Source organism: Pleurodeles waltl, chromosome 5, assembly GCF_031143425.1.
Source record: "Pleurodeles waltl isolate 20211129_DDA chromosome 5, aPleWal1.hap1.20221129, whole genome shotgun sequence".
In the NCBI taxonomy this organism is placed as follows: Eukaryota; Metazoa; Chordata; class Amphibia; order Caudata; family Salamandridae; genus Pleurodeles; species Pleurodeles waltl.
The window spans coordinates 454499481-454787838 of record NC_090444.1 but is presented as its reverse complement, the minus strand read 5'-3'; the positions used below and the strand labels follow the sequence as shown (position 1 = coordinate 454787838).

At 42.8% G+C, this 288358-nt stretch overlaps 1 protein-coding gene across 3 annotated transcripts; it reads right to left on the bottom strand.

Annotated features, from left to right (window-relative positions):
- Window positions 1-50580: 50580 nt before the first annotated feature.
- MEIS1 (Meis homeobox 1) lies at window positions 50581-213421 on the bottom strand. Of its 3 annotated transcripts, XM_069234268.1 has the most exons (13): window positions 212719-213421; window positions 208987-209213; window positions 206202-206343; window positions 205795-205845; window positions 205273-205323; window positions 203646-203792; window positions 174590-174701; window positions 137865-138010; window positions 90525-90601; window positions 55907-55965; window positions 54783-54872; window positions 54417-54512; window positions 50581-52076 (listed from the first exon to the last, which is right to left on the bottom strand). In XM_069234268.1, the coding sequence occupies exons 1-12, from the start codon at window positions 212728-212730 to the stop codon at window positions 54454-54456; spliced, it is 1173 nt and encodes a 390-aa protein (XP_069090369.1). In that variant the 5' UTR covers window positions 212731-213421; the 3' UTR covers window positions 50581-52076; window positions 54417-54453. The 3 variants fall into 3 exon arrangements, with proteins under 3 accessions (XP_069090369.1, XP_069090368.1, XP_069090370.1); XM_069234267.1 differs by lacking the exon at window positions 54417-54512 and having other exon boundaries at window positions 51653-52076; window positions 212719-212868; XM_069234269.1 differs by lacking the exons at window positions 50581-52076; window positions 54417-54512; window positions 54783-54872; window positions 55907-55965; window positions 90525-90601 and adding an exon at window positions 136431-136630 and having other exon boundaries at window positions 212719-212868.
- Window positions 213422-288358: the final 74937 nt, after the last annotated feature.

Sequence of the window (288358 nt, the reverse complement as noted above, 5' to 3'; positions counted from 1 at the left end):
TGCTGGAGCATTACACAGACCAAAAGGCATGACAGTGTATTCAAAAAGGCCATATCTTGTCTTGAACGCTGTTTTCCATTTGTCACCCTCTCTCATTCTGACCAAATGATAAGCACCTCGAAGGTCAAGCTTGGTGTAGATTTTTGCTCTCTTTACTTGTTCCAATAATACCGGAATTAGGGGTAAAGGATATTTATTCTTGATGATGACTTTGTTCAAACCCCTATAGTCGATGCAAGTTTGAAGTTCTCCATTAGCTTTTGAAACAAAAAACAAAGGCGAAGCTGCAGGAGACTTAGAGGGGCGAATGAAGCCATTCTCCAAAAATTGATCTAGGTATTTTCGTAAATGTTGATTTTCATGTTCTGACAGGTCATATACACGACAGTTGGGAAGTATCGCACCTGGGGCTAGATCAATTTGATAGTCATAAGATCTATGAGGAGGTAGAGTCTCTGCTCCTTTCTCATCAAATACATCTTTGAAAGATGAATACTGTTTGGGCAGCTGAATTTCTTTCTCCGCAGCAGTAGCTATGTAAGAGTTACAAACTTTTGGTATTTGAATCTTTTGGAGACATTGGGGGGTCATTACGACCCTGGCAGAAGGCGGAGAACCGGCGGTAAGACCGCCAACAGGCTGGCGGTCTTACCTTGTGGGATCATGACCATGGCGGATACCGCCATGGTCATCCGCCGGTTCTCCGTTCCGCCCGTCAGGGCGGAGACGACCGCCGGGCTGGAGACCTGGGTCTCCAGCCCGGCAGTCGTCACAATACCGCCGGCGGTATTTGGACCCAGCTTACCGCCGTGGATTTCCAGCGGTTTGAACCGCCATGAAATCCATGGCGGTAAGCACTATCAGTGCCAGGGAATTCCTTCCTTGGCACTGATAGGGGTCTCCCCCACCCACCACCCCCAACCAACTCCCTCACCTACACCCCCAACCACCCCTGCCACCCCCCAAAGGTGGCAGGGCCCCCCTCCCCACCCAGACCCCCAACATCACATAACTCACACACACCCGAAATGCAGGCACAACGCATGCAGGCACCACCAACACACACACGCACACACCCCGACATACATGCCAACATCCACACACACACTCAGACACGCACACCCACATTCAAACATACACGCACACATCCATACAGACATACCCACAGACATACACGCACTCATTCCCAATCACGCATCACCCCCACAAGCATACACGCACTCACACACCCCCTCTACACACTCAGACGCACACCCCCATGCACGCACACAACACCCCCCCACCCCCCTCCCCTCCCGGACGATCGACTTACCTGTGCCGTCGATCCTCCGGGAGGGGACGGGACCCATGGGGGCAGCTCCGCAGACACCACACCGCCAACAGAACACCGCCACGGTGAATCACAGGACGTGATTCGCTGGGCGGTGTTCTGTTGGCGTGGAGGTGGAGCAACCTCCACTTCCCCGCCTTTTGCCAGTATGGCTGTTGGCGGCTCTCCGTCTGAAAAAGGACGGAGAGCTGCCAACGGTCATAATAGGCCGAGCGGCAAACCGCCTGCACTGGCGGTCTTCCGCACGGCGGTCCCTCAGCGGTCTTTAAAAAAGACCGCTGAGGTCAAAATGACCCCCATTGTTCGTTACATTGCGCAGATGAGAACTCGATTTTTCGTTCTGCCCAATTGATCTCTGGATTGTGATGAGTTAACCATGGCAAGCCAAGGATAATCCCATATTGGGGAGCATGGATCACATCAAGAATGATTTTCTCTTTATGTTTCTTTCTTTGATTCTTATCTTCACAAATCATCGACAAGGGGATAGTCTGAAGAGTTACTGGACCTCCAGTCAAGAGTTTTCCATTGACTGCCTGGATGATTTCTGGGGTCTTCTTTTCAATACAAGGGATCCCCCATGCACAAACCAATTGGACATCAACAAAGTTCCCAGTAGCCCCAGAATCGACTAGAGCTTTTTTGAAATAGATCTTTTTCTTGACCTGAACTCTTATTTCTAGTTTAAGATGTCTAGATTGTGAAGGGTCCACGGTGACACCCAAGAGCAACCCTTCTCTGCATCTTGGGTGTTTTAGTTTTCCAACTCGACTGGTGCATTGGCTGCGACCGTCTGAACTGGACCTTGCTTGTTCTTTGGTTTGATTGGACAATCTTTGGCAAAATGACCCTTCCGCCCACAATAAAGACATTGTCCCTTTTTTCTGCGTAGGTCCTTTTCATCTTTGGTCAAAGATCTTCTGATGGTTCCAATTTCCATCGGTTCTGGCGTTCTCTGAACACGCCATGAATATTTTTCAATCTTGTTGCGCGTTCCTTTACGTTCTGCTAAACGATGATCAAGCCTCAAGACAAGGTTTATTAATTCTTGACAGTCTGTAGGTTGTGGGTCGATTTGCGCTAAGATATCTTTTAGTTCCTCTTTGAGTCCCTTGTAAAACAAGACCGCTTGTTTTTCTTCAGGCCAGGATGTCTCGGCAACCAGCCGGTTAAAGTTGGCTAAATACGACACTAGGTCTTGATTCCCTTGGCGTAAATCTATTAATTCACGATCTGCTGACTGTGTTACAGTTCTACGATCAAAAACTCTCTCAAACTCATGAACAAAATTTCGCCAGTTGTACAACAAGGGACTATTTTTACGCACAAGAGGAATTGCCCAAGTAGCTGCATCCCCAGCCAAATATGATAACAAGAAAGCTACTTTGGACTGGGCATCGGGGAAAGTATGTGGTCTGCAGGTGAAGTGTAGTCCCACTTGAACCAGGAAAGATTGCGCTTTCAAAGGGTCACCTGAGAAACGTTCTGGGGGAGCTAAAGGAATTGCGGAAGGAAAATTTAGGGAAATGTTTGTCAGATTACTTCCAGAAGCCTGAGAAGAAGTACCTGGCCAGGACACACCTGTGGGACTTTGTTCCTTCTTCTCTACCTTATCTTGCAACTGACTCACTCTCTCAGCTAAGCTAGTTGTCAATTTTTTGGATGATACCACCTCTGCCTGGAGCTGGGTGATAGCCTGGACTAAATCGTCCAGCGTGGCCATGCTGAGAACATACACAAACCAGGAGGATAATAATTTGTGGGCTCACTATTCTGTCAGAGTCACTGATCCACGGGGTCTGCGCACGTTCCCAACACGTCCACCACTGAACAGCTCCAAGACTCTGATAGATAAATCACAGAGGCTAAGAGAGTTCAAGAGGGGAAGAGGGGATTAGGAAGGGAACAGCTGGGAAGAAGACCTGTAGTAAGAGAAAGGTTAGAACACACAATATGAAAATTATATCTCCTGAAATCAATACTAGACTATGGTTCTAAGCATAGTCATTCTGAAAATATGAACAATCTAAGAATTAAGTTTAAAATGACTAAGTTTCAAGATGGCCGGATACCTGTAAGGGAATCAAGATGGATTAAATGAAAACTTTCTTATTCAAGTACTTTCCTTTACATGAGAATCAGAAAAACATTGTGACTAAATTTTAAACCAGTCATATAAATCCTTTTTTGAGAATGCATACTAACACCATACAATATTACATCTAGAAACTTTGATCTTCTGTGTACTCTTAAAATGTTTCAACACAAATTGCACATATATTAGATTTATATATATATATACATATATATATATATATATATATAGTAAACACCATAAAAGGATTGTGCACCATGAATAACACAATATGGATTCAGGAAAACAAATCACATAACTTGTCAACTCGAATATTACATGATAAATATCTTAGAATAGTGGCATACATTAAACAACATGAATTAAACTCGAGGAGGGAGTCGTGCGTCTTGCCTATTCGAGTGTCACCATGTAAAATGCCAAGAAATGGTAGTACGCAATGAATATCAAAGTCAAATCATCATTAAACGAATCGCGCGTCTTGCCGATTCGTAAACCACGATGTAAATGCCAAGAAATAACAGCTCACAATGAATAACAAGATCAAAGTATAATGAAACAAGTCGTGCGTCTTTTGCCGATTCTTAAGCCACCATGTAAATGTCAAGAAATGGTAGCGCGCAATGAACAACAAAGTTAAAACACCATAAAACGAATCGCGTGTCTTGCCGATTCTTAAGCCACCATGTAAATGTCAAGAAATGGTAGCGTGCAATGAATAACAACATTAATTATCATGAAACGAATCGCGCGTCTTGCCGATTCTTAAGCCACCATGTAAATGTCAAGAAATGGTAGCGTGCAATGAATAACAAGATTAAATTATCATTAAACGAATCGCGCGTCTTGCCTGTTCGCAAGTCACCCTACAAATGTCACAAACACTCAAGCGCATATTTCACACGTGCAAAGTACTCTGTCAAATCATAAAATAATTAGGCCCAAGAACATGAGAGTTCTCGATAACGGCGTCGGGAGGCCAGCCCAACCACCGTCTTACCGCCCAGAACAAGGATCTCCAAATGAAGAATGAAAGTCAGATGTCTGGAAGATCAAATAGGCCACCGGGACAGGAGCTCAGGAAGTATCTGCTGCTCTGCACCAGGACCTCTGAATAGTTAGCACTTGGAGCTGGGCTTTTATAGAGTCTTGGCCCAGCCCACAACCACACCCAGGCATGTTGCAGGGAAAGTCTCTAGGAGGCCCTGGAAAGGGACCACACCCTAACACACTCTGAAAGACTGCAGCAATACATTGCAAATTAACAGCATTTGTAAGCACATTAAAAATAAGTCTTCAGGATTGAACTCTGCAATGCAAAAGGTTAAACAACAACATATCAGCACAATGCACAAATTACGTTGTTTTGAGAGTACTGGGTTTTTGCATTCTAGTCGCCAATAGAGCGCGCACTGCCTTGGTGTTGACAGTACTCCGCTCTGCCAGACGTGCTCTAGGGCCTTCTTTGCCTGGATTAAGACGATGAAAGCGTCTCACAAGTACTGGAGCATGAACATCAGATGCGGAAACCCATGAGTTACTTTCAGGACCATAACCTTTCCATGAGATTAAGTACCATAGATTACGCCCTCGTAGTTTAGAATCCAACACTTTCTTAACTTCATATTCTTCTTCTCCCTGTACTAGAACAGGAGCTGGATGAGGGTGGACCTTTTGGACTGCCCTTTTCGATAGGGAAGTGTGGAACACTGGATGAATCCATAAGGATCTGGGCAATTGTAGTTTATAGGTTACCGGATTGATTTGCTGAAGGACTGTGTAATGACCTATAAATTTGGGATTAAACATGTGCTTCTTCTTGAAGTCTATATGTTTTGTGGAAAGCCACACTTTGTCACCTGGTTGATATTGCGGTCCCTCACAATTTTTCTTGTCATAATGCCTTTTGCATTTTTGTTTGGCTTTTTCTAAATGCTGTTGAATCAGTTTCTGGGTTTGATGCAAATGCTGAATGGTTTCTGACACAGCTGGAGTAAGAGAACTTTCTTGAGGAATTGTGATGGGCAGGGTGTCAGGATGATAGCCAAATAAACCAAAAAAGGGTGTAACGCCAATAGAAGTGTGGAATGAGTTATTGTAAGCTAACTCAGCTAACCAGAGCATAGATGTCCAAGAATGAAGTGCCTTTTCAGCGTAGGCACGTAGGTATTGTTTCAAAGTCTGATTTAGTCTCTCCGTTTGACCATCTGTTTGAGGATGGTGACTAGTAGATAGCGTAGATGTCACTTGGAGTGTTTTACACCATGTCTTCCAGAAATTGGAGGCAAATTGCGACCCCCGATCGGAGAGGATAACTTTTGGAAGTCCATGATAACGAACCACTCTGTTCAGTAAAATAGTTGCCAGTTCACTAGAAGTGGGCAATTTGTTACAGGCAATGAAATGTCCATATTTCATGAGACTATCTACTACCACCAGAATTACTGAATGCTGTTGAACCACTGGCAGACCGGTAATAAAGTCTAAAGAAATGTGCTCCCATGGACGACTTGGGGTTGGAAGTGGATGTAACAACCCTTTTGGTTTTGAATGACTTGTTTTAATGCGAGCACAAACTTCGCAGTTGTTTACCATTGCTTTTACATCTTTTGTTAGGGTAGGCCACCAAAAATAGCGTTCGATCAGTTCAAGAGTTTTAGGAGTACCTGGGTGACCTGCCGTCGGTATAACATGCAACCAATGAAAAACTATCTTGCGAAGTTTGGTAGTGGGTACGAACAAACGAGCATCATGAAAGGGTAGTCCTTGCTTGATTGACCTTTTGGGATCTGCTTGGGCCCATTTTTGCCATTTTTCAACAGTGAAAGAGTTGCGAATTTCTTCAAAGAAATCTTCAGTTTTTATGATACATAGAACCTTGTCAGGAGCAATGATAGCTCTGGAGGCTTGAAATGCAGGCAACGTGGTAGACTCTTGATGGGACAAGGCGTCCACTTTGCGATTATCTTTACCAGGCCGGAAGGTTACTACAAAATCAAATTCGGCAAAAAACAGCATCCAGCGTAATTGCCGAGGGGTCAAAAGTCTGGCGGAACTCATGAATTGAAGATTACGATGATCAGTATATACTGTGACAGTGTATTTGGCACCTAACAAATTATGTCTCCATTCTTTAAAGGCGTCACGAATCGCCAGAAGCTCTTTTTCAGCAATGACATAGTTCTGTTTGGCTTCGTTCAACTTCCGAGACATATAAGCTACAGGATGAAGTTGATCAGTGTCTTTATTTCGTTGTGATAAGACAGCTCCTATTGCTACATCTGAAGCATCAGCTTCCACTATGAAGGTCGATTCGCATCAGGATGAGTCAAGACTGGGGCAGTGGAGAAAGCTTTCTTCAAAGTCGAGAAGGCTTGATCGGCTTCTGGGGACCATACAAACTTTTCTTTCTCTCTTAGTAGCTTAGTGATTGGAGCCACTGTCTGGGAGAAATGATTTATGAATCTCCGGTAAAAATTTGCAAACCCCAGTAAACATTGTACATCACAAACAGTTTTTGGGGTGGGCCAATCAGATACAGCTTTTACTTTCTTTTCTGCCATCACCATACCTTGAGGGGTAAGAATAACTCCTAAAAACTCAACTGTGGTAACATGAAACTCACACTTGGTTAGTTTGCAATATAAATGGTGCTTTCGAAGGGCTGCAAGAATTTTCTTGACATGTTGGACATGTTCATTTTCATTGTCAGAGTAGGTCAAAATGTCATCGATGTAGACTATGGCAAATATGTTGAGGTACTCTCTAAGAACGTCATTCAAGAAAAATTGAAATGCTGCTGGAGCATTACACAGACCAAAAGGCATGACAGTGTATTCAAAAAGGCCATATCTTGTCTTGAACGCTGTTTTCCATTTGTCACCCTCTCTCATTCTGACCAAATGATAAGCACCTCGAAGGTCAAGCTTGGTGTAGATTTTTGCTCTCTTTACTTGTTCCAATAATACCGGAATTAGGGGTAAAGGATATTTATTCTTGATGATGACTTTGTTCAAACCCCTATAGTCGATGCAAGTTTGAAGTTCTCCATTAGCTTTTGAAACAAAAAACAAAGGCGAAGCTGCAGGAGACTTAGAGGGGCGAATGAAGCCATTCTCCAAAAATTGATCTAGGTATTTTCGTAAATGTTGATTTTCATGTTCTGACAGGTCATATACACGACAGTTGGGAAGTATCGCACCTGGGGCTAGATCAATTTGATAGTCATAAGATCTATGAGGAGGTAGAGTCTCTGCTCCTTTCTCATCAAATACATCTTTGAAAGATGAATACTGTTTAGGCAGCTGAATTTCTTTCTCCGCGGCAGTAGCTATGTAAGAGTTACAAACTTTTGGTATTTGAATCTTTTGGAGACATTGGGGGGCATTACGACCCTGGCAGAAGGCGGAGAACCGGCGGTAAGACCGCCAACAGGCTGGCTGTCTTACCTTGTGGGATCATGACCATGGCGGATACCGCCATGGTCATCCGCCGGTTCTCCGTTCCGCCCGTTAGGGCGGAGACGACCGCCGGGCTGGAGACCTGGGTCTCCAGCCCGGCAGTCGTCACAATACCGCCGGCGGTATTTGGACCCGGCTTACCGCCGTGGATTTCCAGCGGTTTGAACCGCCATGAAATCCATGGCGGTAAGCACTATCAGTGCCAGGGAATTCCTTCCTTGGCACTGATAGGGGTCTCCCCCACCCACCACCCCCAACCAACTCCCTCACCTACACCCCCAACCACCCCTGCCACCCCCCAAAGGTGGCAGGGCCCCCCTCCCCACCCAGACCCCCAACATCACATAACTCACACACACCCGAAACGCATGCAGGCACCACCAACACACACACGCACACACCCCGACATACATGCCAACATCCACACACACACTCAGACACGCACACCACATTCAAACATACACGCACACATCCATACAGACATACCCACAGACATACACGCACTCATTCCCAAACACGCATCACCCCCACAAGCATACACGCACTCACACACCCCCTCTACACACTCAGATGCACACCCCCATGCACGCACACAACACCCCCCCACCCCCCTCCCCTCCCGGACGAGCGACTTACCTGTGCCGTCGATCCTCCGGGAGGGGACGGGACCCATGGGGGCAGCTCCGCCGACACCACACCGCCAACAGAACACCGCCACGGTGAATCACAGGACGTGATTCGCTGGGCGGTGTTCTGTTGGCGTGGAGGTGGAGCAACCTCCACTTCCCCGCCTTTTGCCAGTATGGCTGTTGGCGGCTCTCCGTCCGAAAAAGGACGGAGAGCTGCCAACGGTCATAATAGGCCGAGCGGCAAACCGCCTGCACTGGCGGTCTTCCGCACGGCGGTCCCTCAGCGGTCTTTAAAAAAGACCGCTGAGGTCAAAATGACCCCCATTGTTCGTTACATTGCGCAGATGAGAACTCGATTTTTCGTTCTGCCCAATTGATCTCTGGATTGTGATGAGTTAACCATGGCAAGCCAAGGATAATCCCATATTGGGGAGCATGGATCACATCAAGAATGATTTTCTCTTTATGTTTCTTTCTTTGATTCTTATCTTCACAAATCATCGACAAGGGGATAGTCTGAAGAGTTACTGGACCTCCAGTCAAGAGTTTTCCATTGACTGCCTGGATGATTTCTGGGGTCTTCTTTTCAATACATGGGATCCCCCATGCACAAACCAATTGGACATCAACAAAGTTCCCAGTAGCCCCAGAATCGACTAGAGCTTTTTTTAAATAGATCTTTTTCTTGACCTGAACTCTTATTTCTAGTTTAAGATGTCTAGATTGTGAAGGGTCCACGGTGACACCCAAGAGCAACCCTTCTCTGCATCTTGGGTGTTTTAGTTTTCCAACTCGACTGGTGCATTGGCTGCGACCTTGTGAACTGGACCTTGCTTGTTCTTTGGTTTGATTGGACAATCTTTGGCAAAATGACCCTTCCGCCCACAATAAAGACATTGTCCCTTTTTTCTGCGTAGGTCCTTTTCATCTTTGGTCAAAGATCTTCTGATGGTTCCAATTTCCATCGGTTCCGGCGTTCTCTGAACACGCCATGAATATTTTTCAATCTTGTTGCGCGTTCCTTTACGTTCTGCTAAACGATGATCAAGCCTCAAGACAAGGTTTATTAATTCTTGACAGTCTGTAGGTTGTGGGTCGATTTGCGCTAAGATATCTTTTAGTTCCTCTTTGAGTCCCTTGTAAAACAAGACCGCTTGTTTTTCATCAGGCCAGGATGTCTCGGCAACCAGCCGGTTAAAGTTGGCTAAATACGACACTAGGGCCCTCATTCTGACCTTGGCGGTCTTTTCGCAAGACCGCTGAGTTACCGCCGCGGTGAAGACCGCCTACCGCGGCGGTGTGCCGCTGTGCGCATTTTGACCGCTGGGAGCGTTCCGCCGGAAAACCGCCAGCAGCCACACTGGCGGTCGGCGGGAAAGTGGAGACTGGTCAACCTCCACCGCCACGCCAGCAGAACACCGCCCACAGAATTACGACCCACATTTCTGTGTGGCGGTCTTCTGTTGGCGGTCTTCTGTTGGCGGTCACGTCCCTATGGCTCCCGTCGCCTCCCGGAGGACCAACGCACAAGGTAAGTTGATCGTCCGTGAGGGGAGGGGGTGGGGGGGTGTTGTGTGATGTGGGCGTGCATGGGGGTGTGCGTGTGAGTGTGTAGAGGGGGTGTGTGAGTGCGTGTATGCGGGCGGGGGTGCTGCTGTGTCTATGGGTAATGTGTGCTGTTCGGCAGGTGCGCATGTCGGCATGTATGTGTGCGGGTATGTGTCCCCGTTGTGTATGTGTGTGTAGGGGGTGTGTATATGTGCATGTTGGGGGTGTGTGCATGTCGGGGTACATGTATGTGCATGTCGGGGTGGGGGTGGGGAGGGGGTTCGTACCACCTCTGGGGGGTGGCAGGGGGGTGGAGGGTGTGGGGGGAGGACTCGGGTGGGTAGTGGGGGGTGGGGGAGACCCCTATCAGTGCCAGGGAAGGAATTCCCTGGCCCCGATAGTGCTTACCGCCATGGTTCGCACGGCGGTTCCCGCCCGCAAGAAACCGCGGCGGTAGGCAGGGTCATAATACCCTTGGCGGTCTTGGGACGACCGCCGGGCCGGAGTGCGCAAACTCCAGCCCCGCGGTCATGACCGCCGTGGCGGTCGGAGTGGAGAAGTAGCGGTCGGTCGCGGCGGGGACCGCCGCGGTCAGAATGCCATTTTTAATACCGCCGGTCTGTTCGCGGTCCGACCGCCGTCTCTCCGCCGACCGCCAGGGTCAGAATGAGGGCCTAGGTCTTGATTCCCTTGGCGTAAATCTATTAATTCACGATCTGCTGACTGTGTTACAGTTCTACGATCAAAAACTCTCTCAAACTCATGAACAAAATTTCGCCAGTTGTACAACAAGGGACTATTTTTACGCACAAGAGGAATTGCCCAAGTAGCTGCATCCCCCGCCAAATATGATAACAAGAAAGCTACTTTGGACTGGGCATCGGGGAAAGTATGTGGTCTGCAGGTGAAGTGTAGTCCCACTTGAACCAGGAAAGATTGCGCTTTCAAAGGGTCACCTGAGAAACGTTCTGGGGGAGCTAAAGGAATTGCGGAAGGAAAATTTAGGGAAATGTTTGTCAGATTACTTCCAGAAGCCTGAGAAGAAGTACCTGGCCAGGACACACCTGTGGGACTTTGTTCCTTCTTCTCTACCTTATCTTGCAACTGACTCACTCTCTCAGCTAAGCTAGTTGTCAATTTTTTGGATGATACCACCTCTGCCTGGAGCTGGGTGATAGCCTTGACTAACTCGTCCAGCGCGTGGCCATGCTGAGAACATACACAAACCAGGAGGATAATAATTTGTGGGCTCACTATTCTGTCAGAGTCACTGATCCACGGGGTCTGCGCACGTTCCCAACACGTCCACCACTGAACAGCTCCAAGACTCTGATAGATAAATCACAGAGGCTAAGAGAGTTCAAGAGGGGAAGAGGGGATTAGGAAGGGAACAGCTGGGAAGAAGACCTGTAGTAAGAGAAAGGTTAGAACACACAATATGAAAATTATATCTCCTGAAATCAATACTAGACTATGGTTCTAAGCATAGTCATTCTGAAAATATGAACAATCTAAGAATTAAGTTTAAAATGACTAAGTTTCAAGATGGCCGGATACCTGTAAGGGAATCAAGATGGATTAAATGAAAACTTTCTTATTCAAGTACTTTCCTTTACATGAGAATCAGAAAAACATTCTGACTAAATTTTAAACCAGTCATATAAATCCTTTTTTGAGAATGCATACTAACACCATACAATATTACATCTAGAAACTCTGATCTTCTGTGTACTCTTAGAATGTTTCAACACAAATTGCGCATATTGTAGATTTATATGTATATATATATATATATATATATATATACAGTGCTTGAAATGGAAAAATTGAAGTGCAGGTACTCTGTACCAGAGTACCTGCTAGTTTCCGAGAAGTGCCGGTACTCTCCAATTAAAAGTGTTGCATTTTCCTTGAGAAGTGCAGGTACTCTCCCTCTCAAAATAAAAAAGTGCCGGTACTCAGTACCGGACAGTACCGGCCCATTTAAAGCACTGTATATATATATAGTAAACACCATAAAAGGATTGTGCACCGTGGATAACACAATATGGATTCAGGAAAACAAATCACATAACTTGTCAACTCGAATATTACATGATAAATATCTTAGAATAGTGGCATACAATAAACAACATGAATTAAACTCGAGGAGGGAAGTGTGTGTCTTGCCGATTCGAGTGTCACCATGTAAAATGCCAAGAAATGGTAGTACGCAATGAATATCAAAGTCAAATCATCATTAAACGAATCACGCGTCTTTCTGATTCGTAAACCACGATGTAAATTCCAAGAAATAACAGCTCACAATGAATAACAAGATCAAAGTATAATGAAACAAGTTGTGCGTCTTTTGCCGATTCTTAAGCCACCATGTAAATGTCAAGAAATGGTAGCGCGCAATGAACAACAAAGTTAAAACACCATAAAACGAATTGCGCGTCTTGCCGATTCTTAAGCCACCATGTAAATGTCAAGAAATGGTAGCGTGCAATGAATAACAAGATTAAATTATCATGAAACGAATCGCACGTCTTGCCGATTCTTAAGCCACCATGTAAATGTCAAGAAATGGTAGCGTGCAATGAATAACAAGATTAAATTATCATGAAACGAATTGCGCGTCTTGCCTGTTCGCAAGTCACCCTACAAATGTCACAAACACTCAAGCGCATATTTCACACGCGCAAAGTACTCTGTCAAATCATAAAAGAATTAGGCCCAAGAACATGAGAGTTCTCGATAAGGGCGTCGGGAGGCCAGCCCAACCACTGTCTTACCGCCCAGAACAAGGATCTCCAAATGAAGAATGAAAGTCAGATGTCTGGAAGATCAAATAGGCCACCGGGACAGGAGCTCCGGAAGTATCTGCTGCTCTGCACCGGGACCTCTGAATAGTCAGCACTTGGAGCTGGGCTGGCTCCTTTTTATAGAGTCTTGGCCCAGCCCACAACAACACCCAGGCATGTTGCAGGGAAAGTCTCTAGAAGGCCCTGGAAAGGGACCACACCCTAACACACTCTGAAAGAATGCAGCAATACATTGCAAATGAACAGCATTTGTAAGCACATTAAAAATAAGTCTTCAGGATTGAACTCTGCAATGCAAAAGGTTAAACAACAACATATCAGCCCAATGCATGAATTAAGTTGTTTTGAGACTACTGGGTTTTTGCATTCTAATCGCCAGTAGAGCGCGCACTGCCCTGGTGTTGACAAATGGCCCCATTACGTAGATGTTGTTGACAATGACACAAAATTTGTTTTGCTAGAAATGGACATCTGAAATTAATGATAACATAGTCACCGGGGACAGATTTCTCTAAAGGACTAATCCAGTCCACACACCTCACCATCATGATGTTACAGTAGTCCATCAAGGAGAAATTACAATGGCTGGCTAACCAACGTGATACTTTGGCCCATATTTATACTTTTTTAGCGCCGCATTTGCGCCATTTATTTTTACGCTAAAGCGCGCAAACTTGCAAAATTCAATTGTAGTTTGTAAGTTTGTGCCATTTTTGCGTCAAAAAGCGGCACAAATGCGCCGCTAAAAAAGTATAAATATGGGACTATGTTTTTTAAATTGATCAAATGTCTCTGTGTGGGGGGTTATCATCTTGGGCACATTTCCTAAACAACTATAAAAGGGCAACACTCTGGGGGTAAGGTAACATGTGGAGAAGTTTTCTTATCGTCATACGGAAGGTTCAGATTTGTCCCAGAGGGGTTGCCACCTTGATTACACCTCTATCAGAGGATGCCCACAGGGGAATGACCAGCCACGGCCTCTCAAGAGAAACACCAGAGGTTGATCACATACTAGGTGCAGTGGGTCCAAGGGCAGACCTCAGCTCTGTAAAAGAAGCTATAGATGGCACTAAGATGGGTACATCAAGGGAAGTCACAGTCAACAAAGGGCCAGTCCGAGTCTCCCAGGAGCTAGAGACTTATTGAGTCTGACAAACAAAGGTGCCAAATAGGTGTTCAAGATATTGGTGAAAAGGGTCACAAGAGGGGCCCAGTTGGATGTGCCCGAGGGATCCTGGGAGCCGCAACCCGAAGCCATAGGAGGGATAGATCCTTGGCCATTTGCCTCAACCACTCTAGTAATGGACACACTTTTCCACCTATGCTTATGTTTAGGAGTAGGGCTGCAAACAAAAGGTGACTCCTGCACCTCCGAGACCAAAACTGGCTCAGTGGGCTGTGAGGTTTCTGTATACAGTGAGGGTGGCAAGACTGGACGCTCAACAAGAGTTAAATCAGATGCAGCACTCAGGGAAGAATTTGAGGGTCAACTAAATCCCAGGATAGGCATCTACCCACTGAGTCTATCTCTTTGGTAATAACCGTCATGACCCTTGCCAGGAAGCTGTCAATAGTTACACGATTGAAGGCCAAGGGAGGCTTGGTGAGCATAGTTTTCGTTTTTTCCATCGCTCAGGCCAAAGAATAACAATAGAAGCAAAAGTTGAATAGTTTCAGCTTGCTAATAAATTTCTTCCTGGCGCCCTCTTGAAGAGCAAAGAGAGCGGGTGCATTCCAGCCTAGCAAGGCTGTGGATGGGCACAGACAGGACCGCTCTTGGGCCAGTCTTGATTTGGGCACGTGCCCAGGCATGTCCCACATGCGTCCAGTGCTGTGGGGCAGAAGCAAGCTGATAAGGCACCTGACCTGCACTGATTCACTCCCCCACCTCTTTGCAGCAGAATGGGACTTCTGGGGCTTGAAGTCCTTCTCCTACAATGGCATCTCCTCCTGCACCCAGCACGTGTCCTGTGCCACAGGGGAGAAGCTAGCTGATAAGGTGCGTGACTGGTGCTGATTCACCCCCCCTCCTCCTTGCAGCAGAATGGTACTTCTGGGGCTTGAATTCCTGCCCCTACAGTGGCATCTCCTCCTGCAACCAGCACACATATATTAAATGTAGACTCTTTATACTCTTCATGTGTTACTCATATTATAAACTATTCAATCCTATCTTGACCATGTGTAGTGGGGGTTAGTCACCCCACCACAGACTGCCAATGTGTCTTGCTTAACATTTGTCCATGCACATCACGGTTTAGCTGCAGCACTGGCCTTAGGCCATGTATGGGATGACCACCGGGCCTAGACTTCAGACAAGAGTTGCAGCCAGTCAGCTGCAGAAGTTTAACTAATGATGCCCATTGTCTTTGGCTGTGCACAGCATGGGTTGGCCATAGTGTCTAGTAAGAAGCACTGATCACCAAATCAAACACCTTCAAAATGGGCTAGTCAATTGGTAACTATAATAGTAATAGTATTGATATAGCCCTTACTACTCCTAGTGTAGAAGCATTTTTAGGAGAGTAGCATGCTACTCCAGAACCTAACGTGGATTAGTGGTTGATTAGTGTAGGGTAATTTAATTTGTTAAATCGAGCATTGGACTTGTGAATCTGTTTGATGGATTGAATAGGATAAAAAAGGGCTACAGGAAGGAAGAGTCTAAAACGTGTTATTTGGGAGATCATAGTAGTAAAATGAGGTTTGGAATGGGTCAAAGAAGGGATAGAGGAGGGAAGGTCTAGAAAGTATTATTTGGAAGATCATAGTAATAAACTGAGGTTTGGGATGAGTAAAAGGAGTGGTAGTGGAGGGATGAATCTAGAAAGGATTATTAGTGAGATTACAGTAGCACAGTGAGGTTTAGGAAAAGTCAGAGAGGATATATTGAAAGAAGTATCGGATGTGACATTGAGTAGTGAATTGGAGCGAGTAGGTTTTTTAATCTATTTATATTTATTTTTTCAAAGTCCCATATGTACATGCATGGATAAGTAGATAGAAAGTCCAATTTTAATGTGTTGATGTTGGTACATAATGCTAATTTATTAACATTTTTTTATTTACTTATATTTTATTTGATGCTTCTCCAATAATTCAGTAGTGAAGCACGTATAGATACAAAAGTTATGATCATATTTACACATTGCAATAGATAAAATACCATACATTCAGAGACCCATACACATATAATTAAATAACTTATATAACTTATTACATATTGTGATAGACAAAATAAAATAAAACAGACCTATAAGTGAATAATCAAATAACTTATATGACAAATTATGCTTGCATATGTATGTACCTATAAGAGTATCTATTTATTTTTAAACCATAAGTAATATCTATCTATCTATCTATCTATCTATATATAGATAGATATAGATATAGATCTGTGCATTTTTTTGTACAAATTTATATTCTACTTATGGTTTAAAAATATAAAGATATTCTTATAGGTCTGTGAATTTGTACAAAGAAATGCACAAATCTAAGTATATATATATATATATATGTATATATATACATATATATATATATATATATATATATATATACAAATATACTACTTACTTATATACTAAATATATATATCTATATATGCATATAGATATATATATTTGTACAAAGAAATGCACATATCTAAATACATACGTATAATCAAATTATACTTGTATACATATTCAGGCAGAGGCTGTACATTTGTGTTTTAAGTATGGTGGGCATGGAGGAATGAGCCAACTCTTGAGTAGTCTTTTGAAGATAAGATAGTTACCCATGGATCTTAGATGTGTGGGTAGTGAATTCCATAGTTTGGCTGCTTGGACAGAGAAAGATGTACCACCCATGGCTTTTGTCTTGCATGCTGGAGTTTTGAGGGAGGTGCCAATCTGGAGTGGAGGTTCCTTTGTCGTATGCATTTGGTGATTTTTTTCCTGATGAAAAGTGTTCCTGTTCCAAGTATTCAATACAATTCTTTTATTTCAGTTATAAACCATAAAAGCACTACAAAAAACATTTCAATAAATAACTGTTTAAAAATGTACATTGTTTACTTTCCAGTTCAACTACTAAAATGAATAAGGGAATAAACAATAATTAATATTTAATTGAGCAAGATCCTAAAATGCAAACAATAAAATCATATCGATTATATATATATTTATATATATAAAATATCAGACCCATTGTTCTGCATGTGAAACACACTGCAAGTACATATTTGCTAACACCAAATACTACATAAGGGTTTGCTTTGCACTGCATAATCCTTAAAGCCTCTAAATGTTTCCAGACCCTTAAAGTCCAACAGATGTGTCGGATCCATTTCCTCCTCTGCTTATAATAGACTGTACAGAAAATAGCACTATGTTTTTAATACTACCTAAAGTGCATAGTGTACAAAATGCAGCTTCTCAGGAGTTATGATGTGGTTTCCATTTTACAGGCAGTGCTCTTACTTGAAGGATATCATAATAGAATTTCAGATGCAAGGTCTTAGCTAGCTGAAGTTGAATCACATTGAGGAACTCTTCAAAACCTGGGTTCGGCTTGACTATAAGAAATATTGTTGAAAATCGGCCTAAAATAGTAGTTTGATGTAAGGCTTTTAGAACATACTCCCAATATGTTTGTTTGAGCAGAATCTTTGACCTCATTGCCAATGTGTGAGGTTCATTCCAAAAGGAAAATAGACCAAGCTTATGAAACCAGATCTGTATGTGACAAAGCCAAGGAAAGGTTTAAAACCTATCAAGTTCAATAAGTTCCTCAAGGCCTTCGCTATAATAGGTCAGTTCATGAGTTATCCATATCCTTACCCAGTAGAGCAGTGGTCTAAGAGAGGCTAAGTACTCTATTTGTCTGATGTTCAAATCCTGGTGCATGTGTACTGAAGGTGTAGCCTTTAGCAGCCCCAGTAAGCCTCTCAGAAACGTATTGTCAGTTAATGTGATCTGTTTAATTCACCTATACCCCATAGGTCAGCACCATAATGTGCAGCAGCCTGAGCCTTCTGGTTTTATAACACTCTAATGCGGAAGTGACTGTTTTGATTTTAGAGCCTTGATGCTTCCTTGTGTTGGCCCTTGCATTATGAGCTAGCACTGTTTTTGATTTTGTTAAATGGGGAGCCATGACAGCTTCGAATATAGGGTTATACACAAGTAACTAAAATTGGGCACAACCTCTAGCTTTTGCTCATAGACTTTTAGATTTATCTTAGGGGTCCTTTGGGGGTGAGTGGCCATACACTTTGTTTTACTATGGATTATTTCAAATCCCCTTTCCTCGCAGTTTACAGTAAATTCATCAGTTAGACACTGGAGGCCCCTGGGCACCTGTGAAACCAGGATAGTGTAGTCCGCAAAGAGCAACGCTGGGACATGTACCCCATTGAGCTTTGGGGAGTCGTGATTGCATTTTTTTTAGATGATCAAATACGTCATTCACGAAGAGTGAGAACAGAGTTGGTGCAAGCACACAACCCTGCTTCACTCCCATATTAATGGGAATTGGCTCTGTGAGTTCACTGTTGGTACCCTACCGCACTTAGACAGAGTTGTCTTGATACAATCTTACAATTTGAATTAAAAGGTCATCAGGTACTCCCTGTGTCTTAAGCATGGTCCATAGAGGGCTTCTCGGGACAAGATCAAAGGATGCCTTAAGGTCTATTAATGCCATATACATCTGCCCTCTCTTGACTTTAATATATTTTCATAAGATACATATGATCCTGAAGACTTGGTCCACTGTACTCACACAGGTTCTAAACCCTTCCTGATATGGTGAGAGTAAGTTATTATCATCCATCCACTTGCTGAATTTCCTTAATATCTGCCTAGCATATACTTTTTGCAGCACATCTATAAGACTAATTGGTCTATTATTGCCTGGCTTCTGCTTACTCACGTTCTTATGAACCAGAACTATTTCAGCTCCTTTCCATGGCTGGGGAACTGGCGCCCCTTATGCCACTGCATTACAAATCAATTTAACGTATGGAGCCCACACTTCTTTATCGTCCTGGAATACATCTCCCAGAATTTTATCCAGGCCTGGGACTTTGCCTAGTGTAATAGCCGCTATAGCTTTCAGTGTTTCCTCAATGCTAAAATAGTTGCTAGGTATCACGGTTCTCTCAAGGGGGTAGAAGAAATAGCCCTGTCTTTCTAGGCTTTACCCTGTAGGCTCAGAATATAAATCTGCAAAATGTTGAGTCCGAGTACCAGGATCCAGGTGGTGTTCATTGCAAATTGATGTGTTTTTGCTCCCATGAGCAATTATTTTCCAAAATGTGAAGGTGTCCCTATGCTTTGCTGCTTTAAGCAAATCCTTCCAGCTCTGTTCTTCCCAATCGTTTTCTGCCTTGCATAAAGTTTCTATGTATTTTACCCTTGCCTCCCACACCCCTAGTATATCTCCTTTATTTAAAGCTTCAAATATTAACTTCTTTGCTGCTTTACATTCCTTCGAATACCAGGGGTTAGACATGGAGGTTCGCTTGGCAACTTGCCCTTTTTTAATACAAGTGTCTTTGTCAAGTGTGGCCTAAGGGCTGCAACCAGAACGTGATGGGTTTCTGATATTGAAATATCGGGAGAGCTCTGATACACATAAGGGCTCACTACCTCTACAAAAGTGTTATAGATATTGATTTAAGTTTGTGCATTATTCAATATGGCAGACCATCTTACTGTCCTGTTATTATTCCCAATTATCGGTTGCATGTGTACTTTATTCTTGCTTGATGTTCGTGTTTCAGTAAGGTTCCCTACTAGGGTCAAGCATAGCGGAAAATGATCGATATTCTCTCTTGGATCGATATTAAAGTCCATTAGTCTCTCTCATATAGTTACACTACATAAAACATAATCTATTCTTGATTGGGCATTGCCCCTCGGAAAGGTATACAAATTAGTATTATCAGGGCTCAATCTGCCGTTACATGCTCGCAGGCCATGTTCTAATGTAAGATGCAACAGCTGCATAGCAGCAACTGTACAAAAGACCGGTGAGCATGCTCTTAATGATGGAATTCCTCTAGCCTTGTGCTCATCTTCCATGACCAAATCCAAGCCCAATATTGATTCATATGTACAATTAAAATCACCCCCTATGATAGCTAACTCTTTGACTGCTATAGTTTTAAGAACATTATCTAAACTTTCTACAGTTTTTAATTCTTGGTTACTCCTTCGCGGTCTTATATATACATTATAGACATTCTTTACATCCCTATTATGCAAGCTCAATTTTACTCCTTGAATGTCTAGTGAACCTACAAGGCGCACAGTTATTATAGCATTTAGTGAGATCTTTATCCACAATACTAACCCCCCTGAAGGTCTTCCATGTGACGAGGGGATCTCATTAGTACAGTATGTCTTATATTCTAGTTTATAGGGTGGAATAACTAACCAAGTCTCTTGAAAGACATTCCAGGAGACCAAACAAACAGGTTCTAGTTCAGTTATTTTCAGAACAAACTCTGTACCATTAGTATCAATATGCACCCCACTTCCTTCCTTCTGCCAGGTCTGCGATATTACCCTATCAACATTTATAGCTCTACTTTCTCCTCAACTTTGAACGAAATTGCCCTCTTGTTACGAATGGTTGAGTGCAACTCAGTCAATCTACTGCCTTGAGGGTTGTGGGATGTTTATTGTGACTTTACTGGCTAACATGGGCATGCTGGTTCCTGGTTAGTGTGCTTTCTTCAGTCGGTGAATTGTGAAGTTTAAACAGAATTGTAGATTTTGTAAATGGACTAAATCTTAGCTCACAGCAATCTGACCATCCACTATCACTTTGTCATTAACCAAGAGTGTTACAGTATCATTACCCCCATTACTATCAACCATCCGCTCGACTCTCCCTATGTCAGAGCGAACAACCGATAGACACCGTCGCTTGTGCCTAATCCAATGGATAATCTTGTTTTTAAGTTAGTCCTCACTCTCCCAACTGCCCTGATTTAGCTTGGGAACATTAGTTAAAAGCAATTTGTGACCCCTGGGTTTTCTTGTGTAATCTCTAGAATGTTGCTTGTTGCTAATATTATATCCTTATATATCCAGCCCTATTATGTGGATAGTGTGTATTTCGATTTCCCATCTGGCATGTGAGTAGCCCAAAATATTGAGGCGCCTTGCAAGGAGCCTTCACTGCATGATGACCGTCTATGTCTAATGAATCCCTTTCTGCCCTGTTACTACTAATCGCCTGATTACCATATGGTACATTGCTATTCTTCTGCCACCGAGCTGTGTCCAACTGATTTGACTTGCCCAAAGCTGGACATATAGAACTGTGCGTATTTAGAGGATTTTGAATTAGAGAATATGGTGGATTGATCGATGTAGTACTAGAACACACCTGTCTACTTGGGGGTAAACCATCGTGACACTTCAAGTGTGTCATTAGTTTCCTCACAAGATGTTTTAAACCAGCTTTTTCACTTGTCAAAATATCTATTTTAACCTTTAATTCCCTCACCTCTTCTGTTGAATGCCCACATCCTAGAATGTTTTGGGGTGGCACTAGCACTCTCCCTTTTGAATATCCTCTCCTATTAGCTTTTTCGCTTTGAATTACAGGCACCACTGCTTTCCCACTCTCTTCAATGAACAGAGATTGGGAATCCTCTTGCTCCATGCCTTCACCTGCTGCTGATGCCTGTTATTTATCCATTTCCCTCTGTGAATATCCCTTTTCATAAAAGGCAGTAATCTTTGGAGTAGGTGCCTTACTCTGCTTAGCCTTTCCATTTAACATTGTCTCTCTCTCCTCTACTAGATCATCGATTTCTGCAATTGTGTAATTATCCTCTGCATGCCTTGATATTTTGGGCATCTTCCCCTTACCAGGAAATACTACAGTTGCCTTGCGCTTCCCCATATTTATCACAAACCATTTATGAAGCAGCGTCTCACAGACATCAAATCTTATAATGCTCTAATTAGCTAAAATGAACTTCTGTCTTTCAGCCACCCTAATGTACCCATGTGCCATATCACCCAGCTTGCTTTAATACGAATTCAATTTGGTCTCCCTTTTGTCATATAATATCATCAGGTGGCCAGTTACAAACACCAGCTAACGTGGGAGCAACTTAGCTAAAATGTACAAAAACAGGTGTACCTGAAATTATGTATGCACCCGCAGTCACTAAAGCACCAAGTCACCAAGGCAGTCGTCTAAGAGCACCCAAATAGCAAACAAATGAGGGGTGGCCCAACCCAGCCTCCTCCCAGCACCTCCATGTGCGGACGGGCCTGCTCTTTGCCCAGGCTTTGCCCGGGAGCAGCCTGCATGCATCTCGCGCCCTGGAGAAGGAGGCAGCGCTGTGTGTGCAGTGTAGGCACTTCCCCCCTTAACGTGGCTGGTGTAAGGTCAGGAACAAAGCAAAGCACCTTAGGAAAGGTAGACCCACCAGGGCTGCTAACGGCAACAATGTCAGAAGGTAGTCAGCTGATGTCACAGGCAAGACAGGGCAAGAGTACACCCTGGGACAGATGGCCCCACCATGGCACGAAGGACTCCCTTAGCAATGGCCCAAAGGAGTAGTCTGGCCACAGACTTCTGAATTTGTTGCAGTCTCTTTACAGTGGATAAAGATGATCCATGGTAGAGATCATTTAACGTAATCAGGTTTAGTCAGTAAAAGAGAGATAGTAGCTTGGACCTTGTATGGAAATCCTAGGTGGGAGAAAATGCTTTGTAGAGAATTCATAGTAATGAAGCTTGATCTTGCTAACTTATTCACTTAGCTTGCAGTACTTGGTAACTCCCAGTTTTCTTACTTCCTTGGATACTTTAGCAGGTGGTCTCAGATCATAATTTTTCCAATTGCCACAGGTATTATAAAAAAACAACACAATAAAATATTTTCAACCCCAGCAACAATGCTCAAAACAATGCTTACAGAGCTCCCTTATTGCAATTCTAATAAACTAATTAATTTAAACATACGACTATTATATTATGGGATTTATAAAGCATAAAGCTGCTGCAACAATGGGTCTTCCCAGGGCTAGACATTGGAGATGGATAAGCTGTAGCTATCGGCCTATCAGAGGAAAGATATGAACTAGGTGGAGAAATACTGTTGATGTGTCTTTCTGTTACCTTCGCAAGAAAAAAGAGGAGAGAAATAGCATGGAAATTTTCAGGTTTGGAGGCATCCAAGGAAGGTTTCTTTAGGAGGGGAATAACTTTGACATGCATCCAGGGAGCGGGCATGTAAGCTGATGACAAAGAGAGATTAATCACTTCTGAGCAAGGTGGGAGGAGAGGGTCATGAAGTTTGAGGAACCAAGCAGGTTTGAGTGCATCTGGAGGTGAGCCAGATTTAACTTCCATACAGAGGTTGAGCAGTTCAGGCAGACATAGGAGAGGAGCAAATTAAATGCTGCATAAGGCTGCTTATAGCTGGCAACGTTGTAGTGCCTAGCCTCGCCGCAGGGACATCAGAGTGGAAGTGCCAGTAGATATCCTCTATTTTGTAATAAAGTATTCTGCTAACTTCTCACAATGCACACTGGAGGTGTTGATGGGGTTGGCAGAAAGTGTTGGTTTAATAAGGCTATTCATTAGGTTAAAAGTTTTCTTAACTGGATTTTTATTGTTCCTAATTTTACTAGCAAAATAATCAGTCTTTGCTTTCAGAATCAGTTTATGATAGGACTTGATGGCAGCTCTGTATTGAATTATTTGTAGGGGATCAAAGTTTTCCTCCAAGAATGTTCTAGAACCTTGCAGTGCTTTTTGGCCTCAGCAAGGGACTCATTAAACTATGGAGAAATGGGCTTCTTTCTACTGGCAGTCTTTCTAGCAGGAATGAAAACATCTAAACCTGAGGTAAGCCAAGATTGCAGAGTGTTGTTGACTGTCTCTGTATTTGAGGCAAAGTGAGGCCTATTAGCCTGAATGAAATTCCCAAATTAATGGGGGTCGAGTTTATGGGAAGAGCATTTCATAGTCCAGTCTGAGGTGAGGCAGGCAGAGGGTCTCGGAAATCATAAAGTGATCAGTCCATAGCATAGGAAGAGGGGTTGTGGCCCAGATGGTGTTGAGGTTAGACAAAATGGATCTAAGAGGTGACCAGCAGAGTATGTGGGACGAGACACCAATTGGGTTAGTTGCAGAGCAGTGAGATCATATATAAAATTGAGAGTATCACATTCATGAGGAGTGTTTAAGTAAAGATTGAGGACTCACAAAATGTTAAAGTTGGCTGATTTAATAATCAATGGGACAATATAATTAATCAGCACCTGCCTAAAGACTTTGGAAGGGTCGGTGGATGATAAATGAGAAGCCCTGCAAGAGTGCAAGTACAGTTCTAAGACATTTTGAAACGAGCACTTTCACAGTCTGGGATTGTGCAGTTGAATAGACTGCAGACATAACTATCTTGATAGATCATTGCAATGTCACCCCCTCTGCTACTAGTTCTGTTAATATTCTTCAGTTGATAGCCTAAGGCAGGTTCCATTACTGTGATCTGGTTAAGCCAGGTTTCACTAAGAAACTGGGTATCTAGGGCATTGTCCAGAATAAAGTTTTAGACATCGGCGTTGTGTTTAACCAGAGAGCGGCAGTTGATGCTGTAAAGCCTAAACTCCGTAAACTTAGGTGAGGTCTAGGAAATCAGCCTAGTAATAGGTGCAGCTAGATAAAGTGCAAAGTTGCAAGTCCTGCAGCATTGAGGCAACTCATCTGGAGCCCACTTGTGCTCACTGCAGGGCTGTGAGCATGGAGTTCACTAAAAGGATATACTAGCCTGTGAGAAAGACAAGGTGCCTGGTCCATAGATCTGTCCAGGTACGGACAAGCTTGCCTTTAAAATGTCTTTGGCACACCAGTAGTCCCCCCATTGCATGTGTTAACTGTGCGTTTGCATCGCAGCCTCTATAAGGGCCTGATTTAGATGTTGGCGGTAACAATCCCGCTGTCATCATTTTGACTGTCAACCCATCTGCCGCTGCAATGGTCTGCCTACCATATTTAACTTTTGGCAGTCCCATAGAAGAAAGACCCCATTCAAACTGCCATCTCTGCCATGAAACATCGGCCATGTCGATGGCAGGAAAGTGACAAGGGGATGCCGGTGGGACCGCAGCCATCCTTCTTGGCGTGTAGATTTTAATGTGCCTTATCATCAAGGAAATAGTAGCTGTCCGACCTCCACTCCTTAGTTGGTGGATTGGGGGAAGAAAGAGGGAGGAGGTTCACCTTTTTACCACTTTCACCCTCATCTTCTACTGGAGACGATTGGGCAACACCTGCCATAGCTGCTGCCATGGAGAAACCCACCCATCAATGGACTACACGGTAGGGACGCTGCATTGCCAGGGTACGCTGTGTGGACGCTGCGCGGGAGGTAGGGACCACTGGAGACCTATACATGTCACAGTAATTTTTCAAATCACTGTGACATGCATATGTGAGGGACACACGTAGGTCAGACACGGATGGGGACACACTGGTACACAACACATTGCACACATACACAACACTCATTATGGTGCCAGTATTCATTGCCAAATGAATGCTGGCACCACAGTGACGATACATTCACACCTGTCAACTGTGGCCATGTGTGCACATTGCCACGGGACCTGCACCTGTCATGCTGTGCTACGAGTTGTGTGTGTGTCAGTACATGTATGTGTGTATGTGATGCGATTGGCTGGGTGAGGTGCAGGTGTGTGTGTTTGTGTAGCTGAGTGTGTAGTTGTGCTGTTTGTTGTGTGGTGTGTGGGTGCAGGTGCAGTGTCAATGATGTTTGTATGTTGTGTCATGGATGTGTGTCAGGTGTGTTTTTGGTATGTGCGGGTTGTGAAATGTCAGACTGGAAATGGGTAATTATGGGTATGTGTTGTGTAGTGTGGGGTTGGACCTATGGCTAAGGGACAGTGTGTGTGTCACTTACCTCCCTTCCATAGCTACTGCCATTGTATGAAGTCCATTGAGTCCCACTGATGTCTCCCGTCATCAGCGAACTGTCACCAGAACACCGCCAGCAGGACTGTTGCACCTAAAAACGGCAAGCAGAATACCACCAACTTGACAGTTTATTCAGGCCCGCCACTGATGCGGCTTGGAGGTAACAGCGCATGGATCCAATCAGGCCGTAAATCTGAGTAACCTCTGACAGGCTCCTCCCAGGCCATGGTATTTTCTCTCACTTATGCATACGTATCAGACAGACACAATAAAACTAATGCCAGCATTCACTTACAATAATATTTCACAGACGCAGGCAAGTACAAAAATATTTAATTGAATTCACAAAGGTATATGTAGCACACACTTCCAAACGCCAACTTCCTAAACGTTCTTTTCAGACAAACAACACAAAGATCTCATTCAGGTTCAAACTGAAACACTTGTGTGCACATTTTCAATAAAGTTTTGTATGTACAAATACATGCACAACATCCTTAAATATATAGTATCAAACTTTAAAAACACACGTACATTCATGTACTTAAAACCTTACATTTATACAACAAAACTCAGACAAACAAGTTGTTCTGAAAAGACTGTCTAATACAAACATAAAGGGCCAGATGTAGGTAGCCGTTTGCATGGTGCAAACTGCGAAAAACGCAGTTTGCGCCATGCAAACGGCCTAACGCGATGCACATTCACAAATTGTGAGTCGGTACTGACTCGCAATTTGTGAATGCGACTCGCAAATAGTTCCCTTCCTATTTGCGACTCGCATCGGAATTCAGAATTGCTTTGTGACCGCGAAAGCGGTCGCAAAGCAACTCGCAGTTACCACCAGTGTCACACTGGTGGTAACTCATTCGCAAAAGGGAAGGGGTCCCCATGGGACCCCTTCCCCTTTGTGAATGTCGACAAATATATTTTTTCAGAGTAGGCAGTGGTCCTATGGACCACTGCCTACTCTGAAAAAACTAAACCAAATGGTTTCGGTATTTTTTTCATTTTGCAACTCGTTTTCCTTTAAGGAAAACGGGCTGCAAAATGAAAAAAAAAAAATGCTTTATTTAAAAAGCAGTCACAGACATGGAGGTCTGCTGACTTCAGCAGGCCCCCATCCCTGTGAGTGCAGGGACTCGCTATGGGGTCGCAAAATGCGACCCACCTCATGAATATTGAGACTGAGGTCTGAGACACCGTTCTGCATCCGAGATTGCGACTCAGAAATTGCGAGTCGGACAGACTCGCAATTTCCGAGTCGCAATCTTGGTGTTTCCTACATGTGGCCCAAAGTGACATGCAATATGCAATTACACAAACTGTCAACCTGTCACATCCCTATTGTGTATGCAATACATGTATGCAAGATGCCTATTCGTAAATTTGCTCAAAGTCAAACACAGGCAGAAAAGAGAACATGGTGGTGTGTGTTGAGAGGACTAAACCTGTACACATGAAATACCCATTTGCTACATTTTCCCTCTCTCTCATACACACGAACACACATTTCAATAAGGTAAAGACAAGATTATAAAACATACACATACATACACACACACACTCTTAAACGTCCTTCTTAAGCACAGTGTTTCTCTGAACACCACACCAAAACGTATCTAATGATATGTGCTTGCTTGAGTGTATATTTGTATGTGTATATGTAGAGAGTGACCGATACAAATATCCATTCACCACGCACACACACATTCACCACACACGCACGTTCTGGCATGCATGAACATAAAGCCAAAAGAACACTTACTTACTCATAGGCACAATCACATGCAACTCAATTCACAACACTTTTTCTGTGAGTAGTTGTGTCTTACCTGAAGTAGGTGTGAGTTACTCCTGGATTTGCATGTCTATTTCTCTATTTCACATGGCATTTTGAGTGTACTCAAAATGTTGAGATGTGAGACACAGTACCGCAGCACCTGGTTCACCTTCTTCTGTAAAATACTGCTTGAAATTAATAAGACATCTATTTATGAACTGCTTTGTATTGTGTTACTTTGAATTGTGCTGCTCTGAAACATTCTGCCTTCAATTGTACTGCTTAGACTGCTGATGGATTTTTCTGCTCATTTCTGACACTCTATAATCGTCCTCTCAGCCCCCTGAATCAGTTCTTTCTTTATTTATCAAGGATGCAAAGACCTGCCTCCGTTTCTATTCAGCTCCACAACTAGGACTTCACACGGCTAACCAAGCATAGGTCAATTTCCTATGGTGATTTTCACACTGCAGACCACAAGTTGTCCTCTTATAAATGTTCTCTCCTTCCTTGCCCTCCTGGAGATGCTACTTGACCTTCCGTGTCTTATTCTTTCAGCAGTCAAAATTTTCAAATAAAACAAAGACTTGTAATTTGGGACCAGTAACACTTGTTCCTAGTGCCATGGGAACTTATGGGCCACTTAATTATTCAGTCCTAAGACAGAAACCTAGCAGTAACATTTGCATGTTGATATATCACTTTTAAAACACGTGGTTTAACCCATACGATTTTTATTGGCAAACTACTCCAATCTCCGTTAGCAGTATCGATAACCACATAAGCTTTTGTAGTTTATGACACAGCTTTTCAGGATTCTCTTATAATTTATTTGATTACAAAAGGACAAATATACCTGTCCTTTCAAAGAGATAATTCAATCATTATGTCATGTCAATAGGTTACTCAGTTTAAGAGCTGTATGTTCATAAACTGAATAATAAAGTCTCTTGATTTAAAAGCAACATATTGGCTTATTATACAAACTGTTGTCAGGAAAGCAACCTTTGGTACAAATGTTAGAATAAACATTAAAGTAGAAAAAAACAATATTTTGACCACTCGGTATCCTCTGCCACAACTTTAAATATTTTGTATTTCAGATATCAGAGAAATTTGATAACAGCTATTTGTTAGAAATGGGGTCTTTGGTTGACAGTCAGGTTACCCCCTGTTCAAGCAAGGACCCTCACTCTAGTTAGGATAAAAGAGAATCACCCTCAGCTAACCCCTGCTTACCCCCTTGGTAGCTTGGCAGAGCAGTAGGCTTAACCTCAGAGTGCTGGGCGTAAAGTATTTGTACCAACACACACAGTAACTTAATGAAAACACTACAAAATGACACAACACCAGATTAGAAAAATAGGAAATATTTATCTAGACAAAACAAGACCAAAACGACAAAAATCCAACATACACAAGTCAAGTTATGATTTTTAAAAGGTTTAAAATAAAAAGAGTCTTTAGGTAGTTGTAACAACACACTAGCGCTGCTAGCGTGTAAATGTACCTGGTTTGCGTCAAAAATAACCCCGCACGGGCTGTGCGCGTCGAAAATAACCCTGCACGGTTATATGCGTCGAAAACAACTCGGCACGGCGATGCGCGTCGAAACAGCCAGCCACGCGACGGTCCGAAAGTCCCGCGGCGCAGGTTGCGATCTCTCAGCCTTCGTCAGCGATGCTGCGCGTCGTTTCTCCTGCTCCGGGCGTCGATTCTTCGGTCGCGTTTCCTGCGGCGTCGTTTCTCAGCTGCGGAGCCGGCGTTGCGTCGTTTTCTCAGCCGCGATCGGATTCGCGTCGATCTTTTCTCCGCACGGCGCTCGGTGCGTGTATTTTTGTCCTTAGGCTGCCAGCCTCTCCTTTCAGGGTCCCAGGAACTGGAAGGGCACCACAGAGCAGAGTAGGGGTCTCTCCAGAGACTCCAGGTGCTGGCAGGAAGAAGTCTTTGCTATCCCTGAGACTTCAATAACAGGAGGCAAGCTCTACATCAAGCCCTTGGAGATTTCTTCTTCAAGATGGAAGGCACACAAAGTCCAGTCTTTGCCCTCTTACTCTGGCAGAAGCAGCACTGCAGGAAAGCTCCACAAAGCACAGTCACAGGCAGGGCAGCACTTGTTCCTCAGCGATCAGCTCTTCTCCAGGCAGAGGTTCCCCTTGATTCCAGAAGTGTTTCTAAAGTTTGTAAGTTTGGGTGCCCTTCTTATACCCATTTTAGTCTTTGAAGTCACCTTTCTTCAAAGGGGACTCACACCTTCTTGTGACATCCTGCCTTGCCCAGGCAAGGCCTCAGACACACACCAGGGGGCTGGAGACAGCATTGTCAGAGGCAGGCACAGTCCTTTCAGATGAGAGTGACCACTCCACCCCTCCCTCCTAGCAGAGATGGCTAATCAGGAATGCAGATCACACCCCAGCTCCCTTTGTGTCACTGTCTGGTGTGAGGTGAAAAACAACCCAACTGTCAAACTGACCCAGACAGGGAATCCACAAACAAGGCAGAGTCACAGAATGGTTTAAGCAAGAAAATGCTCACTTTCTAAAAGTGGCATTTCCAAACTCACAATCTTAAAATCAACTTTACTAAAAGATGTATTTTTAAATTGTGAGTTCAGGGATCCCAAACTCCACATGTCCATCTACTCTCTAGGGGAATCTACACTTTAATCATATTTAAAGGTAGCCCCCATATTATCCTATGAGAGAGAGACAGACCTTGCAACAGTGAAAACGAAATTGGCAGTATTTCACTGTCAGGACATATAAACCACATTACTATATGTCCTACCTTATCCATACACTGCACCCTGCCCTTGGGGCTACCTAGGGCCTACCTTAGGGGTGCCTTACATGTAAGAAAAGGGAAGGTTTAGGCCTGGCAAGTGGGTACACTTGCCAAGTCGAATTTACAGTGTAAAAATACACATACAGACACTGCAGTGGCAGGTCTGAGACATGATTACAGAACTACTTATGTGGGTGGCACAACCAGTGCTGCAGGCCCACTAGTAGTATTTGATTTACAGGCCCTGGCACCTCTAGTGCACATTACTAGGGACTTACTAGTAATTCAAATATGCCAATCATGGATGAACCACTTACATATAATTTAAACAGGAGCACTTGCACTTTAGCACTGGTTAGCAGTGGTAAAGTGCCCAGAGTAACAAAAACAGCAAAATCAGAGTCCAGCACACATCAACAACCTGGGGAACAGAGGCAAAAAGTTAAGGGAGACCACGCCAAGGATGAAAAGTCTAACACGTGTCCCCCCCAGCTAAAAGTGGGGAGCAACTACCCAACCTCATGGGAGTTCTCATCACTATGGCGGAAGAACCTGGACAGACCATCAGCATTGGCGTGCTCTGTACCGGGTCGATGTTCCACCGTAAAGTCCATCCCCTGTAGGGAAATGGACCACCTCAACAGTTTTGGGTTCTCACCCCTCATCTGCATTAACCATCTGAGGGGTCTGTGGTCGGTCTGAACTCGGAAGTGAGTCCCAAACAAGTAGGGTCTTAGCTTCTTCAGTGCCCAGACCACAGCAAACGCTTCACGTTCTATGGCACTCCACCTACGTTCCCTGGGTAGTAACCTTCTGCTAATGAAGGCTACGGGTTGATCTAGGCCCTCTTCATTCAGCTGTGAGAGTACTGCTCCAATACCATGCTCTGAGGCGTCTGTCTGTACAACAAACTCCGTGGAGTAGTCAGGTGCCTTCAGCACCGGTGCTGTGCACATGGCAGCCTTCAGGGCATCAAAAGCGTTCTGGCAAGCCTCTGTCCAGATCACTTTCTTGGGTTGCTTCTTAGAAGTCAACTCAGTTAAGGGGGTAACAATGGTACCATATCCCTTAACGAACCTCCGATAGTATCCTGTGAGACCTAAAAAGGCTCTCACTTCAGTCTGGGTCTTGGGAGGCTCCCAAGCCAGAATCGTGTCAATCTTAGGCTGTAGGGGTGCCACCTGGCCACTCCCCACCTGGTGTCCTAAGTACACAACAGAACCCTGCCCTATTTGGCACTTGCTCGCCTTAATAGTGAGGCCTGCCTTCTGCAGGGCCTCTAACACTCTCCAGAGGTGTTGCAGGTGTTCCTCCCATGTGGAACTAAACACAGCAATGTCATCCAGGTAGGCGGCACTGAACTCATCCAGTCCTGCCAACACCTGGTTGACCAACCTCTGAAAGGTGGCAGGGGCATTCTTCATCCCAAAGGGCATCACATTGAAGTGGAAGTGCCCATCGGGGGTAGAGAATGCTGACCTCTCCTTTGCCCCTTCAGTTAAGGCAATCTGCCAGTACCCAGATGTTAAATCAAACGTACTGAGGTACTGGGCAGCTCCTAACCGATCAATGAGCTCATCAGCTCGGGGGATGGGGTGTGCGTCAGTCTTGCTGACCGCATTGAGACCCCGGTAGTCCACACAGAACCTAAGTTCTGGAGTGGCACCAGGAGCAGTAGCCTTTGGGACCAAGACCACTGGGCTGGCCCAAGGACTGCTGGAGTGCTCAATAACCCTTAGGGCTAACATTTTGGAGACTTCCTCCTTAATGCAAGCCCTCACCCTGTCAGTCACCCTGTAAACCTTATGTTTAACAGGTGTACTGTCCCCAGTGTCCACATCATGTGTGCACAGGTGTGTGACTCCTGGGATCAGGGAAAACAGTGAGGCGAACTGTCCCAGCACGTGGCGACAGTCCCTCTGCTGTTCCTCAGTCAGGGAGGGGGAGAGGATCACTCCCTCCACAGACCCATCTTTCTCTCCTGCAGACAGGAGGTCAGGAAGAGGCTCACTCTCTTCCTCCACCCCGTCATCTGTCGCTAGGAGCATGGATAGCTCAGTTCGCTCAAAGTGTGGTTTGAGGCGGTTGACATGTAGGACCCTCAAGGGGTTCCTGGGGGATTGCAAGTCTACCAGATAGGTGACCTCGCTCTTTCTTTCCACCACCTCAAAAGGCCCAGTCCACTTATCTTGGAGAGCCCTAGGCTCTACTGGTGCCATGACCCACACTTTTTGTCCAGGCTGAAACTCAACCAGAGTGGCATTCTGGTCGTACCACCGTTTCATGTCCTCCTGGCTTGCTTCCAGGTTCTCCTGAGCGAGACGCCTGAAGCGGGCAGTCTGGTTTCTTAGTGCCAGCATGTAGCTAAATACATCCTGGGGTGGTTTACTAGGAGCTTTCTCCAAAGCCTCCTTCACCAGACTGAGCGGTCCCCTCACAGGGTGGCCATAGATGAGCTCAAAGGGGCTAAAGCCAAGTCCCTTTTGAGGCACCTCCCTGTAAGCGAACAGAAGGCATGGCAAGAGGACGTCCCACTTACGCCTCAAGGGCTCTGACAGGCCCTGAATCATGCCTTTCAAGGTGCGGTTGAATCTCTCAACCAGACCATTACTTTGGGGGTGGTAAGGGGTGGTGAACTTGTAGGTTACCCCACACACCTTCCACAGAGACTTCATATAAGTGGATATGAAGTTTGTACCCCTATCAGATACTACCTCCTTGGGGAACCCCATGCGGGTAAAAACCCCCATCAAGGCACGTCCCACCACGGGGGCGGTGACCGTCCTTAGAGGAATAGCTTCTGGGTACCGTGTGGCATGGTCCACCAAGACCAGGATGAACCTGTTGCCCATGGCTGTCTTGGGATCCAGAGGCCCCACAATGTCAATTCCTACCCTTTCAAAGGGAGTACTGACTACCGGTAAAGGTTGGAGGGGAGCTTTGCATTTCCCCCCACTCTTGCCACTTGCCTGACAAGTCTGACAAGATCTACAATAAGCAGCTGACTGCTTGTTCATCAAGGGCCAGTAAAAGTGGGAGACAAGCCTCTTATAGGTCTTGTCCTGCCCTAGATGTCCTGCCAAAGGCACATCATGAGCCAAACCCAGTAGGAAGGTCCTGAAGCCCTGGGGTACCACCAGCATACGAGCTGACCCCGGCTCAGGAACCTTAGGCTCACTATACAGGAGGCCATCCTCCCAATAAATCAGGTGAGTACCTGGCGCCCCGCCAGCCGCCTGGGCTGCAGCCTGCTGCCGCAGTCCCTCAAGAGTAGGGCATTCCTTCTGCGCTGTGCAGAATACTTCCCTGGTGGGTCCCCCTTCCTGCTGCCACTGCGACAGCTCAGGGACCTCCCCCAGTTCAGCCACCTGTTCCCCTGTAGGTTCCGGGGCATCACCCTCAGGCTCTGCCTCCTCCCGGACCGTGGGAACTTCTGGGGCGGGTTTCCCGCGCCTCCTGCCTTTCCTCTTCTTGGCGGTCCCCTGGGCCACTGTTTCAGGCTCCAGGGGCTCTTGACTACCCTGATTGGCTGCCATAGACCGGGTGGATACGCATACCCACCCAGGCAGACCCAACATCTCCAAGTGAGACCTGTGTTCCACCTCCTTCCAAGGGGAATCTTCCAGGTCGTTGCCTAGCAAACAATCAACAGGCATGGTTGGACTCACAGCTACTTTCCAGGAACCTGAGACCCCCCCCCATTCAAAGGGAACCTGCGCCACTCTGCAGAGGCGCTCAGAGTTGTCTACTGCAACTACTTGGTGAAGTACCCGGGGATCGATCTGCTCTTCAGACACCAGGTGACTCCTCACTGTAGTCACACTGGCTCCTGTGTCTCTCAGAGCCTCCACCCTCTGTCCATTGATGGTCACCCATTGCCTGTACTTCTTAGTGTTATCAGGCACTAGGTTTCTCTGGACCATCTCACTGTCCCCTAGTGAGACAAGGGTCATTTCTGCTGGTTCCCACCCACCTGAAACCAACTCCTCCCCAAGCGCTACACTGGCCAAACCCTGGGACGGCGCACCAGTGGGTGCCGGTGTACTTTTGGGGCATTTGGGGTCCCCCCTCACATGACCCACCTGGTCACATGAATAGCACTTACGTAGGGGACCACCTGCCATTGGTTTCCCTTTGGAGAACCATGTCTTCTTTTCACTGGGGGGTTGGGAATCCTTACCCTGGGAATCAGTTTGGGGCCCTTTAGAGAACTCATCCTGTTTGCCCTTACCCCCCCCTTTCTTCTGAGAGGGACCCTGCCCACCCTTGGCGTGGTCTCCCCCATACCTCTTTTGGACCCTGGTGCTCTCCCAGCGGTCCGCTTCCTGTGCAAGCTTCCTGGGGTCAGTCAGCTTGCTGTCAATGAGGTGCTGGCGCAGCTCTGGAAAACATAAACTGTACAAGTGCTCCCAAGCAATTAAATTGTAAAGCCCCTCATACGTGTTTACCTTACTGCCCTTCACCCAACCATCCAGTGACCTGCAACAAGAATCAACACATTCCAACCATGTTTGGGATTCCTTTCTCTTGTAGGATCTAAACTTCTCTTTGTACTGCTCAGGGGTGAGACCATACCTGGTAAGTAAGGCCTCCTTCATGGCAGGGTAGGTGAGACTCTGAGCATCCCCTAAGGCCGTCAGTGTGTCCCTCCCCTCTGCCTCAAAATGCTTCCACAGGGCTGCCCCCCAATGAGCTTCAGGGACCAGGTTCATGTGGAGAGCTGACTCATAACCCTTGAACCACAAGTAGATATCATCCTCCCTCTTATAATCCCTCACAAGGTCTTTTGGGATGTGTACCCTTCTCTCAGGCTGCACTGTAGAATTGCTGCCACCATCCCTACTGGACTGGCTTCTATGATCTATCTCTTTCAAGCTAAGCTCATGAGCCATTGTTATCTTCTTCTCCTCAAGGGCTAGCCTTCTCTGCTCCAATTGGTACTCCCTTTCTGCCTGTCTGTCCTGTAACTCTTCAGGTGTCAGACCCTTGGAGGATACACTGCTACTTGCCCTAGAGATTCTCCCCTGAGACATAGCAGGCCCACCCACTACATCAGTGTGAGTGACTTGCAACTCCTCTTCCCCCTCTGGCTCCTCATCTGTGTGCCCCTCAGCTGCTTTGGCTGTCACCCAGGCCCTCAGCGCCTTTTGCAGCTCATCCTTCTTGGATGAGCTCTTAATGGGACAGCCAACATTACTACAAAACTGCTTCAACTGAGCCACCTTGTAGCTCTCCAATTTCTCCAAGTCAAAAGCAGCTTCAGCTAGGGCATCTCCAGACTGAGACATGATGAGAGGTTAAAAAAAATATGCACAGTTCCAAAAACAGAAAAGCAAGTTCTCAAATGAAGTTTCAGCAAAGTCAATCCCGGGATCAGCGAAAAAAAAAGAAACTGAATGCAGAGAAAAACAGTCCAAGTAAAAAACAAAAATCACAAGACTAGTAGTATGTGGTCACGTAGTGGTCTGAGATCAAAACAGTAGTGTACACTTAATTACTGTATGTCAAGTACAAATACAAGTCCAAATCCCACCGCTGCCACCAATGTTAGAAATGGGGTCTTTGGTTGACAGTCAGGTTACCCCCTGTTCAAGCAAGGACCCTCACTCTAGTTAGGATAAAAGAGAATCACCCTCAGCTAACCCCTGCTTACCCCCTTGGTAGCTTGGCAGAGCAGTAGGCTTAACCTCAGAGTGCTGGGCGTAAAGTATTTGTACCAACACACACAGTAACTTAATGAAAACACTACAAAATGACACAACACCAGTTTAGAAAAATAGGAAATATTTATCTAGACAAAACAAGACCAAAACGACAAAAATCCAACATACACAAGTCAAGTTATGATTTTTAAAAGGTTTAAAATAAAAAGAGTCTTTAGGTAGTTGTAACAACACACTAGCGCTGCTAGCGTGTAAATGTACCTGGTTTGCGTCAAAAATAACCCCGCACGGGCTGTGCGCGTCGAAAATAACCCTGCACGGTTATATGCGTCGAAAACAACTCGGCACGGCGATGCGCGTCGAAACAGCCAGCCACGCGACGGTCCGAAAGTCCCGCGGCGCAGGTTGCGATCTCTCAGCCTTCGTCAGCGATGCTGCGCGTCGTTTCTCCTGCTCCGGGCGTCGATTCTTCGGTCGCGTTTCCTGCGGCGTCGTTTCTCAGCTGCGGAGCCGGCGTCGCGTCGTTTTCTCAGCCGCGATCGGATTCGCGTCGATCTTTTCTCCGCACGGCGCTCGGTGCGTGTATTTTTGTCCTTAGGCTGCCAGCCTCTCCTTTCAGGGTCCCAGGAACTGGAAGGGCACCACAGAGCAGAGTAGGGGTCTCTCCAGAGACTCCAGGTGCTGGCAGGAAGAAGTCTTTGCTATCCCTGAGACTTCAATAACAGGAGGCAAGCTCTACATCAAGCCCTTGGAGATTTCTTCTTCAAGATGGAAGGCACACAAAGTCCAGTCTTTGCCCTCTTACTCTGGCAGAAGCAGCACTGCAGGAAAGCTCCACAAAGCACAGTCACAGGCAGGGCAGCACTTGTTCCTCAGCGATCAGCTCTTCTCCAGGCAGAGGTTCCCCTTGATTCCAGAAGTGTTTCTAAAGTTTGTAAGTTTGGGTGCCCTTCTTATACCCATTTTAGTCTTTGAAGTCACCTTTCTTCAAAGGGGACTCACACCTTCTTGTGACATCCTGCCTTGCCCAGGCAAGGCCTCAGACACACACCAGGGGGCTGGAGACAGCATTGTCAGAGGCAGGCACAGTCCTTTCAGATGAGAGTGACCACTCCACCCCTCCCTCCTAGCAGAGATGGCTAATCAGGAATGCAGATCACACCCCAGCTCCCTTTGTGTCACTGTCTGGTGTGAGGTGAAAAACAACCCAACTGTCAAACTGACCCAGACAGGGAATCCACAAACAAGGCAGAGTCACAGAATGGTTTAAGCAAGAAAATGCTCACTTTCTAAAAGTGGCATTTCCAAACTCACAATCTTAAAATCAACTTTACTAAAAGATGTATTTTTAAATTGTGAGTTCAGGGATCCCAAACTCCACATGTCCATCTACTCTCTAGGGGAATCTACACTTTAATCATATTTAAAGGTAGCCCCCATATTATCCTATGAGAGAGAGACAGACCTTGCAACAGTGAAAACGAAATTGGCAGTATTTCACTGTCAGGACATATAAACCACATTACTATATGTCCTACCTTATCCATACACTGCACCCTGCCCTTGGGGCTACCTAGGGCCTACCTTAGGGGTGCCTTACATGTAAGAAAAGGGAAGGTTTAGGCCTGGCAAGTGGGTACACTTGCCAAGTCGAATTTACAGTGTAAAAATACACATACAGACACTGCAGTGGCAGGTCTGAGACATGATTACAGAACTACTTATGTGGGTGGCACAACCAGTGCTGCAGGCCCACTAGTAGTATTTGATTTACAGGCCCTGGCACCTCTAGTGCACATTACTAGGGACTTACTAGTAATTCAAATATGCCAATCATGGATGAACCACTTACATATAATTTAAACAGGAGCACTTGCACTTTAGCACTGGTTAGCAGTGGTAAAGTGCCCAGAGTAACAAAAACAGCAAAATCAGAGTCCAGCACACATCAACAACCTGGGGAACAGAGGCAAAAAGTTAAGGGAGACCACGCCAAGGATGAAAAGTCTAACACTATTCCAAACATATTTTGACTGACGATTGTAGGATTGAAAGTCCTGCGTGCTGTGGCCAGCTGACAGGCTTTTCATCATTTTCCCATTCTGCCCAAGCATTATGTTTTCTAGTTCACGAGACTCCTCACATGTGCTCTGTATTTTTTTCTCTGTTACTAAACAACGCACTGCTAGCTTCTCTTTGGTGACAGAGGTACTTGATGTTAATCTTCCTTTTCATCATGAGTGGCTACCGTCTCTATGCCCAGGTCATGGCAGATGAATAATAGTCATTTGGGTACAAAGCTTTCTAACCTACACTTCAATGGGCAAACTGCCCATGGCTCTGTTTGTTTAAATCGATGTAGTCTGTAATGAGTGGGCTCCCTGATTTTATATACAGTGTGTGCGATCTACCTGTGTACAAGAGACGAGTAGGACACTTTTTTTTAGACCAACTCTGCATGTCTGTAGCTTATAAAAATAGAGGGTGACTCCTGTGGTGTAGAGATAGTCATAGTGCGTTATTCCCTTTCCTGAAATGCCACCCTGTGCTTCTCTTTTCTTTCTCCCTTCCAGAATAAACTATGTTAAAGCCAAATGTCTGTGTCTAGTTGGAAAACAACTAAACATCAATGGATCTAGGAGGACCATTTGTGTACTTTTTCACTGGACAAAGCCAGTTCGACAGGTCAGAGGTCTGAGAAAAGCAACATGTGATCTAAAGACTGTTAACAGTTATGGCCAAATCTGCACCCTGTCACAAAGACATGCACTGCCAGCTTATTGCCATCATCCTTTGTTCTGGCCTGCCCGGCAAACCAGAGCCTAGTAAGAGCCCACAATTAGAACGAGGTCATTTGAATCCAACCTTCATAATTCGAGTGACAATTCAACTTAGTATTTGGCTATTGTTAAGCTGCCTCGTGCCTCAGAATGTGCGGTTTCCACCACAGGCTTTCGGCCAGCTTTAAATGTAAGGGGCAGGTTGGCTGGATTCTGGTTGCTATAGATTCTGGATAAAGATCCCGTCAACTAATTCACAGGATTACCCGCAAGCTATTGCTGTTTCTAATAAAGGAGTAGGGAACATACACAAAACTGAAGAAAAGACTTTGCTGGTCCACAACCTAATGAAGAGCTTGACAGTCTAGAACCTACCTTCCTTCTGCTGAAAGCCTGAGTACACTTATTCAGTGTGTGTCATAAGGAGCACTGTGAAACAGAGATGGTGTAGACTTTATGCCACAGTCACAGTCTAGTCCCACCAAAGTTGTTCCTGCAGTGCTGAGAAAAAACAGTCAAAAGGAAGTGTAGATGTTGCAGCCAACAGTGAAAAAATATGGCCTGCCCAAACTTTGTCTTCAAGCTTACTCTGCTGAAACATGGCTGTTGTATGGCTGATCTAGTTGGAGGCATTCTGATTCCCCTGAGGCTGTAGGTGCTTCTCGAACTGCGTGGATGCTGATTTGCAAAGACCACAATCAACATAAGGTGCCAAGATCTTCTTGAGACCCATGAATCTCTTTCATCTGTTCCCAAATTGCCAGATATGAAGGAGAAGGCCAACACTGTAACCCTCCCCCATTAGCAAAATTTTTAACTTCCCAACAGCAAGGAGGACGCCTAAGTGCTACTGCTTGGAGAAGAATTTAACATTCGAACAAAATAACACTATGCATCTCCAAATGGATACATCACCCTGCAAACTACCGATTAATGACAGGATATTGTAAAATACTGGTTAGAACCTCATAGTCACCAGACAGGAAGAATTGAGATTCAAGGGATTTGCCCACCAAAAACTAAGGAAGAATTTGATACTGTTGCTGAAAATTGGTATCTCCTTTAATTTAAGACACAACACTTTGTTTACCTGTAGAATTGAAACACTGTTTGAGGCAGAACCAGATTGTATATAGACCAGTAGCACAGAAGATAGAAAGTATCTTTTGGTCCTTGTTCAAAACCTGTTAGATGTCAGTTATAAGCTTATTTTATGTTCAGTTTTAACAAGCTACCTATGTTTCTTTTAAAACACTAACAATGTTTGGACACTGAATCATTAAAAGCATACATATGGGGTCGGAAGGTAATGTTCTATGCTAAAACCAACCATCATTCGCAAGCCTTGATGGAGTGGCATCATTACCCCATGACAGTCTAAGGCCTAAATAACGGCTTGGTACTTCAGTGAGCTTGCTGTGGTATCTGGCTTCTGTTGTCTCAAGGAACACTACAGTAGCGGTCCTAAGCATTGCCTAGTTTCCATACGTTCAGGCCCTGGAACAGTGCTGTTTTGAATTAAGGAGTTTGGACAATTAATTTGGAAGGCATACATAAGCAACACCTCTTTGTATCAAACTGTTAAGTGTACATTGTGTCTTATACTACTGGAGTCATAAAGTGCTCTGGTTTTTGGCAGTTCCAGGGAAACCTTTCAGAAATCAGGGCTGGCAAAGGTGTTGGTTACATAGCAGTGTACAGTCTAGTTGTGAAAAAGGTACAGTTTTTAAAGTGATATGGCCGGCCATACATAGTTCAAATATTAAGGGACTCATTACAAATTTGGCAGTAGGACGAGCCAACTGCCAAACTCGCAGTGCTGTTGCTCCCTCGAGCGTATTACAATGTTCCAATCGGGCTGATTGGCAGGAACATTGTATTACACTTTGCCGCCGGGCTGACTGGTTGGAACAGTGCTACAATATTTACCTCGGATTCCACTACTACAGCACACCATCACCATTGGAATGCGCAGTCTGTAGTACAGACAGTGTGCATTCCGATCGTGTTGGGCAGGGGAGGCCCTGCATTGCCAATGCCATGCGCATGGGCAGTACAGGGGCCCCCCATGCGGGGTCCCCGCCACGGAAAAACGGGCAGAAAGCTGAGTTATAAATGCGAGTTCAGCATCCCCCCATTCGACCGCCGTCACCCCATCAGGAACCATGTGCCTGGTGGGGATGGCGGTCCCCTGGTGGGCACTGGTACCAATTTTATATATGTTTGGGGTGTAGACACCCAGACAGCTAAACTCTTGGTATTGTAAAAGGACTCAAAATCCATTTACAAAATGACACATTAGAAAAATATAATTTTTGATATTTTTCATTATAGCAATAATTTAATCTTTACTCCACACCAAACAAATCCATTCAGTCGGGTGTGACATTGAGAGAAGGGTAATTACATCTATTTCCTTAGTGTAGAAAATAAAGCTACTATTTTTATATTGCAAATAAATGTTGCTTTATTAGACAGCTTTTGCAAAGACTGAATGTGCCTAGTATTACCCCTAATGAAAGTAATTGTCTGATTAGAATTAGAAAACAGGACAGACTTAATCAGATGGATAGGTAAACGGAGAGACAGTATAAAATCAGTGCTGGTTTTATGAACTAAATAAAGGTTTATATCAGCAGCATAAGGGATGTACGATAACATCTAGTACAGCTGAAAATCAATATTATACCTTCTTTAATTCTTCATGCACCCATATCCAATGGCTTAAGCTACATATGGAAAATGTCACTTACCCAGTGTACATCTGTTCGTGGCATTAGTCGCTGCAGATTCACATGTTGTGCATAGTCCGCCGTCTGGTGTTGGGTCGGAGTGTTACAAGTTGTTTTTCTTCGAAGAAGTCTTTTCGAGTCCCGAGACCGAGGGACTCCTCCTCCTTCGTTCCATTGCGCATGGGCGTCGACTCCATGTTAGATTGTTTTCCCCGCAGAGGGTGAGGTAGGAGTTGTGTATGTTAGTAATAGTGCCCATGCAATGGAATGAATAAGTATGTACCAACTAAGGTTTAAGTAATATATTTACAAATGTACAAATGTTGAAGATAACTTCCAAACGGCTACAGGCTCCCGGGGAGGCGGGTGGGCACATGTGAATCTGCAGCAACTAATGCCACGAACAGATGTACACTGGGTAAGTGACATTTTCCGTTCGGTGGCATGTGTAGCTGCAGATACACATGTTGTGTATAGACTAATAAGCAGTTATCTCCCCAAAAGCGGTAGCTCAGCCTGTAGGAGTGGAAGTAGTCTGAAATAAAGTTCTTAGCACGGCTTGACCTACTGTGGCTTGTTGTGCGGATAGCACGTCTACACAGTAGTTCTTAGTAAATGTGTGAGGCGTAGACCATGTGGCTGCCTTACATATCTCGTTCATTGGAATGTTTCCTAGGAAGGCCATGGTAGCGCCTTTCTTTCTGGTTGAATGTGCCCTTGGTGTAATGGGCAGTTCTCTCTTTGCTTTAAGCTAGCAGGTTTGGATGCACTTAACTATCCATCTGGCTTTACCCTGTTTTGATATTGGGTTTCCTGTATGAGGTTTTTGAAATGCAATAAACAGTTGTTTTGTTTTCCTAATTTCTTTTGTTCTGTCAATGTAGTACATTAGTGCTCTTCTGATGTCTAATGTATGTAGTGCCCTTTCAGCTACTGAGTCTGGCTGTGGGAAGAACACTGGTAGTTCTACCGTTTGATTTAAGTGGAACGGCGAAATAACTTTTGGTAAAAATTTTGGATTGGTTCTTAGGACTACTTTATTTTTGTGTATTTGAATAAAAGGTTCTTGTATAGTAAACGCCTGAATTTCACTTACTCTTCTTAGAGATGTGATGGCAATGAGAAATGCAACCTTCCACGTTAAGAATTGCATTTCGCATGAGTGCATGGGTTCAAAAGGTGGGCCCATGAGTCTTGTTAAGACGATGTTGAGGTTCCATGAAGGAACAGGTGGTGTTCTTGGTGGTATAATTCTTTTTAGGCCTTCCATAAACGCTTTAATGACAGGTATCCTAAATAGTGAAGTTGAATGGGTAATCTGCAGGTATGCAGATATTGCTGCGAGGTGTATCTTTATGGAAGAGAAGGCTAGATTTGATTTCTGTAAATGTAGTAAGTATCCCACTACATCCTTTGGAGATGCATGTAATGGTTGAACTTGATTAGTATGGCAGTAGCAAACAAATCTTTTCCATTTGCTTGCATAGCAGTGTCTAGTGGATGGTCTTCTAGCTTGTTTTATGACTTCCATACATTATTGGGTGAGGTTTAAATGTCCGAATTCTAGGATCTCAGGAGCCAGATTGCTAGATTCAGCGATGCTGGGTTTGGATGCCTGATCTGTTGTTTGTGTTGTGTTAACAGATCTGGTCTGTTGGGCAACCTGACATGGGGTACTACTGACAGGTCTAGTAGTGTAGTGTACCAAGGTTGTCTTGCCCATGTTGGTGCTATTAGTATGAGTTTGAGTTTGTTTTGACTCAATTTGTTTACTAGATATGGAAGGAGAGGGAGAGGGGGAAAAGCGTATGCAAATATCCCTGACCAGTTCATCCATAGTGCATTGCCTTGAGACTGCCTGTGTGGGTACCTGGATGCGAAGTTTTGGCATTTTGCGTTCTCCTTTGTTGCAAATAGGTCTATTTGAGGTGTCCCCCAAATTTTGAAGTAAGTGTTTAGAATTTGGGGGTGAATCTCCCATTCGTGGACCTGTTGGTGATCTCGAGAGAGATTGTCTGCTAGTTGATTTTGGATCCCTGGAATAAATTGTGCTATTAGGCGAATGTGGTTGTGAATTGCCCATTGCCATATCTTTTGTGCCAGGAGGCACAGCTGTGTCGAGTGTGTTCCCCCCTGTTTGTTTAGATAATACATTGTTGTCATGTTGTCTGTTTTGACAAGAATGTATTTGTGGGTTATGATGGGTTGAAATGCTTTCAACGCTAGGAATACTGCTAACAATTCGAGGTGATTTATATGCAGTTTTGTTTGATGTACGTCCCATTGTCCTTGAATGCTGTGTTGATTGAGGTGTGCTCCCCACCCTGTCATGGAAGCATCTGTTGTTATCACGTATTGTGGCACTGGGTCTTGGAAAGGCCGCCCTTTGTTTAAATTTATACTGTTCCACCATAGAAGCGAGATGTATGTTTGGCGGTCTATCAACACCAGATCTAGAAGGTGACCCTGTGCATGTGACCACTGTGATGCTAGGCACTGTTGTAAGGGCCTCATGTGCAGTCTTGCGTTTGGGACAATGGCTATGCATGAGGACATCATGCCTAGGAGTTTTAATACCGTCTTTGCCTGTATCTTTTGTGTTGGATACATGGCTTGTATAACCTTGTGAAAATTTTGAACCCTTTGTGGACTTGGAGTGGCTATTCCCTTTGTTGTGTTGATTGTTGCTCCTAAGTATTGCTGTGTTTTGCACGGCAGAATGTGAGATTTTGTGTAGTTGATGGAGAAACCGAGTTTGTAGAGGGTTTGTATGACATAATCTGTGTGTTGTGAACACTTTGTTAGGGAGTTGGTCTTGATTAGCCAATCGTCTAGGTACGGGAATACGTGTATTTGCTGCCTTCTGGTGTGTGCAGCTACTACTGCTAGGCATTTTGTGAATACTCTTGGTGCGGTTGTTATACCGAACGGCAACACTTTGAATTGGTAATGTATTCCCTTGAATACGAACCTTAGGTATTTCCTGTGCGAGGGATGTATCGGTATGTGGAAATACGCGTCCTTTAGATCTAAGGTTGTCATGTAGTCTTGTTGCTTTAGCAGTGGTAACACGTCTTGTAGCGTGACCATGTGAAAGTGTTCTGATTTGATGTAGGTGTTTAGTGTTCTGAGATCTAGGATTGGTCTCAGTGTTTTGTCCTTTTTTGGTATTAGAAAGTACAGTGAGTAAACTCCTGTGTTTACTTGTGTACATGGTACCAATTCTATTGCGTCCTTTTGTAGTAATGCTTGAACTTCTAGTTCTAGAAGGTCTAAATGTTGTTTTGACATATTCTGTGTTTTTGGTGGGACATTTGGAGGGAGTTGGAGAAATTCTATGCAATAACCATGTCGGATAATTGCTAAGACCCAAGTGTCTGTTGTTATCTCCTCCCAGGATTTGTAAAACTGACTTAGTCTTCCCCCCACTGGTGTTGTGTGAAGGGGTTGAGTGACTTGTGAGTCACTGTTTGGTTGTAGGGGTTTTTGGACTTTGAAATTTTCCCCGGTTTCTAGGGAATTGTCCTCCTCTGTACTGGCCCCGAAAGCCTCCCCTTTGGTACTGTCCCTGGTAGGTAGACGGTGTTGATTGTGAGGTGCTGGCTTGTGTGGCTTGACCCCGAAACCCCCCTCTGAAAGTTGTTTTGCGGAAGGTGCCGAAAGTGCCTCTGCCCTGCGGGGAATAGAGTGCGCCCATGGCCTTGGCTGTGTCAGTGTCCTTTTTCAATTTCTCAATTGCCGTGTCCACTTCGGGTCCAAACAATTGCTGTTCATTGAACGGCATATTGAGCACCGCTTGCTGTATTTCCGGTTTAAAGCCAGATGTGCGCAACCATGCGTGCCTTCTTATGGTTACTGCGGTATTTATTGTTCTTGCAGCTGTGTCCGCTGCGTCCATAGAGGAGCGTATTTGGTTATTGGAGATGTTTTGTCCCTCCTCAACCACTTGTTTTGCCCGTTTTTGAAATTCTTTGGGCAGATGCTCGATGAGATGCTGCATCTCGTCCCAATGGGCTCTATCATATCGCGCTAGGAGCGCCTGAGAGTTCGCGATGCGCCACTGGTTTGCAGCTTGTACTGCGACCCTTTTCCCAGCTGCGTCGAACTTGCGGCTCTCTTTATCCGGAGGTGGTGCCTCGCCTGATGTGTGCGAGTTGGCTCTCTTGCGAGCTGCCCCTACCACGACTCAATCTGGTGGCAGTTGTGAGGTGATAAAAGCAGGGTCTGTGGGCGGTGCTTTATATTTTTTCTCCACCCTTGGAGTTATCGCTCTACTCTTGACCGGTTCTTTGAAGATCTGCTTTGCGTGCCTTAGCATTCCTGGAAGCATAGGCAGGCTTTGGTAGGTGCTATGGGTGGAGGAGAGGGTGTTGAAAAGGAAGTCATCCTCGACAGGTTCTGCGTGTAACGACACGTTATGGAACTCTGCTGCCCTAGCTACCACCTGTGCATACGCTGTGCTGTGCTCAGGTGGCGAGGGCTTGGTAGGGTACGACTCAGGACTATTGTCTGATACTGGGGCGTCGTATAGGTCCCAAGCGTCTTGGTCATCTTGGCTCATGGTGGTATGAGCCTGTGAATGTGACGGAGTCTGTGCCGGTGATATGTGAGTTACAGGTGGAGGAGAGGGTGGCGGAGTTCCCTTCTTCACCATTTTTTGTGGTGTTTGTTCTTGAGTTTGGAACTCGAGTCTCCTTTTTCTCCTGATTGGGGGAAGAGTGCTGATTTTCCCTGTCCCACTTTGTATGAAGATCCGCTTTTGTGTGTGGTCTACATCAGTGGTCTGTAACTCTTCTTCAAATCTGTGTTTGCGCATTTGAGAGGACAGTGATTGTTCCTCTGTATATGAGCTGGCAGTTGGTTCGGTTGCTGGTCGTTTTGGCACCGAAACTGTGTCTCTGCTTGTTTTCGGCTCCGAGGCGAATTTTTTCTTTTTCGGCGTCGAGCTTTCTCGGCGTCGATCTTCCTCGGTGCCGCTGTCTCTGCACCGAGCAGCTTTGGTTCCGCTGTCTCAGCGTCGATCTTTTTCGGCAGCACTTTCTCGGTCCCGAGATTGCTGCGTGCCTGTGTCTTGACCCGAGTCGGACGATCTCGGCACCACGAAGGAGGAGGAGTCCCTCGGTCTCGGGACTCGAAAAGACTTCTTCGAAGAAAAACAACTTGTAACACTCCGACCCAACACCAGACGGCGGACTATGCACAACATGTGTATCTGCAGCTACACATGCCACCGAACATATCATTATTATTTGAATAAAACGTTTAATATGTCTAAAATAATGGGGCCTGGTGACTGTAAGAATAAAATTGATTATATAACCAGATTAAGTATCATTTTGTTTTGCATTAAAGAAAATGGAGAATTATACTATGTTTTTTTACCTGTTTTAGAAGAATGGTAGCCTTTATTAAACATAATAGACATAAAACAGAAGCATTAAAAAGTTTTTATAAATCCACCAGAAAATGGATCACAATCCGAAATGTGTGGCCAACTTAAAAAATTAAGGACAACTGAGGGCTAAAATTTACTTGTAGCAAAACAAAAATGCAAACTTTTAGAGGGAAAGGAAAAAAGGCCAGCCTCTTGTTATTGGACTGAAATATCGCTGGAATAATGGCAACCTACAAATGCTGGCTAAATCTTTCATGAAATTGTGTTTGGGTTGTTTGTAACAACTCTAGTTTTGTTCTCCTTTAAATACATTAACGTATCTGCAAGGTCAAAGTCAGAAAAACACTAACACAAGCCTAAAATGGGATGCTATGCCTGTTTCAATATATGAATACTAGCCATGAGACTGCCAAAGATGTTTTATGTACCATTGGATTCTCTTTAACGTATTCCTCATCTGCAGTCTTTGTACATGCTAAAGAGAAATGACTAGAGAGAAGTAGTCAATCTCATCAAAGAATCTCACTACTTCAATGCATTTCCCCAAGTCGTGCAGTGAGAAATATATTTGCCTTAAGGCACTGTGGAAGGGAAAACCAACTAATTTCAAACTGAAAGCATTATGTTTTCTATGGATTGCTCACGCTCTTAACTTCTACATATAAAAACGTTTCTTCAGATCAATGACTTTGTCCACAGGTAAACAAGCTCCAAAAGTCTAACCTCTGCCACTGTTCGGGATTTCTGCCAGTGGCCAGTGCCTTGTCCAACAAGATTCTGATTAACCCTAATTTTCAGATAATGTGTTCTATGGCTCAATGTTTTATTAGATTATTAGAGGAAACCTTTAGTCTATGGTTGCAATACTAAATCCCTACTGTGTAAATGTCTGAATGGTATATTGCTTTGCATAAGAATATGTCCTTTATCTAGAGAACTTCCTTTGTCCAAATACTGTATCATTCAGTCCAAAAAATGACATTAAAAATATTGTCTCTTGGCTTGCATCCCCAGTCGTCGCCTGTGTGGTTACAGTCATGAGCTTAGCCAAGCTACTAAATAGTGACTCACGGCTATACGAGGAATAAACTGATTCATCACTGTTAAATTATAAAATTACAGTTCAGATGTAAAGCATTGTAAGTCAGCACTTGTCATCCCAGCACATCCTTCATGTTGAACTGCTTACCCGTGGCTTGAACAGTCTGTAGTGAGAGGCAATCTGTAAATGGCGATTTGAACATTATCTGCAGGGTCTCTGACAACTGACTTAATCCAAAACTAGCCCTACCTAAAGTCAATTCTATAAGATTCAGGGGCATTATTATTTTCATTCTGATAAAAAACGATGGTAATTTCCAAAAAGGCAATGGAGTAGCCCACCTCCTTATCTCCTTCTGAGATTCTGAATAAGAATAATTAATTAAATTATCTGAATACTGATAAATGTTCCAATGTGTTTCACAAACCCCTATGAAATCTCAATTTTGATCCACCATTGAGTATCCAGCTCAGTTTTTAAAAGGGTGGGTTGTAAAGCGATCGTAACACAGTGTGTGACTTGGTTTGCACATATGGAGTCATGATTTTCCACTGTCTGATAAAACCATGTAAGTACTTGAATAGAATGACTACAGCAGCACAATGCCAACTAAGATTTAAAGCTCATTATTGCTACTGGGAAAATAATAGGAAGAGGCAACACATTCACAAGATAGTGGCTGTATGTCCACGATCAGTATGACATCAAGATTTTAAAAGGCAAGGCTCCAAGCTCTTTCATTCAATCGATCGAAAATGTTTTGCTTATCAACCCAGTGGGTATCCAGGCACTCCAGGATGTTGCTGTGGGTCAGTGGCTACTCCTCAAAGAGCCATGTCTTGAGTTTTTTCCTGACATCAAGGAGGGTGTGCAATATGTGAAGGTTGGGGTCCCAAATGGCACTGGAAACCAACATAAAGTGAACAAAATATTCATCCTGTATTGTCTTGTCTCATGTCACATTTAGTACCAGGTAAATCTTGGACTGTGTTTTCCTTAGTGAAACAATACAAACAAAATTAAAACAGGCCAACCTCACCACAAGAATGTCAGGAACAATGGATATAAGATCAGAATAAATAAAAGCTCTTTAATGGTATTAACAAATTTAAGAAGAAATAACCTGGCACGGGCAAAAGCATTAGATTGTTGCTCCAGGATAATCCACAATCAAACCAAGATGCTGGACCTGAGATTGAGGCGCCGAGGATTTGTTCTAAGAGAATATTTACTGCAGGAACAAGAACAGGGTAGATATGATGTGTTTGTCTTTCCCATCTGCAGGAACTCCTGTTGTGAATCTATAACAATGAGCCTTCTTGTAGGTGGGGTACTACTTGAACCTACTTGAAAGATAAATTGTGAATATTTAATACACTGTACCCAAGTACCAGAAAGTTTAAAACCCAAATGTATATATAACCTCAAGTACACCATGATAAGAACACAAGGACTAGGGCAAAGATTTATTAAAAGGCACATACCAATAGCAGCATGTTACCTGGACACAGAAAGCGTTGTGTTTTATTTTTCTAACAGACTAAGATTCATTTCACCCCTTCTTTATATCACGCCTAACCTATAGCCAATACAATAATCTACAAACAAGCTTTATTATGACTGTATGTTTGCCGTAGTGTATCTCAAAGGATAAATCTAGTCTTTGGGTCTTACAGAATGATGGTGCTAGGATAAGCACGGTGTTAGTCAGATGGACAGCACTATTCGATTGGAGGAGTTTATCTACCGATTTATTGTCCAATTCACATCTAAATTAAAATGCTTCACTGTGGGTCAGTAAGGCCCGTTTAGAAGTCAGAATACCTACGGGGTTTCTTGATGCCACTGAAACATTTTAAAGTATAAATGTGTACCATTACACAAAATGAGTACACTTTTCCAGAGACTGGTCCATTGCTATGGAACTATTTCACCCCAGATTAGATAAGTAGTGTTCACGTATTCTTTAAAAAAGGAATCACTTTCGTATTTTTGCCTGTTAAAAAACCTGGTCTAATTCCTACGTTAGTCTTAAAGTGTCAGCCAACATCATACTGCAAGCATCTAGATATCAAATGGCAAAGATGCGAGCCACTGTCAATATAAGAAATTGGATAAGCTGCAAGACCTGCGAGTGCCTGGTAAACATTATTATTCTTTAATATTATTTTTTATCAATCATAAATGGGACAGATTGATTCCACATCCCGCCCCTCTTTAATTAAAATAATTTTAATTTTAAAACTGCCAACTTCAAGAGTGAGAAGTACATTTTTGCAAAACAGTTGTGGGCCTGACGAGTTTTAGCATATACTGGTTGGAATATATATAGGGCACTTATACAACAAATATTTTGCAATAGACCCAACTGTGAAATAGAGGAAAATTGCCTGAGAATGCTTCCGAGTAAATATATTTACAAATACAGTCCTGATTACAGAAAATAATTTTAAAAAGTTGACCCCTCTTAAAATTTGGAGTTTATTATTTGCAACAGCATTTCAGTGTCTCGAGACATTTTGGGGGCAGTGTGCACATGCATAATTTAAAATAGTAAACTCGGGAAGACGAAAAATAATTTGTTTTATTTTAGAATCAGATTTCATTACTGCACTCAAACTACAACAACCGGCCTCTGACTTTTTATACAATCCAAACCGTTTGCATCAGAAACCCTAAGACTCAGTGTGCAATGATTATTAATAATGATTAGCTCCTTGGTTTCTTGATAGAAAAAGCTATCAATAAGCATTTGATTTAACCACAAAAAGTAGGATTAGCTTGTCCCATTTAGTAAACCTGTATGCATGCCAACTCATACCAAACTGCTACTTTTACAAAAAAAACTGCAATAATACAGTTAATTTTCCAGTCCTTTTTGCACAAAATTTATTTACAATGTATACATAAATGCTCCATGGTGGGCTGTGGAAAATGCACACATGACTGATGCTTTGCTCAGAAATAAAGTCCACATATTAAAAATAAAATCTTCTTCAGTTCATGTTTTCAGCTGCATAAAACAGGAAGTGATGGGTAAGGTTACTGTTGCTGCATGGGAGGGTGCTGATGCTCTGATGTGACGCTTGGACTCCAAACATACTCTCTGCCTTTTGGTTGCCATGCCTCCTCTTGCCAATTTACTTAAGACATTGCTTGCAACAGATGATCAGTCGTTGTGGACGATTGCATTTTTTTCTCTTACTTTGCGATTTACATCTGTTCAGGCCAATTCAAATATGGCGAGTAAATGAATTAGACATGCAAATTCCAGCCCGAGGCAAGAGAGGGAAAAGAAGGGAGGACACAGTGCATGGCTGAAATCCTAGGGAAGAAGAACAATTCTTCTGCCTGACATAGTTGAATGCTCTAAAAATCCTGCAAATAAGACCAGTGTGTCCTCAGCAGGATTACTGTAAGGCTTTTCTTTAAGTACAGAGGCTTCTGGAGGAAGTGAAGAGCTATGGAAACAACACACATAGTGTGGAAAAATTTCACATTTTTTTTTAAAAAAATCTATAAGAAACAACATAATATGGATAACAGTATAATAGCATTTACAATAGTTCACTCTTTGTTCTCTTAATGTCTTATATAGTTATTTAGTGTGTCCCCAAAATTTCATTTGGTAGTTCCTGCATTTAACAGCCCCTATGAAGAATCTGGACTATCCCTTTATCCAAAGTAGACGCTGAGAATGAAACTCCATAGTAATTGCAGAAAAACCATTATTTCTTTCGGATTTGCACTTGTTGCAAGCAACACAGTTTCTGGTATGCTACTGAGCATGAATGTCCATGACTTGTCCGCCCATTGATGGGTCTCCCGTGTTAAGCATTGTGGGGCTAGACGTGGACATTGACATTCCAGGGTGAGGTGGTCCTCCATGCATCATCATTGCTGGGTGGTGAGGGTGTCCAGGAATGTAGGTATGCATGGGTGGCCCATGGCGCAGCTGAGCAGGATGATGGCCCATCTGGGCTGGGTTGTAACTCGGCTGTCCCATACACATACCCATTGGACCACCCTGAGGTCCGTAATCCCCTGGCATACTTTGCAGTCCTGTTGGTGAGACGAAAAATACAATTAAGCTATGTTTAATGTTCTGCAAAGTTTTCATTATCAGTTTTACAACAATATGAAAAATGAACGTGAAATCATTCAGAATCTGCTTAGTTTCTCGTGGAGAAGGCTTGCGTTCAAACAACAAATAATACTTTGGGAAAAGAAAAGGTGGGTTGCAATTCTGTTCCAATTGGTAGCTGTCAACATTCGAAGAACTGCTGTCACTCATATGGAAAAAGGGGAGGACACTAAACTACCCTAGGACTCACACTATCAGGAGCATGGAGTGTGTACATACGCGTATGTGTGGGCGCGGAGGTGAATAAACAGCCCAGGTCTGCCCAATGGAAAGGCTTACTTTTCCACTAAGCAAATGGAATTTAATTCACTTAGTGGAGAAAAAAACACAACGTGAATCTCAATATTTTATCAATTGTTTCTAAATGCCCACCATGGCTTGATGTCATAGAGCATGCAGTCATGTCAGTAACTAACAAGGCAGACAACTCCCATAGAACGCCTTCAATCCGAAATTATTCAGTCCAATGAAAAGCATCCATACCATTAAACATCTCTGTATTGAATGCACAACATATTGCTCAGAGGATGCAGAGCTTGAAACTGAGGCGGATGACTATTAAAGCAGCACTGCACTTCATTAAGGTAAACTATCAATACTAGTTATCAGTTAACTCCTCTGTGATCAGCTCACGTCAGGAACAACAGACACGAAACCCAGCCAACCTTTCAGTGATCGGGACTACAATAGCAAAAACAGGACGTAAGACAATCACCCTCCTGCCTTCTGTGGGCCTCTGTCTTCTGCATGGGTTGCTGGAGATGATGCAAACTGACAGGTGCATTGTTTCCGAGAGCTATAAGCTCCATAATCATCAAGGGTGAAAGGCATAACGCTATCGCTAAGCAGACTCAATTGGCTTTAGTTCTAAGTGCACCGCCAATGCCGCGAACACCTTGGAATAAGGTCTCATGGCTCCGCTAATGAACGGATGCTTAATCTAGCCTAAAGGAACATTTGCAACTAATGAAAATTGCTTCTAAAGTATACTGTACCCACAGCTCTTTAATCAAAAAAGATGATAGTATTTTGTGTAATACCCATCCTACTTAATTGGTCATGAGGCATAAAATCCGTTATTTAAATTTAATTGACCCAGAAAGTAAGAAGCAATATTGAAATTGCCAAAGCTCTAAATTCTCTGATGAGGTAATAAGGCGGTTGCATTCCTCGCTTCACAAACTGTTTTCACAGCTAATTGTCAGAGCACAGTTTTCATTCACACCCATATAGCACATATAAGAAGCACGCCCGGGGCCTCTGCAATGGCTTTGGTCAATCCGACCGTGTGCAACACAACTCATTATTGAATATTTAAAAAATAAAAGAAACACTTTCCAATTTAAAAAAAAAAATGTATCTAGGCTTTCAATAGGTTGACTATTCATCAACAGCTAGCTGTACTGTTCTCTTCCTGTGAGAGACAAAAGCAAGGATCTGGGGCAGTTCGCTTTTGCTTACTTCACTAGGCCTGCCGATAAAGACTGCATTAATGGTCTCTATTTTTGTATACAGAATAAGTCAAATCCATTTGTCACACTGCAAGTGATGGCATACTTAATTTGGATATAGTCAATTAGCCTGAGCTAAGCTGCGCAGCCCGCTGTGAGCACCTCCATTTTGTGTTCTTTCTTTTTCCCTTTGCTACACGTAATCCCATTACGATGGACCGGCAAAGATTTTTTTTGAAAAAGCACACACCGAAATTGTTCAAGTTTGTTACAGAAATGTTTAAAATATGGATTCACTCTCCTCCGTAAGGGCCGGCTGTTTATTGTACTTTAAGGGAACCCCTGTCAGCCTTTTTTGGTGTCTTGCAGGTTAGCATAGAAATGTAGCTCATGCATCAACTGTGGTTAGACAGATTTATGACACTATGGGGACATGCTCTTTCCTCTCCTTGCACTGCTGCAGACTGCTTACATTTTGCAAATCAGTCTGTTGCTATGGAAACTTGCTCCCTCCCCACCACCATCACGTTCTGCCTGTTTCTTGTTTTGTCATTTGGTCAGTACTTTGTAACAGCAATGCACGGGGAAAATGTACGCATTACATAGTGCTTCACAAGCGCAGCAACTCAGAGAGCATTCCAGAGAGCAAAAAAACATAGAATTACGAAAATAAAAGTAACACGAGTTTTACGGAAAGGAAGCAAGCATGAAGCTATGGGCAGAGAGAGTGGACAACAACAAAATAACACAATGATAAAGAAATTTTTCCTAGCACAGTGTGAACACAAAGACCCCAGTTGTACTTACTTCCCCCTTGCTTTGCGATTGGTTAACTAGATGAAGGTTACATGTAGTGCCATTGCCCCTCCATGCCCATATTCATGCCCATTCCACTCATAGGTCCTAGAAGGGAGATAAAATCCAAGAAGATGCCAGAAAGTGAGAAAACAGAGAGCACCAAAAGGCCCTTACACATATGCATGCAACAGAAGACTAAGAAATATCCCAGAAGAAAAAGCATCCACAAATCCTGCCGCCGGAAGCCCACAGAGTTTACAGAAGATAGGCAGGGTAAGTAGGCAAACAGCAGAAGCAGACATACTCAGATTTGTAAACCGATGGCCCCTATTTAAACAGGCCTTGCAATTGCAAGGAGAATATGTTGAGCCTTACCAGGTGCTCTGATCCCCATGTGCTGCTGGCCATCCATAACAAATCCTCCCATTGGCTGTCCGTCTGGGTTGTACGGTGTACCTTGACTTACTACAAATAGTGAAAAGTGTCATTACCTACAGCTAATTTCTTTACAGTTATTAAAAGGTGTCAGCGCTCTAAGTGAAGAGTATAATAGTTTAATACCATAATAACTTTTCATACGTTTTTTTTCCCCAGCAAAACTAAGGACCCCATCACAAACACGCTGAAGTACCACTCGTTAATCTGCTTCTTGTTCAAAATTTCTAGGACAATCCATACCTATATTCTAGACATAATCCAAAAAAAGGCATTTTAACACAAACAATGACAAAAGTACGTGGCGCTGAGCATGCAAAAATTAAAGGGGTATTTCATCATTACGGATGCATTTTCAATACTATAAGACAGAAAACACCACAAAGAACAAAGCATTAGGAGGTAAGTGAACATATAGATCCGCAAACCAAGAACCAGAAGACAAAAGGCTTCTTTAATCGAGAAATGTTAAGAAATGAATATTTTAGCAAACTCAGAAGATGGCTTAATAACAAGCGCCCAGGGAGACACGAGCACTGCGAGTATACCATTACCTGGACTCCAGGCCTTGCCACACATGAAAGCTGGCTTCAGGAGTAAGCTGCCTTGGGTTATTAAAGCACATAAAGCTCTAGCTCGTTGAATGCCTTTGAACTTTACTGAGTCCCACAAACGATCCTGACCCCGGTGCCCTTTTGACAGGTAATAAAGTTTACAGCAATTCCACACCAAGCCATGCACCAGGGAGTGGTCATAGGAGCAGAGAGTAGAGCTGGGAAGGAAAACTCGTAACAAATAACGTTAATATTGAATGCGTTGTACAAGGAGTCTTATAATTTAACTGGTAATTGCAGAGTTAATTATTTTTAACAGCACTTATGATTTTAACCAGTCCGTTCCATTTTAACTGGTTAGTGCTGTTAAGAAACAAGCTCTGAATTTTGGTGTCAATTGCTCCCAGCATTCATTGCTATGTTATTTACCAGGTACTGGACCTCCCGGTGAATGGCTTGATGACGGTTTTCGCCTGCGTGACTTGAATACAGTTACTACTGGTGACTTGCCTGCTCGGTTGGACTGGTCTATCATGGGCTGCACTATTCTTCTTCTTGCGTTAATAAACCTGAAACACAAAAAAGTGGACAAGTTGCAAATTATGTAAGGCGCTCTTGCTCTGATGCTCTGCTCACATCCTCACAGAATAGGTTTTCCCTCATTCACTCGCAGCTCTGTGCGCTCTCTTAAATGCTACAACCCCTCGGTGACCTCTGCTGACCTTTGCAAAGGCAAGCTAGGGCTTTCTGAGTTGATTTATGTTCGCCTGTCTTTACCACAGTTGGACATTTCCATTTCATCTTTTCATGGGGGAATTAGCAGAGTTTTCTGGAAACAATACCAGCGGTATTCTCTCCAATTCTTTGGGGGTGGAGGGAGTGGATGGGGGCATGAGAAGAAGGGGGGACGGGGAAGCCGGTGTTTAAAAAGGAGGTTCGTAGAAGGCTTCAGTTAGCCCAACCCAATTAGTGATATACCAGTCGTAAGCTTGACACACGGACTTTTTGTATCATAGTTAATAGAACCTTCCAAACCCCAAGGAGCCCACATCTATTTAATGCCCACTATTAAGATAACGAACTGCGAATGCAACGCACCATCAAATGAGCGAACGTCTGGAGTTCAATCACCACCACCTCACGCCGCTGCGGAGTTCAGAGCAATGCATCCTTTTAGTGATTTCTTGTTTCTGTTTTTTTTACCCGCTGTGTGCTAAGCATGAGGTCAACCCAAAGTCAGGGCGCTAAATTAATTAATTTGCATTCTTGCCCTGACCATCCAGTTCAGAAAGGCCGGCGAAAGTAAGCAAGCCATGGTGTCGAAAAAGAAATACAGGACGAAAAACATTAAGCCCAGCTATTGACTTTTTAAAAAACAGTAAATGGAAAATGCACAGACGTTTGTTCAGTAGTCGCGGTATCTTTCAACACAGGAAATATGATAGATAAATAATATTAAAAAGCAACCGGGTGATTTTGCAGTGTTCAGTTTTAGTATGGCCAGAATGTTGTAAGGAGTCTGGATAATCAAACGTCTACCTTGTTCAACTGTTTGATGTAATCGCAGCTCTGCTCTGAGGTTGTTTAAATCTGTCAAGGTGCCTTCCTTCACAATTGTGTTTGGCTATGGCCTCCCATATGGGCACCCTCATATTTAGGTCTTGGCAGTGGGTCTGAGGCACATTCACAAAGATAGGAGTAACTTCGGAATTATAGGCCTACGCCTATCACTTTCACAAGGCTTCTTCCTGGGCGATTCACAAACATTTCAACTACCACACTTCCAAAAGTAGAAAACAGATTTCTGAACATATGAATAACTCTTAACTGGTGCAATTCCACTATTCTTAAATTCATCCATTTGTGGTTGATTTTATGGTACAAATACACAATAACATGTTCCCTTTTACCTCCTCAACCATGTCAAGTTTATTTTTATTTTTTATGTTTGAATGACCTGCTGCACAGTCCGTTTTTGCACTGATGTTAGCTCTTACTGGGACTTTCTTTAGATGCATAAATTGGGCGTAAAACTTAAACTGGAAAGTATTGTGAGTAGCCATAGAACTACTGGGGTTATTCCATGCATGTGGCTGCCTCCATGCCCTTTCCTAGGTACTTCTGTTTCCACTTCTAGACCTTCACTTAGTAGAGCAGATATTTCACCATTAATCCCAAATCGCAGTCTTTCTCAGTGTAATTTTTAGGCACATAGAAGATTTCAAATTCTGTTTCTTGAACACTGATTTGAGAATTGTGCATCACATCATTATGAATCAGGCTCTGAAAGCCACGACGCCACAGGCTTCCTTTCTAGATACTGCTAGTAAGTAAGGCACACTTTACATTGAAGCTGTCACCTCTGGGTGTCAGTGTCGCGGAAATGGAGTGTCACGGTTACACAGAAAGAAGCTTTACCATGTTTTAAATATGAGTCAATCCATTTTAATCCTAACTCATTAAAATGCCTGAAAAGGGCTGAAAAGTTGAATGTGAAAATGAAAGTAAAACATTTGGCAATGTATACAAATTCATGCCAAAAATGGCCAGTCTCAGCAAAAACAATTTTAACAAAATCCAGATGTAGGATGGTCTTCAAACGTTGCTTACAGATGTACATATATTATATAAATTAGTTTTGATTGAACTGAAAATTTGACACAGAAATGCAGGTAACAATCACCAAAAAGCCAAATGCAGTGTGACCAGAAGTGCAAAATACTGCACATACTAAATGTGAAATATGTTAAGTCTATTATGTCAAAAATGCACTGCTAAGTTCTAGGAACACACATTCCTCAAACTGAAGTTGCTAATGATTAAAAATGTTTAGACATTTTAGTAAATGATGTATATAGGCACTGCATTTCACATGAGCAACCTATATTTTCTGATGTATGGTAGTCAAATTCTCAGGGTGTATGTTATGGAAAAAAACACGGAACCAGCAAAGTACAAATAAGGATGCACAGACTCTACAAAACAAGGGCGACTCAAACAGTCATACCAACAGGGCAATGTGTACATACTGGTACTGGTTGCACTAAATTATTCTTTTCATAGGTCAGTCAAATGTGTGGCACTGTAGGTAGAATTCCCCAAAGCTTTCTGATATATACTTCACGAGGCTTTAGGTGAAATTCGAAGGGCAGCAAGAGATAGTATGCTCTACTTCAGAAGTCATCACACTCAGACACTATTTTATATCCAGGTTGCCTGGGCTGTAGCTTAATTTTGGATCCCACAATGTTACAGGAATAACTGTCAGCACTACTAACACCACAACAGACATGACAGCAGATTTTCTGTTAAACTCTTGGCCCTGCCTTTCCGTGCAATATTTCCAGGTCTGACATATGACTCCATAATAGCAGCACATGCTAAATGAGGGAATAAAGTAGGTAAAAGAATGGTCAACAATCGGTGGGTGGGCGTCTCTTGCAATGTGCCCCACAGACTTCCAGGACTCACATGCATATGAGCTAACTCTGAATTTAAAATGTACACAATTCAATACACATATCACCCACTGCACCATATTCACGAACTATACAGAATTCACAAATAAACACATCATGTAAACCACAGAGCCCATCTGAAAACCTTACCAATCAAGCACACAGATGTAAAAGAAACACAACTGAAAACAGTTGTGAATGGCTGAAATGCTAGGTGTGGTGCTTGCACAGTGATGGGTATTCACTATGTTAAACTTCTCAAACAAGAGGCTAAATAACAAGCAAACTTATGACTTTCAAGCAAACAAGCCCCAGGTGACCACGAAGGTTAAGATTATGTATGTGACACAAATAATGATAACATATGCATAGTAGAAACAATTCTACACACTTTGGGCCTGATTTAAGAGGCCCTAGCGTCACCTTAGTGCCACCATAGCGTAATTATTTTTATGCCAAGGTGGCGCAAAAGTGGCTTTTTACACGCAGCATATTTTACAAAGTGGCGCAATGCATGCTTTGCGCCACTTTGTAAACCCTTGTGCCACATTATGCCTGTGCCAGGCAGAATGTATGCAAGGAGGGGAATTTCCCCGTTAGGGAATTGACAAAATGATGCAAGGAAATCTAAGAGATTTCCTTGCGCAGTTTTTTCAGCAATTTTAATGCCTGCTCAGAGCAGGCATTACAACGGGCATGCCATTGAATACAATAGGCCCCTATGTACTCTGCAGGAGTAGTGCCAAAATACTGGTGCTATTCCTGCAGAGTACATCAATAATTCTGACGCTATTGCCCCCTACCCTGTGCCATGGTGCGCCGTATTCTAAATATAGCCCACGCTTGGTGGCAGTAGGAGGGCACTCAGGGGAGCAAAGAAAGTGGCACCTGCACTTTGTGCAGCGCCACTTTTCTTAAATCAGGCACGCTACTTCTAAATGAGTAGAATGTACACATGGACAAGTAACGTAGGCAATGGCAGAAGTAACAGTGACATTACAACACATGCTACTGTCACAAGTGCAACACTCACCCGTTACTGCAGAAGCAAGCCTGCATGCTGTTGTTTCTGCTGTACTCCACTACATCTGGTGGCACAGCCCCAGCTCACGTTCCATCGACTATTTTTCTGACTTGTCATTGTAATAGAAGTGGGAGGTTACTTACTGCACTAGATCAGACATGGAATTGAGGCAGTCACCATGAAATCTGAACTCGGGAGTGTCTCACACACTCTGAATGAACAGCTGAATGTATCTACTTACCGTACCTCTTGGGTTGATATTTGCGGTGCAGGTGAGATGCGAGCAATCCGAACTCAATGGGATTTCATCACTGGGCATCTTCACCATGTGGATTAAAGTTAGCACGAGAATGCCCGGCCTACTTGCGCCACTTTAATAAAGCAATGACAATGTTTTTCACTTCGTGTGCGTTTGTGGGCACATGCATGTGCTTGGGCGTGAATAACTTATGGTTGTTGTCCTTAGTTCCTTTTGGTTAAACTCATTGTGATTTAGGAAAGGACTGCTCGATATTGGGCCCACCCTTATCAGTGCTGGTTTTTGGTCAACGAGGAACGTCAGCTGCGGAAGCTTTCCAGAAGCGGGATGGACACCTTCTGGGGTGCCTACTAAGTTGGTCAATAGATGCACTAGGCAAAGTACATTCGAAAACCACACCCTGGCTTGATGAATACTTGTAAACTGCAGGTGTAGTCTATCAGCCTCAACTACACACGTGTGGCATGATTGTCTCCATCAGTCATACATGTTCATTAAGGATTTTGTCCTCTGCACGTGCAATGGCATTGAACCATTCATATTATAATTCAAATTGTGTATCAGCCAATATGATGTGTTCCTTTTTACTGAAACCTAATTACATCACATTTGTGTGCTCATAAGATGCACGGTTGGGTATTCTGTGACACTGGGGTATTTGCTATGTAGATTCAAGCGTATCTTGTGCATCACAACATTTACTCACATGAAACCTATTTGAACACGTGTGGAGTGCTTTTGTGTGAAATTGTCTAACTATAGATGTGGTGACTGTGAACTTGTGCAGAAATGGTGTTTGCGCCTGAATGAACATTCTGAGTTCTGTGCGAACTGCACCTGGTGTTTTTCCTAGAGGAAAAAACAGTGTGTTACTTTGAAGAAATTGGGAAAAGCACTGCTCAGTACGGGAAAGCCTTTCGATTCTATTGTTGGTTAAAACAAAAATCGTTCCTAAGGGGAAAGCTGAGAATGCACATATAAACCGCCGAAGTTACTGGGGTGTCTGTGCAGTGACGCTATTTCCCCAGGGCTGTTTACCGACCACCTCAGAACGAGGCGCACGGTAGGCCCTGCCCCTGTCCCGCTGCAAAAACCACCAGCGCCACTATTGTACGGCTCACAGTATTTCAGCCACGCTTTAGCTTTGTTTTTCTGCCGCTCACCGAGAAAAAGGAATATTAAACGGGTGCGCTACATAGCCGTTCTAAGAATACAGATTAAAACACAAGGCACCAGCAGAACCAGAGAACAAAGTCTGATTTTTCATGAGCCACCTTGGTTGCTTGTCTGATTCAAAATTAATTTAATTAAGTTCAGGGGCTTCACGTTATTTCAGCAGCAAACGAGGTAGAAGTCATACACAAATAAACATCGCTCTCATCAATGCGAGGCCCTTTGGCTTTCACTTTTAGTTAATGTTCCTTATCCCCCTCAGCCCCCAACACGCGGACCTCTGAATACCTCCCCAGGCAGGAGGTCCCTGAATAAACACTTTCCCTTGCCCTCCTCGGGCTGGGGTGCAGTGGGCATTGTTCAATAGCTTTCTCTGAATAGAACTTTTCATCCGCAGAGTTTTTTTTCCAAACTTTAGGGTTCAACTTCTTTTTAAAGGGTGCGACTATAGAAACAGTGAACATACATAACATGTTGAAAATATTCTATTTTCTCTGTAAGGGATTCTTACTCATGCAAACCTCTTGTTTCTACTAGTTAAACCAAGAAACAACACTATTATCTCTGATTGTATTTTAACGCGTTGCAGGTTTTTAAAAAAAATATATACATGCAACAATACTTTAAAAAGTTTTCATGTAGTTAAACGTACGTACTTTTCAAAAATAAACATGCGTTTGAGTGCTTTCGGGGAACATTCAGATGCTAGAACAGTTGCCTTCTGGACAAAGGCATACAATTACATTCTTGCCACTCCCACCAAAAGTCAAATGGAGGTCAGTTCCCCATCCTTGTATCTGCTTAAATAAACTGGTCCAGCTGTTTGTTTCCGAAATGCCCTTTGACCTTCTATCCCATCCTCCCCGATTTGTATCAGAATGCTGTTCTTTGCATTAAAGGGAACCCAAAAGTACTATCTATTTAAGAAACGCTAATCCCCTTTCCAGGTCGCCTTTCAAACAGGGTCCCATATGGAGCCAAAGAAGCCCACTGGGTGAGAACAAAAGTTAAGTCCTGCTAATGGCCTTCCTGCCCCAACACAGTGCGACTCAATGGGATTACTATTTCACGTCCCATTACTCAAAGCTTTTAAATATATGCTTTTTTGTTAATATGACATGTTCACAAATAAAATAGCTGCAGATTTATTATGACTTTCTGAAAACCTCTTCATATTTGGAAAATTAGAGAGCACAAACACGATCCTGACCACACTATCTAGCTTTCAATCAAGGGTTCAGAGGTATCTCACAGGAAAGGGACTGATCTTAACAACTTTTAAGACGGATCTGAATACCTTGCTCTTAGATGCACCAACTGATCTGAAATGCCCGGCTTGCACCAATCAAGGCAGCGGACTGAAACAAAGTGCAAATTTAGTATTTACCAGCCTTGCTTACTTCCTCCAAAAGATACTGTTCACAGCAAGGCTTGCCAGACTGTTAGGCATGGAAACCACTTGTTCACTGGGTCTCATACTACATATGGTCCTTTTACCACTAGCCTCTAGAGTAGCTGGAAAGAGAATGGCACAGACAACATTGATTATGCAGTACTAAGTATGTTGTGATTGACATATTTGGAGAGTCACAAGCCCGCTCTTGATTTGCTAATGCATAATAAGGGAATAGTCTTACTGACTGACAATAGATTCAATAGCCACACATGATTACATGTGTGTTCACTAAGAGAGCAAACATACATTTTAAACCTGCCCAGGCTGGTAGCTCTCCTCCATTTGGCATTATAATTTGTCATGTACCAAAGACATGCACATCCACAGTGCTTATTATATGACATTCTGTGCTGCCACACAAAGGTTACTTCAGTGCCACATATCTAGAGAACAGATTACAACAGTAACCCCAAAAATATATTTCAATTTTCTATAGTCTAATTTTCCCAAAGTGGGTCTTTAAAGCCTTGTCGAAAGCTGGTTTGGAAGGTCCTTTCGCAGAGTGAAAATATAAGCTCAGAGGGGTGACGGTTTTAAAAGACAAACTACTTCTGGACACCTTCCGTGCATTCTGTCTCCTGTCTTTCTACCATCTGCTCTTACCACAGCTTATTATGTCCTCCAATCACTAACCTGGATCCTCAAGAAAATCATTGCCCTTGATTACCTTCACCTCCTGATTTCATTTCAATCTGGGTAAAGTGTGGCAAAACCCAAGGGTACAGTTATTTGCTTTGTCATGTCGAACATTCTCCTTGTTTTAATCTTCTGGATCCACTGCTAAAAATGATTCAACATTTTATTTTATTCCTTATTCTCTAATCTTGATATTTTGAGCTTGCCTCTTGATTTGTTTCAATCTAATATTCTGGAAACATACACTAATTTTCAGTTACTGTGGCCTCTGGTTCCCTGATACTCCAATGCAAGGTATCCCACAGTGCAGTATTTGCACTCCATATCTTTATTTATTCATTTTAAATCGTAAAGAAGTGTTATGTGCCTCTTTCTGGTTACTTCAGAGGACCAGATGGAATACAGAAGGTGTATTACTGAAAAAAGAGGACGTTAGAATCCATTTGGTGGTGTGATGGGTACCCAGCCTGATGTTCTTCTACCCTTGCTCCCTTGTGCAGCGAAGTTTAGGTGAATGCAAGACTGAACCTATACTTTTCAGGCCTATCCTGGAGCAGAGTTAGTTTGGTTCAACCTTGAGGCTGAGGCTTGAGGTCAGTGACTTCTATAGCTTATATTTGTCAATTTGTGCTTTTTTTGTTGACTTTAAAATATATTTGCATGCCAATGGCTAATACACATATCGTGCTTTTTTCCATTCCGAATTATCTTATTACTTATCAAAGCATTTTATAGATAATACTAAACTCAGCAAAATGTGGCTGCACAAGAGGAGTTGTAATAAAAGAAGGAAAAAGAATACCCAAAAATCCATCATAGAGGTTTTTCTCCATCTTTACTCCCTCATCCTAGATTCGTTTGGTCTCCCCTTCTAACCTCCAAGACGGTTATTATTTTTTTATAAGTTATCCATATTGCGAATTTCCTGCACTCTTTTTACTTTCAATAATGCTATGCAAAGGAAATATCACTTTAAAAAGTTACCTTGTCAAAAAAAGCTATCTCTTCTAAAAAAAAAGTTCATTAGTCTGAGAATAGTGTTGTCTGCCCCTTCAAAAAGTCTACCTAGGAGAATGACCACCCTTCCTAAAGCATACTCAAATAACATCTATTTGAGGTTGCAAACACTTCTCCGCAATGGTCACAAAAAAATATATATATTTATACTGCTGACCCATTTTATATCATCTAGCATGCAGGCTTAATATGATAACATTATTAGAGTATGGCATTCCTGTCAAAGTGTCCCAGTGCAAATACTGTATACAATTTACATTACTTCCTAGGTGCTAGTGGACTATTCCCTAAAGTTGTCATACAATCGAAGTGCATTTCATGTACTTTTTAGTACAACACTGTGTAAATATATAGTTTCTTCACCAAGGACCTGCAGTAGGGGCAGGCTGGCACTGAAGTTTCAAAAGAAAACAGACAGCAGTAGGATTACAAAAAATGACTAAAATCATCAACATTTTTCTTTTCAGAATAGTCACAAACTTCCCACAGTACTGCCAAAATCTATCCCGCGAAATAAGAAATCAATGCTAAGAAAAGTTTACAGCGCTTATTAAAAAAGGTTTTTATCTTGAGATGCGTTCCAGAGCCTAATGACCCACGCTACCAGTCATTAGCCATTCATGCTTTCTATACTCCCTTTTCTGTGAATTCGTGTTCTCGGGACTCTCATCAAAGCTGATTCAGTCTCAAGGCGAAACTTATGAAGTCATGTTTGGCAACTTCTCTCCCTTTGCCTCCAAAACGAAGACAGCCCAGGACTGCAATACATCATTCACAAACGCTAAGGAGTCGGACATACATGCTCTGCTAACCGCCTACTTCAGAAACATAATATTGGAATTCACTCAAACACAAGGAGCACCATCAATCACACAAATCACTAAGATTTTCCTTAAGGCTCTGTTTTACTCCTCTAACATTAATGGAATATTTGCCAAATGTACAAGGGGGTGGGCGTGGTGCCAAGGGTCATGTGATACCAGCCCGATAGAACTACGATGTGCACTGGCCAAACTGCCGATGTGAAAACCAGATGAAAGTTCTTTTCATCTTTCCTCTTTGGTTTTAACACATAATTAAGGTGCAGCAGAACAAGTAGTTAGTGCTTGGGAAGACGGTGGGAATATCCTTTAGTCTGAGGGAGCCCTACAGGTCAACAGGAAATATGTACTGTGCCCCTTTCTAGGTGAAACAAGCATGGATTGAAGGGACGGGCAGTGTTTACCAATGGAAGGAAATGGTGGGTGCCAAGCGAGACAACTTATAGAGGGCATGGCGGAGGCACTAGCAGTTGAGAAGAGAGGCAGTAGCAGCAGCTAAGGCAGCTGTTTCACTGACTGCCACATTGACAGACTGACAATGGCAAATTCCTCACCCCAGGGTGCCTGACTTTGTAATGTCAACCTCCCTTCTCCTTATATCACAAAAATACTGGAAGGGCACACGGGACTTTCAGACTTGGGTAATGTTTCTGTGTACATGCAGAGATTTAAGTGACTGTGAAAATTCTGAATCTAGGAGGAAAGAAACAGTGTTACCCTAGTTGCAAATACGCTTACTTAATCATCCTCGGCACTTAATGGCTGTTCCACTCTAGTTAGCCTGCTACCTCCAGTCTGTACATGGTGTCAAGACACAGAAGAGAATGCAACAATGAAGGTCTTAATTCGCCTCCCTACAGAAGATGATGCTGTAAAAGTCTTCCTAGATCTGTAATGGGCCAGGCAGAGATACTACCTCATAGGCAGTGGACAAACTATGGGACTAATCACGATTGAATTGGCTTGCTAAAACTGGGAGCAAAATGTCATCTGTTAGTGAGCAATTGTGCATAGTTTTCCAAGTAGCAGGTTCACAATTATCACTTGAGGTGTTTCACACCCTGAAATGGGGACGAAAGGGCTAATTGCTCATGTCATTCCACAATCTATCAGACTTAAAAGAACAATTTTACATTGATTTATGTTTGTTAAATATTCCGTTAATTTAAAACGCTGCTAATGTCTGACATTTTATTAAGACGTGTTGCAACTGTGCTAGTGAAAGTTTAGGTAAGTGCATTCAGTTTTCTAACGTTCCCCATTACTTGATCTCAACAGCCCTAAAAGTTCTGTGATATCGCTTACTGGAATGACACAAGGCATGGGTGATTTGCAAAATGAATGAATCCATTTGAGAATTAGAACAGAAATCTTTTGTTAATGGCACGGTGGATGGATACTTAAATCAAACAAACAAGCAACTATTTTCTGGATAAAAACAGAAAAAAGTTTGAAGACATTCGTACGGAAGAGTAGGCTACCCACAGTAGAGCAGGCTGGGACCTTGGACAAAGCTAAATTGGAAAAACAGACCAAGGGGCACAGTGCAGTGCTACAAATGAGGAACAAAACAGTAAACTCAGGTGATAATAATTTTCTTCCTGTTGAGATTGTCTAATGGAACAAACCTATGAATTAGTGTGTTATATAGATAGCAGTATCTGAAGGAGATCTTCAGTAACCATTCTTCACATCTATGTCTTTTAAATGAAAATGCCTTGTAGGCTACACTCATGCATGAAGCCTGTAGTTTGCCTCTTTCAGACTTTTTTAGTTGCTAACTACCAAAGTGAGCAGCTGCCAGCAAGGATATTCTAAGGTATTCTGAGCAAATCTAGCACGTTGAATCCTCCCCCACTGTGATCTGATATATTCAGTGCTAGAATACAAGAGGGTGCATATGTCCAATGTGAAGGCATCTATACCCGTTCTCAAAATACATTAACTGAACAAATTAAAAAAAAATATGCAACTGATGCCGGTGATGAAACCGTGGGTATTTTACGTTTGTGACAGACTGCCTAGTGTATTTTTTTAGATTTAGTGCATAGAAACACTCCATGTGGGATACTAATGCCAATGATTTGCTGACATTTTTCCCCAGGTGTGTGCCAGAGGTTTTTGTGTTCCTGGTCCCTGTGGCTTTGTAGCACCGCCGGAGTGCAGTGACTGGAGCTGCTCTGTTTTATGCCCTTGAGATGAGAGTCCTCTAGGGACGGGGGACCCTTGGGATACAATAAATAATATTGGAATTGGAAGCATAAAACATCTTAAGCTACTCGAATAAGGAGCCTATAGATGCTACCCTGAAGCAAAAAAAGACTCACTGCTGTTAGTAGGCCTTTGTTTAAATGCTGATATACAATTTGAAATAAGGCGTGGCCTTGATAGACTATTTTTTTCCACTGACTCCAGCCTATGCTGAGAATCTGCAGACTTAATGGTCTTAAAAGTGTCTTGGACTCTTATAGTTGAACATATTCCTGAAGGAGGTGCTACGCAATTTTTATGTTATCCACCAAAAAGTGCATCAATGTGTTTTTTGTTACGTATAGAAGATGTGCACTAAACATTGTAAGAGTAGACACATCAAATTTCACCCGTTATTTATGACTATAGAATTCAGGAACTTGTTCTTAAGAGTGAGAGTATGTATGAGCTGATGTGGGAGAGAGAAAGCTTTTTTGTGTTTTACATTAAACAGATTTTATTGGACATTTGTAGGAGATAAATTAACGAATATGGTTTGATATTTCATTGTGCATGAGAAACAAGCTCTGAATGGTCCTTTTATAAAATATCTCCTGGTCGGCTGGGTTCTCTTTGCATTGCTTTGTTATTTTTGCAACTGATTTCCTCACAGTAAGCCTCTACAGAACAGGCTTAAGGGGTGGGTTTTGGGCAAAGAACCTAGGGGTTTATCATGGTTGCCCAAAAGCATCCCTCAAGTAGGTGCTGTCAGGGCAGCCGAGACCCCTCTTATCGAGGGTGTACGAAAAAGATATTCAAGGAGTGAGTGAGCCTGCATAATTGTGGTATGCAGTAAATGATGCAGTAACATTTTTAAGCTGGGGTGCAGTATAACGATGCAGTAACAAATCCAAGCTCGAGTTTTAATCTTCAACTTCTTTCAGTGATCCTATAAATAAAACAACTACAAAGGAAAGGAAGGCAACGCAGTAAATCAAAAAATGAGGATTCCGAAAGCCATTTCCCTGTTTATAAAAAAAAAGACGAAACTACAGCATTAAACGAATGAAAGAACACATTGAATGACCTAGATTTTACTGAAGTGTGCTGTGTTGGTGTTTTTCTTATTCATTTATTTTTAAACCACAAGAATCCTTTATACTTTTATTGCTGATAACACCATACATCATTCACACAAGATTATTTAAGATACCACAGCATAATGCACGCAACTAGAAATCGCCCCACCATCCCTCCTTCCCCAAGCCTAAGGTTCTCTTTCATTTGTAAGATAAGAAAATGGCTGCATCCAACAAGGAAAAAAACATGTTTGCTCTGTTTGAAATGTGTTGAGCTGACTTCCCAGCCGCTCAGATATGCGGCTGGCTTTATGTAGGTGAAGCCTGGAGCGAGTTCGTGAGTGAGTGAGAGAGGGGGTCTCTAAGGGCACAGCTCTCAGCTTGTTGGTGCGTCAGTATTCAGTGGTTAATTACCGAACACCAGCCTCTGAATCTGTTGACACAAAATAGCTGGAGATCAGGTCTGTGCAAGCATAACATACCAGAAAGGCAAGCTCTGTGTAAACACACTTAAGAAAGATTTGACAAGAATGGACTAAAACCTGACTTGCAGAGAAACTACAACTATTAATGTTTTCTTTAGGTGAGGTTACTAAAAAAAATACAGATTACTTAAAGGGAAAGCCTTGATATGAAGACATTTTTCATAATGCCTAAGTCAGTTTTGTGCAAATGTATCTCATAGCGCAGGACTGCAAATTTTAGAATAATACTGAATTCGTGCATGTGCCACACTGTAAGTGAATGAAAACTACCATTTTACAAGTGCAAATAAAGGTGTTTTCAATCCCCTTTGTAGTGGTGCCAAATATTGTGAATCTTAGGGGGAACAATAAAATCTACATTATATACAGGGAGTGCAGAATTATTAGGCAAATGAGTATTTTGACCACATCATCCTCTTTATGCATGTTGTCTTACTCCAAGCTGTATAGGCTCGAAAGCCTACTACCAATTAAGCATATTAGGTGATGTGCATCTCTGTAATGAGAAGGGGTGTGGTCTAATGACATCAACACCCTATATCAGGTGTGCATAATTATTAGGCAACTTCCTTTCCTTTGGCAAAATGGGTCAAAAGAAGGACTTGACAGGCTCAGAAAAGTCAAAAATAGTGAGATATCTTGCAGAGGGATGCAGCACTCTTAAAATTGCAAAGCTTCTGAAGCGTGATCATCGAACAATCAAGCGTTTCATTCAAAATAGTCAACAGGGTCGCAAGAAGCGTGTGGAAAAACCAAGGCGCAAAATAACTGCCCATGAACTGAGAAAAGTCAAGCGTGCAGCTGCCACGATGCCACTTGCCACCAGTTTGGCCATATTTCAGAGCTGCAACATCACTGGAGTGCCCAAAAGCACAAGGTGTGCAATACTCAGAGACATGGCCAAGGTAAGAAAGGCTGAAAGACGACCACCACTGAACAAGACACACAAGCTGAAACGTCAAGACTGGGCCAAGAAATATCTCAAGACGGATTTTTCTAAGGTTTTATGGACTGATGAAATGAGAGTGAGTCTTGATGGGCCCGTGGCTGGATTGGTAAAGGGCAGAGAGCTCCAGTCCGACTCAGACGCCAGCAAGGTGGAGGTGGAGTACTGGTTTGGGCTGGTATCATCAAAGATGAGCTTGTGGGGCCTTTTCGGGTTGAGGATGGAGTCAAGCTCAACTCCCAGTCCTACTGCCAGTTCCTGGAAGACACCTTCTTCAAGCAGTGGTACAGGAAGAAGTCTGCATCCTTCAAGAAAAACATGGTTTTCATGCAGGACAATGCTCCATCACACGCGTCCAAGTACTCCACAGCGTGGCTGGCAAGAAAGGGTATAAAAGAAGGAAATCTAATGACATGGCCTCCTTGTTCACCTGATCTGAACCCCATTGAGAACCTGTGGTCCATCATCAAATGTGAGATTTACAAGGAGGGAAAACAGTACACCTCTCTGAACAGTGTCTGGGAGGCTGTGGTTGCTGCTGCACACAATGTTGATGGTGAACAGATCAAAACACTGACAGAATCCATGGATGGCAGGCTTTTGAGTGTCCTTGCAAAGAAAGGTGGCTATATTGGTCACTGATTTGTTTTTGTTTTGTTTTTGAATGTCAGAAATGTATATTTGTGAATGTTGAGATGTTATATTGGTTTCACTGGTAATTATAAATAATTGAAATGGGTATATATTTTTTTTTGTTAAGTTGCCTAATAATTATGCACAGTAATAGTCACCTGCACACACAGATATCCCCCTAACATAGCTAAAACTAAAAACAAACTAAAAACTACTTCCAAAAATATTCAGCTTTGATATTAATGAGTTTGTTGGGTTCATTGAGAACATGGTTGTTGTTCAATAATAATATTAATCCTCAAAAATACAACTTGCCTAATAATTCTGCACTCCCTGTATAGTGAATTTATTTGTTGCCTAAGAATGTTCAGCTGATTATGAAAAATTAGTGAAAGATCTACAGTAATTTGACAGTTGCAAGTTGTTTTTGCTTGAAAAGTCTTTTGAGTCAAAGGACATAGGGGGTTATTCTAACTTTGGAGGAGGTGTTAATCCGTCCCAAAAGTGACGGAAAATTGACAGATTTACCACCAGCCGTATTACGAGTCCATTATATCCTATGGAACTCGTAATACGGCTGGTGGTATATCCGTCACTTTACCGTCACTTTTGGGACGGATTAACACTCCTCCAAAGTTAGAATAACCCCCATAGTGACTCCTCCTCTTGCTTGCAATGCGCATGATCCTTGACTTCATGTTCAGATTGTTTTCCCTCAGACGGTGATGAATGAAGTCTAATAAAAAGGTAGATAAATTAAATGATCCTGCGTGATAATGTGTATTTATGTACTATACCAAACCATAGGTTACCGGGGAGGGGGTACCTGCATGTGAATCTACAGCACTACATGCCACAAGCAGATGCTTACTGGGTAAGTAACATTTTCTGTTTGATGGCCTGTGTAGCTGTAGATACACATGCTCTGCACAGACTGAAAAGGCAGTGCCTTCATAAAAGCAGTGGCTAACTATATGAGTGTTACAGTATTCTGAAATAGAGTACATAGTACTGCCTGTCCTACAATTACATGTTGGTGTGCTAAAACGTCCACACAGTAATGTTTAGTGAAAGTGTGTGGTGTTGACCATGTATTTACCTTAGAAATATCAGCTATAGGTATATTATCTAGAAATGCCACAGATGTACCTTTTTCCCATGTTGCATGTGTTCTAGGAGTAATAGGTAGTGTCCTATTAGCTTTTGCATAACAAGTTTAAATACATTTAACAATCCATCTTGCTACAGTAGATTTAGTAATAGGGATACCCACCCTTATGTGGTGGAGAAAAAGCAACAAAAAATTGTTCTGTATTCCTAAAACCTTTAGTTCTATCAGTATAGAACGTAAGTGCTCTTTTCACATCTAACATGTCTAGGGCTCTCTCAGCTACTGAATCAGGTTTTGGGAAAAAAACTGGCACTGCAATAGTCTGATTTATATGAAATTGAGACACAACATTGGGTAGAAAGGTTGGGTTAGTATGAAGAACCACCTTATCATTATGTACCAGAAAAAAAATGGTTCTTCTAATGTTAATTATTGAAACTCACTTACATGTCTCAGGGAAGTGACTGCAACTAAAAAGGCAACCTTCCACGATAGAAACTATAAAATACATGAGTGCATTGGTTCAAAGGGTGGTCACATAAGTCTGGTGAGTACTATATTCAGATTCCAGGGAACTGGAGGTTGTCTTGGTGGTATTACCCTGCTTGGTCCTTCCATAAAAGCCTTTATGACAGGAATTCTAAAAAGAGAAGAACATTGTCTGTTCTGTAGATAAGCAGCTATGGCTGCTAAATATAAAGGTATATGCTAAATTTGCTTTTTGCAAATGAAGAAGGTATAAAACAATATTTTGTGTAGACACCTGGAAAGGGTTTCAGTTTTGAGAAATACAGTAGTGAACAAAACTCTTCCACGTTGCTGCATAATAAGCTCTAGTGGTTGGTTTGCATGCTTTTTTAAGAATGTCCATACGTTCTTGAGGTAAATTTAAATACTCAAATTCTATGACTTCAGGAGCCAAATTGCAAGATTCAAGTCATTGGGATTTGGGTGTCTGATTTGGCCTTTGTTCTGAGTGAGAAGGTCCAGGTGTCGAGGAAGTTCTCATGTGGTACTACTGATAGTCCCATGTGGTATTACCAATAGATCTAGTGGAGTGGTGAACCATGGTTGTCCTGCATCATTGTGAGAGACGTTTGTCTGAGTTTCCGAACCACATATGGAAGAGGAGGGCGAGTTGGAAAAGTGTAGGCAAACATCCCTTACAACTTCATCCATAGAGCATTGCCCTTGGACTGAGGTGGTGGAAATCTGGAGGTGAAGTTTGGGCATTTTGTGCTTTCTTTTGTTGAGACTAGATCTATGTCTGAAACACCCTATTAAGGGTTGGAGGACTCTAGGGTGGAATTCCCATTCATGGACTTGTTGCAGCATCCTTCCAAGGAGGTGGGTAAAAGTGTTGTGTGATCCTGGAAGGTGTTCCAGTAACAGGCAAATGTTGTGATGAATGGCCCAGTGCCAAAATTTCTGTGCAAGGCGAGACCACTGTAGTGAATGTGGCCCCCCCCCCCAGTTTCTGCAGATAAAACATGGTTGTCATGGTGTCCATGCGGATGAGGACTACTTTGTTTTTGAGGTGTGTGGCAAAGGCTCTGGGTGCTAGATGAACTGCTAGAATCTCCAGATAGTTGAGGTGCAAAAGTTTGTGAACATAATCCCAAAGACCCTATATTGTAAGGTTGTGGAGATGAGGACCCCATCCCACCTGAGAAGGGTCTGTTGTCAGAATGACTTGTGGAACAGGGTCTAAAAACGGCCGCCCTTTGGAAAGACTGGTTTTGTTCCACTACTGCAGAGAGTGAAAGGTGCGGTTGTCTACTAACATTAGATCCCCTAGATGACCCTGTGCTTGAGACCATTGGCGTGATAGACAATCTTGCAATGGAAGCATGTGAAGAGTTGAGTGTGGCACGATTGCAGTGCAAGAGGCCCTCATTCCCAGAAGTTTCATGATTGATCTGACTGTAACCTGTTGATTGAGGAAAAAATAAAGAAGTTGTGTTTGGAAGTTTTGTATCCTTGCTGCATTTGGATAAACTGCTCTCATCTGTGTATTGATTATGGCATCTATGTAAGGTTGTACCTGTAGTAGGGTGAGATGGGACTAATGCAAATTGATTGTGAATCCTAACTGGCGACGCAGGTCTATTGTGGCTTGAATGTGGTTGAGACCTTGTGGAAGAGAGGTGGCTTTAATCAGCCAGTCATATAGATATGGATATACATCTATTTTATGCCTGCGTAGTTGAGCTGCTACAACCGCTAGACATGTTGTAAACACTTCTGGTGCTGTGGTGTCTCCGGATGGAAGTACTTTGCACTGGTAATGTCGTCTTTGAATGACAAATCTGAGGTGTTTGCAATGCACTGGATGTATAGGTATACAGAAGTCGGTGTCTTTTAGATCTAGTGCTGATAGAAAGTTGCCTTGTTGTATCAGAGGTAGCACATCCTGTAGTGTGACCATATGAAAATGTTCTGATAAGATGTAATGAGTTAAGGGTCTGAGGACTAGTACGAGTCCTAGTGAGCCGTACTTTTTGGGTATGAGAAAGCTAAGGGAGTATGCTCCGGTTCCCTGGGGTTGAATAGGAACTGGTTCTATTGCCCCTTTGAGAAGCAAAGAGTGTACCTCTTGTTGAAGAACTGTGTGATCCTGTGAAAGATTGTGATGATGAGGTGGTATGTTTGGAGGTGTGGAAATGAGCTCCAGATAATTTCAATGTTGGATAATATCCAACACCTATTGATTTGTAGTAATTTGTTGCCAATTTTGTAGGAAGAACTGAAGGTGCCCTCCTACAGGTGTTAAATGATCTTTGGGAAGAACTAGAGAGTCACTACTTGGAAACAGTGGTAGATGCTTGAGGGGAAGATGTTTTGCTTTTACCTCTATATCCATTTCCCCTATAAGATCCTCTATAGAATCCTCTGTTGGAGGATGTATGGGATTGACTTTTATTATATGAGGAAAGATGCCTCACCTGCCGCAGGCTCAGAGGGTGGCTTATACTGTGTTTTGCAAAAAGTACCACAAGAGGAAGGAAGTTGAAGTGCCCCCATAGACTTAGCCACTTTGTTGTCCTTTTTCATCTTTTCTAAGGCCTGATATACTTGCGGACTGAAATGATGTTCCTTGTCAAATGGGACATTTAGGATTGTATGCTGGACCTCTTGTTGAAAGTCAGAAATGCATGTCGTCATAGTAAAATGCTAATATTAATATCTCTGGCTGCTGTATCAGCAAAGTCTAGCGCACAGTGACCTGCATCATTTGAAATGAGCTGTCCCTCATTAATGATTTCCTGTCCCTTTTTTCCTATGCTTCGCTGGGAGATACTGGAGTAACTGCCCAATTTCGTCTCAGTGGGCACAATCGTATCTGGCTTGAAGTCCTTGTGTATTGGTGATACGCCAGTGATTTTCTGCTTCAGCAGCAACACGCTTACAAGATGCAACAACAAGCTTACTCTCCTTGTCAGGAGGTGGTGCATCCTGAGAAGCTTGCAAATTGGATCTGTTTCTAGCATTGGAGACAACCAAAGAGTCTGCAGGAATTTCCTCTTGATGTATATTAGATCTGAAGGAGAAGCTTTGTATTTCTTCTCCAGTCTTGGTGTAACAATGCAAGCCCAAGCTGAATCTTGAAATATATCATCTGCACTTCTGAGCATTCCCTTAGGCATAGGGAGATATTGTGTGGATTTATGAGAAGAATTTAGTGTTTCAAACATAAAGTCATCCTCTATAGGATCCTTGTAGAGGGGTACATGATGATATGTAGCAGTTCTCCCCACTAACGCCTGAAAAGATGTAGGGGATTATTACAACTTTGGAGGAGGTGTTAATCCGTCCCAAAAGTGACGGTAAAGTGACGGATATACCACCAGCCGTATTACGAGTTCCATAGGATATAATGGACTCGTAATACGGCTGGTGGTATATCCGTCACTTTACCGTCACTTTTGGGATGGATTAACACCACCTCCAAAGTTGTAATAACCCCCGTAGTGTCCACAGGTGGTGAAGGTCTAACTGGGTAGATCTCTATGTCAACAATGGTGTATGCGTCAACATCATACTGTGACCATGGATCTATATCTTAAGGTATCTGTGATGTGTCATCACTAGTGTCATGAATATGGTGACCTGAGTGCAGAGACCCTTGAGGAGCTATGTCTAATGAGTCTTCTGTAAAGTGTTGTCGAGAAGGGGTTTGTGGCGATGGACAGGTAATTGGTGGAGGAGATGTATGCTAAGGTGGATTAGTCTTCTGCAGTTCCTCGTCAACTCTTTTCTGTTTTGTTGGAAGTTCAATAGTGTTTGAAGCCTCCTCAAAAGTAAAACCAGTACTCTTCAAGTATAAGGTTGGATGAATAATTGAGACTGTTTGGCTTGGAGCTGTTGCTTCATCTTGTGGAGAATTGGCTCTGGCAGATTTTGCGGCTCTGAAAGGAATTTTGGATCATGTTTTTTTCAATGCTGAAGCAGGTTTACTTTTTGATGCCAAAGACGTTGGTGCCGATGGAGGCAGTCTTTTCGGCCATGAAGCAGTGGACACAGAATGTGATGATGTTTTCGGTGCCAGAGCCACAGACACATGGCTAGGTATGGAAGCTGTGGTTTTTGATTTATGTTTCAGTGCCGAGTCTGAGGGCGGGGCATCCACACCAATGCCTGACATGGCCAGAAAGCAGTGGTGGCTCAATTAACTCAGTTTCTGAAGTTAGTCTTTTGGGTGGGTCAGAGACATGCTTACTCACTGCATGTTGACCTAAACGGATCTCCTTCATTTCCAGAGTCATTTTGGCTCCCAAATCTTAATCTTGGACCAGAAACGCCTCTTCTTCAATGGCTGATGCCTCCTGAATCTCCTGTCCTGTGTCCATGATGTCTTGAATGCCAAAAATATTGGGTGTTTCCTCCAATTCTTGCCTCTGCTTTTCGCGTTGACAAGCTCTTTGATCTTGCCGAGTTTTCTTCAACCAGAACAGCTGGCAGGCCTCACAGTCTTCTTCTTGGTGTTCTGGAGACAGGCAGAGGTTACAGACCTGACGGTGATCTCACCGAGGGAATCTGGAGTGGCATTTCAGACAGAAACGGAATGGCGTCTGTTCCATTAGTTTTTCATTCTCCAGTATTTGGAATCGAGAAAAATGGCCACCCTAAGGGCATGATTGCCACGGGTCTTGATCGAAAAAAGTCACTTTTATAGCGATCCTTCAAACCTGGAATGCAATGTAACAAAGAATATCGCGATCGAAAACAATACCAACAGGTTTGGAGAGGTTTTCCTGAATCGAAGAGTCCTATGATGATCTCGGACCAGTGCTTCGAGAGTACACGACTTAACCCAAAAGTGGGAGAAAACAATCTGAACATGGAGTTGAGGGTCATGCGCGCTGCAAGCAAGAGGAGGAGTCACTGTCCCATGACACTGAAGACTTTTCAAACAAAAACAAATTGAAACTTTCCGGACCCAACACTAGATGGCAGAAGTATGCAGACTATGTGTATCTTGAGCAGAGGTCTTCAATCTGGGGGTAGCGACCCCCAGGGGGGCCGCAGAGTCCTGGAAAGGGGGTCACGCATTCCCCCAGCCAATCCTTAAAATGCCTCAGCTGAAATATAATTTGAGTCTCCTGTGCTGTAAACGCTGCACAGACAGCTAAGGAGACCTTCATCCCAGGGTGTCTACTTCCTGAATGAAATGCAAATGTGCTCTAAGAGCTAATCTGCAAATGTAAAGGGTGCTTGGGAGCAGCTTTAAATGATCGAATCACTCAAAGCTTTGTAAGGACAAACATTTATTCTTTTAGAGGGGTAATGCAAAGTTAACAACTGCGCTGTGAAGTGCGCACTTTTAATTGTAATTGTATTTACACAGTGCTCACTTCACCTGGAGGTTTTGAAGGGACAGCTATTTAAAGAAAAAAAAGTATTGCATATGCTCTGATATTACTTAAATCTACATTTTGGAAGCAGTTTTATCTCAAACCTTTTTGTAGTGGCCTATTGTATACTGTGTGCAATGCAAGTATAAAATAATGCCTTACATATTGACAGTGCTTTCTGTCACAGGCTGTGACCTCATGGCACTAAAAATACACAAGTCACTATTCTCAACTGCACTAACCAAAATTTAGTTCTGTCGCTATCTGGTTACACACAGACCTCTGCAGTGCATCAATTAATAGTGGTTTCATAATTCACTACAGTGCATTTCCCAAGGAGTAACAACTTTCTTTTATTTATTTTTCATTTAGGCTGGCTGTTACTTTATATGTAGCTACCTGACGGTGAAAGGCCGTTGTGCTGGTTGTTCCCATGTAACACAGATGGATTTTGACGCTGCCCCAGATTTACAAAATCACGTAAACTGGAGCAGTGCCAAAACCTTACATCTCCCCAGAGCCAGCATAATGAGGAGAAATGTTTTAATTTCTCCTTGTTTTTTCCTCTTTCCATGTGTGTTGCATTCTGCCGCACATACAGAAAGAGGTAGAGTGCCTCTCTGGATTGTTTTTGTGCAGGAAGGTCCCTCTTCCTGCACAAATACAATCCTGCCTATGTTGGCACTAGGTAACAATTGTGCGCCAGCGCAGGTGAAAAGGACAGAAATGCACTGTATTTCATAAATACGGTCCATTCCTGCCCTTTTGTATTGGTGTGGGGCAGTGTAGCAAGAAGACTTGCGGCCCTGCCCCACGTCAATTCCTCATAAATGATGACCTTTGTTTTTAGCCACACCCTTGACACGCCCCCACACTCACTGACCTTTGGTTTGCTAAACACTGTTTAATATTATTTCCTCACAGTAAAAATTATTTGCTGTGGGAAATGGGGATGTTTATTATTGTTGAGGATGATGAGTACCAGGTTCTAGAAATGTTTTATCAGGAGGAAGTCCTTACACCTAACAATTTTGAAAAGGGGGTCCCGGCATCAAAATATTTGAAGACCTCTGATCTACAGCCATACATGCCATCAAACATTATTTTATAATGTGCATACACTATTGGATTTTAGCGGATTCTCAAACATCACCAGAAGGAAGTTTGGTGTACTTTCCAAGTCACTAATTTCCATGGATACAGTTCTTCAGATTGGTGCAAAACACACAGGATCAATGGCCTGATGTTCAAAAGTTAATCTTTGCGATTTCCAATTAGTGAATTTTTGCAATCTGCTATTTGTTAATTGCAAACACATAGGTAAAGAAGTGCCTTTGACACTTTTTGCGATTCCCAGTGGGTCGCAAATAGACCTACTATTTAATATTCATGAGGTGGGAATCGCAAAATATCACAGGGATAGTGACCTGCTGAGGTCCTTAAAGAAAAAAAGGATGCATTTCAAAAATCAAAATCAAAAGTTTTCTTTTATTTTCAAGATTAGGCAGTGGTCTACAGACCACTGCCTCCTCTTAAATCGTATTTTTACATCCATCCCCAAGGGTGAAGGGGCCCCTTGGAGATCCCTTACCATTTGCAAATGGGCTACGACCTATCTTTAAGTAGTAAAATGCAAATATTTTGCAAATGCATTTCGGTTGCAAAGCATTCACACGTACCAATGCAATTTAATATCACAAAGGGATGCTCTAAACACACCCCGTTCCTAATATCGAATCGTTAACCTTATTTGCAATTCAGTAATATGCTACAGAATCATAAATAGGGTCTTTGTACATTCAAAAATGCTTTTTAGGGGTCGCAAATGGCCCAATTCAGCAATTTGGACCGTCTGTGACTGCTAAAAAGATTTGTACATCTGTCCCTAAAATTTGAAGAGCTGTGGATTACTATTTTTTTTTTCTTCAGCTGGAAAACTATTTTCCAAGGTCGGAAACCACTTTCCCTATCCCCCATGAAACATTGGACTGTTTGTGTGTTTTGTTATTGACAACCAGTTAACAGACTTTACTGGCACGAATTACCTCTTTTATACATAGGCAGTAATGAGACATACATTCAAGGTTGGCGGTGCCCCTACATCCATAATTTCCGGTTCTCTGACTTATCTACAGTCAAGGATCACAGTTATCCTGATGGTACAGCCACTTTGACTCCACCATAGGGCAGAATGTTGCAAGGACGTAATACAGATGGAAATGGCTTGAGAGGAGCTACCTTATTTAGTAAGATCCCTCCATAACCATTCCCACAATTGAATGTCCTGTTTATGATCAATGTGTCTACCATAGTTTCTCAGACTAAAAAAGCGTAAAATTGTCCTGTTGGGGAATTGGTTTTGCCTTAGTTTAAAAAATAACCAATCCCGCTTTAATGTTCTGTTCTTTGAAAAAAACAAACGTGTTGCCAGACCTGAATAGCTGCTATGACAAGGCTAATGTGCACCAAAACAGGTACTAGCAAGGAGGTGGGAATGCTACAGATACCACTACCTAAAATATTCCATGGTGGCTGATGGTTCTCAGTGGCAAGTGGATTTTGTCGAAAAAAAGTTGTTAAATGATTTTTCGACCACAAAACTATACATTTGTGCTCCTTAAACTGAAATGCACTAAACATTTTGTGTACTGTGGTGGTTCGTCCACTGACCTGTTGAGTATCAGATTTTGTGAACAAGTCTTACGATTATTTTTGCTGAACATGGAAAATGGAAAACAACAGCATTTACACCGATAGTGACACCTAGCCTAGTGGACTCTTCCCTCACTGCACACACCACAGTAAGTTTTAGATAAGTCTTGGTGTTCTTGTGCTGTTTTTTCTTTTTTTTTTTAGGAACAGGAACTCATGTTCAGCAATGCAAGGCAGTGATGAAGTAACAGTCATCTGGCTGAATCCGGAGATCTGAAACTGAGGAAGCACTAGGAGGGTATTGCTGGAGTGCCGGTTCTGATTACAAGGGGTGGTGACTGAGAGGCACAGAGACATTTGCTTGATAAATAAAAAAAATAAAAAAATACCCGTGGAATCCTTTCCTGCTCCCACACACGAGGTGAACTGACTCCACTGGTGACTGGCCTTTCTCAAAACCAGGTATAGTTAAAGAACTTCCCTGGGGTGTATGTCAGAATATAATTAACAGAAACATTCACCTTGCATAAGTATGTTGGCCTGAATATCACTTATAGAAATAGCGCTCCACTGGTTGTAAATTCTGTGCAATAGCATACCACATAATGACGTCTGAGAAAACGATGGTTCCTACAGATTTTGTAAAACATTTATTGAATGTTTCCTATACTGTTTATTAAAACAAGGAACCATAACTGCAAAGGAGCTAGCTGATGGAGCACTTCTTTCTACTCAGGTTTTCACAACCATTTCTGGATTTTGGGGCCTAGACAGTTTTGTCTATTACAACCTGCACGCTAACCCTATCTGACCAATGTCCATCCATAGCTTGTTTTTCGTTTGGTTCTAGGCTTTTGAAACAGCAGTGCCTATCAGAATATATCCACAGACTAAAAGTTTGTACATTAAAGATTAAATACTCTTCCTTCTTACTTGAGATTGCCTTAGACAGAAAATTAATAAGACTGCTAATCACATCAACAAGCGAGAAAACTTCAAATGCCTTCACGCTCATGTACCCTTTGACTCAAAAACAGATAATTCAGAGCGAGCTACACATTACAAACAGATACACTCAAAATAAGTGGTTATGTTATTTTTTTACCCCTAATGTTTATCTTCTCATCAAGAGAATCTACAGTCCGGCATTAGGGTTCATATGCTGTAATAAACACACAAGCCTGTCTCCAATTACCTTTTCTAACCTGTACTAATTTCAGCATTGGTTTTGTTTTTTTCGCCTGCTGCTGTTTCATGTCCGACTTGGGTCCTCTTGAGAAATACAGTATATGGCTTTTCAAGCACTGTCCTTATGGGTATGATTAGGATATGGTGGAATATGAGGTCGGAGTTCTACATGAAGCCTTGTGTCTTCAGACTGAATTTAGATTTATGAAGTAAATATGTGTTTCAGAATTAGAAAAAACAAATTTGAATTTTTGATACAATGCACTCTTCCCCTGTTACCAAAAGAACACTAGATGGTCCTTGTGGCTCAGAGGACTAATGCTTTCACTGTAAGTGAGTGTGCATGACCTCATGCTCACAGGTTTGAATCCAGGTGTATTCTGAGTACTAACGAGTTGGATAAGTGTCAAGATACACTTGAACATTTGCGTTAAAAAAAAAAATGTTATGTTGAAAGTATTTAGTGTTAAAAAAAATCCATGTAAAAATATAGTTAATGAGAAATCCCAGGCAGACATTGCAAGTATCAACCAGTGAAACCTCTTTGGGCTATTTTTTTTTATAAGGCTTATGCTGCAGGTGTTGTACAAAGAATTTTGAAAATTTTAAGTTAGAGATGTTCATCTGATGCTATATACTGCACTATAGAGTCATGGATTTTCCTTTCATACATCAAAGTAGTTCTGCACTTTGGTTTAAGAAACCTGAAGCAAGACTCCAGTTCCTAGAATGCATTAGGGTAAACGAAGGTCCTTCAGTGGAGTATGGGACACTTCAGACAAAAGGAATTTGGTACTATTAACTTTTATTACGAGGAACTATTTAAAGTGGTCAGTATTACTTTGTGACAATAGCTATCTAGAGGAACGGACACAATTTCTTGATTTTAGATTTTTATAGTTAGGACTACATCTTACAATATACTAAGCTTCATTATACTTCTGAAAGGGTAATTGATTTGTGTATTTAATCACTTTAGATTATTTCACATCACCAGTATTGCTCAACTTTTCACAGTTGCAGAACGAAGTACTTGTTTCTCTTCTCCTACATATAAAACCCGGAAAGCAAATGTTCGTAGCAGCTGCCAAAATGCACAAAACCATCGACTTTCTGGGGGGTCTTGGGCCCTCCTCCTCCTCTCATGATCTGTTTGGCCTCAGGGAGAATGGAGTCACCCTGGAACACAATCTCCCTCGTTCATAGCCATTGCTTCTCTTGAGCAGCAGCGAGAGATCTTCTGCACAAACAATTCTTTTATCTTAGCTGGAGTTTGGTATTTTCAACCATAACTTAGCAATGAAAAAAAAAATATCACTAACTCGTGCAAAGAGAAATATGTAATCTTGATACTGTAGGTAAGTCTATTGCAGTCCAGATAAAAGACTGATTGGATAACATGTATTTTATATAATAGTGTACGGATGCACTTTGTACGTTATATAGTATATGTGACGTTCAGGAAACGTTGTCTAAATTAAATTCTAAGTAACTATGCCTGCTGTAAGTCGAAATCGTGCATACATAGTAATCTCACCTAGCTGCTTTGAAGACCACATTTTAAGCAAATTTGCTAAATTTTGGATGTGCATGCCCAATACTGTTAGTATATGGTAGAAAAATAATGCATTGCTGGCTCAGATAAGGAAGACAGTAAGTGTGTATACATGCCTACATGTCTGTCACTTGAACTCATAGAGCAGTTATTAATCATGCAAGCTCCAATAGACAAAGGATATGCTCGCCCAATCTCTTACAAAAGCCTGCTCCCAGCTCACTCTTAAATTTCCACATACTTAAGTAAATCACCAGTTGGAAACATAATAACACAGGACAGCAGTCACTACATGTAGCTCGACAATGTTACCTGTGGTTTCTCCTCCCAACCTGCTTTCACAATATTAAGATGAGCTTCACTTTGTATGGCTGTTCTGAGCAAACTGTGCACAGTTTTCCTTTCAAAGACATGGAAAGTTCACACAGCACTTTCAAGGGAAAAAAATCGTCTTGCAAAACAGTTACTCCACAGTAAACACACACAGGGACTTGTTCAACACCCTCTTCTGCAGCTGCTGAACAGCTGTTTCCTTTTATTTTCTATGGAGAAAGGGAGCAAAAGCTCAGTTGAACAGGGCCAGAGTATGATCCGTAAGCAGCTAATAACAGCTGAAAGGTCATTAAAAAGAAGTTGTTTTTCTCCTTTTAAAAACAGAAACAGTCATCGGGTTCTGACAGGCAAATCTTAGTCCTCGCAGCGCACAACCTTTCAGCTGCATTCCACTTTACCAAATCCATCAACGTTTACCTCGGCCGAAGACAATCACATAAAATATCAACACTGATATATATACAATGCAGTCCAACTTAAAATATAACGCTGCACAAACATTAACAAACCAAATTAATTAAAAAAAGTAAAAAACAAGAACAACACAAAATTACTTTAAATACTACACAAATGGCTGGGGGAGTCTGGAGAACACCAGAGTTTTGAAAGTTCAATGTGGCTGGGGCAGAGTCACACACATATCAGCAGCATGCCACATGGATAGTGCCTGAGAGTCTGGCAGGCATGGGCCAGAGGCAGACCCATTATGAAGAAGATGAACAACAAGAAGGTGTCGGAGAGAGTTCAGCAGGTGGGTTGAGACAGACCCATTACTAGTTAGAAGAGGCCAGCTAGCTGGCTTGGGGTAGAAATACATTTCAAGCTTTGTCTGAAAGGGATCTAAATCTGCACCAGGGATGCTGCCTTTTCAACTTCGAAATTCTCTTCTGATATTCCAACAGGCCAGCCTGCCCATCCGCCAAACATAAAGCTTGTGTGACTAACACAGAACATACATTTGATGCACCGTCACTGATCAAATCCCAGGGCACGTGGTAAAACGTCGGGTTTCAGAATCTTTTCTGAATTAGTATAAAGGACAAGGAAGATATGCTGGTTCTGCATCGGGACACTTTTCATGAAAAATAGTTCCCCAGCGGAAACAGCGTCCAACTAAAGGCATAAAACTGTTGCCGGCTGCAGCTGCATTGCTTGATAGTCTGTTTTCCATTGCTACACTGGCTTCACTCAAGACCATTGTGCAGGGATAGCAAGCACGTCAAATGTTAGCATAAGCGCCAAGTGAGGAATCGCCTCCAAATAGGTCAGGTGACATAGCGAGGGAATGACTCAAAAGTACGTACAGTATGCAAACTGAAATATAATTTCCCTAACTGCTGCTTCTGCACAAACATTGTTGTCCTACTCCGGAACCGAGCATTCCCAGTCAGGGGTAACTTTACACAGGAGCTTCAGTTTTTATACACATTTCATGTATTCCCACATGCTGTGTCACTGCCAATAATTTATGACTGATCTGCACCCAGGCTGCCCTTCAGCATTATATTTTATCTCTGCAACAGTGATTTACAGTGGCTCGTCATTAATAATACAAAAATGTTCATGTGTGTTAACAAATTTGGAAGGATCTTAAGAGAGAATAAACGTTTTTTTGGAAAGTTGTTGCTCAATGAAAGCTCACTGAAGAAAAGCGAAACAAATGAAATATGATTTCTTAGCTGTTCCCTCGAGCAAAAATACTTTGGCACCAGATTTGTGTTCTTGTTGGGGCAAACTCGATTAAAAGAGGGAATATTCTGTAAAAACTCCAACACAGAAAACTGTATTTTATGCCATCCCATGTTGGTCATGCTTAAAAAGCTAAGTACATTTTCCGACACACCATCCCTGGCAACATGCTGTGACAGGCTGGCTTTTGTAATTTATCATCTCTGCACATGCACACTAAAAATTAAAAGCACATGCCAAATGCCCCCAACCTCAAAAAGTGCATGTTTAAATCCACAGGAAGTGAATCAGATTCTAGTAACAATCACAAGAAAAATTCAGAGACAACAAGAATTTAGCTATCTAGAAAAATGCATAACGGCTGCACAGATAAGATGAACATTGAAATTTGGCTGAACTCAGTCAAACAGTTTTGCAGTATACTGCAAGTAGACACGACACCCTGATGGGAAGAAATTGGGAAAGACAATTCCGACCCGACTGACTAGACGGTAAAATAATGTAAAGCATGGCACTGATTCACGCGGCAAAACACAGTGTTATCAGATCAAACAATGCTAGTGAGGTTAACACAGACAGAAACAGCGACAAGTATCCGTCAGAGGTCCAAAAGTAGTCCTTCACTTCTACATTTGCAAGCAACTTCTAGGGATGCGTGAATCCCGCCAATGCCCATGAAACTGGCACAAATGACTGACAGGTATGTTCATGGATGGGTAGCGAGGGCAAGGGAAGGGCATGGGTCTAGCCAATCAATTTGATAAACCAAGCACTGATGTCCTTTTTAGGGTTGAGCGCAAAGTGCTCTGTCCCTGGTGTAATCTCTTTTGGGCTTTTAACCACGCCCATGTCAAGCCCATTAGTTTGGTTGGTTTGTGGGCTTGCCTTTTAAAATTAGCTGGATTTCATTAGTGAAAGGCATGGATATGTCATGCCTTTTCTGGTGTTTAGCCCGGCCCAAGCGCACCGGCCAACTACTGAAAACATCTGAGTCTCCATGTTTTTCGTATGGTTTCTGTACAACCTTTTCTCTTTACTTTGTAGGGAGCGCAATCTCGCTCGGCAGTAGTCGAGAGCTTTGCATGACATAGACCCTGTTACGTGGATATCTGCACTTTTGCCACATATATGGATAATTGCACTTTTGCCGGTTACATGGATAATTGCATTTTTGCTGATAGGTTTTACTGTAAGCAAACTTCTGTTTCCTTTTGTGTGTTTGCTTTACGCTCATGGCAGCCGTCGGCTCGCTTATGTGAAACTGTTTTACTTTACGGTTTATGTGGCAAGAAAAGTCCAGTTAGGAGTTTACAACTCTAATAGCTTTAACTCGAGCAAACACGAGACTCATTGCATTAGAAATGCTTGTTTAAAACAGTAATGGAATCAAAGATGGTTGGATGGCTAACAGCACAATAATCTGGTGCTGTCTGAACAATCAACTGTCTAAACTTCAAATCTTTTCCAAATCATAAGCAATGGTAAGTCATTTCTATTTGGCAGCACTCCGGTGCTGTATGAAGAAAGGGTGGACCTAGTTGTTTGCTCTGGAATCAGGCATCCTGCTTCCCAAGCCCTGCTTCTCAACTCGAAGAAGTAGTATGAAACAGGCTATATCACAATTTCCCTAAGCCCCATCTCCCTCCTTCCACAAAACTGCGTGCAGCTTTAAATACATGAACCCCCACTAGCAATGGCTATATAGAACAATGGATGTGTAAAATTATGCATGTGGATGGATGTCAGTCTCTGTTATTTCTCCTTGACCCTTGTTTGTTGAAATTGTCCTTGCTAAGTCTTAAGGTGTGGTAGAAGGCTACGCAGGGATAAAAAGAATGGAATAACATATATTTTGTAAAGTACACATTCACTTGTGGACATCTTAACTCTGAATAATAAACGTTTATTGTTATTCACCTCAAAAAATCTAATTTTATCGACCTCAGGAGAATGAAATATTTAGTAGACCTGCGTGGCCTTGGGGTTAACCACAGATCTCTGGAGCAGACAGTCCATGGAGCCACCTGACCCTGCCTAAAATGGTCTTGGTACCTGAATCGCCATTACCGAAGAGCGGTAAACTCACTGAAACAGTGCTTAGCAATTATATACATGTTGGCACTGACATGTACTTAAATACAAATTTGTACGCTTTATAATTTAAACTGCTGTTCGTCATACAGAACAGAATGGTGCACTCTCTTCAAAACCATGCCAACATGTGAGGGCCTGATGAGTGCTTGTCAATTTCGATAGACCCGTAAGAGAGAGGCGCTAGGATTATCACACTTGTAGTGGCAGATGAGAATGAATGCCAATTGCCTACAGAATTTAAATGTTACAGAAATAGAAGCCAGTCATGTTTACTTGACCAGGAGGATCCTGTCAAGCATATATTTTGTCTTAAATCTGCATTTGGAAAAGGACGAGGATAGTTTTGAAGTAGTACACTTTGGGCTGCCTCATGTTTGCAGCTGGGAAACCTATCAATGTCAGTGCACTCCGACAATTGAGTATCATGTGTTTGGAGTAAGCCACGGGATTCAAGCTATGTCTTGATGTAGAGCCTGGCGTGGTCTGATGAGAAAGCCAGCTGAGGGTGAAAGGGTCTTAGTCTGCAAGTGTGTCATCCAGTCACATGGAGCTTAGCTTTGATTTTACTCAAAAGGCCAGATGAGAGGAGGGAAGCTCAATGGTTTGTGTTATTGAGAATGAGTGTGTGCGTTAGGGGGTGTATGCCCATCTCTGAGCATTGGAAAGAGGCTTTGCCATAAAAATAGATTATCAAATAAAAACAAGTTACAATTTTTTTTTGCTATATCATGTAACAAAATATGATTACTCTTCAAGGTTGCGGGGGTACACTGCCGAACAAAGATATCCTTAAATTCCCTCCTACTTTATGTAAATGCTGTCCTGTGGAATCAACTCTTTATTTACAATGGTAAATATGCCCGAGCTGCAATTTGGCCAACAGTTATATTTGCAAGAATGCAACAAAATCATGGAAACAAAGTGATCATTTACAAAAACAGTTTAAAAAAGCGTAACCTAGCCATAAATATATCAAAAATGCGGACTGTTTCACATTCACTCTATGAGTGTTGTGAAAAATTGATCATGCAAGGCTGTCTGCTGTAAGGTCACGGAAATTGATAACCCTAACAAGCTGCGTGTCCGAGCCTGCCTGTCTCTCGCAGATAGTGCACTTTGTAAATTAATCCGCCAAAGGCAAATATATTGTAAGGAGTTGCTATCTCCAAGGTATTAAAATGGAAGAATACATGAGATTATATTGACAGAAATACAACATTCTGTAATAGGGTTTAATGGGGCTGACATATCGCCCCTAGGCTCGTGGTCTTTGTAACCCAGCAGAGCCTGCTGATGTAAGAGCAGTGGACACAAGGGCCAAATGTATTCCCTGAAATGGATTAAGCTCTGTAATCAGACTCTGCGTAATATAAATCTCTGACACTTACTGAACAGGGGAAGCATACTTTTTTTCTGCAATCTGGCACTGCCCCCATCTGCCCCAGCAGGTGGGAAACTCGCCTGCATACACCATTTTCTGGGTTTTTCCTCAAGGCATATAGAATGTCCAATCATAAACACTGTTCTGGATATATAGGGCAATTAATTAGACACACTGCACCACGGAAAGTATCGTATTTCCAACCCACTTAGATACAACAGTGTGTGGAGGAAGTGAAACCCGATTTTAGTGAGCAACCCAAGGACAATAAATCAACATTTACGGTGCGGGCTGCATGATTGTTTGGGCCAGGGCAACAGAATGTTTTAATGCATCATGTCTGTCAACAAATACTTAGCAGCTTAGGCAGGACTCAGCAAGGAGTTAACAAGCATGCGCGCCACATCAGCCACTGCATTGAACTACCTTTTTAATGTGTTACCCAAGCAGGGTTTTAAGCTAAAATTATAGTGACATTTATGGATCAGAATAATAGCAACCCCACCAACCCATACTCTTGGGGTGCGTAACAAACTAGAAGTTGGATTGAGAAGTTGGCTTTATGAATGCTTACTGAAATGGATACAAGATTTGCTGCCACCAGCTACTTTATGAGCGCTCCAGTCCCCACCTCCACGAACTCTCTACTGCCCTTTTCCCTACCTCATCATGTTGGAAATGCCCCCCCCAAAGATAACTATGTGCATTAGGCTGCAGATGCAGAAGGATTGAAGGTCTTCTTTGCCTGAAAAGCTTCTAGGCACCTGAAGTGTGTGGTTACTGTAGTAGATAATATCTGAAGGTGTGAGCGCTGCTTACTAATATGAAGCCAAACTGTATCCTTTTATGGTTTGATTTTGTCTACCTTGCTAAAACCAATATAAGTATTTACCTAGAAGAAGACATTTTCCGCATCACAGTCACTTCCCACAGTCACTTCCCGTAAATGTTACATTCCTATATCACATTTGCCATACTGTGTTCATGAAGCATTCCTAGTGTGTAATATGACCCAACAAGCACTTTAAGCCTTTCTTCATATCTTCAGTGCTTTAACCTTTTTAGAGTCTTTTTAAAACTGACCTGGAGGATCGTCCAGTAACCCAGTTACCAGCCCATGGGCGTCAGTTAATCGCTGATTATCAGGGCCACTGGAATAATACGGTAGACGAGCACAAAAGTATGCGGCAGGGCTGACTAAATTATGCGCCAAGAAAAGGCAAACAATGCGGTAATGCAGCACATTTTGTATTAGCATTCCCTCATTATTTTGGTATTTTTTCACCTGGAAACACTGTCTAGGAAAATATTTTACCTAATCAGTAGCAATTTAGTACCCAAATATAACAATAAGCGACTGAAAAAATGACCAGCTAACCTTTGCAAGGGCCTTTCAGCACGCAAGGACACTAGTCACTACATTTTTAGTAACTTTTGATCTGTTCGAGCTAGAAACAATTTTTGTTTTTTGTTAAAATCGGCAGATTACGCAACAGATGATGGATGATGTGGCAAATGCGGCAAATTCATAACCATGCAAATAGCGCCATGGACGCAGAATTGCATAACTACAGCAGATTGGGTGTGGACTGGATAGTTTCCTTGGAAGCGAGGCATTACTGGGGAATCAGTAATTGTAATTCCAAAACCTGCATCAATTCCTCTAATTGTTTTATTGATAGAGGGTCAAATCAACAAATATATTTACAAGACTGAAGGCTCCTTTTAGCAAAATAAACAAAATACAGCACACACGAAACTATATTCTAGGCACTTCATAAATAAATATGCGTCATTGCTGAAGTACACTTATAGAATATTACACCCTACAGTGCATTTATGAAGCTGGGTTGTCCATACCTTTAGACAGCAGATGACGACCGCTCTATATAGGGCGTTCAGAAGGAATGCATCTAAAATGTACGGATGTTGCATACAAGTATTGACATTTCTAGGAGTGGAAACATTCCATAGGCAATACCACTTCTCCACCAGTAAGGTAGCAAGGGAATGTAGGCAATTACAAGGTGTGTCATATTAATCCAAATCATTAACTGCAGGGTGCCAGCAAAACAATGAGCCAAGTTACTTACCAATTATTCACTTGAAGGATAGTGAGGCCCGTGTCCTGTGCCAACTGTTTTTTCTGTTCTTCTGAAGGGTACGGATGCTGTAAGATACCAAAAAGTCTACGTTGAAAACAATGCTATGTGAACAGCATAGGAAACAAAGCCCTTAGAGAAGGCCAATAATTAACCGTTTAAATTCTGAGGTGTGCCCCTCTTTATTAATGGAATACTACATCATCTAATTACTAGGTCTCCATCGGCGATGTTTAGGGAGGTGTATCAAGGGCTCTTGCAGATATTGGCTGTACCTTGAATCTTGGTGTGGCCTAGATCCTTTCAAGGGGCAGGCTACTACCTTAAAAGTGAGTGTAAGTCTTCTGCGGAATGTCTACCCCTTGCATCAAAAAGGCACCGCTGTAGAGTACTGATGCACAGAGTAGAATTGCACATGTATTTTGTCATAATGGTAGTGAGTTGCACTGCACAACACAACATATGTGCAAGGCAAACTCTGCACCAGTATACAAAAACGGGACTCACTTTCCTATTTGGGTGTGCTTATTATTAATGTTCAGTGCTGTTAAAAACACAAGATCTAATGGCTTACAGTACTCTGCAAACATGCACAAACCAAGTATCTAATGCCTTACAGTAGTAGCACACATTCACAAACCAAGGCTCTAATCTCTTACAGTACTCTGCACACATTCACAAACCAAGCCTCTAATGCCTTACAGTATTCTGCACACATTCACAAGCCAAGCCTCTAATGCCTTACAGTACTCTGCACACGTTCACCAACCAAGACTCTATTGCCTTACAGTACTCTGCACACATTCACAAACCAAGCCTCTAATGCCTTACAGTACTCTGCACACATTCACAAACCAAGTCTCTATTGCCTTACAGTACTCTGCACACGTTCACAAACCAAGGCTCTATTGCCTTACAGTACTCTGCAAACATGCACAAACCAAGTATCTAATGCCTTACAGTAGTAGCACACATTCACAAACCAAGGCTCTAATCTCTTACAGTACTCTGCACACATTCACAAACCAAGGCTCTAATCTCTTACAGTACTCTGCACACATTCACAAGCCAAGCCTCTAATGCCTTACAGTACTCTGCACACATTCACAAGCCAAGCCTCTAATGCCTTACAGTACTCTGCACACGTTCACCAACCAAGACTCTATTGCCTTACAGTACTCTGCACACATTCACAAACCAAGCCTCTAATGCCTTACAGTACTCTGCACACATTCACAAACCAAGCCTCTAATCTCTTACAGTACTCTGCACACATTCACAAGCCAAGCCTCTAATGCCTTACAGTACTCTGCACACATTCACAAGCCAAGCCTCTAATGCCTTACAGTACTCTGCACACATTCACAAACCAAGCCTCTATTGCCTTACAGTACTCTGCACACATTCACAAACCAAGCCTCTAATGCCTTACAGTACTCTGCACACATTCACAAACCAAGCCTCTAATGCCTTACAGTACTCTGCACACATTCACAAACCAAGCCTCTATTGCCTTACAGTACTCTGCACACATTCACAAACCAAGCCTCTAATGCCTTACAGTACTCTGCACACATTCACAAACCAAGCCTCCAATGCCTTACAGTACTCTGCACACATTCACAAACCAAGCCTCTAATGCCTTACAGTACTCTGCACACATTCACAAACCAGACCTCTTATGCCTTCCAGTACTCTGCACACATTCACAAACCAAGCCTCTATTGTCTTACAGTACTCTGCACACATTCACACACCAGACCTCTTATGCCTTTCAGTACTCTGCACACATTCACAAACCAAGCCTCTATTGTCTTACAGTACTCTGCACACATTCACACACCAGATCTCTTATGCCTTCCAGTACTCTACACACATTCACAAACCAAGCCTCTAATGCCTTACAGTACTCTGCACACGTTCACAAACCAAGGCTCTATTGCCTTACAGTACTCTGCACACATTCACAAACCAAGTCTCTATTGCCTTACAATACTCTGCACATATTCACAAACCAGACCTCTAATGGCTTCCAGTACTCTACACACATTCACAAACCAAGTCTCTATTGCCTTACAGTACTCTGCACACATTCACAAACCAAGGCTCTAATCTCTTACAGTACTCTGCACACATTCACAAACCAATGCTTTAATCTCTTACAGTACTCTGCACACATTCACAAGCCAAGCCTCTAATGCCTTACAGTACTCTGCACACGTTCACAAACCAAGCCTCTATTGCCTTACAGTACTCTGCACACATTCACAAACCAGACCTCTTATGCCTTCCAGTATTCTACACACATTCACAAACCAAGCCTCTAATGCCTTACAGTACTCTGCACACGTTCACAAACCAAGACTCTATTGCCTTACAGTACTCTGCACACATTCACAAACCAAGTCTCTATTGCCTTACTATACTCTGCACATATTCACAAACCAGACCTCTAATGGCTTCCAGTACTCTACACACATTCACAAACCAAGTCTCTATTGCCTTACAGTACTCTGCACACGTTCACAAACCAAGGCTCTATTGCCTTACAGTACTCTGCAAACATTCACAAACCAAGTATCTAATGCCTTACAGTAGTAGCACACATTCACAAACCAAGGCTCTAATCTCTTACAGTACTCTGCACACATTCACAAACCAATGCTTTAATCACTTACAGTACTGTGCACACATTCACAAGCCAAGCCTCTATTGCCTTACTGTACTCTGCACACGTTCACAAACCAAGACTCTATTGCCTTACAGTACTCTGCACATATTCACAAACCAAGCCTCTATTGCCTTACAGTACTCTGCACACATTCACAAACCAGACCTCTTGTGCCTTCCAGTACTCTACACACATTCACAAACCAAGTCTCTATTGCCTTACAGTACTCTGCACATATTCACAAACCAAGTCTCTATTGCCTTACAGTACTCTGCACACATTCACAAACCAGACCTCTAATATCTTACAGTACTCTGCACACATTCACAAGCCAAGCCTCTAATGCCTTACAGTACTCTGCACACATTCACAAACCAAGTCTCTAATGCCTTACAGTACTCTGCACACATTCACAAACCAGACCTCTAGTGCCTTCCAGTACTCTGCATGGCAATGAAATGCTGGGATCCTGAATGCAGGCCAGCATGAGGTCAGAAAACAGCATATTTTGCCTGACACCCACATGGCTAGTTTAGCCTTATCGTGAGAAATAGAAGCCAAACGCTGCTACGAACAAGATCATTTGAAGGTTAGAGCTAATTCTTTCCCTTGAAAAGGTTTATTTCTTAAAAAAACAAGCCGCATGAAACTCATAATGAATAGTTTACATAAAGCAAAAGCAAAGTCGAATTTGAACTAAGTCCCAGAACTGATAAAACATGTCTAGCAAATACATGTGATTTCCTTAAGGAAGGAGAGATGTTAAAACACCAGACTATTAACATGTTTGGAACAGTGGTAGTTGATTATCTGTGTCTACACACGCGCAAGAAAGCACGCACATACACCTAGGCACACGCGCAGTTCCGGCACTTGTTAATTGCACACACTGACACCTTTCAGAAAGAAATCCTAGCTTGTTCTTTCTAGAGTGTTAGCCAGTACTAAGCGAAGAGCAACAAACACTTTCCTACGAGCACCAAGATGCCAGCCAATGTCATACACAAAGGACCGTGGCTGCAGAAAGGCTGCAGTCGCCATAATGAATAGAGAGAAACAAACCATGATTTGCATAATCTATTATGTAAGTTATTGAGGTGAGCGAACACATAGCAGCGCTTTACTGCTGGCAAGCTTTCTGCTCAGATTGGTTAAGTTTTGTATACATTTCAGTCACCGGAAAGGTTTATGAACTGCATTCATAAAGAAACAACTATGTCACAGAGTATGCTGTACATTTATACGAAAGTGCATGAAACCTTTGGGAACGGAGGGTGGATACAGCGGTACGTACTGTCATTCACACACACTACTGGACGGTGCATCCTAAAGCTGTTCATTGCACCATTCAAACAAGGAGCAGGCATTGCACATCAATGTACCTATCCTGATCCTGGGGGACTGGGGAATGGCTCACCCAGAATGAGTGGCGTTTAGAAAGGAGTCAACGAAGAGAGACTTATGCCAGGCATGAATCACTTCAATTATACGATGGAATTTCCAAATGTGAAGTCAAATAGTGTAATCCTAAACCCTGTCACTGAGGCAGTGATAGTGGACTGTCAAAGATGAGCGTGCAAGAAGATTTACAAGGAAAAAACAGAAAAGGGAATAGAGTCCAATATGTGCATTCGAGGAGGTAAGCTGATTTCCCCCATGTTCCTAAAATAAAAGTGGATTTATCATAAGTGGTAGGAGACAAAATGCATTCTGCTCATAGTCACGGTTATTTGTGATGCTGAAATAACGCTCATTAGTAGACCTAAAAGCCCAGCTTAATAATTTGGAATCAGTTTTTTTTTGCCTTACATACTAAGCAGGTGTATGTAGAACATGAGTCATTTTTAGACCCAAGAGGACAGTGGTATCTATAATTTGTAAAACAATGTCCAAAAGTTTATCGATCATATAGTACTTATCTCAGGAAGCAAATAATTCGCTAAGAAATGTACAATGCATTTGTTAATTACTGTATGCTTGATGAAGCTTTGGGCCTCATTTACAAGGAAATGGCACAGCGCTGCGCCACAAGCAATTTTGCTGTGCCGCGTTGTGTTGTTTCCAAAATGCAGGGCTGTGCCGTATTTACCAGAATACGGCAAATACCTGTGTTTTCCCCTCCGCCGGCCCTAAATCAGCTGCCTAGTGCCAACACAGCCACCCTTGCTCCATGGTGCGAGGATGCCTGCACTGGGGGGGAGGTTATTGTTTAAGTGCAGGAAGGGACACATTCCTGCACAAAAACAATCATTAATGGCAATTTGCTCCTTCTATCTGTGCTGCTGAATGCAGAATGCTGCACAGAGAGAGCAAAGAAGGAGGAGAAATAAAAGTATTTCTCCTCGTGGTGCCACTCTAACGCCACTCCTTAGGAGGTGTTAGCTTTTGGCGCTTCCTCAGGTTTACGTTTCCTTGTAAATCGGGGCAGTGTCAAAAAGTAATGGGTGTTGCGTGGGTACGCTCACAGCAACACCCTTTGCAAGCCTCCTTTGCCGCAGAAAACTGAGTTGAGGCGGCTCATATTTACAAGGCCGCATTAAGCCACGAAAAGTGGCTTAACACCATGTTGTAAGTATGGAGTAGTGACACTTTGGTGGTGCAAGGGGCTTGTAAATGAGCCCCTCTGGCTTTAAATGATACCTTTTTGGGAATTGTTTTACATATAATTGCATAGCAAGCAAGCAGTGCCGAATAACATTTCATGGCTGTGGCTATTTGTCTATGTTGGAACCTCTATACTGGTAATCGCTGTCCCATCAAGAAACTGGCTTCCATGTTGCCTATTTGACCATCTCTAAAGTATAAAGCCCCACGTAAGGCATTCGTATTACCTAGAAAGTAAGAGCTAGTAACAATAATCACTTTCTAAAAGAGTGGGACTGAAGACTTTAGCGTAGATCCAGGTCAATGGAGCATTTTTATTAGTCTGATTTTTAAGAATGAGTTGTTATGCCAAGATTTCGTGAACAGGTATTTTGAGTATGTCCTACCCAAGAACAATTATTCGGCATTACTGCTATGCACAGTCAGTACATTTGTAATCAGCATATAAAAGCCAGCCAACGGATCAATGGGCCCCATGCAAATCATATATGATTCTCAACATATTTTTGGGTATCAACGGCATATGGATGATAGATTGCACATGGCGTTTGGGGATGTCAAGTACCACAAGGGGGTCTGAGATGTTCTTCTCATCTGCTTTACCTCATGGCCTCGGCGTAAACACAGGATCTCATGTGTTTCATGGAATATTCAGAGAATCTGTAGCTTCTGATATACCCTGCTGCAGCAGTCATAGTGAGTGTTCACTCAGCGTGTTGCACTGGGTTATGCCCTTACAAGACATAATACATGCCTTGTGGGCAGTTATGCCACTGTAGGGTGACTCTATGCTATTAAAGGGGGCACAGGAAATTACGACATAATGCCGTTCCAAATACATTACGTTTCCATTGTCCTGCTCAGTTTTACTTTTTGACTCTGCTGTAAATGATAATGTTTGCAGATGTGGCACTGACTTGGGCATCGGCAGAAATTATGTTCCATTTCCTCAGGTTTGCCCCAACTTATTATATATATATATATATATATATATATATATATATATATATATATATATATATATATATATATATATATATAACATATTTGCCATCCTCTTTGTAATCTGCATTTTTCAATACACAATTATATCTTTTATCGAGTATAGTATTTAAGTTCAAATTATTTTTAAGATGTTCCATTCTGCAGCTAATGAATAACCAAAATGCTGTTTACAAGGGAAATGGATGCATACCTTTAGGGCTTGTAGTGCTCTGACAAAGTTATGGGATAAAATATCTAAGGCTATTAGTATCACTATTCAAAAGGCTGTTCCATTATCACTGAAAACAGATTTTTAGGCGTGTAGATCTATTTTTTCTTGTGAATCACGGTGTAAAATATTTGATTTGTAAAACTATGCTGCTAGCCCGGTCTTTAATAACAAATTATTGGAAACCTTCGGGTAGCCCTGGTCATAATGAAAATCGGAAATAGATAGTCACTGCAAAATTCAGCAACCATGTTAGGATGAATAGTACAGTATGTTAGGATGGAGGAGTTGCATTTATCCATACTAAGATGCCTTTCATCTTTCATATGCTATGGCCTTTGCAATCAACTTAGGGTGATAAATGTATATATATATATATATATATATATATATATATATATATATATATATAGAGAGAGAGAGAGAGAGAGAGAGAGAGAGAGATATCACTTAGCAGGAATTGGATATATGACTGTAGTTTAGATATGACCGAGAAATTATGAATAATTCTTTATTTGTCCTCTCTGGTTATGTATTGTTAGCCCTTTCTTGATATGTTAAGGTGCCTTTCAAATAAAAAAAACGAATAGGAAAAAAAGGAAAAACATAATATGCTGTTTAGTAACGCTGTTGCGTGTTGGAGGGGGTGACAAGATTCATAAGAAGCGACGTTTCAAATGGGTCATCATACTTTCCCCTCCATAGAAATGGAAAACAATAGCTCTACACATCCCAGTATTTAATCGTATTTAGAAGTTTTTGCCGCAAATAATTACACTGAAACCTTTGGGACAACATGTTTTATAATCCAAACAATACTAGTGTAACCTTGGGACTCCCCGTGTTCCAGGGAACTGTCAGAAGTATAGCCATTTACTTAATTACTCACAAGCCTATTATGTAGGGTGGTCTCTACTCTGTGTGCAGGATTCGGTCTTATTAAGTGAATGTATACAATACATGCAAAAATATATGTGGGGGATTATCACTAGATGAACCAGGCTATTATACCTTGCACAGTGATTAAACCCTTTCAATTCCATTCAGAATTTTGGATGGGAGAGGATTTATTAACACCAAATATCATCAGACTACCTATACGCCCACCGATCTTCCTTGTTTAACCATATACATGCTCATTGTTTTCATAAGCATGCCAATATTCTATGGATTACACTTAGAGCAGGATGCAGTATTAAGTATTATATTTCATAAGTCTGGGCAATTCCTAAACTGAGCTTCTGAGCTATTATGCATGCTAATACCTCTGAAGTACCTAAAATAGGCCTTACAGTTTAAGATTTAGATTTAAATTTTACAGGCATGATAAGGATTGTCAATATTTCATATTTATCACTTGACACAGCAAACTAGGGTCACTAAAAGTGTACTAAAATCCACAAACCCACCAAACCCACGGAACACAAAACATATTGCCAACGAACGTTATTGTTTTTCATAATGGTGGACTTGTGAGATCATAAAGGTGGCACAGAGTTTGGTCTGTGGTGAACATACAGGGAGTGCAGAATTATTAGGCAAATGAGTATTTTGACCACATCATCATCTTTATGCATGTTGTCTTACTCCAAGCTGTATAGGCTCGAAAGCCTACTACCAATTAAGCATATTAGGTGATGTGCATCTCTGTAATGAGAAGGGGTGTGGTCTAATGACATCACCACCCTATATCAGGTGTGCATAATTATTAGGCAACTTCCTTTCCTTTGGCAAAATGGGTCAAAAGAAGGACTTGACAGGCTCAGAAAAGTCAAAAATAGTGAGATATCTTGCAGAGGGATGCAGCACTCTTAAAATTGCAAAGCTTCTGAAGCGTGATCATCGAACAATCAAGCGTTTCATTCAAAATAGTCAACAGGGTCGCAAGAAGCGTGTGGAAAAACCAAGGCGCAAAATAACTGCCCATGAACTGAGAAAAGTAAAGCGTGCAGCTGCCACGATGCCACTTGCCACCAGTTTGGCCATATTTCAGAGCTGCAACATCACTGGAGTGCCCAAAAGCACAAGGTGTGCAATACTCAGAGACATGGCCAAGGTAAGAAAGGCTGAAAGACGACCACCACTGAACAAGACACACAAGCTGAAACGTCAAGACTGGGCCAAGAAATATCTCAAGACTGATTTTCTAAGGTTTTATGGACTGATGAAATGAGAGTGAGTCTTGATGGGCCAGATGGATGGGCCCGTGGCTGGATTGGTAAAGGGCAGAGAGCTCCAGTCCGACTCAGACGCCAGCATGGTGGAGGTGGAGTACTGGTTTGGGCTGGTATCATCAAAGATGAGCTTGTGGGGCCTTTTCGGGTTGAGGATGGAGTCAAGCTCAACTCCCAGTCCTACTGCCAGTTCCTGGTAGACACCTTCTTCAAGCAGTGGTACAGGAAGAAGTCTGCATCCTTCAAGAAAAACATGATTTTCATGCAGGACAATGCTCCATCACACGCGTCCAAGTACTCCACAGCGTGGCTGGCAAGAAAGGGTATAAAAGAAGGAAATCTAATGACATGGCCTCCTTGTTCACCTGATCTGAACCCCATTGAGAACCTGTGGTCCATCATCAAATGTGAGATTTACAAGGAGGGAAAACAGTACACCTCTCTGAACAGTGTCTGGGAGGCTGTGGTTGCTGCTGCACGCAATGTTGATGGTGAACAGATCAAAACACTGACAGAATCCATGGATGGCAGGCTTTTGAGTGTCCTTGCAAACAAAGGTGGCTATATTGGTCACTGATTTGTTTTTGTTTTGTTTTTGAATGTCAGACGTGTATATTTGTGAATGTTGAGATGTTATATTGGTTTCACTGGTAGTAATAAATAATTGAAATGGGTATATATTTGTTTTTTGTTAAGTTGCCTAATAATTATGCACAGTAATAGTCACCTGCACACACAGATATCCCCCTAACATAGCTAAAACTAAAAACAAACTAAAAACTACTTCCAAAAATATTCAGCTTTGATATTAATGAGTTTTTTGGGTTCATTGAGAACATGGTTGTTGTTCAACAATAAAATTAATCCTCAAAAATACAACTTGCCTAATAATTCTGCACTCCCTGTACACAGATCACCCTGCATTTGAACAATGTGTCTTTTTTCAGGCAGCAACAACAAGTAAAATACATCAGTCATCAGGTTCCATGGTTCTCCTGCGGTTGTTGTAAAGTCAGTATGACATATAGTGAAAGGTTCCCAAAGTGGTCAGATAATTTTCACCCAATGCCTACTGAGCAATTGGAGTGCCTACCAGAATCCATGTGGATATAGATTGGATCCAGCCTGTCACTACAGTCTAATGTGAACAATATCCCTTCTTCAAGCATATGATCAGACTGAAAAGCTCCCTCAAGGACTTGTGGGCCACAGGCAGAATCCAAAGCCCAAATCTGCTCATGCAGAGATGCTATTGTTCTCTACACTAGGGGCCAGAACTGTGCTGCGTTTATGCTGTAGTCCTAGTACCTAGGACATTCGTTAAGAATATGCATCAACATTGGAGGAGTAAACACAGGTCTTGTCTAGATGATTTTAGGCTCACGAGGGATGTGCAAGCGACAGAGTATGTCTAATTCACAGATGTCCAGAAACCATTTAGCGACAATAGTTGGCAAGAACTTACAGCAATGCCTGGGTACTTTTGGCAATGATGCAGCAAGAGGTAATCAGTCACAGCCAGTACAAGTCTCCAGTTTAATAACAAGATGGCAGAACGGTATCTTTGGTGATCTAGGGGAGGATGCTTCCTGGAGGCAAGAGTTCCTCCTTATCTGTGCTTGCCAATGAGCAATTTGAATTTTCCTAGCTAGTTTGAAGGCACAGGACAATATTTTAACTTGCTTTATTCCCCGCTGAATGAAGATATTCAAAGGATACAACTGCTATTTTCAAAATGAATTCTAATACAGACCTTGGCCTGAACTGAACTCTGGAGTTCATTCTAGCCCTGAGGCCTTCCTGTTTACTGAATATGAGAGGAGGCCATGTTAAACATCATTTCATGTTTCTTCCTACCCTTTCTTCTTTTGAATTGCCACTGAACAACCATTTGCTTACAATAAAGAGCTTGCCTGTTTAACTTAGTTTTGGCATGTGCTGTTCTGAGTACAATTTGTTAACTTCAGCATTTTCAAGAGATGCAGTACTGACTCTGTCGACAGTAATAAACAGGTAAGTTGTAAGAAACAGGTAAGTTGCTGGTTTCACAGTTTTGGGCCTAGTACCTGGTTAAAGCTGACTTCTAACTTCACCAGGATCTTTAGTTCTATTCCAGTGTCTTACATGAGCACTAAAGGTTTCTATGAGTAGCTATTGATAAAGTAGCAGCAGCTCCTGTAGATTCCTTTAGAAGCCAACCTGACCCCTGCCCCACATTTGCATGCCCCATTAGAATGAAGAGCCTCTCTGAAATGACAATGTGTCCTCTGTCCTCCCCCATTTTCTAGGTGAAGGATAATTCACTCAACCACCATTCCAGTAACATAACATTGCTAATCTTTCCAGCAAATCTCGCACAGAACTCCAACTTTCTGTACCCTTACGCCCGTTCTAGCCCCTATCTGCTGCCTCCAGAGTGCAGTAGTTTAATATGGCTGCACTCACATTTGGGTAGCTGTCACCCTTTAAAAATACGGCCATCGTCATCATCATGGAAGGTTTGAAACCGAGCTTTCTGTAAACGTAGGCACCGTGATGCAAGATGTCAACCTTGCCTATCAGGGTTTCTTGAATTCCGTTTCTTGTCCTGCCCTTTGGTGTGGTGCTGTACTGTTGCTGCATCGTCTCCACACAGTACACTGCAACAACTTTGATTGAGGGCAGAACGTTAGTCTTAAATACCAATTTATGTATAAAAGTTCAAAAGAATATACGTGTTATAAGGACATTTTCATTGTTTTATTAAAACAGTTTAAAATGTCTCCCGTATTCATTTCTCTGTAACCTTTCGTTGGAAAAGCCTTTGCATATTCTTTCTGCATTCATTTCTCTTGTGATCTGGTTAAGTGATTGAAGCAAAGTGTGGCTAATTTTATCTAAAAAGCAGTAATTGCTAAGACGCCTCTAGCTACTGGAAACAGGATTCCTGTCTCTGTTAAGCAATTTTCAATTATTCAGGACTTTTCAAAAATAGACAAGACTGGACAAATTACACACTAGAATAATGTAGTTACTGTGAAAACAAAAGCAAAAAAAATGTATGAAAACAGAATCCTCAAAATACAGTACGGCATGTTTCAGGTCATCTGATTCCTATTTTTCAGCCTAGTTATTAGCTCAGTGTAGCAGAAACTTTCAATTTCATGAAAAATCTATAATTGCCATAATCACATGAATGCCATGACTTCATGCGGCTAATCCCACTCATCCAAAAGTTCACAATGAGGTAGGCCTTTTAACTGAAACCCAATATGTACAAAATATTTTAAACACTGTGCCACCAAAACAATCTGCTTTTTGTAGGTGGAATGAGCTGCACTGCTGTATGGGACGAAAAACATGACTCGACAAAGAAAGACATGCCACATGTTATGTTGATAGATCAACATTTAAGGTCCACTGCATTCCCACACACAGAGTGAGCAAATTTGACACCAGAGGCAATAACAACACGAAGCTACAGAAAGAATGGTAGGTAGAATGTTCAATGCTTTTGGCGGTAAAAGGAAAATAAGAACTAAATTGCACGTTTTTCCTGCTTACTGAAAAAAGTTGCAGAGACCCCCTCTAACCCTTCTCCTTTTCAGAGAACTGTACTGTTGTGTTGCATTTTCTTTGCTATGGTACTTTCTATTCTTGTTCGTAAACTGAGTAGAACTTCGCTGTTGCATGCACTCTGCAAACCAGTGACTGAAGGACAATGCTGGTGTTCTTTGTCAAACATTCCTTATCATTGTTTCCACGTGCACAGTCAGAACTGATTGAGCCATTGTCCAATCAGCAGTGACTTAAGGTATTTAGTTTGCTGTGTACATTACCTGGCATTATCATCTCTTAAAAGTTTAATTATTTGCAAACAATTGATCAAGACTGAAACTTGAGAAAGGATGTGCCTGGGCCGCTGGGAGAGCTGCAATGCATTAGGAGCGCAAACAGAATTATCCTTGCATCTTACAATAAGAATTAACGATTGGGACTTTATATAGGCCACTGCAGTAGCAGTAATGCGCCTTCTGGAGTGCTTTCCATTTGATCTGCATTAACACCTCAACACGGACTGAGAGCCATAAAAGAGTGATTAGGAAAGGAAAGCTGACCCTTCTTCCCAGAATCAATGCAGCAGATACGTACTCGGAGAAATCATGCAAGTCTGCCTGTCACAATTTGAACGAAGGTGTGGATACCACATAGAGAAAAAAAGCCAAAGAGGAATTGGTGTAAACTTGCAGTATGTGAAAAACAATTGGCGATTAGTAGGGGGAAGTCAGGATAAAAAATAAGCACAATCAGGGGTCCAGCATGAATGATAAAGAGGCTGGTATGCCCTATATATTTGTGAAATCACATGTGCGAAAATGCACTTGTTAGTGTTCTGCAAGATGTGCAGTCATAGTCCAAGATGGCCGTCCAAATCCAATTGGAAAGGGAGCACTGGGCTGAAAATGGTCACTAGGGCGGCTGCCCTGAGTAACCGACTAAGCTAAGAAACATTTGAAAGAGCAAAAATCAGTATGCAAGTGGCGGCCTGGAGTTGTCCTCCTAAGACTAACAGAGAAATCAAAGTGGTAGAGTAGGCGGCGCACTTTACATAACAAGATGTCTCTGTAGCCCTACTGTTCCAATTGTTTTGTTACTTATTGTGCAGCTTTCTGTCACTGAACAAATAACTTTATTTAAACATTTTAGAGCTTATAGGAATGACAGAAGGAACACACAAGTCGGTGTCTGTGCCACAAACATACTCTCTACTGTAAATGCAGATGGAACCATTCCAACCTCTAATCTTATTGGTGCTCCTTGTTCAATGTACTCCTTTCATCAGATGCTTCCCACTAGCTGCACACGAGTGCCAAGAGTGATGCACATTTCCTTTAATCTTATCAACCCTGGTAAGCAAGCATCAATAACATATACTCCCTTGCCGTCCTGCCGCTGAGGAAGCTCATTGTGATGGGTGAAGAAAATGCAGGAATAATCCGGTACAGAGCAAGCTGCTGAGATAACTAAAGGCTAAGCTGCTGCTTCCCTTTCTCCCAAAACCTCCACTAGATTAGTGTTTTTTTGTGAAATAGACCTGATTCCATACCGAAGTTGCAGGACCACAATAAAGTGGCATTCTAAGAATCGATTTTGGAGCAACGTTTAGCATACTGCAAAGCCTGGCAAGAGCAAGCCAATTGTACAGGAAACCGCTGCAGTACTAGACTTCAAAAAATTGGTTAGTGGAAAAGTGCAGGGGGGTGAGCTCTATCATTAGGAGTAATGGCATGTGTCCGAGTAATGGCATGTGTCCAATATGTTCCTTATCAGGCAACGTTCTGTTGCTTGGCTCAATATGTTGTGAGAACAGTTTCGGATGTTCTTTTATCCCTTTTCCGCAAGCCTTCCTCCTCCACATCTTAGTTTAATGCATTAATATAACGTGACCTTGAACACAACTCTGGAATGTGATGGAGAGATACGCCCTTGAAATCTGACATGCACACTCAAATATATTTTAACCTTCACGTTCCCACATTTATTTTTCAAGTACTACACAGAACAGTTTCCCAGCTTTCATTTAAGAAACTGGATCCAACACAGACTGTAATACTCCCTTTAATTTTACCTTTGGCGCCTATCTGGGAGATTCACCATTGCAGAACCAAATAGTTTAGTGATTTGATAAACGGATTGTCATAAGAAGACAAAAGGTGACTATGCTAGGTCTGATTTAAAGTGTACATAATTTAAAATACTTTCACCGCTGGCAGAGAAGAAGGCAAGCTCAAACTGCAAATGTAAAAGTACCGTAGCCAACAGATATTTTCACATGTATCTTCCTCAAAAAGTTACTTGTACAAAAAAAGCTTCTCATTGTCTTTCAGTTTTATAAATTCGTTTTAGTGTTGTGGTGAATGCATTTCTGTTCCCTGACTGCACATTATCAAAGATGCACTTTGTGCCTGATATTTGCATTACAAAGCAGTGCACAGCGTAGCCTAAGAACATAGCTTGAATTTATAGTAGCCAAGCCATGAATTTTAACACAAGCCACAATCAGAAGAATGGCTGGGGTGTCTGCACCAGAGGCACTGCCAAAGAAACCCTGAAACTCCTTCAGCAACGACGAAGAATGTGGTCGCCTTTTTGAATACTCAAAAACGCAATTTTACTCTTAGCTGCGCTTCACGTTTTCAGTTTCCGTAGAGGACATAAATAGTTCAGAAACACAAAATTTCGAATCAAATGAGTTACGTATCCAGTTAAATCATCCGTTTGTTTTGCTTCCCTTTCCATAGCCAGTCTTAAAACACTTTCTTTTATGTGATATTTCTCCATTCAAATCTATCTATCTATCTATCTATCTATCTATCTATCTATCTATCTATCTATCTATCTATCTATCTATCTATCTATCTATATCTATCTTGTAATTGCATACCTTTACCTACCTAGAAATGTCTTCTGTCTTCACCTAGGCTCCTGGTCTGTCCTGTCCACTGTACCTTGTTGATTCCTGCAGAGTTACTACCTGGATCACGGAAGATGCTTGCAACAACCAGATAAAAGTGATAACTCACAAGGAAATCGATCACTTCTTTTCCTGGGATAATCGCCATGGCCAGACTCTAAAGATGTGATACCTGCCGTGCTTATTGCGTAAATTGAATGTGTGACTTAGAAAGCCCAAACGTTTGTCTTGACATTTTCCTTAATCGGTGGCAGAAGGACTTACAAGGGAAATATTCTTCCAGGAATCAAATGTTTCCACTTTCAGTGTATATTTTCTGAAATCCACCAGACATGTTTTCAAGCTCCTTAGAACTGTAATGGATACCAGTATCCAAGTACCAGGCACAGGTTTTTTGCACATCATGAATTTATCACAACAACATAAGGAAACCAGTTGGGCTGGCATGTAAGGAAACAACATTTTCAATAGGTTAATCTGTCATGATGTCAGAAAGGCACACCTTGCTTCCAAGAGTGTGTGATGATGGAAACCAAAGCCTTATTTCAAACACATGCCAACTAGTCATGTGTTCAAATACACCTAGAATAGTGGAATTGGGTTTTTGCAACGGACAGGCCAACACTCACTCTGTACCAATAAAAAATCTTCACAGGGCGAATTTGGTCTTGGATAAAAACCTCAGAACTCTTTCGAAAGGCCCATCCAGATTACCAATAGCTCAACAATGCTGCAGCACTTGAAAGTTGGTGTGCTATACAAAATGCTAAAATCATACTATGTTGTGAGCACAATCAATATTTGTGGCCTCTAAATCATAAATATGCTACAATCAATCGAGTAGGAGACAACACATGTTGAACGGCACAGCATTGACAAGCATAAATAACAGGCATATTGAGTGGGCAGCTCAATATGCAAAGGGGAGAAATACTAACAATGCAAGATTAGCTTTATGAGAATTTACGTAAGCTGCCTTATATTGCCCCAAATATTATATAAGGCTCACTGTAAAAAAAAAAAATGCCAGTTGAAAATTCTCCCCTGTTGGTTGGCAAATTTTGGTCCTAAATTTCATAATGCAACACAGAATATTAAATAATATTTAGTAACCTAAGAAGAAAAAAGAATTCGGGTTAGCAGCACATCATTAAAATAAAACATAGAAATGAATGACATTCTTAGCTGCGTGGTCGAGGTTATCTCGAAAAGCTTACAATTTTAGTGCTGTTTCAGCGGAAACACTGGTAGTGGTGCTCATAAAAGAAAAAAAAAAAAACAACCAATCTGAGGGAAATGTTTCTTTGTTAGTTGTGAAAAGATGCCCCGCCCACTATTAGGTATTCACATTTTCTTTCAAGTGCACAAGGCAGCAAAAACAAATGAAGCTCAATGAATTATTTAAGGCAGAAAAGGGCATTGAATGGATAAAAAAGTGAGACACCCAATGAGGTTGGCTAGTGCTCAGACAGAAGAGCTATGTACACTTGCTGGTGTTAATTTCCCCACTTAAATTACAGTGATGTGATGCTATAGCCTCGTCTCATTAGGGATCATTGTCCCCAGTAGACAGCGGTGTTTAAGAGGGATGCTTGCTGTTCCACACCTGCTGCTCAGGTTGCTATGTGATAAAGGCTGCATACAAACAGTGGGACTGAACTTACTGGACTGCAACTGATGAGCCTGGGCTAATTCGGGGGTGATTATGTAGTTTACTGGACCACTAAACCTCTTTAAGCTTGTAATTACTGCCTATTTGAGTAAAAAACATTCAAAGGCAATTCGCTGCATCATGCCTGCCACAGCTGGAAGCAGGCTGCCAGCAGTCTGTGGGGACATTACAGTCTACAGGGATGGGGGATTCAAGGCTGGCTGGCAGGTAGCAAGAGCAGCGTGAGAGACTCTGCAGCCAAATGTGCTCACAAGACAGCCCATCCTTTCCATCAAGCATTCCTTTCAAGGTGCTGCAAAAACAAAGGAACAGTATTAGGGAGCCAAAGGAAAACTATGGGAACAACAACAAATGGCTATAGTATTTTACAGCAGGCACGCGTCTCCCTGGAGTGACTAAAAGCCTTTTTGAAATGCCCCAAGGTCAAGATCAATATCCCACTGCAAAGCCTGCAAAACTACACAATATCACACGTGCACACACCGAAGTAGCATCAGGGGTGCAGGTATCAAAAGTGCAGCAGGGGCAGTGGCACCAGGGTGCCAGCGTGCAAGGGGGCTTCTGGAACCCTAATTTTTTGAAAGAATAAATTGAGCATAGTTTAGAAGACAGGCCAAATCAAAATAGAAGCTCATAATTTGAGGCTGAATCCTCTCTGACACATCTCCATTCATGCCCCAGGTCTGGTTTTTATATGACAATCAATCCCTACGTCGGCATCCAATCAGGAGATGTAAGCACATAGGCCCTGTCAGGTTGACATATTATTCCTATGATGATGTCAACAAGTATTAATGCTCAATTATCTGTCCTAGAAATAACCCCCGCCTACATACACTGTGAAGCTGCATGTTTGAAATAGCAGTAATGCAAAAGACAAGTACAAAAGTGTCTAAAAAATCTAACAGCAGTGAGTGGACCTTTCAATATCATAATGACATTTCCTTGTGGTCTAAACCAGGGGACTTTAATGCATCCCTTTTTTGCATAGGGCCTTAGACGTTTTTCTTAGAATCCATTTGTATTATAGTAGTCTTTGAAAATAAGCACGCTTGACACCAAAATATATTGCACTTCTAAATGCAGTCTTCCAGACAGACCTAACTTAAAATCTCAATAGGCACTTGTTCAGTTGAGGTACATTTATTATGTATTGGAAGTGGTCAGTTAATACTAATATCCATTAAGTCAAATACTAATGGCAGACAGCACAAAACTATGTGTGTCGAATCATTGCAAAGTTCTTATCATCTCATTGTCAGAGACGAGTAGATGAATGCCTCTATCTCTGAATAACACTAATGTAACCTTCAACTCATAAGTTCCACTTCATGGATTTCTTAAATATTGGAAAGATACATAACTGACATGCTGAAGCAGGAACAAAACAGCATCATATTTTCCACACTGTCAATTAAACCAAAAATGAATTAACAGATGGCAAATTACTTCAAACCAAGAGAAACAGATAACTGACAGGCTCTACAAGTTAAACTGGTGAATTAAAAAGTGTGCTTTTATTCTATACCCAGAACACAAGCTACTATTGTAGGAAAGTTGGTGCCATTTCTTATGAAAACCAAAGCAAAACTGCAAAGTCTACATTATCTTTACTTACATAAATATTGACTCAAAAATATAGAGCAACCATACTATCAGTCAAAGTATGACTAGAAACATAATCAAGTTTAAAATATAATTTACTATAATATTTGTTTTATGCACAGTATGTTGTTATTTCAATATTTTGCGATATTGTGAAAATCTTTTAAATCTTTTTTTTTAATATAGGCCCTCATTTTAAGAACGGCAGTAAAAACCACCTACCGCCTCGGCGACGGCCGCCAAAAGACCGTTGCTGTGGCTACCAGCCGTCCGCCATATTATGACCACAGCAGGATTTCCGCCACAAGAAGGGCAGAAATCCGGTTTTGGCATACTGACGGATGGCGGTAAGGTGGCACTGCTACCACCAGCAGCGCCACGCCGGTAAGCCGCCCCCCAGCCATATCATTACACATGATGGTCTGCTGGTGGGCGCTGCTGCGGTAGCAGCGCCCCATCTCCTGCCAGAGAACCCCCTGGATCCAGGTAAGTCAGGGCTCCGACAGGGGAGGGGGGTTTTGTGTGTGTGTGTGAATGTATGTGTGTGCGTGAATGCAAGGGTGTTGTGAGTGTTGAATGCGTGTGTGCATGTACGGACGTGTGAATGCGTGTATGTTGTGAAATGGGAATGCGTGTCTGCGTGTATGTTTGGAAGTGTGTGCGGATGTGTATAAGATTGGATGTATGCATGCGTGTATGTATGTGTGAATGAGTGTGTGCATGCGTGTGTGTGAAGGGGGCGTGGATGTAGAGGAGGGAGAGGGGGTATCTGGAGAGGTAGGGGGGAGGCCCCTATCAGTGACAGGGAAGAAAGTCCCTGTCACTGATATGGCCTACTGGCCAAGGTTTTCGTGGCGTTAAGAACGCCACAAAAACCATGGCGGTAGGCGGGATCATAATCCTGCAGGAAGCACAATGGCGGCAGCCGGGCTGCAGATGGATATCTCCAGCCCAGCGGCTGTTACCGCCATGACGGTCAGAGTGGTACATTGGCGGATTGGCTTCAGCCAATGTCAAAATGTGGCAATAAGTACCACATTATCGCCAAGCCCCGGGGTCATAATGACCCCTATAGTCATATATAAGTAATTATTTGGGTAGTTGAGTTTATTAGGGAATCCTCTGTACATTAAATTTGATTTTGACTAATTTCCAAATGTGTAATTGTATATTTTCTAAAAGATTTGCAAAATTTGATATCAATATATTGTCACCATATGTTTAATTTTTTTTCTTTCGGGTTGTGCGGGGTATGATGTAGAACGTATAGGCAGAGTTTTAGAAAAAAGTTCATAGTTTGGTAAAAAATATATTTTTTATTATAACAGACTGTATTAATTTTCTTTAATGCGTGTGTTATATTGGGGGATTTAAGGATAGCATTTTATAAATATTATTTACTTCTTAAAATGTATTTCCTGTACATTTCTAAATGTGTAAATATAATTTTAATTTTTGTAAAAAAAAAATCTATATTTAAGATTTTTACTATTTTTAGTTACATTTAAGTTCAATGATTATTTGCATTATTTTGGTGCTTTGTGCCTGCAAACAGCAGTGTATGCATTTTCCCAAATGTCTGTTATACTATTATATTAGAGATGAAATAGTAAAGTTGAGTCACCTCAACTTATGCACTTCTACAGTGTTTGTCAGACTGGTGATAGACTAGCAAATAGGACACAGCTCCCCCACCACCCAATGAATGCACTTTCTCCTATGCTTGCTAGACTGGATTTAAAATAGTAAAGCTGTCCCCCCTCCCCCCCAAAAAAAAACAAACAGTTTAAGCATTGCCCACAAAGTTTGTTAGACTGGAGTCGAAATCGAAATAGAGAATATGGGCCTGATTCTAACTTTGGAGGACGGTGTTAAACCGTCCCAAAAGTGGCGGATATACCACCGACCGTATTACGAGTCCATTATATCCTATGGAACTCGTAATACGGTAGGTGGTATATCCGCCACTTTTGGGACGGTTTAACACCGTCCTCCAAAGTTAGAATCAGGCCCTATGATTCCTCTAATGTATGCATATTCTTCAATGTTTTTTCCAACAGAATTTCCTTAATTATTATAGGATTGTTTGATTTATTTTTTATTTCTTTACTTCTTGATCATTTTGGATTGGAGTTACGTTACTACACATTTTTTTTAATGTGCATTTTGTTATGCTATGTTGAGTATAATAATTTAAAATCAGATTTTTTTAAATTTGTAATTGTTTTTTGAATTATTTACTTCTTATTTTTTTGATGCTTTACAAATAGGATTTTGTGACATATTTCAAATTATTTCATCTTTGTTTACTACATTTAACATATTTATATTTTTCTTTAAAATGAACATTAACATTTTAATATATCCTGATGCTATAACATATTTATGTTTAATAAATATTAATAAATTATTTCTTATAATGCACATATTGTAATATGTTACATGCTATTTATTTGTCAATCATTTTTTAAAATTGAATCTATTATTTAGTAAATGTTTGAAGATAATAGCTAAATGTTCATGTTGATATATATATATGTACATATATCCAAAAAGAGATTCCTGCATTCCCTCCTGACCTTTGCCTGATGGGGTCGGAGCTCAGCAGCGGGCGCAAGACCCGCCAATATAATCCACACCTCCAGCAAGTTTCCAAGCAAGGAAAGCCAGCACTCCAAACTGCTTTCACTCAGACGTTTATTATGTATCCATAACTGCCAAGTCTGTATCGGATGACGCGTTTCAACCGTTGCAATCTTAGTCTTAGCCCAAATCTTTACAAAAGCCCCACCACCAGTAAAAACTATATTGAGCAGTCTAATAAACACAAAGAAAATACTACCCACATTTTTCCTACTACCAAAAACATTCCTTTTGTATATAATTCTCACATTGTTATAAACCAACTGCAGTCCATAATTTTATATTATTGATATATGATAAATATCAGTGAATAAATCAAATTCTCCACTTATTTTAGGTGGTTTGGTAAACATACAGAAAATACTGACCACATTACTCATGATGTGGAATATATCATCATTTAACCTATCCTAAAATTATTTCAAACCAATTACCACACATAATTTTCTATTACTAATATCATATTTGGTGATGTTATAATGGTACAAAGTGTTGAAAATTGAGCCAATCTGTCTATTTCTCCAAAGACCTTTTCATATTGCTTTAATGACATCAAAGCCTGGATCAATGGCTGGTTCAACCTAATCAACTTAGAGACCAAAGTTAATTTCCAAAGTCCTCAAAACCACCTCCTGGTGACTGCTTCTCGCTTACGTGCTACTGTTGAAAACAGAATCTGAGTGACCTTTGGTGTATTCGCTATTACCGGGGCCACTGGAATCATGAGGAATTATGAGGAAGGAGAGGGCCAAATTATGTGGCAGCGGGACCAAATTATGTGGCATAGTCGACTAAATTATGTGACAAGAAAAGACAAATTATGTAGCACAATGTAGCTTATTTTGTGGCAGTATTACTCCATTATTTTGTAATTTTAGTGTTTCTTACCCATGTTAACACTCTCTTAGCAAAGGATTCACTTATTAGTACCACTTTAACACTCAAGTACAGCACTAAGCTACATAAACGTGACCAGTCAACCTTCGCAAAGGCTCTTCCACTACACTGCAACAAATGTTACTGCATTTTTAGCAACTTATTTTAAGTGCAAATGCAGAAAAATAAATACTTAATCGCCAAATGCTGCAGGCACAGAATCACATAATTCCAGGGGCCCTGGCTTTTGCACAAAAGTTAAAATGGGACTCAAATGCGTTTTTAAAGCAACACAATTACCGTTCACAGTGCTCATTTTGCTACTCTTCAGAGAGGGCTAAAATACATATTTCATTTTTTATGGATATCAGTGATTTTCTTAGGGACCCGCAAACTTATGACATTTGCTGAAGGTCTGTCCTAGCAATTAAACTGATGAAGACATATTTTCAGTTACGTAGGCATACCATATAAATAAAACCACAAATAGCATGTCCATTTTGTACTGGTCTTCAAAGGACTCTGACTAAGCGTAGGCCATACTCAGGGGAATTATACAACTTCTTGCCACCCCATTGTTTGTGTTGACTTATAAGAGTAGCTGGGTGGTTGCATATTTAGGCATTTGATTGAGAAGGTTGTGGTATTATAACTTAAGAACCTGAAATAAAATCTGATAGTCACCTAACAACAAAAACAAGAGTTTGCTTGATTCAGTATATACTGTATATCATAAATTAACTTTAATATTGAGGTTACAACAAAATGGTTCATGTTAATGAATGGGAGAGAAGAATTGTGGAACCAACTTCCATTACCAAAATATAAAATGCTACATAAAAGTAATATCTGCTTCCAGGGGTGACAGTTGTGGATACAATTGCCAGTGAAGATACCTGTATCAGTTCCTGCAACCCTAAAAATAAGAGTGGGCAAACAGGTCCCTGATATACATAGCTGCATCCACATGGTGAAGGCAGCAGGCACTATTTTAGTTCAAAGTATACACTACTCACCACTGAACACCTTAAGGATGATCAATCAGACGAATAACATATTGCTTTCAACTCCAACATGTCATAGTGCAGATTTCCATCCTATTGCTTCCAGGGAGCAAGCTTTGAAAGGTCCCACTGCACACATACTCAACCAAACTCTGAGGATTCCACTTTGCTGAAGACTTGAGGATTTGAAATTCTGAAGCAGTAATCCTCGAAAATGCTCCCCTCTTCTTCATACAAAGATAGATTTGGAAAAGAATCTTGGAAAATCTTCAGCATCCTGTACTGGAGCTTCCCATTTTCAATCTATTGAGGGAAAGGTTACCACTGCATTTAATTAATCGAATCCACCCTGTTGGAGTGTTGTGAAGTGCAACGCTCCGCTAGGCCTAACTCTACTTATTTTTTTTCTGCCTGAGCTTGTATGTGCGTTTTTTCTACTCCTCTGTCTTGTAACTTTAAGTTGGCTCAACTCAAGACAATGTAACACATACATATTTCACCATACATTTATTTTATGTATGCACTGAATGAAACATTACATATTTTACTTTCTTTGAACTGGTGTGGGATATACATAGACTTGATTCAAACATTGTTTTATAGTTTTGAACTAAAAGACATACACTATAAAGAATGACAGCAAAACAGACTCTATTATGGTCAATTCCCCCCCTTACCCCAAATGGTCCTACAGAAAATGTACCTTCTTATAAAGTAGAGAGACCAGAAAACATTTTGTATTAGGAGGCAAAAGAGACATAAAATCATATATGAGGGACCTATATTTCTTTTGAACAATAACTCTTTTGTGATAGCTCAAAATTGGGAAGGCTAAACACAAAAATGAACAAAAGTTAACTGACAGTTCGCAGCTCATTAAAGAAGAAACATAACACAAGGTACTTATGATATAAACATATTATGTATTCAAATATATCATAGAATTATGGTTTAGGCTCTCTATCAGTCCATCCACTCTAGTTTGCACCCAGTCTTTTAAAGATATATTCAGACCTTTTACTTTACTCTATTTATACTGCTTTATTTAACTTCCCTATTTCCTGTGTTCAGTTAAACACCATATCCATATATGGTAAAACATTACGTTCGCATTACCAAGATTGCGTTTTAGAGGTTCATTTTAACAGTGTGTACACAAATAGAAATGCAAAAATAAGTAAATACATAAATAATGTCTTAGGAACTTCACTGGATACCTCCTTCAGTATATTCTTTACACGTACTTCACAGAAGTGAAATACAGAAGTATGACCCCATAAGATTGCGTTTGACTTCTCTTCACAACTTTTCTAGTCTCCCAACCCCACGAGCTAACAGCACGCATTTTCTTGAAAAGGGAAAACAAAATCAACTCAGTACATTTAATATCAATGTTTTATTTGATAGTTTAGTACGCCAATTACTCTGTCGTTTTTTTTTTTTAGGTGGGCGTGAGTGGCACTGCGAATGCCTGTGGCATTTGCTCTCAGATGGATGCCCCAAAGGAGCTCCCTTTCTAGGGTCTCAGGAGCCTGTCATCCTTGTAATTGATGGTGTTTTCTCTGTGAGGTGTGTGACTCGAGCACATTAGGGTGGAATGGGTAAACTTAAGTAAATCAATTGACTGAGATATGCCTTTTATCTCTGACTTCTAATCAGCATAAAACCATTACCGCTAAATGCTCCTGGAAAGGGCAGGACACAACTCTCTCTCTTGCCAAATTATGACAATAAAAATTAAAAGGGCTTCTTTCAACTGGGAATTCCTCGACAGTGTACATTCCGAAAAAAATGACGATCTCTGAGCTAAATTAAAATTTCGCAATGCGAAAACACGTCTTTTCTGTAGAGATAAAACACGGTTTAAAAGCGAAACGAGTGACCATTCCCTCCTTCGGCTTCAGAACTACGATCTATCACAGCAGTGGTGTGCTACAATGTAATGCAGATTTATGGGAACATATGTAGATTGTTATTTTAAAAGACATTGCACCACTTGCTACCAATGCAAACTGGAGGCGAAGAAAAGCAGGCTCCCTGCCAGGCCACTGACAACATGCCTGGCCCAGGTTGCCATGGGTGACTAGCGAGCAGGCATCCCGGGGATCCGGCAAAGAACAGCCACTGACTAATGACTTCTGGATTCCGAGTGACCTCTGACCCGTGATGGCCGGGACAAAAACAAATGACCCAGTTCAAGATGCACCGTTTTAGCCTGCATAGTTTAAGGGAATAGCTTCGAGTTAGCAAACAGACAGAATGTGGGAGAATAATACATGAATGGGACTGTCAACGAAAGAAGTGCCATACACTTTATCGAAAACTGTAGGTAAAACAGAAATATCCGATTTGTCGTATCCTTTACGAAGTCCCTGAGACATACCAAGAAGCCGCAGAGATCTCTGCACTGCTTTAACGTGTCTGTAAACATATAAGCATTTTTGTCACTGACACAACAATCTGCCAAGGTTGGCAAATGTGCTTAGAGCAACTGCAGCCAGGATCCAAAATCCATGCATCATTCCTGTCATTACAGATCTAGTGTTGTTCTGCTACCGAGGGCTATCACCTCTGATGTGCGGCAGCAACGAGGCTGGCGGGCACGGCAACCGCAGAGGACGGTGTCCGAACCTTAATGATAACTTTCATCACTGCATATTGTCACCATAGCAATGAAGCTGGATGCGACCAAATGACATGGTTCTGTCATCACTCTTTTTACACAGCCAGGGCCTGGAGGCCACGAGGATCGTTCTCTAGGACAATCTGAATACAGAAGTGCATTCACCACCAGCTCAAAAGTCTGTCTTTCTTCAATGTCAGCGTTTGCAAAGTTATTGAACAACAAAAATTGAAATACACAAAAAACCTATAGGCACAGAGGGACTTCTTTTCACAAAGCAGTGTAATACAAATCCATATGTTATAAATAATTATATAAAGTGAGAGAGGTATACTTTTGTATCAGGCGTGATATAGAAAAACTGAGTATGCCAACGTAAACAAACAGTGAACTAACTAATTAATTGTACCTTCAATAGTAGTAAAAAGGGCAAACTAATAAACATTAATCAAAGACAAAGCATTAATTTGCTTAGTTACAAAGTACCAGTTTAGAGTTTCTGTCCTTGAGAACTCTGGGCTGCATTTGAGTCTATCATTGCTTTGCTTTTTGTGCCACTACAGAAAGGGACCAACCATATGCAATCAATCTTTGTATCAACTCAATAAAACAATCCAGCCACTGCTGCTGGGTCTCCAATGCTCTGCAAGGGATTACAAGAAACCCCGATATAGTTAATTGTTGTTGGCCCTCACCAGTGCGCTGCACAGTAGGGCACAATGCATTACAGGATAATAAATAAGCACACAGCAGTAATTTGTTCAACAATTTGCATCCTCCTTTTACAGATAACATGTTTTAAAATAATACTCATCAAATTAACTAGAACACATTACTTAATGAAAGCTTTCTTACTTTACTAGTGATAGCATCATAACATTTTTCAGAGTATCCCTGTCACCACATGACCTTCAGGGCTGTTGTAAATCAGGGATTTTACAGCAAAATAAATTACCAACTGTTACATAGTCTTTCATTTCGCAGAGTAATTCGAGCGCAGCAAACAAGTACTGCTGTACCACAGTATAAAAATATACACAAATGAAAATGCTACATTTTGTTCCAGAAACCGAACAGAGTAGTTCTCTGAATTGTAACTTTTTTGGATAGAGCAGTGAAGCAGTAAACAAATCCCAGAAAGCCGGTATGTAAAACATGTAGTGAGTGCATTGATACACTGACACTCCATGCATAACTCTCACTATCAGTTGACAAATTAGATACGGCGATACATACAGTGTAGAAAGAAGTGCACTGTGCAACATAGTTGCTAAGTGTTGCCTCCCTGTGCAACATGTCCTTGCATGACACATATAAACTGGATAGTCTTAAGTAGATCCCATTTTAAGGTTCACTTGTATATGTCACATACATGCAAGTGCAGCGTATTTCGGATGCCCGCAGTTTGTTCTATCTTTGAAGGAAATGGATTGCACTCTGAGACAGGGGGAACGTCCACTACAGTGGATGATGGTAAGTGGCTTCATGGTCATAAGGGGGCACTTCCTGACTTATAGGGCGGTGTGCTGATATCAATCAGTGACCACTATCAGCTATGTGTATACTGCCCATAAGGTGTTCTACAGTATGCATCCCCATTGAAAGAGGGATTTTGGAAGATGATATTGGGTTAAAAAAATGTGGTGGTGTGGACAAAAACTACAACCCGTTTATGTGGGGCCGAATAAAGTCAAGCAACTGAACTGCGACTGAATTGTTCGGCTCTGAACCTGGGAACCTTCCAATGCTCACTGATGGAAGCAATCAAGAAATGTTCCTATCACCACAGGAATAATAAAGACCCCTCTTGTTAGCTACACACCCTCAAAGAGTGGTTGGTGATGCTGTCACTGTGTTTGGTGGCTCGGAGCTCTAAAGCAAGTCATCAAGGGAAACAGTGGGGTAGAATTTCTGTACCAACAAAAAATCCTGTGAAATGTGACAGGTAGTGGGGAATTCCCCTGAACGATGGTCTAACAGTATTTGTATTGCGCTCTCAACTCATAAACAATTACTTCACCAAGTAGGTGTTGACCTACAATGTGTGAATGTGCTCACTGAGCAAACCGGTGTTCCCTGTGGGCAACGAAATAAAAGATAGACTGTACCACATGCCTTAAAATATGATCCACAGGCCAGGTTATACATATATTCGACTGCCAACATTGTTCTCAATTAAAGAACTAATTCTGAAAGGCATTTATGTACTTTGAATGTGGTCATTTCTTGATAAACCAGTCCAAAACCACTTAGCGGACTCAAAGATCATTCAAGGCATAACATTCTGCTACTGTGGTGGAATTTCCTGTGTGAGCAAAACTGCTCATGGGGCAAGACTGAGTGTGTTCCAAGCGAGAGGTACCTGCTAAAACATAAACATCTGCAAAGTTACAAGCTGTGGGTATTCTATTATTTGGATGCATTTTTCCACACAAAATATTGCCAGATATTTATCCTGCCAAGGACAGCAGTACATTTTTTTTAAGGTTGGAAATGGGGAAGGAATATTTCGAAACATGAAAGAGGTATGGTGGATGATGTTTCATGGCAAGCCATCTTCCGTATTGAGTAACACAAAATAAGCTTAAAAAGGCAAACTCACTTCAGCATCACTTTTCTGTATGCAGACGTGCTTATACACATTTTTAATATACGAAACAAATATGGGAATGACTATTCCTGGGAAAGGAGGCACCACAGGTTTCTAGGAGTACTCCTGGAATTCTTTGAGAATTCCAAAAATTCAGATATGTACAAAAAATATAGGGGCAGGTTTACATTAGTATATTTCAGGCTCTGTTTGAGAATTGGACACATAGTATCACTAAATTGTGTTAAAATGCATTTACATGTCTGAGTTTTATATCCAGGCATGAATAATCATGGGTTTGTTTAGGCAAACTGCACTTAACACTGGTCGGAAACGCTGGAATTTTCAGCACTGTAGATTTACGAATGAGGCTGAGAAAATGGGTGTTCCCGGGCAAAGGGTGTGGGTGACCAGCACCTGAAATGATGTAAACATCTGGTAAGTGGCAACTTTGTAGGTACTTTCAAACATTTACAAAGGATTTTCCCACTCTATCAAAACACACACAACTATTCCAGAAAGTTATTGTATAAATTGATTCTAAAAATCCCGAAGCTACTTGCATATTAACAATGGAATAAGGAAAGGTGTTTATTCTAAGAGAAGAAAAAGGAACACCATTCAGGGTTCTTTAATGGAAAGATGACAAACAGATTATGATTGGGTACACAGACATTAAATCAAAATACTTTTAAAATCGGATTAAAATACAGGATCCTCTCTCTTGATTTTTTCTGTTCCATGTTACTGTTTTTTAGTTGCTGACAGGCTCTCACGATGGCTGTTTCCATTAACAGCAGCATAGTTTAGAGGTTGGACCTGCAGCACGAGACCTCACCAAGTGAGCAGCTCATGAAGAATTCCCCATGGACATATTAAGGAGTCCGCTTTCTCCCACATAGCAGTATAATTTCAGGCTACATACCCGATGTAAAAACTGACTTTTTAACATCAGAAATTGACTTCTACAATCTGAATAAAATGTATAACTTTAATTGGATTCATAGCAAATTGCAAAGAATGCACACCAAAATCTATGAACAGCGTAGGCTAGAGCTGAAGATACCTATGCACGCATAAAGAGCACACCTTCATTGAGCATGCATCTGATATTCATACGAACTTAACACCAAATGTGCAACTTTCTGTCACAGAACCTCGTTACTGTGGCCATACAACTGTATCACAGTCCGCCTGAGAACTTCAGGGGCCCAACCTATGATGTAATGTAATCATCTCACCTGCCACAGTAATTCACACTGTACTGCAGGGACTATGCATTATGTGACATCAAGTGGAATTATTAAAACTAACTATATATATATATTTTTAATTAACATACTCGCTATATTAATTTTCTCTGTACTAGACACACATATATTCCAATAATCTAATAACTAGTCTTCAAAACACAAGTGTAAAGAGGAACACTGTGAGACGCTTTAAGAGCTACCATCGCCCTAGAGGATGCTCAGGAACTACTAAACTGAGACGAATGAATTCTATACACATACGATGTTATCCGCTGCTAAACCACGCTGCAGGTGATTTCTGGGCATAAAACCACCCATACAGAAGCAGTATCTCGAGCATTAATACTTAAATGGGTCATAAGCAGCACATCTGCCAATCTGCCCGAAAGTCTATGAGGCGCAACCAAGACCCTGCAAGTCTATTGATTTTCCAAGCATGTGCTTTAATTTACTTAACCACTGAGAAATCCATCAAAACATAAAGGGCAACTGTCCATTACCACCTCATTTGCGAACATTCTTTCCATTTGCTCTTTCCTTAAACATGGCGGAGTGTTTTGGAAGCACAAATGAATTAGCCGGGCACACACCTGTTTATGCTCAGTGAGGGGCAGCACTGAGCAGCATTCAACAAGCCTAGAGACAGAATTAATATGGAGACATTATTACATCTGTGTGCAAAGGGTGGTAAATTAGATCCTAATTACATTAACAGGGATTCTGCCTCCCAGCTTAAATTTTACATGAGCGCTCTGTACAAATTCAAAGGCTCTGCTGTGGTTTCTTTACGAGCTGATGATTACGGCAACTTCCTGTGCGGTCACTAAATATTCTGTTTACAAATAAATGAAGAAGCTTTGGGCCAACGAGCCAAGGTAATAATCCGTTATTCTTTCTTCTGAGAGCGAGCCCTTACCACAAAGCGCAGCAACAACCGGGAGACCAGGCTACATCTAATTACTCGATCACGTAATTTTGCAAATTGTCTTTTCACAAGAGAGCCAAGTGCAAAACACACTCACAGGGGATTTCGGCAGCAGCTTTCATTTACTACTCATTTCTTGTTCAATTAAACAGGGAAACGCTAGTTGCGTGAAAGGAGCCAGAGGGGTGAGGGAGACACAAAGGAAGGAGCAATTGGATCTCATCAGAGCTACATTGGACCCTTACTAAGAGCTTCTGGTAACTCATATTTTGTAGCATAATTTTCAGTCTGTTCATATCTTTATGGATGGTTAAAATGAGTTACAGTTAACCTCTAAGAAAACAAATCTTTAAAGTTGAAAGCAATGAACTGAGCACTGCCTTTTTGGGTGTAAAAAGGCACATAATGGCAAAGATCCGGGTCAATTTTTAACTGGGACAAAATCACAGGTTGCTAGTCATGAGCTCTACATGCAGCCTCCATTTGACCACTTTTAGCTACAGGATCCCAAGATGCTGCCAATGCTTGCTCATGCTCAACTCTTTACTGGCAAAGGTTTATATCTCATTTATTAAAAGAAGGTCACAAACCCAGCTCTGTGCTCTGGAAACAGTCTGCATACTGGCTTGGGGTCAGCATTTCTCCACTCAAGTTCACAAAGCGAGCATTTGTAGAAATATACATTTTCAGAGGTAAAGGCCCATATATAGCTAGAAAAAATAATAAGTAATCTGTTCTTCCTTTTAAGGAGATTGTCTCTGCAGTCATGCGTCGACTGAAAAGCGAATCAGAAATTACCAACACCTGGCTCAACCCGATTGTCCAAATGGACGAAGAGGTGTTTATGAACAAAAATCACAACACCCAGCTTGTATCCTGGGAACACACTTCATCGTGAATAAATCAAGTAGGCTAGCACGGTTTGTGGGGTCCAGTTGTGCTTGAGGGGGAAGTTTTAAATTAACGTATTTAAATCACAAATATTTATAATTTGAAGAACATTGAGATGTTAGTTATGTAATTGTTTGCATTATGTATTTAAAACTGACTAGAATGGCCCATCATCCTTAATTCTCTACCCACTCACATCAAAGCCACAATCCCTTGGACACTGGTACTTACAGACATCTTGGAACAAATATAAAACACCCCATATCTGAAAGCAATCATAAACCTTAATTGTGTGCTTTGCTAAATAGTAATACACCTTGAACAATATTTAAATGTGAGAACTTCATGCTTCCTCTCTGCAGATTATAAAGATGTGGACCCTAAACATGCAGCAATTCTGAAAACATTCTGGCAACAAATCAGAACTGTGACATACCTCTAGCACTGGCAAGGGTTAGGTCAAAGGTAAGCATTCTCTTTATAATTAACAAATGTCAAAGCATGTGCTACAATTAGTTCAACTCAATTAGTTCGAACTTCTCTGACTTCTCTTCCATTCCTTAGATCAGTCCCATTACTTCACCTGCCATTTGTTAGAATAATATCTTCACCACTTTATCTGGATCTCGAGATGTGACATAAGTACAAATTTAAATGACATTTTAAAATGAATTATCGATAGAAGGGGCCTGAGAAATGTTAATAATTAGCGCTAAATAATTAATCAAAATATTTTTTAAATCAGTAAACGGAAACGTTTCCAAAACAGAAGGGGTGACGTTTATATCTGTCCTTCTCTTTTAACTACCTTATGCTATGTATATTAATGCAGTAAACATTATTTATTCCTTTTGGCTTAAAAACGAAAACGATTTTTCATAACAAAATAATTAATTAAAATAAAATATATCACAATAATCATATCATACCCCCTTCTTACTTTCCAGCCAAGGCGTTAACCTGGCCAAAATATCCCTGTCCACAATCTTCACAGTGGAATCAATAAGTGAGATTAGACTATAACAACTTGGCACTGATCTCTCCCAGTTTTTAAATACCGGGACAATGACTGACGGTTTCCAAGAGGGAAGTGGGCCCGATCTCCACGCTGCATTAGAAACTCTAGCCAATATCTTAGACCAAAGACCAATGTTGTATCCAAACAAATCAGCTGGGACCTCATTAGGGCCAGGTGGCCTACTCTTGGACATGGCAAGGATGGCTACTCCTATCTCGTGGACAGTGAAATACGCCTCCTCCACCCTTTCAGGGAATCCCCCTAAACTCCCACTACCCTCGGTGGATTCTTACATGGCAGAACAATGCCTTACCACCCCCTTCTACTGGGATGACACAGTGAGAATGCCTGTTATTTATCCTTGAAAAACAGGGCTGATTGATGATTTCCCCAAATTTTGTGCTATTTCCTAGATTCCCTGGATTAATTAAATCATCCCAGGCTTGTTTCCTGACCGCCTTTTTACGTGCTTGCACAGCGGCCTTATACTCCCTGCGTATCCTCACAATTTTATTTGGATCTCTAGTGGCCTCTTGTTGAAGTGCGGCCTTTAAACAATGGAGTGTCTTTGTGCAAGTGGGATCGAACCAGCTCTCCCCACTAGACTCTCCCAGACTGACTACCTCTAGTCCTAAAATTGTTATAAATATATTTCAGATATTTTCAAATGCCTCCTTAATTCTCATCTCATTACATGGATTCTGCAAACAGGCCTCAAAATCTGTTGCGTAGCTAGCTTCCGGAAAAACCTCCTGAGGAACCTTGTTCCATTTTAATCTTCATCCCTGATCTTGGGAGGAAGGCTCCATATTCATCAGGCCCTTCTCCCTAGTCTCCTGCGGGTTATGATCGCTATAAGCTGAATTCCAGATCTCAAACGTATAGCTAAAATGTGCCAAGGGTGCTGAGAGTAATATATAATCAATAACTGTACTTGCCCCCCCGTCCCTTAAAAGTCAGGACCACCGGCCCAGCCATACCTTCTTGTGTATTAACCAAATTAAAATCCGCCGAGTTCCTCCAGACAATCACCCTCCACTGAATGTACAAAATGAGAGCCCCTCACCAGTCCCCCCTCTAATAAGTCCTCAATGTCATAACAGTTTAAGGGGTAAAATGCATATTAAAATCACCCAACAGGATGACAAAAAATGGAGCGTTATGTTTTTTTTAAAAACATTTGCTAAACAGAACGTAAAGTAAGTAAGTGCTCCACGTGGGAAGCCCGCTCCCAGGAGTTATAAGAATTTAGTAACAATACAGAGGGGCTACTCCTGAAGCTTAGATTCACTCCTAATATGTTTTTATGTTTTTATTGAAACAGAGACAAGGAACCCCTAAATCTTAATGCTATTAATATCTATGTCCACCTTAAGGTCTACTTACTGAGGAAGGATCAACCAGGACTAAGTGGAAGCTATAACCATCTATGTAAAAAACATTCTGTTTCCTGTAGCCCCACAATATAAAAATCCTTAATTTCCCAGAGCGAGGTTTGATCTTCTTACTTGGTGCTTAGCCCTGCCATATTCCATCTACATACTTCAAGGGTAGAAGACTGCAAGTACTTATCTGGTCTCAGCTGTTTCTCTGCACTCTATATGGGGTCAATCTGCCCGACACCAGCTGAACATGATGGCAGGGTCTGGAACGTACTGCAACTATCTCTGCCCTCTCCACCATATCCCTCCTCAGCAAAATAGTTTCCTGGCCTACATGAAGTCAGTCATTACATTTCAAATTCCCCAGTACTTGAAATCTATTTCTAAGCTCTAACAGGGGTTGGAAAATCTGCATCTGAGGGGAACCAGGTCTCATTCCCCGCTACCACCCCTTCATCCGTATCCACGACCTTTGTTCCCAAAAAGGTGGGTAAAAGAACCCTAATGGGAGGGTGGTGATGCCTGGCCCTTTCTGTCCTTCTAATAACAAATGTCTCTCAATAAATGGGTCCCTAAAATTCAAGACTACACAATCCTCACAAAAGACTTCTCCCCCAACCCCACCCAGCCCATGCATCAGGCCATAAAAATATTCTCACATTTACCGCCCACCATAACCCCCCCCCAACGTGGAACACCAATGGACAGTTTTGCGGATTAGTTCACTAATTAGTAGACTCCTGCCCTCCACTGGGCAAAGGGGGAACATTAGTCAAGACCACCACATAAGGGGTAGAGTCCGGAGGGGGAAGGAGTCGGGAGACTACAGGGCTAGTCTGGGCGCCAGTCAATGGATGTGACACTCCTTTCTCCCACCCATCTCTGCTAGGACCAGCGACCTGGTTTAAAGCCACTATGGACTGTTGTTGGTGTATCTCACCCTGAGTGGGGCTAAAAATAATATAATGAGCACAGCACCAGCCTTTGTCATTGGGTGTGATCTCTCTCCCGCAATGAGGTTTAACCCTGGTTCCAAGGTCCTTAACTGTCCCCCGGAACTTGTAAAGGGGCCAATGCCAGATGGTATATCCCTGCCTTAGTATATGCAGATGATATGGTCCTAACAGCTAGAACAGCGGAGGATTTGCAGAGACTGCTGGATTCTTTTATTTTGTTTATGGCCTCGCTTGACCTTGAGACTATTAAACAAAGTCCCACACTATGGTGCTTGGGAAAGCACATAAATCGCATTAGTGCATCTTTGGGGGTGGTAAGGAGATAACTAGAGTCTCGACCTTCCCCTACATGGGGGTCATTTCTGACGATAAAGGAACATGGGTTCCACAAAGAAGGGTGAAAAGAAATTATTTTGGTAGGGCGGTGTCCCCACTCTGATTTCGCAGTCAGGTTGGGGTCCAGGCCACTGCAAGTTATGATGAAGGTGGTATAGGGCAAAGTGCGTGGATATAGCGCACTATGGCAGTGAGTTATGGGACCATAAGTACTGTACTGACTTACAAAGGGTGGAGAATGTTTTTATAAAAAGATTACTGTGTCTCCCGAAGTCATCCCCAACATTCACCATACATGGAGAACTGGGTCTGAGTTACATTATTGACATGTTGACGGTCACCCCCCCTCCCCCCCAGTAACGTGGTTTAAAGTATGGGCCAGTCCCGAGTTAGAGTTAAAACGGGTCATCATTAAAGATTGCCTTGTCCTGCATAATTGCATAAGTATCCTGTGGTTACGCTATATCAAAGAGTCTTTGGAAATGTTGGATTGCCCAGCGTTTTTTTGTGACCCTAGAGCAAATTAGAAAGAGGGACGGCCTGTGGATTACAAAGCAGTTCTTGGCCAGAGTAAAGATGAAACGAGAAGGGGAAGAATTGCAAAAATCCATGGTTAGATCTTATTGTATCATGGATACTGGAGAAGGTATCGAGCCATATCTTCAGGTAGTGACCTCTATTCATCGTCGTTTTGTTATTGAACCATTTTAGTTTAAATGGGCTGTATTGTCTCCTGGCTCAATTCGATGGGCAAACAGGGAAGGATGAGCACAAGCCATGTTCATGTGATAGTTTTTCTAGCAAGGACGCTTTGCACTTTATTTTCTTCTGTGAGCATTATAGCACACTATGGAAACTGTATATTTGGCCTCTGTTAAGAGGGAAAGCTTTGTCTAGGTAAAACAGGCCTTGTACTTAGAGCTGTTTCAATCCCCAGTGATCAGTTATGGAGTGGCCCACTTCTTAGCAGGTGCCTTAAGACTCAGAAGGTTAGCCATAATCGAATCAAGAGAGGTGACCCAGTCATGATGTATTTTTATGGTTAGGACCACATACCTGGGTATAGTGTACTTAAAGATTATTATGGACGATTATGACTTTGTGTAGCTGATGGAGTATTGGCCTGTTCTGAGGCTTACTTTTTAACTGTGGATTTAGTATTTAATATTTTACTGTATTTGTTTTTATAACATGGCGTTTTTAATTGCCTTTTATTGATGGTATACAAAAATGTGTTTTTATGGATAAAAGCTAACCAAAATAAACCTAAACTTGACTTGACATATTACGTTACTTTTATTGTTCTGATTCTATTTTCTTATTGCTATTATTACTTTAACTTAGTTCAATAAATCTTGCTAAACATAACTGATGTCTTACATGAGGACAGTTTTGATATATGTTCCTCAAAAATTATTACATTTAATTTACCCTTCACTCAGTATAATTTACTATTTTTGTTATGTGTGTGGGTTCAAGATTTAGCAGTAAGCTGATAACCAGCATTAAATATACATTTTTGTATATGAAAGAGTGGCTAAAGTTTTAACTATTAAAGTCCAAGGAACTGAAGCTAAAGTAGGTCGAAGTGATAGGGGTAACACTTGTAGGTAAGTTATGGGTACCTAATGGCTAGTAGAAATAAAAGGGTAAATGTAATGTTAGGTAGAAGTGACAATGGTTGAAACAATGACATATATTTCAATTCAGAAATAACCATAAGCTCAAAGAAATCATCTAAAAGTTGCCGCTTATCAAAAGGTCCTCTATTGAGATATCATTTTCATCTAGAAGAAGAAAGATCTTACTGCCCACATTACTCAGTATCTCTGGCACAGACCCTTGGGTTGACTGACTATCAGATCAAATCAACCAGTCAGGATGATAACTCAAAGTGAGGGCCACTCACATTGAAATGGTCGGAAAGACATGCACCTTAATACTAAATTATATTCCATGCTTCCTTCTGACAAGGTTATTTGTTTCTGGATAGCGGCAATATGGTACTCTAACACGATTACTTCTCAGTGTCAGTCATTCTATGAACCTTTTCTTTTTCTCATCAAGCACGATGAGAAAGCATACATTTGACTAATAGTGATGATTAATAAAAAACAGATCGAGAGTACCATTTATTGGTAGTTACCATTTATTTAGGTGTGATTATTTCAGGGGGACAGGACCTCCCATTGTTATTGAAATGGACCTGGAGAAACAGGATACTTTTTTACTTGGGCAGAGTATTCTGTGTGTAAAACGTGCAGCAGCTAGTCCCAGATATTTCTTATCTCTGTTGCAAGACACAAGTTATGAGTTGTTTGAGAAGGTACAACGACGAGCAAAGAGATCCTTCAGAGGAAATGACCACTAGTCTGCAAACAGACCAGGCTGAAACAGAGTGCAGATTGAGCACAAAGCAGTAAATACAAGACCAAAGGGTTTCAAACACTATCACTTGCAAGACTCACCAACTTAAAAAATCTTACATGTAGAATTAGCAGACCCACAGAGACAACATAGCGACACCCTGATGCGGTGCCATATCACATCGTAACTGGCTTTGTCAAGTGGTATGGCCCACAGCCTTCTGAATGGACTAAATTATGCAATCAATCAGAGGGATATATTGAGCAAGTGCACTTTCTGCAACAAGACACAATTTATACACAGTGTTTCCCTTGTTTGCATGGGGGAAGACAAAGTACCATTGTGACGATGCAACCCTGAAAATGGCCAGTAGAGAATCTTTGCTGTGCATTATTTGTGCTACCAACACACGAGTATTGGCATAGCCTATAGGTCTCACCTATGCAAGAGCTATTGATTTGCCAATGCCTTTTAGACACGTTGTAGAGCAGGGCAGCTGCTGTACAGCATGGCAAAAACATTAGAAACAAAGCACTGTGATGTGGGCAGTGTTGCCTGCGTCAGAGAGCTTTTTTTTCTTTTGGCAGGAGGGGTGTGCAATATAGAGAATGGGACAGAATGAGGGAGGGAACACGCAACGCGGACAACAGGAATGTGGAAAGAAATGCAAACAGAGAGAAGGTAAAATAGGATAAACAAGAGGGTGAAAAAGGGATATGATATGACACGCACTGGCCGCGTCATAGAATGTTTTCTTCTTATGGTGGGTGGAGGGGTAACATAGGCAAGGAGAATGTGGGAGGAAAGAAGCAACATGACAACAGGAGAATGGGAAGTGGGAGTTAAGCAGCAACACAAACAAGGGGCGGTGGGAAGGAAGAAGCAACACAGACCATTAGGAACCAATCATGAACAAGGGGGTTGGGAAGGAAGAAGCAACATGGACAGAAGGAGAGGGAGGGAAGAAGCAACATGTAAGAAACAACACAGACAATGGGAAAGAAGAAAGAAAAATAGTAACTGAATCACAGCACAAGCAGCAAAGAACAATAATCAAAATGAAGCAACAGAACTTGGGCCATGCTCCATATGAAAGGGGAGGAGTGAAACTGGCACATGCTGGCCAATTATGAGGCAGCAAATTTCAGTGAAAATTGCTCCAATGAATGGTAAGCAGAGGGCAGGCACCTGGCCCTTTGTAGTAAACAATATCTTTTACAAGCAACCGCGTATGAATGGTGCCTTAGACGAGACCTAAAAGTTGCACACGAGCTTTAAGGAATAAAACATGCCCTTACCAAATCAATAATAATCTAAACTGGTAAAGCCTATGTGCTTTGATTGTCACCACACCTGCAACTAAGAGAATGCAAGCATCATACAGAGCCTAACCCATCTACAAGAGAAAGTCCTGGAATACACTACTGTGACAACAAACACCACACTGAGATCTGTCAACACTATCCAAATTATACGATGGGCTATGTTGTGCAAGAAGTGAAACTGCACATTTTCCTGCTGCAACTCTGCTTTTTAACTCTTTATAAAGGCTTCAATGGTCACACACAATAGGAACTGTAATTATTAAATCCCATTAGGAAGCAGTGCCCTTGTCGCTTAATCAAATGTATAGTTGGAGCGTACGCATGCATGAAGAATAACGGACCGAGAAGGACAAAAATAGTTCTCTGTATTAAATATACTTTGTAATGGGTTATCAGTGGGCTGCACAATTTAAAACCTGGACAACGCAATAAAGGGTACTCCTGTTACAGTGTTTGTCCTAAATAGTACAAACTTATATAATCTTTTCAGGTTTGCGTGATTCACCAACCATTTGGTCTTTGCTACCAAACAGATAACACAGTAAAAGTACATTTAAAATATGTGATAAATATTGCCCTTCTTTTTTAAGGACAGAAAATTTTCAGACAAATACAAAAAATTTAAAAATGTGGGAACGCATAATTTCTTTTGGCCAAACCAAAACGGTTTTGTACTTTTTTGCACAAACAGCGACATATATTTAAAAATACTGCATGATTAAAAATTCATTCTTTAATGAACATTGTGTTCGCTTTGTTTTTTATTTTCTAAGAGCAATTAGAGGAATAAAAGTTCTGCATATCAACTTTACTGCATGCTTATTTGAATGGAATGGAGTATGATAGGCTGGATTTTATAATTTTGTAATGCTACTGCTTATGGAATAGTTTGCAAACCAACACTTTGTTTAAATTAATTTGACATTTTTCCAGGACAAAACTGAGTTAGAACACTGCCCTCTAGTGATTGAACTTTGTTTGCTTTAGTAAGGGATAATAATATTTCACTTTAGTGTGTATAGTTTGAGATACAGTGGTCGAGCATCTTTACTGAAAAAAAACTAGTCAAATGATTGTTGAAGAGGCTGACACTAGGACACAAATATTTTAATTTGTTTTGTGGACAATTACACCTTTGCCTCCTCGATGAGAAGTAAAGGAGTTTGGAGGATATAATGTTCAAGCCTGTAGTTAGAATCTGCTAGCTCTTGCACAACTTTTTATGCACAATGAAGTAAGACATTCAAGGGTGGTAATATCTGATTTGGGCTAAGCAGCGATAGGACCTTCCACGTCATACCTTTATTGATACAACTCAAGGCAGTCCTACCTGCCTGAAGCTACCTACTCCACTAACAACCCAGGTTCTAGACTAGATATTCAAGTAGACCGTCTAGTTACATGTCTTATCAATAGCTCCCTGGCATCAGGAATAGTATCAACTCAGCTTAAGAGAGCAATGGCAAGCAGTTTCAGAAGAGACCCTGTTCTCCCTAAACCCATCCACCCTTGTTTAAAGTTTGGAATGAGGCGTGGGTTCTGGGGGAAATGGCCTTTCTTCAACTGCAGGCTCATCTGGAAGAACACAGCACCTAAGACACATAGGGCACTGGCTTTTGCCAAATGAAGGTAAGGAGATGGTTCTGTTAGACATTTGGCATGTTTTGCTATTGGCCAGGGATCACTGACAGAATACCGGAAAGAAAAATATCAAGAGATCACTGAAAGAATGGAAACAAAAATAATGAGGACCTAAATATTTTATATATTGAGACGGTAAGTGCAAATAGGAAAGTATAGATTTACTATTCTTTACTTCACATCCACGCACTTTGACGATATTGTTAAGGTGCATACATGTGGCGCCATATATAGTAAAAGTTTGCTAATGTATAGAAACCTATAATAACAATATTTGTGTCTTCAATATTCTTGACACATATTTTTGTACCACTATATTTGTGTTTCCAATATTCTGTCTACACCCAGCTGGGAGGCAATCACTGTTTATTGTTCTGGAGAACCCACCTAAACCTAGAAGCAGTAGTAGGAGCCTCTTGTATAGTTAGACTGTGATATGCCTTCTTTTCTGAAGACAAGTTTCAAGGCGTGAAGCCGCAGTTATTTATATCTTTCCATTTGAGAATCAACTGTGGAGTTTCACAAGGATGTGCTTTATACCCACCCACATGTCATTATTCAATTTCTTAATCAAATCCATGCTTTAACTGATTTATAATAAAAAACTACAATTTCACTCCTAGGTGGATAACACCAAGATCTATTTTAGGGTGCCTGCTCCCAAAGACTCATTCTAGGGGGTGTGAATGAGTATAAATATGATAACAAGTTGGTTAGGAGAAAATGGTTTAAAATTGAATGTGACAAACTCTTAAGACAGTGTCTCAGTCTCAAAGAACATATGATCTTCTCCTTTGTTTTAATCCTCTTACTCTGTTTGGTTCTTTTCAAAGTTTTTAGACAGTGTGAACAATCTGTGTGTATGTGTCTTGAGCCACATACTGATAGTGTTGTTAAATAGTGCTGATTTAAGATAACTGTGCAGATTATTATGCTTCTATCCCACAGACTTCCAGAAATAGCAGTGGATGCCATGATCAACTCCAAGTTAGATTATGGAAAAGCGTTTTAACAGTGTATTTGAGAACTGCAACTGACTCTATATAGCTAATAATTTAAAATGTGATTATAGGTCACATTTTTGGGCTACATAAGCACAATCATATATTGCATCCGAGAAAAAACATTCACTGGTAATAGATGGGGGCTGCAGTAGATTTTGAAATTCTAACTCTAGCATATTAGTGCCTCCACTGGACAGCACTATGTTATCTAGTGTAGAAAATCATATAGGATGGGTGAAGGAGATCAGTTTACTCAGGGGATATTTTTATCCTAGTGGTTTCTCGATCTGGATGCAAGAAACAAGCTGGCCAGAGGTATTTTATGTTTTTGAACCAAAGTTTGGAATTGTCTTTCGGTCTGCTACCGGGAAGGGACATTAAGGAAGTGACTGTTATGCTGATCCCCTGCTCCTTGTCACCTTTTCAATACTGCTCCTCAGTAATAGATGTGGTTAGGTCTGTGGGGTACACATTATTAACAAATAATAGATCACTACAATTGAGGCATTGTTTTGCTTGCACTAACAAATAGCTTCAATCTGCACAATAGTAACTCAAGTCGCTTAATTTTACACCTCTCACTGTTTTGCTCAGAGAGGAGATGGCACAGCATACCAGCATGCAGGAACAATTTGGCCCGTAGACACTGAGATAAGACTAATGGTGGACCTAAGGGTCTGATTCCAAACCCACGTGTTTACTTAAAAAAACATTCCTCACCCTTTCATGCCCTGGGAGGGACTGAATTGAGCTATGTTCACTAAAATAATGATTAACTAATAACAAGACTGACCAAGAGAATGCCTCTCGGCATCCTGGCGTGTCCCCAGAGGTGTGCCTATAGTCTTCCTCAGCACTTCGCAGCAGAAGCTGCACAGAGTAGAATGCTAGATGTATTTATGTCACAAGTTCTACTGGTGTGTTTCCAGTGACAGACTTGTGTAGCAGAGTTGTTTACTCCAGAAATAGTCCAGCAAGATGCAGAGACATTTTTTCACCACTATCCCAAATAAAGTTATGTATCACAAACCTCAGAAATTCACATTAAATCAGTAACTTCAAAGAGCACTAGGTCGTTGTTTCTACATAGCAAACCTATACCTATTGACCAACTCAGGAACAGCAACAAAAGTAGAAGAACCCAGGATAGTCAGAAAACCACCATTACCAAGCAGAACAGCAGCAGTAACAGTCAGGAACTATTGATAGCTAAACTGTAGAAGGATTTAGACCTGTGAGATATCCAAATAAAGCACAGGCTGTTTGCTAGCCATTAGATTTTCTAAAGAACCGTTTGTTGTCAGTAACTAGAATGACACCTAGGCAACTGCTGTTGTAGGAGTATGGGAACAAGATAATTTGGTTAGCTACCTAGTGGCTCTTTTTCCCGCTATTTCTATGCTCAGCCACTAAGAGTTACACTATTGTCTTTTAATCACTGTATGCTAAATACAATCCCCAAAATGTTTGTGTGTGTGTGTGTGTGCGTGTTTGAACCCTGACAACTGAGATATTTTTTTTTAATTCCCTAATGGTTCTGATATGTTTGGAAGTATGACACAGTAGAACGTTATTCACAAATACCAATTATGAAGAAATATAACTATATTAAAATAATGTACGGGGCTTTACTCCTACAGAGAGTGTAGAAGGAGTTGAGAGGCAGCAATTGCTTTGGCGATGTGGGATCCGACCATATGCCCTAACAAGGCCAACATTTGCATGTGGTGGTCCTGCATAGCAATAAGGGACTCTGTAGAAAGGAGAACTACTGAAAGTGATGCATCATTTAAGACAGAACTGATTTTAAGCATATTAATAAAACTAATTTTAGTCAAATCATACAAAAATATTAAATAAAATAAGAAGGCCATTTGTGGTTATTTTAGCATTTATAAGGGCATATTATTTTACCTCTGGGTCTGCGGCCTGTGCCCTTTCACCTAGTTGCTTTTCATTTTTATTTCTCTTAATATTTTAGCAAAGCTTCATTTTAATGGAGATGCTTTATTATTTTTATAATTTGCCCTTCCATGCAGAATTTGTTATTCATTTCTTTGCACAACATTTTCAGCCTGTGCTCAACTCAAGGCTGCACACGATAGATTACTGGGTATTGCTGGTACAAAGAGTATAGTGTCTACCGTACACAGAAAAATGTGTATTGTCACATCTAGGCAGTTCTTAGAACATCAGATGTTTTATTATAAAACACCACAGTGTCCCCACCACCTTAGAGGGGACATTGCAGCCAGCTTGCCATCTGATACTGCATGCAGTCATCTCAGTTTCTGCTTGAAACTCTGCGTCTTTTCTTCATCCATACGGGGGACTCCCAGCAGACCAACAGACCTCTTCTCTACCTAGACACAGGTATGGAGATTGGGTTTCCTTCTGGGACTAGATGGTCAGATTGGGGCCACACAGCTACTGCTCTCATGTAGAATTTTAGTAGTGCATGTAGGGATTTTAGAATCACTATTGTGACAGTACGGTGGGACTTTTTCTCTGTTTCTCTTTTCTAATCACTGCTCTAATGGTGTTGTGTTTCATTATTCTAATAATCGCAATTCATGCCTTTTTACATAGAATGCAGTTGCTTCAATAAACATATTGAACCAAATCCTGCTTCTGTTTGTCTTTGCTTGTATGAGACGTGCATAACTAAGTAAAAGGGGTAAGATCTATTCCACCACAACTTCCCTGAGGAGTCTTAGCATGTCATGCGATAGACTGCCACAAATCACTATTACTCGGGTTCTGGTGAGGTGCTGCTGGCTAGCCGAAAGGGTTAGGCCGACAGCTGTCACATGGTGTGGGATCACACTTAGTCCCCCATGCTCAATGGTGCTACCGCCCAGAATCCAGTAGTCTTGTTCCTACAAAAAGAGTCCTACGACAGCCAGAATGAACAATTTAACATCAGATATGCTTGAATGAAAAAAGGAAGGAAGGGTAGAATTATGAAATTTAGCAAATGAAGCACTCTTCCTTTAGGAGACTCCACCAGTAATCACTGTTGTCACCTCAATGCTTTCCATTGAGATACCTCTGTCTGCAAAACCCAAGAATCACAAGCTTTAATGTTAGCCATATTTTGAGTCCTTAATTCTAGCTGGGGCAAATATACAAGCCCTTCAATATGCCGACCACTACACCCCCTTTGTAAACCAGAAAGCAACTGATTTGTAAACAGGCCTTATCTTCTGTTGCAAAGTACTACTCTTTATTGAAGCCAAGGTTTCACAGAGCACTTAAATGTCTGTTGGGCACATAAACATATTTGCTGCTACAAAGAAACAATGTTTTGTTGGTTATTATAGGCTTTCTTTAAAACCTAGAACTTTTAGCGAACATATCTGAAAACTATGCATTATGTGGCCATAGTCTTTCAATTTTGGATGGCACAAGTTCCTCCACCTACATCAAAAATTCCCTTGAAAAAACTTGCCTTGCAAAGAAAGTCAGTTATTTGCACTTTGGTTAAATTTTATAGTTGGTGGACAATGACTGGTTGGTTTCATAAGGCCACATATTGTAATTAGATAGAATTAGGGAGCATCCCAATTAATTTAATTACTCAGTCTTTAACCTGAGTCTTAAATGAATCCACTGTTACTTTACATCACAAATCTCTTCCCTGCACAGAAAGATATCACATCCTTACATTTGCTCCTTATCTCATTGCACGTAGATCCTACGGGACCTTAATGTTCTACCTGTGTCAGTGACAGCTTCCTTCCTACACAAGTGAGGAAATGAGTGGAAGTGAGGATATTAGCATTAGACTATGTTTAGAATCCTCAGGGTTCAGTATGTATAGAGGGCATCCATCCATTAACTGTTGACCCTACAGAAGGAAGGTTTGTCCACATTACTAGGGATGATCCATTGTCATACACTGAAAATCTCCAACAGTTAGAGGCATGCATTCTAATAAATACTTTGTCAAACCACTAAACTATATCTGCCATTATTCGCAAATGCTAGGTGAAGAAAGACTCAGAACAAGTCCAGCTGTAGATTGTAAAAACGCACAATCTTAATCTACCACAGGGTTGACTACTGACCACATAAAATGCCTAAAACCCATAGATAATTGGCCCATGGAGGGGGCAGTTGCTGCCTTGTATGCAGGTAATAACAACCTTTACAGTAAGCTGCAAGTATTGCTAAGCCAACTGTGATGGAATAAAAAAGAAACTGAGCACTACATCTGAACTGTTAAACCATTAACAATATTATTATCAGTAAATAATAAAATAATGACTTTCAGCATAAACACTGAGATACACATGTACAGGTCATAACCGCTCTTCCTAGACTTGAACTCCCATGATCACAATGCTTTATATTTCTTGCGTTCAATTCGGTTTAATCTTCCCTACAGTACTTTTCTCCATGAATGAATTATGGCATTTACCAAGTATCTGGTGACGGGACACGTGGTTGTTAGAAACGTTTTTATTTTCGAAAAATAATTAGCCATCAATTATAAAGTAAATGAACATAATAACAATGACTGTTTATGTCTCAATCGACGTATTTTTTATATTACACAAAGTCAACTATATTTCTTCCAAATACTTAGAAAAGGTTGCACTGTTTACCCTACATCTACGTATTAAAACCAAGAAATATGACAGTGAATTAAAAAAAGGAAACATTATAACCATAAATGTGCGTCTAATCTAAATATAATTTTGTGTAAAAAACGTATAGTTCAAATGGCAATGTCCACTACGAACAATAGTCTGTTCTCTACCACCCACAGGGGAAAATACAGGAAGATCCGATTGGATATGGTTGTTTTTCTTAGCACGTTCTTATGTGGCGTCAAGTGTTTTCTCAAGCTAAGGCTGATGGACAACTGAAAATAATAAAAATGCGGGTTTTTTTTAGACTGCAAAGCAGCAAACGGTTTGTGAACTTTGATCGTTAATGGAAATGTAATAACATTCTTACATTCCATAAAGAGCAACGCGTCTCATTAATATGTGGGTAAATGCAAGCCTTCATTTTAGTGTGGTTACTTTCTTAAAAGCTGCAGTAAGATTGAGAATCTGCTATAAATAATAAGGTGCTATTTATCGGATGGCTTTTATCTTATCTTTTGGTCTATGAAATGTGGGCGTGGGTGGATTTTTAGTGTGTTTTAGAAACTCATTATATATATATATATATATATATTATTTAATGAGTTTATACTTACCTGTAAAATACTTATATTTCGTTATATATATCTGTGATCAGTATAAGTCAAGTGCCTCGTACACAGTGAACAATCTTAGTGGAAAAGGCTCCTGGTTTGGCACTGCTTTAATTCCAAAGATCCCAAGTAGTGATTACATGATAATCGTGCAAACACACAAATGTGTCTCAGAATGCACATTTCTATATATTCTATATACGAGCAAACACATATACCATAACGCTACAATGTTCTTTTCTGAACATTTTCCATTCCATCCAGTTGTTCATGACCATTAGTGAGTCTATTTCTCTTTACATCCTGTAAATATGGCAATATACAAGTTTATATTTACACACCCATCAAAGATAACCAATGTACATATTACTTTTGAATTTAGAAGTAGCAAAAGAAAACATGTGTTAAGTGTGTCCTATATAATCATATAATTTCAGCAGAATTACACACACACACACACACATATATATATATTGGCAGAAAATGAATCATTAAGGGTACAGAACATTTCACACAAAAACTAGATTGCCCTGACACATGCACTTAGGCACGAGTTACACAATGCAGAACCGTCAAATGTCGTATTTGGTATCCCTTATTTTAAACTTTACTCTTGTCTCCAAAGAAGACGAATCGCATGTGATATACACAAGCCCCGTTTAATGTAAAATCAATGAGATAACAGGATTCTACTGTCTTTTCAAGAGAAGTGAGCATAAAGGAGGTTTGACCCATGCTCTGTGTCTAAAGCATAATCATTAACAAGCATTTTATTTGCAATCATGGTGGTGTACCACCACCCAATACGACAAACCCCATCAAAGAAAGACGACTTTCCTCCCACATTGATAAGGCATGGTCCTGTGTATAAATACGATTCCACATAAGCACTTACCGTAAGGTGCTGGAATAGCCACGCCCTCATGATATTTGTAGCTACTTTGGGAAAGATGCCGCGCTTTTTATGACGTTTTTTCTCCTTGTCAGGATCATCTTCATCACCTGTGCTGGGCGAAGCTACGCTGTTGTCTAAACCATCACCTAGAAGTGCAATGAAGAGACCTTGTCAATGATGCTCTATTTTTTTGATGCTCTGTTTTTCTCTTTACAAGCATTGTCAAGATTTGTAATACTTTAAAGAGTATTAACAATTAGGAAGTAAATAAAAAGGAACTCCATGTACCATTTTATGCATACAGATTCCCACAGAATAATTTAATTTTTCATTGGGACATTTCTTTGTTGCCAATGTTTTACTGTAATCTAGCTGTGAGTTACTGTATGACGATATCGGGTCTCTCTCATGAGTACAGAGATGCGTCAGGTATGACAAGTAAGAAGGTCACCAACCAACAGAAGTTAGTTCTAGATTTCTAGGAACCATGTTATGACCAATATGGCTCCATGAGACTAAAACCTTGACGCTTTACAAAACAAGCCCACATTTTGTCTTATATTCAGTGTAACAATATTAATGTTTTAACTGGATGAGCAGATTCATCATAGCGAAACAGAATGATTTGGTCAACCAAAATAAGATCACATGATCACCAGTGGTATTTCTACAATGATACCTGCAAACACTTAATAATTATGTTAATGAATGCTAAGTCCTGCTGCATCTGATGGCCATTCTGAGAATCTCAAGACTGCAATTGTCTTTCACTCCTTCTATCTTTCGGAGTGACATTACGCTGTGCAGTATTGCTCTGCTACCACTCTCCTCATTTTCCTCCTTCTGCCAAGAACTAGGGGCACCTGAGGATGTGTCCTCATCACCTTCTGTTCTCCCTCTGCACCATCACACTCAGAAGAATTATCTTCATTTTCAGTTTTGACCATCATCAGTGTGGCAGTAACATTCAAAATGTTATCACCTGCTTTGCTTTATTTGTTTTATATGGATTCCCATCTACCTTGCATTTCAAAGCTTTTCTGGTATATTTTCTTGATGGTCGCTACAAGATGGGTATCCACTGCTTTTGCTGTACTAAGACAAGCCTGTGATCATATACAACCATCACCTAATGCATTGCAAATAGCCTATATGACCTTTACCTTCCTCCTGACTCTATTCTTCTTGGCCAGTGATGGCAAACTTAATATCCTCTTGATAGGTCATCTCAAATCCATCCACCCATCCACTTAATTTTTACTGTCTTAGAACTATGTGAATATCTGTAAAATCAAACTTCCGCTTGCAGTTTCCCTGAAGGTAAAACCCTCGAAAATCCAATCCCATCCTCTCAATAAAATACTGGATTTTTCGAACGCACCCTATGTAACTTTTCAAATTTTCCATGATTCTTAGCCCTTGCCTCTTGATTTCTATGAACATAGCTGTTCCCTGATGCACATGCAGGTTCCTTTATTTCGCCCATGAGCATATTATTGAGTGTGTGCCCCAAAACTAACATAGTGAGCACTACACCCAAAGTCACCCAGTCAATATTATATTCACCTCTTCCATTCTGTCTAATCTATCCTTTGCCAACTTTCAAGTCATCGCTATCCCATACCTTCTCACCTTACAGTGTAACACAGATTCCTCTCATTACTTGGATCCTCTAAAATGATTCTCAAAAGATATCACTTTCATCTAGAAAAAACATTCAGATGCTAAAAGTCCTTAATAAGCCATTAATACTCAAGGAGATGACTTCACCACAGGATTGCTGTAAAAATACACACTGCTACCTTAATTCAACAGTCCATGGTTCCACCAGCAATACTGTCTATATAAAAATATTGCTGTATATGCTGTGTCTTGATTTATACACTATTTTTTATTAAAATGCCAAATATCAACCGAAATAAGAACATTTATAGATCCTTGAAGCAGCAGATATATACATACACAGTGTATAATATAAGTGTGTAAGTGTGCCAAAAAACAACTAACAATGGTTGTTCTCTTGAATGATGCAAGTCAATACCCACTGGTTGTGATGCCAGTTTATAAAACAAAAATGTTAGAAAACAGCAGCACGAACAGTGCAAAAGAACTATACTAACGATTTTCTGTACATACATCTTCAACAAAAACGACTAGTGTGGCAGGAAGCCAGGTTTCCTAGAGCACTTACGGTAAAGTGATCCTTTTCTCACTGAGACAAAAGTGTGGCAAGCATTTTATTTCGCTTTTGCAACTGAAATACATTTGAAAGATGGGGATGAAGTATGTGTCTTAAAGGGTTATTGCAGTACGTGATGCTATAATGAATCTAAACCTATGGATTCCAGTAGCGAGTTGGAGAGGCACCTGATCCTGCCATGGCAGCAACTAAAAAGTGTGATTTGGTCCCTGGATCTTAATCGCTGTAATTGTGTTTTATAAAAATAAGGGTGTTGTATGTATTTCTGAAATAAATACAAAAATAGAAATTGTGCTGGCAACATAAGAGAGGGTCAATTCAGAAAAGTGATCATGAGCGAGCAGCCTTGCAGGTGAGTAGCCCTAGCACTCACATTATGAGCTGTACACATCCTAAGTATATACTGAGACAAACAATCCAGGTCCATTCAACTGAGTGACCCAGGTGCACGAGACGCGTAGGATTCCAGCCAGTACTTAATTTGTAAATAAAAACGTGCCAGTGCCCAAAGCTCTTCTGTGAAAAACGTGGCTGCTGCAATTAAACGAGCTAGCACAGAATACTGAGGGAGTGTAATCCTGAAGCCATCTCGGGGGCTCTTTAATCTATTTACAGACAGCCCCTGTCCCTCCAGCTCACTCTTGCAGCTTTCTAACTTTGTGAAGTTGTTTCGCTTTTCCCTTCCTCCCTCTTTCCCATGTGTCTTTTACTCGCAGTCAATGCTTGAGGCAAGAAAATAAGCGCCGGCCCTCAAAAATAACTGCCAGTGCTCCGCACCGGATACAACAAGCACAAATTAAGCACTGATTCCAACACAAGAGAAGAATTTTCACCCTGACCCCTGTGTACATATTGCCAACTGCTGTATATTAATAAAAGTGGACAGCAGCCTTCCTGCTCGCCATCTATCTAAGCAAGATGTGGATCACATCTAAAATTAAAATATGAGAACACTGCACTACCTAATGCTTCTTTTTTTTAAAAAATAATCTCACAAATAATTATATAAAACTATGTGCGAAGGTATACATCTTGGCCAGTGAAGAATACATTTGCTTCAAATATGGAATAGTAAACATACGCGCACACTCATGTTACAACTGTATTGAATTTTAGATTTCGCAAAATAATTTTACATTTGATTTGGAAGTGCTTACATTAAAAAATACACTTTGTCGCATGCAGTTAGCACAAAATACATATTTTTTTTCTATTGGTGGGACATATTAATTTTAGTAAGTGCCAATTTAACGTTAAGAGGGGTAAAATACAAAAAGGCTAATATTGTCAATCTGATTTGTCCAAGAGCCCTGCTGCTAGGAACCATCGAAGAAATAATTACATATTTCATGCCTCAAACTCAAACGCTTCGGCGTCAGTGAAGTTGCATTTTCCCGCTCTAACCCAGTTGTTCCCCCCCTCTTTGTATGCACACTTTCTGTCAGCGAAGAAACCCCTCCACACTTAAGGGTTCACGCAGCAAGCAATGGCCAGTGCATGCACAGAAGGGAATTCATTCATAATTTATGGAAATACGTATTATAATCCAACCGAGATGACTTTTTTCCAGCTTTGTGCATCAATAGATAATCAAGGCCTTAAAGCAGTCTTAGCTTCCCATTACCGCAGGCAAAATAAGTCCTGAAAGCATGCCTTGAGGGCACCTGAATTATATACTCCATTAGGAGAGGAGAGGCTTTCTGCATTCCATGGATAACACTTCCCAGAACCTTTCCTGTTTATTTCTACAGTATGAAAGCAGAAGCATTAGGAACCGCGTTTCCAAGCATAGACCTGTGCAGAAACAAAAGAGAAACCTTTCAAGGCCCAGCCAGATCACCCTTCAATCCCCGGCTGTGACCTATCCCAAATAAAAGGTATCTGTTACATCATTAGCTCGAGCCAAAAAAAGCCTTGGCTTAATGCACAGTTTGTTCTTCCTACTGTTTTTAGGCAAATTCAGCTACTTTGCTCCCATCTGGGAGGGAAATGACACTGCTGAGCTGTAATCTAAGACAAGATTTTCATTGGAAGCAAATGCTTTCAATCCAGTGTAAATACTGGGGGCATGTTCAGCAAACCCTGTAACAATAAACCGTGGCGCAGCCCGACATGAGTTAGGGAAACAGAGAGGGCGAAAGTTGATAATAACGCACACTCTTCGGAACCAAAATATTGTGTTTGGAGTTCACTGGGTTCTTTCGGAGTTGTTTGACCTTTTCCCCATATTTTATTTAATATGTAAGCTGCGGGGGACTACACTTGCGAGGCACCTGGCGTGGAATTTCCAAGTCCACAACAAAGTGGCGCAGTAGCTGGTGTGTGGTGGGTTTTCTGCTTCGTCGGTGACGCCCCAGCAGGCACGTGGTGCCAGAGCTGTGCGGCTCACACCTACGATAGCAGCAGTGAGTTTGGTTGTGGGAGTTGACATCTACTGATGCCAACAGAAGGCGTGTTATCAATACAAACTGAAAGGGTGGAAATAATCTTAGAAATGATGTGCTAGTCCATAAACAAGCATAGAGCCTCATTAGTACTGCAGCAGGCTCCAGTGGGTGATTTATGCTCGTTCTGTTGATGCCACGAGGAAATGCCATCGGGCAACTCTGACCAACTGCTAATGGCTTCTGACAGCGACTTAACAACTAGTGCAAGCGACGTTGTGGCGGTTGCTTGTGATAGAAACTGAAATGGTCATGTTATCTGCCCATATGGTATGATGGCCGCGTGGCAATTAACTAGTGTGCCAGCGAACGGATGGCCAGGGGCCCTCAAAAATGGCCTTTGGCAATGCGAACATGGGGAATTCCCACCTCTTGCAGTCAGATTGCACATGTGCCTCGTTCTAACAATGCCAGCTCATCACACCACCTTTCTTTCGGTTACTAACTACTGGGAGCCACAGGAGCGCAATGTCCATCCTCTGGCTCATGCGCTTTCGCTCTCTGGGCATTTCTGACATTATCAGAAGGATTCAAAGTAATGTATTTGGATATGATGGCTTGAAATAGCACTTTAACGTAGAATATCAGATTCTCTCATTTTGAGCTTCAAATGCAGAGGTGCAAGCAGTTTTTCTGCTGCCCGCACATTACTCTAAGGGGTCTGAAGTTCACTGAAGCAAACTCGATGCTTGTCATATTGCTAGGTTCACACCAGGCAGGATTGATGTATGACCGAATTTAACAAACACAGTTGCATCAGTATTTAGGCGCAGCTTTTCTTGCATCACACTTGCCCCACCTAATGATAACACGTGCATGCCGTTTTTATAATACGACACACCATGGCGGTCATTAGAACAATCGCATTTTTCATGCTATTGTTTCCCTTGCTACACCAGCATAAAAAAATGTTCACGCAAGTAAAGCAAAGCGCTGAGACGCCCATTGATTTCAATAGATGTGTCATTTTAATGCCTGCTATGAGCCAGAACGTCCCCTTGCATACATTATGTCTGACACAGGCATATTGTGGTGCAAGGGGATGCAAAATGGCGCAATACATGCATTGCACCACTCTGTAAACGGTACGGGTAAAATTGCCCTCTAGAGCCAAATTAACGTTTAAAAAAAAATGTCGCTAATGTGGCGCAAGGAGGCGATAGGGCCTTGTAAATCTGGCCCAGAGTCTTTTCAAGGGTCAAAAGCTCCTTCCTCAACACTGCAGATACCAAGATATTACAATTACATATTCTAGAAAACTCTCCAACACAGCCAGATAGTCTTTCCCACTCACAAAGAATGTTGGTGAAATACTTTTTGAACAAGAATCCAGGCAACGGTGTATTTAATGAGTTTGAGCAAAGAGGGAGGGAATGTGCGCTACAATCCCTCCACTGAGCAGTTTCTTCTGAGACCGGCGTCTAGGCCCATGCAGTAAACAGGTGACCTCTGGCAGCTCCCAGGCCTTGAGGGAGCTCCGATTTCAAACACACTCCTCTCAAAAGTCCCCAGCGTTGCCCATTTAAGCACACAGGCATTTAGGCCTTGCTCTGCTATTCCTTTCACGAGGGGATAAAGAAGCGTTTATCGCATTCAGACCACTCAATGGGTCAGTCTGACCATGTCAGCGGGGGTAACGCGCATGCAGGTCAATGCCAGCCGACCCTTCGCACCCCCACGCGCACGCACACACTCTCCCACCACCCTGGCCCCAGAAAGGGTCGCATTACCCGTCAAGCGGCAGAGGGAAACGGTTTACAAACAAAACCCAATCCATGTCACTGCAGTGCTTCAGACGGTGAAAGTCGAAATATGCGGTTAGAGTTATAATTCCTATTTTCAGTGTGTCGCTTTGCTGTGTCTTTAACTTTTGGTGATTTGTTGCTTATGATCTGTGCACTGGTGTTAGGTAAAGAGACAAAAAAAATCGCAATTTAACAGAAATGCATTGTAAATCTTATAGCGGTAAGTTACTGCTCTGTGTTGACCATCTACACTACAAAGGGATTTTAAATGTGGTGCAAACATCAAACTTGAAAGCATGCAGAAACATTACCAGCTCGGGCTTCACAGATCACGATAACATTTCTTACAAACTAAATAGTGTTTATCATCAGTGGATGCAGAAACATTTTTTTTTAAATGAGCCTCCCCTGCAAAATTTTTCAGTTGCTCTTTGACCTGCAGTTCAGTCCCATTTGGAGCTTAGCTGAAGGAGGTCACAAGGGTCGAGGTTCATTTCCAGAAGCAGAACACTGCTATTCCAAACCTTGGTTACATCTTGAGAAATTGGCTCATGCGCCCTGTGTTATTGAGAGTCTGCTCACACAAGATCGACTTTTGGGTAGACAATGGACTTCTGAACCAAAAAGGTGAGAATAAACAAACGAGGCACTGGTTCTGTGTCCAGAGGAGGTTCACTGTTCATACCACTCCAAATAACACTGACAACTCCGCTTGGCACTAATATTCAAACAAATTCACCCTCTTAATTAATTTCAGGAGTTGCTCATAGCCTGGACACAATAGTGTCATAAAATCCACCAGGGCTTAGATTTAACATTTTTATTACACACGTTTATGAGCACTGGTGAGTTCGGCACCAAAGCATACACATATGGTCTAGAAAAAGAGTACTCACTTCAGCTGTTAGGGTTTCAGGCAGTACCTATGGAGAAACTATCAAAAGCAATGGAAATCATGTACTAGCAAATTGGTTATCCTGTAACTTGATGGCACTGCAGATGCAATGCCCAGTGAACCACATTTCAAGTCATCCAGTACTGAAAGCGAGGTTGGCTCTAGGACAGCATAGAAACCAGTCATCCCCAGCCAAAATGTTCAAACTAACACTGCAAGGGTTCCCTGCTAGAATGGGGCATGTGGCATTGGGGCATGGCTGGGTTATGGCAGCCAAATTCTGTGTTGAAAGCGTCCCCCTACCCTGCATTCAACAGGGGAATTGCTAGACTGCAGAATGGATAGTCCGACCTTGGTTGTCTTTCAGTAGCCTAGAGGTGTTTCTTCAATATTGTTATTGTTTTGTTAAGGTATTAATACAAGGCTACTAGCATTTGAGAAGACTGCTCCCCGGAGATGAACAGTGTCAGAGGATCAAACACATGCAGGAAGATTTAGCAGTGCATGCTGATTATCCATACTAGAATGGATTCAAGCTAACTATGTTCAGGACATTTACAAACTGGACAGGGGGTTTGTTTACTAAATAACTGGATCATGTGGAATGGCAAGATTGCATTCAAAACAAAACAGGGACAAAGATAATTCAAGACTTTCTCATGTATTAATTAATCAGCAGAAATAGGAACAGAAACCAGAGTAGGGCATATAAAGCATAAGACATATATATTATTCCTCTGCTGAATTTTCCATATCAGTCCTTTGTCTTATATATATATAAGACAAAGGACTGATATGGAAAATTCAGCAGAGGAATAATACTGGTGTATGCTAACAAACAGCCACGGGGGGAATGGCCACTGACCTGATAACTCTTGAGAATGCCATCAAACAAACTATACCATTAGGTTTCACATGGTCAGCACCTAATTTGTTGTGAGAAACTGTAACTGACCTTAAAAAGGATGGACCAGAGCCACAAAAAGGCTAAGGGGCTCATTACGACTTTGGCGGGCGGCCTCGCGTCAGGATGACCGCCTATGTGTCTATCCCTCCGCGGGCCCTATTATGAGTTTCCCACTGGGTCAGTGGGCAGAAACAGCATTTCCAACCGCAGGCCCAACAGGAAACTCACCAGAACATTGATGCTGGCTCGTAATCGAGCCGGCTGCAATGTTGAGGTGTGTCGGCTGCACCTGTCACGCTTTTCACTGCCCGTAATTTGGACAGTGAAAAGCGCGACAGGGCTGTCCATGGGGGGGCCCTGAACTGCCCATGCCAAGTGCCAGGACCATCAGACTCGTGATGGGGCCAGGAATCACGCAGCATAAGGCTAAAATCCACTGCTAACGTCTCATTTAACTCTCTTAAATGGCCTGTTTGATATTCAAAATTTATATTCAATCAATCTGCCTTTCCCATGTTTGCTTCCACATTACTGGGCTGTGACATATACCTAACCGACTATCATCACTGAAATGCGTTTAGATAAATAATAGTGCAAACAAATTCATATCCAGTCAAGTGGGGGGAGGCATGGGTGGAGTAACGTACAATGAATTATAAAAAAATAAAAACTAGAGTAACTATTTGAGAGAGGATAGTGAAAAAAACAATTACCAAAGCTGTACAATACCCGCTACTCAATATGCTTGTCCACTGAAGTAACTGTATAGAAACCCTGGCAGTAAATCTTTAGAGGTAGTAGCCATACTGGTTGAGTGTGTCATGCCAAACTCAAGAACCCAAACCTGAACCCAAGAAACAGAATATACCAAACTATGTTCAGCTTAGAATTTCTCACCACTGCCAAATTCAAGATGAAAAAGTAATTTATAAGCCATCAAGATTGTATTATGATAAAAGTTGTTCACTATATTCCAACTGACATTTCTTTACCATCACAGAAGGAAGCTGTGCATAAGTATGCATTAATAATCCCAACAGGTCGACACCTGAGGCATGCATCACTGATTTTAGGCCAGGAATAGAAGATGTAGGTGGAACCCTTTAGTGGCTACCTGGTTTGTCAATGGCTTGGCGATGGTATGATGCATTCAACTCAGTCTAAGGAATTAAATAAGAATAAACAAGTATTGTCTTTCTCTAAAGTCTTTTCTTAAGACATCACCAGTTGAATTATCCTTTTCATTACCAGATGAATACTTCAATGTGAAGGAGATTTCAGCTGGCAAATAACAAACATGAAAATCAGGTTTTGTGATAAAAGGATTAAGATTGAAAATAATTACTTTGGTATGTTACATATTAGGCAAAGTCAAATGGATTGTACAACTATAAATTCCAAATTCCAAATTATGTAATGCTGTCACAGATGTGGAGCTTAAGCTCTGCGTAACCAAAGCCATCTAACAAATAGTTGTCTGCTGTTAAAAATGAAACATCTCAATAATAAGCAAGTAGATTAGGCATTACCCTATAATCACAGATACCAAACTTTGTCAAATACACATTTGCAATCATAAGACTGGAGTCAAACTGGGTTCTATGTAGATTGTCTTTTGGGTGCCTTGTGAGTGGGTGATTAAGTTGCATGTGCAGCGTGTTTGGTGTTTCTGCGCTTTAAAGAGTGTTTTAATAATATGGTTTATTTATGTTGTAGAGCAACAAGTATTGTGATTCACTCCATCTTGACACGTTCTCCTGAGGATGGCCTCATGGTCTAATTGACTCGTGGGAGACTGAAATTTCGATCATATACCCTCCACAACTGAATTCATCTCATGAACTACTAGGGTCCATTTGGAGTGATTTTGATTTTCTAATTGGCATCATATAGGACAGGAAAGTTAAGTACACTGGTGAACTCTTTTTGTCCCCTAAGTGTAGAGGAACTGGGGACTAGAGTGGTTGCCAGTGCGCTTGTATAAAAATATTAAAAAATTGTGTTGTAATATTTGTTGCTTTGCTGATCTAAGAATATTGATGAATATATAAAATATTTTATTTGAATTTTCTAAGAGAAACTACAGCTGTATGCTGATTTATCTATATGGAAATAATTCCTCTAAGAACACAGTGTGCAACATAATGCTCATTTTATCAGTCACTGGAATGCAGTTGATTGATCAAACACATGTTTAGGAACTTAGCAGCATCACTAAGTACCCTACAACTATTGTATGTCTGACACTGTTGAAAACTACCTCTAAAAATATAAGCAAAGCCTCCTTTAGTTTAGGATTTTCTTTTTACTTGATAATTATTAATGTTATTCTTTTAATTTTACCTACTGAATCTATCTGCCTTGGACATGGGTGAGAAATTGGACTACACAGAAACAAATAATTGCTTATTCATTCGCAACAAGAGGCCCATTTAGTCTGCTCATTTCTTGTGCCTCTGGTAAGATAGAAGGGATTAAGTACCCTTGCTGCACATTATAAGGAAATTGTAATACACAGATGAGTTAAATAATCATATACAGGAAGAAGGCTGAAGGCGGAGTTTCGTTATAAGGTTATGGAACTCCAAGGTCACTTGCAATATCCGTATCATGTATGCCAGGGGGTACTTTATCCCATATAATACATGGTCCCACCATCACCTTTAGCGCAAACTACTTAACACCCTGTTGCATAGCTCTTTCATATGAAAGAGCAAGCATGTTGCAAACAAGAATATAAATAAAACCTCTAGTGCAAAACTAAACATATCAAAAACCTGTTAGATATTTGTTGCAAATAGATATTGTATTTTTCACATTATTACTCTGACGTGCCAGACCGTATATGAAACTGCCCGTGCGGGCCAGATTGTGGCATTTGTGAGTCAGTGTTTCGGGTAACTAGAGGTGCTACCCAGCAACCACCCTAAAAACGTTTTTGCCAAACCACCATTGTGTCAGTAACATAACATGGCTGCTTGAGATCTGGGTGTGAGGTGGGACATTTTCATCTCAGTTCACAGTGGAGACATTTAAAGCCAAAGTGCCGGAAGGCAGCTGAAGACAGTGGGTTTCATTCAGCTCTGTCGACTTACTTTCACCACCATTTCAGAGAAGAAATTCTTTCTTATATTACTACATGACAAACTATTGTAAAGAAACAGAATTCCTGTCTCTATAAGCATATCTCGAAGACTCAATAGTGAAATAATTGATTATAATACCAACTGAAGCCATGTAAAATTCATGATATTGAGTTGTATTTATAATTCCATCTTCATTTAAATAGAGGTTGTATTTTGTCTTTTTTCTTAAATAAGCACTGGCAACACCAATAGGTCTGGCTTTAGTGAGCAAACATATTCAAACATTTGTGCCAGTCTAAATTGGCATAATAGTCAGAGATATTGGCATTGCCAATACTCATTTATCTTGTATAGTGCTCCAGGAAGCAAAATGCAAGCCTGATTACATTATTTAAAAAACCCGCTACAGTAAACAAAAAATGAAAAAAGATTGCTTTTTATACACATTGTCTATATGGCAAAGAATTGAATATGTGATGATTCAGTGTAGTTTTGAGATCTAGAATAGCTCCTCGTGCGTTGCTGTCTAAGTACTCCATAGGAGGTGGGAGGATACACCAAAGTGCCAATAGCATGAGCTGATAGAAAATTACTTCTTTTGGGTAGAGCTAAAGCACACTTTATGCATATTTTTAAAATAACATGGTAACAACAGGTAGGCAGACAAACACACAAGCCTGACCTAAAAATGTTGGTGCTTGACTAATTATTTAAAGATTACAAACCAGTCGTTGAAAGAGGATATTGTCAAAGATATTTGGCAGAACTGCAATAGATGACTTCTTGTAGTTCCAGGCAAGGTATCAAACATGTAACTGAAGATTAATGGATAATGTTCAAATGTTTCCTTGCCAGCTGATGCACGTAGATATATAACATTGCAGGAACGCTCTAATCTGACAAATGACTATGTACTTGGACTGACTGGCTCACTAAGTGTACTAATTGAAACAAACTACTACTTATTTAACTGTCTTTCCAACGGAGCCGACAAGCCTCAGTTTGAACAGATATCTTTGCAAGCATCAACTCCTTTTGTTTTGCAAGAGAAAAGCAAACTGATAGCCTGACTACATTTCAGAAACCCTTGCAGTTATAAAAAAAAGTGCAAATAAAGAAAGGTGTGGCTTGGAAACTCTGCAGTCATGTAACATTTCAATCTGTACCGGGCATTTACTTTTTAAAGACAAAGAACCGGGACAGGTATATGTAGTACTGCACATGGCAGACTAAAAGAAGCTATTGCATGAGAGGGTCTTCCTGAAACTGGCATTATGGGTTAATATGTTTAGGTGGGTGGTGAGGAATTCTTCTCTTGGAGACGGAGAGAAGCTTCCACTGCATGCTAAGAGGCATTAGAATCTTGCATTTGACAATGAGGGTGGAGAACTCCTCTGACAATTTAAAAAAAAATTGCAAGCCAACATAAAAACCCCTGTCAAACAGTTACGAACCCCACACTGAAGATCTTGTGTATGTGTACAATGTATAGACTTTCTTACACAAGTTCGAAATTTTCCCTGTTTTTGCGTTAAGGTTTTGTATATTCCCACAGGCACCTTTGCAATGGCACGAACGTTACAAAACATAGATGCAAATTAGCTGTAAAATCAATAGTTTTTACATAAATATTACACAGTGAAAGAGCGAATGAGTGCTGTAGAATGCCCCACAGCTGCGTTTTACACAAACAATAGTTAATTTAAGTTTTGATGTCAATTTGTTACCTCCTGGTTCTAGTAAATCTACTGGGTACATGGTCCAGCCACACAATCCATACAGATTTCATTTTATTTCTTTTAATGCAAAGTCACTGTGGGTTTAAGATGTGGGTTCAGCTAAACAGTGTTTTCTTTACAGCCAAAACTTTTCTTACAACCAGTCCTAAGAAGTAATCAATGTAAAATTGATAAACATTTTTATCAGGCATTGGACAAGAGAATGGTGCTTTCTCTCTCTAAGGTCATTTTACTTTTAGAAAGCGCCTTTGGCGCAAAGTGTTGAAATCAATGATAAAACTATATCCTTCCCAATAGGTGGTTAAACTTGAAAGACACTACTGTGTGCAATGCTATCCTTCATTATCAGCCTTATAGTGAACCCTGTCCTTTCTTTGTTAAGTGTTACAGAGGCCAAGGCTAACTTTCGGTCTCCCTTTTGCTATAAAGTTAATAGTGGTAAAACAGAGATAACATGCTGAACCATGGTTTTTAACTCTAATCTTATAATAACTGTTGCAGTACATTTAGGTGTTGACCGCTGAGGATGTTAAGGGGCTGGTAAAGGTCAATATTACTATATTTATGCATAGTATAAAAGAACAACTGAGATGCTGGATACAAAGTCCACTAACAGTCATTGGTATAGTCAATGTAAAAAAAGACATGCTATCAAAACTCACTTTCTTACTTGACACCATCCCACACATTCCACAATGTCTATACAGAATACAATCTATGTAAGCTAGTTTTAATGAGACTAGCATATAAAATTATCCTGCAAACAATTCGGACGGTATTTGCTTAAACACCTCCAACCTTTTCCAAATCTACAATTAGACTATTAGGCTATCCAAATATGTAGATGACCCATTTATACGTATACAGTCTTATAAGAGAAGCATTTATTTGTGGCATGTATGAATCAAATCACATTCGTGCTATTATTTTTTTGTATACAGTTAAGAACTTCAATTTTTCTAAATCAGTACAATATAGAATCATTGCCTCAGTTTGAAAATTGTGGTTATTCATAGGAGGGCAAAATCTCTGTATTTTTTACCTATCATCAGTCACTGTGACATTCTACTGCACTTTGTCTTCATAATATTCTTAGCCTCCAGTTGCATGAGGCAGTAATACTACAGGTACAGGATGTATTTGATGAAGAAAGGGGCTGCAATTGAATAGTTGCACAAAGTTTGGCAAAAAACAGACAGGAAGTTTCTAGATTAAATACATGCAGATATTAACACTTAGTCATCGCTAAGGTGGAACCAGCATTGCCTGATCTGCAGAGCATTTTTTGGAGAAACCTAGTAGGACCAAGGAAGCGCTAAGAATATATGAAAGACTCCTTGCAATGGGTGAGTTGACAAAGGATCCTGGCAAAGTTAGTTCTAGGATGCAGAGCTGAAAAATGTATGACAAGTGTCGATAAATGTACTCCACACTGCTATTTTAATAGCTTGCTTGAGACAGAAACCACTCCTTTACATCAAGAATGTCTTACTGGTTTTCTTTTATAGTGTGCCAAGAAATATTACGTGGCTGTTCAAGATAGAAAACACCAAACATTGGCACTCAAGAACACTGTGTAGTCAATTCAATTAATAATACTTAGCATCAGAAAAGCCTTGCCTCACACAGATTGGCATTTTACGACCCCCCCCCCCCAAAGAAAATAAATTAAGAGATTTCTGGAAATAACTATGCTGTTCACTACGTGCTTTCAATAGGTTGAGATTGGCGACAGGACCTTAAATGTTACACATCCACCTAAATGGAAGCCACTTTCCTGCATTAATAATAATATTACTGAAAAGGTATGTTAACATCAGGAAGACAACACCTTTACATAATAAACAAGCCTCAAAGGTATCTCCAAAATCAAAAGCAGTTCAGCGCATCCAGAACGTTTCAGCACGTCTCATCCTCAACCTCCCATGCCACGAACACATCTCAGCCTACCTCAGAGACCTCCACTGGCTACCCGTCAACTAAAGGATCGTCTTCAAACTCCTAATCCACGCTCACAAAGCTCTCCACGACACCGGACCGGCCTACCTCAATGATCGTCTCAACTTCCACAACCCGACACGCCAGCTCCGCTCCGCTTCGCCAATCTCGCCCTCGCAACAGTCCCCAGCATACACCGTACATAACCGGCGGCAGATCCTTCTCACACCTCGCCACCAAAACCTGGAACTCCCTCCCCGCCAACCTACGTATGACCCAGGACCTCTTGACCTTCAGAAAGCGCCTCAAGACCTAGCTCTTCGAGCAGTAGCAGTAGCACCACCCCCCCCTAGCGCCTTGAGACTCTTACAGGTGAGTAGCACGCTTAACAAATTATTGATTGATTGATTGATTTAGTTGTATAATAATATGTTGTGTATATGTTTGCAGATGTACTCTTGTTTACAGTAGGAGGAAGTCTACATACAGGTTACAAAGTAGGAGAGCATAACTTCAGAATTGGACGCAGCTATGAATTAAGGGGTTTGTTGACAAGGAAAAATAATTTCCTGTGGGGAAAGAAAAAAAAAATAAACAAAGAAAGTCCTAATGCAGTTGTGTATTACGTTAATGCATGTTAAATTTACTTCTGTGCAAATGCACATTTGAGTATTGTCTGAGTTTCTAGAGGGTACTCCAGGACTTCTTTATAAATTCTCAAAAAGTTGGAAATTTAGTCAACTTGGGTGCAGGCCCTTTATGATTGATACATGCCACAATTGACTACACAGAGAGATTCTGCTTATTTATTAAGCGGTCTTCTATTCCATGCCTAGTAAAAGCCACCACACATAGTATGTGTATTTGTTATGTGGGCTGCAAACTACACACAAATTACAGAAATAATTATATATATATATATATATATATATATATATATATACACTGTATATGTACTGAAATAAAATTTAGTTTCTAACATGAATTACGTATTCACAACCATCCCATTAAAATAAGATCTTTTCATGCATACTGCTGATCCCGCTGAAATGCAGTTGATTCTCTGCCATGCTTCATTTAAAATGGAATCTATTGTTCTAAACTTAAGTTCAGCTCTCTCGATTTAATACAAACTGTAAAGTGTGTCATATATTTAGCAAAAATCCTGAATGGTAACAGGCAATCCAGTTAGTTTGAAAGGTTACATGGTACAGGATACCCTCTCAAATATCTTAAACGCCTCCATTATTTACAGCCCCTGTGCATTTGTTAATGAAATAAATAAACACAGATTAACAAAACTCCTGCAGCAAATATTTAAAATAAAATTAATGGACTGTAATCAAGGTGTAAATGTTAACTGACGAACAAAATAGTGCTAACTGGCATTTCCATCATCGTTTTAAGGAATAAATGAGCAAACAAGAATTTATGAAAAACGGGATACAAGCAAAGCTCTTTTTGGCACTTTAGTGTCAGAACAAATATCACCACACCAGTATTAAACTGCGTAGACGAACAAAAATCAAAGCACTAGCTACCAGGTAATGTTATGCATGATCTAATATAGAAGTTAGTAGACGTCTAACTTGGAGACATTAAGCATGGACAATCTTCTGCCCTTGCTCATTCAGACTTTCAAGAAGCAAATGCTGTGATTGTTTTTTTTGCTGTCCAAGACATTTGTAATGATGGAACGTACTCTTCCTGGGCAGGTTAAATGTTTGATAAGACATGTATTCACAAGCGTGGTGCTCTCCTCGCCAGTCAGCAGGTAACTGCCAGCTTGGAGAACGCCCAAGATACAAAATTCTAAATAGAACATGAAACCTCTGGAAGGAAATTCCATACAAACACCATGTATAGAGCAATGAGCATTATAACAATATTAAATGCTATTTTTAAATCTGTCTGTTATTTAGGCCAAGGCATAATGAGACACATAAGTAATAACCCACCACTTTATAACAGGCAACACCAATTTTAAAAAATGCTGTAATTCGCCACACTCAAAACATCCCAACAGAACCTATCTCAGACAACCCTTGAGGCAAATGAATGGAAAGAAGAAATTCAGCAGAAATACATCAAAAACGTTTCCAGCTTACCCCCAGCTCTCACGCTCCCACCCCATACCCCCTAACCTGAAAGGTGATCCATGGAACTATCCTGAACACCATGGCCACACTACCAGGCCAAACTTTAATCCAAATTAAATATTGTTAACTCAGAGTTCGACATGGAAATCCTCGAGGAAGGATCTCACTGCGCCTGCCTGTGAGAAAACGTGTTGCATTCCCTGACACGCAACCCTAAATCTCATTAGGAAGCTAACTGATGTAGATAGCCCCTTTGCAACAATCTCTTTCTTATTCACCATCAGCTCCTTCGTCCACTAAAGTGTGTCTGGATGAAGGTTCAGGAACAGCAACTATCAGCTCTCCACAAATTTCATCCGTCCCCTACCCTAACGTGACAGCTCTCAGGATTCTATCCAGAAGGAGGACGTGAGGATCACCGTCACTGCATGCTGTACCGCCACTAAATGTTTAAGATCAATTAGCAGCCTATAACAAAGGAATAAAAAGTAAGTGAAGAAGAACAAGAGTACCCACTGGCACTTTAATCAGCACACAGCTAAATAAAGGAATAAATTAGATTTTTTAAACAGCAGACCACAAACAATATTTTTTCTAGATGTTGTAGGGTGAGAGCAAACATAAAAACACCTAATTTAGGGTGATTATTTGAAAGATAAGAAATATAGTGGCCATCTCAAAATCTGATGGAGTGGGTGACATCTAATTCGAGAGGGGAGACCATTTCATCTTAAGATGTTTAGCTTGGAAAACCTTAAGCCATTGTTTAAATCTTTTCTACAGGCAGCTTTAAATGCCTGCTGTTCAAGACATATTAGTCCCTAATACACTAAAATATATGTGTAAGATGGGCTTTAGGACAGTCCCTTGCTCTTGATTGGACAGCCTTCTTTGCTAGCTCATTTGCCTGCCTCCTATGCAAATAGTTTCCCTGCTATTCTCAGTCTCTCCTGCCACTGGAGCATTTCTTCTTGACTGTCTTCTGAAAGAAGGACTTATTTCATTCCACAGCTTATATTCAGGGAAATATGTTTTTTGTTTCTTTCAACACTACATTGAAGTGTATGTGTTTTCTTGATCTTTCCTGTGTGGCAAATTCCCCTTCAGATCTCTGGCCCTGAAAGGCTGTCTTTCTTTATTACTGCTGATTTATGTTTAGCCTACTGGATCTTTTTGTTTAAAAAACCACGACCTATAGTCATATTACAAAGACCAGCATAGTCTGCATCAAGGCACTCACTCCACCAAACCTCAGAGAAAAAGTCACTCCATGATTGGCTTGCACCCTTTTGTGCATAATGACAGGAGTAACAGGTAAGGATACAACTGTGTCCAGGTTGCAAGGTGCTGTAAACGTACTACAGTGACGCAGGAATTTATTAATGCAATGATCCATGTGCAGTGCAACAAGTGCAGGGAGACTCACTTGTAGTGTCCCAATGCAGACAAGGAGTGTTGTACTAGTAATATTGCATAGTGACTAAGCTGATTCACAAGAGACCTTAAGGCCCGTATTTATACTTTTTTTAGCGCCGCATTTGCGCCGCTTTTTGACGCAAAACGGCGCAAACCTACAAAATACAATGGCATTTTGCAAGTTTGCGCCGTTTTTGCGTCAAAAAACGACGCAAATGCGGCGCAAAAAAATTATAAATACGGGCCTAAGTTTCGAATTTTAAGTCTGCAAATTTTGGCTCTTCCTATTATGTGTTATTCAGAGACAGATTGACAGCCATACTATGTAGCCCACAAGACGAGTTATCACTGCTTTCTGACATCAGCAGTGTTCTGAAGATAGTGAGTTACATTCTAAGGAAGAAGGAGTCTTCCATCATTAATAAGGGAGGCAGATCGAGTACCATTAAATTTGTCATAAACTGATCTGTTATTCACAGCATTTTGAAATGCCAGACTTGCACTATGAATTACAACTTGAACACATTGGACTACCATTGTTATTCCACATTTCTCTAAAACTGAGAAATGGGTATTGTAAAAGCAAACACGCCTCCTGCACGGCACACAAGAATATCTTCCTTCTTTCCTTAGCAATGAAGGAACATCACAGGGCAGGCATTAAATGGTGCATCACAATATGATCTTGGTGGAAGGCAAAGTTATCTTTCCGTGTAATTTTGGTTATGGCAAGCAAGACGGCAATTATTGTAACATATGTGGCGCCTGTGTTTCGAATTTAGTTTAAAAAATATCTGTTTGAGTAAAGTCCCACACACAATTAATTTAACGCAGCTGCCAGTAAGAAACATGTAAGAGCTTGATAAATTAACAAAAAACAATTAACGCTAAAGTTTTCCTTAGCTGTATACACCATATTTAAAAAAAAAAAAAGAATTAATGCTGTATTCATTCTGTTTCAGTGAAATCTTCTTAACAAGACTGCTTTTTTAAAGAAACAGAACTTGAAAACAAGCAAAACAGGAAGCTTTTAGTTGGGAAGTTGAGGTTTTAAGTACTCTGAGACAAACAATGAACCGAGTAGATAAAGATGCAATGGAAATGGTATGGAACAGACCTTCCCAGCTTCCTGCCAAGGCTGACGTGTGAGCATGTGTGTTTGCATGATATGAGCTAACAGGGCTATTTTGCTTGTATTTACTCAAATGTATTTGTTCCTGTGAAAAAACATATGAAAACAAAGAGTGGGGACAGACGATATGGAGTCTGGCACAAAATGCTGGCAGTTCTTTTATTTTAGTTTATCAAATGTTTCCATCAGGGAACTCTGCCCATTTGTTCAATTTGGTGAGTTGCAGTACATCTCTTGTTATGTTGGAAAGTGCAGTGTGACAATAATGCCTGTCATACTACCATTTAACAAAGTTAAATATAAAGAAGTGCACTATACCCCCTAACACCTTGTAAAATGATTATGGGAGGAGTAACTATACTGGAAATATCCACATTCAAGTAACGTTCAAATAATTAATGCTTACTTTGTATGTTTTTGGTTCTAGCTTGGTAACTTATATTTACTTTTTCTCTCACTATCATTGGTGACCCCATCACTGCAAGACTCACTCCCTGAAAAAACAGGTATCGATGTCAAAAGAAGGTTTTTCGCTGAGGGGGATTGCTTAGCCTAGGTCACACAAAGGTCAAACTTTTTACCAGTTGTTAACACAAAACTTCCACCCTCCACACAGGAATTTTCATTGGCTAAGTTTGTCCATTTGCGTTTTATTTCGTTTAGCAGGAACTAACATCCTCTTCCCCGTGAAGTGGTCCTGCTGACAAAGAAATCAGCCAAACACTTGAAACTAAGCTTTCTCCACAACACGTATTCTGGTGCATTTGCCTAGTTTAAATTTCGGTACACCAACCAGCATTTTCGTTTATGACTTAAACAGACTAGCTTCGATACATGCATGCAAACATAATTAACTGCAAACAACACATGACAAAATAAGTTATGACAGCTACATATAGTTAATATATAGCTACAGCAAATCCAGTAGGTTTCGTATATCTTTAGTTCGATTTTTGCAGTGTTGTTTCATGTTCATTTACAAATATGGTTTCCTATATCTTTTCTTCCGTTGACTTTTCTTCAACTCGAACAAAGTGTGGCATGGGGAACATTCCATTCTGAACATTATCACTAGTCAGACATATGGTAAACTTGCAGCAGGCGGTTTATCGTCATCCTCTTTGTAAGCTAAAATTAGCTTGATGCTTTTGAAGCTCATGACTCAGACACAAATGATATTCCTAATCATAAAATTCAGAATTAAGTTTAGGCTTCTGTCTGATGTTTTAAACCAAGAGGTAGTCGTTTCCATAACAGACACCTCTAAAAGAAAGAAAATGTTTCAGTACCGGAGCATTGAATTATTTCCTTGCTGTTTTGTAGTTTGTTGCACGTTGACTGCACTATATACACACTCTGAATTTAAATGTTAAAGGGCAGTAGTCTAATAAACTTCAAAAGCCAAATACATTTTCGAATGTTTCATAAAAGTAAATCACAAATGTTTTTACGTGTTAGGCATGAACAATGCTTGGTGCAAATACGGTGCGTTTTCTCTGTGAATATTATTGAATTAATGCGCCCTTGCCTTGTGACAGTACTTTCCGTATTAAGCACTTTCTTGGTAGGGATTTCCCGTGGTAATCCATCGGTCAGAGGTACCAACGTTGAGCAGCATCTAAATCATTCCAAAGTAAACGGTGATAAACAACAATAGGGAGAGACTCAAAGAGTACAAACCATATGTTGGTCTAAACTGATATTATCTTGCCATCAAATAAACCAAAAGGATTAGCTCCACAAAAACAGGTAAATAAAACGTCTGAGGCTTTGCTTTGGGAACATTTACTCTTTTCCCTCACTTAATCTAGTTCCTTCCTGCCACTCCTGCCATCAGTCAATCAGCTGTGACCTCTTACACTCCAGTCCTGGAAAATCAGCATTTTCCTGAGTTGTGACCTCTTACACTCCAGTCCTGGAAAATCAGCATTTTCCTGAAAATGAGGCCAAGAAGTGGAAACATCACAGCACACGGACATTTCTTCTAAATTTGTCGAATGATGCTTATGAAGATTTGTATAACTTATCAATTATTAATAAAAAAATCTAAAATGTCACTTTTGCAGGACAAAGGCTGTACCCATAAATGTATTTATTGATTGATCATGATATTTTTCAGAGTGCAGAAGGACGAGTGAATGCCTGAAAACTGTTTTTGAAAGAAAAAAAAACAGCACAGCTCAGAATACTATTTGTACATCAAAGCAAATACCATGTACTCAAGTACTAACATGTTTACATCTTTGTGTAGTTATTACTCACTCTTTTTCAGAAATACATGTAAATTACAGAACTTGTCTCTCCACACAACAATGTTCTCCCATGATTCATGAAGGCACAGAGCCAGTTGCTGAGCCATAACAGTAATGAAATAGATGAGAGGAGCCATTTTCCAACTCTCAATGAAAAGCACCAAAGACCTAATTTAGAGTTTAGAGGACGGGGTACTTCATCATAAATGTGATGGATAAACCCATTGGCCATATTACAAATGTCATAGGCTATAATCCAGATGTAATAGGGCGGACAGGCCATTCTCCATATTTGTGACAGAGTCCCTTGTCTGCCTAACTCTAAATGAGGCCATGCTGATCACGTTGAAGGAATGTAAGCACACTACAGGCTATTAGTATTCTATGTTTTGATCTTTTACATGCAGCAATCAGAAAGTGTAATAACATTTTATAAACGTCTTATAAGAAAACGTATAAGAAAACTTTATTTATTAAATTATTCACTTGTGTTTGAAATGTGGATCTTACAAGAGGCTTGGTCTAAAGGGCCAAAATGACAACCATGGACTTATAGTGTAACTAACAGGTATGTCACATATAGATTACTAAATGTGTTTTAGTGATGACAGTGTCTCACCATTGCTGGTCCAAATCACAAAAGGTTTTCATAAAGAAGTTAAAGCTATGTGGAAAATTTGACAAGTCCACATGCAACATCCCAGGCCCTGAGTCACAGTTAGGATTCCACCGTTTGTAGATGCACAGAAAGGAATGCAGTGTGTAGATTTGTATACAATGGGATTGTCAGGGGTGTGTCAGGAGAGCGATAAATGGAAATGGTGCCAAGACTCACTAAATCAATATGTTGTGGGTACCTAGAAACGTTCTAATGCCTGTACTGCATATACTTGCGGGTTTGAATGGCACATTTTTAAGGTGGCTCAAGCAAGAAAGGAATACTTCACAAAGAAATGTAAAGAAACAAAAAATAACTGAAGCATCACATTTGCCCTAAATCTGTTTGTATTTTAAATATGAAGTTCATACGTTTGCCTGGTGTACCTTTAGTGCTCTTGACAATCAGGTAAAAAATATTTTAAAAGTGTGGCTTATACTTTAAAGTAAATTTCCTGACTCTCCAGGTAGTCACAAAGTATCTCCAGACTAATCAAGAAAATGTAAAATGTACAGGGTCATGCCTACTTGGCAACTTTTATGCATGAATATGTTTTACTATCAAGTGGAAACGTGCATTTCTGATGTAGCAGTTTATTTTATTTTTTATCGAGAGGGAAAATATTTGTATCTGATGCAAAACACCTGCCTTCATACCCATTGAAATGAGTCTGTTCCCTCCCTCTACGACCCTAATAAATTACTTCCTCCTAAATTTCACAGGAGAAGTATAAGGTGTGAAGTAAGTTTGAAAACAACCTACAAATGTTTGTAAATATATAGTCTACAAATGCCTGGATGGTTCATCCAGTTTTGACGTAAACACTTATTAAGACCAAATGAACACAGCAGAAGATATGTGGAATGCCCTCTCTTGATCCAATTCATGGTTAAAAAAGTCTACAAATGAATTTTTTTTTTTTTTTTGCCATTTCTAGCATCACTTAAAATTGTAAATAATGTTGAACCCAAACCTTATTTATTCACGATTTTGCATCCAGAACAATTCTGAAGGAAGTGGTAAGCTTTAGGAATTTGTGGCGAATTAAGTGTTTCCAGAATAGAACTAAATTACTGCAATGATATTTAGTAATGTGTCTTCATCATAATGTAGCATTAACCCTTAAATTCACAGGAGTGATAAAATGTAAGCTGCCAAAAGATAAAAGAGAAATTCCTTATTAGGGTTTTCTGACTTAACTACAGAAGAAGAATTTTTAATTTTGTTTATCAAGTAGCTTTTTTAGAACTGTTAGAGAACCTTTGACAAATTCACATTTGCTAAAAGGGAAAAGTGTTCTCCGGAGAGAGTTTCTGTAAATATGACATTCAAAATCAAACGACATCACCAGAAAAGCATGGACCCACAGAGTATGTACAACTGTAAAAAGTCAAATGCAGAAAGGCCTTCTTTTTTCAAACCATAATGAAAAATACACACAGGCACATTGTGCGAGTTTGTGTCTCTCTGTGTATGTGTGTATGTCTGTGTATAGGATGTGAATGTTATCAGTCAAAAATTTGCTTTATTTTCCCAGTCTAAAAGAAGGTGAACCAAGTGCGTTATGCAAAGGGAGTTAGCATGTTGCAATTTTCCCACAGCACTGATGCATTTTTTGTTAAGTTATTTGTTTTCTTCAATTACTGTTTACTGTCCTTATCAGCACACTGGTAAAAGAGCCATCGTGCCAAATATCAAATTCAAATATCAAGTTCAAAGTTCAATGTCAACAAGTACTTCCATTTTCCTTTATCTTTAGCTGCAACTGCTACTGGCAATCAACTGTGCAATAAACACAAGGGCTGTCAGCTATCTTCTACAGGGAGGTGAATCAAATGCTATCCTTGGGAAGACGGTGGCAATCGGGAGATGTTCAAGCAGTCCTATTTCAGCAATTACAACCTCAGTGAGTTCATTTATATAAGCAATTGTCTGTCAGTTCAGGAATTAATATTGTCATAAACGCACAGAGAAGGAAGAAGTGCAAACAAATGCTAGTTCCGCTTTTCGACAACTACTGGAGTGAACAAATAGTTTGCCTCCTGCCAGTACTGGGCAACCCATGGTATGGGGCAAAAGAGCGCTGTGGGTGTATATTAATAAGTGTAAATATATGTTTTGTGGGCTGAAGAGGGCAAGCATACTAACTGTGGAGTACACAAGGGCAGGTGTGAAAACTAGCATTCACCACTGCTGAATGCTAATGCTACTTGTGCTTTTACACCAACTTTATTGTTAAAATCAGAAATTGTTATTATCATCATACCTCTAAATTCAATAGTTGAATATAATCTGACACCTGCAAAGGATTCACAAAAATCCGAGTAATGAGCAATGAAATCAATGCAACCCATATGTTTTCCATGAATATACTTCCTCTCTACCTTTGAGCCTACTGTCAGCACAGTATATATTTAACAATAATTAGTTTTAAAAAACTTATATTTTCTTTGTATTCCTCTGCCAGGAAACTATTTGTAAGCATTGCCTAATTTAAACTATTTCCTACACCATTATGAAATTTGGGAATTCTCCCCAAACAGTTTATTGGCCTGCAACCACACATAAGGCAACACAAAACAATCCATCTTTGTTTGTGATTTGTAGTTTTTTTTTTTTGCATGCTTATCTTATGAAGACCCGCATTGATCCCACACAAAACACTAAAACTTTGGCTACAGAAAATCGGCCATATTAGGAAATGTTGCCCAGTAAGACTTTTCATTTAAGTGAAAAAATCTCGACAGATCCCACACCTATGAGAAAGAGTCTTGGAAATTGCACGCACAGATGTCTTGATGTCTTAAGTATCACTCGGGGCTCAAAAACGGCAGACAATTCGGCAGACAATTAAATCTGCTGTCATTTTGCCCATGAATTTGCCACATATACATATATAAATTCATATTATGTAACTTGGAGAACTAATCAAAGCAGTTTTAGTAAGGCGTTTAAAGTGTACAGAAAAATCTAACAAATAAGTGAATTATTACAACTTCACGTTTTCTGAGGCATACTTATGATTGGTTGTATTATTTTGGAGAATTTTTTCAATTGCAGTGCAATGAATATCACATGAACTACTTTTCAAGAATACATGTTGAAAAACATCACCAAAGACAGATGTGACTAAGAGAAACGAATAACAAGGATATATTAATCCTATGATGAACTGTAAACAAATTTGTTTTAATGATTTACCAACAAGAACATATGTTCACAGTGATGTTCCAAATATGAGAAACCAAACCTAAACAAGTTGTCCTCTAAGAAAACCCTTTCGACAAATAGTAAAAGGCCAGTCATATTGTTTTTTTTAAGCAGTACATATGTCTGACTTGAAAAACAAAATCCAGAGATCCCCTCCCACAGTCCTGTCTGCTGTTGTTACAACAGGTCAAGGGGAGAAAACACAGCTTTACTACATTGATCTTGATATCAATTATCGTGAGGCAGAGGAGGTATTTCAGAAGAATAGTTGTTTTCATTTAGAGAAATGAAGGTTCACTCAAAAATGAAATTTTTTTTTCAATAGTCAAATATCTTTCATTCTAGCAAATCAGTATGTTATATTCTCCTTCAGCAAAACCGGTACTCTACCCATAGTTGGCAGCAACAATATAAAGTACAATTTTAATTGATCAGGTTTGTTATTTTGAATGGACAATTTTAATGGAAAGTAAAGACTACCTTATTGCGAAGAAGTAAAAAAAGGCACTCTTTAGTAATACACTGAGAACGAAAAAGAATGTGATTTCTGTTGTTCAGGTTAACTTGATGTTTGTTTTTTAAAGAGTCATTTGTGTTACTGGCTGTCTGACAGAGATATCCGCAGTCTAAACATATAAAACACTGCAAAATCAAGAGAATGTTAAAAAAAACCTTAGTGGAAAATGTCAAGGTTCATTAAGCCGAGATCAAAGTTCAATGCATATTACAAAGTAAAGCTACAGTAGGGTCAGCCCTCTTCACTAATGCCCTGTCCTTTTCAATTGAGCACTAGATCTAGTCAAAACCAATTACATTATAGCATCAGAACAGGTCAATCAAAGACAAGATGATGCTTCCACTGACTGACCTTCGAAGGCTCTGACAAATTGCCATGAGTCAATGTCAACTAATGACAGCAGCTCTTTAGGTTAATCAACGGTTCTGAAAATGATCATGGATACTTCTCACAGGACAGCTCGTTTTACCATCAATGCATACAAAGTATGAAAAGCTCACTTTTGTAGTTTTTTAATAAGCTCCTAAGTGAAGCAGTTACTTGGTAATAGAGGTCACCTTGCTAAACACAGGCCCTGTCTGCCTTTTGCACGTTCTTTTTTTTAGCATATCATAGCAAAAATATATCTTGCAATTACTGTGCCAGACGGCTATACGATGGGGCAAGCAATAATGCGAAAATGGTACCGCACTTATGAGATGAAGGACTAGTTTACAAAACAATATAAAATAAAATTCACAAACAATAATGTTGAAAAAATATCTAAGCATGATGTGAGACAGACTGTCTCATGGGGAGAATTTAAAGTGACTGGTCTCCCCTGCCAGGTTGGGTGGCCTCCAGTTTAAAACAAACTTGCTTTGCTTAAAAATTAAAATAAGAAATGTGTCTTTGAAGGACTGTGTTCATACTGCAAACCACATAAATCATGTAAATAAATAGAAAATAAACAGGCAATGTACTTTAAATCCTGTAAAAATAAGATGGTGGCACATATTATTGGAAATTCACTGTTTTGTTCGAAGTTTATCGCTGTATAATACGTCGCCCATAAAACATATTATATTTCTATAAATGTTGCCATCACCATGCTCTTATGAAGAGAGGCAAATCATGAGCCCTGCTCCAGATTTGAGTAATAACTTTGCTTCGGTTTTGAAAATGAACTAATATCACATGTTGCTCATAACCTTGGAAACGACAGCTTTCACCAAAGGTGACTATCTGAAGGGGCATGGATTAAGCGGTTGGGTCAGAGCAAGAAGAATATTAAAATTGTACTTAAGGGCCCGATACGGGCCTCTTTTAACAGAGATGAGGAAAAAAACTCCAACAGTGTGAGGGCTAGTGACTAAAATTCAATGGTGTTAACTGCACTGTCTGACAAACTATTCGAAATCGCTCACACATTCCTGTTGGCAATTATGCATAAAACCAATGAACAAGAAGGTTATGTATGCAAGTTAGAAGAAGCATACTTATATAATTCATGCTTTTTTAAAAGACATTTTCCTGAACGTATGTTAAGGAACAGTCATATTAACCTTTTTTAAATAATCAAAACCCACAACAAAGATATCTAGGGGCATCTCAAAATACTTCTCCATCTGCCCTTCAACAATAAGCGAAGGCTGACATTTTCATTTGATGCAAAAAGTGGACATAAAAAGTATTCAAACTTTTTACATTCCCATAAAACTGCCCCTTCACATCTATGCTGAAAGGAAGCACTGAATATACCAAATGTATCGCTAAATGTATGACAAGTGGTCTGTATGATAGATTATATCAGTCTATCAAGGACTTCCCAAACGGATGAAAATGTAGCAAGCCAGGTCATGGGACTCAGGGGTAAATAATACAAGGAGAAAGAAAGTGTTTATTGTGGAAGGTTACACGCACATGCACGCGTGCCACGCACAATCTGCACACAAACACCAGAGACTTTCTTTTACCACAAACAAGCATGAATGTTTTAACCTTCTCTTCATCTGAGTAAACAATCATCAAGTGTGCAACTGATACTGAAAGAGCGCTTTCACAATAATAAGGCCCATATTTATACTTGGTTTGCGCTGAATTAGAGTCATTTTTTTACGCTAATTCAGCGCAAACCTAACTCCATATTTATTCTTTGGCACTAGACACGTCAAGCGCCAAAGTTATGGAGTTGAGGTCATTTTCTGGGACATGAAAACCTACCTTGCATCCATAAGATGCAAGGTAGGCATTCCTGTGCAGAAAATAACTATATGGCCTTAGCGCCATATTTATCCCCCATGATCAAATCTAGCACGGGGACGGAGGTCTTAAATAATGGCCCTAAGCTTGTTAGGTCCCTTAACCCCTGGGTCAGGGCAGGCTTTAGGGGACCTGTGGGCCTTTTTCTATGTCAGAGACCATGGAAAGAGCCCACAGATGCCCTTCCCTGGCCGCAGGGACACCTTCTCCCTTCCCGACTCACACCAGGAAGACACCTAAGGATGGGGGGACCCATCCCAGATAGGTAGAGGTAGGTATGGGTAAGTATATTCTTTTTATTTTTTCGAACTGCCATAGGGGGGCCTAACTTGAGCCCCCTACATAGCACTGGGCTCAATGGCCATTTTGGGCTGGGGGGCATGACTCCTGTTTTAAATGAGACACAAGTCATGTCCATGGGGTTCTAATGTCAGAAAATGACGCTAGTCTGTGCAGAGGCATTTTTTTACGCTGGACTGCGTTTGCGCAGTTCAGCGTCAAAAAGTATAAATATGGGCCCAAGTTCCCCCAGTAATTCAAAGTTTTTGTGACAATAAGCTTTAGACATGGCTTGCTCTAGGAAATACCTTAGGGTGCATTTCGGGAACCTTCAGTCCAGCTTTGTTTACATTGCTGTAACATGGCTGTTACAGAAAAAGAGAGACAGTGAGAGTTATGAGAAGCAGAAACTGAGGCAACACATTGAGGCAGATATAAGTTCCGGCTTGTTCTGGTGTCAGGACTGAACTGACCTCTATTTTAAGAGCTCAAAGCACATCAAAGTATACCGACAACTTTGGGGTTGTTAATGAAGACCACACATGTATCTCAAGACTCTGCATTATAAATCAAAAAAAGAAATTAGAGAACCCATTGAAGACTTTTTTGAGATAGCAATTCTCAGAGGGAAAGGGCTTGCTATTCTGCATGCCACCTTTCACTTCCCAGTTAGAAAACAAACTTCTCATTTTTGGCCCCAGATATTATAAACACTTTTTTAAGTATCTGGAGACAACAAAATCCATCTCTGCCTACCAAGAAACTGGGTAGGGGAGGGGATGCCTGGGCCTACTCAGTCTGTCAATGATACCGTACACCTGGAGAAATAGCTGCATCACTGATCATTTTAATATTGTTACTGCAGTCACCATGAGATGTGGCTCATCCAATATGTGGCAGCGGAAGAAAGCCAGAAACTGACTCTTTGCCTTGAGAACAAACAGTTACACATCTTAGACCTAAGTTACAAACACTGAAATAGGCACAATCCTTAACAACACTAATATGTCAAGTCTTTTGTAATCACATATGCCGCTCTGGGTGGTATTGTCGCTCTGGATTTCATTGTCATCCACCTAAGAGTCTGTAACTCTCCCTGACCCTAACTTTTTGTGGAAATATTATGCTTTTCGTACTGGGTGAGATCAGGAATCTATGGTTTCCCATATTGATATCATGAATATGGAAAGAAAACAAGAATCCTATTTACACGTGGTCATAAAAATACAAAAAATCAGATTGTGTGTTTATTGGCGTATGCCACTTAAAACATTTCACAAATGCAATAATATGATGTATGTCACCTCTTTTCATCGATTAACTAAAATGTCATACCAAAAATACAATGCCAATTGTAAGTGAGAGAAGCCAATTAAGAAAACAAGAGCATACAGATATCACTGGGTGGTGCACTGTCAACAATTGATTTGTACATTTCCTCCTATAGGGTTTCACCTAGGCAGCAGGTGTTTGAATACGCGCACACTGTTTCCCAAATTGAGCATCTTAATACTAAATAAGTGATAGCGGTTAGGTGCGTAGAGTTATGGCCCGCTGCCTTCTGTTAGAAAATTTTAGATATCACTGCGACCTGTAGCTCAATCTACATTCAAACCCAGTAACGGATAAGGACCTCTTACAATTTAATATACACATTTTGGTAAGCAAATCACACATAATGTGCGTACTTCAGATCCTTCACTGGTGGAGAAACTGAAACTACCCACTGCACGATAACTTCAGCACAGGAGGCCTGCAGCAGTTTCAGGTTACATCCTAAAGCAGAATAGCTGGTTTAGCAAATTAAAATATCTTCCATGGCCTAAGCTGCTCTAGCCTTGTCCATAGGAAAAAACAGAGAGGTAGAGCAACACTTAAGCTGCGCCATAATTGGAAGTATGTGAAAAATGAAGTGTCAGTTCGGTCAATAAAGGGCAAAGGTCACGGAGGAACTGCAGCACAAACTCTGCGCTAAAATATGCTCATTAAGACGTCCAATCAGGGAGCGCCTTCCAACTACCCCATTAGTCATCAGCCCTCTGACGGCTTCAAATGCTTGCGCCTGCTCTTAATGCTCCATGCACAGAGGAGAGCCGGCAAATAAATCGTTGCGCGGTGATCTGGATCATAATGTGGTCTCTCTCGCCCCCCACCCCTTTTAATCCAGCCAGCTCAGCCTGCCGGCTCCAGTCTTCAAACAACTGCCCGGAGATTCCCCCAATCACAAATGCAATTGCATTTCTGCCTATCGGCAGGCGGAGCTTGCGCAAAGGCAGCAGAATTCGGCCCACAATTGTGGACGTATTATTTAAGCAAATATCTTTTCCAGTGATGTGTCCAGAAAATCAAATGCTGTATGAGAAACGGGAGGTCAAAAATGAAGCAGCACAGATCTGTGGGAAAATTGGCTTCATATGCACAAAGGTGTATTATACACTCGCACACGCACACCCTGTAAAGAGGCCCCTTGAACTTCTGTTAAATATCATTTTCCTGTTAAAGCCAGAGGTCAAAAGGTCCTCAGTTTCTGCCACAGCTCTGAGACAGTTTACTATTGCAGGCCTCTATTTACAAGCCTCTGTTGTGATGGAGTCAGCAACCTTTCTTTAAACAACTAAGCGTCTGAAATGTTTCAAATTCTGTCAGTGTTACTCAAAATACAGAGAGCATATCATTTAAAATTAAAAGAAAATACTACAATGCTCTCTGAGTGCCGCTCAAAGGAGACTTTGTAGCTTCAACCAACCTGTCTATAATTCTCCCTGGAAAGAAATAAAACAGGAACAACAGCTAATGTATAACTATCACTCAGAATAATTTCACCATGTAATGGTTTATTCTGCAAGTGAAATTACAAGTTTTTACAATTTCAGTTAAAATGGTGCGTTAGGCTACCTTTAAACAAAAACATCTGCCACTAATGAGGATACAATAATGAAGGCAGAAACAAGGCAGAACAAAATCAGATATTTTTTTAAACAAATCATAGACGAAGAGGGAAAATGGTCATATAATTTTAAAATGTTTAGGTTATGTGAGATTTGAGGAAGGCTTAATTTACACACGGAGTACAAGCAGCCACAGCTCGCAACTCAGGCAAGTTAGCATAGGAAAGGCTTCAACCCATACATTTTGAGTAGAACTTGAGAGGCGTCCATTTTATCTGGCTCAGTGACTTGCCCCAAACACACGAGTGCCCTCTACAGATAGCAAGTTCACAATCCGACTACTATAGGCCCCGGCATGGTCTAGATAGTAGCATCTACCACACAACTCCTGCACCTGTTTCAATACCGTGTGCCTCTAGAATCAGTCTAGGTAGAAATTGCTCTTGATGACTGCTTTACATAAAGAAACAGAAATTTATTGCCTCACATAAATCCTGCTTTTTGTCTACCAACCTGACTTCCCATTTTAAGTTGCTCACCTTTAACAGTCAATAGATTGGAGAAGAAAAAAGCACCCCCTATGCACAGTATTGGTCTGGAGTGGAATTAATTTTAATCTATGGTATACAAGTGAAGCCATTAGATTTTGATTTTCGCGTGTACTCTTTGATAGAGCGTTTACCAGATATTCTTTCTTAAGACGACTTCAAGATAACTGAAAAGGCAGCTTACTAAGTTGGATGGGTGGTGGGCACTTTCAAATGATGTCAGATGGACTGACCACAGCACATGATTGCTTAACTTACTTATTAAAATGAATGAGGCCAGAAAATGAGTCCTGTGATGACAACCTAGTGGTTTCAGGATGAATGTTAAGGGTGGGGGCAATGATGAGTGTCAGCAGAACATGAGCTAGTCATCACTTACCCACACCCTAGCCTAAATGTCAGCCAAGTAACAGGAGCAGATGTTTGGAGAGCTAGACCCACAAATATACCATAAGAGGATTTTATCTTTTGTTTCTGTGGTCGTTCACGTTCTGCTGGATCACGTTCTGTTGGATGACTGAGTACGTTTTGCAGCACAATCCACGAGGAATGGCAATAAAAGCCTTTTTGGTACCCCACCCAAATAACATATTTGCTTATGTCAGGCATTTCTTTTTTCTTAAATAAAGTAAATATACACATTATTTTGAAGTGCATTGCTAAGACTTGCCTCAACTGCCTACTCCATTTAAAGTTACTTCCTAAATTCACGGATGATTATGAATTGTGAAACAGTATGGTTTATTTAATGGACCAATTAGCCACTTAAGTACGTTTATTTATCAACTGATGGGAAAAGATTTATTTTAAAAGTAGCTACGTTTTTATTATAATCTCTGAGTGGAACACCAACAGAATCTCTACTGTTAATCAGTCACACAAATGACAAACACAATTAAATAAAACATGTCCACGACTAACCCATATTTATTAAAGCTCTGCAAACGAATGTATCCAATGTAGAGAACTAATCGTATCTGAAATTCACAGATTCAAATAATGGAAGTCAACTTTATCTTTTATCCTTTTGGAGTCTATAACGTGTAATTGATTGATGTTATCCACCTTCAGACGGAAGCAGTATCACTGTGTGCTATGCAAGCAATATCTGTAATATATATGTGTGTGTGTATATATACACAAACTTCACTCAGTCCACTTTATGCCTTGCAGCATCAAGGGGTGTTGTGTGGTACAGGGTGCAGCACCCAACAGGGGCTGAAGCACTTTCACACAAAAAACACACACCGGATTATATCATCCAGACATCCTGAGTGAGCTTGACTCTTTAAGATATACATATATATATATATATATATATATATATATATATATATATATATATATATATATATATATATATATATATATATATATATATATACACTTGACCATTCATGCACATGTACTCTATAGGCAGGGCAATTTGAGTCACAAAAATAAGCAGTCTTTATATTTTCCCCATCAATATGGATTTGCAGTACTAGCCACATTTTTCCCGTTCTGCACCATAACTCGCACTGTGCAACAAAAAATGTTTTCTAACTGAAACAGGTCAGGATATTGCAGCTTGTGTAGGGTACACTTTGCTAGAAGCTGTCAAAACAAGTACGTAGTTACCTTTCACTTGTTGATTGCTGCATACAGGCATTTAAAGAGTTGATATTTTTACAGGTGGTGTTATCATACCCAAGTGACAGACTAGAATTGTTTTTTAAAGTCTTGTGTCTTAAATTCTAAAGTGTGCCCTTGGGAGTTATAGAAAATATATGTAGCACATGTTATGCTTCTGTAGGGCTATTATTTAATGCAATGTGATGGTTACAGAAGTCCTACATCATGAACACAGGCTAAAACAAATAATGGCTGTAATTTTAAAACATAACTAGGATAGACAGAATAGATGAACAGGGGTGTGGATTCAAATTAGTCATCCAACCAGGACATGCTATTTGGGGTCAAGAACAGGTTTTCAAGTTTGTTTTGTCCTTGGAACGAGGAGGCTCACCTCCAGCAGCACAAACTCTTTGTTGGCCAGTTTATAGTACCACTTTATCAATCAGAAAAGGGCACTGTCTGCAGTTAAGGTCCTATTTGTGTCCAGATGTTTATACTGATTGAACTTGTATATAGGGTTCATTAATGGAAAGCCTTTATATTTAGGGTGAGCACTCTAAGGAAATGCTGCAGGCTCGGACTGCACTACTGACAGTGGTTCCAGTACAAAAATGTGTACAAACATTTGCAAAGTTTAAAAATATGAGACTACGCATAGTGCTCCAACAAAACTCTCTGATTAAATATTGATAATTGCAAAAGCTTGAAAGCAAGATGGATGATTCTCTGCTTTAAAAATAAAATGCTCACAAAAAACTGCAACTGGGAAAAGAACGTTTTGCTAAACTACTGTGAAATTTTAGTTGCCATTTGCAGTGAAATGTTTTGAAACATTTAGTATTTCCAAAACATATTCGTAATGGAAAATCACTGTAGCCAGTTTCAACAAGACTATGAAAAACATGAGATAAACAGGCTGAGGCAAAGTCAATAGGTCTGATATTTGAGGTCAGCCTCTTGGTTTTGTCAATGCATACCTTGTTTTGACATGGTTTTTGTAAAACTTTGTTATTGTGGGAGCTACCGGTCTCTCAACATTATAACAAACATTCTGAAAAAGCAAAAATATTTTTAGTGTGAAAAAGCCTACCTTGCCATAGTAATCCCTGACACTCAACAAATCTACTTTGTGTGCCAAGATGCTCCTTGTGAAATAGTACAATGCTGTCACTCACAATGAAGCCAGTCAATTGATAGAAATAGAGAGAGATAACATTTTGATGAAAACAAAAGGTCTTGGTTAACGCCAGACCTAATTGGGCGCCAAGTTCTAAAAGAAAGTCACAAAGGTGCACCCCTTACCGTAGGTCCTTACATTACGTCCTTACATTAGTGTAGATTTACAGCTTCCATGAATTCACATGAATTTACAGAAGTAAAACAGCACGTCGTACTCCTAGAAAATATTTGTGAACTGCATTTTAGCATGAGCAAATATGCATAGGTAGATTTGCTCATGCAAAACATCTGTTGAGGTTTTACAAGTTCACTTTCCCTTCAGCCACTTTTTTCCCAACCCTGGACAAAGTTTTACTTATGCCCTTGTCAGAATGAAATTTCCAACCTTTTTCAGTACGGAAAAAGATTAAAGAAAAGCTGGAGAAAATCCATAAAACATGCAAGTTAATAAGTTTGCAAAGGCTCAGAAGGAAATTCCAATCTTGGAACAATGGATTACTGCTTTCTCCAGTCCCAGTATGTAGATCTGTAGAAAGGTGGCAAAATAAGTGAATTGCTAGTATTCAAATCCTATTATAGTATAGTATAATCATAGAGGCTATTATCAGAGCTTCTATATAATGAGATTGCAGCCATAATTTGTGGCAGAGCTACATGGCACCTAATGGTCAATTGGTCTTTTTTACATGACAAGCAGAATTATGAAAGGACCAGTCCCATGGGCAAGTAGATATTTTATTAAGTTCCACAACTCTGGGTGAACACATGTTCTTACAGGAAGTGTTGTATGCATGTTTTACCAGAACTACTTAACTCTGAGAGGTAGAAAGCACTGTGTTAATAAAATAGCACTCTTGGGGGGCCATGCACGACAAAATCATTAACTGTTATGGAAGAACGATATGTGTAAAGTCTGCTAAATTTGTAGTCAGCTTGCTTTAGAAAACAACATATTTCTAAACCATATAGATACCTTCGGCTGCAATGAGAGTTTTAACTAAATAATAATGTCACACACGTCCCACATAATTTCTAATGAATCATATAACAATACATCTAGTTTTCCTTTCGTTTCTGCATAATGTTCCTTTCCTTTGTTTTATAATTTAGGGAGCACACCCAAATAATTTGATCTTTCATTGACACATATTTCCATTGGCCACTCACTAGAGCAACATAATGAGTCTAATGGTTGAGCCTACACAATTCCCTTCTTCATGCTCTGAGACCACCTAATTAAATGCACAATACCACATTTGTACTTATAAATCCAATAACAGATAATTCTTTAATAGGCTAATAGAACAACAACCAAAGTTCTGAGACTGTTTTTATTGAACGTTTTTCATCATCATTTCAACAGTCGAATTGTGAAGCGTTTTCAATTTAACATGTGGCACTTATAGCTTGATGATTCATAGCATAAAGCACAACCAACTCATCCAATATAAACTATAACTGACACCATAATTTCAGCACAATTTGAAAGCCTGATAAAGGCCACACAGCATGTGGAAGACGTGGAAACTAAATACTACTCATATGTGCCAGATTTACATTAAAACTATGCAAATTGAACTACTTCGTTTCAGAAGAGGACATGCAAAACAATTCACAAGTTGCATCTTTTTTCACAAGATGTTTTATAAACTTGTCTTGAGTCAAACATTTACCTAACATTTGCCAAGGGGCGTTGTTCAGTTAAAAAAGGAACAAAATATGATAACCAGCCTACCTTGTTCACTGCTGTTGTCCCCACTATGTGACGTATGACCTCCACTGGAGGGCCCCGGTGTTCCCCCTGAGCGTGTTGATGCTGTGTCGTCGTGATCTCTGCTCCAAGAAGGCTGTAGAATGCAAATGAAAAACAAAGATGAATTAGGTGGCCCAAACACCACATTAAAATGCTGATGCTTATTTTAAGGGTCAATAAAGAATACGCCCCATTGAGTATTTAAATAAATGTGGAAATGGGTAAAAGTCAGCAAAAGGTTACAGAAGGGCCATTTAAAGCTCACCTGAAAAATCATCCTTTACTGGCTTCATCTAACACCCACCTGAATCACTACTCTCAACCTAACCACCTCATGAGACCTGGATCTTCTGTTTCCAGTTCACTGAATATGCACTAGAGGCTTGGATTTCGCTCTTTTCAAGGGGCCACCTTCCTTCTTCCTTATTACAATTCTAGTTTCTGCGATCTTTAGCCTATAATACGCACTAACATATGCTAAGACAAGTCCAGAACACACACACACACACACACAAAGGTAAAATATAATCTACTTTAAAAAACAAAGTACTTATTCATACCACATTTGTGGTGCACGAATTAACCTTATCCTAGTCCCTACATACAAAACTCCAACATCCCAAGCAATAATATCCATGTGAGGTTTTAGCCTTAGGAAAAAAATAAGAAATAAATCAACATAAAGACATTGCCATCCTTCCTCAAGCTAAAATAGTGCACAGCCAAACGAAGAGTCACTACGCAAAATTCACATGCTAGGCTACCAAAGAAAATAGAATCATTCAAGGCAACGAAGAAGCAGACCTGCCAGTCAATCTAAGTTATATTTTTAGCCTCAGCACAGCCCCTGGCATGGCAGTCTGCCGCTCTGCACACACGCAGGAGGCACGTAGAGGTCTGAGCGATCCTACTTGCACGGCCCTCAGATTCACAACACTTCACGAGGCAAATATGGAAAGCCCTTTAAGGCACGGTACGAAAGCAGGCCTTCCTCTTTTTAACGGGTGATCCTTTTCAGCTTTTGGCTAGTTGGCGAGTTAGCAACTGGCCAGCGCTAGGACAATGAAAGAGAGGCAAACAATGGCTTCACATGGGCTGCGTGGGCTCTCAGCCCCATGCAGAGGCAGCTTGTAGTGCTCAACGGAAAACAGATGTTACTCCTTATCGCAGGCTGCATTTGGAAAGCAGATTCAGGTTCGAAAACCTGGCTGTGAATTCAGTTCTGGTGAAGAAGAACCCCTGCAGCGCTCCTTCCCAAATCTTCTTTATCAAAATAAACGGATTTAATTAGCCCTTGGTACACTGTTCAAAACACAGTGCCTCACTGGCTACTTTACACAGGTTTATGCGCATAAAACAGTATTATTTCCAATGTCTACTCTCGTAAGTCTTTAAAATATTGGTTGCGTTTGAGTACCACGACGTACGTCTGAACAACACAGTTACAAGCAACCAGCATAACGAAATAATCAGTGACACCAGAGATTAACACGGACCAAGCCTTTTCAAGACACAGCTCCATAAACAGCAGTGGTAGCAGGGTGGTGTAGTTGTGGGGTGGGGGGAGGCACAAGTGACTGAAAATATTTCACTTCTCTTCTGCTATTTTTAGTGTTGAGTTTTTATGATTTCACAGTGAAGGTGAGGGGTAGTGCGCAATTTACAGCCCTATGCGTTTGTATGCAAGACTTGAGCATAGTGAAATTGAAGGCTTTCTAATTGTTTAATTCTGACATTGAACAAGACAATGGGAGCACCTTGAAAGAGCCGTCTTTAACCAATATGTTCTCTAAGGTAAGCCAGAGGCATTCTGTGAAGAGTAAACTGCAGAGCTTGGGCAGCATTAAGAGTCAATGCATTTCCACTTTGTGTGACTGTAGCTTTAAAAGGGGGACTTGTTTGCTCAGAAAACTGTGGAAAGAATAGTAAAGCACCCAGGAGACTGACAATGCCAAGGACAAAGCCCTGATGCCTCGACATGCAAAAGGATGTTTTTTATGTGCTGCAAATCCCACTTAAAAATATAATTAGAAGGGGAGAACGGCAAATTATTGCATTAACTGTAATTGAACAAAAGACCAGCAAGGCAAGTGGGAGGCTGCGGGAACCCGGGGGAGCTCCGCGACGCATCAGTTCCTGCGAGTGACATCCCCAGGGTACTCTCGTTCTATTTGTGTTGCCCCTCACTACAACTGTTGACTGGTGATCCAGTGTGTAATTAAAAGAAAAGCTGAAGCTACAAGCTGAAATTCAGCACAAGAGACTCCCTGGGCAGAAATGTGCTGATTACCCCGATATGGAGAACAAATCTCAAAAGGTGAGTAGGGCAGAAGGATGGTGCCATGTTATGAGCAGAGCTACACCTCTGTGCCACACCAACTCTGATACATTTCAATCCTTTCACAAGCTTGCTGATTTATGCAGCGCAACTCCATTCTCTCCCCCACTTTTCAGCAGAGCATGATGTAGATTAATTCGATGCTTAATTGGTTAGTAAATTCAATTTTCCACAATCTATTCTGCTCCACTTTAGTTCAGGTTCTTAAATCTTCAGCGGTGAGCCCAAAGCCCAGCGTTTGTGATCTGCGCCTACCTTCCTCATCGCCATTTTACTCCTTCCTCCACTTAATTCACCATGAAAAGATTTTCCTTGCTGGAGATTCTGATTCCACTATGATCTGTGAGGCATTCCGATTCACTGCATTTCCATTGTGCTGTGTCCTGGCTGCTGGGCTACACTTTTCTCACAGCTATGGCTGCATTAAACGGGCACTCATGCAAGAAATGTTAGATTCCACCTCGGCTTAGAAGAACCATTTGTGCAACCCAAAGATGTATAAATCTGCTGATTCCCTAGGGCGGTAGTTTAAGATCTATGATTCATAAAAAAAATATGTTATCAAAACCCTTTACTATTTGTATGGCCTGTGCACATCTTTAAATGTCTTAGCTGTTTCAGATCATTGTATTTAATTTCTTTCTGCTGCCTTCCTTACATTTTGAGCTGTACAATGAAAAATGTGAACGGTGACCAATCAATTATGATTTGCATGTGCTTTTGGCCCATTGAAATAGCTGCCTAGCATGTTACTAAGATTACCTCTTCGTTATAAAGCAAGGAGAACAGTCAGAGAAAAATATGCAAACCCGTTCATTTGTGCAGCACCCAATGGAAAAGACCATCTATTAGCAAGTAAACATTGAAAAAACACTGCGTTAAAATGCGTGCAGTTCCTGGATTAGCATCACCTCGCAATTTTTAACAAGCCAGATATGCAGCAGTACAAAATATGGTGTGTTCATTTATAATACTTCGCTTCGGGAAAGCCCACACTCCCACTTTTAGGAAATGGCTGTCATCTAGACTAGGGCCTACATTTTTAAAAGTACAGACTACAAATAAGGCAAACCAGCATCATTTCTCACAATCATATTTGCTGAGCTGCATATTATCTGTTTAGGTGATCTGTTTTTCAGCTTTGAGAAAATGCATGATGCAATATTACCGCTACAAAACACACAGAATAATTCCGAAAAGTAACTAGGGCCGAATACTGCCTATGTTGCAATAATAAAAGCTAATGCTAACCAAACATTTTCAATGAGATGTTCAGTCTTATTCCTGTTCTAAGCGTGCCATCTGAACTTCCAGGAGCAAAGCACACCTACTAATGGAGAAAAACTTTGGAAACTGAGCCCCAATGTTCAGTTCTGATTGTTTATCAGAAGAGTGCTATGTATCAACACCAACACCTATTATGGGTTAGCTAAACTGCTGGCAACCACGTTCCAATCTTGAATTTTAGAAAAGTGGTGTGCATCAAACGTTAAAGCCGGCCTACACAAAACCCCTCATTCCACAATCCGAATGTAACTCAAACTAGCACGATGGGTCTCTGCAGGTATTTAGGCAAGGCCAGATATGCTGAACAGGGAATCAAGGTGACACCTACGTTCCAAGAAACAGTGCAAGCTTTCAAAGGACGTTTTTGTTGCCAAATGCCAGAAGAGTCTAGATAACAATGCATTCCCCGCTTGACGGCCTAATTAAAGCAAACGTACTAACTACCAAATAAACCTGACAACAATTCCTTCAACATCTCAACCAAACCAAAACAGTGACCTGTGTGCAGCTTTCCGGGTTTCAAAAGCATTCCTAAGAGATATCATCTTAGGTTTGTAAAAGCCACTCCCTTTAAACCACCCCTTTAGACAGCTTGCTAAAACATAGCACTACTCTGACCTTTCTGTTCACAAACCCCTGGCTTATACCAGCCTGATACAAACAACATATAACATCAACGCACGAGCTGGGTGAAAGAGATATTTACGTTTTGAGACCAGCATTAAAATGGCTATTCGCTGCTGGTAAGTGTGTAAAGTGGAAAATTGAGAGGAAACTTGGTTGCACTTTTGATGACTTCAGATCAAAAAGAAGAATAAAAAAGCTTTGGTAAAATCAATAGGTCCGGCCTAGACAGCATGTCATGCTTTTTTTTTTGCTAAGTTATGCAATAGACATTGAAAGCCATAAATGAGTTGTAAATTGTTTATTTACTATTGTGCTTCTCTGACTTATTAAGAAGTTATACATTTTTCTTGGCAAAGACACAGTGCACTAACTTGTAACTATCTTCAGCAGGAATGATAGCAGTAAGCGCCTATGTGAAAGGTACAAGTTACTCACACAAGCTTACTGAAAACAGACATGCGACAATCATTCTTGTGTACGTGTAGATGTTGGGAAAGATGGACTGATGAGCCTCAATGCATTCTGATGTAACAGCCACAAATCCTCCCCATAAACCTCCCTCTTGCACATTAGAGGTTCAGCGTTGTTGATGGTGAAATAAGATACCTTGAAGGCACTCATATGGATAAAACCCTGAATCATGTTTCAAAAATTCTGATATTTCTTGGTGCTAGCTATCAGAGCCGTAGGCATTAAAAAAACCACCTTCAGTACCCACGACTCAAGATCAATCCATCAATCCATAATTTTTGCTATAAAGACACTTCTTTAGGTCTGCCGTTAGCAGGAACTTTTGATTTTACTAGAATTATACGAATACATTGTTACAGGTATTACCTATAGGGACCTCCAGCTAGCCCTCTTTGTCCAGTGATCTGTTATTGTGTCATTCACATATTTTTTCCACCCACTACCGTATACAGCATGGGGCAATGAGTAGCCTCACATCAGCCACTGGCAAACTTCACTGTGATGGCATTCTGCCCTTTCACTCACTGAGAATTCCATGCGTACGTAGTTCAGTGGAATAAAACATTATAACCATACAGAAAAAGGGCTTCTTTCAACATACCAAAGAGAAATTCAAACTTATCAACAATGTTTATGACATTATAAAGGTCAACACATACTTAACACTAATAATATGTTTTGGGGGATAAAGATAAGATTGATGGCAAAACATAAAATGCAAAAGTTTGGAGTGTGCTCCTTTCTGAAAGCAAGCGTGAAACAAGCATTTGCACTGCGATGAGCCTCGCATTTGCTTGACATAGAGCACTCAGCGTCGTTAACTCATAAATGGACATTTCTTGACAAATAAATTGATCAACCCTGTCTCATAATTCGGTCTTTTCCTGCCACATAATTCCAGTGGCTCTGCATATAACTACAGCACTTTTATTTACCTTCTTCCTCTACCTGCAGCCCAAAATGAAAATGTTGGCATTTAGCATCCTCATTTAAATCTGCAACACTAATTAGCCCACCATAAGAGTTGCTGGCTGGCTAACAGAATCCCCCTAAAAACAGACACAATATAGCCATGAAGGAGTAACAAGAAAAATAAACTAGAAGGGTCATCCGAACATATCAAGAGTGTTCAAGGATAATAAGGATGTTAAGTTATCCTGGATCATGGTCATAATTGCAATAATGTGAGATTAATAAAACAAACAATTATCATATAAACCCAATTCAAACTTTTATCAGAAATAAACTTTTGGCAATAGACTGTAATGCTCAGAAAAGCCCCAGAGAAAACCACAATGAAAATAGCATTTGTAGGTAACAAGTTCATGTAACCAAATAGTTAGCCCGAGGAGAACAAAACCACATGAAAAGAAAATGACCAAATGTAATGCAGTGTAACCATATATTTATCCCCTAAAGGGTGTAGTGCATTATATACTTTCAGGGCTAGCAGGCCTATTGCAATGATATACAAATAAGACCTTTAAAACGCAAACTACTCTCAGCTATAAAACAAAAGTTCCAGCCATGAGAGATATTAAAAAGACACGTAATAGTGGGAGGAGTTTTTATTCTGGGGCCCCCTAACCTAGTGTGGGGACTCAGATATAATCTAGACAGAAAGAGCACGTTGTGGTGAATGAAGGTGGTCCTATTGTCCCAGGACCACCATAGGCTGAGTTATAAGCAAAAATATTTTGTAAAAGAATGCCCAACAAAGCATTATGGAATGACCAAGTGCAGCAAATATTCTAGTATGTTGACTGTAATGCTCAGAACAGCCCCTAGAGATCACCACATTAAAAATAGCACATGTAAGAAATATGGTCATGTAACCATATAGTTAGCCCCTAGAAAGCATAACCACATGAAAATAGAATAACAGAATGTAATGCAACCAAATATTTAGTCCTTAGAGAGCGTAATAACTTACACAAGTCAGGCCTCGCAAGCCTATTGCAATACTAAGGCCCTTAGAACACCAACTAATCCCAGCTGTAAAACAAAAGTTCCAGCTATAAGAGAGCTTAGGGTGGGAGGAGTTATTATTTTGTGGTCTCCACTAACTTAGCGTGGGGACCCAGAGATGTCCCAAACAGAAAGGGTGTGTTGTGCTAAACATTTTGGTGGTGGTCCCATTGTCCTAGGACCACCACAGGCTGAGTTATGGGCAAAAATGTTGTGAAAAAGAATGCTTGCAAAACAGTATGTGTTGAGTTTTCCCAGGTACAGTGAATATATAGTGTAGTATCACTTCTCTCACTGTGCCGAAAGAGCCACAGTGAGGAGTTCTATGTTTTGTAGTAAATCATTTATCAATTTCAAGTGTTTTGGGGAAAGCTATGAAGTGCTAAGGGGAGAGCCAAAAGAAATGTATATTGGCAATCTTGCAATTATCCATGTAACAGGGTCAGTCTGCAAGCCGGTAACAAAATCGCCCCAAGGTGGGACAAATGTGAAGCATCACAGGATTTTTTAAAGGAAAGTCCATGAGCAAGTGAAAGTGATGGGCACGAGATGGGCATGGTTAAAAGCCCACAGATGGATAACAAAAGGTCAGAAAGCGCTTGCATGCTCGACCTAAAAAGAGCACGGTGTTGCCGCTAAATGCCTGTCTTTAATGCTGGTTTTAAAGTCAATTGAAATAGGATTCCTGGATGAATCATGCATCCTTTTGGATCAACTTCAATAAATAAAGTTCAACAGGGTTTACTCAAATGATCTGAGCTACTTTCAGAAGCAGCACTAAAAATTATTTTATTTAGGGTATGTAGTGTGCATAGTGTGTAGCACACGTAAATGATAGGGCTTGCTGTAGAGATTTTTGGTGATCACAAAGTCACAATGACACACAGCCTCAGGAGGACTGCCTGAGGACTCTTAACAGAGCAATCTCTCAACAGAGCATAAGGAGAAGACCCAAAGAGAACGTTTGAAACCGGATGATAGCAGCTGTAACCTGTAAGATCTGTTGGATAAACAGATCTGACATTCACTTTACTTCTTAGTACTCAATGTTGCAGAGCAATCGGGACTATGGTATGATGTACCTTGCATTACTAGTGCACGAAACATAAGAGATTATGTTAAGAGGCTTGAGAGAAAAAATGTCAAGTCTGAGTAGCCTTTCAGCATAATCTATTAACAGTTTATTTAAATTGCAGGTAGGTGGCAGCATTTTATTTAAGACTATGGTGCACACCAAATTCAACATGGTGCCAAAAATATTGATGTAGACTGTATCTCATGGCATAATCCATCCCAGAACCTCCGACTTGCAAACCAAAACAGACTGCCACAAACAAATTCAAGAACACATCGATTGAAGGATGAAAACGTTTTCAAAGGCGGACCCACACTTTACAGAGTGTTAGGATAATATATATAGTCTGTATCCAAAGATCCCTAAAAGAACTGTACTTGAGGAAAACAATCTTCAATTACTCCTCAAGACAACCAAATATTCACATTCATCCATTATCGCCTATTATGGACCCAACACTGTTATACTCTCATCCTGCTGCCAGATACTAGATAGAATTCGAAATAAATACGAAATAAATACAAAAAACATATACAGCACAGTTTTATGTAGAGTAATCATAGGAATATGAAACCGTTTCAGTGCAAAATATGTTTGTATGAGTTTTAACAAGTAAGGATTTGCAACTATTTTAAACTGCTATGCAAATTTTCTAGTTCAAAATGCAAGCAAACGGTATAGACCGGTCACAACACGTTAGGATGCAAAGTAGCCTTCATTTTAAGTATTTTAGTTATTAACTAAAAACAGCACTGGCAAAGTCGATAGAACTGACTTCTGGGTGGCCAACCTATTGGCTTTGTCAATGATTGTGGCCAATATCATGCAAGTGAATTCATCAAGCTGCATGTGTACTAATGGCAGGTAATCTTGCAATAGGTTTTCTTTAAAGAATGTGTGATGAATGTGTAGTGATGTGTGTGTTCCCATGCACCATAATGTAAGGGAGCCAGTTTTAATTTACCACTTTAATGTGGTGGAAGGCTATCTTAAAAAGGTAAATAAAAATGTTACAAAAAGAAGTGTGGGAGGAAAAGTAAGCAAGAAACGCAGCAGAACCCAGCAACTCCCAGGTCCATGTTAAATAGGTGGGGGCAGGGAGATAAAAGGAAAGAAGGAGAGAGGAAGCAACACATGCACTCCCACGGAGAGCTCAATGCAAACAGTGTCAGGTCTAATAGGTCTGGCGTTGGTTGCCAGCTTTTTGGATGTGTCAATGCCTGATTTGTTTTTGCCATTTTTTAAACCTTATGGTTGAGGGACCTGCCCACCCTTGCCAGCATAAAAAAATGGATAAATGAAAATACATTTTTTTGGTCCTAAAAAGAACACATTGGCATGGTAGTCTGAAGGGAACTGCATATATATATATATATATATATATATATATATATATATATATATATATATATATATATATATGTGTGTGTGTGTGTGTGCATATATATATATATATAATACAAAAAAAAACGGATACCCTCTTGAGCAGAACAAACAAAAGAATAGAAAGGAGAGCCATCTAAAAAAAGAACAGACACATGAAATAGACCAGAGGCATCTAATCATGAACAAGGGGCTTACCCAAAGCCCACTTTAAGCAATGTATTTATCTGAAAATAATGTCCGGGACCTAACACCTGCAACCTGCCATGGTTAAATGCTCATATGCTCGGATTTGTTTGCATTTTCCTATCTCGACTGGCTATTGGGGTCCAAAAGTCAATTTTACATGTTTATTTCAAGGAGAATAAGGTGTGTTATTTTTTTGCTGTGACAAAAGTATACTTTCATTATGCCACATCTAAAACTGAAATAAAAACACCCCTTTAAGTAGAAGGAGTCCAACAGTGCCATTTCGTTGTTTGAGATCACAATATCAAACACAGTAGCGTGATTGTGTTCTATGTCCATGCAGAGAGCAGAAACTTGCCATTTGACAGTAATAAAAAACAGCAATGTCTACAAAATCATACACTAACTCGATAACTGTACAGATAAGCAGAGGACTTGCAACCAGCACACCTCAGAAAAACATAGTGGTTGCTTTTCTGAGTTTTTGACTAAGCTCTCTGCAGTTCATGCTCTAACTCGTACAGTTGTAGAGATAATGCACACATAGTGATTTCTTGAAGAGTGTGTGTTGTGCTCTGCACTATTTTGAAATAGTGCACAGGCCCAGAACCAGTTCATGATACAGACTCAGGAGAGGATTTAGCAGCTACATTAAAATATTTTATTTTGGCACCATTTATTGCATGTTGCTTCACCTCTATACATAAAATAGTGTATATATAAAACATTATTTAACAACTTATTAACTACATCATATATTGAATAAAATGAATGGGCTTGCTATCATCTTTCCTGAAGAGGTCACCTGCAGGACAATTTTTCTATTGTGTCACCCCTGATAAAAGAAAACTGTCTTTAAAGTCAGCGGTGGAAATAGTATTTTTGCTGCCATATTTGTTAACACAGTATTTGTACCTATTCTTGGTGATAATCAGCCAGACTAAAGCACGTTTATTTCCACCATCTTCATCTGCCTTTTCGTCTTTATCTAACTTTGCATTAGAGGCTAGAAAATGAAGGCCATAAGCAGAAAACATGGCAGCAGCGAGTTTGTGTAAACCATGAATTATAGCAATAGATAGTTTCTTGATGAAACTTCGGAAAATTAGAAAGATGTCTAGGAGATGTCATGTAATGGGGACAGGAACTGTTGCTTTTAGCCAGAGCCTACACTGATCTTAGGGTGTTTATAAACATTTTGGCATTTTTGCTGCCATTCAAGAATAATCAAGTTTCTTTCACACCACAGATCACCTCCCTAAACTACAAACGTGTAAATCGAGGGAAAGATTTGCTAAGCAAACTCATATAATTCTTCTCTTCAGCATTTGTCATGTTAAACTTCATCAAACCCACCCTTGGCTGTTTGTGAGGATACTGCACGGGGGCCACCCCAATTGGAGGGGGGTGGGGGGGTGGACCCACTTATGATGGCAGCGCTGGGCCGGAAATGCAGGGTAAGGGGAAGAGGGGTGCAAGGAGCCTCCGACCCCCACCCCTTCAACAAGGGCACAGGCCACTGGGTTTCATTATCGCGGCTTCTGAGGCACTTCTGGTGCTTCCGGGGCCACGCATAACTATGACGCAGCACACCAAGTCTGTATAAGGTTGGTGCAGTCAGTGAGTCCCTTGCTCGCCGGCTGTGTCAGTAGCTTCCGAACGGCCCAATGATCGAAATGAAATACCCACCCGCCTCCCCACTTTCTGCAGCAGTCGCCTCTGGGAAGGCAGGGTGATGACAGGTCAAATGTAGATTCTGATTTTATAGCTGCAGCATTTTGCCTTTTAACTGACTTTCTTTCCTTTCTGACAGGTGATTTGATTCATCGTGAAAGTGGTTGGGTTAGATTGTCATATTTTTAAAGTGTTAGGATGGTGGCAGGGTGAGATCATGACTCGGAGGACAACTAGATACCTTTTTCTTACAGGAGCAGGATGGCAAGGTAATTGGACCCTCCAAGGGGTGCTGGCTGGGAAGTGACAAAGACATCCTGGGGCGCTGGGTTACTATCTGCCACTGGCATCTGGCCCCTAAGGCCAATCAGCTGCGCGTGCGCAAAGGCCTGAAGCAATAAATGGCCCTTTAGGTGGTGGAGCCCGAGGGTGGCGGCGGCACCCGAGGTTGGTATCCTGGCAGGCACGCAGGCACGCTCCACAGAGTGGTGTACCCCTAAGTGGGATTGGAAAGTAAGGGATAGGAATCCCCTATGGAGATCCTACCCCTGGGCCTCATAGCAGCAGGAGGGGCAGGGACTGGGTGCGCTAGACAAACAGTCATGATCTCATTCACAACCACCAACACTGGGATATGTAGGAATGAACTGTTTTAATCAGTATTCTGAATTTTGATGTATTAGCTTACTCTGTTAAGGTTAGGCATCTGAAATGCTGTAAATATCATGTAAATATGATGGGGTACTATGTATAATTTTAATGGTTTTGTTGGCTGATTTATGTGTGTTGTCAATAAAAATGTGGCTGGGCGTTCACAACCCCTAAACTCTTTTGTGGTTGAGTGCCAAACAAGCTGAGATTGGTTTGGGGTATCCTTGGGGGAGTGGTGTGGGAGCTTGTGGCAGGAGGCCTCAGTGGGCCGGTATAAAGCACACTAAGCAAGCTTTTAACTGGCTGGTTGTGAAATTCCTTTTGTGGACCCGACTAAAAGCTTACAGTGGGCGTGTAGCCCAAACATTTCTAATGATTGGTTGGCTTTTTCGTCACTGTCACTTGCTTGTTTCTTGTTCAATAATTTGCCTGCCTCTTTTGTTTGTCCCTCCTTGGAGCACGTTTTTTTTTACAACCCTTTAACTGCTCACATTCAGTGAACTACTGTTTTTCTTTCAGAACTCTATTAGGATACATGTATGCTCTAATTTTCTCTCTTTCGTTTGCTGCTTCCACCTCAAACAAAGCTTGTTGTTGCTCCCCACTCCATCGAACTTGCCTGCAAAAATACACCAACAGGTATATTGTTGCCAGGATATGACTGAATAAAAGACTTAAAGGGTTGCTTTTGTTTTATCACCTGCATTCCATATACTGTATGAAAAGATGGACAAACAAATGCTTTTATGGCGCCGGGGGGAGGAGGGGTGGCTGTTGCACTCATTCAGCTGGAGTTTGAAGCAGAGGAGGTACTTTGCATGGCTGAAAAAATGTCTCTTTTTCCTAAAGATCCATAATTCCGCTCTGTGGGCAACTGCAGATGAACAAATGGTTCTTGCATTTCTTTCAGTTATGAGTCCTGTGAAAAGTAAATTAGGCATTGGGAAGCAGTTTCCTTTAATTTCTGTTCTGACATGTCCTTATTCTTTTTTAAATAATGTTCAGTTTCCTGAACGAAGCATTTTTTAAACTATAATTTTTACGATTGAAAATACTGATTTAATTGTACAGTTCAGAGAACCTATAAGGCATGCCTGCTTTTCCTCCAACATTTTGAATTTTTAAATCGCCTTTTTTAACTGTACCATGAAAATAAGCATTGGCAAACCTTATTACTTGACACTTGTATTAAAAAGACCAGAACTACTAGCTTAGTCCATGCCTTTTTTATGAACGTTGGTTGTGTTGGTACATAGTAACTGCCCGACTGGATATTATGACAAACATCTACTCTGTGGTGCTAACTGGAGGAGGGAAAAAGAAGGAGCGGTTCAGTTGGCAAACTACCATGTTTTGTGTTTCAATATTGTACCTCAATTAACGCCTGGCTTTGTTTTTTGCCACTGAGATGGAAAATAACCAGGCAAGAAGTAGCAGATGATGATGTGGAGTCTTAACATATTTAAGCTGTTTGTGACCTTCACAAATTACAAGGTACTGGTAGTTCCCATTTTGCTTTTCTTGTTCTATATTACCAGTCACAGAGCTGCATAAATGCATGGTATGTTTGATACTATAAGGATTATTCCAATATATAAATACTGCACACATTCTTCAGAAATCAATGTATATGAGCTTTTGAGGTTATATATACAATTACAAATTATGACTTGCAGGCACTGCTGTCAAGTTAAGCAGACAGCTTTAAAGCAAATAGCTCCAAAACAGACCAACACACCAATTTGCAACGGAAAGTGGATGCACATCCTGATGTCGTGATGGCACACCTGTCAGAGGTTCTTAACCAATTAATGAACCTATTCTCAAAGCATTTTCGGTGAGTAGCTCTGTCTGACTCCAATCCAACATGTGAGTTACTCACAGGTTTCAATAAGTAAGGCATTGATACTTGTGCTGCTGACTTATAAAGTGTTCCTTCTATAAGTACTCATGCAATTCTCTTCGAAATTCTGATGCAAGTGACTCCTAGTTCTGAAGTAAGACACAGGTAATTACAAAAAGTAATTTGTGACTTGCGCCTGGAAATAAATTCAGGAGCAATTCACATTTAAGACTGAAGTAAAGCATAACCCCTCCAGCACAAGAGTTACGAATTGGGCTCACAGAGCTTTGTGGACATCATGTGCTAAAGATGCTGTGGAAACTCTGTCAAACCCAGTAGTACATTACTGTGAATTTAGCACATAAATATTGATGAGAGGTATATTAACTATAAACTATGCAACACTTCTGAATCTGACTTCAGATGGATTGATTGTATTAATCAAATGTTAGTTTAATATACAATTAATTTCATAATGTACCGTTTGTACCATCAAAGTACAATCAAATGATTGTAGGTAAGAACTTGTGAAGCTACATTCTGACGAAAGTAAGATTTGTGCGCAACAACTCAAGATAAGTAAATCTATAGATGCAGCTTTGTATATAGTACTTAAAAGTGTCACGTGACCCACTTCAATAGTACACAAGATATTATTTGGTGAGGGAAATGAGTAAATGTGAGATTAAAGTAATTTATTCTGACCACACAATTTAGTCACGCGGAGAAGCTCAAAATGAATAGAGCTGGACTTCTGAGCTCCACAGTCAATAAAGTGGCCACATCTGCTATCGGAAGATTGTTGCTGTGTTTCTGTCAAGTGGCACTACAATATTGAATAAGCTGAATCCTGGAATTAGCACACTGTCCTGATTTTAACAGCAGCTGTCTTACATGGTAGAGATTTAGCCTATGGGTCAGTGGAAAAGCATAGAATTTGAGTTGTTTAGTGCAAAATGCAGTGTTTGTCTTGTTTTGGTTACTATTGGCAATATCTGAAATTTGATTTTGTACAGCACCTTTATATTAGCATATCACACTCTTATTTATAGTCCAAGAATACTGGAAATGATGAGTGGTTCCATATGTTGGATGGAAGTTCTTAAGCAATTACAGTGTGAGGACATTACACATATGGATGTACAATGTAGAGATCCATATGATGTTTCAGAAAATTATAGGTAGAACCGAACTCTGTGGGTGTTTGTTTCACAACAGCATGATAACAAATATGCTCTCAGAATCACTACAAAGAAAAACGATTTAAAAAACATTTATAAACGACACAGAAACTGAGGACCAAGTGAGAGGATGAATATCTCTGATAAAATAGTAAGGGATGTGAAGGTTCTCACAACCACCGATTAAAGTAAAACTTTAAATTCTAAGAAAGAGAAAGGATTTGTAGTTCACAGTGTCTGACATGTTTTGTTGTAGTATGTTGTAGTAGACTCCATCAGCTACTTAGGGAGAGTTTTATTGGAAATGGTTCTATTTAATCAATATTTTAGATATCGACTACAGACCTGAACCTTATAACATGACATTGAGTTGATCAAGGTGGAAAAGATATGATATCATGTATGTACGCAACATGGAATGGCCATGAAGAGTGACAGAAAATGAGTTATCAAATTAGGTCTTGCAAAGACCTTATTGAAAATACAGTGCTACGTTACGTGAAAACCAGCTGGCCACTCTGAAATGTCTTTAGAGTCTTAAAGCCAACAAATTCTTCTCCAGACTCAGGCCAAACCTAACTTAAGATAACCCTTTATTTGCACCACACTAAAATCTCATTGTTTACTGGAAAGCCTTTTATATATGTTTGGTTTGCAAGTGACCGACGATTATTGATACTAACAACTTACTGTTCCAATCAATGTGCAACAATTTGTCATAATTGCAGATACAAGTACATTTGAGCTAGAGCAACAGGAGGTGGGATTTCAGATTTGGATAGTGATGTGTCTTCTTAGGTCGATGCACATGGAATATACAGGAATGTGCTGAAAGGGGCTGTTGGTGTTGTGCACACCTAGAATCTGGTGTTAAATGATGCCCACAGAACTTGCATTTGAACAATAATCTCACCTTTCACTGTTCGAGAGTACAGCTTACAGCATGTTGTTGGTCATCAAACATTCAGACAACGATTATATTTAGTCTTAACTACTAATTTCTGTATAGTCAATGAAGAAGCCGTTGCCTGAAACCCCTTTTAAATATCGAGGATATATTTAAAATCATGAAAATTAAAATGTACTTGCCAAGTTTCTTTTCATATATTGCCAGATCAAGACTTGAAAGTATTATTCATACAAGAAGAGGCACGATGAAAGTAGTGCAGATGTGTGATACAAAAAAATGTTTTTGTAAAAAAAGTTGTCAAACAAGTTAACACATAATTATGCTAAATGTCACTTTAAAAAAATGTTTGATTCAAAAAAGAAAGCCAGCGATTGTTCATAACACAATAATTTCACCCAAGAAAATAGAAGCTGTGTTTGGTTTAATTTCAAAACTTATTTCAGCCCTTTGACTAATGACCAATTTTTTACTGCTGAGAACTATATTTTTTAATACAATTCTGTTTCTGGAGTCAATTTTTTCACAAATTTCCACTTGATTAAAGAGTTTTCTGGAACTTGTGAGATTAAAATGCAGCCTCTAACCAGCCTAATACAGCAATTCTACTGTGAGATGTAATGCAGAAACTGGACATGCCCTACTTCAAACAGACGTTTCCCACGCATTGTGATTAGGAAGATTTCTAAGAGAGAAGCCCTCTACCTTTTCATTGTTTCCTGTAAGTCTTTGCAGATCACAGATGACCTCTGCAAGAACACTTCACTTCTATCTTTCCTTTTATAGGCGATTTCAGGATGGAATTGAATTTTTAAGCATTTAGCTCAATCCGGGGCAGGGGTACTGCAGTCACTACTGTAAGGATGGGGACGCCCGCTACCACGATTGTCCATAGCCAGCCGAGGTACTCCATTACACAGCCATGGGAATATGGGGGATAGTGGGCTGGTATAGGGACCAAGGTATGGCCCGGTTGGCCAAGGCCCACCTCCCAATGGGTGCCAGGGGGAATGCCTGTATTGGGTAGCTCTGGCATGATTGTTTGGGGGTACAGCTGTTATGCTGGCCCAAGCTCCCTCTGTCTTGAGGGGGCAAGTGAGTTCGCCTTGTAGAAGACAACCTATGGATGGACCGGCAAGGTGTTACCCTGGGTCCAAGTCAATTAAGTCAAGTCAATTGAATCAGTCAGCACCACAAGGGCCTGAGGGTGGTCAATCAAGACTCCTTAATTTGATATAAAATGTAATGTATTCATGTATTAGCTATGGAATATTTGATAGGAGATTTTATGTAATAGATATGCCCATGCGACCACTATGCTGTACTATACTTATTGACATATTTATGTGGAAAACAAAACATTTGTTGTGTTTATGATTTGTAATAAATACAGCCGGATAATGTTACATTCTCTAATGCAAGAAATCGGCTAGCATTGGGTCCTTCTTGTATAATTTGCCATATGAAGGGTGAGTAATTGTATGTCTGGTTGAGATATGACCGGTCTCGCTGCGGTCTCCGACCTGTCTGCAGATGATAGATGACCTCCGCAAGAACACTTCACTTCTATCTTTCCTTTTAAATAGCGTCTGTATTTTTTAAACTCAAGCAGCAAAGCTGCTCACGCAGGTGTCTTGATTGTGATGAAACCAGCAAAGGGATTTCCTGTTTGAGGTTCTAGAGGATGAGGGAGGAGACATGTATTGTGAACTTAAACACTGAGGAACTTTAGGCCCAAGAGACAGAAAGCACAATGTCCAGTAAGGATTGCACCTTCATGAATTGGTATAAAACTATTTTGGAACACCACGCGAGTCCTGGTGTGTACACTATTTTGATTCTGAAATACAAAGCTTCTTCTTGCCAAGTATCATTAATCTGATTATGAAATACAAAGGTTGTTCCAGCAAGGGGACTTCTCCGCATAACAAAAGACTAAGTAAAATGTGTGTGACCTATGTATTGACGTAAGAGCAGGTTTATCATGATATTTTCTTGCAACAACTCCAAAGAGTTTGCAACATTTTGGATTGCTTGCACATGCTCATAAGATTCTTTGGTCAATCCACACATATGGTGGCAACTGCAAAGATTCAGCTGGGCTTCCACTAATAAAGTTGTGTCAAAGCTCAACAACTGACTCTACAAACGGTAACATATTAGCATGTAATCAAAATTGAAGATGAAACATTGCTAGAAATAGCCTTCTGTTCCTAAAAGGCAATGAACTAGTACAAAATCCTCTCTGTGACTTACTGAAAGCTCAAGTCATAGGAGGCAGCCATTTCATAAGAAATTACCTGCAATACCTATTTATCTAAAAACAGCACAAAAAGGCTAAAAAATAATAATAATAATTTGGAGTGTACTCTATGTGCCAGTGATGAAAGACTTGGCTTAACTGCCATATGGAATATTTGCAAGAAAGGAAGGTGACCTGACACCATCTCAAGTCATAACCATTCAATCCAAGCAGTGCATCTCCACTCTGGATAAGAAATGAACATCCAACAGTTTTATCATTATCACCTTACTTCAGCACTATAAGCTGATTTTCTGATAATTTTACCAAAAATATTATCTTCCTGGTGCACTAAGAGACGGCTAAAGAAGCAGAGGTGTGGAATTGCTATTGCCTGACAGCCAGGACATATTGTTTGGGGTCTAGGTCAACAAGTTGTCATGTTTATTTTGTCCTTTGGACAAGTCTACAACATAGACCTTTTGGTTGCCAATTCGTAGTACCACATTACGGATCTGTAAAAGAGCTTTATCTGCAGTTAAGGTAAGATTTGCATCCATATGTTTTTGCTACTAGAACCTGTATTTATGGTTCATTAACACAAAGCCATTATTAATCGGGTGATCACATTAAGAAAATGCTGTGAGCTATGCTTGTATTCCTGACAGCATTTCCTGTATAAAAATGTGTACACACATTTGCAAAGTTTAACAATTTGATGCTTTCTCTGATGCTCCTAGGATACTCTGATGAGAGGCAAATACTTGCAGAAGCTTATAAGCAAGATTGATAGTAATTTGATTTCAAAATACCATGTAGACAAAAAATGGTTACTAGAATAGAAATGTTTTGCTAAACTGAACAATTTTAGGTACCATTTCTTTGAAGCGTCATTTTAGTAAAACATCTTTGATACAAGCGAGTAGTCCCAAAGAAAAATATTTATGGAAAAATCAGTGTAAAATAGCTTAGGCAAGATTATGAGAAATATGAAAATGAATAAGCACAGGCAAAGACATTAGGGTAGGTCGTGGTTACCAGCCTTCTGGTTTCATCAATGCGCTTTTTGACATGTTTTTGTAAACTTTTTTCTTTGTGGAAGCTGCAACCAATGTAATAAAAACATTGGCTAAAAGCAAAGATGATTTTGAAGTTAGCGATTATATATACATATATATATATTTACATATATATATATTGCTAACTTCATATATGGCTAATTTAACTCTGAGTGACGGCATTCTGTTGTTTCACAAGGAGCACATCAGCACATATTTTTTTTTTATTCACTGCCAGAGACTACTATAGCAGTAATATGTACGTGTGTATATATATATATATATATACAGTATATATATATATATATATATAGAGAGAGAGAGAGAGAGAGAGAGAGAAAGAGAGAGAGAGAGAGAAAGAGTGCGTGCGAGAGACAAAGATATATAAACAAAAGATCTTGACTACTGTCAGACATAATTAGGAGCCCATTTATTTCACAAAAGTGCACCCATGATATATATTGCATTAGTGCAGATTTACAATTTTTATAAATTTGCAAGAATTTACAGAAGCAGGCCTGGGATCCATCGTACTCTTAGTAAGCACTCCTGAACTGCATTTTAACATGAGCAAATATGCATGTGTATGTTTGTCACTTCAAAATCTGTTGATCATTGGCAGGTTCACTTTCTAGACAACCCCTTTTCCCTCCACTCTTGAAAAAATCTTGCTTGTCAGGAGTACATTTTCAACCTACCCTTAGTGTGGTAATAGATTAGAGAAGATGTGGTGAAAACCCTTAAACATGGAAATGTGTAGGTGTGCACTGATTCAAAAGGCCATTCCAACCCTGGAAATACCATGTCTCACTACTTCTAGCCCCAGTACCTACGTTTGTGGAAAGGTGGCAAAATAACGGCATTGCTAGAATCAAACCCTGCTATATTATGAGCCCTGACATAATCAGAGAGGCTACTATCAGAGCACTGATATACTGAGAACACTGCCACAATTTTCCCCTCACTGAATGGCTCCAAATGGACAAGCACATTTACAAAGCTTCCTGTCCAAGTGACAAGTGGATGTTTTATAAAATTTCACACCACTTAGAGAACACTTCTCCACCTTCTAGTGTAAAGGGAGTGGGTGCACAGGAAAATTCACTCCTTGGAGCCTCAGTGAACTTTAGGTATAATTTTCCTAATTCATCTATTCATCCATCCTGAAGCTATCTGGTGCCTTTCTGGGTAATGTTAGTTGGTTCAACAAGTGGATTTTAGTAAAATGTGCACCTACGACCTAAAGACCTGGGAAGGATGTTCCCAACACAAACTCCAGTGTGTGGTACCCTTACAGAAACCAGGTTTGAGTCAAATGTAATATTATTTTTGTTATTACTGTTAAGTGAGGAGAGTAAGTGATTATTCTCCTTTACCCTCTCAACAACGGGAGAAAGTACATGACTCTTGGCGGATCCGCATGTATGTTTTTTCCATGCTTCTGGTTCATATGTATAAATAATCCAAACTGTATTTAACCACAGCAAAAATAGTAAAATCCATGCACTGAAATAACATCTCATTAAATTAGCCTTGTTAATATGCACTGAGCACAGTTTTCAATAAGTGTTTGTAAGAGGGGATATAAGAAACAGTAAGAAAGCTTCATTATGTTAGTTATGCTGTACTATGGTAAAAGCATGGGATTTGACATTGGCAGTGGTGTAAAAAGACATGGAAGTTCATATATCAGTGGACTTGCTCAAGTAATGTGTTACTGGTCCACATTTATTTTTACCAGCCTGGCAAACATGCGTAGGCAGCAAATGCTGGTTTGTAGATATGATTGTGGTATGGTGTTTTAGAATATAAGATCCCTAATTATTATATATGTGTGTTTGTCTGTGCGTGTATTTGTGTGTGTGCCTGGGTGTATGTGTGCGCAAGTGCATGTGCGCTGTAGGCAACTGACTTAACTCTCAGCATACTATATTTAAGTTGATTCGCATGGCCAGCCAGAAAATGAGGCAGGCATAAACTCCACACTGTAAAGTATTCCAGTCAATTAATTAATAAAAATTACAGAAAAGAATGGTGAATTACAATGGACAGCGCTAAACCCTAAAATCACAAATGTCATGTTGAAACTATGGCAAATGGAAGGCATGAACTCCTATGCAGGTGGGCACAAAAAGGAACAGCAGCAGACGAAATAACTTAGCAGCCATTCAGCATTCCCAGCTAAGGAAAGTGTAGTCGCCCTGTGTGAGTTTGAGGAGCTAAAGAGCTAAACAGCTTACATTGTATTTCAAATCCTCCAGTGCAGCAGCTCATAATGTTGTGTTTTACTGTGTTATGCTATATTTGGAACCACAATCATCCAGAGTTCTCTGTCTACTCACTGATTTCCCCTTAACACTGAATGAGACAAATAAGCCAAGATTGTCTATACCTAACTCACACAAATATGTACCTGTGCAGTACATATATATCAAAGGTACATAGATGTGGAGGTAGGAATAGTAAATCTATGCTTCCCTATATGCACCGACATTTCAACATTGTCCTTCGAAATTCTGTCCCAGATATTAGTATGCCATAACATTGCTGGCGTTGATATTCAGTAGTACAATCGCCTCTCACATATGTCTATGCTTCCTCCACATAAGAGCTAAACAGAGCAGGACGAAGCCGTTTGCGGGAAGGTAAGGGAGAAGGAGGTACCTTTTACCATCACACTAAATTTGAATCGTATCTAGATGCTAATGTTCCCTTGCGGAGCAATGACACATAAGATATATTTAAACTTTGTTTACAATACCTAAACGTCAACTATAGGATATGAGCATTTTATTCTAACATACAAAATACATTGCTTGTGTGAGTCTGCCTATGAATACGTAATCACCTAAGCAAAATTAGATAAGAGAGCACGATTCATGCTCACACTGACTCCATGTTATCTCTCCTCTAATTAGAAACACATAAGCTAGTTGGTGTTTTTAGCACAAAAAGAAATAAAACATAATATATACCACTTATATTACCGTTAATAAAGAACAAACAATGAAAATATTAAATTGTCTTTTTCTATTTTCAAAAACCTGTATTTAAGATATATATATAACCAAACATCAGTTTAAAAATAATAAAGACAAACACAACAGGGTCTGCGTGCCTTACCATAACTGCTAACCACACTAAATTTACTAGACCCTCCACTAACATTGGAACTAAATGTGCACATAACAGACTTTCTTAAACGTAGTCACATTTTACGTGCATTTCTGACCATTTCACTGTAGCCCCAAACGTATTTTAAAATGATTGCTAATTTCCATGTAAATCTTTTTGAACATCTGCAGAAAATATTACTCCGCTATCATCCCGTTTGCTTTCAAGTATTGAATTACTTGTTTATTTACACTACCAAATGATTTAAAAAATAAATGCGCGGGGAATTCTGCCTTTATTTTATCATCACTCGAAGTGGTTTAACTTCTTACTGCATAATCATAAAAGCTGTTCCTATAAGCAAGCGTTTATGCTAAGTATTAAGCACTATAAAATGTGCGTTACAAACTTTACAAGGCTTAGTACCCATATGTGGAGAATAACTTTGGGCGAAAGAACACTGCAACACCTCATGCTCTGTTCACCACAGAGAGCACATACCCACTAACGTAGCATTAAATATCACACTTACTATGGTATGTGCTGCTCCACTCTACTTTTCTTAATGGCGCTTAATAACTAGTACTGTACACCCAACTAATTTATGAATCGTTTGCCCCTGTAAAACTACAGTGACCTTTGGCAGTCTGCATTTCAATCCCCTTCCCTCAACAAGGCTTCAAAGCAAACTTGAACTAATTAATCCCTGATACAAATACAATAACTTTATCAATCTAAACTGCACGTTTGGATAATATTTAATCTTAATAATAGCAACACTGTATTTCAAACTTCAATTAAAACAGTGCAATGTCAACACTGACTTGTGTCCTTCACGCCACGTGTCAAATGCTGTTCGCCAGCACCCCACTTGCTGAAGCTGATCATATATTATCCCAGTTAGCATACACGAAATGGCAATTATTGTAACTGGGTAAAAACTTTCTGAGGGCTATTTGGGATACCCGCAGGGGAATTGTAAACATATTTAAAGTAAACCTGGTCATTTTAATTGCCCACAGTTAATCTGTGACTATAGAACATCAAGGAAATAATTTCAGTACCATTGGTGTCACCTTTTGTTTTACTTCGATTAGCACTTCAAACACAAAAATGATGTTCACTCCTGGCTTTTAAAAACATATTTTGCCAAGTACACTTAGCAAAATTTATTCATTTTCAGAGACATTTGTGAAGTGGCCCACACCTTAAGACATTGTTTGCACTCTTTATAAAATCACTTCCTAATGGAATCATGGGGAATTTGCCCTTGAGTATCAAAGTTCAGGTAAAAGGTTAGAGGTATGTTTCATTTTATGAAACCGAGCATCTACACTTGCTGCTTCAATTAAAACAGTAAAACGTATTTTAAATTCCAAGAGATCATGGGCCCACAGACAAAACTGGCATATTTCCTCTATCTAACATAAAGCATAGTCTTTACCATTTTAAATGTAAATGGCATTTATGTTATTTCATGTTGCTTGGTGAATCAACTGAAATACAAAACGTCCCTGACCCTCGAAAATTATCATTATACAAAATCTAACACGAAAAACCCTAAATGGCTATTTATCTTACTGTGGCTGAGTCCTGTAAAATTGACTCTTAGTTATCAAGCAATTGTAACATAAGTTAGCTACAAAACGAATTCAGTTGAAGTGTTTGAGGGAAACATTGAAAAATGATTGCAATATGAATGATCTGCATTTAAGATACAAAGCAGTACGTTTTAACAGGATATCAAATGGCAGATTTGTTGGAGTGAAACTGTAAATCTGTGACAAGCTCACAAAACCGATATTTCATTTGCCCTCAGAAAACATGGACTAATATACTCCAATGGGTATTAGATTCAGAAATAGCAACGTTCTAAAAAAAAGTTTTAATCTCTAAGGAGCATGAGCCTGAAAAAGTAGATTTTCAGCTAAAAAAACGTTCTCACTCTTGCCAATATGAACACTGTATCACTGCTATTTGATTAAAATGTAGTGATATGGCTTTTAGATTATAGCAAACACGCCATTATCACACAATAACCAGTTAGGTTGGACACCACTGCTTTGAATTTAATTAAATGCTGATCGTGGTAGCATCTTTGGATTTTACACATTAATGTGTAGCTTATCTGAATAGGATTGGTATAGTTCTCAGTACTTGCTTTGACATATTCGTCAACACAAAATATTTATTTAGAAAAGACACATTCTGGAAAACCCAAGAATGCATTTAGGGAAGTGCTGAAACTAAACATGCAAGGACGCACTGCACTTCCTAGCTATTACAATTTAACACAAACTGACCCGCAGTTTGAAAAAAATATATTTTTATGAAAATCAATGCTTCTTTGCTTATTCGCTGCATGCATAAGTATGTTCAGAAACTTTTTGGAACATCTGCAAAAATTGAGTGGAGCAGACTTAACACACTGGTGTGAAATACGTTCATCATAAAAGTGAAGTTTCCTTCCAAAAAGCAAGACCAGATAAAAAAAAAAATACTGGTAGCAAGCAAATCAGACATCCCACATTTTCACCTTCAGCGAGCAGACTGTACAATAGTCTCGAAAAAGCACGTGCTCTGTCCACAATTTGGAACTTAGCTATTACCAGCAAACTTCTGAGCTGGTAATTATAATTAACTAAAAAATCGTCTTCACTGTAACAGTACCTCAAATTAAACCTTGATGGAAGGTCACAACTTGTAGGCTACTTCAAAACTCCCCTGTTCTGTCTTTGAAAAATTTTGCTACACTGCTTCCTTTACCAATATAATTTACAATATCAATATCGTAATTTAAAAATGTCAGACTCAATAAAAATATATTAAACAGAGAAGGGTTGTGGCTGGTAGTAGAAATAACAGTTAAGGAACAGTGCTTAGCCAGGCAGGAGGGAGGCTGTTTATTCCTTGTAAATTCAATGAAACCAACATATTCAGTAATATTGAGATGAGTGATCCTAGAGGTCTCAGCTAACTCTTGATCAACAGGCTAATCTTTCACCATGACACTTTTCGTTAGTCTTGGGCTGTCCTTTATTTCCACCGTACACCTCCTGTTTTTTTTCCCCCTGATGCATCCATACAGTATTTTCCTTGGTCATGCCCGTTCCACTTATAAAAGCCATGGTGTTTACGTCGTTATATTTTGCTTATCTCTCTCGCTGTACCAACGTGTAAATGTAATGAACGTGCCATCTAAACTAAGCTAGACACTTACTAAAACAAAATGACACTTCCATTCGTGCAATTGTCTGTAAATGACACGAGACATTCGTGTATATTTATCGGAATTAGTAAAAGTTGAAAATATAGGCATTTTTCCACTGGCAGGAACATTGGCCAATCAATTTCGGCGGGCAAAAAGAAAAGGGAACTTAAAAATGGCCTGACTAATTCTCAAAATGAGGCCTGCTCCTTGCCACGAAGAGCAGCCGTGGTGAGCTAGTCTGAGACACTTCAACCTGTGCTCCCGCTGCCTCCCCGTCAAGTGAAGGGAATGCGCTGCGTTTGCGCGTACAGCCTGCCAGCGAGCCCGCAGAGGCGCGCACAGTCTGCGGAGCAAAGCAACTGGACCGCGGCCCGCAACTTAACCCCGGAAGTGGAAACTCTGTAGCCCCGCGAGAGCAAGTTGCGCTAGTCTGTTCCTAGGCAAAGTGATCCTACAGGGGTGACCGGTCAGAGAAGCAAATGAGAAGCAGCTGCCTAGTCCCTGGCACAGTTAAAGCATGCGCCCTCCCCTTGAAAGAAGAGGGCTTCACTCCGCAAAACTCAACCGGCTCTAGAGACAAAGGGGTTAATTGGATAACTAGGCACTCAAGCTCGCATAACACCTGAAGGGGATCAGCGTTTGTCAGCACAGCCAGGAGGAGACAACAACAGGGCCTCAAACTGGCTGGGCAACATTGGCGAGGTAAAGAGAAAGGCTCCCTTCTTCGGCCCCGCTTCCGTTGTGTGTTTGTGACAGGCAAAGGGGCTTTGCTGAACTCGGCCTCTGTCACGGTAGTTATCCACTAGCGCCCCTCTCCAAACAACAGTCCCCACAAATGTGAAGTGGGTTTCACGCATTGTAAGGAAAAGACTACTGGGATGCAGGAAGCGCCGATCGATAGATAGATAGATAGATAGATAGATAGATAGATAGATAGATAGATAGATAGATAGATAGACAGACAGACAGATCATGCTTTAAAAAGGCGGCATTGTTTTCTTCTCCCTGTGAACACTAGTTTTAAGACAGCATCACAGTGCCTGGAGAAAAATATTCAAATGCATTTCAGCTGAACATTAAGAAGCCGGGACATTACAGCAGCCTGAAATATTTAATGTGCAGTGCAACCTGTCTGCCTACGTCAGACAGTTTAAACGGGTTATAAGTGTGCTGCCAGCTCTCACTTAAGGCCCTTGATTTTCAGCCTGACTGAAATGCATAAAGCGAGGTTCCTTCACACAACAGCCTGTATGATGCATTGTACCTCGTCAATATTTACCAAAAGGAATATTTGGTGTCTCGTACAGCTTTTCCCTTGAATATAGTAGTGATTCGTAGAGAAAACGGGCATAAATCTTCATTTTGGATGCAATTAAAGTGTTGATTTCATTCATGCCCTCGAGCGGTTCTTGTAATTTGCTCAAATAGCTTTATGTACCCAGCACTCTAGAGCTTTTAGAAACCCATTTTCTCGTTAAACTTGTTGGATTACAATTTTTTTGCTCAGCAGTTTTCAAGTTTCCATACTCCGAGTCTCCACCTAAATAGTCGCCCGTTGGTTTGAAGGCTTTATTTAGTGGGTTGCAAGGTTAGGAGTGTGGTATGTGAACTTTCACTTTTCGGTAAAGTGAAAAATAAACACCCGTGGTGAGCAAAACATCACCTTCCCCCCTCCCCAACCACTCAATGGCCTAGGGACATATCCATATTTTCAAAGAGAAAATAGTACTTTTAAGCTAAGAGTTCAGAGAAATGGGTTAGGTCTGAAGGGACGATGTTTTAAACGTGACTTTTGCCGTCACCTTTTTACTGCTAGTCGATTGAAGATCTGTAAATAAATTATAAGAAATAATATCACGCCCATTCTTCTTTCAGTAGTGAGGAATTTTCTACCCCGATAGCCCAGTGGCTGTGCACAGAAGCGTTCTCGGAGGATCTGGGATCGCACCCTGCCTTCAGCCGCATGGGAGGCAACTCCCGAAGACTGCTCGTGACATGGGCTAGCGTCGAGAGGCCAGTGAGACCGACTGTAACCGGCTATCACATAGGATATCAGGCCACAGATGGGGGTATTACTCCATATGAAGGGTTTTACGTACCGGAGAGTGATGCAAACACCCCCCTGGTGCGCCCCGCGCCAATGCACACACACAAACACACACAGTGGCACACAAACACACAACACCGCAGTCAGGCAAGTTCTCAGAGGAGAGCAGCCGTTTTGGCGCCCACAATTCTATTCCTCGGTGGCCTTTTGTGTATGAACCGCAGCTGACACGTCTCGACGGGTCTGTGTGATTTAGCCCACTCACAACAGGAAACGATGCCTAGAAGAAGGGCGCCTTGGACATGTTTACGGAGCGTCAGACCCCATCAGATATGTGATCAATCACCGGGGCTGGCTTTAAACACTGAAGGGGCCAAGGCCTTGCAGATTCATTAGGAGACGCAGATCCCGCCCCCTAGACGTGATCTGACCCACTCGTAGGTTCCCAAAAATAGCTGGTATCCCTGTGATCTCTCATCTACAAAATACTATCTGAACGTGGTGATTTTTGCACTCATAGGTAGCAGATGCCCCTCCCCCCTTTTTTGTTTATGCAAAATAATGACATCTCCTACCTACGACCCTGACCTTTGTCCTGGAATAGACAATTACTCGCTGGGCCACTGATTTTGAAATTGTGATCAGATTTGTACTCAGTCTCCCAAATTCTCGAACGCGGGCGGGATGCGTGACAGCAGGGACTTTTTATGCTCGTTTTCTTTATTTCTGAAAGCCTTGCACCTTACTCTACTGTGGACCCGGAGAGAGAAAATAAAATGGGCGCGCTGGCAGCCGCCAGCTTCTGAACAAAGCAATGTTCACTGAGGTCTAAAAGCGATCGGCCAAGGAAAACTGACAAGGGGAGCTAATGAAGCGTGCAGACAGGCGGGTGAGGCCCTGGCGCTCACTGCTCCACGGAGTCTCGTTCTGTAGGGCCCGGACCGCCTATATGGGACGGGAGCCGTGGACCTTGTTGCACGGGAACTGCTTCCGGAGTGTGTATCTGGGAAACATAACCATAGAGGAATGGCAAAATTAAAGGAGCTAGACCGACTATCCGGGTAGTTGTGTCGCACCAAGGGAAACCAGCGACCACACCAAGCGGTGGGCACAGGCAACACGAAAATGCCCAGAGCACCTTTCCGGGAGTATGCCTCCTGCCCTGTAAGCGGGGACCTAGGCCCACAGAGCAGAAGCTGCAGGCTACTTAGGCACCTATGGATTTTCAGAGCCACAACACACAGGATGCGGGAATCAGAATGAAAGCAACAGATCACTCATCAGTGGCAGTGCCACCCCACGACCAGTGCCAGCGAACAGCCCCTGGGAGGACAGAGACATCTATCCGGTGGCAGCACAACCATAACAGAGTAGAAAGACATCCAGAGAAAAGGGACCATACCTATTCAGAACACCAGAACGTGGCGGACGTGGAACCTCTGAGAGCGGGACCTCGGACACAGAGAGGCCTAGGGCGGTGGATGTGAGTGTTGGGGGTGGTGCAGAACGAAAACAAACAAGGGGCTAAGAAGCAAGATGAAAGGGCCAGACTAGCAATCTGGGAACCTGACCACATCGCGCCCTAAAAAGCCCACGATCATGGCAGCACGGCTGGCAACGCCGGTCCACGTTCACACTTTTCGGTTGGAAGCTCTAATGAAGCGATAATAGGAGCACTTTTCCCCTTCCCTCCAGCACTGGGGTGTGCCCATCAGGGGCCTAATAAGATGCAGATCACACAAGGGCGCCCGGGGCCACGTGGCTCCTCCTACCTGGTCTGTGAGATTCGCCGAGCGGCCCATGTCCTCGCTGTCCGACTTGGAACCGCCTTCGCGGTCGTCGATCACCAGGTCAATGGGCATCTTTCCCTTCAAGCAGCTGATGTACCGATGGCAGAAGTTGTCGCACAGCTCGTGCACCTGCGGACAGAGACAGATGGGCGATGAGCAAGGGAAGCACTCAGACTGGAGTCGAGCTGGCAAGTGGCACGCGCAACGCCCTCCCTAAACACACATCACACACTCCTTTAGTGACCAGGAACATGCCCCAGGGACCCTCAGGGCCGCCCAGAATCGGGAATAACGTGACGTCTTGTCGAAATAGAGATGTCCCAGGAAACTGACAGTGACATGTTGGTTTTAGGGTGAAAATGACTAATCCCAGGAGCTACATGTGCCAGTCTCGGGGTGGGAGATGTTCGGCGTGTGAACAATAAATGGAAACGGTGTGGTGGCACTGAATAATGTCACCGTAAACCTATCTCCATGTCCCACCTAAGGGCAGTTAAAAAAAAAAAAAAACAACTATGCACAGCATGTTAAACCTGTATTGTGTGGCTGGGAAGCCCGTACTGTAAACGTGTACTTATGACCCCTTTTTTCTGGAAAACATCTCTCACAAGAGGGAAGTGTCTATAATGTAAATCTGTGTTGGAACTTCCTGCAACTTATGAACTTTCACTTTTTGGCGAACTAATAAAAATATACCGATAATGTAGATGCAAAACTGAGCCAGGTTGTGTCTTGCACCCCTCTCCTCCCCTAAGGTCATTGATATTTTAAAAAGAGAATTTTTAAAAGGAGAATATGAACACGTTTTCAAACAACACACTGAATGTTTGGTTAGGATGACAAAGGAAATCACATTAAGCAATGTTGTTTTCTTCCCGCCCACTGTTCTGTGTTTTCTGCACTTGCCAGAAAATGAGAGGATGTGAAAATCGGTCTTATTTTTGAGCATGGCAGAAACGCTTTCGTTTCTATAAAATACACCCCTGGTTTCTTGTTGACAGAAAGGGTTGGTTGTCAGACTGGGCGTCCTGGCAATTTCTAGCTACTTAGCATTCACATTGCTAACAGATTTAATGGCAAAAATGGCGAACAGGGCCCCGGGATGAGGCGCCTCGCTCCTCACTGTGCTGCTCGCCACTTCCCCAGATCCAGAGGTTGTTAGGCCCGCAGTGGCTTTTGTTCCACCCAAACCTTTCCCGGACAATGCCTGCCCCGAGCTTGACCTGCTAATATAACTTTTTTTTTAATGGGGTTTAATCTCAATAAAAGCAAACAAAATGCTAAAAGGAATGCCTACACTCGTAAACATGCCCCTTCTGAAAAACACCCCCCTGGCGTATGATTTATTGGTCAAAACCCCCCAAAGTCCGGCGGAGGAGGCGGGATTGCAACTGTTTATAGAATCACAGCGAGAAGCCGAATGGAGCGCAGGGCTCGGGCGCTTGTGAGGCCGCTTTTAATGGCCGGGATTGTAATTAAACTGCGAAGAGCAATGGGCGCCGAGATTCGGCTTGACACTAATTACATGGGAGCAGCAAAGAAAGACGTGTATGCAAATGCGTAAAAAGCTTGGAATGCAGCAATATTTCAGCGTGAGAGGGAGCATTACCTTTTCTAACTCCAGTAGATGAAACCGTAATACTTGTATGGCTTGGATCATCTGAGGAAGAGGAGGGAAAACACAAAAGGCAACATGAAGAACACCAGCTTGGATAGATTTCGCGTTTTCACACCGGCCATTATCAGCATGCCTCTTAAATTCCAGTCACACACAACTTATAAGCAGCATTTCACGATCTGGACATTTCTGGGAGTGTGCAAAATACATTTCTGACAGGGGAAGTGGCAATTATCACATATTCCTTTCAAAGTAAACATGCATCCATCCCTATTTATTCCATTTGAAAGACTAGGGACTCAAAACGTTCAAAAGTAAAACTTTCATGAAGCCATTTTACTTCTCAATAAGTGGCAACAGATTAAGTCCTGAAATGTCACTTAAAAATAAATTATATAAACTTTGCATCTATATGGCAAATGGTCTGCATACGTCATGCGCAAATATAACCACGCACACCCCCTGGGCAGGCAATTGTACACAAAAAGTCACATTGAGCATACCAGCTCTTACCAAATTGTCCAGCTCTGGATTTGAAGAAAAGAGGGGCTTTTCTGCTCGAATCTAAACCAATAAAACCAGAATGAATTAAACACTAGGTTACAGATAAAAAGCAAGCTTGATAATGGTTTATGACTTTCGAGAGACACTGTTTACTGTATGCAGACTGTACTAGGCGCCAAGAGTACCCTATAAGGCACATCTGTTATCTGACATAAAATGCCACCTAACTTTGGCAGTTACCGCTAAGAAAGAGGCGCACATCTCATCAGTGCAAGGCGTAAATTAGCAGCATTTGTAATCCGAATAACATGAATATTTTACAGCTCAGTATGGCCATAAAAGGATTAGTTGCCAATATAAAATGACATTTTTTTTCCCGGAGTGTCGTTCTTTTACTGCCTCGTGGCTTTGCTGACCTGTTTGGCGAACACTGCGATGTCCTCGTTGAAAGACTCCGAGGAGCAGACGTCCCCGCCCGCTACTCCGGGCTCCCGGGGGGTACACGTCGCTAATTCACATTTTTCAAAGATCAGTGCTAGCAGAGGGAAGAGAGGGTGCCTGCAAGAAAACACAAGAGGCGCATGTATGAGACCCAGGCTCAGAAGCAACATGTTTCGAAACACTGGCGAGACTTTCCTTGCACCAGGGTTGGATCCGCAGCACTGTGGACACAACCCCCGTGCACCCCCAAGATTCACACCATGAAACCACAGTACCGTGGAGGGAATCCCCCTGCTGCCCTAGGGTTCGCACTACTGACCTACGCGTCGTGGGCAGCACCACCTAATGCTCCCAGCATTTACCCTATGAGCCTGCAGCACCGTGGACACCCCCACCCCCTCAAAACACACCGACCTACAAGATTCACACGATTGACTCCACAACATTGTGAACTCAAACACACTTGTTCGGCAGGATTCAAACAATGGACCACCAGCACTGAGGCAGAGCCTTCTTCGCCTGCAGGATTCAAACTACAGGCTCACAAAAAGTGCACAGAAACTCCCTGTCCTGCAGAAGACCCTCTTCTCGCGCCCCCCTCCCCCCAAAAAAAATTCTATCGCGGACCCACAAATGTGGACGCAAGAGTCACGCTATTGACTCGCAGCACTCTGGACAGGCCCTCCCACCCACATCTCACATGATTCACACTGCCGACCAGCAGCACTGTGGACAGAAACCACGCATCTACCCCCAGGATTCACACTGTGAGCCCACACAATATGGACAGAACCCCCTGTCCGCCGGGATTCACGCTATTTTACCAGCAGCACTGTGGACAGAATCCTCCCCCCTCCCCGACCACTGCTCCCCCACTGTTCACACTGCAACAGTAAGTAACGCTTCTAACCCCGAGGCCTCACTCTCTGAGATGGCACCTCTCTAGATAGAATACCTCTTGCACGGGGGGCTCGCTCTCTGGACCCGCGGCTCTCTGGCTACTCCCCCGCCCCACGTATTCAGGGATTCACAGCAGACCAGTGAGGAACACAAGTCGCCAAGTTCACTGTGTGGGAACACATGCCATGGCCCTGTCAACTCTCGTGAACCACAGGGACGATGTGGATATTATGATTTGAGAGAGTAAATAAGATTACCGTCCATTACGGACTGGCAGTAAAACCCTGTCAATGCTACCACAAGTCAGTTAATAATTAATTTTACTGTCTGCATCGTCTGGGCATCTGTCAGTCGGGGAATGGTACACAAAAACGAACTAGAATTCTTTTGAAAAATACAAATTATTGAAAACAGAAAGTAATTTACATATCCAGATCACTATAAAAAATAACTATTAACTAAAACCGTAATTTGCGCCCCCTTTTCAAAGCAGAATAAATGACACTCCCTCCTTTTTTTAATGTCTGTTAGCGGTGTTATTTATTACGAGCGTAAAATCCCTTGAACTTTCATTTTTAGTCAACGGTTCTATTGTGTAGTTCGGCCCTAAGATGTAAACAGATATATTATGTATTTCAAATCACATGTCAGAATGCACGAGTCTCTGTCCAATTTCAGAAAAGGGGCCTCGGCGATGCAAACTATTTTGAAGGCATAGCGAGTTTAAAGTTTGGAAAGCGATTTAACAGCATCCTTGTTACCAGCTGCCTTTATGACCTACTGTCGTTGAAACTCACATTGTGGGTCACCCGGGTAAGTTTGCGAAGTTTGCCCCAGATCGCAGTGTCCAGTTTAGTGCATAACACATTCACATGTCACTTTGTCACGAGTTACGGCAGCGACACAAACACTGAGATCTCGCGAAAAGGGCCCACAACTACATCATAAATACTGAGATGCGCCTATACCGTAATTACGGCGAAGTACGGCAAGTGTCTGGATGTGATAAAATAGGCAATTTAATACACTTTTACATGTTATAAAAAACAGCCGCACGAGTCTACTTCAGGAATATAATGGAGAAGTCAACATCTCCAGAAAGCGACTCCACTCCTTCAGAGCCCCCTGATGCTTTGGAAACGTTACCAAACACACACACGGCGTCTCCATAGGTCTCGATAATTTATTAAGCAGTGAGTTTGTCCATTCTGGTGACAAAATACAATGACTTGTCATTAAAACCTAGTCTCGCAGGAAGTCCACACGAGAGATACTACAGTTCTACACACAGACAGTCAGGGCTCTCACAGTGCTGCTCCAGTTTAAAGTCACAAGTACTTTAAATTGTGATATTTTCTATTGGCCTGATTGATATAGCCCCGAAAATAGCATACCGAGACTGCAGGGCTGCTGGGTTCACGGCAGTCCTTCTCCAGAACACTTCTGCCGCACATGGGAGGGAACCCTAGAAGTGTGAGAACCCTGGAAGTGTGTGAACCCTGAAAGGGTATGACTCTCCTGGAAGTGTGTGAATCTTCAAAGTGAATCTTGGAAATGTGTGAATCCCATAATCTCGTCATTATCTGTAAATCCAAAGGAAGGCATCAGGTGACAGAGCACCAAAGTTGTTTATTATAAATAAAACTCCCTCAACCGGTGTATATAGATAAACACTAAGTAAGCTAACACTAACACTGTTTGACGCCTTATACAGAATAGCAGTGCCATCACAGTGAGACAAGTCGGGAGCTGCGGCCATTAAATGAACACACGATGTGTTCTGTGGGCGTTGGTTCTCAGTGGTTGTGTTGTGTTTGCCTCAGGGCGGTGGGCAAGGTGACCCTGGCCAACGGCACCTACCCGTAAATGGAGTCCTTGTCCCGCTTGAGGGCGTCGTTGACGGAGGAGCCCATGCTGGGGGGCATGGCGTTGGTGTGGCCCGTGTGCGGATACTGGTGGGAGTGCAGCGGAGGGCCGTGGTTCAAGTGGTGCACGGGCTGCATGGATCGGGCCGCGTGGGGATCCCCGTACATGGTGCTGGGGAGGCCCACTCCGTCCATACCCCCGTAGTGGGGCAGTTCGTCGTACTGCAGGGCAAAGAGGAGAGAGAAAAAAGAGGTCAGAGAGAGACTGCACAGTGCTAAATCACACCGAGAAAACCACTCTGCTCATACAACCGTGCATGACACCGTAAAAATGTCAAAACTTGCACCCCAGTTCCTGCTTTTTAGAGAGTTTTTACATTCCTTTCCTACCCCATAAAATTTGCACCGCTGCTGACTTATTTTGGAGAGACGTACTAATTTTTGGAGATTTTTGTCAACGTTTTTACACCCCCGCTCTGAAAACGACTCTAGCAAATGCAGGTCAGTTAAGGCTAGCCCTGGAGTAGTTTATATGTAGAAATAATGCAACCCAACTCGTTTCCAAGGCTGAGTTCTCTATTGCAGTATTAATTCCAAACTTTTTCAGATTTTCCTAAAATAGCAATCTTTCTCAAATATGGAAAATTATAGACAACGTTATGGCTAAGTATGTATGCACAAAACACGCAACCCCTTTTTCTCATTTAGGGCATAGCCGTACTTGTATGATAGTTCCAAACTATTTTATATTCCTCTCCTAAAATCATAAAAGCCTCAAAAAACAAATAAAAACTAATATATATATATATATACATATATATATATAAATATATATGTACATATATATAGATAGTTATACAGATAGATAGATTTAAAGAAAGGAGCCATTTCAACTTACTCTTTTTAGGGCATATCTGCCCCCCCTTTCCAACTTTTTTTTACGTTCCTGTTCTAATATATGTCTTCTTAAGTTAGACAACTAAGGTACTAATGATATTCGTCTAAATATATATATATATATCTCCATCCTCACATTCCCTTTATTTACTTTTTTATTTTGAGAGTCGGTTCCCTTTTACACTGCCCTCCTAACACCCTAGCATGCATTCTTCTCCAATGCAAGGCAATTAAAAAGGTGCCATTTCGTTCCCCTATACTCCTAAAACATGCACCCCATCTTTCTATGTGCAGCAGAGAAGAGTCAGCTAATTCCTTCACTGTTTAACGCTCTCCCTCCTATAATACCTGCACTACAATGCAAGTCTAAGTCACTGACCCAATACTTATAGTTTACTATTTCAGCTGCATCATTTCATCTCAGTCGTCTCCGGTTAGAAACACGTATTTTTTAAATTAGTATAGGTTTCTTGGTGTGCACCTAAAACACGTAAGGACCCTACCCCCCCCCCCCCTTATATTCTGTGGGGGGGAAAAACGACTGGCCTACCACATCAGTGTCAATGATACATATGCAAAAACATGCAAACAGGAGAACCAGGGAAAAGTGTCTGAGAGCTGAACCTGTCACGGGAAAACGCCGATGTTTCTGAGTTTCAGAGATTTCACACTTTTCACAACGTGAGGTGAAACACATTGAGGTGCCACGCAGCACATTATAATAGCAAACCGTGCCTTTGTAATTCGCAGCATCAGCTGATATTTTTAAGTAACTCGAAAAAGTGAAGGGTTTTAAGGATTGTGCATAGGCTATCAAATAGTGTCCATGTAAGAGCAGTCTTCTAATATTACAATAGCAGCATCATACGGTATTTCCAAATAATTTAAAAAAGTGAAAGGCTTTAAAGAATGTGCATATTATTACACGTGGAGCCTTTTTGATTGCAAAGCCCTAAGTTAATTCAGAAAACTTAAAAAAGTGGAAGGCTTTAAACATGTGCAGATGATGCAAAGTTGTGTCTTTGAAATAGGAGCACCCTACGGTACTTCCAAATAACTTGAAAAGTGAAGGCTATAATGAATGTGGAGATTATGGTGCTTTTTTAATTGTAACATACCACGGCATTTCAAACAACTTTAAAACATGGGTGTTTTAAAATGAGGTACATTTGAAATAGTAGCACCCTACAGCATTTGAAAATACCTTAAAAACTTAAAAGAGAAAGAACCTTCAAAGGATACAAACATATGTCTATAATACCAGCATCATACGGTATTTCCAAAAAACGTAAAAAGGAGAAAGGCTTAAACAATGTGCAGGGGATGCACAGGTGTATCTTTTTAATTGCAGCATCCTAAGATATTCCAAATAATTTAAGGGGAGTGAAAGGCTTTAAAATGTACACGTGGTGCAAAGTTGTGTCTTTAAAGTAGCACCATTCTATTGCATTTTCAAATAACTTCAAAAAGTGAAAGGCGTTAAGTGTGGAGACAATGCAGAGGTGTGTCTCTGCAATAGCAGTATCCGAATGTAATTCCAAATAATAAGGGATGATTTCAGGTAGTGCCTTTGTAATCGCAGCCTCGTCTTATATTTTCAAATAACTTAGAAAGGGAAAGGCTAGAATGATGTGCAGGTGATGCAAAGACGTGCCCGTGACGCTACCAGCATGCACCACTGCATCATCAAATACATTACAATGCTTTTGTTTTAAATGAGGTGCAAGTGACACCTTGATGTATCTTTGTGAAAGAAGTATCCTATGGTATTTTTAAAAGAGTTGAAAATGTGAAATACATTTAGTGGGAGCACGATACCACATCCTTTAAACGTAACAGGTTAGGCTTTCCAGAATGTCTTTCTGAAAAGTGCAGTTACAACGTCATTATCAGTCTTGTTGCGTAAATATTTTTACTGACTACAAGTTAGGGTGTACCGAGGTTCGGCTGGCAAGAACTCGGCTTAGTAGCACAAGTTCCCGAGGTGAGGCGTGCACTTCTACCATGTGCTACACTTTGACGTGTTTTCATGAGTGGCCCTTTCACTTTGCACTGCCCTGCTGCTTCAAGGGACTTTAAGGCCAAAGCTAAAAGGCCCCCACAAAACACGAGCTGACACCATTAGAGCCTATGTGTAAACGAGGCTCTGCCTGTGGCTGAGCCAGCCCTCTGCCTTCACTTGTAAATGTGCACATGCTTCTGCAGCCCCGGTACACGGGCTCCAACTTCGAAGCTGCCGTACGTTTTCACAGCTTTCTACTTTACGTCTATTTTCCTTAACGTTAACGCATTTTTAAAAGTAAGGACACGCACTTGAAGAAGTGACGTGGCATGAAAAGTCACATTTTGTATCTGTAGATCTACAGCATTTAATAGGAGCATCGATAAGGTTCTTTTCAATTACACCGTAGTTTTCATTGGAGTATATTGCCAATAACAGTGGTAGATAAAGCAGCACTTCAGGTATAATTTATTTGCATGGCTGGAGGTGACTACATTTCCTAGGACTTGTAATGAGAACAATCGTCCTGCGAGATCGTGAGATACATGTCATATTGTTTGGATAATTGTAATGTTACTGGTTTAATGGACCCATTAAAAGTCCCTGCTCATATACTGAGTTATAGTCTGTAAGTGAAGTATTCCTACCCTTGAGTTTGACAACAGTAATGGAGATTCTATGCACCCATAATTTGTTTGTAATAGTTTAGGAATACTTTTGATGCTGGAATACATTTCAGGGAGGGAGGAAATAAAGTGTCGAACTTATGTCCAAGTCTCCTTGACAGTAAACACTAGTGATGTGCAGACCCACATTAAAAACACGTACCCTTTGCGCCATCGGCCTGGCCGGCTCTCCCCTTCCTTCTTCAAATTCTAGTATCTCCCCTCCGATGCCAGTGTGGAATGCAAAACGCAACGCAACAAAACTCCCCAAAAATAAATAAAGGCGTCAAAGTAAAAAAAATCCTCTAAAGTCTCCAAGTGTGTAGAAGAACCGGATCTTCAGCTTCGGTAGAGATCAGATCAAAGCATGAAACTCCTCTTCAGTTTCCAGATGCAGGAGAAAAGGGAATACAAGATAATAGGTTCGCTTGAAAAAAAAAATAAACAGTAAAAAAAGATATGTAAAATTGTCTTTAAAATCGTGCCGGGTGCCCCCCTCAAACTCAGCGTCCTGGTCTCATGGCTGTCAATCAGCGGCTGTCACGGCGGGGTGGGCACGGATCCTTCAGGAGCCGGACCAGCACTCGGCGGTTGGGTGCGGGCAGCGGTGCCGGCGCTGCTCCAGGGTGAGTCTGCGCGAGGCCAGCGAGAAGCGCTCGTGCTCTGGAGGATCCCTGCTCTAGCCGGGCTCTGAGCGCTATGCGACGGCGGCGTGCCCAGCGCGGCTCTGTGTGCGCGCGCTCCTGCTCCCTAGTCTGCTCCAAGTGCGCGGCGGCGGCGGCAGCGGCGGAGGAGGATCTTCGGGAGCAGAATGCAGGAACCCGGAAGTAGTGGTGGCCATAACAGGTCGCGCGGCACACAATGGCTCCTGGGCTGCAACCACTCGCTGGCTCTAAAGAGGGGGAGGAGAGGGGGCGTGGCCTGCGCGGTTGCCGACGGCTGCTCGATCACACAGCCCAGTGCAGAGTTGCCGAGGGATGAGCACAGGGGTTTTGTTTTTCTCCTGGGTTCAGCTTTCTGGTAATCCGTGTTTGGAGGGTGCGACCTGCATTTTAACCTAATCCTTGATTTCCTATTATAATGGTCTTTAGCAATTATACGTCCCCTCAATAGGTTTCTACGGAAAGTCCAAGCGGAGCCGCAGCATTTTACTCTCTGATGACTCTCGTTACAGCATTGATGGGCTCGCGGAACGCGCTCTCGGCGCTGCCTTGGCACAGCAGCAGTGGGACAGCGGCAGGCGGGAGCAGCGTCCGAAACAGGCTTTAAGATGACAGTGGAGAAATGTGCGAAAGTTGTTCTGAAAGACATCTGTGCGTCATTGCCAGGTGCAACAGAGGATCCGATGCCCCAGGCTGGTCACAAAGGAGCAATTATACCCAGCGCATGTCAGTGGAAAGTCATTTCACTAAGTCAGCCTTACAACCTTGGTAGGTTTGAAGTCATGTGTAAAACATCACATTCTCAAACAGTACTAAAATGTCAGAGAGATGGCTCTTGAGCAGGCTCCTTACCGAGTGGTGTACTTTCCATTTATGGGGTCTGGCGGTTGAATCGGCACAACTCGCTGCCCCCCGGTCTGCGCCAAATGCCTCGTGCAAAGGTGATCACCTTGTGTCACTGATGTCATAAGGGATCAGATCGGCTACCAGTACAGGGGCCCTTGATGTGACAAGATCTTCCTCGATGTTTTGATGAAATGAAGTTTCTTTTGACAAAGGAACGTTTTTTTAATTATTGCATCTGAAAAATTAAATGTTTGCACTTTGGGAAATACCTAAACAGTATTTGCAATAGACATTCCCCTTCTGTACAAGTGCCGAGGATGCAGAGCTGAGCGTGTTATTTGGTCTGAAAGTGTCGACAGCACAATTGCAAATGAGAACATATAACTTTTGAACTGAGCTGTTGGCTCTGCTCCACCTCAAAACCAAGATGATTGAGCCGCTAGCGAGAACGGAGACACCCACCCCCGAACAAAACTGGAAATGGTCTCGCCTTATCCCCGGTAGGCGGAGGTTGAGATGTTCTCATCCAATCAGCGCCCTCGCCTCTGCTCGCAGTCTCGCATTGGCTGAGAGCAGAATGAATTATCACATAGTCGATGGTCAGAGCGCTTCGATGAGAGAAGGGTAGTCCGCAGAGCTCACCAGCGGCTGCAGGAGCGTTAGTGTAGCCATGGAGCGTCACGCTGTAGTGTGCTTGCAGAGCCCGCGTGTGGATGTGAGCTTCCCCACGCGAAGTTGGACCGACCTGGCCAGGGAAATCTGTGTCCTAGGCTCACAGTCCCTGTGACACCACAATGCGCACTGTATGAGAAGGTCGCATTTCTAGTGCATAAAATCCAGCCTATGTAGTGCGTTCTCCGTGTTGTCTCCAACCACCCAGCTCCCCCAATCGTGTTACTTGTGACCCCCTATACATATATCTGTTTGGGAATACCATGGGGGGGGGGGGGGAGGGGGGGGTGTGATGGAAAGGCTCAAAACGTAAAAAATACCTTGCATTATTAGACTGAGGTGTAATACATAACCGGTAAAACCAATAAAACTTGAAATTGGCAAGGTTCGGTAAAAAACACAGAAAATCGTACTTCCGTCTAGCTCTAGTTCCGTAGCTTGGTTTTCCCATGACTTCAATTGCCCAGTGTCTAAACAGTATGCTTGTACAGTTGGTTGTTGCTTAAAGCCAACCCTGTGAAATCTCCAGGCAGGTTAGGCCATTCATTCCTCGCAGCCTGGCCCTTCCTCCCCACTGCCTACCGAATCCAGACAGTCATTCGCTCGGGCTCACACAGTTGTCAGTTCAGAGGTGCTACCCTGCTGTGTCCGTTTTACAAACACTGACAGCCTGTCCCCGGATTGGCCCTGAAACAGCCCTCCCTGAAGCTGCAGTTCGCTGTCAGGTACTGGCATTCCGATGCCATTCGAAATCTGCATTTTATTGGAGGCGACCGTTCCCTTTCCCCGTAAAAGATGTTAGCAAATCCTAGTTTTGTGGCTCAGTAACGTGGTTTACACCACTGTCTGCAGTATATTAAAAGAAGGCTCGGCGACCTCTGCAGAACAACATTTTTACTTAAAGGAGTGCCATTTTCAAACAGAAACGTTTCTATTTAGGGTTACAATTCTGTAAACTCCAAATGCGATGGGCACGTTTAGCCCTGGAAAGCATACTTTCTGTATTTGTAAATTTCATGCAGTATTGCTAGATATGTAATATTTTCAATTTAATGTATTCCTTCAATAAAGCCGTAAAGCAAGTTTTGATAAATAGCAATGCCTTAAAACACGTACATTGCACAAAGTATATTTACGACACACTTCTATCTGAATACCTAGGACTTTTTGTATTTTTTATGTACATCGATTTTCGCCCTGGTAAAGCCTGCCAGGGGTAGTAAGCGCTATATCCATGCAGCTAACACTCACTGCTGTTGTGAGACTTGGGATCTCGTGGCAGGCGCCTGACTGCCCGTGTGTTGCCGGCCGGTGGACTTCACCCGCGTGCCCCCCTACTTGATGTCATCGAGCTGCCTTTGAAGGGAATATCTGTCGCAGGTCTGGTGGACTCGAGGGTGGGACAAGCCAGAGAACATTTCTGATTTGCAAGTTTGGCGATGCTGCGGACTAATGACTTTTATTGCGAATACCTTCGAGGCAAAAGTCTTTCACCAATAGTATATGGTTTGAGCTCTATCTCTTGGGTGGATATTAGGGGATCTCATTAGGCAAAGATGTAAAACCACCTGTAGTCGAAAAGATCGAACTGGCTCTGTTTTTTTTTTTTTAATTCGGCGTCTGAAGCAGAAGATTTTAAAGGGTGGGATGTTGGACTCCCTCTTTTCTTTTTTGTATTTATTATAATATGCATCTTATGTCCGCAGTTTTAAAATAAAGAACATTTTATTGTCGCAGCACCCGCTTGTCTGATTCTTATCAGAAGGCGGCAAAAGCGGTCTCGATGCCGCGCTGCTTTAAGCCGCACCTTAATTATGCGGCATATGTCACTGCCAGGCCTCCCTTGATTAATTACGAATAATTAAGGCACTACAACTTTGCCCGCATCCTCGGAGTAAGGCTTGCCGCTGGGCTACGGCTCCCTATGTAGCCGTGTTTCACGGCTGTCAAACTGGCTCACTCCCGAGCTACGTGTGCGAACTTCTCCCACCGGGGCCAGTAGAAGGTGAGACCCAGGCAGTGAGCGTGGACTTCCCGCTCGCTCCACGCACCCGGCCGGCTGCGTGACTTAAGGCAGGAGAACCGCCGGTTCTTCTAGTTTCTGCCTGCCCTGAGGTTCCGCAGTCAGGATCCAGGAATTTATTAATTTCTTACTTCAAAAACTTCATCTCATCTCCGAGAAGTCGCCTATGCAAAGTACTGCAGACCGGGAAGCGCCCCTGCCCCCCGCCCCCTTAAATAGATTAGATGTACTTTTCATTTAGTTGTATCCAGCAGAATGTTTTGATTTTTTTTTTATCATGGAAGCGAGGGAGTGTGGTTTCTATAAATGCAGAAGTTCTGTACAGGTGACAAGTGATTTATTTATTTATGGGTTTCATGTAGCGCTGACATCTCAGTGTGACGTAAGCTTTGCAGTGAATATGGCGGACAAAAACATAATCACTTTAAAAGAAAACTGAGCAAGTATACACTCCCAGTGAGTAAGTAGGAACGACAAAGGAGCATATGAGCAAATATACATAGTGACCATTTTGTCAAATAACTTAGGTGGAGGGTGACAGTGTAGGGGTTCTAAAAGCTGAGAAGCTGGTGGGCGCCGCAGCTTTTCCATAGTGTTATTTAACAACACGTGAAATCTACATCAGACCTAGTGTACTGTCTCCCAGTTTCATCTGCTCTGTTTCTCTTCTCGGGCCAGACGCTGTCGTTTGTAACATGGATATCTTGATGACGAGCAGGACACACGACCAGAGAGATAGTTATAATTTATATATTCTTTATAAGTATTTTTGCAATACTAGAATTGCTTTTTAGGAAATACGGTGTAACGTATGTTCCACAGTGGAGCTTCGCAGAATCGATTGACTGAGTGCTTTGCGGACCCTTCTATGTTTTATTAAACATGCATGGCCCACGCTCTCAGTACAGGTGACCAGATTCGTATGTGTCCATCAAAGTACTTCGCACAATTCCACCCAGTATTCGCTGGTTTAAATACCGGTGGTCCCGTTCGGTGTGGCCCATGACGGAGAACTACAGAGAGGACCACATCAGGCGCCAGTTTCCACCCGTGGGTACGGAGAAGGGGGTGGGGGGGGGGGGGGGAGGGCGGCAAGGGGTAACAAAGGAGAGCCCGAGATGATAAATGCCATGGAGATAATGTAGGAATGTCAGCGATAAGACGGCAGGAGAGACGAGAACGGGGGAGAGCTAATTAATGGCTTTCCTACAGGCGAGGCGGGCCATTGAAGGCTTGTGTCAGGGGGAGGCAGGAGAACCTTCCAATTAAAAGAAAATGAAGTGTGGAGATCGTGTGGGGGTGTTCTGGGGTCCCTGCACAGAGAGCTCGCTGGGGGTTGAGGCTGTGTTTACTGTACTCCGGGAAACAAAGGGCTCCTGCTCCGGCCGAGGAGTCACTCGGAGGTCAGGCCGGGCCGCAGCAGCCACATGCGGGAGAGGCCGGGCCTGGACCCTACACCGCCTAAGGGGGCGAGGGGGTGGGCTTCTAGCTGCCTAGGAGCAGGACAGGGGCTACAGTGAGCTGTACTGAAGTGTCTGCAGCGAAGGCCGAGCTTCACACTTGTGACAGACTCTGTTATTGTTTAAAACATTTGTTACTTTAATATGCCGACTGTCCCTGTTTAGGAAATATACAATATATTTATAAGACAATATGCACATGTGTCTCTTCTTTCTTAGCCTTTTCCCTCCGAAATACTCAAAGTACCGGGCAGTTCAATCCGATGACAGGACTCCCTCAGCTGCAGTCAGTCTCCTTCTTGTCTAGTGAGACATGTTAGCGTTCATGTAATTGTGAACCAGCAAGATATAAGCACGTGCCCGGTTTTACCACAACTCATAAATACTTTGCAATACCAACAATAAAAAATATTTAAAATGTCTAAACGCTTCCGATGGCTATATGTTCACGAATTTGCACGCAATCAAAGGAAAGCGAAGGACAAAATAATAATAAGACAATGCCGAAACCACAGAAGAGATAATGATATTATTCCAAATGTCTTGTTCCATTTCTCCATTTTTAATTTTGAACATGCTTGTATTGTATTTTAAGCATAAGGTATACATATCTCCCCATTTAACTGCTTTCTTTGAGTTGGAGATTGCTTTAAATCACAGCGCACAGCCTTGACATTGCTTGGAAGATGCATTCATTTTCCCGAAGCTCTTCAAACTAACATAATTGGCGCGATTTAATCTGTTTTGAATAAACACCCGCCAAACCAACCGCTGCATTTTCTGTAAAGTAGAAAAAAGTACGTTTAAGCATTGTTAGTAAATTATATCTATGTTGCCTTGTCCTGTAGCAGTTATTTATATGCGCAAATTGTGTCTGCGATTGATTATTTCTATGACTACTTGGGCTGACAATAATAAAACCAGGGAAGTGAGCAGTAACATTTTTCAGTAGAAAAAGGCTTGGTGAGTTTTTAATGCTTGAGCTAGTGCGACGTCTACTGGCCTTGCCGAGAACTTCAGGCTGTAAAAGTCGATATCAGAGCTAGGTAAAGTAAATGTGTGTCGCTCCAAAGTAATAAAGCCTGAAAGTGAGTTTGTGTCAGTGTGTGGTTTGGGTGGAGGGGAAAGGAGGTAGGGGAGTGGGGTTGGGAGCATCGAGAGGTAAAGGGCTATTATCTATTTTTGAGTTAGCTGCACAAATCTATTGTACGCTACCCGGAGAGCTTCCCGCCACGTCAATTTAATGCCATAGATAATGGCGGGATTTTCACAAAGTATTTTGAACTTTCTTGGTCGGCACTGAAACTCACAATCTACATTTAGATACTTAATGTGATCCTGGAAGAATGATAACAATATTGGTAAAGTGTTTTAGTATTCTACCTGAACAGAAACAATGTCCGAATACATCTTTCAGGACACAATTCACATTATAAGACTACACTTTGAAGTTAATATTCCTAAATATTTGCAAGAATCTGTGACCGAGCGTGCGACTATGAATTACACTAATTTCGTGTAAATGTGTAATTTAATACAGGTTTTGAGATGTTCGGGTCTTACCGAATAGCATTTATGCCCTAGCGCCGAGAGACGTTGTATAAAGTCACGCGCTCTATTAGTGCGTTCTATCTACTTCAAGCAGAAACATACTGTTTTGGAGGGTATGTGCCCTGAAACTGGAATTCATTTATTTCAGTACAGTAAAAAGATTTGTTGGTTTGTTTTCCTTTCTCAACGACAAAAATATTAGTATTGAAGGGCAGCTGTCGCTCCCTTTGATGTCAGCCAGGCACGACTCAGGGGGCTTGTGCCTCCAGAGCAAGACTGTAGTGTTCTGGGCTTGATCTCAGCCTGTTTCGCACTTTCTTCATGCACGATGTACGTTGTTTACTTTTCCTTGGTGCAATCCCATACAAGATAAATTGTAGATGATTTCGGTTTTTTAAACAGTCCAGTGACTGGCTGGGCTCTAAAATGTCTCAATCGTTACACCCGTCGAATCGCATCGTTTTCATTATTCACTTAAAATGTAAGAAGGAGTTTGCAAAAACAAGTATGACTAAAACCGGCCTGCCAAGCAACAAACATTAATTAGATATCTAATAGTCCCTTCGGGTTCTAAATGGGCACACCTTCCCGTGGTCAGCTGTGCTGTCGACGCAGGAACTGTATTTTGCTAAAAGCAAATTCGGATACATACTCCTATCTGTTAACAATTATTAATCAAAACAATACGGCAGCACCTTAGTCTCCGATAAATTCAACTGCATGGTTCATTTTTATCCACACACCTCTCACACCTCCACGATCACTACAGATCTCATAATTGACAGCTTCATTACTTGCAACATCAACACGAGACCTTGAAGTATTGTGCTTTCTTCGTCAGGAACAGAGGGATGAGAGGCACTAATGCACAATCTGCTCTGCTATCACCTCACCACTAAACATATATATATATATATATATATATATATATATATATATATATGTACTCGGCTCGATTTGTTTTAATTCCTCTCAGTTTTCGCTTCAGCTAAAATATGACTTGCAGGGAAGAGTGTGCTTTTATAAACATATTTGTTCACCACTAATGCTTGTATCTCAGTGAGGTGACCTAGTAAACAGCAGCCGCAAATGCAACAAGTGCAAATATAGAGTCGCATGTGAAAGGATTATGTCTGCGTCTTCATTTGTAGTTCTGTCACGCTCTGGTTGGCGTTAGGGGGTTTCGCAGTCACCGCGTCTCTGAGCCCACCTTGAACCTTGTGTTTAGTGTGGGTCAAGTTGGTACTTTAACTGGGTAGACACTGTTTCTTACTGAGTACCCGCTCTTTTTTAACTTTAAAAGGGAGAGTATCTTCACTTCTAGGCAAGAGGGCAATGAGTTTAGTGGTAGAGCATTATCTGGGTCCTCTACCACTATCTGATAGTGAGTACACACATCTCCATACTTCCATTTGCTTGAAACGTGTGTCATCTAGGTTGAGAAAGTGCTCAGGTGTCCGTTGTGCTCAGGCCCTCAGAGAATGCACCGCTGCACGAATTCGCTCCCGCTTTCATTTCCAAGCAGCGCGGCGGGCCCTGGCGTCGGATGAGGCTATGGATACAAACGGTGGTCTGGTGAGGACAGGACGTTGATGTACTGTTCTTACTCCAGCCCTGTAATATTTGTTGAACTCTGCTTTTCTGTGCCATCAGCGCACGCTCAGCCTTTGCAGGATAAAACCAAATCTAACTGAAATATATTTTGTTCTAACACCGGAAGTGCGGTACTCCACGTGGACACAACACCTTAAACACTTACAACTCATGTCATACGAAATCACGTTTCCTCACACGCGCTACATCTTCTTATTGCGACAGGAAACGTCTCTTTTTATCGGCCTTAAGGTTTGGATTTCTCAACGCATTTTACTTTCCCAGTAAGTCTGGTCAATGAGAATGTACAAGTCCCTCTATTTCTACTTGCGCGCCTTAGAAGTAGTTGTTAAGTGTTGTGTATTGGGTACCAGAATATGTGCCCTCCTGTTATTAGGGGATACTTTGTGTCAGGATACATAGAAGGTGAATGAAGTACTAACTGGAGTGTATTAAGGGGGTGACTACACAAAAGCGTTGGTTCCTAGAATGATGCAACCAACCCCATGCACCAGTGTGTGCCCCTGAACAGTGCCTAGCTTCCCTCAACTTCTCTACCAGCGGAGGGTCGTGGACCCCCTAATAGCTAAATTTGGGAGTGGGTAATACCTAGTACTGTTCTTAATTGGGGCTTATTTGCAGAGTCCCCAGAGTGACACCTTGCACGAGACGGACTGGCGCCTGAAGTGAATCGTTCAGTTCACAATGAGCACTTGGTGGAAAGTTGTGTCAGGAGTGTGGGCCTAGGAGGAACCATCTACCAGGGGTCTCCTCGTGGCTAGTGGCTATCCACGAGCTCACAGGCCGCGTGACACCTGAGAGAGTGCTCTTCCATCATTGTAATAGTATTTATATAGCGCTTACTACCCCTGACGAGGCGTCGAATCAGTGCTGTCGGGTCACAAGAGAGATCATGCACAGCCGATGCCCACAGTGTGCATCCTTCCAAACATAGGTGGTCGTGTCTATTTCTTGATTTGATTTCCGGAAGATTATATCATTTAAGATTGTTTCTGCCCCAATTGTTCCCGAGTGCGTCCTGCACTGTCTGTTGCTTTGAAGGCATGGTGGGGGCGGGGGGGATGGGGAGGTGGTCTGTGTTCTGATTACCGTGTGTTTTTATTGCTTCTTGGTCCTGCATGGAATGTGTGACGTAATGGAGCGGTCATTGCATACTGAAGCAGGGGCAGGCGGACCTTTGTCTGGTCTTCACAATTATTCATTCGTTTGTACCATACGGAGCAGTCACGGGGGGTTAAATATAAAATGCCCAGTTTTCAATGAGGTGCAAATACCCTACGCACTTGCCGTCTGCACCGTTGACAACTCTTGTGCAACTGACGCTCCTTCTCTTCACTTTGGGGATCTGATTACCTGCAAGGGGATATCCCATTTCAGCAACCATATACCCACAGGGCACATACCCGCACATCAGCGTACAGAGACTTGCTCACAAGCACATGAACACACGTGCATACAGAGAGTCAGGCATACACTGCACGCACACACGATCATACACATAGAAACCAACATAGACAGACAAATCCACGCAGGCACTCTCAGACGAATGCATACGTGAACATACGTACTCATGCATGCACATATACGTATACAGGTGAATCCACAAATAAACACACACGTGCGTAATCACACGCAGGCAAACACACACCAGTCCACTTTCGCACTTCACGACACATGGACATCACACACAGGCACACGAACACATATTGTAACTAGCACGGCTGGTCTGTCACGCGGCCCAGTTTTAGAATGCAGGTAAGCTCAAAGGAAAGCTCATTTTAGTGGAAGGCGCTTTATCTGACACCACCTTGGTTACGTCTGAATGGAGAGCAGCTGCCAGAGGCTGGCAGAGACTCCAGCAAGTGCGGCCTCTCACATTCCTGTCAGCCCCACAGGAGGTGTGAGCGCACACCATGTCGGAGGGGCACTCTGAATTGTTAAGTCTATTGTAACTCTCTCTCCTCCATGATAATAAACCCTCACGGAAGCATTAGCAATCCTGCCTCTGAGGACAGTCGTCAGAGCTGCAGAAACAAGAGGCCATTTGTCACGGAGGCTGTTATTTCAGGTGTGCTAATGGGATTAGAGCCGAGCGAGCAATGTGCGGATTAGTGTGACTGCGTCTCCCAGGTAGCAGCTGCCTCGGCTCGGATGGTCCTGGATGCAGGCTGGAGGTGAGAAGCGAGGGCTGCAGCAGGCCCGCGCCGAGAGGCCGGGTCAGGCCCAGCCAATCCCGAGGTGCAGCGGCGAGCCTCACACCTCTGCAGGAGCCTGGTAATTGATCACCGCCAGGAAGAAAAGGGAAGGGCCCAGGGGAGCAAAAGGACATGTGTCTCAGTGTGAAAAAGTGTAATTCTCAAAGAGAGGGGATTCAGGCCGCGCTAAACAAGGTAATGCAGTGCTGAGCCCCCCCTCTCCTACCCCCCCAACCCTTCATAAAATGCAGGGTTCCCAGAATAGGCATTACATCTGCGCCACAGTTTCAGAAAGAAGGTAACACGATAATTGAACAGCTCTACTTTATATTGCATTATTAGACAGGAGACCAGTAATTGTTTCAGCCGGCTGCCTGCAAATATCCATAGAAAATGCTCCACCGAAGTTTTGCTTTAAAACAATAAACTTATTTTTAGCATAGCGGTCCATAAAGAGCTGTAAACAAAAAGGGTTACTTTTACCCTAATTCATGGCACTCAATTTGGGGACCTTGTTCATCAGAGAACGCTCAATTCACAGAGCCACTCACCTCTATAAAGATGATGTAAGTGGACAACCTTACGTGTACTTTATATAGGCACAACATCTCTGCATGGTGTAATATCTGTATGAGCACCCCTAATACGCACGCATTTTGTGTATTTTACATAATACCCATAGGAAAATATTTTGCCTTTGATGCAGTCTACTGCGCAGTGAGATAAGAAACACAGGGCTAAATTTACTACACGAATTGCGTAAAAGAGCAGAATAGCGGGAAATGTACTAAGATATGGGACAGCATCGCTATGAGCTAGAGTGCTGAGCATAGAGCTGAGCACTTGTATTTATGCGTCAGCCGTGGTTAAGTGAATTCATTAATTTAACCCGACATTTCTCCAACGTAGTGCAATATTTTAGACAGCACAGTTCAGAAACAGAGGCAAACCGTAATCATTGTTTCTTAGCTGTACTGTCTAAAAAATCAAGTTGTAATTCAGAGAAATATTGGGTTATATGAATTTGCCTTACAAACTGCAGACACATAAAAACAGGAGCCCTCCTCCGCAGTGAGTCACCGCACCCCACACACACACGTGACAGAGTATGCACATGAAGTCTAGCACAGGTTTTGAACATGAATGGTGCCCTTCCGGTACAAAATACTGTGTTTAGACAATTTATAACTTTTCCCACTTTGTATGTGTGCTGTACAGTACAGTACAATTGCAAAGTTGTAAAGGCTTGGAGAAGAGAATATGGCCCTCATTCCGACCCTGGCGGTCATAGACCGCCAGGGTCGCGAATGACGGAAGCACCGCCAACAGGCTGGCGGTGCTTAATTCGTCATTCCGACCGCAGCGGTACAGCCGCGGTCGCCCAGCCGGGTCTGGCGGTTTCCCGCCGGATTTCCCCCGGCTGGGAGAATCCTCCAGGGCAGCACTGCAAGCAGCGCTGCCTTGGGGATTCTGACCCCCTTACCGCCAGCCTGTTTCTGGCGGTTTACACACCGCCAGGAAGAGGCTGGCGGTAATGGGTGAATAGTGGCCCCTGGGGGCCCCTGCACTGCCCATGCCACTGGCATGGGCAGTGCAGGGGCCCCCTAACAGGGCCCCAGCCTGCTTTTCACTGTCGGCCAAGCAGACAGTGAAAAGCGCGACGGGTGCAACTGCACCCGTCGCACACCTGCAACACCGCCGGCTCCATTCGGAGCCGGCTTCAGTGTTGCAGGCCCCCTTCCCGCTGGGCCGGCGGGCGCTAACAATGTTAGCGCCCGCCGGCCCAGCGGGAAGGTCGGAATGGCACCAGCGGTCTTTTGACCGCGGTGCGGCCAAATGGCGGTTCCCGCCAGGCGGGCGGCAAGCGCCGCCCGCCGCCCGCCGGGGTCAGAATGACCCCCTATGTTTTCTGAACATTTCGCCTGCCTCAAGGAGCCAAACCCTGTCTACCCGTTTTAGTGAATTAATCCCAGTTCAACACTCAGTTTTCCTCAGTATATTTTGTATTGTAACACAAACCCTGTGCAGAGTGTTAGTACATTTGGTCCACCATGCCATGTTTATAGTGGCTGTTTGAAAAGTGCGGGTGCCTGCAAGTTAACAAAGCACCCTGCTTTTTCTACAGAGTGAAGAATTACATTTACTTGTGTTTCTTACACATTGAACACTTTCAAATAGTGAACCTTGACCTACTGGTGTGGACTTTGAACTCATGAGAATCTGGATGATTTGGTGGGAATGGCTGGTGGGATATTATAAAATATACTGCACTGAGAGGTGCATGCCTTACCAGTAGTATTTTTAGGTCTCAAAATGTTCTTTTCATATGCAGTAGCTGCTGTCTGAACTGTGGGTGACTTGAAATATGATTGCCATAGAAAACCGGATAACGTACCATCTGCTGTACATTAAAATGATATTGGAAGTCACAAGGACCAGAGCAGAAACAGAAAGTTTCTCTTCTTACAGTTGATCACTGAATATTGAGTCAACATGCAATCAAGGAGCAAAGGAACTCAGTTGTCCCGTTATAGGAAAGATATTCAACTGAAATATTAGAGTTTTTCATATTGCCTTTGCATATTCCTCTGACACAATATTATGAAGTATAGCTTTGTTATTATAAACTCCAGGTATAAATAAATACATAAATATGTCATCAATAATTTTACAGCAGATGTTATATTGACATTATCAATGATGGTATCAAAGATGTCATGAGTGCTGGAATGTGTGGGGTAATTAGCAGTGCCTGGCGAGGGCACGAGTTATAGTTACGTTACGACACGCATTATAGTTACTTGAGATAATTCTAACTATACCTGCTGAATTTGTTTGCTTTTGTGTGAGTAAATTCAGAACCTTACTATAACGTCCCTGTAATCTTTGTGTTTTTAAGTTAATTTCTAAGGTTTTTTAAATTCTATTTTCTAACTATAACGTCCCTATAACCTTTGGTTTGTTCAGAGAATTTCAAAGTTTTTTTTCACATGAAGTAATTTTAATTACTATATGTTAATTCAACCGATGTTGCTCACAGCCTTCAGCAATTTGCAGCAGGGGTTGGCCGCGAGGCCTGGACTGTCACCAGGCCTTGCGGCCAACTCCATGTAACCACCCAGAGAGGTTTTCTATACTCTTCTAGACTTTTATGAACGATATACTTAGAATGATATATTTTAGGACAAATTGAAAAGAAAAATGTATTTGTTAAGTAAAAAGAGTGTGATTACATTTGAGCATACATATAAAGATTTGCATTTGGAAAGTAATTAAAGCAGATATGTGACTGCAGACACACCTAGAATGAAAATCTGAACCTGCAGGATGAGAGCCTGAGACCTTAACCTCTAGGCCACAGGTAAGACGCTGCTATTTTGGTGGCAAAAATACATAAATGTTTTATCACTGGGAATGTTAAACAGACAAAACACTAGTAAATAAACAAACACACTGCATGAGATGCCAAGACTTGAACCTTCAACCTACTGAGCAACAGTCCAAGAGCCTTACTAGTAGGTCACAAGAGACTCTCTTCTGCTGTGCCTCAAAACATAACTATAACATTTGCAACCAAACATCTTGCTTGTGTGCTGCTTTGAAGTTATTCTATGGAGAGGCTATTGTTATTGCAATGATCTCTCCATGGAATAACTTCAAAGTGGCAGACAAGCATGGAGTTTGCTGCCAACTAAGGACTGCGGGGGAGCCTGAAGGCCCCACAGTCCTAGCCGGCTTGCCACATCCTGCAGGAGCGGGCATTGCTCCCGCAAGCAAGGAGCTGCTTTAAATTGCAGCTGCCTGCTTGCAGGAGCAATGTTTTCATCTGTTTCCATGCACACATATTTGCATGTAGGAAAACAGATGAAAACACTGCTTTCTCCAAGCAGGAGCTGCTTGACAGCTCCAGCTTGCAGAAAGCGGAGTTATGTTTGCTTTTGCATGGTGGAAGCTGTCAGCTCCCACCAAGCAAAAACAAACAGCTATTTCCCGGGAATTGGCACCTCAGGACAAAGCCGGAGCCAGTCCTGGGCAGTGGTGGTCCCCAGGGCCATGTATGGCTCCATGAGGGGGAGGGGCGGGGCATGCAGCCCCACTCCATTGTTGTATTTGTCCCGGGAGGTGGTAGTCCCTGGGGCCTGGGATCCACAAGGGACCCCCTTCATTCTTTTATTTTAGTCACACGGAGGTGGAGGTCCCCAGGGATGTGAGGAGGGGAAAGGGGAAACAAGCCACCCCTGCATGTAATGTAATATTTGCCCCAGGGAGGTGGTAGGCCCCAGGGCTGTGGGGAGCCATACAGGCCTTCCCACATCAAAATAGTGTTTTGCCCTAGGGAGGTGGAGGTACCTGGGGTGTGGGGGGTTTGCAGCCCCCGCATATTCTCAGCGATCGCCCCAGGGAGGTGGCAGCAGGGAGGTGGCAGTCGCCGGGGCTCTGGGGAGGCCACACACCCCTGGCATTTTGATTTAATTTAGCCCTGAGGAGGTAGTTGTGCCCGGGGCCCTAGGGGAGGCCATACAGGCCTCCCCCATATCAATTTGTTGTGTTGCCCGAGGGAGGTGGTGGTCCCCAGGGCGTGGGTGTGTTTTGCAGCCCCTTGCATTTTTGTCTCTGATCACCACAGGGAGTTGTTGTCTCCAGGGTTAAAACAATCCCCATGCGTCACCTCCTTCTTAAAGCCCTCAATGCTGCCAGCACCTGACCCATCTGGGGCTAAATAGAAGAAAAGGGTGGGAGACTGCCCTTTGTTAAAAAATAAATAAATGTTAAAAAAAAATAATCAGATCCATGTGCAGATTTTGTCACAATTTTTAAAGAAAGAATCCTTTTTTGTCTTGCAGGGTCTGTGACGGACCTCTAGAAAAAGGCTAGGGGCTCAGAGTGACCCTGGCCTGGCCCTTTTTCTTTTTCTTAAACTTTTTTTGTGGGACTTGGCTGAAGCTGAGTTGCAAGATGGCTGCCAACACTTCCTTGTTGAAGTGCTGGCAGACAATCAGCACGGTGACAGTTGGGTCCACAGAGAAAAAAAACCCTCTTATTAAGGTATTTGTGCCATTGTGAAGATCTGTAAAATGTCGGGCACTGGATATTGTTTGTCATGGTTTTTGATGGCCCTCATGTGTCCCAGGACCATTTTTTTAACAGGATGAATCGTACTGCCAATGTACATCTTCTCACAGGGACATATTAGGGTATGGATACAGAGGTCAGACTGACAATTAAAAAATTTGGTGGTGATGTATTTTTCAGTACCACGTAAAGGATACAGTAGTTTTTACTGTTCCTACTAAATTTACAAGCCTTGCAATTTGAATGTAAAAACCCTTAAGAATTTCAGTTTGCCTGTTGTCCAAAGATAACCTCATTCCTACTTAGTCTGTCCTTTAATGTAACTCCTCTCCTGAATGTGTTGTTAGGGCAATTGCCGATAATGTCAGACAGGGTATCTTCAGTGGATAAGATTTCCCATCGTTTTTTTAGAACATTTCTGACTGACCCAGCTTTACTGTTAAATGTGGTTATGAACCGTATGAATTTGTCCTGTGAATTGGTGGGTTGCTACCTGAAATTCTTAGTGTCATTCAAGAGATTATCCCTTTTGACAACGTGGGGCTTGGAGAGATCGGTAGAAAAGATTTTGTTGCTGTAGCCTCTTTCTCTAAATCTAACAATCATGGATCCACATTCTCTTTTGAATGCTTCATCTGTGCTGCTGTTTCTGCATGTCCTTAAGAGCTTGCCATAAGGAATGTTAGTGATTAAATTGGTGGGGTGGCTGCCGTACGCGTGGAGTAAAGTGTTCCCATCTGTACTTTATCGAAACAGACTGGATGTGAGTTCGTCACCTACCACTGTCACCTTCGGATCTAGAAAGTTCACAGTGCTCTCATTCATCGTGCCCTCAACTCATTAGAATTAAGTTTGGCAATGACCCATCAGGCCTCGTCCTTGCTTCTTTTCTAAATGATAAACAAGTCACATATATAACTAGTCCAAAGGAATACATGAGTATTGAGTTCCTCCACTGTGCCTGACAGCTGCTGCTCCCACCACCCCATAAAAAGATTGGCATAGCTGGCAGCTAAGCAGATGCCCATTGCTATACCATGGACTTGTCTGTAAGTTTATTATTGAACCAAAAACAAAAACAGTGGTGAATCATGGTTAGAATCACCTCAGGGTGGTGAAAGAATGACATCGATCTTGCATCTAAGGAAATGTTTACATTCCATAGTACCATCACTGTATCTTATGCTTGTGTACAAGGTGCAGACATCGAGTGTGATCAGAAAATAATCCGTCTCCCAGGGGATATCATAAATTCTCCTCAGGAAATCCTTGCTTTCCTGAATGTAAGATGACGAGGCAATCACAAAGGACTGCAGGAAATAGTTAATATACCGGGATGTGTTCTCTGAAAGGGATCTTCTAGAGGACACTATGGGCCTACCTAGGGTGTTGGCAGGATCTTTATGTATTTTTGGTAATAAATACAAAATAGGAATCTTGGGGAATTTAAATATACAGAATATACAAAGAATATAACTTTTTTTTTCTTTATTTTTCATAATTGAATTTCAGTGCTTAGTTCTAGCAAGAGAGGACGAGCGAAAGATTGTAGGAACATTATCACTAGATTGCTGATATATATTTTTGGTATGCATTCCAGAAACAATATGCCTTTTTTCAAAAATGAGCTCAGAGAGTGATGCATATACTATAAAAATGAAGGCCTAAAGCATGGTTATTCAGACACCTGACTATTATTTGGGGTAATAAGCAGAAAAGTGGTTATGTTCCTAAAACAAAACCCTGGCATAACCACATTTATACTTATCTTGTATTGATAAGCGATGGCATTTTATTGGATTACTGCAAAGATCTGTCTGATGTGGTGACATCTGTCTCTTATCAGGGGACATGTTTGCTATACCAGTACTTTCTGAAAATCCTAACCATGCTGTCCCTTCTTACATGAGTATGACCACAGATTAACTTGGCCATAGTTGGTAGCATTGAATTAGGAAATACTTATTGATGTTCAGAAGATTCCCACACATCATTGTAGTCTTTCCTACAGCCAGTTGTTTCCCTCTTTTTCTTTTCACCTTCTGGTGCCTCCATCTGAAGCTTTTTGAGCTCACTCAGTGCTGCTTGTTCTGTGTTTAGCAAAGGAAAAACAATTTGCAATGTCAGTTGTGTCAGTCTCTATTTTAAGTTTACATTGGTCTTGCTCTTCTTCCTCTTTTGTTACACTTTCCAGAGCACAATACCTTGTAAACTCATTGGCTTAGTGATTGTTCGTATTGGCCATGTCATCACCAGACTTATTAGCAATATGCTTTACAACTGAATTTTCATTAGGCTGCTGTAAAGCCTCTAACATGCTCAACATGTACGACTCATTCATAATATTAGTACCAGAGGATGTTTTGAAACACCTTTGTGGCCACAATTAAGCAAAATCATGTACCACTCCAAATCCATACTGGCAGTCTGTGTATATCATCACAAACAGTGTAGTATTAGCCACATGGCATGCTCTTGACAGGGCAATTAATTCTGCTACTTGTGCTGAAGTTACATTATGCAAGTATGATGCTTGAACAACTTCAGTCAGAACAGATACATATGTTGCTCTCAGAATTCCTTGATGATACTCTTACATCAATGCGGTCACAGTCAGATTTTCATCATCTTCATTATTGTTTGGAAACTGTAGACACACTGTAGACACACTGCAGGATTCAAAGTATTGCATCTCCAGATTGAAATGTTAACAGTTGCTCATATTTTGTCAGGCAGGTGTTTGTCATGCGATGAGTTTGTGTACAAGTCAACTAAATCTCAACAGAATGTCAGACTAACACAATAAGGGCCTCATTACGACCCTGACGGCCTGCGGTAAGCTGGCGGTAACACCGCCAACAGGCTGGCGGTGTTCCGCCAGCTATTATAACTGTGGCGCATTAGCCACGGCCATACCTCCGTCCCCTACAAGCACCGCTGCCCTGGGGAGTATGAGTCCCCAACCGCCAGCCTGTCCACAGCGGTAAACACCGCCATTGAGAGGCTGGCAGTAAGGGGGACTCAGAGTCCCCTTGAGGGCCCCTGGACTGCCCATGCACGTGGCATGGGCAGTCCAGGGGCCCCCAGGCACAGCCCCATTGCGCATTTCAGTGCCCGAATTTCGGGCAGTGAAATGTGCGACGGGTGCTGCTGCACCCACTGCACATCAACATTGCCGCCGGCTCTATTACGAGCCTGCTGCAATATTGATGTGACTTTTCCTCTGGCCAAGCGGAAAAGTCATGATAGGGAGCCAGATATACCGCCAGCACTGACGGTATAGTAGCGCCCGCAGCTTCGGCAGTCTTTTGAAAAGACCACCCAAGGTGTAATGAGGGCCTAAGTGTGTAACCCCTCACAATCCCATTACTGTGCCCTATTGCGATGCAAAAAGCTGCTACATATTTCAGTCAATAAGTAAGAGCTGCGGCTACTGCATCTAGTGTAACAGAAAAGTGAGCAACAGGCCACTCCACTTCACCATTGTTCTGAACTAGAATTGAGTATGGCCAGCCCTCTCATTTGTGACAGTACACAATTAAATTCACATCATAATTTGGCATTCCTACAGCTGATGTGCTGCAGAGATTGCACTCTAGGTAGGCACTCATGCATTTTTTTGTCAAATGGGACCAGATCCAGTGTATGATCTAACACTTCATACGCAGGAGAATCTTTAGGAGGAATCTTTTCACTTTCCATAACAAGAACCTTCAGAACTTTAGTTTTTTTTTTAATCCACCACCTATTGCTGCCATTCAAACTATATTCAAAGCTCACAAAAATAAACAACACCTAACCAATCACAGTGTGGGTATGGCAAAGGTCAACCAATCGCAACACTAACTACAATGGCAACTGTCCAATGACTGTGTGGCTCCTGGTGACTTATCTAACAAAACTAAAAATGAGTATGTGTGTATCTTCAATAAAGAGGAGCGTGCATTTATTAAGAAGTATAATAAAAGAAGAGTGGACATTTTGAGAAATTGGGAAGATGCTAGTGAAGTTAACATACAAATGGAAGCTGAAGATAAATGAAGGGATTCAAATGTATATCTGTGATTAAGAATGTAGCATGTGAGTAGAGATGTGTTCTCTGTGGTAAAACAGAAGCCTCAAATGCTAGTTCAGTAAAATTAGTTGGAGAAAGTGAATGTGAAAAGAGTTATACAATGAATGAAAAGTTTCTGATTGGTGATGAACCAATACTGGGAGAGATTTCTTACCTTAATGTTAAGTCTGCCTATTTTAACCTGCAACATAATTGGGTAGAAAACTTCTGTCTTGCTTTAGTATTCCCCTAGGTTTACCATGTGAATTATATCAGTGATACTGTAGCTTTCAGAAGAGTAAAGCATGGATTTGGACAAATTGCATTAGATGTGCTTGGTGGTATGATTCAGTCTATTTGTGTGGCATGTGAAAATTAGGAGATTATCTACAGTTGTGGATAGTTCTGCTTCTAGTACAGGTAGAACATTAACCAAAATGAATATGGAACTAATGGCTATACATATTATGATATTGCAAAACTGCCTTTCATTAGACATCCTTCTAGCGAAGAAGGGTGGGCTGTCATGTGTTGAAGGTGCAACAGTGCTGTACCCTCATAACCAATAACAGTAAGCTTATTAATGCTTATATAACAAATGTGACTGATATTTATCATGAAGTAAAAATTATTGAAGAATATGGTTTGTTGGATTCAGTTGGTTCCTAGTTTGATGAGATTAGAAAGGGATTTGGAAAGGTTATTGAGTGATGTGACAGCACAGGAGGGAGTGTGCTGTGTTAATGATTAATTAATTATTGTGGTAATTTGGTTTAATTCTTTTGGTTAACTATCTGAAGGAATCATTCATAATATGGGACTAAATTGTGAGCATAAGAAGAAAGTGACAACCAATATAAGAAAATGTGAATGTTATGAATTGGAAGACATCAAAGCAAAAGCCTATGTTGACATCAAGATCGTAGAAGAATTGAGACACAAAAGACATAAAGTGACACAGACTGTATTATGAATGTAATGGGATTTTGGTGATAATCGTGTTCATCAGAGAGGGGATTTTACAGAGCTATTTTCTAATGTATTCATATTTGCTTATTGAATCTATTGAGGTTGAAATGATAATGTCATGATGAAAAGAATCATGTTTTTCTTTGTCATTGAAGTGATGAACTGTGACAGAGTCAGCAGGTAAGTTCAAGTGTTTATATCCAGGAAACTCGCAGCGACCAGCTGGCTCGGATTCCAAGACGAACTGACAAAGTCCACTGGAATCCTTGCCAACCTCTCTGTCTTACAGAATGGGCCATATTTTCAAGTAAGCACTCTAAAGAGGAATGAGAGCAGGTTCAGCGGGAACATAACGCCTGAGCTGCACCAACACATTAGTAAACACATATCAATACACTACATCACCTTCTCCCCAAGTGAAAAAGGAAAATAAGACAAAATTAAAGGAAAACATATTAGAACTGTTCAATAAAATAACAATGCTGCAAAACATAAGAACAACAAGTAATGAGCAAGTAGAAAGAGGATGAAATGAAGAATTAAACATCAACACATCACACAGGCCCTGATTATAACAATGGCGGTAAAAAACGCCTACTGCCGCGGTGACGGCCACCAACATACCGACACTGCAGCTACCATCCGTCCTCCATATTATGATCACTGCCGGACTTCCGCCGCAAGAAGGGCGTAAATCTGGTAGTGATCATACTGGCGGGTGGTGGTAAGCTGGTGCTGCTACCACCAGCACCACCCCCTTTAGAACGCCGCCAGCCGTATCATGACCTGTGATACGTCCTGGTGGTGTTCTGCTGGAAAGGCGCTGCTGGCAGTAGCAGCGCCCCTTCCGTTCCCTGACAGAAGACCTCCTCAAAAAGGTAAGTCGGGCTTCCGACAGGGGAGGGGGTAAGGGATGTTGTTTGTGTGTATCTGCGTGTGTGCATGAATGTGTGAGTGTGTGTGTGAATGCGTCTATGTGTGTTGTGTTGTTTGCGTGGTTGTATGAATGTGAGTGAATGTGTGTAAGAAGGGTGAAGTGAGTGCAAGAATGTGTGCAAGCATGCCTGGAAGTATGCATGTATGCTAGTGTGAGTGATTGGGGGTATGCATCATGCGTGTCTGTGGGTGTGTGCGTGTATGAGGGGTGGTGAGTGTGAGGATCAGACGGGGTGGGTGGGAGTTTCGATGGAGGAGGGTGGGTGGTGTCAGATATGTGTTGTTGAGTGTTGGGGAAGCCACTTCTGGTGACAGGGAAGGAATTCCCTGTCACCGATAGGGCCTACCGCCATTGCTTTGGGGGCGTTGCTAATGCCACGAAAACCATGGTGGTTGGCAGGCTCATAATGCTGCCAGTGGTACTATGCCTGCCGCTGCGCTGGAGACTGATATTTCCGGCCCGGCGGCTGATACCGCCATGTCTGTCTGAGTGTAGAAGTAGCGGGTTGGCAGCAGCCAACCCGTCATTCTCATTATGTGGTGTTATGTACGGCCAGACTGTTGGTACTAGCGCCACATTTCCACTCACCGCCGGGGTCATAATGGCCCCCATAATCTTTGAATGTACTGTTTTCTTTTTATCATATGTGACATTGTGCATCTTATATTAGAATAAAAATCAGAATTATTGTTGACACTGTTTCCACTTTCGATACCTACTTCATGATTAGATCTAACCTCCCTAGTGTCTTCACCAGGTTGTATCCATTGTGTCCATTTTGAATCAGGCTTACAGTATAGCCTGTCCTACAGTTAATGATGATGGCTTGCTGTGTTGTGAGTTTAACTAAATTGCATTTGTTTCACCAGCCTTTATTTTCTAAAATGACTCACCGCTTGCCAACCCTGGAGATTCTTGTAGGGGAAGAAAAAAACAGACTCTCCTTTTTGCACCACTGATGGTTTTTTGATCAACACAAATCTCAACGGCATGGGCAGAATCACAGCTCTTGTTCTTGTCAAAAACTTGTTTAATCTTTGACTGTTTTTCTAAAAGTCTTGCTGTGACTTAATCTTTTAAGGTGTTTTTTTCCATTGTTTCCTTAGGGACACTGTCCCCTAGCAAAGTAGGAAATAAAGTTGAGTGATCTCAATGCCCTCTCAACAATAAGAATAGAGTGACCATGGTGGTGCATTGAGGTGTAGTGTTGTATTCCCATACTTTTTATTTGAGGAACCATTTGACATTTATTCTAGCTGCAAGAGCTGTCTGAACTCCTACTTTTATTACTTTGCTTCCTCTCTCTACCAGAACATTAGAGGATGGTGAGTACAAAGCAGCCCTTAAATGTTTGACATCATGTTTGTTCAAAAACGTGTTCTCCTGATCAGATATGAAATGTGAGCCATTGTCAGCCACAAGGGACCCGGGCAATCCCTCAATGGCATACACATCCACCAGAAATTTAATTGCTGAGTCTGAGGAGGAAGAATTGAGAAAAGAAAAGTACAACCACTTAGGGAAGTAGTCAACTAAAAGGATGACATACCTCTTGTATCCAGGAAGCAAAAAACAAAGGGTGCCAAAAAATCAATTCCCAATTTGTCCCAGGCTGCTTCAGGGTATGGAACAGAGGTGTAGAGGTGTTCTGTTTAACTTCCAATGTTTATCAGATGGTAGACACTCAGTGCATTTGTCAACCACTTGCATTACTTGCTTAGCTAAAGCAGGCCACCAATAATGTTGCTTTATGCACTTCAAGTCTTGGTGGTATTAGATGTCCTTGATGTGCTTTGCAAATGATGAATTTGCACAGTCTGAAAGGAGAAAAATGTAAATCCTCCCTTGAGAGCAACCCATTAAGCAATGAGAGCTCTCCTGCCACTTGGGCATAGGTCCTAATTTCTCCCTGCAATCATCTAATATCTGGCCAACCATGGATTATATTCGAACTGACCTGTTGAAGAATTTAATATTCTTGGGAAGCATTCAACCAATCATCAACTCATACGTAATTACCATCTTGAAGATCCTACCCCCATTGATGGAAGCACCAGACACAACATCATTCCTGGCAAACTCCTCAGCTATTTGTGGCAGAGACATGTGATACAGGCAGTCTGCCTGAAAATTCTTCCCTTCTGAATATGGGGGTGAGCTATATTGTTTTGGGTCTCTACTAGGGATGCTGCTTGTTTATCTATTGATTTGCTGTACATGCTTGCCGTTGTCTATTTTCTAGAACTTGCTCTTTTTTGCATTTAAAGGCTCTTAGAACCTTACGGCAAATTATTTCTACATCTTATGACTGATTTATTGAAATGTACTATTTTTTGCCTTCTTTATTGCACTTTAATATTTTTAATAAACCTTCAATTCATGGTTTTCCTAATTTACTGATTTTAAACTCCCCCTTGGAATGAGTGAAAATGAATGAAAAGATGTATTGTAGGATTAATTTAAATCATTGCAATAAAATGTTGAATTAATTAAGATCATTACAACACATTAAATTTCAAGGTGAATTTAAAGGAGGGAGATAAAAAGAAACACTTTACAAATACTTGTCCTAAAAAAGCAGAAAAATAAGAATGATAAATTACTGTAACCTGTTATCAAATGCGGAAACCCACAAAAAAATACCAAGACTGAGCTTGGAGTACTTGAATATTTCTACTGTCTCTTCCTTCTGCTATTACAGTGACTGTGACTGTCAGTAATTAACTCATGAGTATACAGTTCTTTAGTAAAGTTGTTATAACAGTTCTAAGTGAAATTGGAAGGAGCATGATGAGACAAAAATGGCAGCTATGCTATAAATAAACATGTAGAGGTATAATGCAAAGCTTAATCTTGGCTGTTATTGTCCATCTTTCCCCATAGACTTCTGGTCCTCTCAATGAAGAAAGTGGAAACCAGGATAAAACAACAGACCAATTCAGATTTCCGCAAAAGCTATTTTTTTCTTGAGACATGCTTATCTTTAAATGAGTTCTCTGCCCCGACTGCATAATTTCTGCAGTTGGAAACCTCCTATTAACTCATAATTTGTGAAACGCAAAAAAATAGTAATCTTACACAAAAGAGTAATTTTACCTAAGTGAATCAGTCTTGTAAGAGTTTACAGTGTCTATGTTTTTCTTGTTGATGACCCATTCTCCTTTTTGATTGGTTCTGTTGTGACTTCTGAGTTATCCCAGATTGATTTCTAGGATGTTGGTGTTACAGTGAGGTCCTAACACATCTAGTAATCATTGAAGGCTGATGAACGTTTTACTCCTAAGAAGAGTGTAGACTGTGTATTGCAGGATGGGAAGATGCAGCTGTGCTATACTGGTGTATCATAGATCAAATCTGCTGGGCCTCCTTCAAGTCTGCTTTGAAGAGATTCAAGAGAGCAGATACCAAAACACAGCCCTCTTTGAACTACTTTGGTGAATATATTGTTTGGGAGGTGCCTCCTTGATTTCCAGTTTTTATTCAGAACCAGGTGTTTGTGTATAAAAGTTGTATGGCCCTCAAGATTTGTGAATTGATTGACTAATTGGATAGTTTACACCACAGTAGCAGTTTTTGTACTTTGAAGGTCACTTTAAAATGGATACACCTGGTATACATTGCAGTATTTGTTTTTATAGCTTTTGAAATTAGTATAGACAGAGTGATAATACTTTGGTCCATTCCCATCCCACACTGAAAACCGGTTTGGATCAGAGGAAGTATCATCTGATCATTAATCCACTCTTCTAGGTATTACAAAACGGCATGGACAAAATATTTTCTGTATTTCTACATGTACTAGTGCTATCAGCCTGTAGTTTGAGGGGTTGGTGGTGTCTCTGTTTTTATAAATTGGCTGCAAGATTGACCCTAGCCTAGAATCAGGTATTATTTGGGAATGAATGCACTAATTAAAAAAACGTATAAAACAGGCTTGATCAGAAGGACAGGTTTATTTTAAAGAGAGCTGCAGGAAGGCTATTTGGACCCAACACTCCATCCGTTCTCCTGTCGTCAATAATTATTTTAATATGCTCAGCTGCTTTCCATACCTCTGGTACTTGTGATGCTTGATTATGTTTTCATTGCTTGTGGATAAGTGTCCCTGCTGTGTTAAAAGCTGAAGTAACTAAAGGTAGGGAATGGTTTTCTGAATCAATATTGTATAATGACTGGGGAAAGAGTGTCCAGTGTTGGCTGTGATGTATTGCCTTTCTAATAGGTGCTGGTTGTGGGCTAACTAGTAGTGCTCCAGACTGTTTTCGAGTTGCCTTTTTTACAAGCATTGAAAAATGCGGTCCAGATTTTGCCCTGGGACAGTTTCCTTTCTGTCAGCAGTGCCTGCTTTTGAAGGTTCTTTAGTTTGTTTTATTTCAGTCAATTAGGATTGATCCCACGGTTTTCAACCATGATTCCTTTTTCCCTGTGCAGCTGGTTTATTCTTTTTTTGTGGCTCTTTGTTTAACCATCCCTCTAGGTGGGTACTCATTTTTAATCAAACCTCATAATTTATGATCTTGTTTCATTATTGCATGCTCTATGTATTTCTTCCACATAATGTTCCGAACTAGTTATATATTCTGATGAATTGAGGTAGCTAGGCTGTTTAGAGGCATCCAACTTGGATAGGATCAGTTCTGATTTGCTGGTGTTTCTTTCCAGGTTAGCCTCTTGATATTTCTTGTATTTGTTAAGGCTGCAGATTGGTAAAATCTTCTAGGCAGAGATTGTTGTTTGAGATTGTAATAACCTGGAAATGATGGTCACTTTCTGCTTGGTTGTCTATGTCAAAATTCTTAATTCCTGGGATGAGATCTAAACTGACTATCATACAGTGTATGGTGGCAGTCCTGAACAATGGTGAACGAGTTGATTTTACCAGGCGATCATCTCGGTGTCTCCTATGCAGTGCTCTTAAGCCCAAAGAGGGGAAATGTCCAAGCAGGTATACCCCTTGGGTTGCCATTTTTGGGACATGGTCCTTACCAGTGGTGTTTGCCATAACATATGCTGCATGTTTGCATCCTCATCATTGTTGGACTGCAGCAGATTAAGGTTGAAGTCACCTGTTTGTAATTAGCATATGTACAATGGTGTTTCCCAGAATCCAGTTACCAATGAGGACCATTTGCAATGAGTTGTTTTCGGTATCTATGCAAGATACTTTTAGATCTTGATCGAGTTTAATGGTTATAGCCAACCTGCCTTTGGGTCTACCTTTGACAGGTTATTTTTTATATATTTATAAAAAGCTTCAGAGTCTGCGATTTGTGTCTATACTAACACTCTAAGCCCCATATTTAAAGGGAAATGATGGAGTGTGACGCTCCGCCAAAATTGGCAGCGCTGAGCTCTGTCATTTTCACAAATCAGGGATGCACTGTATTTAATTGAATAAAGCACACCCGTGTTGTCCCCTGTGTTTGCGCTAAATTTAGCTGCCAAAGCAGGCATCCTTGCACCATCATGCAAGGATGTCTGCATTGAGGGGTTTGATTGTTTATGTGTGGGAAGATGTCCCTTCTTGCACATAAACAATTACTAATGGCGATTTGGCACTTCTGTGAGTGCTGAAGGCAGCACACACAGAAGTGCCTAAGCGTCAATTTGAAATGATTGTTTATGTGCAGGAAGGGACGCCGTCTCACACATAAACAGTATTGTCTGGAATTTTGCTCTTTCTGTGCATGCTGCAGAATGCAGCCCACAGAGAAAAAGCAAAAAACGAGGAGGAATAAAAGTATTTCTCCTTGTTGCACCTTGCTAATGCGACCCCTGAGTAAACTCATAAATCTGAGGCAGCGTCAAAATGCAATGGGTGTTGCTGTGGCCCACCCACAGCAACACCAATTGCATGCCCCTTCTGTAGGAGGCTGGACTGGCTTGTAGTGACACAGAAGAATGGTGAGAATGAACAGACATCCCTAACAGATGGCACTCTAACATTCTGGCCTACAGAAGTAACACTCCTACTGTGATGAGAAGTAACACTCTTACTGTGATGTGAAGTCACATTAGTACCAGCCATGCTAGGTGGCTTGCTAGGGGGCAGGCTGGGAAGGTTCCCTTCTAACTCTCTTACTGGGGGTGCCCCAGAGTCAGAGTGTGAACCATCAGCTAATTTCTCAACAGATGTGCCAACTAAGGTCTTATCCTGTTCAATGAGCATATTAACTAACAGTTCTCTTGAGGGATTCTTCCCTACCCCTAAACCTCTTTCAATGCAGAGACTCCTTGCTCCTTTCCAGCTAAGGTGATCATAAGCAAGTTTGGTCAGATCAACAGTTTGGCCTGTACCAGACATTATAGAAAAGGTTTAAGGGACAGAAAAAGAAATACAAAGATTTCAGAACTTTTTAAAGGACAGAAAAAAAACTTTTAAAACTTTTTAAGAACTTTTTGAAAGTTTTAGAGGTACTTTTCAGCACTTAGCAAAGAAGTGAGAGGAGAAAACCAAAACGTTTTGGTTAGGTGTACATACACTGAACTTGTTTTGTATATTTTTCTCTTATGAAAAGTACAAAATGACAAAGTGGTAAGTAGTTGCAAGTATTTATCCCACTGCTGCACAACCAATGTAGGAGTCTGGACTGGCTTGTAGTGGGTACCAAGAGGTACTTACACCTTGCACCAGGCCCAGGTATTTCTTATTAGTGTAGAGGGGTGTCTAGCAGCTTAGGCTGATAGAAAAGGTAGCTTAGCAGAGCAGCTTAGGCTGAACTAGGAGACGAGTGAAGCTCCTACAGTACCACTAGTGTCATATGCACAATATCATAAGAAAACACAATGCACAGATATACTAAAAAAAAAGGTACTTTATTTTTATGACAATATGCCAAAGTATCTCAGTGAGTACCCTCAGTATGAGGATAGCAAATATACACAAGATATATGTACACAATACCAAAATATGCAGTAATAGCAATAGAAAACAGTACAAACAGTGTATAGTCACAATAGAATGCAATGGGGGCACATAGGGATAGGGGCAACACAAACCATATACTCTAGAAGTGGAATGCGAATCACGAATGGACCCCAAACCTATGTGACCTTGTAGAGGGTCGCTGGTACTGTAAGAAAACAGTGAGGGTTAGAAAAATAGCCTAACCCAAGAGCCTGAAAAGTGGGTGCAAAGTGCACCTAAGTTCCCCAAAGAGCACAGAAGTCGTGATAGGGGAATTCTGCAAGGAAGACCAACACCAGCAATGCAACAACGATGGATTTCCTGACGAGAGTACCTGTGGAACAAGGGGACCAAGTCCAAGAGTCACGATCAAGTCGGGAGTGGGCAGATGCCCAGGAAATGCCAGCTGTGGGTGCAAAGAAGCTGCCACTGGATGGTAGAAGCTGTGGATTCTGCAAGAACGACAAGGGCTAGAAACTTCCCCTTTGGAGGATGGATGTCCCACGTCGTGAAGAGTTGTGCAGAGGTGTTTCCGTGCAGAAAGACCGCAAACAAGCCTTGCTAGCTGCAAGGGTTGCGGTTAGGGTTTTGGGATGCTGCTGTGGCCCAGGAGGGACCAGGATGTCGCCAATTGCGTGAAGAGACAGAGGGGGCGTCCAGCAAGACAAAGAGCCCTCTCAGAAGCAGGCAGCACCCGCAGAAGTGCCGGAACAGGCACTAAAAAATGGAGTGAACCAGAGCTCACCCGAAGTCACAAAAGAGGGTCCCACGACGCCGGAGGACATCTCAGGAGGTCGTGCACTACAGGTTAGAGTGCCGGGGACCCAGGCTTGGCTGTGCACAAAGGAAATCCTGGAAGAGTGCACAGGAGCCGGAGTAGCTGCAAAACACGCGGTTCCCAGCAATGCAGTCTAGCGTGGGGAGGCAAGGACTTACCTCCACCAAACTTGGACTAAAGAGTCACTGGACAGTGGGAGTCACTTGGACAGAGTTGCTGAGTTCAAGGGACCTCGCTCGTCATGCTGAGAGGAGACCCAGAGGACCAGTGATGCAGTTCTTTGGTGCCTGCGGTTGCAGGGGGAAGATTCCGTTGACCCACGGGAGATTTCTTCGGAGCTTCTAGTGCAGAGAGGAGGCAGACTAACCCCACAGCATGCACCACCAGGAAAACAGTCGAGAAGGCGGCAGGATCAGCGTTACAAGGTCGCAGTAGTCGTCTTTGCTACTTTGTTGCAGTTTTGCAGGCTTCCAGCGCGGTCAGCAGTCGATTCCTTGGCAGAAGGTGAAGAGAGAGATGCAGAGGAACTCTGATGAGCTCTTGCATTCGTTATCTAAAGAATTCCCCAAAGCAGAGACCCTAAATAGCCAGAAAAGGAGGTTTGGCTACTTAGGAGAGAGGATAGGCTAGCAACACCTGAAGGAGCCTATCAGAAGGAGTCTCTGACGTCACCTGCTGGCACTGGCGACTCAGAGCAGTCCAGTGTGCCAGCAGCACCTCTGTTTCCAAGATGGCAGAGGTCTGGAGCACACTGGAGGAGCTCTGGGCACCTCCCAGGGGAGGTGCAGGTCAGGGGAGTGGTCATTCCCGTTTCCTTTGTCCAGTTTCGCGCCAGAGCCGGGCTGGGGGATCCCTGAGCCGGTGTAGACTGGCTTATGCAGAGATGGGCACCATCTGTGCCCATCAAAGCATTTCCAGTGGCTGGGGGAGGCTACTCCTCCCCAGCCCTGACACCTTTTTCCAAAGGGAGAGGGTGTAACACCCTCTCTCTGAGGAAGTCCTTTGTTCTGCCTTCCTGGGCCAAGCCTGGCTGGACCCCAGAAGGGCAGAAACCTGTCTGAGGGGTTGGCAGCAGCAGCAGCTGCAGTGAAACCCCAGGAAAGGTAGTTTGGCAGTACCCGGGTCTGAGCTAGAGACTCAGGGGATCATGGAATTGTCTCCCCAATGCCATGGCATTGGGGTGACAATTCCATGATCTTAGACATGTTACATGGCCATGTTCGGAGTTACCATTGTGACGCTATACATATGTCGTGACATATGTATAGTGCACGCGTGTAATGGTGTCCCCGCACTCACAAAGTCCGGGGAATTTGCCCTGAACAATGTGGGAGCACCTTGGCTAGTGCCAGGGTGCCCACACACTAAGTAACTTAGCACCCAACCTTTACCAGGTAAAGGTTAGACATATAGGTGACTTATAAGTTACTTAAGTGCAGTGGTAAATGGCTGTGAAATAACGTGGACCTTATTTCACTCAGGCTGCACTGGCAGGCCTGTATAAGAATTGTCAGATCATCTCGCTATGGGTGGCACAAGAAATGCTGCAGCCCATAGAGATCTCCTGGAACCCCAATACCCTTGGTACCTCAGTACCATATACTAGGGAATTATAAGGGTGTTCCATTATGCCAATGTAAATTGGTGAAATTGGTCCCTAGCCTGTTAGTGACAATTTGGAAAGAAATGAGAGAGCATAACCATGAGGTTCTGGATAGCAGAGCCTCAGTGAGACAGTTAGTCATAACACAGGTAACACATACAGGGCACACTTATGAGCACTGGGGCCCTGGCTGGCAGGGTCCCAGTGACACATACAACTAAAACAACATATATACAGTGAAATATGGGGGTAACATGCCAGGCAAGATGGTACTTTCCTACACAACCCCCCCCAAACGAAGGACAATAAGACTAGCCATGACCTGATGAGTCTTTATTGTCTAAGTGGAAATATCTGGAGAGTCCATCTGCATTGGAGTGGGTACTCCCAGGTCTATGTTCCACTGTATAGTCCATTCCCTGTAGGGATATGGACCACCTCAACAATTTAGGGTTTTCACCTTTCATTTGTTTTAGCCAAAGTAGAGGTTTGTGGTCTGTCTGAACAATGAAGTGAGTGCCAAACAGGTATGGCCTCAACTTCTTCAGTGCCCAGACCACAGCAAAGGCCTCCCTCTCTATGGCAGACCAACGCTTTTCTCTAGGGGTCAACCTCTTGCTGATAAAAGCAACAGGTTGATCCTGGCCCTCAGAATTAAGTCGTGATAAGACTGCCCCTACCCCTAATTCAGATGCATTAGTTTGGACAATGAATTTTTTGGAGTAACAGGGGCTTTTCAGGACAGGTGCAGAGCACATGGCCTGATTCAGCTCCTCAAAAGCTTTCTGACAGTTTGCTGTCCATAATACCTTTTTAGGCATTTTCTTAGATGTGAGGTCATTAAGAGGGGCTGCAATGGAGCCATAGTTCTTTATGAACCTCCTGTAGTACCCAGTGAGGCCTAAAAAGGCTCTCACCTGAGTTTGAGTTGTAGGGGGAACCCAATCTATAATAGTTTGGATTTTCCCCTGAAGTGGTGCAATCTGTTCTCCACCTACCAGGTGTCCCAGATAAACCACTTTCCCCTGCCCTATCTGGCACTTTGAAGCCTTGATAGTGAGGCCTGCCTTTTGCAGGGCCTCCAAAACTTTCCATAGGTGGACCAGGTGATCATCCCAGCTGGAGCTAAAGACAGCTATATCATCTAGATATGCTGCACTAAAAGCTCCCAGCCCTTGCAGGACTGTATTCACCAACCTCTGAAAAGTGGCAGGTGCATTCTTCAACCCAAAAGGCATTACTGTGAATTGGTAGTGCCCTCTAATGGTTGAAAATGCAGTTTTTGCTTTTGCATCCTCTGATAACTTGATCTGCCAATACCCTGCAGTCAAATCAAAGGTGCTTAGATACTTGGCAGATGCCAGTGTATCTATTAGCTCATCTGCCCTGGGTATAGGGTGAGCATCAGTTTTAGTTACTTGGTTGAGACCTCTATAGTCTACACAAAATCTCATTTCCTTCTTTCCATCCTTGGAATGAGGTTTTGGTACAAGTACCACAGGAGAGGCCCATGGACTTTCAGAGTGCTCAACCACTCCCAGTTCAAGCATTTTCTGAACCTCTTGTTTTATGCAGTCCCTGACATGGTCAGACTGCCTATAGATCTTACTTTTGACAGGCAAGCTGTCTCCAGTATCTATAGTGTGCTCACACCAAGAAGTGGTGCCTGGCACAGTAGAGAAGAGTTCAGAAAACTGACCCAGGAGACTTATGCAGTGGTCTTTCTGCTCAGCAGTAAGACAATCTGCTAGAACTACACCTTCCACTAGAGCATCTTGCTCTGTGGAAGAGAAGAGATCAGGGAGAGGGTCACTCTCTTCTTCCTGTCCTTCATCTGTTGCCATGAGCAGGGTGAGATCAGCCCTGTCATAGTAGGGTTTCAGGCGATTGACATGGAGCACCCTAAGGGGACTCCTGGCAGTGCCTAAGTCAACTAAGTAGGTGACTTCACCCTTTTTCTCAACAATAATGTGGGGTCCACTCCATTTGTCTTGGAGTGCTCTTGGGGCCACAGGCTCCAAGACCCACACTTTCTGCCCTGGTTGGTACTGAATCAGAACAGCCTTCTGGTCATGCCATTGCTTTTGGAGCTCTTGGCTGGCCTGAAGGTTTTTACTGGCCTTTTTCATGTACTCAGCCATCCTAGATCTTAGGCCAAGTACATAGTCCACTATGTCTTGCTTAGGAGCTTTTAAAGGTTGTTCCCAACCCTCCTCCACACGTGTTAGAGGACATCTCACAGGGTGTCCAAATAGGAGTTCAAAGGAGCTAAAGCCCACTCCTTTTTGGGGTAAATCCCTGTAAGCAAAAAGGAGGCAAGGTAACAGGATATCCCATCTCCTGCGGAGTTTTTCAGGGAGTCCCATTATCATTCCTTTGAGAGTTTTATTAAACCTCTCAACCAGTCCATTTGTTTGTGGATGATAGGGTGTAGTGAACTTGTATGTCACACCACATTCCTTCCACATGGCCTTTAAGTAAGCAGACATGAAATTGCTTCCCCTGTCTGATACCACCTCTTTTGGGAAGCCCACCTTGGAAAAGATTCCCAGGAGGGCCTTTGCCACTGCAGGAGCTGTAGTGGTCCTTAGAGGAATTGCTTCAGGATATCTGGTGGCATGGTCCACTACCACCAAGATAAACCTATTGCCTGAAGCAGTAGGAGGGTCAAGGGGGGCAACTATGTCAACCCCTACCCTTTCAAAGGGAACCCCAACCACAGGCAGTGGAATAAGGGGTGCCTTTGGAGTGCCACCTGTTTTGCCACTGGCTTGACAGGTTTCACAGGACTTACAAAATTCCTTTGTGTCCTCTGACATTCTAGGCCAATGAAACAAGGGGACAAGCCTGTCCCAAGTTTTCATTTGCCCCAAATGTCCAGCTAAGGGAATGTTGTGGGCTAGAGTTAGGAGGAACCTTCTGTATTCCTGAGGAATCACCAATCTCCTGGCAGCTCCAGGTTTTGAATCCCTTGCTTCAGTATACAAGAGGTTGTCCTCCCAGTAAACTCTGTGAGAGTCACTGACATCCCCATTTGCTTGTTTGACAGCTTGCTGTCTTAGACCCTCTAGTGTGGGACAGGTATGCTGTGCCACACTCAGCTCCTCCCTGGCAGGCCCCCTTCACCCAAAAGCTCAGCAGTGTCTGCTTCCAGCTCCTCTGATGTAGGTTCTGCACAGGGTGGACATTTTTCTTCCTCAGAAGTTGAATCCACTGTAGAGGGAGGGATAGTAGGTAGTGTTTTACCTTTACTAACCCTAGCTTTAGGGAGCACTCGGTCCATTCTTCCAGGATCCAAGTCACCCTGTCCTTTTTGCTTTTTGGCCTGAGCCCTGGTTAAAGCAAAAATATGCCCTGGAATGCCCAGCATTGCTGCATGAGCCTCCAACTCCACTTCTGCCCAAGCTGATGTCTCTAAATTGTTTCCTAGTAGACAGTATACAGGTAAATCTGAGGCAACCACAACTTTCTTTGGACCAGTATCCCCCCCCCCCAAGTTGAGATTCACAACAGCCCTGGGGTGGCTAAGAGTGTTGTTATGAGCATCAGTCACTTGGTACTGGTGACCAAGTAGGTGTTGTTCAGGGTGGACCAGTTTCTCTATTACCATGGTAACACTGGCACCTGTGTCCCTGTAGGCCTGAACCTCAACACCATTTATTAGGGGAAGTTGCTTGTACTTATCCATATTAAGGGGACAAGCAACCAAGGTGGCCAAATCAATGGCACCTTCAGAGACTAACACAGCCTCTGTGGTCTCCCTAACAAGACCAACCCCAACTAAATTACCAAAAGTGAGCCCAGCTACTCCCTTGGATTGGCTATTAGTAGGTTTGCTCCCACCACCACTGCTATTACTAGGGGCACTAGGTGTAGCAGCAGGGGTTGTAGTGGTAGGAGGCTTGGTGCTTTTCTTTGGGCAACTGGGATCAGTTGTCCAATGGCCTTTTATTTTACATAAATAGCACCATGGTTTCTTTTCTTTGTTTTGATTTGAAGAGGATTTGGGCCCCCCACCCCCACCAGAGTGTTTTTGTGGGCCTGATGAAGACTTATTTTTAGATTTGTCCCCACCCTTGTCAGAAGACTTACCATCCTTCTTCTTGCCATCCTTGTCACCCCCTGTATGAACTTTTCTGTTCACCCTTGTTCTGACCCATTTGTCTGCCTTCTTTCCCAATTCTTGGGGAGAGGTCAGATCAGAGTCTACCAGGTACTGGTGTAACAAATCAGACACACAATTATTAAGAATATGCTCTCTCAGGATTAAGTTATACAGGCTTTCATAGTCAGCAACTTTACTGCCATGTAACCACCCCTCCAGGGCCTTCACTGAATGGTCAACAAAGTCGACCCAGTCTTGTGAAGACTCCTTTTTGGTTTCTCTGAACTTGATCCTGTACTGTTCAGTGGTTAAGCCAAAACCATCAAGGAGTGCATTCTTAAGAACTGTAAAATTATTGGCATCACTTTCCTTAACAGTAAGGAGCCTATCCCTGCCCTTTCCACTGAAAGATAGCCATAGGATAGCAGCCCACTGCCTTTGAGGGACCTCCTGTACAACACAGGCCCTCTCAAGTGCAGCAAACCACTTGTTAATGTCATCCCCCTCCTTGTAAGGGGGAACTATCTTGTACAGATTCCTAGAATCATGCTCTTTTACAGGATGACTATTTGGAATACTGCTGCTGCCACCATGGGGTCCTAACCCCAACCTCTGCCTTTCTTTTTCTAAGTCAAATGCTTCCCTGTCTAGATCCAGCTGTTGCTTTTTAAGCTTCAGCCTGGATTCTTCCACTCTCAATCTATTGAGCTCCCTTTCTAACACTCTGTCATCAGGGTGGGTGGGTTGGGCATGCCTTGACACAGAAGAATGGTGAGAATGAACAGACATCCCTAACAGATGGCACTCTAACATTCTGGCCTACAGAAGTAACACTCCTACTGTGATGAGAAGTAACACTCTTACTGTGATGTGAAGTCACATTAGTACCAGCCATGCTAGGTGGCTTGCTAGGGGGCAGGCTGGGAAGGTTCCCTTCTAACTCTCTTACTGGGGGTGCCCCAGAGTCAGAGTGTGAACCATCAGCTAATTTCTCAACAGATGTGCCAACTAAGGTCTTATCCTGTTCAATGAGCATATTAACTAACAGTTCTCTTGAGGGATTCTTCCCTACCCCTAAACCTCTTTCAATGCAGAGACTCCTTGCTCCTTTCCAGCTAAGGTGATCATAAGCAAGTTTGGTCAGATCAACAGTTTGGCCTGTACCAGACATTATAGAAAAGGTTTAAGGGACAGAAAAAGAAATACAAAGATTTCAGAACTTTTTAAAGGACAGAAAAAAAACTTTTAAAACTTTTTAAGAACTTTTTGAAAGTTTTAGAGGTACTTTTCAGCACTTAGCAAAGAAGTGAGAGGAGAAAACCAAAACGTTTTGGTTAGGTGTACATACACTGAACTTGTTTTGTATATTTTTCTCTTATGAAAAGTACAAAATGACAAAGTGGTAAGTAGTTGCAAGTATTTATCCCACTGCTGCACAACCAATGTAGGAGTCTGGACTGGCTTGTAGTGGGTACCAAGAGGTACTTACACCTTGCACCAGGCCCAGGTATCCCTTATTAGTGTAGAGGGGTGTCTAGCAGCTTAGGCTGATAGAAAAGGTAGCTTAGCAGAGCAGCTTAGGCTGAACTAGGAGACGAGTGAAGCTCCTACAGTACCACTAGTGTCATATGCACAATATCATAAGAAAACACAATACACAGATATACTAAAAATAAAGGTACTTTATTTTTATGACAATATGCCAAAGTATCTCAGTGAGTACCCTCAGTATGAGGATAGCAAATATACACAAGATATATGTACACAATACCAAAATGTGCAGTAATAGCAATAGAAAACATTGCAAACAGAGTATAGTCACAATAGAATGCAATGGGGGCACATAGGGATAGGGGCAACACAAACCATATACTCTAGAAGTGGAATGCGAACCACGAATGGACCCCGAACCTATGTGACCTTGTAGAGGGTCGCTGGGACTGTAAGAAAACAGTGAGGGTTAGAAAAATAGCCCACCCCAAGACCCTGAAAAGTGGGTGCAAAGTGCCCCTAAGTTCCCCAAAGAGCACAGAAGTCGTGATAGGGGAATTCTGCAAGGAAGACCAACACCAGCAATGCAACAACGATGGATTTCCTGACGAGACTACCTGTGGAACAAGGGGACCAAGTCCAAGAGTCACGATCAAGTCAGGAGTGGGCAAATGCCCAGGAAATGCCAGCTGTGGGTGCAAAGAAGCTGCCACCGGATGGTAGAAGCTGTGGATTCCGCAAGAACGACAAGGGCTAGAAACTTCCCCTTTGGAGGATGGATGTCTCACGTCGTGAAGAGTCGTGCAGAGGTGTTTCCGTGCAGAAAGACCGCAAACAAACCTTGCTAGCTGCAAGGGTCGCAGTTAGGGTTTTTGGATGCTGCTGTGGCCCAGGAGGGATCAGGATGTCGCCAATTGCGTGAGGTGACAGAGGGGGCGTCCAGCAAGACACGGAGCCCTCTTAGAAGCAGGCAGCTCCCACAGAAGTGCTGGAACAGGCACTACAAAGTGGAGTGAACCGGAGCTCACCCAAAGTCACAAAAGAGGGTCCCACGACGCCGGAGGACAACTCAGGAGGTCGTGCACTGCAGGTTAGAGTGCCGGGGACCCAGGCTTGGCTGTGCACAAAGGAAATCCTGGAAGAGTGCACAGGAGCCGGAGTAGCTGCAAAACACGCGGTTCCCAGCAATTCAGTCTAGCGTGGGGAGGCAAGGACTTACCTCCACCAAACTTGGACTGAAGAGTTACTGGACTGTGGGAGTCACTTGGACAGAGTTGCTGAGTTCAAGGGACCTCGCTCGTCGTGCTGAGAGGAGACCCAGAGGACCGGTGATGCAGTTCTTTTTTGCCTGCGGTTGCAGGGGGAAGATTCCGTCGACCCACGGGAGATTTCTTCGGAGCTTCTAGTGCAGAGAGGAGGCAGACTACCCCCACTGCATGCACCACCAGGAAAACAGTTGAGAAGGCGGCAGGATCAGCGTTACAAGGTCGCAGTAGTTGTCTTTGCTACTTTGTTGCAGTTTTGCAGGCTTCCAGCGCGGTCAGCAGTCGATTCCTTGGCAGAAGGTGAAGAGAGAGATGCAGAGGAACTCTGATGAGCTCTTGCATTCGTTATCTAAAGAATTCCCCAAAGCAGAGACCCTAAATAGCCAGAAAAGGAGGTTTGGCTACTTAGCAGAGAGGATAGGCTAGCAACACCTGAAGGAGCCTATCAGAAGGAGTCTCTGACGTCACCTGCTGGCACTGGCCACTCAGAGCAGTCCAGTGTGCCAGCAGCACCTCTGTTTCCAAGATGGCAGAGGTCTGGAGCACACTGGAGGAGCTCTGGGCACCTCCCAGGGGAGGTGCAGGTCAGGGGAGTGGTCACTCCCCTTTCCTTTGTCCAGTTTCGCGCCAGAGCCGGGCTGGGGGATCCCTGAACCGGTGTAGACTGGCTTATGCAGAGATGGGCACCATCTGTGCCCATCAAAGCATTTCCAGAGGCTGGGGGAGGCTACTCCTCCCCAGCCCTGACACCTTTTTCCAAAGGGAGAGGGTGTAACACCCTCTCTCTGAGGAAGTCCTTTGTTCTGCCTTCCTGTGCCAAGCCTGGCTGGACCCCAGGAGGGCAGAAACCTGTCTGAGGGGTTGGCAGCAGCAGCAGCTGCAGTGAAACCCCGGGAAAGGTAGTTTGGCAGTACCCGGGTCTGAGCTAGAGACTCGGGGGATCATGGAATTGTCTCCCCAATGCCATGGCATTGGGGTGACAATTCCATGATCTTAGACATGTTACATGGCCATGTTCGGAGTTACCATTGTGACGCTATACATATGTTGTGACATATGTATAGTGCACGCGTGTAATGGTGTCCCCGCACTCACAAAGTCCGGGGAATTTGCCCTGAACAATGTGGGAGCACCTTGGCTAGTGCCAGGCTGCCCACACACTAAGTAACTTAGCACCCAACCTTTACCAGGTAAAGGTTAGACATATAGGTGACTTATAAGTTACTTAAGTGCAGTGGTAAATGGCTGTGAAATAACGTGGACGTTATTTCACTCAGGCTGCACTGGCAGGCCTGTGTAAGAATTGTCAGATCTCCCTATGGGTGGCACAAGAACTGCTGCAGCCCATAGGGATCTCCTGGAACCCCAATACCCTGGGTACCTCAGTACCATATACTAGGGAATTATAAGGGTGTTCCAGTATGCCAATGTAAATTGGTGAAATTGGTCACTAGCCTGTTAGTGACAATTTAGAAAGAAATGACAGAGCATAACCACTGAGGTTCTGGATAGCAGAGCCTCAGTGAGACAGTTAGTCATAACACATGTAACACATACAGGGCACACTTATGAGCACTGGGGCCCTGGCTGGTAGGGTCCCAGTGACACATACAACTAAAACAACATATATACAGTGAAATATGGGGGTAACATGCCAGGCAAGATGGTACTTTCCTACACCTTCCACGCAAATGGGTTCGTGTGAAGGGATCGTATTTAGAAGGTGGTGTTAAGCCACAAAAAGTGGCAACAACACTGACTCCAAAGGATATGGGTGCAACAACTAAATTCTTTCCCTTACCTGATCGTAATGGAGATCAAGCCAGAGGTCACACTGTAAATGGATATGGACAGCAACAGACAGAGGACTAAATTTGGAATGGAACAGAAAATCAGAGTAGAAAGAATGACCAAAATATAGGACAGACAAGACAACAATCAGACAAGGAGACAAACAAGACAATAAATCATGAACAGGCCTTCAGAAATCAAGTACAGGAATACATGAATCAACAGCAGGCTGTACCCAATAGGCACTGGAACAAATAATGGCCCATTGGTACAGGGAAAATGGGATGGGATTCAGAGTAAAAACTCAAGGCTGTACCCAACAGGATTCAGAGCAAGGAACCTGGAGATGTACGCAACATGCACTGGAACAAGTAATGCCCTGCTGGTATATGAAAACTGGAACTAGGATTCAGAACAAGAATTTCAATAATGTACCCAAAAGGCACTGGAACAAGCTATGCCCAAATGGTATATGGGATAAACACAGAAATTCAGGACAAGGGTAGAAGAGTAATTCAGATCAAGGAAGTAAAGGGAACTGTTGCCAACTCAAGAATAAGTGGTTAAAAGCCCAACACGGAAAACACAGAAATCAGTACATCTTGTTAGAAAGGAAAGGCAGATAGAAAGGTAAGACGGAGAAAGAAGGGTAACACATAGGCATAATGCTGCTCATGGCAACCAGAGGAATGTAGGAGACTGCAAAAAGCAGTAGCAGAAATCAGAAGCCCCACTCAAGGTTTCAAGGATTCAGCAGTTCAGGAAACTGGAAAAGTAAGCAGGAGCTCACAGCAACGGCCGTTGAAGCATGAGTTCAGAATGCAGACACCAGGTTTAAATCCCTCCTTCCAGATCACAGCCACACAGGGTATTAGGAATTCAGAACAGGTGTGAGCAGTCTGCAGCTCAGTGCAGGTGAGAGCAGACAACGTCCCTCCTCCAGCTCTCTGCCTGAAGCAGAGCACAGAGGTTCCAGCAAGCAACTAGGAGGCAGAACGATAATCCAGACTGTAATATGGATTGGATTTAGTTTCATAATGTGACCTAAACCGTGGAGCACATGGGCAAGCTGGAAGAGGTAAGACCGAGTTCCAAGTATAATATGATTCACCAAAATTCTCCTCTCCAGCCCTCATGGTATTGTAAGGCTTACAATTAGCATAATACATCATATTAGTGCTTGATTAGTATACCCTATAATGGTATCTGTAGTGGATCTAATTTCCAAGAGGGTTTCGATATTGAAGTTCAGCACAGGTCTGAAAGTAGTATTAATGATGAAAGCAGGCTCACAGAAGGTCCTCACGTAGCACCACTGATGGCAAAATTGCAGGATGCTGACAGCTGAGCATAGGGTAGAAGTGAAACATTAATGTTTAATACATTTCATCAAAGGACATGAAATGTCAAATATTCTAAACCACATAGAAATCATCTTCCTACATTAAATGAATTATTGTACATATTATTTCATAAAATGTACAGAAAATAATTTGATTTGTATTCTTATCTGTTTGTATAGTTTACCATCTTTAAAAATACATTTCATCCCACAAAACTTCAAAATCATTAGTTCAAACAGATATTTTCACGCATCACAAATGTTATATCACCCAGAGGGCAGATTCTAATTTGGCCTCCGGGTTATATAATCACTGCGACTTGTGTAAAATATGACTGCTATTTACATTGGAAACTTACATGACATTGTGGTGGTCATTATGATATTGGTGGTGACTGCTAAAGTGGTGTTAATCATGCCAACAGGCTGGTGGTAAGCCAAATTATGACCATGGCGGTGATCCCTCCCATAGACAGCCAATGTACCACACCAACCGCCAGGGCATTAACAGCACTGACCATGGCGGTAGCCATCAACAGCCAGGCGGAAGACAATGTACTGTCCACCATATTAAGACACAGCAAACCGCCAGGATTTCCGGGGTAGTACCAATGCCATCAAAAGCCTGGCGGAAACAGAACACAGAAAACAAAAGACTCACCAAAAAGTACACAGAGGAATCCAATGCTGCCATTGAAGTGGAACTTAAAGTCTTCCCGATGCTCTTCTATGCCATGGCCCTCCTGGAACACCTACGCCGACGAAGACGACAACAGTGAGTACAGCCACCTAGCACACAAGGGAGGGAGGGAGGAAAAGGAGAGTGACACACACACGCACAACACACACTATTCACACACACAACCTACACAGAACCAGCTGCTGTCGTAGTTTAGACTCTTGGCAAGACTGCTGGTTTAAGGATGACAGTACTTATGTTTGTAGGCGACTATGCCTATCGTACAACAAGTTGCAGCTGTCGGCCCAACCCTTCCGGCTCACTAGCAGCACCTCACCAAAAACCCAAATAGTAAAAAGTGATTTGTGGCAGCCCTTACGCATGGACTCGAGAGTATGACATCTCAGGGAGTGTCGTGGTTAAACAGAGATTACCCCTTTCTCACAGATACATCATGTCTCATCCACACACAGGCAATAACGAAGATGCAGTAAAGTTTCAATGGTTTTTATTTAACACAACTGCAACCTGCGATAAGTTGCATGGGCTGCAATGATTAGGATAATGAACAGGGCAAGAAACAGAATTGTAAAGACCAGAGTCATTATTACAAAGACCCCCACCATCTTGCAACAACATGAAAAGACATAAAGGCCCTCATTCTAAGTCTGGCGGGCGGCGGTAGCCGCCCGCCATGCGGGAACCGCCATTTGCCCGCTACGCGGCCAAAATAGCGCTTACGGCATTCCAACCTTCCCGCTGGGCCGGCGGGCGCTAACCATGTTAGCGCCCGCCGGCCCAGCGGGAAGGAGGCCTGCAACCCCGGATCCGGCTCCGAATGGAGCCGGCGGTGTTGCAGGCGTGCGACGGGTGCAGATGCACCCGTCGCGCTTTTCACTGTCTGCTAGGCAGACAGTGAAAAGCTTCATGGGGCCCTGTTAGAGGGCCCAGGACACCCGTTACCGCCAGCCTCTTCCTGCTGGTGAAAACCGCCAGAAACAGGCTGGCGGTAAGGGGGTCAGAATCCCCATGGCAGCACTGCTTGCAGCGCTGCCATGGCGGATTCGCCCAGCCGGGGGAAAAACGGCGGGAAACCGCCGGCCCCGGTTTTCTGACCGTGGCTTTACCGCTGCAGTCAGAATGGGCTTGGAAGCACCGCCAGCCTGTTGGCGGTGCTTCCGTCATTCGTGACCCTGGCGGTCATTGACCTCCAGGGTCACAATGACCGCCAAAGTGTGTAATATGTCCTAATACCCTATCATGATAGGCCTAACCTCCTACCTAAAGGAGAGCTGGGCATGTTAAACCTAATCTGCCAATGCCATGTCCCTGAGAGGAGCCCCCAACCCTCGTTACCTTGGAATGAGGTCTCTATCTCAGACTCCGTAGGGACACAAAGACAGTGTCAGCGTCAAGATGACATGCAGCATCAATATCAGTGATGGTGGCGATGCCCTCTGGTCGGAATCCCTCTGATTATCTGTCTAAAGTGTGATGTATTTATACAGATCTACTTGGACCCCTGACGTAGGTGTGTTCCCAAACAATAAATAACAGGCATGCTTGGGGCGGCAATTAATATAAACAATTCCCTTGAAAGCATGGAGAGGGAAAGTCCCTAAGTGTGAACACCTACTTTTTGTTTGTGTTTGTCACTTGATCTTGACACCTTAACACAGTGGCACTGATAATGCAAATCATAACAAGTGGCCTAATTATAAACAAGGCAGCCATCTTAGAAGAATTAAATAATTAAATGGGCTAAGACAGAGCAAGCTAAGTAGGTTAAAAGTCACTAGGTGACGGGGGCACGAGTCTGCAAGCCAAAGGCTAAGCTAACTCCTGTTATCCCATTAAAACAAACTAGGATTCACTACACCCTCCCCATTGCCGTAACAAGTATGACAAAGGTAAATTAATCTAAATGCTAAAAATTGCTCTGGACTAAAAGCTAAAAGTATAAAAACTAGCTAAAACGTTTTTTTTCAAATTTGTTAAAAAAATATTAGTTAAAAATACATACAGAGAATGTTTAATGTCAACCATGACAAGCACAGCAGGCCAAAGTAAAGGGAATTTGAATGCATACTTTTAATCGGGAATGGCAAGCCCATTCATCAAGTTATTTGCTGTAGTCATGATCTCGAAGAGTGTCATTGAAGTCACCAACCAAAGATCTCAAAAATGAGTCCACATCATCAGATGTTAGTTCGATCACCGGGCGGGCAAACGTATCCACAGAGCAGTAGTGCGTGTCAGTCTCTTGTGCAGGTCCATCTGCAGCAGTGCCATTGTCCATGGTAGATATTAGAGCGGAAGGCTCATAAGTGGCCTTGCGGAGCAGCCGTAGTCTCAAGGGGCATGACCGTGAATGAACCCTTATCGGGGACATCAGTAGTTCTTGGTCCACAGGAGATGCCGGTGCAACAGCAAGACACACCATAGGCAGGTGTTCGAAGAGGCACCACACGCAGCGGAAAACTGGTTGTAGGCACCAGAGAAGTGGCCGAAATGACAACGACCAAACACGCTCCAGTTCCACCAGCAAGGAGGCATCGAAGATCCGAACTATGCGTACACGGCACTGTTGAGTTGCTTGGAGCGGCTTCATTGCTCTGCGTAGCTGGAAAGAACAACCACTGCGAATCAGAAGAAATAGCAGTAGTAGTCCGCCAATCAATGCAAAAATAATAGGAAAACCGCCAAACGTGCTTGAAAATAGTGAATGGATGGCTGATGGGATGACTCCGAAAACAGTCTGGAAGATGGACACGAATACAGACCCGACAGCCTTGAAGAAATGGACAATCCCAGCAGTGCTTGAAGCATTGAATATTATGGATACCAGTTCTCCTAAGTGCCTGGGGAAGTTGGTATTTAATAGGGATTGTATCTCTGCTGATGATCTCGCTATCTGGAGAGCATACGTCTCGCTAGCGGATGTCAACGCGACCTGTTTTTGAAACAATAGCGCCTTTAGGCTGCTCAGCTTGTCATAATTTACATTAATAGTACATTAATAGTACCTATGTGGGGCCACACGTCAGATACTTTTATCTCTCGTGTGGGGGGAATAAAACATGTCTGCAACACGTAACGACCTTCGAGACTGCGTAGGCAATTCCTAGTCGCATGCCGCAACAACTTTGATCGCTCAGTACCACATAACTTCCATTGGAAAGTACATGAAATACCAGTCGAATCAAAGGGACTGGAGTACCCTTCAGAAAACAGGCCAAGTTCACGACCTCCGCATTGCAAATGCTGTGAAGGGACACCTGCTTACATATCATTGAATGACTAACAGCAGTCTCACATTCGCTTCCACTTAAAAAAACCTCTTTTTCGCCGTTCAAACATTTATAATCAAAGGGCAGCTCCCACTCTTCCTTAATATAGCTATCACCTAGTTGCTCGAACCTGCCCAATGCAAGATGTTTCAAGCAATTTGAGAAACGAAAGGTCGAAACGGGCAAGTTAAAAGCCAAATTGTTGAAGGATTCTCTGCTACCGTGAAGGGCAACTTATCTAACTTCTCAGTGTGAAGCATGGTGAAACTAGCTTCCCTTTTAGCCATTGTCTGCTGTTCCATGGAAAGATTAAAAGCAGTGAACAATTCACTACCGTTAATATACTTCCATGAAATGCGGCCATTTTTCAGTGTCTGTAATGTCCAACCGAGCTGCATGATGGAACGTAGCTGAGTTTGTCCATGATATAACCGGGACAAGTCTGTCTGAATAATATCAATAGCAGACGACACAATGTTTGATAGTGAATAAATCCTGTTGGACAGAGTGTTCATGCCATTGTCGACAACTACTAAAGCCTTCTCTAAGTTTTCCTTATCTAATTGCCTCAAACGTGCAGCAGCTTCTATCTGTGAAAGTTTCCAGATCTCATTTTACATAGCATATAGGAACCTTTTAGAGCGCTGTTCCCTAGGACCTAGCAGAACATCCTGCAAGTCTACATTTTCAGAAAGAGTGTTAAGATGTTTTTTAACTGCGGCTAACGTGTTAGTCTGTACCCATTGTTGCCATAGTTTACCCTCACTGTATGTTGTAATTATACCTGTATGTTGACCCAATACAAAGCGAGGGTATGGCCTATTAACTGTAAAACCCCCTGAAGACTTAAAAAAACGTGCTTGACACCTATTGGTGTCAGTTGGCCATATCAACCACTCGCCGGGACTGGAAAGTGAAGAATTATAGGTACCAGCCTTAACCATTGCATCTAGTGTCTCGTCAGTGATATTAAGGAAATATTGCCAATCATCAAACTTCGCCGGTGTGGGGTTACTGGGCGTGTTCATGTCTTTAATTTTTCCTAACCCCAGACAGGATGTCTGTTGAATCGTGTCATTTAAAAATATCATTTGCACAGGAATTAGGCATGCTCTAAACAAAGCTTTTGTAGACCGCCACAGCTATTATGACACACATCACGGAATCTGCCGAAATTCAGACACCCACACAACACCGCCACACCAAAGGTCAGCGATAAACATGCGGAAACAAATTCTCAACCTCCACGCCAACAGAAACACGCCCATGCTATTACGTCCCACGAATCCACGCGGCGGTCATTCAACCGCGGTATTCCATTGGCGGTACACACCGCCGCGCTCATAATACACACACATCTACAAAACACCGCCACATTGGACAATTCCAAATACACACACCTGATACACATACACACACCACTCCCACACACCCAACACAATATAAAATACACACCCACATCACCCACAAACCCCTACGACCAGAAATTCTGAGAGAAGGCCAGTGAGAGAGCACAGCAATTGACAACCCCATCACACAGAGGCACACCACACCATCACCCACACAACATCCACACACAAAACACCACACACCACTACACTCACCACACTCATCACCACATACACCACCCCACACCTCACCCACACCACCCCATGTCACGCCAAAGACACCCCCGCTTCTCCGAGGAGGAGCTCAGGGTCATGGTGGAGGAAATCATCCGGGTAGAGCCACAGCTATTTGGCTCACAGGTACAGCACATATCAATAGCCAGGAAGATGGAGTTATGGCGCAGAATAGTGGACAGGGTGAACGCCGTGGGACAGCACCCAAGAAATAGGGAGGACATCAGGAAGAGGTGGAACGACCTACGGGGGAAGGTGTGTTCCATGGTCTCCAGGCACAACATTGCGGTGCAGCGGACTGGCGGCAGACCCCCACCTCCTCCCCCACAACTAACAACATGGAAGGAGCAAGTCTTGACCATCTTGCATCCTGAGGGCCTCGGAGGAGTCGGTGGAGGATGGGACACTGGTAAGTCAAATCTTAACTATCATATCCCCCACCCTACCTGCATGCTATCACACACCCCCACCCTCACACCCTCCCCTATCACTCCAAATCCTCACTAATGTACCCATAACACAAACCACCCATCCCAACACCAAGCCCTGCATGACACAACTAAGCATGGTCACCCCTCACTAAGGCAAGCTCACTGCACATACCCAGAACACCCCCCCAACCATCATCACACAAGCCCCCACACAGGAATGCTTGCACTGGGGTTCACGCACACCCACCCATTGCACACCATTACACACACACATGCAATAATCATGTTCTTATACCCCTGCAGGAACCCGAAGGACCGTCACCACACCAGAGGGTCCAGACAACACCACTCCACCCCCAGAAGAGGCCCACAGTGACGACAGCAGCTCTGCCCTACTGGATCTTGATGCCCAGCCCGGACCATCGTGGGCCTCAGGACAGTCGGTTCCCCTTGCACAGGCACAGCCCAACACCGACCTTCCACCCTCTGGTAACACCAGCACAGCACCCACCCAGCGGGCCCAAACCTCCCTACCCAGGACAGGTCAATCAGCGGTGTGTCCACCACTACAGGGCACCCAGGGTAACCCACCACCCCAACAACAACAGGGACCTGGGGGCAGTGGTAGTGGGCACACAGTCCAGGGGACGGAGGCCCAGGAACACCGGGGAACTGGGAGGGCTGCTGTGCGACAGAGGGAGGACAGGCCAAGGGAACCAGCTCTCCACGAGGCCCTCTCCTCCATCATGGGAGCATACCACCACTCCCAGGAGATGATGGTGACGGTCCTGGACAAGTTGCAGGAGACCCTGCGTCTGCAGGAGGAGCAGTATTTGGGGTTCAGAGAGGAGCTCAGGACCATCGGCTCCGCCCTGGGCACCATCGTAGGGGTGCTGAAGGACATACAGCAGACCTTGAGGGACACCGTGGCACTCCAAGGGGCTCCTGACACTAGCCACGACAATGAACTGCCCACCACCTCCGCTGGCGCTAGTGGACAGGACGCCCCACCACAAGACCACCACACCAGCACCCCACCCCCTGCAGACGGACAACCACCACGCAAGCGGTCCCTGAGATCCAGGAACAGGACAGAGCAAGATGGCAAGACCCCCGCCAGGAAATAAGACCACCCTTATTGTCCTCCCACTGTCCCACTTTGTTACCCTGTCCATATTCGAACTGCCCAAGCTCCACTTCCTATGCCCAGATGGGCAGTGCACCTGTGAGACTAATAGACTGGACTCTGCCATGGACATTCCTCCACCATCCCCCATCACCATTTTACAACCCCCCTTCATTTTTTGAGCACTTAAATAAACACCCTTGAAACACAAAAACATCTGGAGTCAGTCTATGATTTGGTACTTTGTATTATCAATTACAGTGTCATAATGGGTTACCCATTGTAAGGCTAACATACCTATGTCACACATCACAAGCCCTTGAAGGATGCAAGCAGTTGACACGTAGGTTACCACACTTGTGAAACTGAAATGGAAGGGTACAACTCAATTAACAAATAGTGATTGAAATGGAGGTACAGGATAGAGGTAGACGTGTGAAAGTAAATTTAATGTTAAACCAGAAAATTTTCTCACCTGTGTGTCACTGGAAATATTGCTGTATGACTGACTCCCTGTTGTCGTTTTCTTCTTCCTCAGCTTTATCCTCATCACTGTCCACAGGCTCCACAGACTCCACAGCTGCTACAACACCGTCATCTGGATCATCCTCCTGCAGAAAAGGCAACTGGCGTTGCAATGCCAAATTATGGAACATGGAGCATGCGACGATGATGTCGCACACCTTCTTCGGTGAGTAGAATAGGGATCCACCTGTCATATGGAGGCACCTGAACCTGGCCTTAAGGAGGCCAAAGGTGCATTCGATAACCCTCCTAGTCCGCCCATGGGCATTATTGTACAGTTCCTCTGCCCTGGTCCTGGGATTCCTCACTGGGGTCAATATCCAGGAAAGGTTGGGGTAACCAGAGTCCCCCAATAGCCATACACGGTGCCTCTGGAGTTGACCCATCATATCAGGGATGCTGCTATTCCGCAGGATGTAGGCATCATGCACAGAGCCAGGGAACATAGCGTTTACCTGCGAGATGTACTGGTCTGCCAAACAGACCATCTGGACATTCATGGAATGATAACTCTTCCTGTTCCTGTACACCTGTTCACTCCTGTGGGTGGGGACCAGAGCTACATGGGTCCCATCAATGGCACCTATTACGTTGGGGATATGTCCAAGGGCATAGAAGTCACCTTTCACTGTAGGCAAATCCTCCACCTGAGGGAAAATGATGTATCTCCTTACGTGTTTCAGCAGGGCAGACAACACTCTGGACAAGATGTTGGAAAACATAGGCTGGGACATCCCTGATGCCATGGCCACAGTAGTCTGAAATGACCCACTTGCAAGGAAATGGAGCACTGACAGCACCTGCACATCAGGGGGGATTCCAGTCGGATGGCGGATCGGTGACATCAGGTCTGGCTCCAACTGTGTACATAGTTCCTGGATAGTGGCACGGTCAAACCGGTAGGTGACGATGACATGTCTTTCTTCCATTGTCAACAGGTCCACCAGCGATCGGTACACCAGAGGATTCTGCCATCTTCTCATATGTCCCAGCTGACGGTGCCTACGAAGGACAACAGCGAAGAACCGGTCACTATTCCTCCAGGTATGTACCCACAGTTACACACAAGACTACACCAGACACAAAACCTTTCCTGTATGTGTGTTGAGTGTAGGCCTAGCTATGTGTGACGCAGTAGTAAATGAAGCCATGTGGGCCCCTGAAATGGCGGCTGCCTGACCTCTAAACTGGGACAATGGGATTGTGGGGTAACTGCGCTGGCGTTGCACACCGTCGCGGTAGGCGGTCGTAGAGCGCAGCGCAATGCTGCATTGGTTAACATTGGAGCCTATGGGTCCCAGGAGCCAATGAACAGGTGCGCCGGCGGTGATGATGCGCACCGCCGCAGACGTCACCGCCGCGGACGTCACCACAATTTTCTATCAGTTCAATCACTAGATACCTGACCTTCGACAGGAGAGGACCTACACTGCCAGTGCTGCTGTGACCTCGGTCTGGAAGCGACGATGGCTGCTGCGTCTGGGGAAAGGGCCCCTGCCTTCACTGCACAGGAGATGGAGAAACTTGTGGATGGGGTCCTCCCCCAGTACACGCTACTCTACGGTCCTCCAGACTAACAGGTTAGTACACAGGGAGCACGTTGTATGGGCTAGGCCTGGGTGGAGAGGGCTGGATGGAAGAGGGGAGGGGGCAGAGTACATAGAACATTAATGCAAGGGAATGAAGGGGCCACATGGCCAGAGTAGGGAGGGGGCCACTCACATTGACGGTGCAGTTGGTAATGACTGTTCCTCTTCCCTTGTGCATGTCATGTAGGTCAGCGCCCACCAGAAGAGGGACATTTGGGGTGCCATCGCCAAGGAGGTCCGGACCCTGGGGGCCCACCAGAGACGGGGCACCCACTGCCGGAAGCGATGGGAGGACATTCGCCGCTGCAGCAAGAAGACGGCGGAGGCTCAGCTGGGGATGGCCTCCCAAAGTGGGAGGGGTGCCCGTCGCACCATGACCCCCCTGATGTTCAGGATCCTGGCGGTGGCCTACCCGGAGTTGGATGGGCGCTTGAGGACATCACAGCAGACACAAGGGGGTGAGTACAACCTAATTCTGCAGACTTTGCGTGCAGTGGAGGTGTCTGGGTGGGGGAGGTGGGCTGTGGGTGTCCCTAGGCCAGGGCGAGTTCAGTAGGCAAGGCCCCTCCGTAATGTAGGCCATGTGGCACTCAACCCCACCTCAGCAGAGTGCCAAGTTGAGGTATAGTTGCCCCTGTGGCATCCATGTGCGCAGATGTCCACCATTGCCATGTAGGCCATATCCCAGAAATTGCATGTGCAGAGGGCAGGAGCACGGCGTTATGCAGGGGGCTGCTGCGTCTGTCTTGTCCGCCAATGGTAGCGGACTGCCATGCACTAAAACTCTCTTTCTTCTGTCTCCCCCCTTTTCTTGCTCTCCCTGTCCTTTTGTACATCAGCATCATCAGGTGGAGGTACTGTGGCACCGGAGCACGAGGGAGCTGCATCCCACATGGCCATGGAGGGCCACACCACGGACTCTGAATGCACCAGTGGGACGGAGGGGCACCGGATCACCAACCAGCGACACGGACTCGTCCGCCGATGGGAGCTCCCCTGTGGTGGCGGCACCATCTGTGCGCCCCACTTCTACAGGTACAGCCGCCACCTCCCCTACCAGCACCGCCCTCCCAGCAGCCCCTCAGCGTTCGCCCTAGGCACCTCAGGCCCTGCCCCAGTCACCCCTGCTGCCCTCAGTGAGGAGGCCATTGACCTCCTCAGGTCACTCACTGTTGGGCAGTCTACCATTGTGAATGCCATCCAGGGTGTAGAACGAGAGTTGAAACACGGTAATGCATTCCTGGAGGGCATTCATTCTGGTCAGGCTGTCCTTCAGCGAACCCTGCAATCTCCGGCCTCAGCACTGATGGCAGCCATTGTCCCTGTGTCCAGCCTCCCCCCTCCAACTTCCTCCACCCAGACCCAATCCCCTTTACCCCAGCCCATCCCAAGCACACCTACAGACCAGCATGCACACAATCAACACACACAAGTAGCTCAAGCAAACATAGGCACCACACACACCACAGGCACTCACGCAAGCCTCACCCACATACAGACACAGCAACATCCACTGCCTCCACTGTGTCCCCCTCCTCCTCTTCTCCCTCCTCCCTACCAGTCTCGTCTACACACACACCTGCATGCACCACATCTACAGGCACCATGAGTCGCACAAGTAGACCCAGCACCCCATGCCGCTCATCTGCACTCACCACCTCCACTGCCATTTACACGTCCCCTGTGTCCTCTCCCAGTGTGTCTGTGACGCCCCCTCCCAAAGTACACAAACGCCGGCAATCACTCACCCAACATCCATCCACCTCACGACAGCCTCCAGTACCTGCACCTGCACCCAAAACAGCTAAAGTGACACCTCCGACAACCACCTCCTCTTCGTCCACTCCCAGACCCCCTCCAGCTACCCATCCCAGTGTCCGTCAGAAACTGTCCCTCTGTAAAATTGAACTTTTTGCCCCTACCCCCCCTCCAATTCATCAGTCCCGTCGTAGCGCCTCAGCCAAAAAGCCTCCAGTACCATTGGTGCGTGTTGAAGGCTTGTGGGTTGCACCGGCCACTAGGGCAGGCAGTAGGACCCGGAGCCAAGGCACTGGCAGCCCACCCCCTGTAAAGGCTCTAAAATTGGAGAGTGGACGACGGGACCGTGTTAAGACTCCTGGTGGGACAACAACTGACATGGGTTTGAAGGGGATTGGTGAGTCAGCTGTAACTCCAACAAAGGTGGGGAAGGTCCAGAGGAAGTCTGCCTAGCCTGTTGTGAGTGTCACGGCGGAGAAGTGCGCCATCATTTCCGGTGGTCCAGACACAACCGCCAGCACCGTCGTCACTGGTCCAGAGACCACCGCCACCGCCGGAGTCACAGCCCAGGAGGGCCCAAGTATCGTCACTGGTCAGGAGACCACCGCCGGAGTCACAGCCCAGGAGGGCCCAAGTATCGTCACTGGTCAGGAGACCACCGCCGGAGTCACAGCCCAGGAGGGCCCAAGTATCGTCACTGGTCAGGAGACCACCGCCGGAGTCACAGCCCAGGAGGGTCCAAGTATCGTCACTGGTCAGGAGACCACCGCCAGAGTCACAGCCCAGGAGGGCCCAAGTATCGTCACTGGTCAGGAGACCACCACCGGAGTCAGTGCCCAGGAGGGGCCCGGATGCCACAGCCCCACTGGGCAATGATGGAACGTCATGCCACACACCAATGCCCAGTGTAGAAAACGTCATGCCACACACCAATGCCCAGTGTAGAGATCGTCATGCCACACACCAATGCCCAGTGTAGAGATCGTCATGCCACACACCAATGTCCGTATCAGAACCGCCATGGCAAAGCACCGCTGAACAGGGCAAAGACTGGCATGGCTAAGCACTGCTGAACAGTCCAGAACCGCCATGTCAAAGCACCGCTGAACTGTCCATAGTCCGCCATGGCAAAGCACCGTTGAACAGTCCAGAACCGCCATGTCAAAGCACCGCTGAACAGGGCAAAGACCGCCATGGCTAAGCACCGCTGAACAGTCCAGAACCGCCATGTCATAGCACCGCTGAACAGTCCATAGACCGCCATGGCAAAGCACTGCTGAACAGTCCAGAACCGCCATGTCATAGCACCGCTGAACAGTCCATAGACCGCCATGGCAAAGCACCGTTGAACAGTCCAGAACCGCCATGTCAAAGCACCGCTGAACAGGGCAAAGACCGCCATGGTGAAGACCGTTTGAACAGGGCAAGCACCGTGTAGGAATGAAAAGGCCCCCACATCAGGCATCCTTATCCCATGTGCAGCTGGAACAGTGACAGGACATGAACTTTCACGGGGAGACTCATCCAGTCTGGGCACCAGTCCCACACAGTACCAGTAGAGAACTGCATCTACTTGAGAGACTGTGGCTTTGCACTCCCCAGGATGGCACAGTGGGCAAACCACCCACTGTAGAGACTTGAGAGACTGCGGCTTTTCACTCCCCAGGATGGCACAGTGGGCAAACCACCCACTGTAGAGACTTGAGAGACTGTGGCTTTGCACTTCACAGGATGGCACAGTGGGCAAACCACCCACTGTAGAGACTTGAGAGACTGTGGCTTTGCACTCCCCAGGATGGCACAGCGGGCAAACCACCCACTGTAGAGACTTGAGAGACTGTGGCTTTGCACTCCCCAGGATGGTCCAGTGGGCAACCCACCCACTGTAGAGACTTGAGAGACTGTGGCTTTGCACTCCCCAGGATGTCACAGTGAGCAAACCACCCACTGTAGAGACTTGAGAGACTGTGGCTTTGCACTCCCCAGGATACATCAATGGGCATGGAGCCCCGTTGTGGATCTGGCTTCGCATTCATCTGGCTGAGGTGCCCCCCCTTCCCTTCCCCCTGAGGTGCCTGTAGTATTTCTATCTGATGCCCCGGCAGTGTTCTCTCCGATTGTGCTCAGGTATCGTTTGTGGGCCTCACCCATGCATTTTTGGACTGTTGGTGCACGGACATTGTTGTGTACATATCTGCACTACTTCTCGGATTGTATATGTAATTATGAGTGATTTTGAAATATATATCTGTATATTTTTGTATGACATGTATATTGGCACATTACAATGTTTGCCCGAATTTCGCTTTGTCTATTCATGCTTCCGGGGGGATTGTGGGTTGTTACTGTGATTTTTGTGAATGCAATGGTGTGTATGTTGTAATATGTGAGGGTGGGGGAGGGGGTGTTTGGTGGGTGTCCCCCTAACTTTTGCCTCCCCCCTCCCCGTGTCGTAGGTGCAGTACTCACCGGTGTCTTCGGCGCCTACGTAGCTGTTGGTCGTAGAGGAGCAGAAAGACAAGGGCAGGTAGGATTTGTAATTCGGGCTCCATGGTGTCCTTGTTCCTCGTGGGATGTGTTGAGGTGAGCGTTTTCCCATATCCACTGTGAATCCGCCCCGGAAAAGGTGGCGGATTGGTGGGTTGTAATACTGTGGGCGGTACATTGTCTCCCGCCTGTCTGTTGGCGGTAACCGCTGCGCTGCTTGTCTGTACTGCTGTGGCGGGCGGTGTGTTATAGTGGCTGTCTTTGTTGGTGGTTTCCGCCAGGGTCATAATTCCCTTTTTTTGTCCGCCGGCCTGTTTGCGGTATTTCCGCAGCTTTTACACCGTCCGCCAGGGTTGTAATGACCACCCTAGTCTCACTCTTTGTCTTACATGTGTTAGGGTGCCTTCAAACCAGTTCTGATGCTCTTGGTATGTGAGCGATATTTCATGATACTGGTATGCTTGGTACCGTTGATGTACGTTTGCAATTTCGTTTGTGTGGAATGTATGTGTTCTTTGGTCCACCTGAGGAAAGGTGACCCAACGGTAAAATGTTTCTGTTTGGTATGCTTCATTAGCTTCTATTATAAGAGTAACATCCCCGCCCTCTGTGGTAAGGCCATGCGTTACTAACTGTTGTGTTAAAGCTTGTCTAGCATTCTCAGGAATTTCTATGGCGTTAGCCATATTTGTTTAGAGAAAAGGAACACCAAATGGGGAGTAAAGTCCTTTTGTGATTTCGAGCTCGAACCACCTACAGCCTAATCAGGTGTTACCTTTTCAGCTGAGGAGGATCTTCCCAACGACCACGGATGTCTCCGTTTAATGGTACTTAGGGTACCTGTTGTATGTGAGACAGTGATAATCAGGGTATCCGTAAATTAGTTCCCAAACACCATTGTTGGTGGCGCCATGTCGTAGTTTGGACTCTTGCTCTAGGCAAGACTGCTGGTTTAAGGATGACAGTACTTATGTTTGTAGGTGACTATGCCTATCCTACAACAAGTTGCAGCTGTCGTCCCAACCCTTCCGGCTCAGTAGCAGCACCTCACCAAAAACCCAAATAGTAAAAGGTGATTTGTGGCAGCCGTTACGCATGGACTTGAGAGTATGAGATCTCAGGGAGTGTTGTGGTTAAACGGAGATTACCCCTTTCTCACAGATACATCATGTCTCATTCAAACACAGGCAATAACGAAGATGTAGTAAGGTTTCAATGGTTTTTATTTAACACAACCGCAATCTGTGATAAGTTGCATGGGCTGCAATGATTAGGATAATGAACAGTGCAAGAAACAGAATTGTAAAGACAAGAGTCATTATTACAAAGACCCTCACCATCTTGCAATAACATGAAAAGACATAAAGCCCCTCATTACAACCCTGGCGGTCGGTGTTAAAGCGGCGGTAATACCGCCAACAGGCCGGCGGGAAAAAAAATTGAATCACAACCATGGCGGAAACCGGCAACATAGACAGCCACTTTAACACTCCGACCACCACGGCGGTAGAAACAAACACTGCGGCGGTAACCGCCAACAGGCAGGCGGAGGACAAAGTACCGCACACTGTATTCCAACACGCCTACCCTCCACCTTTTCCGGGCCGGAACCAATGCTATCAAAAGCACGGCGGAAACAGTACACAGAAGAGAAACCACTCACCTCTCGACACCCAACGAGGAACCAGGACACCATGGAGCCCGAGTTACACATACTGCCCATGCTGGTCTTCCTCCTGCTATATCAGGAGCAGGACAGACGCCATCGACGACCACGGTGAGTACTGCACCTACAACACAGGGGAGGGGGAGAGAAAAGAGAGTGACACACACACGCAACACACAACACCCCCACCCCCACTGTCACCCAAAACACCATACACACAAATACATGCAGCAACATTACATATATACAGCTCCACCCCCTGAAAGAACACAAGGACAAAAGGAAATGATTGTAACGAGTGTAATCATGAAAAATCAGATAGTGAAAGTTCAAAATGCAGTATATACAAATATGTACACAAACTACACAAGTCCGGATAGTGTACCAATCACTGTCCATAGACCAGTGGTCCCAAAATGCAAGGGCGAAGCCCACACAAGATACCTGACACGAAACGGAGAGAACACTGCTGTATCCCGGGGAATGCAAAGCCACAGTCTCACAAGTCTTTCCAGTGGGTGGTTTGCCCACTGCTTTATCCTGGGGAGTGTAAAGCCACAGTCTCACAAGTCTGTTCAGTGGGTGGTTTGGCCACCGCTTTATCCTGGGGAGTGCAAAGCCACAGTCTCACAAGTCTTGGTAGACCCCCAGGGTCCGGACATCCTTGGCGATGGAAAGCCAAATACCTTTCTTATGGTGGGCGCTGACCTAGAGGAAAAGTGAAGTAAAAATGGATGTTTCTATCCCGTACATTTCATCCCACGCATTGCCAAACACCTCCCACCCTGGCCCAGACATACATACACACACAATCCTGACATGCTGGCCTGTCCCCGTTCCCACCCTCTTCTATCGACGCCACTCCATACACTCATGTGCTATCCACCATGCTCACAGTGTACTCACCTGTTTGTCTGGAGGACAGTACAGTAGCGTGTACTGGGGGAGGACCCCATCCACCAGTTTCTCCAACCCCTCCGAACTGAAGGCAGGGGCTCTTTCCCCAGGCACTGTAGCCATTGTCGCTTCCAGACACAGGTCACAGCAGCACTTGCAGTGTAGGTCCTCTCCTGTAGAAGGTCCGGTATCAAGTGAGGGAACAGTAAGAAAATGCCGGCCATGTCCGGGGTGGTGCGTACCGTCACCGCTGGCGTACATCTTCATTGGCTCCTGGGACCTATAGGGCCCAATGTTAACCAATGCTGAAATGCACCGTGGTCTTTGACCGCCCACCACGACGGTGTACAACACCAGCGCAGTTACCTCATTTCCCCTTGTCCCACCTTACAGGTCAAGCAGCCGTCATTTCAGGGGGCCACATGGTATGGAAAAAACTGCGTCACACCTATTTAGGCCTGGAATATGGACAGATAAAGGCACATTGTGAATTTCCAACTTTTAACCAAATAACACAATGTGATACCTCAGTGTTGGATGACCCTCTGCTCGCTGTTCTCCTCCATAGGGCAGGTCTGCTGGGGAAGGTGATGAGATGGCGGCATCCTCCGGTGTACAGACCCCTGGTGGACCTGTCGACAGTGGAAGAGAGACACATCATTATCACCTACAGACTTGATTGTGCAACAATCCTGGAACTGTGTGCCCAGTTGGAGCCAGACCTGATTTCAGCTATCCACCATCCCACAGGAATCCTCCCTCTAATGCAGGTTCTGTCTGTACTCCTTACATCATGCCAACATCATGGGAGCTTACCACCATTCCAGGACACCATGGGCACGGTACTGGCCAAGTTTCAGGAGACCTAGCGGCTGCAGGAGGAACACTACCTGGGGATCAGGGAGGACTTGAAGTCCATCAACACCTCCCTGGTCACAATTGCAAGGGTGCTGGCAGACCTTGTCAACACCAGGAGGGACACAGTGGCACACCAATGGGCCCCTGACACTAGCCTGGATGATGAACAGCCCTCCGCCAGCTCTAGTGGACAGGAGGCACCGCCACAGGAACACCAGGCCACCAGCACCCCACCCCCTGCAGAAGGAGAACCACCCCGCAAACGGTCCCTGAGATCCAGGAACAAGACAGAGAACATTGCCAAGACCCCCGCCAGGAAATAAGAGCCCCCTGAATGTCACCCTTCTGTCCCACTTTGACACCCTGTCCACACTAAACTGCCATTGCTCCACTCCCTATGCCCCATTGGACAATGCACATGTGAAACAAATAGACTGGACTCTGCCATGGACATTCCTCCACCATCACCCCAGCCCATTTTACAACCCCCTCCACTTATTTGCACAGAAATAAACACACTTGAATCACAAAACAATCTGGAGTCAGTCTGTGCTTTCACAAATGTGTAATTGCAAAATTTCTGGAATATAGCAATGTCAATGTACTTGTTCACATACCAATGTTACACAGCTGTAGGCCAGCAGTAAACATAGCAGAGGGCACAAAGTGGGACCCAGATCTGTGAAATGGAAAGGCAAAGTAACAAGTCAGGGTCCATACACTGAGTGAAAATGACAGACCTATGCTAGCTCCAACAATAGTATGAATGTGGGAAGCAGTTACATCTTCTTACCTGTGTCTCACTGGAAGTATTGCATGATGATGTTGTTTCGGTTGTCGACATCTTCTTCTTCTGCCTCCTCTTCTTCACTGTCCACAGGCTCCACAGCTGCCACAAGACCACCATCTAGCCCATCCTCCTGCAGAAAAGGCACCTGGCGTCGCAAAGCCAGGTTGTACAACATACAGCAGGCCACGATGATCTGGCACACCTTCTCTGGTGAGTAGTATAGGGAACCACCTGTCATATGGAGGCACCTGAACCTGGCCTTCAGGAGGCTGAAGGTTCTCTCTATAACGCTCCTAGTTCGTCCATGTGCCTCATTGTAACGTTCCTCTGCCCTTGTCCTGGGATTCCTCACTGGGGTCAGTATGTGTGCATAGGCCTAGATATGTGTGACGTATTTAAAATTAATGCCATGTGGCCCCCTGAAATGGCAGCTGCCTGACCTGTAATGTGGGACAAGGGGATATGAGGTAACTGTGCTGGCGTTGTACACCGTCGCGGTAGGCGGTCGAAGACCGCGGCGCAATCCTGCATTGGTTAACATTGGACCCTATGGGTCCCTGGAGCCAATAACGATGTACGCCGGCGGTGACGGTATGCACTGCCGTGGACGTGACTGCCATTTTCTGTCTGTTCACTCACTTGATACCTGATCTTCGACAGGAGAGGACCTACACTGCAAGTGCTGCTGTGACCTCAGTCTGGAAGCGACAATGGCTCATGTGTCTGGGAAAAGGGCCCCTGCCTTCACATTGGAGGAGTTGGAGAAACTAGTGAATTGGGTCCTCCCCCAGTACACGCTACTCTACGGTCCTCCAGACAAACAGGTGAGTACACTGTGAGCATGCTGTATAGGCAATGCCTGTTTGGAGTGGTGTGGATGGGAGATGGGAGGCGGTAATGAGGCGTGCATGAGCGGACGGTGAGTGTATGTGCGTCAGGGCAAGGGTGGGAACGTGGGCCAATGACTGTGACTGTCCAGACGGTTATTGTTTTTCCTTTTCCCCTGTACTATTTCTGTAGGTCAGTGCCCACCAGAAGAAGGATATTTGGCGTGCCATCGCCAAGGACGTCCAGGCCCTGGAGCTCCACCACAACGGAGCACCCACTGCCGGAACAGATGGGAGGACATTCGCTGCTGGAGCAAGAAGTCGGCGGAGGCCCAGCTGGGGATGGCCTCCGAACGAGGGAGGGGTGCCCGTTGCACCATGACCACTTCATGTTCCGGATCCTGGCGGTGGCATATCCAGAGTTGGATGGGCGTTCGAGGGTATCACAGCAGCCACAAGGGGGTGAGTACACTCACATCCATTTGATTCAGCGCACATTGGAGGTGTCTGGGTGGGGGAGGTGGGCTGTGAGTTCCCCTAGGCTAGGGCGAGCCTTGTAGGCAAGAACCCTTTGTGAGGCAGGCTCAGTGGCACCCCGTCCCCACCAGTGGTAAGAGCCATCTACACCTAGTCAGGCTCCTGTGACTTGCATGTGTGCAGCAATCGGGCATAGGCCTTGTACCACATGTCCCTGTGATCAGTTACTGAACTCAAAGTGCATGGCGTAGTGCAGAGGGCTGCTGTGTCTGTAGTGTCCGCCAACAGTAGCGGTATTGCATGCACTGAGCATGTCTTTCTACTTTCTTTCCCCCCCTCTTTGTGGTCTCCCTGTTCTTGTGTGCATTAGCATCATCAGGTGGAGGAGCTCTGCCACCGGAGCAGGAGGGAGCTGCATCCCACATGGCCCTGGAGGGCGAGACTACGGACTCAGAATTCACCAGTGGGATCGAGGGCGAGGGGAGCTCCACGGCGGAGACAGGAGCTGAGACTGGCGACATCGACTCCTCCTCTAATGGGAGCTCCCTTTTGGTGGTGGGCCCCTCTGTGCCCACCGCATCTACAGGTACAGCTTCCACCCCCCCTACCAGCACCGCCCTCCCAGCAGCCCCTCAGCATGTGCCCAGTGGCCGCTCACCCAGGAGTGTGGGCATCTCCTTCGCCCCAGGCACCTCAGGCCCTGCCCCAGTCAGCCCTGCTGCCCTCAGTGAGGATGCCATTAACCTCCTCAGATCCCTCACTGTTGGGCAGTCTACCATTCTGAATGCCATCCAGGGTGTAGAGAGGCAGTTGCAACAGACAAATGCATACCTGGAGGGCATTCATTCTGGCCAGGCAGCCCAACAGCGAGCATTTCAGACTCTGGCCTCAGCACTGATGGCAGCCATTGTCCCTGTGTCCAACCTCCCCCCTCCAACTTCCTCCACCCAGACCAAATCCCCAGTACCACAGCCTATCCCAAGCACACCATCACACCAGCATGCACACACCTCAACACACAAGGGTAGCTCTGGCAAACATAAGCACCACACATCCCACAGGCACTCACACAAGCATCATACCCATGCACACATACCAACATCCACTGCCTCAACTGTGTCCCCCTCCTCCACATCTCCCTCCTCCCTCCCTGTCACTTCTCCACTCACACCTGCATGCACTACATCTTCAGCCACTACCTCCATCACCAGCACGCCCATCACCATACACCGCTCACATGCACTCACCACCCCCACTACCATTCACACATCCCCAGTGTCCTCTGCCAGTGTGTCTGTAAGCCCTCCTCCCAAAGTACATAAACGCAGTCACACACCCACCCAACAGCCATCCACCTCACGACAGCCTCCAGCCCATGCACCTTCACCCAAAGTCAGCAAACGAACACCTCCTACAACCACTACCTCTTCCTCCACTCCCAAACCCCCTCCATCTACCCGTCCCAGTGTGTCTAAGAAACTTTTCCTGTCAAACCTTGACCTCTTCCCTTCACCTCCCCCACCCCTTCCATCCCCTAGAGCCTGCCTTTCCAGGTCCCAACCCAGCACCTCAGCCACCACATCACCGGGAACAGTGGTCACAGCAGTAACCGGCTTCTGGAGTGCGCCAAGCAGCAGGGCAGCCAGTGTCCCAAGGAACGAGGCCAAGTACATTCCCCCACCTCCAAAACAAAAGAAGTTGCCCACAGCCCGGAGGGAGAAGGCCAAAACACCAGCTGCACCACCATCCAAGGTGGGGAAGGACCAGAGACAGAAAGGGAAGTCGCCGCCAACCTGCACGGCGGACAAGACTGCCACCGGCACCGCCACATGCACCGCCGCCACGGGCACTGCCGCCAGCACCCAGGATACTGTGCCCTTCACCTGCACCGCAGATACTGTGCCCTTCAGCAGCAGCAAGCTCAGTGAGGCTGCCACCAGCACCGCTGCTCAGGACACCGCCGCCAGCAGCAAGCTCAGTGAGCCCTCCACCAGCACCGCCGCTCAGGACACCGCCGCCAGCAGCATGCTCAGTGAGCCACCCACCAGCACCGCCGCTCAGGACACCACCACCGACAGCAAGCTCAGTGAGGCCGCCACCAGCACCGCCGCTCAAGACACCACTGGCAGCAGCAAGCTCAGTGAGCTCCCCACCAGCACCGCCACTCAGGAAACCGCCACCAGCAGCAAGCTCAGTGAGCCACCCACCAGCACCGCTGCCCAATGAGTGCCGCAAGCAGTTTCACAAGCCACATAATGAAGTAAGTAAGCTGCGTACCGCTGTAACACCGATAGGGGTATATTTGTATTTAATGTGACAACGAAGTTTGCCCTAACCTTTCTTCATTAATGTATTTACTTCGGCAGACAAACGCCGGTAAACAGACCCTGTTTATCTAATCAACAACAGAACGGTTTTTATACCTCCAGTGGCATACACCAGTTTTTTGACTAAACGTGGTGTCCCTAGACATAGAACACGGATACTACCGTTGATAGGTGTTTACCTAGAGTTTGTCTTGCGGAGGGGGTTTTTAAGCGTGCATGCTTCAGTACAGCAAGTTGTGAGATTGGTTTATATTGTCACATTTAGACACACTGACACAATAGTGGTGCTATAGACACAAGTTTGGAATAATTATGTGTGGTTCACTGGTAGAAGGAGTTTGAAGCACAGGGATTTTGTGGTGTTTATCCAACACAGGTGTATATAGTAGAGCTTTCTTATAAATATAATATATTTTTAGCAAGTCTCCATGTTTTTAATTTTTGTATAGGCAATGTAGCCCCCCGATAGTCGTGATGAGGCCCTGATTGATGAGGCCGAAATGCGTTGACACACACATTGGCGAGATTGTGTTCTTTTATTGGATTCAGCTTCATAAAAAATCACTTAATATGCACTACAAGGTACCATTAAGAAACATATAGGTACTTGCTAGCTGCTTGTCTGTGAACTTTGCAATCATCGCAATTAAGTGGATTACAACTATAAATTGGACATTGTGACCACGAGTATTCTACACAGAAAGGTTGATGGGAACAACCTTCTACTGACGATATGGTCAGCTTCAAGACTACTAAAAACTAAAAGCTGTCCTGTGTCGATTCTAGAAGTAAATGTGACTAGAATTAGATATATGTAATGTCTTTGCCTGTAAATATTTTTTTAAATTTTTCTTGTAAATATTTTGTATTTTGTATAAATGCATTAATGAGTCATTGTTTTACCTTGCACTTAATCAGTTGTATTAAACATTGGAAAGGAAGCAATCCATGAAGACAGTAATGAACCCTGTTTTTCAAAAATATTGATTTAATTTATCCCTACCGTCTGACCGCTTTTTTGCTTATACATCCTGTGCCAGTGGCACCACTGCAGACATGGCTGCCATCCCCAGTGGACATTCGTATGAGGCTGGTGGTCAGTTCCAGGGGCCTGGACAGCTTCCATGTTGCCCCACCATCAGTGGAGTGTCAGATCCACTACCTGAGTCTTTGGCAGGATGAAGCACTCTGGGCACAAAGCCCCCTCCAGAACCAGTGGAGAAAGGCACCCACTACCTCTGTCCTTGGCAGGATGAAGCACTCTGGGCACAAAGCCCCCTCCAGAACCAGTGGAGACTGTTATCCACTTGAGAGACTGTGGCTTTGCACTCCCCAGGATAAAGCAGTGGGCAAACCACCCACTGGAGAGACTTGTGAGACTGTGGCTTTGCACTCCCCAATAAAGCAGTGGGCAAACCACCCACTGGAGAGACTTGTGAAACTGTGGCTTTGCACTCCCCAGGATAAAGCAGTGGGCAACCCACCCACTGGAGTGACTTGTGTGACTGTGGCTTTGCACTCCCTAGGATAAAGCAGTGGGCAAAACACCCACTGGAGAGACTTGAGAGACTGTGACTTTGCACTCCCCAGGATAAAGCAGTGGGCAAACCACCCACTGGAGAGACTTGTGAGACTGTGGCTTTGCACTCCCCAGGATAAAGCAGTGGGCAAACCACTCACTGGAGAGACTTGTGAGACTGTGGCTTTGCACTCCCCAGGATACATCAATGGGCATGGAGCCCCCTCGTGGAGCTGGCATCGTGCACTCATCCGGCTGAGGTGCCCCACCTTCCCTTCCCCCTGAGGTGCCTGTTTTATTTTGATCTGATGCCCCTGCAGTGTTCTCTCCGTTTGGATTGGGTATCTTGTGTGGGCCTTGCGCATGCATTTTGGGCCCAGTGGTTCACGAACTATGTAGGTGCAGTACATGGACTTGAATTCTTGGTGTACATATTTGTTAATGGTGTATATATATTTTTGAGTAATGGATTTTTCATGATTACAATCGTTCAACTCATTTCCTTTTGTCCTTGCATTCTTCCAGAGGGGGTTGAGGGAAGGGGGAAATGTAACATTTCAGCATTTATTGGTGTGCGTGTTGTGTGTGAGGGTGGGGGTGTTGCGTGTTGCGTGTTGCGTGTGTCACTCTCTTTTCCCTCCCCCTCCCCTGTGTCGTAGGTGCAGTACTCACCGTGGTCGTCGCCACCGTCGGTCGTGCTCCTGGTAGAGGAGCAGGAAGACTATCGCAGGGAGAATTTGGAGTTCCGGCTCCATGGCGTCCTGGTTCCTCGTGGTGTGTGTAGAGGTGAGAGTTTTTCCTTCCAAGTCCTGTTTCTGCCGTGTTTTTGTTCATGTTGAATCCACCCCGGAAAAGATGGCGGATTGGCCTCTCATAATGGTGTGGGCGCTACATTGTCTTCCACCTGTCTGTTGCCGGTGACCGCTATGCTGTTTGTTTCTACCGCCGTGGCGGTCAGAGTGTTAAAGTGGCTATCTATGTTGGTTGTTTCTGCCGCTGTCATAATTCCATTTTGTTTTACCGCTGGCCTGTTGGTGGTCTTACCGCCGCTTTAACACCGACTGGCAGGGTTGTAATGAGGGCCTTGATGTCTTCATCCGACTCAATACAGATCAAGTAGATGGAAGGTTTGATGGGCAGGGTACTCTACCACTTTAGTGGTGAAGTAAATGAGGTCCTCTATCTTCTATGTACATCCAGTAAGGCATTGAAGATTCCCAGGTTACTTCTGTACAAAGAAGAATGACATCAGATGGCACTACTCTCTTACAGTCGACACCACTCCAAGACATTATTCTTAATGCCTCCACCACATCTCTTTGCCCTAAATGGAAACAGATTTCAGGTTGACACAAAAAGAAAGAAGCAGGCTCCTGCAACTACCAGGGACACTATGATAATTTAGAGCACATGTAATCCCTGCTGAACACCAAGCACTTGAGTTGTCCAACCATGAATAACATACATACCAAATGATCACCAGTACAGAGGGACATGGACCCCTAGGAAGCATAGAAGTGTCTGCACCAGGCTTCCCATTCAGTCAATACCCAAAGAAAGAAATATTCTGCTAACCCTCAAACATTCTGCTTAGGGAACCCAGTGCGTGTAGACCACACAACATCAGACACAAGTGGACCAAGAAAATAAATAAGAACTAGAAAATGCGCCTTTTGGTGGGTCTCCGTAGAATAGTTTTGCAGACAGGGTTGCTCCAAGATGGATCTCAATGAACTTATTTCCACATGACCATACTTTTTCATCAATGCTAAATGTCTCTTAGCTGTCAAAAATAGCCATGTAAAAAAAAGATCTGGGGTTTTATCATGATGAACTTTTTTGGCACATCATAGAGCTGAGTGCCTGCTTCATGCACAGCAGGGCTTAACATCATTCCATTTAATCCTGTATTTGTCTGAGATAGTCCCTTATTGTCAGACATAACAGCTCAGAAACAGAATGAGTCAAACCTTTTTATAACAGAAAGAGGCAGATCTTTTTATACTGTTTCTGAACTGTAGTGTCTAGAAACAAGGAGCTAACACAATGATATATAAGGTTGAAATAATTCACTTTACTCCCTGTATGCACCCAAAAACAGGATCTGAGCTCTGCGCTGTACCAGAAAAGACTGGCATGATATGGCCCCTGACCTCTACCTATGGAACCATTAAGTCGAATAAGGACTTCTATACTGGCAGTGGTACAATGACAGAACATCTCCTTGCATCAGCAGCATGCCCAAGAAGGTTTGCCATTTGAATGTAAGACAGGGAAATTGAATAGCCAGGGAACTAACAACTGAGCATATCAATAGCCTCTTGCGACCTGTAAGGAACAGACTTAAACTTCATTCCCAACGCAAAGAAGTGAACACAACAACCATCCATAAACACTGAGGATTTTAGTTACTTATTGTTACATTGCGTAAGATGCTGTGTACATGTAGACAACACCAAAGGATGATGGAGAGAGTGCTGAAACTTTTCAGAAACTCACTCTCAGTCACAGATCTGGGTTTAATCCATTGTGTACATGTAGGCCTCCTGTAGGAGGCTGGACTGGCTTGTAGTGAGTACCCAGGGGTACTTGCACCCTACACCAGGCCCAGTTATCCCTTATTAGTGTATAGGGTGTCTAGCAGTATAGGCTGATAGATAATGGTAGCTTAGCAGAGCAGCTTAGGCTGAACTAGGAGACGAGTGAAGCTCCTACAGTACCACTTAGTGTCATATGCACAATATCATAAGAAAACACAATACACAGATATACTAAAAATAAAGGTACTTTATTTTTATGACAATATGCCAAAAGTATCTCAGTGAGTACCCTCAGTATGAGGATAGCAAATATACACAAGATATATGTACACGATACCAAAATATGCAGTAATAGTATTAGAAAACAGTGCAAACAATGTATAGTTACAATAGGATGCAATGGAGACACATAGGGATAGGGGCAATACAAACCATATACTCCAAAAGTGGAATGCGAACCACGAATGAACCCCAAACCTATGTGACCTTGTAGAGGGTCGCTGGGACTATTAGAAAATAGTAAGGGTTAGAAAAATAGCCCACCCCAAGACCCTGAAAAGTGAGTGCAAAGTGCACTAAAGTTCCCCAAAGGACATAGAAGTCGTGATAGGGGAATTCTGCAGGAAAGACACAAACCAACAATGCAACAACAATGGATTTCCAGTCGAGGGTACCTGTGGAACAAGGGGACCAAGTCCAAAAGTCACAAGCAAGTCGGAGATGGGCAGATGCCCAGGAAATGCCAGCTGTGGATGCAAAGGAGCTGCTACTGGACAGTAGAAGCGTAGGTTTCTGCAAGAACGACAAGGGCTAGAGACTTCCCCTTTGGAGGACGGATCCCTTACGCCGTGGAGAGTTGTGCAGAAGTGTTTTCCCGCTGAAAGACCGCCAACAAGCCTTGCTAGCTGCAAATCATGCGGTAAGGGTTTTAGGACGCTGCTGTGGCCCAGGAGGGACCAGGATGTCGCAAATTGCGTCAGGGGACAGAGGGGACGTCGAGCAAGACAAGGAGCTGTCGCGCCGCACCGCGCGGCGCGAGCCGAGAGCTCGACTTCTGCCGGGCATTCGGCTCGGGCCGCGCACCGCGTTATTAAGACGCGGCGCGCCCCCAGCCTCTCCTGCGCGTTTCGAGGCCCCAGATTTGCTTGGGGCCTCGTTCTTCCTTCTGCCTTTCACTGTCCCAGGGGTCTCTGAACCCTCTTACCTGTTTTTCTTCGTTTCTTTGTCCTTTCTTCTTTTTTGCAGTCTGTTGTGTGCCTTTCTTTATGTTTTTTCCTCCTTCCCAGATTCCTGTGCTTTCCCAGCATTCCTTGTTCCCTATTCTCTATGGTTCCTCTACTATTCTGTTCTATGTATTGTTTCCCTATCTAAGATGGTGTCCTTTTACTTCCTGTGGGTCACTTCCTGTTTTTTGGTATATAAGGGCTGTGTTTTTCCTCTTTCTTTGCGCTGCAACACTTTCTGCTCAGTTAGTGTCTTCGCTCCTGATTTCCTTGCCTTTTGGTTTTGGATTCAGCATTCTGTGTTTTCTGATTTTTGCTCCTTTTGGATTCCTGTTTGTTTGTTCTTGTTTTTCTCCAGGAGTCTTCCTGTTTGGAGTTTTTTTTTCCCCTTTTTAAGGGTTTTTTTCCCTCTGGCGCTACTTTCTGAAGGGCACGGTCTGTTCTTGGTGTCTCCATTGCCTACAGCACCGTGGCTACCAGAAAGAGTCGCCCCTTTTTGGGCCAAAGCCGAACATTGAAGATTCACGCCACCAGATCTGCAAATTCCAGGCGCAAGCAGCACGTGAGTCGTGACAGGAGCCCTCTCAGCAGCAGGTAGCACCCGGAGAAGTGCCAGAAACAGGCACTACGAGGATGTGTGAAATGGTGCTCACCCGAAGTCGCACAAAGGAGTCCCACATCGCCGGACAACAACTTAGGAGGTCGTGCAATGCAGGTTAGAGTGCCGTGGACCCAGGCTGGACTGTGCACAAAGGATTTCCGCCGGAAGTGCACGGAGGCCGGAGTAGCTGCAAAAGTTGCGGTTTCCAACAATGCAGTCTGGCGTGGGGAGGCAAGGACTTACCTCCACCAAACTTGGACTGAAGAGTCACTGGACTTTGCGAGTCACTTTGACATAGTTGCTGGATTCAAGGGACCTCGCTCGTCGTGCTGAGAGGAGACCCAAGGTACCGGTGATGCAGTTCTTTGGTGCCTGCGGTTGCAGGGGGACGATTCCGTCGACCCACGGGAGATTTCTTCGGCGCTTCTAGTGCAGAGAGGAGGCAGACTACCCCCACAGCATGCACCACCAGGAAAACAGTCGAGAAGGCGGCAGGATCAGCGTTACAGAGTTGCAGTAGTCGTCTTTGCTACTATGTTGCAGTTTTGCAGGCTTCCAGCGCGGTCAGCAGTCGATTCCTTGGCAGAAGGTGAAGAGAGAGATGCAGAGGAACTCGGATGAGCTCTTGCATTCGTTATCTCAAGAATCCCAAGAGACAGAGACCCTAAATAGCCAGAAAAGAGGGTTTGGCTACCTAGGAGAGAGGATAGGCTAGCAACACCTGAAGGAGCCTATCAGAAGGAGTCTCTGACGTCACCTGGTGGCACTGGCCACTCAGAGCAGTCCAGTGTGCCAGCAGCACCTCTGTTTCCAAGATGGCAGAGGTCTGGAGCACACTGGAGGAGCTCTGGGCACCTCCCAGGGGAGGTACAGGTCAGGGGAGTGGTCACTCCCCTTTCCTTTGTCCAGTTTCGCGCCAGAGCAGGGCTAAGGGGTCCCTGAACCGGTGTAGACTGGCTTATGCAGAAATGGGCACAAAATGTGCCCATGAAAGCATTTCCAGAGGCTGGGGGAGGCTACTCCTCCCCTGCATTCACACCATTTTCCAAAGGGAGAGGGTGTCACACCCTCTCTCAGAGGAAGTCCTTTGTTCTGCCATCCTGGGCCAGGCCTGGCTGGACCCCAGGAGGGCAGATGCCTGTCTGAGGGGTTGGCAGCAGCAGCAGCTGCAGTGAAACCCCGGGAAAGGCAGTTTGGCAGTACCAGGGTCTGTGCTACAGACCACTGGGATCATGGGATTGTGCCAACTATGCGAGGATGGTATAGAGGGGGCAATTCCATGATCATAGACATATTACATAGCCATATTCGGAGTTACCATTGTGAAGCTACATATAAGTAGTGACCTATATGTAGTGCACGCGTGTAATGGTGTCCCCGCACTCACAAAGTCCGGGGAATTGGCCCTGAACAATGTGGGGGCACCTTGGCTAGTGCCAGGGTGCCCTCACACTAAGTAACTTAGCACCCAACCTTTACCAGGTAAAGGTTAGACATATAGGTGACTTATAAGTTACTTAAGTGCAGTGTAAAATGGCTGTGAAATAACGTGGACGTTATTTCACTCAGGCTGCAGTGGCAGGCCTGTGTAAGAATTGTCAGAGCTCCCTATGGGTGGCAAAAGAAATGCTGCAGCCCATAGGGATCTCCTGGAACCCCAATACCCTGGGTACCTCAGTACCATATACTATGGAATTATAAGGGTGTTCCAGTAAGCCAATGTAAATTGGTAAAATTGGTCACTAGCCTGTTAGTGACAATTTGAAAGTAATGAGAGAGCATAACCACTGAGGTTCTGGTTAGCAGAGCCTCAGTGAGACAGTTAGTCATAACACAGGTAACACATTCAGGCACACTTATGAGCACTGGGGCCCTGACTAGCAGGGTCCCAGTGACACATACAACAAAAACAACATATATACAGTGAAAAATGGGGGTAACATGCCAGGCAAGATGATACTTTCTTACACAACCCCCCCCCCCAAACGAAGGACAATAAGACTAGCCATGACCTGATGAGTCTTCATTGTCTAAGTGGAAATATCTGGAGAGTCCATCTGCATTGGAGTGGCTACTCCCAGGTCTATGTTCCACTGTATAGTCCATTCCCTGTAGGGATATGGACCACCTCAATAATTTAGGATTTTCACCTTTTATTTGTTTTAGCCAAAGTAGAGGTTTGTGGTCTGTCTGAACAATGAAGTGAGTGCCAAACAAGTATGGCCTCAACTTCTTCAGTGCCCAGACCACAGCAAAGGCCTCCCTCTCAATGGCAGACCAACGCTTTTCTCTAGGGGTCAACCTCCTACTAATAAAAGCAACAGGTTGATCCTGGCCCTCAGAATTAAGTTGTGATAGGACTGCCCCTAGTCCTAATTCAGATGCATCAGTTTGGACATAGAATTTTTTAGAGTAACAAGGGCTTTTCAGGACAGGTGCAGAGCACATGGCCTGCTTCAGCTCCTCAAAAGCTTTCTGACAGCTAGCTGTCCACAATACCTTTTTAGGCATCTTTTTGGATGTGAGGTCATTAAGAGGGGCTGCAATGGAGCCATAGTTCTTAATGAACCTCCTGTAATACCCAGTGAGGCCTAGGAAGGCTCTCACCTGAGTCTGAGTAGTAGGGGGAACCCAATCAACAATAGTTTGGATTTTCCCCTGAAGTGGTGCAATCTGTTCCCCACCAACAAGGTGTCCCAGATAAACCACCTTCCCCTGCCCTATCTGGCACTTTGAAGCCTTGATAGTGAGGCCTGCCTTTTGCAGGCCTCTAAAACTTTCCATAGGTGGACCAGGTGATCATCCCAACTGGAGCTAAAGATAGCTATATCGTCCAAATATGCTGCACTAAAAGCTTCCAGCCCTTGCAGGACTGTGTTCACCAACCTTTGAAAAGTGGCAGGTGCATTTTTCAACCCAAAAGGCATTACTGTGAATTGGTAATGGCCTCCAGTGGTTGAAAATGCAGTTTTAGGTTTAGCATGTTCTGATAATTTGATCTGCCAATACCCTGCAGTCAAATCAAAAGTGCTTAGATACTTGGCAGATGCCAGTGTATCTATGAGCTCATCTGCCCTGGGTATAGGGTGAGCATCAGTTTTGGTTACCTGGTTGAGACCTCTATAATCTACACAAAACCGCATTTCCTTCTTTCCATTTTTGGAATGAGGTTTTGGTACAAGTACCACAGGAGAGGCCCATGGACTTTCAGAGTGCTCAACAACTCCCAGTTCTAACATTTTTTGCACCTCTTGCTTTATGCAGTCTCTGACATGGTCAGGCTGCCTATAGATCTTACTTTTGACAGGCAAGCTGTCTCCAGTATCTATAGTGTGCTCACACCAAGAAGTGGTACCTGGCACAGTAGAGAAGAGTTCAGAAAACTGACCCAGGAGATTTATGCAATGGTCTTTCTGCTCAGCAGTAAGACAATCAGCCAAAACTACACCTTCCACAAGAGCATCTTGTTCTGTGGAAGAGAAGAGATCAGGTAGAGGATCACTGTCTTCTTCCTGTCCCTCATCAGTTGCCATGAGCAGGGTGAGATCAGCCCTGTCATAGTAGGGTTTCAGGCGATTGACATGGAGCACCCTAAGGGGACTCCTGGCAGTGCCTAAGTCAACTAAGTAGGTGACTTCACCCTTCTTTTCAACAATTATGTGGGGTCCACTCCATTTATCTTGGAGTGCTCTTGGGGCCACAGGCTCCAAGACCCACACTTTCTGCCCTGGTTGGTACTGAACCAAAACAGCCTTCTGATCATGCCATTGCTTCTGGAGCTCTTGGCTGGCCTGAAGGTTTTTACTGGCCTTTTTCATATACTCAGCCATCCTTGATCTGAGGCCAAGTACATAATCCACTATATCTTGCTTTGGAGCTTTTAAAGGTTGTTCCCAACCCTCCTTGACAAGTGTTAGTGGACCCCTAACAGGGTGTCCAAAGAAGAGTTCAAAGGGGCTAAAGCCCACTCCTTTCTGGGGTACCTCCCTGTATGCAAAAAGGAGGCATGGTAAAAGGAAATCCCATCTCCTGCGGAGTTTTTCTGGGAGTCCCATAATCATGCCTTTGAGAGTTTTGTTAAATCTCTCCACCAGTCCATTTGTTTGTGGATGATAGGGTGTAGTGAACTTGTAAGTCACACCACACTCCTTCCACATGGCCTTTAAGTAAGCAGACATGAAATTGCTTCCCCTGTCTGATACTACTTCCTTTGGGAAGCCCACCCTGGAAAATATTCCCAGGAGGGCCTTTGCCACTGCAGGTGCTGTAGTGGTCCTTAAAGGAATTGCTTCAGGATATCTTGTGGCATGGTCCACTACCACCAAGATAAACCTATTGCCTGAAGCAGTAGGAGGGTCGAGGGGGCCAACTATGTCAACCCCTACCCTTTCAAAGGGAACCCCAACCACAGGCAGTGGAATAAGGGGTGCCTTTGGAGTGCCACCTGTCTTGCCACTGGCTTGACAGGTTTCACAGGACTTACAAAATTATTTTTTGTCCTCAGACATTCTAGGTCAATGAAAGAGGGGAACAAGCCTGTCCCAAGTTTTCATTTGTCCTAGATGCCCAGCTAGGGGAATGTCGTGGGCTAGAGTTAGGAGGAACTTTCTGTACTCCTGAGGAATCACTAACCTCCTGGCAGTTCCAGGTTTAGGATACCTTGCTTCAGTGTACAAGAGGTTGTCCTCCCAGTAAACTCTGTGAGAGTCACTGACATCCCCATTAGCCTGTTTGACAGCTTGCTGTCTTAGACCCTCTAGTGTGGGACAGGTATGCTGTGCCATACTCAGCTCCTCCCTGGCAGGCCCCCCTTCACCCAAAAGCTCAGCAGTGTCTGCTTCCAGCTCCTCTGGTGTAGGTTCTCCACAGGGTGGAAATTCTTCTTCCTCAGAAGTTGAATCCACTGTAGAGGGAGGGATAGTAGGAAGTGTTTTACTTCTACTAGCCCTAGCTTTAGGGAGCACTTGGTCTATTGTTCCAGGATCCAAGCTTCCCTGTCCTTTTTGCTTTTTGGCCTGAGCCCTGGTTAAAGCAACAATATGCCCTGGGATGCCCAGCATTGCTGCATGGGCCTCCAACTCCACATCTGACCAAGCTGATGTCTCCAACTCATTCCCTAATAGACAGTCTACAGGTAAATCTGAAGCTACCACAACTTTCTTTGGACCAGTAACCCCCCCCCAGTTGAGATTTACAACAGCCATGGGGTGGCTAAGTGTGTTGTTGTGAGCATCGGTTACTTGGTACTGGTGACCAAGTAGGTGTTGTTCAGGGTGAACCAGTTTCTCTATGACCATAGTCACACTGGCTCCAGTGTCCCTGTAGGCCTGAACCTCAACACCATTTATTAGGGGTAGTTGCTTGTACTTATCCATATTAAGGGGACAAGCAACTAAGGTGGCTAAATCAATAGCCCCCTCAGAGACTAATATAGCCTCTGTGGTCTCCCTAACAAGACCAACCCCAACTAAGTTACCAATAGTGAGCCCAGCTACTCCCTTGGATTGGCTATTAGTAGGTTTGCTCCCACCACCACTGCTATTAGTAGGGACACTAGGTGTAGCAGTAGGGGTTGTAGTGGTAGGAGGCTTGGTGCTTTTCTTTGGACAACTGGGATCTGTTGTCCAATGGCCTTTTATTTTACATAAATAGCACCATGGTTTCTTTTCCTTGTTTTGATTAGAAGAGGATTTGAGCCCACCACCCCCACCAGAGTGTTTTTGTCGGCCTGATGAAGACTGATTTTTAGATTTGTCCCCACCCTTGTCAGAAGACTTACCATCCTTCTTCTTGTTGCCATCTTTGTCACCCCCTGTATTAACTTTTCTGTTCACCCTTGTTCTGACCCATTTGTCTGCCTTCTTTCCCAATTCTTGGGGAGAGCTCAGATCAGAGTCCACCAAGTACTGGTGCAACAAATCAGAAACACAATTATTAAGAATATGCTCTCTCAGGATCAAGTTATACAGGCTGTCATAATCAGTAACTTTACTGCCATGTAACCACCCCTCCAAGGCCTTCACTGAATGGTCAATGAAATCAACCCAGTCTTGTGAAGACTCCTTTTTGGTCTCTCTGAACTTTATCCTGTATTGTTCAGTGGTTAAGCCATAACCATCCAGGAGTGCATTCTTAAGAACTGTAAAATTATTGGCATCACTTTCTTTCACAGTAAGGAGCCTATCCCTACCCTTTCCACTAAATGATAGCCATAGGATAGCAGCCCACTGCCTTTGAGGGACATCCTGTACAACACAGGCCCTCTCAAGTGCAGCAAACCACTTGTTAATGTCATCCCCCTCCTTATAAGGGGGAACTATCTTGTACAGATTCCTAGAATCATGCTCTTTTGCAGGATGACTATTGGGAATACTGCTGCTGCCACCATGGGTTTCTAAACCCAGTTTCTGTCTCTCCTTTTGTACTTCTAAGGACTGTCTATCCAAATCCAGCTGTTGCTTCTTGAGCTTCAGTCTGGTTTGTTCCACTCTCAATCTATTGAGCTCCCTTTCTAACAATCTGTCATCAGGGTGGGTGGGAGGGACATTCCTAGACACAGAAGTATGATGAGAATGAACAGAAGGAGACCTGTCCCTTACAGAGGGCACCCTAACAGCTTGGCTGACAGTGTAATGTGAGAGCACACCATCTGTATGATGTGACTCCACCTCAGTACCAACTATGCTAGACTGTCTAGCAATGGGCAGGCTAAGAAGTTTCTTTCCTGAATCTTTTCCTGGGGGAGTCCCTGGATCAGATTGGGAACCATTAGCTATTTTTTCAACAGATGGGGCACTTCTAGCCTTCTCTTGTTCTCTAAGCATGTTAAGTAACAATTCCAAGGAAGGATTCTTCCCTACACTCAAACCTCTCTCTATGCAGAGACTCCTTGCTCCTTTCCAGCTAAGGTGATCATATGCAAGTTTGGACAGATCAACATTTTGGCCTGTGCCAGACATTTTTAGAGAGAGTTAAAGTGATAGAAAAAGTGAAAAAAGTTTGTCAGAGCTTTTAGAAAGACAGGGAAAAAAACTTTTTAAACTTTTTAGAACTTTTTGAAAGTTTAGAAGTACTTTTCAGCACTTTAGAAAAGAGTGAAAAGAGGAAATGCTAAACTTTTTTAGCTATGTGTACACACACTGAACTTGTTTTGTATATTTTTCTCTTATGAAAAGTACAATGACAAGAGTGGTAAGTAGTCTCAAAGCACTTATCCAACCGCTGCACAACCAA

Excerpts from the sequence above, each read along its gene's own strand:
- MEIS1 (XM_069234267.1), bottom strand. Across the intron at positions 205,324-205,794 it reads ATCCAGAGCTGGACAATTTG|ATGATCCAAGCCATACAAGT; the intron begins GTAAGAGCTGGT and ends CCTCTTCCTCAG. Across the intron at positions 138,011-174,589 it reads GGACAACAGCAGTGAACAAG|GTGATGGTTTAGACAACAGC; the intron begins GTAGGCTGGTTA and ends TTGCACTTCTAG.